Source organism: Scyliorhinus torazame, chromosome 8 (assembly GCF_047496885.1).
Source record: "Scyliorhinus torazame isolate Kashiwa2021f chromosome 8, sScyTor2.1, whole genome shotgun sequence".
Lineage (NCBI taxonomy): Eukaryota > Metazoa > Chordata > Chondrichthyes > Carcharhiniformes > Scyliorhinidae > Scyliorhinus > Scyliorhinus torazame.
Window position 1 is genome coordinate 213,323,021 of NC_092714.1, and position 288,358 is coordinate 213,611,378.

The 288,358-nt window shown below is 48.6% G+C and overlaps 1 protein-coding gene and 1 long non-coding RNA gene across 5 annotated transcripts; both read left to right on the forward strand.

Annotated features, from left to right (window-relative positions):
• Positions 1–31,244: 31,244 nt before the first annotated feature.
• On the forward strand, positions 31,245–69,180 carry LOC140428373 (uncharacterized). The gene is made up of 3 exons (XR_011948756.1): positions 31,245–31,544; positions 37,484–37,593; positions 68,955–69,180. It is a non-coding gene; the product is annotated as an uncharacterized lncRNA (long non-coding RNA).
• A 27-nt stretch (positions 69,181–69,207) lies between these two features.
• Positions 69,208–204,122, forward strand: LOC140428371 (cadherin-like protein 26). 4 transcript variants are annotated; one of them, XM_072514761.1, is made up of 16 exons: positions 69,208–70,325; positions 82,855–82,977; positions 91,647–91,805; positions 108,018–108,165; positions 117,673–117,839; positions 121,328–121,456; positions 124,288–124,473; positions 125,876–126,144; positions 129,640–129,782; positions 145,591–145,824; positions 147,108–147,329; positions 152,924–153,045; positions 153,803–153,901; positions 180,367–180,456; positions 184,289–184,378; positions 199,616–204,122. In XM_072514761.1, exons 1-16 carry the CDS (start codon positions 70,302–70,304, stop codon positions 199,805–199,807), a joined length of 2,397 nt encoding a protein of 798 aa, XP_072370862.1. In that variant the 5' UTR covers positions 69,208–70,301; the 3' UTR covers positions 199,808–204,122. The 4 variants fall into 4 exon arrangements, with proteins under 4 accessions (XP_072370862.1, XP_072370863.1, XP_072370861.1 ...); XM_072514762.1 differs by lacking the exon at positions 69,208–70,325 and adding an exon at positions 70,342–70,673 and having other exon boundaries at positions 145,723–145,824; XM_072514760.1 differs by lacking the exon at positions 69,208–70,325 and adding an exon at positions 70,343–70,673.
• The last annotated feature ends 84,236 nt before the right edge of the window (positions 204,123–288,358 follow it).

The following is a 288,358-nucleotide window of genomic DNA, read 5'->3' on the forward strand; positions in this document are numbered from 1 at the left end:
GTGGCGGGGCTGAAGGTTAAATGGGAGGGGGAACTGGGACCCATGCTGGCTGAGGAGGTGTAGTGTGAATCCCTCCGTAGGGTGAATGCCATGTCATCCTGTGCGAGGCTGAATCTGATCCAGTTCCAGGTAGTGTTTAAGGAGCACCTCACCAAGGCCAAAATGAGCCGTGTCAATGGGGGGGGGGGGGGGGGGGGGTGAGGATAGGTGCGAGCGCTGTTTGAGGGCCTCAGAACCACACGCAGATGTTCTGATCCTGTCCTGGGTCTCCTTTTCTTTCAGCACCATATTGGTTATCCTGAATAGTGAGCTTGAGCCTTGTCCTTTAGTGGCTATATTCGGGGGTATCGGACCTGCCGGGGTTGTGGTGTGGGGGCAAATCCTCCTGAGTTGGAGACTGGGTTGCTACCTAGTGCCTCAGTGTGGTTAGGTGACTTAATGCATATTTTGCACTTCGAGAAGGTCAAATATACTGCGAGGGAGTCATTTGAAGGGTTTTACCATAGATGGCAACCATTCATACTGTACTTTAAGGAATTCAAGGTCACTTTTAGCTGTTTGGGGGGTTGTAGAGAGGTTGGGGATAGAATAACGGGGGGGGGGGGGGCGGGTTACTAGGTTACTATTATTATTATTTGCTTTACTGTTGTTTGTAATTTTTGTACGGTTTGTATTATTTGGGTATAAAATGGTAAGAGTTGAATAAAAATATTTTCAAAAACCTGGAACTCCCTCCTTAACAGCACTGTGGTTCCACCTCCATCACGGGGACTGCAACAGGGGGCGTGGGCCTAGGTAGGGTGCTCTTTTGGAATGTCAGTGCAGACTGATGGGCCGAATGGCCACCTCCTGCACTGTAGGTGTTCTATGATTGATTCTAGGTGGAGGGAGGGACCATGGTGTTATACTTGATGGAATACAACACACCACCGCACAAAGAGGAGGCATGCAGAAGAGATATGGAATGATGCCTTTCGATTTACAATGATGAGAAGTATATGTGTGTGGTGAACACCCATGCCGCCACAGTGCTTCTAATATTTATTTATCTTCCTCACTACTGTTATGTTTTGGTGCATCCCCAACACCCAGAAGGGAGGTGGAGGCAGCCTGCTGTGCCCTGGACCGCACAGTGGCACAGTGGTTAGCACTGCGACCTCACAGAGCCAGGGACCCGGGTTCAATTCTGGTCTTGGGTAATTATCTGTTTGGAGTTTTCACTTTCTCGCCGTGTCTGCGTGGGTTTCCTCCAGGTGCTACGGTTTCCTTACACTGTCCAAAGATGTGCAGGGGATTGGCCATGATAAATTGCCCTTTCGAGTCCAGGGATGTACAGGTTAGGTGGGATTACGGGGATGGGGCGGGGGCCTAGGTAGGGAGCTCTTTCGGAGGGACAGTGCAGACTTGATGAACAAAATGGCCTCCTTCTGCACTGTAGAGACTCTATCTCTGATGACTTTGCTGAGTGTCCTTTAGAGGGCCGAGATCCTGAAGGCCCCAGCCCCTTTTAGGTGCCCTGCTGTAAGGGCAGGTACACCCTCCTCTCTTGTGGAGCTGCAGATGATGGGGGTCACAGGAAGAGGAGATTGGGATCAGCTGGACACTCCTAAAGTTACCTGGCTGGATGGCCCTGTGGTGCCCAGCTGCTGTTCCTCCTCGCTATGGGTGCCCGAGGGCCCCAGGTTGACTCCTTGAGGAGAATGAGTAGCTGAAGTGAGATTGAGATGCCCTGTTCCCCTCTCATGTAGCCACTGCTGAATACCACAGTGATGCAGTACAACTCCTGCAGCAGCACAGTCCTCCAAGGTGGTTACCATCCTACCAGCATTGACCTCAGTGCACCGGCATGCCGACGCTATAACCTCCGATTGAACACAGACAGACTCCTCCAGCGTACGTTGCAATCTGTGACAAGCAGCTGACAACCCTTCCTGATATTTCCCTGCCTGTCACTGCAGCTCCACTAATTGAGTTGGGACCAAGTCCAGAGGCTCGTCCTGAGACTCAGCAGAACCCTGGCCCCAGCAGTCTTGGGAGTCACTGCCTGTTGTGGGCTGGATTGAGTGCTGGGCTCACCAATTTTTGACCCCAGGTCTGCTCTAGAACTAGCAGAACATGTTGCTGGCTGACACCACTGCATTGTACTTCCTACTCTGACTGTGACTATTCCCTCCCATCACCAGTATCCTGAGTTCTCCCCCAGATCTCCATAATCAACACCATTGACCCTGTCCTCTGAGACATTCCCCCTCCCCTTTCCCTGGGCATTATGCCCACCCTTCCCCGGTAAGCCTGCCTCCCCTGCCCAGCCTCCGCCCCACTTTTCCACCGTATCACCACCTTCCAAACTTCGCTTGCCTCCCTTGGCCCAGTGTTTGCTAATGGCACTCGAGTGAAGTTCTGCAAGGTCCCCAGAGAGGAGAAAGCAAAATCTACTGATTTTCTTCCCTCCTGCCAAATTAAATGTCTCTGGCTGCATTGGTTCTTGTTGCTGGGCAGGGCTGGAAAATTTCACCCACCGTACTCAAAACAAATCCTACAACAACATGGGAAGTTCTTTGTGTTGGATGAGAAATACATTACTTGTTACTCCCTAGACAAAGAAATAATAACAAAAGTTTACCATATATAACTTGTGTATTTGAAGCTATTCTGTTTGGTTTGGTTTGTCACAGATCATCAAACTGAATCCCCTGATTCCTGTCACTGAAGTTATAAATATATGTTACAGCTTGAATTGGAACAAAGATTCTCTATTGTTTGGGTGCAGATATGAAATTCCTGTTCTTCAAGGTAACTTCTGATTTCCGCCCTATGTAATCATCGTCAAAAGGGAAAAAAGACTTGAATTTATATCACACCTTTCACGATGGTTGGAAATTTGAAGTGTTTCCCTGTCAGTGAAGTACATTTTGAAGTATACTCACTCTTGCAATATTAGGAATGTGGCAACCAATCTGCGCACAGCGACCTCCCACACACATCAATCAGATAATGACCAGATAATCTGTTTATGTGATGCTGATAGAGGGATAGGTTTTGACCGGGACATGGGAGAAACACTCCTGCTCCTCTTCAAAATTAGTGCTACGGTTATTTTTGATGTCTGCCTGAGGTGGCAGACAGGGTCTCGATTCAACGGTTCATCCGAAAGGTAACGGCTGGAATTCTCTGGCAGGTCGCTGGTGGCGGGATTCTCTGGTCCCGCTGGCAGCGCACCCTCACCTGTGGGTTTCCCGGCGGCGTGGGGTAGTTTCAATGGGAAATTCCATTGACAGCGACGAGAGCAGAGAATCCCAGCATGCCGCCTCCCACTACCAAGAAACAGGCGGCCAACAGTGTGCTCAATTGGGGTGGGACCTGAGCCATTTGACTCAGAGGTGATTGGGATACCCTCTGTGCCACATGTGACATATTATTATGGGCGAGATCTACCGGCCGCGTTACGCTCGAAAGGCAGCACAGCACGGCGCGGTGCAAATCAACAGGAAGATGCCGGGAGAACCCACTCTGGGATTTACGCAGCTTGCCATGGCTCGTGAGATCTAACGTGATATTGCGAGATTTTGCAATGTGAATCCCGCCCATTGTGCGCGGATCACTTATTGGCAAATCTGCATATTAAAGTGAGACAGCTAGTCTCACTCTAATATATACTCCGGCAATCTACCCAAGCCTTGGGATCTAACCCCCTTGCCTTGTAGATCTCAGGTGAATGCTGTTCAGTGCTGATCCCCACAAATGGGGACCAGACAAAATGACACTCGTGGGGGTCTCGCAAGGGATATGTGGCCCCCAGGTGCTTGCCCTCGGGGCAGGGTGGCACTCTGGCAATGCTGGTGCCACCCAGGCACTGTGGCACTGCCACCATGGCACTGCCCAGGTGGCACTGCTAGCTGGCAAGGGCACTTCCGGGGCGGTGTTGCCAAGCTGGCATTTGTCCCGTCCGGGGGGAGGGGAGGGGGGGGGCCTGGAGGTGCCCTGTGCAGGGGTGGGGTGGGCCTGAGGACCCCCTTATTAGGTAAGCTGAGGTTCACGGTCGCGACAGGTTTGGGAGGGGATGGAGCTCCTCTGTGCAGAAAACGGGACTAAGTGTGGCCCCAATCTATCCGATGGCCGTTCAACAGCGTGGTGTTTCAGACCTGGCTAATCACACGAGATTCTGTTCCCATTCGGGTAGATCCAGCCCTATGTTTGTGTTTACCATTACCATTGTATTTATCATTGTATTTTGGTGAATTGTGGCTGTTTATCAGAATGAATGGTAGTGGAAATAATTCTACTGCATCTGTGTGACCACGTGAAGAATCGAGTTATGGTCATTTAATCAGTTCCGATGAAAGGTCTCAGTCCTGAAGCATTGGCCTTAATCTTTCGGATGGCTTACCCCAGGAGAGAGGGAGGTCCGGGGGTTACCAGACCGCAGGTACTTCAGAACGGGGCTTCTAATATTGGCGGCACTGCCGCACCAACCCTCCTCCCGACAGCCAAAAGTTGAGGTTGGGAAACAGCCCTGAAGCGATCAATAATTAGCCGCTTAAGGGCCTCAATTGAGGCAAGGACTCTCAGCGTAAAATCACTGTGTGGTCAGGGCAGGCAGGGAATTCCGTCCCTTCAATTTCACCCTCCACCTGCCACCCCACTAAAAACCGCGTTGCGCCTGAACGGGGGGCACGGTCAGCTGATCCAGGTAGAGGCCTCCAACCAGATCTCGCGAGACATCGTGATCCAGTCTCGCAGAGTGAAGTCGGCTTAGAAGCTGACTTACCTCGTCCTTCGCCAGATTGAACAGCAATTCGGCTTTGCCGAGGGGACAAGTCGGAACGGTACCTTGTGGGGGGGGGGGGGGGGTCTCTCAGGTTATCAGAAGCCCCCGGGTGGTCGGTCTCCCGGCTGGCACTGCCAGCCTGGTACCCTGCCAGTGCCACCTGGGTGCCCTCCTGGAGGGATGCCTGGATGGCAGCGCCAAGGTGCTAAGCTGGCATTGTGCCCACACCAAAGATCGAGACCGGGGATGCTCTGCCCGTATGTGGTGAGATGTGAGGGTGCCTGAGCAACCCCCGACTGGGGAGTTGGGGTGGTCTGGATGTCGTGAGATTGAGGACCATTTAAAAATGGTGTTCCCATGCCTCCCTGCACTGTGGAGCTCTGCTTGTTCGAGCTCCTCATTGCAGGAAATGCGGCTGAGTGCAACCTCGGCCAGATGTTCCCTGCTGGGGTATGGAAACAAGACAAACTACTGGTAGATAGTGTGACCTGCTAATACCGGCCAGAACGGCACTCTGTTTTATTTTGGCTAGGTCACACCCAGAGTTAATGCTTCAAGTCCATATGACTTTTCTTATTCGGAGCTTTAGCATCAGATTTTCTTGGGTGAGTGTAGTAAAATCACCTGTCGAGTACTGTACTCTACTCTTGCTTAGCAATGTGCCTGCATACCAAACAAATATACATCTACACAAAGTCATGTGACAGCCTTACTCCTGATGAAAGTGATATAGGCAATCTGTGTGGTGTTGCTTCTATAATAGTAGAATTAGTACGACACCTTGGGCGAATGCACGGTTAATTCCAGTCCCACAGTTCCAACATATGTGAATTAACTAATAATTTGTGTATTTTCCTGAGATCTTTGACCCTTGACTGCTCCAATGAGTTACATGCACCAGCTTTGCAAGTAAAACATAAGGAAACTTTATTTATAACAGGAAAAAAGATAAATATGTAATGGCAAAAAGAGAATAACGGTCTGCTAACTAACTATTCCCCTAATCCCATCCCATCGTCCTCCCAAACACACAAGAGAGACACATGATGAGAAATAGGAATGGATCGAAATAACAAGGATTAGGTTGGGAAATGAGAAGTGAGTATCCACTGCTGAGGTCGTGGTCTTTGTAGGTAATGTTCTTCTCCAAGCACGAGGTGTTGCAAACCATTGGTGGGACTAAGACCTTTTAGTATCTGCCTTCAATTAGAACTCTCAGGCTGTAAAATTTCTTCAGGAATTGCCTTCACTTCTACTGACCTGGGCGCGCACAGATAATTCCCCTTAGGTCGGTGCAATTCTCACTTGCATCCACCATATGGACCATCAGCCTCACTGAGTTCAATCTACAGTCCTCCACAAGGCAGTTGAAATGGATTTTCAAATAGCCTCTTTGCCAGCAGGTAGCACTGGACTAGAACCGTCTACAGGTTAAACTAACTACAGAGAGAAAGGTCAACTGCCTAGCTTTTCAATCAAAGATTTGGGGCGGGATTCGCCATTGGCCAAGCCAAATTCAGGACAGGTGATCGGGCAGGGAATCGGCCTTGAATCCAAATTGTGGCCGGCACCGGGTTCACTCCAAATCACAGTTCTCCGGTGCCTCGACAGTGGTGTTAATGCGTTCCACTTTGCACATTCAGTAAACTCTGTTCACATATTATTCACGGGACTGACCTGGTATTCTCCGGGGTCTCCGTGATGCTCTCTGCCTCTGCTGTGGAGAATTTCCAACGGCGAGGCTTAGTTGTGCTTTTAGAAATCGGAAACAGGCACTGTGGCTGATGTGGTGGAGTGAGGAGGTAGGACATGCAGTGGCGCGACTGTGGGCTGCCGGTCCTGATACGAGCCAGGCTGGTGGGGAAGCAGGGGACAGGCCATGCGACCCTGGTGACGCCCCACGGGACAAGGCATGGACCGCCATTGCCGCAGCCTGCAGGATAGCTTACTGACCTTCCTCTGTGGCACATGGTTCTGCAGAATGACACCAGCCATGTCAGTGCCCACCCCCCACCCCACCATCCCCGTATTCCTTTCGCTACCCACCACCCCCTTCATCCTAGCCCCCACCCTCCGCCGTACCACCTCACCCAACTGGCCAACACCCGCTGGCGGTGCAACACTCAGCCCACCCAAGGGCAACACCCACAGTAGCCCCTGCAGGAGGGCGCCATGCCGCTGGCATGGGCAGCATGAGCCACTGGTACACCTGGCAGCCGGGGTGGGCGCCAGGGCCAGGCGCCATGGTACCGGGCACACACTCGGCCAGGGGTGCAGAGATGGAGGAGGGGTAGCGGGACATGCAGGGCAGGATCCGCACAGCCAACTGGGGCACCATGTTAACATGTCAGCCTCTCACCCCGTGGAGGCAATGGATATTGCAATTCAACCAGAAATGGTGGCCTTCCTCCTGGTCTCCGCAGTCCTGGGGGATGCTCTGCAACTGCTCGAGGAGGATGATACAGCAGCAGAGCCTGATCCAGAGGAACAGGTCGCAGCCGGTGAGGATGGAGAGTTGGCCGCCCAACAGGACGAGGAGACGGTGGGAAGGAAGCACTGCATGTGGCCTAGTGAGTACCAGCAGGGCCTACTGGACTGGGTATGCGGTCGAAGACTCCGCCCTCTTGCTTGCAGGATGAGGTGCCATTTAACAAAGGGGTACAATTAACAGCTTTCAGGGGACAGACACAGCTGGATCTCCTCCGTTTATTGGAGGAGATGGTACTCAGGAACATTAGAGCGACCATTACCGAGGATGGGGCAACTGGAATTGTTGAAGTCATCCAGGATACCTCTGCACATCACCTTCATCTCACAACCTGGCATGAAGTACAAGTTGCAGTTTAACTTGGCAATTCTAGTATTCCACTCACCCGGACATCCCTCACCCCAACCGTCCCTTGGTGCATTTATGCTTTCCGAAACCCAGATCCACTGACATCTGGTCAACTATTGGTGCGTGCCACAGTCGTGCTGCAGTTACTGGGGTTGGAGTGGAGCACTCAGCCAGGCAAAGACGCCTGCAAAATACATGTTAGAAGAAAGCACAGACTAAGCAGATGAGTTTTGAGTGTATGATTGGAGATGTTGTTGGATAAAGTTGGTATGAAATGGTTAGTTTGTGGTGTATTTTATTTCAGGATTTTAGCTAAGAGGACATGATGGTCCATCACAGAGAGATAGTAAGCTGGAGAAGTGTGGAGCAACAGTGATGCTCTTCGTTAGTCTCCCATCGTCCTCTTCTCTTCATTCCCCTCCTGAGGTGATGAGCTGATGGCAAGGACTGCGCCCTCATGATTTCCAGGTTGTGGATGAGCAGCAAGACCATCACAAATTGTGTCAAATGCTCTGCTGATCACTGGAGGCCACCCTGAGGAGGCAGAACCAGTGTTTCAGGATGCTGAGATTCTGCTCCAAGAAGCTTAAAACTGTTGCACGGCTGTGATTGTAGGGGCGCTATCCACTAGTAGTTGGGTGATGGAGGTAAGTCAACGGCCACGTGATGTGTGGGCAGCCCTTGTCACCGAATAGCCACATCCTGGTTCGACATGGTTACTCAAAGAAGGAGGAATAGCCAACTGGCACTAAATGAAAGAATTGTGACTGTTCCCTGGAAAATGAGAGTTCACCAACACAATGAACTGTGCAGAGTTACACACCCACTGCATGTTCAGACAGCAGAACCTTTTATGGTTGTGCCACGTCTCCTCGTTGGAATGTGACATCCACAGAGCAGTCACCATGTCCCTGAACTGCTCGACAGTTTGCTATTATGGCAGGGTCATGTGCCTGCTCGTCCTGCTTCTTGCTGCTTAGAGAGAACACACGAGGCGAGAGTTTCCCATGGCCAATGCTGAAATTGGGACGCACAATTGGTTCCGACACTGAAATCACCAGGCACTGTTTCTCGCCAAATCGCAACTCTCCGTCGTCTCAACAGCGACGCCAATGTGTTTGACTCCTCTGGTAGTACCAGGTATTGCGGTACCTGAGAGGCTGATGACCATTGGTTAGACCCAGGAGTCTACCATTGGCTGTATTACGTAGCTCTGCCCTGAAGGTGGGGTATAAGAGATGGTGCCGTCCCAGCAGCCTTCACTTTCTGTATCAAAGCTGCTGGGGGAAAGGTTCTAGCAGATTAAAGCCTTCAGTTATGAAATCACTTTGTCTTGAGTGTAATTGATTGCGCATCAATTTAATCTGCTACAATTTAAATTGGAAGGATGGATCTCCGAATCAAACCGGAGTGCCTCCAGCTCAGCCCCCACGCGGAGAACTCTGCTGCTATTTTTAAACACTGGCTGGCGTGCTTTAAGGGCTACCTCGATACGGCCGTAGGCACCCCCATGGAAGGACAGAAGATGCATCTCCTGAGCTCCCGGGTCAGCCCTGGGATCTACCCCCTTATCAAGGAGGCGGAGAACTATGCTGCCGGTATGGAACTGCTAGAAGGACATTACATCCGCCCTGTAAACCAGGTCTACGCTCATCACCTGCTGGCGACTAGGCGGCAAAGCCCTGAGGAAATGTTGGAAGATTTCTACCGGGCGCTACTGGTGCTGGGCCAAAACTGTGGCTGCCCGCAAGTTTCGGGGAGCGAGCACACGGAACTTTTAATGAGGGATGCTTTCGTTGCAGGTATGAGATCCCCCGATATCCGCCGAAGACTCCCAGAAAGGGACACTCTGGGACTTACAGAGGCACGGGCCCTGGTAGGGTCCATGGACGTTGCCTTCAAAAATGCGCTGTCCTTTGCACCTGATCGCGCGGCGACCCCTTGGGCTGTGTGGCACCCCGCAGCGGCAACCCCTCAGACCTTCTCCCTGACCCCGCAAGCCTGGATTGGATTGGATTTGTTTATTGTCACATGTACCGAGGTACAGTGAAAAGTATTTTTCTGCGAGCAGCTCAACAGATCATTAAGTACATGAGAAGAAAAGTGAATAAAAGAGAATACATAATAGGGCAACATAACATATACAATGTAACTACATAAGCACTGGCATCGGATGAAGCATACAGGGTGTAGTGTTAATGAAATCAGTCCATAAGAGGGTCATTTAGGAGTCTGGTGACAGTGGGGAAGAAACTGTTTTTGAGTCTGTTCATGCGTGTTCTCAGACTTCTGTATCTCCTGCCCAATGGAAGAAGTTGGAACAGTGAGTATGCCGGGTGGGAGGGATCTTTGATTATACTGCCCGCTTTCCCCAGGCAGCGGGAGGTGTAGATGGAGTCAATGGATGGGAGGCAGGTTCGTGTGATGGACTGGGCGGTGTTCACGACTCTCTGAAGTTTCTTGCGGTCCTGGGCCGAGCAGTTGCCATACCAGGCTGTGATGCAGCCTGATAGGATGCTTTCTATGGTGCATCTGTAAAAGTTGGTAAGAGTCAATGTGGACATGCCGAATTTCCTTAGTTTCCTGAGGAAGTATAGGCGCTGTTGTGCTTTCTTGGTGGTAGCGTCGACGTGGGTGGATCAGGACAGATTTTTGGAGATGTGCACCCCTAGGAATTTGAAACTGCTAACCATCTCCACCTCGGCCCCGTTGATGCTGACAGGGGTGTGTACAGTACTTTGCTTCCTGAAGTCAATTACCAGCTCTTTAGTTTTGCTGGCATTGAGGGAGAGATTGTTGTCGCTACACCACTCCACTAGGTTCTCTATCTCCCTCCTGTATTCGGACTCATCGTTATTCGAGATCCGGCCCACTATGGTTGTATCGTCAGCAAACTTGTAGATGGAGTTGGAACCAAGTTTTCCCACGCAGTCGTGTGTGTACAGGGAGTAGAGTAGGGGGCTAAGTACGCAGCCTTGCGGGGCGCCGGTGTTGAGGACTATTGTGGAGGAGGTGTTGTTGTTCATTCTTACTGATTGAGGTCTGTTGGTCAGAAAATAGAGGATCCAGTTGCAGAGTGGGGAGCAAAGTCCTAGGTTTTGGAGCTTTGATATGAGCTTGGCTGGGATTAAGGTGTTGAAGGCGGAGCTGTAGTCAATGAATAGGAGTCTAATGTAGGAGTCCTTGTTTTCGAGATGCTCTAGGGATGAGTGTCGAGCCAGGGAAATGGTGTCTGATGTGGACCGGTTGCAGCGGTATGCGAATTGCAGTGGATCAAGGCGTTCTGGGAGTATGGAGGTGATGCGCTTCATGATCAACCTCTCGAAGCACTTCATTATGACTGAAGTCAGGGCCACTGGTCGGTAGTCATTGAGGCACATTGCCTGGTTCTTCTTTGGTACCGGTATGATGGTGGTCTTCTTGAAGCAGGTGGGGACCTCGGAGTGGAGTAGGGACAGGTTAAAGATGTCCGTGAATACCTCTGCCAGCTGGTCCGCGCAGGCTCTGAGTGCACGACCAGGGATCCCGTCTGGGCCCGTCGCCTTCTGAGGGTTCACTTTCAATGAAGGCCAATCTGACTTCGGAAGCTGTGATGGTGGGTATGCGTGAATTATGGGCTGCTGGGGCACTCGCCAGCGGATTGTTGGTTACCTGCTCGAACCGAGCATAGAATGCATTGAGTTCATTGGAGAGGGGTGCGCTGCTGCCAGAGATACTGTTCGGCTTCGCTTTGTAGCCCGTTATGTTGTTTAGTCCTTGCCACAACCGCCGAGAGTCTGTCTGTGACTCGAGCTTGGTTTGATATTCTCTCTTGGCATTCCGGATGGCTTTGCGGAGGTCGTACCTGGATTTCTTGCATAGGTCAGGGTCGTCTTCCTTGAATGCCTGCGCGGCGAGATGGCCCGCTAACGCCGCCGGGCCCCGCTGTTTCTTCTGCTGGCAGGCGAACCATCCCCGCCCGCGCTGCCCGGCCCGCACTGCCACCTGCAAACGGAGCGGCAAGAAGGGCCACTTTGTGGGGGTCTGCCAGGCCTGCGCCGTGGCCGCGGTCTCCAGCGACTATGGACCGCCGCGGCAACCCTCCCTTCAGGCCCCGATCGGCCAGCGCTCACTGCCACCCCCATATCCTAGGGCCACATGCGACCCACGGGCACGGCCATCTTGCCCCCCGGTCTCCACGCTGGATGGCTGGGCTCCGCCATTTTGTCCATCGCCGGCACCATCTTCTTCATCCCTGGACACCATGTGCGACCCATGGGTGACACCATCTTGAATGGGGCCCCAGGCCCCCAGCACGGCCGACTACACGCTGCCCGATCAGAACTCGCAATTGCTTCGAGGCGTCGTGCCTGATTGACTCTGGGAGCACGGAAAGCTTTGTTCACCCCGACACGGTAAGGCGCTGTTCACTTGTACCCCACCCTGTAAACCAAAGGATCTCCCTGGCCTCCGCGTCACACTCGGTGGAGATAAAGTGGTTCTACCTAGTGAACCTCACTGTCCAAGGCAGGAAATTCAACAATTTCCACCTGTACGTCCTGCCGCACTTCTGCGCGGCTACCCTCCTAAGGCTGGACTTCCAATGCCATTTGCAAAGCCTGACCTTTAAATTCGGCGGCCCTATACCTCCCCTTACTGTCTGCGGCCTCGCGACCCTTAAGGTCGACCCGCCTTCCCTGTTTGCGAACCTCACCCCGGATTGCAAACCCATCACCACCAGGAGCAGACGGTACAGTGCCCAGGACCGGACCTTCGTCAGGTTAGAGGTCCAAAGGCTGCTGGGGGAAGGGGTCATCGAAGCGAGCAACAGTCCCTGGAGAGCTCAAGTAGTAGTGGTAAAGACCGGGGAGAAACATAGGATGGTCATTGACTACAGTCAGACCATCAACAGGTTTACGCAGCTGGACGCGTACCCTTTTCCTCGTATAGCCAACCTGGTAAACAGGATTGCACAATACAAGGTCTTCTCCACGGTGGACCTCAAGTCCGCCTACCACCAGCTACCCCTCCGCACTAGTGACCGCAGGTACACTGCCGTCGAAGCAGATGGGCGGCTCTATCAATTTTTAAGAGTTCCCTTTGGTGTCACTAGTGGGGTCTCGGTCTTCCAGCGAGAGATGGATCGAATGGTTCAGCTATTATGCACAGTGGGTCCCCAATTACGCAAAGCCCGACCCCTGATCCAGTCCTCAACCTTCCCCTGTCGATAGAGGCCCGCCAGGCCTTCAGCCGCATCAAAGCATACATTGCAAAGGCCACGATGCGCGCCATCGACGAGTCCCTCCCCTTCCAGGTCGAGAGCGATGTGTCCGACGTGTCTCTGGCCGCCACCCTCAATCAAGTGGGCAGGCCCGTGGCTTTCTTCTCCCATGCCCTCCATGCTTCCGAAATTCGCCATTCCTCAGTCGAAAAAGAGGCACAAGCCATAGTTGAAGCTGTGAGACACTGGAGGCATTACCTGGCTGGCAGGAGATTCACTCTCCTCACGGACCAACGGTCGGTTGCCTTCATGTTCGATAATGCAAAGCGGGGCAAGATTAAAAACGACAAGATCTTGCGGTGGAGGATAGAACTCTCCACCTTCAACTATGAGATCTTATACCGTCCGGGGAAGCTAAACTAGCCTCCTGATGCCCTGTCCCGCGGCACTTGTGCCACTGCACAAGTGGACCGGCTCCGATCCCTCCACGAGGACATCTGCCACCCGGGGGGTCACTCGTTTTTTCCATTTTGTCAAGACCCGCAACATGCCCTACTCCATCGAGGAGGTCAGGACAGTCACCAGGGACTACTAAATCTGCGCGGAGTGCAAACCGCACTTCTACCGGCCAGAGAGGGCGCACCTGGTAAAGGCTTCCCGTCCCTTTGAACGCCTCAGCATGGACTTCAAAGGCCCCCTCCCCTCCACCGACCGCAACACGTATTTCCTGAATGTGATTGAGGAGTACTCCCGGTTCCCATTCGCCATTCCCTGCCCAGACATGACCACAACCACCGTCATCAAGGCCCTCCAGGGTATCTTTACACTGTTCGGTTTCCCCGCATACATTCACAGTGATAGGGGGTCCTCCTTTATGAGCGACGAACTGCATCAATTCCTGCTCAGCAAGGGCATTGCCTCGAGCAGGACGACCAGTTACAACCCCCGGGGAAACGGGCAGGTAGAGAGGGAGAACGGAACGGTCTGGAAGACCGTTCTAGTGGCCCTATGGTCCAGGAATCTCCCGGTCTCCCGCTGGCTAGAGGTCCTCCACGCCATCCGGTCGCTGCTCTGTACAACCACAAATCAGACGCCTCATGAACGTCTCCTTGTTTTCCCCAGGAAGTCCACCTCCGGGACCTCGCTCCCAACCTGGCAAGCGACACCGGGACCCATCCTGTATCGGAAGCACGTGCGGGCACACAAGTCGGACCCATTGGTCGAGAGGGACCACCTGCTGCACGCTAACCCCCAGTATGCCTACGTGGCGTTCTCTGACGGCCGGCAAGACACAGTCTCCCTTTGGGACCTGGTGCCCGCCGGAACCCCACCCCCACCTCCCCCACAGCACCTCACGGGAGGGTCAGTACTTCTGCCGCTCCTGCCTCGGCCCGACCACCCGCCAACGCCCCCTACAGGCGCCCCCCCTCCCTGTCAATCTTTTGCCCCTACAGCGCCGCCTAGGGGTGACGAAGCTGCCAGGGAGGACGACACCACGCTCCCGGAGTCGCAACCGCCGGGACCCTCGTCAGAATCACCGCAGAAGCCCAGACGCTCCAGAAGGACGACCAAGCCGCCCGATCGACTGATTGCTGCACTATGAACACTTTGTAAATATCCTCAACATCACGGTACCTCCATACCTGGTCATACCATGCTAAATGTGACTATTAACGCTGGCCACCACCCCCGCCGGGCTCTTTTTTAACAAGAGGTGAATGTGGTAGTACCAGGTATTGCGGTACCTGAGAGGCTGATGACCATTGGTTAGACCCAAGAATCTACCATTGGCTGTATTGCATATCTCCGCCCTGAAGGTGGGGTATAAGAGATGGTGCCGTCCCAGCAGCCTTCACTTTCTGTAGCGAAGCTGCTGGGGGAAAGGTTCTAGCAGATTAAAGCCTTCAGTTAGGAAATCACTTAGTCTTGAGTGTAATTGATTGCGCATCAACTCCACATGTACAGTAAAAGCCGTTTACGTATCATCAGCAGGCCCGACCCGGTATTCTCCGGAGCCTCCGCAACTCTCCGCCTCCGACGGGCCGAATTCCTGATGGCGCGTTTCATGAATCATGAAAGCGGTGTGGTGGCTGATGTGGGAGAGAGAGGAGCTAAGACAAGAGGCATGACCATGGGCTGTGGGGTCAGACACTGGCATGGGCCCTGCCAAGGCCGTGGGGTGGGTGACCAGGAGATGGACTGTGGGCCATGGGACTGGGATGGTGTACAGGCAAGGACTGCCATTTCTGCGGCCTGCAAGGCAGCCATCTTGCTGCGCATCCCACTGACCACCCACCTGGGTCCCTGGTTCTGCAGAGTGACACCAGTCCTATAGATGCCCCCATCACCCCACCCTCCAGCATAGCCCCCAACACCCAACCGGTCCCCACCCGCCGGCCGGGCATCAGGCGGAGTACATCTTTCAGTTGGTGCTCTGTGTGTTTCTTGAACACCCTGCCCTTCTATCCCACCTCCTGCATGTCGTGTTGGGTGTTCCGGTTCACAAACAAGCCAACAATGCTGGAAGTGGTGTAACGCTATTTTATTAACTGTTCAACTATGCTAACATACTGTAAACGTGGGCATAAGCAATACCAGCTTAACTGTGGACCCTTTCCTATCACTAGCTGTGGTGAGGCACTCAGCACATGGTGAATGTCTGTGATGCAGGCTGTGAGCTCTGTGCTCTGAGCTTGCTGCTGCTAGAATGAGCAGGAACTCTCCTGTCCCCTGTCTTTATAGTGCTTGTGCTCTCACTGGTGATTGGCTGCGGTGTTATGTATGCTGGTTGGTCCCACTGCATGTCCATCAGTGTGTGTATGTGATTGCACCATAATGTACTGTTGTATATTATGACACTGCACCCAGCAACCCCCCCCCCCCGCCCACCCCCACACCAATGATGCCTGCGAGGGTGAGGCAATACCATGAAGTCCAGCCCAAAGATTATTTTTCATTTTTACATTTAAAGTTAAGTCATACAAGGGAATCTAGCAATTCTGGGATAACTCAAAAGCATTCAGTTGAAATTAATATTATTAAACAGCGAAGGTGAAATTACATAAAATAGAGAAGGGTAAATATATTCAGGACAACAAATGGGTGCTAAATATGAATGTTAATCAGATCAGTAAGGAGACCATAAAGATTTTAGAAATGAGTCCGCATGATTTTAGGAGACCTGGGACAGGATTTTTAGGTTGGTGGGGTTTGGTGCTCCGGCATTCAGAGTCCCCACTGATCACAACAGCCTCACGCCTATTTAATGCTCCGAGGAATGTTAGTTGACTGGAGACAAAACTTCCACCTATCACCAAGAAGGAATTCTCATCTCACACCCAACAATCTGATTTTCTGGCTGTTCAGTAATCTCAGGAGCGCCATTGGCAGCATTGCTGGGACGAGGACAACATGCAGTCCCCACTGTCCAAATCATGGAGTCCAGGACAGGTAAGCAGGTCGTCGTAGAGTGGGGCGGAGGAGTTTCAGGACAGGTTTCGAAGAATGTGAAACAGTTGAGGGAGTCCTGCCGGGGGCGCAAAGGGAAATATGTGCTATAGGGTGAGAGGGGCATCACTGGCACTGCCCCCGACACAGGTTTGCACCCACCTGAGGACAGCACGATAGCACAGTGGTTAAGCACAATTGCTTCGCAGCTCCAGGGTCTCAGGTTCAATTCCCGGCTTGGGTCACTGTCTGGAGTCTGCATGTTCTCCCTGTGGCTGCGTCTGTTTCCTCCGGGTGCTCCGGTTTCCTCCCACAAGTCCTGAAAGACGTGCTTGTTAGGTTGATTGGCCATACTAAATTGCCCTTAGTGTGTAAAAACAAGGTTAGGTGGGGTTACTGGGTTACGGGGATAATGTGGAGGTGTGGACTTATGTAGGGTGCTCTTTCAGAGGATCGGTGCAGACTCGATGGACCGAATGGCCTCTTCTGCACTGTAGATTCTATGATTCTATGAACATGTGCCCAGGGACAGTGCCGGGGCAGACACTCTGGAGAGCCATATTGGGGGCAGGGTTTGCATTATGTTTGTTGTGGGAAGGAGCCCCCGATGCTGATGCTTGTGGTTGAGGCGGTGTGAGAGCCCCATTGCTGATGGCAGTAATGGGGGGGGTCTGGAGAGGAGCCCCCAATGCTGATGGTGGTGGGAATCGGGGAAGGGGCTGGGATTCCTGATGCTGATGGCGGTGGGGGGAGGGGGATCAGGGCCTTGATGCTGGTGTTGAGGGGGGGTCCCGATGCTTGTCGGGGGAGGTGGGGTCCCCTGTATGAACGGTTGGGAGGGGCAGGGATGGGGATTTTTTGTGCTGATCAGGGCACTGTTTTTAAAGGGTGCCCCGATCTTTGTGGAGCCTCTCTGGCTCTATCTGGCCTTGTCTTCCCACAGTTGCAAGTTAAACCACGCCGGCTGAATTTGTTTTTGAAAGAGGGACTGAAAATCTGGACTACAAACTCGCTGTGCAGCGGAGAGCTATACACCGGGGTTCAATCAGAGCCCGACTCTGAAAAAGTATGGAAAATTCCACCCTTGATGTAAAACATAAGCATTTTAATAAGACTCTCTCGCCCAACCCCGTGAATTATTCGGATTTCACAGAACTGAAAATGATTTAAAGGAAACCAATACAGCGCGATTTACTGGGTTCATTGATGTACAGCAATCAACTTCTTGATAAATTTGATGTTTTTCTTATTTCAAAGCCTTTGAAGGGTGTCCTTACACCTAAAACAAAAAGAATCATAGAATTCCTACAGTGTGGAAGGAGACTATTCGGGCAATTAAATCTTCACTGACCATCTGAAAGAGCACTCCACCCAAGCCAAATCCCCCTGCCTGTTCCCAGTAGCCCCTTAACCTAATCACCTTTGGACACTAAAGGGCAACTTAGTATGGCCATAGAATCATAGAATTTACAGTGCAGAAGGAGGCCATTCGGCCCATCGAGTCTGCACTGGCTCTTGGAAAGAGCACCCTACCCAAGGTCAACACCTCCACCCTATCCCCATAACCCAGTAACCCCACCCAACACTAAGGGCAATTTTGGACACTAAGGGCAATTTATCATGGCCAATCCACCTAACCTGCACCTCTTTGGACTGTGGGAGGAAACCAGAGCACCCGGAGGAAACCCACGCACACACGGGGAGGATGTGCAGACTCCGCACAGACAGTGGCCCAAGCCGGAATCGAACCTGGGACCCTGGAGCCTAAGGGCACTAAGGGCAATTTTGGACACTAAGGGCAATTTATCATGGCCAATCCGCCTAACCTGCACATCTTTGGACTGTGAGGAGGAAACCGGAGCACCCGGAGGAAACTCCACACAGAAAATGTGCAAACTCCTCACAGATAGTCACCCAAGGCTGGAATTGAACCCGGGCACCTGGCACTGTGAGGCAGCAGTGCTAACCACTGTCACACCGTGCTGCCCCATAAGAAGCTTCATTTTAACAGCATATTTTGAGGCCAGGGCAAACTCGACCAAGGTGGTATTCTTTCTGAGGTCAGTGCAGAGCTGATGGGCCAAATGGCCTCCTTCTGCACTGTGGAGATTGTATATACACATTGGTTATTAATTTATAGCCATTGTATAATTATCTACATTGTGAGAGCATGCTCATTTCTTCACTTGATATAATCTTTCTTTTTAAGACGTTTGAAACAATATCCATGATTTCATTTCCTCAAAGAAAACAACTGGGCTCCGAAACAGATGGCATTTCTCAAACTCAACTTTCTATTTGGACAGTAGATATATGTATCATTACTTATGTCATAATATCCACTCATGTATATAATGAGATGCAGACAGGCAGTGATTGACACATAGGATGACCAGTAAGCATACAACACAGCACAGCCAATCACCAGACAGGACACTACCACTATAAAGCCAGAGGGCACTAGGTTTCCCGCTCTCTCGGGACCCAGCTACTGAGCCAGTCAGAGTCCATGAGCTAGCAAGCACAAACACCATGCGGTAGCTAGTAAGTCTGGTCAGGCTACTACAAGGTCATTAGTCAGATCAGTATAGTGTCGACCCACAGCTGAATATGTACAGCAGTTCATCTAGCTGAATAAAACAGTGTTGGATCTTCTCCTGTGTTAGACGTCAGTTTCTAGCTTCCCTGCATCGAGTGCAGTCCACATCGAACCAACCTGCCTAACAGATCATGGTACCAGAGTGATATTGATCTTGACGGACCTACCTCGAGTAAATCAGCATCGACCAGCAAGCAGCCATCCAGCGAAATGGAAAACATCCAGCCTCCTCCGCAACTCCGCATCTCCGGCAACCTCGGCGCCAACTGGAAAATCTTCAAGCAAAAGTTCCTCTTGTACATCGAGGCCTTCAACCTCGAGGCAGCATCGGATGCCAGGAAGATCGCGCTATTTCTCTCCACTGCGGGGGACCACGTCATCCATATCTACAATTTGCTTACGTTCGCCGACGGCAAAGACAAAACGAAATTCAAAACAGTCTTGCTGAAGTTTGACAGCCACTGCGACATTGAGGTGAATGAGAGCTTTGAACGGTACATCTTCCAGCAGAGGCTTCAGGGTAAGGATGAACCTTTTCAGTCCTTCTTGACCCATCTCCGCATCCTAGCGCAGTCATGTAACTATGACTCTACGGCTGATTCCATGATCCGAGATCAGATCATTTTCGGGGTCCACTCCGACTCCCTGTGGCAGCAGCTCCTTAAAATCAAACAGTTGACCCTCTCTGTCGCTATCGCGACGTGCGTTGTCCATGAACAAGCCAAGAATCGTTACTCCCACATCAGGGCGGCAGAAACTGCGAAGCCGGCCTTCCCCGAGGCAGAACGGGTGCAGGCCATTGCACAGATGCAGGGCCTGAGCATCGAGGAGAGTGGCCGTTTTGTGCGCTTTTCTCGGATCCTTGCGCATGCGCGCCACGACCGAGCGGACGACGAGACGGAAAACCCGACTGCGCAGGTGCGTACGTCGGCCGACCGCACTGCGCATGCACGATGGCGCACGGATCGCGCTGACGCCAGCGTCATGACGTGTCCGAATTGTGGCTCCGCCCACTTAAAGCGGCAATGTCCGGCAAGAGGATGCCGATGTCTCCAGTGTGGCAAGTTTAGCCACTACGCAGCCCTCTGCAGATCCACTCCACCGCTCAGCCGCCAGCGATCCCAGCTGCGGCGCAGAAGTATCCGCTCAATACAACAAGGTTTGCCAGATTCTGATCCCGACAGCCCAACGGACCCTGATGCTGACTGCCTCAAGTCTCCATATTGGGTGGGCATCATAATCACACATGAGCTGGCCTCCACCACACCTGCGAAACGCCTCTCGATCCTCAGTGTGGATCCCGACAATGAGTGGTGTGCTGTCCTCACAGTTAACAAGGCTCTCATCTGATTTAAACTGGACGCCGGCGCGTCTGTGAACCTCACCTCACAATCCGACCTCGACACCATCCGGGCCCAACCAAGCATTCTTCCACCGGCCTGCCAGCTCCTTGACTACAATGGCAATGCCATAGCTGCCAGTGGCTCGTGTCAACTAGGGGTATCCAACAAGGCGATCAAGACTACGTTAAGCTTTGAAATCGTCAGGCCTGACAGGGCGTCCCTGTTCCGTGCTCGCACCTGCAAGCTCCTGAACCGGGTTCAGCGAGTCCACACCATGTCATCGTCACCGGCGACTGCCTCCCCTTTTGGAAATTTGCAAGCCGACATAGACGACATTATCACGCAGTATCGCAGTGTATTCGATGGAATGGGCACGCTCCTGTACCGATACAAAATACTGCTCAAGCCGAACGCCACCCCTGTAATCCATGCACCATGCCGGGTGCCGACACCCCTCAAGGACCGTCTGAAAAAGCAACTACAGGACCTCCAAGACCAGGGCATCATCTCAAAGGTCACGGAGCCAACATACTGGGTCAGCTCCATGGTATGCGTAAAGAAGCCATCAGGGGAGCTCTGCATTTGCATTGATCCCAAGATCTAAACCGCAACATCATGAGGGAGCAGATCCTGAAGCGTGAAGAGTTAACCAGTGAGATGGCTCATGCTAAATTCTTCACTAAGCTGGACGCCTCCAGGGGTTTTCGGCAAATACAGCTGGACGTGTCCAGTTGCAAGCTGTGCATGTTCAACACCCCATTCGGCCGCTACTGTTACAACCGCATGCCTTTCGGTATCATATCTGCCTCCGAAGTGTTTCATCACATCATGGAGCAGATGATGGAGGGCATCGATGGGGTACGAGTATACGTGGACGACGTGATCATCTAGACCACAAAGCCCCAGGGACACATCACTCGCCTCGAGCAGGTCTTCCAGTGAATTCATGAACATGGTCTCGAGATCAACAGGACCAAGTACTCATTTGGTCAATCTGACATAAATTTACGAGGCGACCACATCTCGCGGCAGTGTGTGCGGCCAGATGCCGACAAGGTCTTGGCGATCAATGCCATGAAGACCCCGGAGGACAAGGAGGCGGTCCTCCGCTGCCTCGGGATAGTCAGCTTTCTCGGGAAATTCATTCCCAATATGGCATCCCACACTACGGTCATCCGCCATTTTGTCAAGAAGTCTATGGAATTCCGATGGCTGCCCATACATGAAGCGGAATGGCGTGAGCTGAAGGCAAAGCTCACCACAGCCCCAGTTCTTGCATTCTTCAACCCAACCAAGGAAACCAAGTTATCAACTGATGCACGCCAGGACGGCATTGGGGCGGTGCTCCTCCAGCGAGCTGACTCCTCATCCTGGGCTCCAGTAGCATATGCCTCCAGGGCCACAACGCCCACTGAGCAACAGTATGCCCAGATCGAAAAGGAGTGTCTGGGTCTCCTGACAGGAATAGTCAAGTTTCATGATTACGTCTACGGCCTGCCGAAATTCACGGTGGAAATGGACCACAGGGCTCTAGTCCACATAATCCAGAAGGATTTAAATGACGTGACACCTCGGTTACAGCAAATTCTTCTTCGATTCCGCCACTATGACTTTGAACTTGTCTGCACGCCAGGCAAAGAGCTGATCATTGCAGATGCCCTATCCTGGTCCATCACCACACCGTGTGAACAAGGTGACTTTATCTGCCACATAAAAGGGCAAATGCAATTGTGTGCCACCAACCTCCCAGCCTCTGATGAATGGGTGATCCAAATTCGTGAGGAAACGGCCAAGGATCCTTTACTGCAGCATGTGATGGCTGGCAGAAGGGACAATGTCCCCAATTCTTTAATGTTAAAGACGAGCTGATGGTTGTGGAGCGAATCATAGAATTTACAGTGCAGAAGGAGGCCATTCGGCCCATCGAGTCTGCACCGGCTCCTGGAAAGAGCACCCCACCCAAGGTCAACACCTCCACCCTATCCCCAGAATCCTTCTGAAACTCGACAGGATCGTTATTCCTCAAAGAATGCAGGCTATGTTGCTGGGTCAACTCCATGAGGGTCACCTTGGGAGTCGAGAAATGCCGACGAAGAGCTCGGGAGGCGGTTTACTGGCCGGGCATTAACCAGGATATTGACAACACAGTCCTCAACTGCCCCACCTGTCAGAAGTTTCAACCGGCTCAACCCAAGGTAACACTGCAAAAGCACGAGATCGTGGCCTCTCCGTGGTCCAAATTAGGTGTAGACCTTTTTCACGCCAAGGGGCGTGACTACGTACTTCTGGTTGACTACTTCTCCAGTTACCCAGAAGTGGTGAAACTGTCCGACCTCCCGTCGAAGGCGGTCATCAAAGCCTGCAAAGAAACCTTCGCCAGGCACGGGATACCACTCACGGTAATGAGCGACAACGGTCCATGCTTCTACAGCCAAGAATGGTCTGATTTTGCACAGTCTTGCAACTTCCGTCACGTTACCTCCAGCCCCCACTGCCTGAAATAAAATGGGAAGGCCGAGAAAGGGGTCCATATTGTCAAGCGGTTGCTGTGCAAAGCTGCAGACTCTGGCTCCGACTTCAACCTGGCAATGCTGGCATACAGGGCAACCCCACTGCCCATTGGGTTGTCTCCAGCGCAGATGCTCATGAATCGCACTCTGAGGACCACAGTTCCAGCCATCCACGTTCCAGACCTTGACCACATCACGGTACTACAAAACGTGCAGCAGTCCCGGGCCCAACAGAAGGCCACATATGATGCTCATGCCACAGATTTACCTGAGCTGGCTCCAGCTGATCATGTTCGCGTCCAGTTGCCCGAGGGCGGTTGGTCACCCACAGCTGTTGTTGTCAAACAAGTTGCCCCGAGGTCTTTCATTGTTCGCATGGCTGATGGCTCCCTGTTACGGCGCAACAGACAAAGAACAAACAAAGAACAAAGAAATGTACAGCACAGGAACAGGCCCTTCGGCCCTCCAAGCCCGTGCCGACCATACTGCCCGACTAAACTACAATCTTCTACACTTCCTGGGTCCGTATCCTTCTATTCCCATCCTATTCATGTATTTGTCAAGATGCCCCTTAAATGTCCCTATCGTCCCTGCTTCCACTACCTCCTCCGGTAGTGAGTTCCAGGCACCCACTACCCTCTGCGTAAAAAACTTGCCTCGTACATCTACTCTAAACTTTGCCCCTCTCACCTTAAACCTATGCCCCCTAGTAATTGACCCCTCTACCCTGGGGAAAAGCCTCTGACTATCCACTCTGTCTATGCCCCTCATAATTTTGTATACCTCTATCAGGTCGCCCCTCAACCTCCTTCGTTCCAGTGAGAACAAACCGAGTTTATTCAATCGCTCCTCATAGCTTATGCCCTCCATACCAGGCAACATTCTGGTAAATCTCTTCTGCACCCTCTCTAAAGCCTCCACATCCTTCTGGTAGTGTGGCGACCAGAATTGAACACTATACTCCAAGAGTGGCCTAACTAAGGTTCTATACAGCTGCAACATGACTTGCCAATTCTTATACTCAATGCCCCGGCCAATGAAGGCAAGCATGCCGTATGCCTTCTTGACTACCTTCTCCACCTGTGTTGCCCCTTTCAATGACCTGTGGACCTGTACTCCTAGATCTCTTTGACTTTCAATACTCTTGAGGGTTCTACCATTCACTGTATATTCCCTACCTGCATTAGCCCTTCCTAGACGGGCATTGCGATGAGTTCCACGCCCACCACCTGACCGCAGTGCTCCGCCGGCTATCATGCTTCCTCCGGATGTACCCTGCCATGAAGCCACCGATCTGCCAGCGATCCTGCCGGCCCACGCGACCACCGCAATGGCAGCGATCCCATCTCTCCACGTGCAGGCGGCTCCTGATCCACCTCTGCGGCGATCGACAAGAATTCGTCGCCCGCCACAAAGACTGAATCTGTAGACTTAACGTTTGTAAATTTTGTGACAGAATCCATTGACTTAACTCTTGTAAATATTGCTTAGTTTGCCATGTATCTGCACTATCGGCACCTTCCCATGTATATACGTTTGTTCAATCACCGTTTGTATATAGTCAGGTGTGTGTATATATATATATATATACCTCAGTATTTATTTAACTCAAAAAACAAAAGGGGGGGGGAGATGTCATAATATCCACTCATGTATATAATGAGATGCAGACAGGCAGTGATTGACACATAGGATGACGAGTAAGCATAAGACACAGCACAGCCAATCACCAGACAGGACACTACCACTATAAAGCCAGAGGGCACTAGGTTTCCCGCTCTCTCGGGACCCAGCTACTGAGACAGTCAGAGTCCACGAGATAGCAAGCACAAACACCATGCGGTAGCTAGTAAGTCTGATCGGGCTACTACAAGGTCACTAGTCAGATCAGTCTCGTGTTGACCCACAGCTGAATATGTACAGCAGTTCATCTAGTTGAATAAAACAGTGTTGGATCTTCTCCAGTGTTAGACGTCTGTTTCTAATTTCCCTGCATCGAGTGCAGTCCACATCGAACCAACCTGCCTAACACATCAACTTACTCCTTTGTTCCCTGATCTATATGGTTCATAGAAATCAAACAAAAGAATTAAAAATTTTCATCACTGCATTTTCTGAAATTTTAGTTATTTGCTTAGTGTGGCCAACAATTTGTAATAGTTCTGAAATGCTAAATTCATTCTTTTCCTCAGGAGGTCAATGGAATCAGGATATTAGACAGGATCATTTGTAATATTCGTTATGGAAGGCTTCCACCTTAGATCAGGCTTCTCCAACCTTATCGTTCTGTTGGGCCAGATTTACACATTTTTCTCACTCGGGAGATAAGCAAAGATTGGAAAGATAAGGGCCGGAATTCTCCACCACTGGTAGTGGAGATCCCGATGAGACGGGGAATCTTGCATCGGGAAAAAGGCGGGATCGGCACTGCGAGGCTCCGGCCCTCACTGGTGGCGGCATCAAGGTTCGCGTCCCACTCCGGCGGGAGGTTGCGAATAGATAATTTGAACCCATTTGCAACGTATTAACGGGCTGGACACTGGATTCTCCACGCCTCTGTGATGCTCTGGCCCTCTTGTCTGGGATTAACAGCGATGTGGATTGGTGCAGGTATTTGACAGTGTAGCCCTGACGTGGTGGATCTCACGGTGGGCCAAGGGGGTACGTATTTCATATAGGTGGCCCCTAAGTCTATCAGAGGGCCCCCCTCCTCACTACAATACAAATCCTGTCCATCCCAGACCCCCCCATCAGACTCCCCCATTAGACAACCCCATCAGACCCACCACATCAGGACCCCCCCCCCCACCAGAGACCTCCATCAGTGACCGCCATCAGAGACTCCCATATCAGAGACACCTATCAGTCACCGCTGCCTGGAAGCTAAAGAACAGTCCAGGCAGAAACAGTGAAAAATCACTACTTTTTCACTTACCTGTCCCTTATACCTGCTGCCTCAGATAGATTTGTAGATTGTAGCAGCTGCAACATTGTCCGGACTGGTATGCAGTGGAGGAAAAAACTGCACGGCCTCCTCAGGGCGGCCAGGGTAAGTTAGCAGCACTGTGCCCCTTGCACTAATCCCGCTCCTCCCCCCCCACACATCCATAATCCCCCCCCCGCCCTGCCATAGGATGGCCGGATCCCCAACTTGCCCCACATGCCAGCACCCATACCAGCCGCCATGGCCGGGTGCCCTGACCACTGATGCCACCAGCTACCCACCCCCTGTGCTGCATGCATCGGACCATCTAAAAGTGTTGTTGTACGCGTTTCCTCGCACCTCCTCCCCCACTCCGAGGAGAAGGCCGCGTAAAACTGCCGGGAACGGGAGAAGACTGGAGGGGGACCACCAGACCTGTGGCCCCTCACCTTGGCCGAGCAGAGAGCCCTGATGGCCTAGAAGAAACGGAGGTCACCGAGACAGAGTGCCGCCATGGACGAGTAATTGAGAGCCCGCTGAGTTGTGGTTCACCAATGCACGTGTGTCGTGGCACCCCCACCTCACCCACTCCCCCAAGCCCTCCTCAACCCCACACCACCCTCACCCTATACCACCCTCATCCTCCAACACCAGCCCTCTGCCCGAGACTCCGGATACCCCTGATCTCAGGTCGTAAGATGACACTGACACTGACTTTTCATTCCAGCTGTCTCCTACACCCTCCAATATCCCAGAGACTATCACCTCAGTTGGGCACTATGGTGAAGAGGCTCCTGGGACACTGTCTGGTGTGCACAACGCAGCTGATCCGGTACAGCAGGTGTGGGTAGGAACACACAAGGGGCCGGACAGTCGGAGGGCAGGCCACCCCCAGGAACCAGCTGCCATCCAGATGGGTCCCGGGCTTCTGGAACATCCAGTGCCAACCACAGTGGAGGCCAACACCTCACGGGTGGCATCCACGGCTGGAGGTATTGGGGGTGACAGTTTCGGCTATCGATCAGTGTATCCAACGCCTGAGGTATTCTGTGCAGACGGTGGCTGAGGCCCAAGACAGGGCTGCCCTCCCACAGGCAGCCAGGTGCCAGAGCCACCTGGATATCGCAGCGGCGCTCCTCAGCATGGCCCAGTCACAGCTGACCATGGCTGGGAACGTCGGTGACATTGCCCAGGCACTGGCCGGTGTGGCGCAGGCACAGAGGGAGGTGGCCTAGTCCCAGAGGGAGATGGCACAGTCACTGGCTGATGTGACACAGACCCAGAAGGTGATGGCACAGTGACAGCATGATGTGGCGCAATCCCAGACGGCGATGGTCCACTCCCTGTGCTCCATAGCCATGAGCGTGCGGACCCTGGTCGAGACCAGAATGGGCCTCCATGACCGGCAGCGCCAAGTGGTGGGGAGCCACAGGGGATAGCTCCGCTCGCACCCCCGTGCCATGGAGCAGCTCGAGGCCATCGGGCACTCCAAAGGAGGAGGAGGTGATGGGGTCCATGCCAGTGACTCCTGCGAGAGAGGTGCCGGAACACCGCAGCATCTTGGACAACGCCCCCCCCTCCTGTCCTTGGTGCATCTGGTGGGCAGCAGGCAGAACAGGGATGCCCGAGCAGCAGCCAGGCCCATCCAGGCTGGGTTGCCCCAGGAGACATGCGCCAACGGGGATCCTCGACGCAGGGCAGGAGCCACAGCAAGCCACTCCTGCTGTCCCATCTGGGGAACCACCTCGGCGTAGCGTTAGGGCCCGTTAGGCCTGAAAGTTAGTCACCAGTTCAGTTGGCACGGGTGCAGGGCACAGTGTAATGTAGGGGCTAGGGCACAGATCTGTAAATATTTGTTCAATAAACTCCTGTTACCACCGTTACAACCTGCCTCGATTCGCTGTTTGACTGATGTGAGGGGTGGGCTGGGCTGGTGGGGTGGGGCGTGAGGGGTGGTGGGGGGGGGTGTGGAGAATGGTGCAGACTTTATGGGTGGACCGTGCTCGCCCCCCCCCCCTTCACCCCGACCATCCCCACCCCAGTGATTTGGTGCGACCTAGCGACGGAATGGGCAGCCCGCATGCAGAGACCACCCAGGTGGAAGGTGCTACTGTGAGCAGGGGTCCGATGTTGTCATACAATGCAGAGCACCAGAGCGGGTTGTCATCACCCTCCAGCGGTCCCAGTGGTCGGGAGCCCGACGTGCCAGCTGCGGACAGCTTCCAGCGCCGCCACACTCGGCCGGAATTCGTGCCATTGGCTGGGTTGCTTCTGCTCGGCTAGGGGGACTGGTGGGGGATGGCCAGGGGATGGACTGTGGATCGCGGTTGCTGGGACTGAATAGCGATTCTGTTGGGGGTGTTATTCGGAAAGAGAGTGTGGTGAACCACTGTACACCTGTATTAGGGGATGTAAGGTAGGACCTGTACTACAGGTTTGCCGGTAGCCCCTGCCTGTTGGTTCCGCCCAGTAGGAGGAATATTATTTATGTGTGTCCTCCATTTAGCTGCCGTTTCGCCAGCTGCAGCAGGAAGCCACGCATCTGACTGCAATAAAGCCACAGTTGTACCCAACCTTGGTCTTTGTGCACTTGATCGTGCATCAGAGAGTCAGACTAACGGGCCAGCACTGTGCTGCTGCGAATTCAGTGCAATTCCCGGCCCAGCAGCATTCTAACCACAGGGGCCAGAGTAAGCACTGAACAGCCCGACAGCTGGAGCTTTTGTGGCAATTCTACTTCCTGCACACTCACTGCAGGCACGATAGTTGCTCAGAGAAGCCCTGCCCTTCCGAGTTTGGGGGTCTGAGTAGGACCCACAGCACTATGCCAGCGGGGAGCGGAGGGACACCCTCTTCCCCAGGGTGGGCTGCAGACTCAAGCCTGCCCTTCTCAACACTGGCTGGGAGGTGGTGACAGAGATAGTCAGTGCTGCCAGCATCACCAAGAGGAGACAGCTCTTGATCCAGAAGGGTGGGGGTCACTGGTGAAGCCCCTGCCCTGAGAGGGACAGAGAACCAGGGAGGGCTCCAAAGGTCACAGTGCAGGTATCCTCTGGTTGGGGTGAGCTCTGCTGCTCCCCTGCTTCCTCTGCAGTGGGGGCAGAGTTTCTGAGGGGTGTCAACATCTGGTGAGCCCCTGATTCAGTTTGGCTAGGCCCAATCCTTTTATGAAACTGCAGGGATATGAGAGTGTCAGAGAATCATAGAATTTACATTGCAGAAGGAGGCCATTCGGCCTATCGAGTCTGCACCGGCCCTAGGAAGGAGCACCCCACGTAAGACCACACCTCCACCCTATCCCCGTAACCCAGTAACCCCACCTAACTTTTTTGGACACTAAGGGCAATTTATCATGGCCGATCTACCTAACCACATCTTTGGACTGTGGGAGGAAACCGGAGCACCCGGAGGAAACCCACGCCGACACAGGGAGAACATGCAGACTCCGCACAGACAGTGACCCAAACCGGGAATCGAACCCATGACCCTGGCGCTGTGAAGCAACTGTGCTAACTACTGTGCTACCATGCCACCAGACGGGCTGGGTAGGCTCACAGATGACCAGAGGCTCTCTGAACATTCAAAGGTCTCAGGCAGCACTCAGCAGAGTGAACAGCCCTGGACCTATAAGGAACACCAAAGGGGTGTGTTTAAGACAGACTGCAGAAGTGGCGGTTTGAGCCAGGACGTGATACCAAGTCACTTCTCGCTTCTGCTCCCCACCCAGGCAGCCACCCCAAGCAATCCTGACAATTGTTTAGGGTTTTTCAGTGTTTGCTTAGCCTCCTGCTCCTCCTCTGCAGCCTGGGCGCCCTGGCCCCTCTTGTTAATACATGTGCTAATTCACCGCCTGAGAGACATCCGCCTAAGAGGGGTGGAGCATCACGGAAGAGTGGAGCATACTGTGTCCAAACTGCTAATGATATTGAAACCCATGCAAATGACCCAAACTTCGATATCACCGACAGCAAGGGATTGGAGCACGGTGTTGGAATTGGCACCAAGCACACAAACCTTGAATTTTGGATTACCCGCGATACTCTGTCCTTCGTGATTCGTTTTTCCAGCATCAGGAAGGGAAGAAATCGGCCGGTGATCTCCATGGGGACCAGGGTTCCCTCCAGACAAACCTTAATTGTGAATGTGGGACCAAATAACTATGGCAGCAAATGTTGGGCGTTCAGCCCTGAGAAGATGGATGCAGCAACAGAAAAAGTTCAATGATCTCACACGAATGGTCACGGTCAGTAAATTTATCTTGACATGTTAATACAGCTGTATTACTAGCTTCACACACTGCGCAAAGCACCACACCCCTTATCCCCCATCTATCAACAAGTTCTATCAATTAGGCGCATACCTAACATTCATATGCTTTACCTCACCCTCTCATATTTCGTGCTGCATTACATCTGCACCTTGCTGCTTGCACATTCTGGCAACTTTTCAACAATAACAATCACATTGCAAAACTGTTGATACTGCTTTCTCTGACATACATCCCTCTCTCTTGAAAAACAAGCTGATTCATAACTGAAGGCTGCAGGACATGACAATGCTCGACATCATTGGAGTGGTCATGACTAAGAGTATGGACAGCAGTGGAATTGAAAGCTTTAAAGGTGATATAGTATGATCACAGCTAAACCTCCTTCTTACAACCTACTTCCCTCACATCCCACAAGCTCTTCTGATTTACAAGGTCCAGATGGTGTAAGCATAAATCTCTTACTTTCCCCCCTTTTATCATTATAGCTTTACTCTTGTGCCTTTCTCCTGCCCAATACCCAGCAACTGGGTAGCACGGTAGCACTGTGGGTAGCACTGTTGCTTCACAGCTCCAGGGTCCCAGGTTTGATTCCCGCTTGGGTCACTGTCTGTGTGGAGTCTACACGTTTTCCCCATGTCTGCGTGGGTTTCCTCCGGGTGCTCCCATTTCCTCCCATAAATTCCGAAAGATGTGCTGTTCGGTAATTTGGACATTCTGAATTCTCCCTCTGTGTACCCGAACTGGCGCCGAATCTGGCGACTAGGGCCTTTTGACAGTAACTTAATTGTAGTGTTAATGTAAGCCTACTTGTGACAATAAAGATTATTATTAAAGATTATTATTAACTGTAACCTAACTGAACAGGCACGAGGTGGCAAAGCAGCACGGCTGAAACAGTGTTATTGCCACTCACACTCAGCCTACAGCTCGTAATCTGATGCAGTTTGGAGAACAGTTTAGCGGTTGCATCTACAGATGATGAAACAGTAGACACAAGTATTCTGCAGCCAGATCAGGGTTCAAGGCTGGCACAGGTGCCACCTGACCAAAGGATACTGAGGTGACCTGTTCAATAGGCGGACTACAGAAGAACTAATAGCTGTGCAGCCAGAAATGCTTGGCACATTGGGAAGGTCTCCGAAAGCCTGCTGCCACTGTCGGGGAGCATGAAGAACTCGGACACCAACCTGGCACAGGGCTTTGTGCGGAGGTTGGAAAACATATTTTTCCGGGAGTAGGGTGACTACATTAGTACACTTCCAGACTCATCCGTCACACAGTGACGTCTCCGCTTCCATTGCAGCACCGACAGACATGGCTGCTGCAGTGGGACTTCAGACTGAAATCAGGCAAGTCCAGCTTGCTATAATCGAAGCTCAGGCAGCTGCCACCATTATTGTGGATGCCGGTGTTCAAAGTCACGCGCAGGGTCTCGCAGCGTTCCAGCGATCTGTCCCACAGCAGATCACTACGATTGCTGAGGTAACACCCCAGGACGGCGCCAGGTGCTCTTCGGTACTTCAGAAGTACAATTACCATCATCTCACCACTGAAGCTCCCTTGTTGTTCCCTGTCAGCCAGCCAGCCCAGAAAGCTACATCTCATGCTGAGATGATGCAGTCCTGACGCATCATTTCAGATTCTACTGGTAAGAGCTTATATAAATTAACTTTGCACTTAAAAGATTTGAAGTAAAAATACACTTTGTTTCTCCTCATGTTCTTTAATGAACAATACAGCAATATTTATATTACAAATGATTTTCTTAATGCATTTGTAGCAGTTCTAAAGTCACACACGCCTGTTGGGACAAATGCAATTGATTATAATGGAGTGTGTGTCGGTGTTTTACCATTTTCTGATACCTACAACTGTGATGGTCTTTACAGTTTACATTCATTTCTTGGTTTTCACTTTGTACTAATTTAAACTATTCACCTGTATTTCGCTTTTCTATATTTATGTGATGGGAAATGTAAAACCACGGTTGACACCCTGTGGCTGGGTTTAAAAATTGCCCATGGGGGCCAGAGTAGGAGCGGGTACACTTTGAAAATATCACTCTGAATGTGTGTGCCATTGTTTTTGGGTTCAGTTCGAAGAGAAATTAATGGATATTTTTTACGATGGAAATTTTGGGAAATTGGAGATCTTGCTCCAGATTGGGCACAATATGTTTCAGTTGGCAGTTTTTTGCCATTTCTGTGCTCAGAGACTGCTGCCCCTCTGAGGTGCTGCCTTCCTCTATTCTGCAAGGCAGCGACAGTCCCCATCATGGCTGCCAGCTGCCTTTATCATTCATACTCTGCAGGCAACTCCTGTTACTTGGAGATGCTCGGGGCCACTGATCTTGCTCCCAATTTAATTAGGGCCTTTACGTGGAATGATTGCTTGGTATGAGCAATGCAAATTCAACATGGGATCAGGCCCAGGCGTTTCTATTACCAGAGGCTATCCTGAAAGATCATCTGCAGCCTACTCCACTGAAAGTCAGTGCCCTTTCACCAGTCACACTGCAGCCATGAGATCAGTGTTACGGCCAGCCCCAGTTGAAATTCCCCAAAGGTTATTGATCTGGGCAAGATCCCTCAATTTGACACCATTTGGCTGGGATACCCCCTAAGTGTTACAAACACGAGTGAGGAGGGATGACTGGTTCCATGCTTTGTTTAATACACCCTCTGCTGGTAAAATGCTCATGCTTTGACAAAGGGTCATCTGGACTCGAAACATTCGCTCTTTTCTCTCCCTGCAGATGCTGCTAGACCTGCTGAGATTTTCCAGCATTTTCTTTTTGGTTACACCCTCTGCTGATAGTAGCAAAGGTTTAAACTTAGAAGGTTCTCTTTCCCTTGGATACCTTTTCCAAACCCAATGTTTATGTTCAAAAAGGAGCCAATTTAACGAGGGTTTCTTGAATTAAGATAGATTAAGTTTATTAACTACTAAAAGGTAAGGAGAAATTATATAACATTGAAATAGATTAGCGGTACGAATTGAGTCCAATAATAAGTAAATATTAAACAAAGTTATAGGGAACGTCCTTGAGTTGCGATGAGTAGCTGATGATGCACGGTAGCACAAGTGATTAGCACTGTGGCTTCACAGCTCCAGGGTCCCAGGTTCGATTCCCTGCTGGGTCACTGTCTGTGCGGAGTCTACACGCTCTCCCCGTGTCTGCGTGGGTTCCTCCGGGTGCTCCGCTTTCCTCGCACAGTCCAAAGACGTGCAGGTTAGGTGGATTTCCCATGATAAATTGCCCTTAGTGACCAAAAAAGGTTAAGAGGGGTTATTGGGTTACGGGGATAGGGTGAAAGTGAGGGCTTAAGTGGGTCGGTGCCGACACGATGGGCCGAAGGGCATCCTTCTGCACTGTATGTTCTATGTTCTAATGTGTTCTGGCCATTATGATTGTTTTCAGTAGAGTTGGCTTCTGCTGGTGAACAACTTATTCTTCAGTTCAGGTGTGCAGTACTTTGGTAGAGATTATAGTTCTTATTAAACACACCCCAACACACACAAACACATCCCTAAAACACACACCTCTACAGATACACCCCTACACACACATCCCTACACAGACACACGCACACCTACACACAAACACACCCCACTACACACACCCCTGGATACACACACACAAACCCACACACACACACATGCGTGCACACATCCCTACACATACATCCCGAATCACACACCTCTACATACACACATCCCTACAAACACACAAAGGCCCTTACACATACACACCACACTCACATGCACGCGCACCCATACTCCTACAGGCACACATACACACACCCTGACAAATCCATACACACTCACCCCTACAACCCACCCCATGACACACACACATACATACACATACGCCACTACCGACACTCCCCCACTCACACACATATGCACCAATGCACACACATACACCCTGACTTACACACACCCCTGCACACACACACTCCGACTCACCCCCCCAAAGACACACACATACACACAAACCCCAAGACACACACATTCCAACACACACAACCCTGCAGACACACACCCCTGCATGCGCACACACACACACAACCTTACAGACTCGCGCATAACCTTGCCAGACATACAACCCCCCCAAACACACACCCCTACACATGCATGCACACACATGCTTACACACACACATATACATGCACCCTGACTCACACACCTCTACAAACACACACACGCTCCCCTTCACACCCTTACACAGACACAAGCATCCCTATACACAGACACACCTCCCTACACGCACTGATAAACCACACACACTCCTGCATACACACACACACAGACACACCACTACACTCACCTCTTCCTCCTCCTCTGCCTCCCCCCTCCTCCTCTGCCTGTCCCATGGTGCCCCCTGCCCCTCCTCTTCTACCTATCGTCCACCTCTACCTCCAGCTCCTCCTCTGTCTCCTTCTCCTCAGATTGTCACTGTAAAGTTGGTGACAATGGCTGTTCCTCATGATGACAAGGCTGTGCGGCCTGTTTCAGACGATGGTGAGTCATGATGCCCATTCTGCTGAGCGCTGTAGTATTCTTCCAACAAAAGAGGATTGTTTCAGCAATGCAGTGCATTTCTCCATCATGTTCTTGCAGCAGCCTGGCTATCATTTCATTCTATGCATACTACCCACCTCTGTGTGTTTGTGTTCTGTGCTGGCATTATAATCCTGTGAGCCAGTGGATAGTCTGTGTCACCCAATAGCCACCTTCTGGTTTTTCATGGTGGCACAGCAGAATGCCACAGAAAGAAAGTATGATAACTGCTTGCAGGATACATTGACCAACATGTCATGCTACATATGGTCGCATACCAGCTGGACATTGAGGAAGTGGAATGGCTTTTGAACACAGTAGCTCTGACAGCTGACTTGCGATGCCTGGAAAGCAAAGTGCATGCATTCCATGGTACTGTGCATCGCAGGCGTGCCTGAAATCCTTATGCCTTAAACCCAACTATCTTCAGTTGCTTCACCAATGACCTTCCCTCCATCATAAGGTCAGAAGTGGGGATGTCTTTTGATGATTCCACAATGTTCAGTACCATTCACAATTTAGACACTGAAACAGTCATATTTAGCAAGACTTGGACAGCATTCAGGCTTGGGATGGGAAGTAAAAACTCACCACTATTCTTAGAATTCCCCCTATACCAAAAAGGGGCAATAAGACATTCTAAATGGCGAACAGGGATTCTCACTCCCTGACCCCTATGCAGACTTAGGTGGATGCTATTCGGGTCAATCTATATTTTCAAGTTATCCCTGGATAACCCATCTCTTCATAGAAGAATTTTATCTACTTATCACTTAGTAGCATCGATCCTGGGTCCCGCGTTGCTAAGTAAGTAAAGTAGACTTTGTAATAACCATAGTCTCAGGTTAAAACTTTAAAGTTATTTTATTATTATATTTTTTCTTTTAAAAGGTGCAATCACTGTCTTTACAGAAAAGTAAAAAGATCTTGCTTCTGAATTCTCCTGGTTGGTTGAACAGACCTTCAGGTCTACCTTGACAATCTCTCTTCTTTAGCTTTTGGTCTTCCTCAGATGGATTCGCTGTTCCGCTCGGTTTGTATGCTCTATCCTTCCCATGACCGAGGGCAGTTATACGAGCTGACTCTGCTGGTTGTCCCCTTTCTTAGGGTTTATATTCCCCTTCTCGCAGTTATTAAGTTTATATGACATTATCGTAAAGTTACATTATTTTACTCTTGATTGTACAAGGTACCTTTAATCTGAATTATTTCTAACACAACTATGTATTCATATTGAGCATGACTTCAGCTCATCGAACTCTGATTACATTGTTTCTCTTGTGATGTTCAAAAGTGCTTTGATCCCAGAGGTGTGTTACATCTGGTTCCTGTCACTTCTAAAGTTGCTTTATTCCCAAATAGTGCCCCAGCTCAGAACTCTGACTCCGATTTGGGGCTAACGTGTGTTCCCGTGGACACGTTGTCTCCAGCTTCCCATATTCACCTGGTGTCAGCAGAATTTCACACCTAAACATTTATCACACAATTCAACTGAAGATCCTAGCAATTCTTTTTTAGCTGCTTAATAAAATAATTAACTTCAAAGAAGGTGTGAAATATTGCTTTTTTCCACATAACTAAAAGTTCAATCTGCTGTGACTTAAAAGACATGCATCAGTTTTACAGCTTGAACAGTCACAAGCTGTTTTCTTAACACCTGTTTGATAAAGGCTATCTGCATTTCAAAACCTTCTTTTGCAGCTGCTGTTAACGCTTCGTGGGATTTTTCCCTACATTCTCTCATCTATCTTAGGTAAGGTATTGCTAGACTTCCATGTTTCAAATGACATATTTTCCCATTTTTACTTTTACAGTTGATAAGTGGCAAGTGACATTTGTGCCACAAAAGTATCAGGCAATGACCACCTCCAACCAAAGAGAATCCAACCATCTACCCTTTACATTCAATGTCATTACCATCACGGAATACTCAACATCCTGGGGTTACCATCATTCAGAAACTGAACTGGACTAGCCATATAAATACTGTGGCTACAAGAGCAGTTCAGATGCTAGGAATTCTGCAGTAAGTAACTCACCTCCTGACTCTCCAAGGCCTGTCACCTTCTACAAGGTACAGATCAGCAGTGTGATACAATTCACTTCACTTGCCTGGATGAGTACAGTTCTAACAACACTAGAAGCTTGACACCACCCAGGACAAACCAGCTCACTTGATTTACACCATATCTACCACCTTCAACATTCACTCTCTCCACCACCCACACCGAGTGGCAGCTGCTTGCACCATTTACATGATGCACTGCAGCAACTCACCAAGGCTCCTTTGACAGCACCTTTCAACCATTCGGCCCATTGAGTCTGCACCGACCCACTTAAGCCCTCGCTTCCACCCTATCCCCGTAACCCAATAACTGAAAATTATTTCTAAGAAAAATGTACAGTATGTTTTTAAAAACATTTTAGAGTATCCAATTATTTTATTCCAATTAAGGGGCAATTTAGCATCGTCAACCTGCACACCTTTGGGTTGTGGGGGTGAATCCCACGCGGACACGGGGAGAATGTGCAAACTCCACATGGACAGTGACCCAGGGCCGGGATTCGAACCTGGATCCTCAGTGCCGTAGTCCCAGTGCATACAGTATGTTTACTAATTTCATTGATTTACAGTAATCGGTTTCCTAGTGAATAAAATATTATTAATATCTGAAAGCCTTTGAAAGTGCCTTATTCGTGTCCCTGCACCTAAAACAAAATGAAGTTTAATTTTAGGATCCCCTTTAAAGGTTTGCAAACTGGCATACATGCAGAAATTTGACATGATGATTAATTTGGTCTCAAGGTTTGACCAGATGGGGTTGGTTTTAGTCAAAAATATTGCGGCAGTTCAATTTGGATTGGATGTAACATGCACTTCAAACTCCTTCACCTTTCGCGTTGGTTTTTCTGATTTCGGATAAATCCAGTACAAGCTCATTCAAACTCTGACCCAAGAAATACAAATTGCTCTGAGGGTACTGTATAATTACGCTAATTGATATAATTCATTTTTTCTTTCAGGTGTCTTATAGAAGGTTCACAGCTTCACTTCCTCTGAGGAAGGAACCAGGCTCTGCAACAGGTAGAGATTAGTATACAGTTTTGGACAGCAACCTGTAACTTGGAAAGATGTAAGTATAATGACTAATTATTTTGTCCCTGGTGTATAAAATTAACAAAAATCAAAACGAAGACTTTGAAATGATTACTGCACTGTAATAGTTTCTAAAATTTGGTTTGTTGGTTTGTGCCTGGACAACGGTTGTAAGAGGTTAGTCCTTTCCTGCTTTGTTCCAAACTGGATTTTTAAATTTATGATATTCCTGAAATATTACATTAAGCTTTTGCCTCATGAGGTCAACAGGAAAGAAAGCAGGCTCATTGTCATGCTCATTTTTATTATTAATTATAGAGGACATTGCAACTTATTTGCAATGACATTGCTTCTTTATTGCAAGCAGCTGTAGATTTAAAACTGTGAAAAGACCCAGGAGTTTAAAAAAAAAAATTTTTTTATTGGCATTTCTCGTATTTATAAACAGTTGTATATGTACACATCACATTTTTCTCACCTGCGCTAATTTCCTTTATTATACAGAGGTTGAGTTTGTCCTTCGTTTAACTGACCCTACGTGCTTTTCATTGCCCTCTGGATCGGCCTATGGTTCCTCTCTCTCTCTCTCTCTCTCTCTCTCTCTCTCTCTTCCCCCCCCCGGTTCGTCCTGCCATTTTTGTCTGATCTCGTCCAGTGGAGTCCGGGCTCTGTCCAGTAGCTGTCCGTATATTTTCCCACGTAGCCCCCCCTTCTCGTTGCTTGTGCCTATCAGGTCCTCTAGTAGTGTGCTTTCTGGGGCCCCAGGGTACCCCACTGTCTCTTTGCAGGGGAAGTGTTTTATTTGGAGGTGTCTCATTTCCTGTCCTTTTGCTAGCCTCCACTTCCTTGTCAGTTCGTCTAGTGTCGCCAGTCTGTGCCCTACGTAGAAGTCCCCGACCGTCAATGTGCCCCTGTCCCGCCTCCATCTTTTGAAGGTGGTATCTACCATGGCTGGGGGAAATATGTGATTGCCGCAGATGGGGGCCATGGGGGACATTTTAGTTATCCCAAAGTGTTGTCTGAGCTGGGTCCATGTTCCCCCCCCCCCCCCCCCCCCCCGCCCCCCCCCCCCCCCCCCCCCCCCCCCACCACCACCACCACCACCACCACTAACGCCATGATTAGACTGTCTACGGTTTGGAAAAAGGCCTTGGGGATGAAGATCGGAATGGATCTAAACAGGAAGAGGAACCTTGGCAGTACGTTCATCTTGATCGTCTGCACTCTCCCCGCCAGGGAGAGTGGGAGTGAGCCCCACCTTTGAAGGTCTCTTCTTACTTCCTCCACCAGGCTGGTCAGGTTTCACTTGTGGATCTGTGTCCAGTCTCTGGCTATCTGGATCCCCAGGTAGCGGAATCTGTTCTGGGCTGTTTTGAACGGGAGCCCCTCCAGCTCTCTCCCTCCCCCGTTTGGGTTCACTGGGAATGCCTCGCTTTTGCCCAGGTTAAGTTTGTAGCCCGAGAAGGTTCCAAACTCTTTCAGCATTTGCAGTATTGCCTTCAGTCTCTCCTGTGGTTTTGAGACATAGAGGAGCAGGTCATCTGCACAGATTGAGTCTCTGTGCTCTCTGTCTCCTCTCCGGATTCCCTTCCAGCTTTTCGCGTCCCGCAGGGCTATCGCCAGGGGTTCGATGGCTAGCGCGAACAAGAGTGGGGACAGGGGGCAGCCCTGTCTTGTTCCTCTCTGCAGCTGGAAGTATTTAGAGCTGGTGGTGTTAGTTCGGACGCTCGCTTTGGGAGCGTTGTACAAGAGCCTCACCCAGGCGGTGAACCCCGCTCCTAGCCCAAACCGTTCCAGTATCTCGAGGAGGTATTTCCATTCGACTCTGTCAAAGGCCTTTTCTGCGTCCAGGGAGATGATCACCTCTGGTGTTCTCTCCCCAGAGGGGTTCATTATTACGTTTAGCAGCCGCCTGATGTTCGCTGTGAGCTGCCTACCCTTGACAAAGCCGGTTTGGTCCTCTGCGGCCACCTCTGGTACACAGCCCTCCAGCATTTTGGCCAGGACCTTTGTGAGTATCTTCGCATCCATGTTCAGCAGTGAAATGGATCTGTATGATCCGCATTCCGTCAGGTCTTTTATCTTTTTTGGGTATCAGTGAAATTGTGGCCTGCGCTAGCGTTGGGGGCAGGGTGCCCCTTGCCAGTGAGTCCGCGAACATGTCCCTTAGTTGTGGGGCCAGGATTGGTGCAAATTTTTTTGTAGAAGCCCGCCGGGGACCCATCGGGTCCCGGTGCCTTCCCCGCCTGCATGGAGCTGATGCTCTCCATGATTTCTCCCAGGTCTATTGGTGCTTCCAACTCTGCCCGCCTGTCTTCCCCCACAACTGGTAGTTCCAGTCCGGCTAAGAACAGTTTCATCCCCGCGTCCCCGTTTGGGGGCTCGGAGGTGTACAGTCCCCAGTAGAAGGTCTCAAATGCCCGATTGACCTCCTTTGGTTCTGTTACCAATCTGCCTCTGCTATCCTTTACCTGTGCTATTTCCCTTGTGGCAGCCTGCTTTCTCAGCTGGTGAGCCAATAGGCGGCCAGCCTTGTCTCGTGTTCGTAGAAGGTCCCCCGTGTCTGATGGAGTTGGTACACTGCTTTCCTAGTGGATAGCAGGTTAAAGTCCATTTGCAGCTTTTTCCTCTCCGCCAGCAGCTCTACGGTCGGGGCCTCGGAGTATTTTCTGTCGACTTCCAGGATGGAGTCCACCAGTTGTTGCCTGGCCACCGTCTCTTCTCTATCTCTGCTTGCCTTGTAGGCTATGATCTCTTCTCTAATCACGGCCTTCAGTGCCTCCCAGAACGTGGAGGGTGAGACCTCCCCATTTTGGTTGTTACTCACGTAGTCGCCTATGGCCCGCGATGTTTTCTGACAGAAGGCCTTGTCGGCCAGGAGGTCCGTGTCAGCCTCCATGTGGGGCGCTGGGCACGGCCTGTCTCCAACTCACATCCATATAGTGTGGAGCGTGGTCAGAGATAATGATTGCGGAGTACTCCGTTCCTGTGATCCCTGGAAGCACCGATTTCCCCACTGCAAAGAAGTCGATACGAGTGTATACCTTGTGTACTTGTGAGAAATATGAAAATTCCTTCTCTCCCGAGTGCAGGAACCTCCATGGGTCCACCGCCCCCATCTGCTCCATAAATGCTCCTAGTTCCCTAGCCATGCCAGTCTTTTTCCCTGCTCTGGGGTTTGATCGGTCGGTCAGTGGGTCCTGTACACAGTTGAAGTCGCCCCCCATGATCAGTCGGTGTGTGTCAAAGTCGGGGATTTCTGCCATGGTCGTCTTTATGAATTCTGTGTCGTCCCAGTTGGGAGCGTACACATTTACCAGTACCACTGGTGCCCATTCCAGGACACCGCTGACCATGACGTACCGTCCCCCTGGGTCCGTAACTGTCTTGGTTTCCGTAAACCTCGTCCTCTTACTAATTAATATTGATACTCCCCTAGCCCTCGTTCCGTAGCATGAGTGGTGTGTCTGTCCCACCCAGCCCTTCCTTGCAAGCCGTCGGTCCTTCTCCCTCAGGTGCGTCTCTTGTAGGTAGATTATGTCTGCTTTCAGGCTTCTTAGTTGGGTGAAGACTCTGGATCTTTTGACCGGGCCGTTGAGTCCCCTTACGTTCCAGGCAACAATCCTGGTGTTTTTATTTGACCCCCCGGTCCTGCGGGATCACCCATACTTACCTGGTGGATGCGCCCCTGCCCTCCGGGGTTTCCCTTCGTTTGGGGGCCGTACAAAATGGCCACGGTCACCACTCTCACCATGAGGTCGGGCCCCAGGGCTCCGGGGTTTCCTTTTGTCCAGGGGGCACCCACCATGGCCGCCAGCTGTGTGTACGCCACATGGCTGCGCCCCTGCACTCCAGGGTCTCCCTTCGTCCTGAAGCCCTCCCGAGTGGCTGTTTGTGGCACCATCTTGGTTCCTCGCTCTGCTCCATGCCTGCCGAGGCCTGTGTTCGTGCTGCTTATCTACCTCACCCTTCCCTTTGCTTCTCTTTTGTTCTGCGCTCTCCCCCCGACTCCTTTCCCCCCCTTAATCCTTGTTCCTCTGTTTCCCCCCCCCCCCGTGTTCTTCCCCCCCCTTCTGCCCTGCCCCCCTCTTCTCTTTGTGCCAGGCGCTCCCTCTCCCCTGAGAAGCGCGCCGCAGCCCTCCTTTCTTCCTGCCCTCCCGTGTTAGCCCTCCTCGCTAGCACGGTGGCACCCCTCCCAGCACTTGCCCTGCTCTGGTCCTGTTTTACCTTCCTTTTGCTAGCCCTTGTCTCGCCCTCCTGTCTGCCTTTTTCACCCTCATTCACCTTGCTTCGATCACCCCCATTGCATTGAGAGGTGGAACGAGTCAGCACAGTCCCGCACAGTGCACCAAACACGTGTGCACAGTTTGTGATCGTATTGTCTCTGTTTGCGGTCTGCCCGCTGCTCTTTGTTCCGATTCTTCCTTTCTTTTCCTTCCCCGTTGCTTTCATGATGGCCGTTGCGGCTGTCCCTCCCCCAGTTTGTTCGCTCTAACGAACTCCTCCGCTGCCGCTGGGGTGTTTAAAAAAAAAAAAACAGCCCCTTCCCCTCAAATGTTCCCAGAGTTTGGCCGGGAATAACATCCCAATTTTCACATTACTATTGTGGAGTGCTGATTTGGCCCTGTTGAATTCAGCCCTTCTTTTGGCCAGGTCCGCCCCAATGTCCTGGTACACCCTTACGGTCTTCCCTTCCCACGTGCTCGCTTTTGTCTGCCGGGCCCACTTTAGGATTTTTTTCCCTGTCTTGGAACCGGTGCAGCTTCACGATAATCGCTCTGGGCTGCTCCCCGGCTTTGGGCCTGGGTCGGAGCGACCTGTGCGCCCTGTCGATTCCTGGGGGGTTCAGAAACTTCTCCCTTCCCACTAGCTTGTCCAGCATTTGGGTGATGTAGCCTGTTGGATCTCTGCCCTCCATCCCCTCTGGCAGACCCACTATTTTAACATTCTGCTGTCTGGACCTATTTTCCTGGTCCTCCACTTTCCCTCTTCGGCTCCCCTGGGTCGTTACCAGCCTTTTCACCTCGGTTTCCTGAGTTACCATCCTGTCGCTCTTGTCCGAGGCGGCCCTCTCCAACTCCTGAATAGTTTTCTCCTGCACCTCCACCTTCCTTTCCAGGCTGTTGATGGTTCGCTGCATTTTTTCTGTTGTCTGCGCCAGCTGTCTGCTTTCAGGCTTTCATCATTGTGTGGCGCTCCCTCCTGAGTGCCTCCCTCATGGCGTTTATCTCCGTTTTTATATCCTCCTTTATGGCGTTTATTTCTGTTTTCAGCACGCTTCTCCATTCCTCCCCCTGTGTGGGGGGGGGGGGGGGGGGGGGGGGGGGAATGGTAGCCGCGTCCTGTTCTTGCTCCGCTGCTCGGCTCGCCAGCTTTTAGCTTCCTGATTCGCCTGAACCTCTGCCTCGCCCCGTGGGGTCATCTGCCTGCGCGGCCGCAGCTCCTGCTTTTTTCCTTCGCCTTCGCTGCTGTTCCTTCTTGCATCTCGCCGTCCCCCCAATTTATTATTTGGAGGCATATTTCTGTCTGTGCCTTTCTCTTTTTTTCCTGGGTTTTGGTGCGAAAAAGAAAATCTTTTTTTTTCTTGTTCCCCCCCAAAGAAAAAAAAAACCCAAGGGTTTTTTAAAAATCCTTTTAAAAACGATTTTTTTAAATAAAAAGGGATTTTTTTTTTTGAATGTTATTTTTTTCATTTGGGCTGCGGAGAATCCAGCCCTCCTAAGTTAGGGCTAAACCGGAGGGAATCTCTCCAGGGCCCAAAAAAGTGACTAAGGGTGAGATACCCTCAATTACAACTCGAGAGAGATGATTGGTAATACAAAGACTTTAATTAGCAGAGAACCAGACAGCTGCCGAGAAGTGTGCTCACTGCACACTGCCCACTGAACATTACCTTATATATGGCTCTCTGGGGGGGCGGAGCCAGAGGCGGAGTCCCCCAGGGTTCCAAACCCGGTCTTAAAGGGATCATGACGTTAAAGGTATAGTTATCATTCATCACAAAGGGCGTGATTCTCTGCCCTCGTTATACTCTCGCTCAATAAGAAATGAAATGAAATGAAAATCGCTTATTGTCACAAGTATGCTTCAAATGAAGTTACTGTGAAAAGCCCCTAGTTGCCACATTCCAGTGCCTGTTCGGGGAGGCTGGTACGGGAACTGAACTGTGCTGCTGGCCTGCCTTGGTCTGCTTTAAAAGTCAGCTCGTTAGCCCTGTGCTAAACCAGCTCCTCATGCCGCGACAGGTGCCAAACAGTTTGTGATGCAACTGGCCCTCTCCTGTAGGCGAAATCGGGATCTTGCCGGAATGTGGCGAGGAACAAATTAAAACCACTTAAGCCCCATTTCCATACAATTAACGAGAGCCACCCCATATCCAACGGCCTCCCGTCATTCAGCCGCCTCTCCAGCAAGTGCTCACCCTGGCACTGATTTGTACTCCTTTTGAAAAACATGAACCTGGTGGAAGAGCTTCTATGGGGAGCCGAGGAGGTGAGAAGACATCTTTGCTCCCTGGCAAAGAGCCTGGGTGTGCTGGGCTTGCCACCCCAGTGCTCAGTGGGTGGTGAGGGGATCCCCGGCTGGGGGTGGGATACCCTTCGCAGGGGTGGGCTCCCATGGGAGGGTGCGCTGGGAAGGCAACCGGGGGCAACCGCTCACGGCGCCATCATGCCAATCCCTGAATCGTGTTTATCCATTCCAGGGGCAACCCTTGTCCCTGCATGTCTGCTCCACAGACCACCCATAACCCCCACCGACTGTTGAGGCCTCTGGCTGCGCGGCTGAAGGCTATCGCTAATAGGGAATTGGCCATTGTGGTTAAGAGAGCACTTCACACATCCATAGTGGATTCTCATGGGTGGGCAGGCCATGGAATATGTGGTGTGGTGATATGCCTGTGAATAGTATTGCACGCAGTTAGTAATGTGACCTCCAACCAGCTGGTGGCATTAGAGATGGGTCACGTCACATGAGACACACATGAGTTTGTAGTAAAGCATACAACAGGATAGTCGCACATAAATGTAGTTCCAGTGTTCATGGAACTCACACAGTAACTTTGTCTGTATAGTATTCTGTTTGTTATCTTTCCACCTGATCATCAACAAATCACCATTCTAGTTAAGTCACCAGATGTTCTGTGTACTTCACTGCAACGGCAAGGTCACAGAACACAACATGTGGGGGTCATTGCTTAGCATCTCAATCACACCTTGATGCCTGGACACTGTGCTTGAACACTGCGGGGGGCAACACCACAGATGCAGCAGCCAACATCCGAACACTCAGGGGATGGGACGCAGATCCGGGGACATGTCCACGGCTGGAGGGTGGGTGGGTGCCATGGGGAACGGGAGATGCCTGGAGAGATGGACCAAGGGTTCAGTGGTCAGCTCGCATTGCAAACAAAAGTGGGCAGAGGCATCATAAACGTTGTGCACAATGATGTTTATTGTATTTGACAATTACCCACACTCCCTATGGTGCTGCCCCCTCTCCCACCCCCTCCTCCGGTGCCCTCAGTGATCCTCAATGTGCTGTGCACTCCCAGCTCTACCACTACATCTATTTGTAACCCCAGGATACACATCAGAGGTGGAGGCAGCCAGCTGCTTACCTCGTCCTGTGGCCTTTGATGCCCCTGGCTGGCATCCTCTGGGAGCTCTGAGACCGGAGGGCCCCGGCTCACTTGTTGGCGACACATGCACAGCTGTGCCACCCTGTCCCGTGTGCTGGCTGAGAGACGCAGCCTCATCAGATGGGTGGAACCCGTGGGAGCTGGTGGTCACCGTCACCACTCCATGTGACGAGTCTGGGTTAGCACTCCGCGTCCCCTCCTGATCGGTGCCCATAGGGCCCTGGCATTCACCTTGGGGCTGTTTCGAGCCCCGACTGCCCCTGCATCAACTGACTCTGCCAGCCCTGGAGGTTCCCCATGGTCCGCACCATCGTGTTGACGCCCTCGGCGATGCTCCTCAGTGACTGGGACATGCTTTTCAGCGCCTCGGCAATGCCCACCTGTGTCTTGGACAAACAGTGCAGGGCCTCGGCCATTTCCAGCTGAGAGCGGGGCATTGTGGATAGCACAATTGTTTCACAGCTCCAGGGTCCCAGGTTCGATTCCGGCTTGGGTCACTGTCTGTGCGGAGTCTGCACATCCTCCCCGTGTGTGCGTTGGTTTCCTCCCACAGTCCAAAGATGTGCAGGTTAGGTGGATTGGCCATGCTAAATTGCCCTTAGTGTCCAAAATTGCCCTTAGTGTTGGGTGGGGTTACTGGGTTATGGGGATAGGGTGGAGGTGTTGACCTTGGGTCGGGTGCTCTTTCCAAGAGCCGGTGCAGACTCGATGGGCTGAATGGCCTCCTTCTGCACTGTACATTCTATGATAATCTATGATGATAATGTCCGCAGAACCTCCTCAAGGTCAGCCTGGTACATCCCCCAGCAAGGTGGACATTCTGTCGAGACCCTCAGCCATGGCCGTCATCGACTGCGTAACGCCTTGGACATCTTCACGAATGCTGCTGACGTCATGCACCAGGCTCTCCACTGCGGTCACTACCCTATAGTTGGTGCCGCGACTATTATGGTGGCATCGTTGGAGCTCTCCTCCAAGTTGGTCTCCTGGGTGGCTGGAGAGGGTGCCATCAGGGATGGGCTGGTGCCGTCGGCTGGAGGAACTGTGGGATAATGGACATGTGTTCAGTGGGAGGGATGGATCAGTCAGTAAGGCAACAACAACTCAGGTTTGACAGGTCGTCCGGGTGAAGCCCGGTGATTCCTCACCTCTATGGCATCTGCCTGCCTCTGCTTTGGTGACTGCGCTCTCCTCGGCCACCACAGGCATCTCCAGGGCAGGCTCCTCAAAGGTGTTGAGATTATTATGTCCGGTATGTAACCGCTAGTCTGGGTGGGAGAGCTTTTCCTGAGGAGACAGAGAGGGCATCATTAGCCACACGTGGGGTTCACAGTGTTGGGAGGGGGATTGTGAAGGAGGGGTTGGAGTGTTAAGGCTGGGAGGGGGATGGATGGAGGGTTTGGGGGGTGGATGCTCCCGTGGCGGCAGAGAGGTCTTGGGGAGAGACCTAGACATAGTGGTAGAGTTAGGATGGCTAAGAACATCGAGGATCACTAAGGGCACTGGGAGAGGGGGGGGGGGGGGTGGGGGGGGTGGGGGTGTAGGTAGAGGCTGAGGGGGGGATGGGGAGGGGGTGTTGGGAGGGTGGGGGGGGCAACACCATGGGGAGAGTGGGGACTTGTATTACAAATTAAACACCCTTGTGCAAGACAATTATGGACGCCTCTGGTTTTCCCCCGGAATGGATTCACATTCCAGGGGTTGGCATGGTGGTGCCACGAGCAGTTGCCTCCCCCGGTTGCTCCCCCAGTGCCTCCCCCCCCCACCACCCTCCTATGGCGACTCAACCCTACGGAGGGTCACTCACCCCCCACTGAGCACAAAGGTGGCAATCCCAGTGCCCCCGGGCACTTTGCCTGTGACCAACGATGGCTACTCACCTCCTCAGCTCCCCACAGAAGCCCTTCCACCAGGTTCACGTTTTTCAAAAGGAGTACTAATCGGCGCCAGTGTGAGCACTTGCTGGGGAGGCCGCTGAATAACAAGAGGCCATTGGATATGGGGTCGCTCTCATTAATTATATGGCTTAAGTGATGATAATTGGTTTCTCACCACACTCCGGCGTGATCCCAAGCGGGCCCGTTGCATCGCATACTGTTTGGCACCTGACGTGGTTCTCGTTTCTGGCCTCTTCCGCTATTCACCGGCCTCGTTTTGCTTGATCGAGAGTGCAATGAGGCCGGAGAATCGCTCTCCAAGTGTGGGCTAAACTGGTGAGAAACTCTACAGGGCCCAAAAACATGATTTAAGTGTCATTGAATAACAGTGGGAAACTTGTCAGCAGTACTGGCGGGAATCTCCCTGAAATACCCGCCACAAATTAATTTAGAATTCTTTCCGGAGAATCGTGCCCTTAGTATTATGTCAACAAACAATTGGAATTTTTTTTTCATCTCATGAACACAGGCAGGTTTTCTATTTTTTAAACAACTTTACAACTTGACAGTTCCGAAAATGAGATCTTCCCCTCACAAGCACTTCTGTCTATCCTTGAAATTTGGAACTCTCACCAACTTTGGGATAAGATCCTTGATCCAGGAAAAATGGGGCTTGCTTGAAGTCAGCTCTAAGTTCAAGTGCCATGGCCAAAATAGGAACTGTCAGAAACGGGGCAAGTACTTCCAGGTTCAAGTCCACGCACCATTTTTAAAAGTCCCAGAAGAATCCTGACTCCATGAACATCTGGGCCGACAGTTCAATAAGATCACCTCACCGAGTTGCTGGGAAATTTACATTCAGTTGATCCTCGTTTATCTTTATTAACCTTTGGCTATTATTGTCTGGTGAATAAACTAATTTAATCTCCATGGGGTAAAAAGCAGCCTTTAATGTCACCTTTGTATTTCAGTGATCAGGAATGGATGTAATTAGTTGTAATTTTCCAAAATTCCTTAGATGCTGAAGAGGTCTCAGTGGACCGGAAAACTGCAGATGTGACACCTCTGTTAAAGAAAGGAGGGAGACAGAAAGGAAGGAACTATTGACTAGTTGGCCCTCATGGTGAAGGGCAGTCGATAAGAGATCTATGAAGCTGAGCTGTTGTAGTCAGGTGAAAACAGGGGCGGCCGGCGGCATTATATCAGTTTTATTTGACGGAAGAAAGTAAACATTTGGATAAAATAAATTACTGAATGGAAATTAAATTTCAATCAATCTTTCCCTTGCCTGTCCCGGGTCACCACTCTCTATTTGTCCTGACCAATTTGAAGATCCTCTCTTTTATTTGTAAGACCGTTTATTTATAAAACACAACAATGGCTGCTGATCCGGGCAACAATGTGGTCTGTTTACCCATCTCCATTCCCGCACCTCCAGCCCAGCATCTGAATACCAGACACATCTGTAGGGCCATTAAGACCCCGAGCTCATGGACGTCCCCCATCCTGGCAGGCTGAAAACAGAGGTGGAAGCACAGGCTGGGGTCAGTCCCACCTTCCGATTCCCGCCTCAAATGAGAATATCTGGTCCCCTCGTCACCATATTATAAAAGCGTTATGCACGTGATGCAAAAAATATTCGGGAAAGATTGTATCAGAACTTAAGAGTAAATCTATCAGCAAGATTAGAAAGATGAAAAAGAGAATGCTGAAGGGTGACCTGATAGACTGATCAGATTATGAAAGAATTTGATACAGTAGATAAACATTTCCATTTATAGGAATACCAGAACGAGGGATCATAAATATAAGATAATCACTATTAAATCAAATAGATTTGGAGTACTCTATACCAGCTCATGCTAAATTTCATCTGTGGTGTTCTGCAAACTTAATTCAGCTCATTTTGGACTTCTTTAAAAGTCTCCAAGGTTCCTATTAGCTTCAAATGTGACCAATTTCCATTGCAGTTAACTTGATTTCAAATCTAGTCTGTTACGTGGCCTGTATTTGCAGGGGAATAGAATTTTATTGTTTGATACATCTTGTGATAATACTAAATCACTATCTGACAAATATGATGCTCTGCCTTCATATTTAGTTCAATAAATAATATTACTTAGCAATGCTGCTGCCATATTGAATACTGATCAGTATTTTGAGAAAGCTGGGAGAGAGACTCATTGTTTCTGTGATAAACGTTGGGCGGAATTGTCCGGCCATGCCCACCGACCGGGAATTCCCACCCGATGTCAATGGAACTTTACATAGTCTGCATCCCGCAGTGGCGATATTGCGGCAGGCAGGGCGGAAGAAGCTTTGTCTGTGCAATAGGTCTTTTAGATTCTGAATTGCTATTGTCAGCAGTTTGCGTAGCTGCCTGGATAAACCTACTGGGTGGGATTCTCCATTCCTGAGACTTAGGGCTGGATTCTCCAATTTTGAGACCATGTCCGGAGGAAGTGTCTAGTTTTAGCCCTGACCCTCTGACCGGTGAGGACCTAGCAGCCGCGCCACATAAAACATACAACCTTCACAAAATAAACAGCCGGAGAATTGGCGGGTCCGTGGCTGCACATGCGCACGGCGATGACCTGCGGTGGTTGCGCCGTACAACATGGCGCTGGCCACGCGTGGACTCGACCTGCCAGATAATGCCCCCCTGGACACCCCATCGCCACCCCCAGACCACCCCCACTAGTCTCCCCAGCCCTCGCTGACGCCCACCGGCCAGCGGCACGGTCCCCCCCCCCCCGACTGTGGCGGCGCTGGACACAGTCCAGCATATGATCAGGATCAAGAGCATCTGAAAACAGGCGCCGCCCCGATTCAGTCGTAAAAAGGGATTCTCCGCCCAATCGTCGATTACAAAATCGGTGTCGGCAAGTGGAGAATCCCGCCCTATGTGTTGATGGCGGGGCAGGATTCGTGGACATCTACGACAGCAAAATTGGCGACCCACCTGGACCGATTTAGCGACAATTGAGGGGCTGGCACCGGCGCCACGTGGAGCAGAATTGATTCCAATGAAAAACGGTGCCAGATTCACCAGGTTCGAGATTGACGCTGAGGAGGCTGACAAGCTGGAGCCGCATATACACACTTCACTCCCCACACACACTCATCCCAGCCAACAAGATGGCGCTGGTTGCGCTGGAGTGCACCCATCCCGTTGATGGGTTGGCTGGGACCAGAGGGCACCTATGGGGGTGGCCTGGGGGGACAACCATCCGACCCGTGGCACTAAGTGCACAGTGGGCAGTCGGCAGCGTGTGCAGCTGCATGGCTGCCTTGCAGGCTACGGCAATGGTGTTCCATGCCCGTCCACCCCGACCCCACAACCCACCACCTGGCCACCCCTCGTTACTCCCCCCGGACCTGGCAGATGCCTCCCCCAGCCAGCGGCACAACTGTCAGCACACTATAATGCTATTGGACACTATCCATACGCCCTCAGTGACCACGGTGCCTGTTTCCCGAATTTTAAAAGCACAAGTGAACCTCGCCATCGGGAATTCCCCCCAGTGGAGGAGGAAAATTGCAGATGCCCGGAGAATACCAGGTCAGTTCCGCTAATGATATGCAAACGCCGTTTACTGTTCGTGCGGAGTGGAATGCATTGGCGCCGCTGTTGAGGCACTGGACAATTGCTTTTTGGTGTGCCACGATTTCGGTATCAAATGCGATTCTCCGCCCAATCGCCTTTCCCGATTTCGGGGTCGGCTGACAGAGAATCCCGGCCACTATGCTTATGTTTATGTTTGTGGGAAAATAAATTTGCAAAATTGTCTGGAGGCAAGATGGTGCAGGGGAATTGGTGGGGCTAGCTTTCTATAGCGCCCATCCCCTAACTGGGACTGAAGACATGGGTGGACACAACCAAATGCTTGGTGTACTGGAAATCCTGCCAGAATGCCAGCATACAATGCCAAAGGGGCTCAGCTCCATGTTTGCACAGAACTTTGTATATTCTTCCAAAATGGTCACTTCTAAACCTATGGAAAACTACGATGTTGCAGAGTTTGGTGGCCGATGCCACAACTTTCATTGTAGCACAAACACCATCCATCAAAGCTCTGCCTGCAGTATTGGTATCTCAGACGACTGCTATCTTGGCTCTGGATCTTACTCTTCAAAGGAACTTTCAGGATGTCACAGCAGTCTATCAATCTGTTCTCCAGTAGTCCAGTAGGATTGCTGAGGCCTGGTGGAACGACAGTGGCTCCATAGGAGACTACAGTCCACTCTTAGGATACAGCATTCCTGCTCCCGCTCTACATGTGCCCTTCGCTTGTTACCTGTCAACCCCAACTGGGGCAGTCCAGGCTAAGATCCTACTGTCTGCAACTGAGCCCTCTAAACCCAGCGCTGCTTGAGATCAACCCCCAGTCCTTTTGCGGTCTCCTCAATTGAAAGCCATCAGCCATCCAGGCCCCATGCTGCAGCCACAGGGAACCATGCCATTCAATGATGGAAGAAAGGCAAGTATTGTAAGAGTTTGTTCAGCAGGTCTCACCAAGAGGTTCAGAGGCTGAAGACTGAATGGTCATGTTTTACTATCAACACACAACTATTTGCATCTGGAGCAGGGCAACTGGTGGGGCTAGTTTTCAGTGTCCCTTACAAGAGAAACCTTAAAAGAAGTGACTAGTAATAGTTGATGCGTTGGTTTCAATTTTCCAAAATTCACTAGATTCAGGGAAGGTTCCATTAGATCGAAATTCAGGAAATGTAATTTCTTTATCCAAAAAGGGATAGAGACAGACATCTGGAGCTACAGGCCAGTTAGCTTAACGTCTGTCATAGGCAAAATGTTTGAAGCGATTACTAAAGATGCTATAGATATAGGAGCATTTATATAAGGTTATCAGACAGAGTTAACATGGTTTTATGAAAGGGAAAATCTATGTTTAACCAATTGGTACCTTAAGCTTGTGGACTGTTTTGGGATCATCTGCACATTTCAATGCCTCAGAGACTTGCACATCTTTCAAAGTGTCCCAGTCAGTTACAGATGAAACACTGCACAGAATTGCTGGACATTGCTCTCGCCTGCGAGGTCTTTTGGTTCCACAGCGCTTCAGTTTGCTGCAAACAATGGTTTGTTTGAGGTTGCGCGGTTGTTTGAACGCAAGTAGTGGGGGTGTGGGGATGACCTTGGCAAGATGTTCATCTTCATCGATGATGTGTTGAAGGCTGTGAAGAAGATGTCATAGTTTCTACGCTCCGGGAAAGTCCTGGATGACGAAGGGTACTCTGTCGGTTGTGTCCCATGTTTTTCTTCTGAGGAGGTCGGTGCGTTTTTTTGCTGTGACGCGTTGGAACTGTCGATCGATAAGTCGAGCGCCATATCCCGTTCGTACGAGGGCATCTTTCAACGTCTGTAGATGTCTGTTACGCTCCTCCTCGTCTGAGCAGATCCTGTGTGTACGGAGAGCTTGTCCACAGGGGGTGGCTTTTTTAATGTGTTTAGGGTGGAAGCTGGAGAAGTGGAGCATCGTGAGGTTATCCGTGGGCTTGCGGTAAAGCGAAGTGCTGAGGTGACCGTCCTTGATGGAGATGAGTGTGTCCAAGAATGCAACTGATGTTGGAGAGTAGTCCATGGTGAGTTTGATGGTTGGATGGAACTTATTGATGTCATCGTGTAGTCGTTTCAGTGATTCTTCGCCGTGGGTCCAAAGGAAACAAATTTCATCGATGTATCTGGTGTATAACGTCGGTTGAAGGTCCTGTGCAGTGAGTAGGTCTTGTTCAAACTTGTGCATGAAGATGTTGGCGTATTGGGGTGCAAATTTGGTCCCCATGGCTGTTCCGTGCGCCTGGATGAAGAACTTGTTATCGAAGGTGAAGACGTTGTGATTCAGAATGAAGCGGATGCGTTGCAGAATTGCGTCTGGAGATTGGCAGTTGTCAGTGTTGAGTACTGAGGCTGTTGCAGCAATGCCGTCGTCATAGGGGATGCTGGTGTAGAGTGCCAAGACGTCCATTGTGACGAGGAATGTTCCTGGTTCAACTGATCCATGAGTGCTGAGTTTCTGTAGGAAGTCCGTGGTGTCGCGACAGAAGCTGGGCGTACCTTGTACGATGGGTTTCAAGATGCCCTCGATGTAACCAGAGAGGTTCTCACACAGGGTCCCATTGCCTGAAACGATAAGACGGCCTGGTGTGTTGGCCTTGTGTTTTTCGGGAGGCAGTAGAGATCTCCAACGCGGGGAATACGTGGGATGAGAGCACGTAGGGTGCTCTGAAGATCTGGATCCAAGGTAAAGAGCACCCTGTTCCCCGTCAGCACCCTGGACCCCGCCAGACGCGACCACCTACCTTCCACAAGAGCTGACATCTGCCATCGGATCCCAGGATCATCCAGCAGCAGCCGCCGACCGAGGAAGCGAGGGAAACGCGGCGGTCTGCAGGTTAGACTGAAGCAATGCGGTTTCAAGACCCCTCTCCCCAGCATACTCCTGGCAAACGTCCAAGCGATCGAAAACAAGCTGGATGAACTTAACGCCAGACTTACCTCTCAGAGGGAAGTAAGAGACTGCTGTGTGCTCTGTTTCACAGAGCATGGCTCACCCCTGCCTCACCGGACTGTGCCATACAACCTGAAGGCTTCTCAATTCACCGGGCGGACCGCACGGCATCATCAGGCAAAGCGAAGGGTGGAGGGGTTTGCCTCCTCATCAACTCCCCCTGGTGCTTGGATGTGGCGACCCTGGTGGCCTACTGCTCCCCAGACCTGGAATACCTGACCGTGAAGTGCCGCCCATATTATCTTCCACGTGAGTTCAGCCATTATCACAGCGGTCTACATCCCACCCCAGGCAATAGTGAGGAAGGCATTGGACGAACTATACACAGTAATAAACAACTACGAAACAGAACACCCGGAGGCCTTGTTCATCGTGGCTGGAGACTTCAACAAGGCCAACCTCCAGAGTGTACTGCCAAAATTCCACCAGCACATCTCCTGTCCCACCAGGGGTGACAACACCCTTGACCACTGCTACTCAAAAATCAAGGGCACCTACCGTTCCATCCCCCGACCGCACTTTGGGAAATCAGACGATAAGACGGTGCTCCTTCTCCCGGCATACAATCAGAAACTCAAGCTGGAAAATCCAGCTAAAAAGGTTGTGCAGTGCTGGTCCGAGGAGACAGAAGAGCTCTTATGTGACTGCTTGGAGACAGTGGACTGGTCCATATTTAAGAACTCAGCGACCAACTTAAATGAGTATGCCACCACCGTCACAGACTTCATCAGCAAATGTGTGGATGACTGCGTGCCAAAGAAAGCAGTACGTGCGTTCCCCAACCGGAAACCATGGTTCAATCGCAAGATTGACTCCCTACTGAAGGACAGATCTGAGGCGTTCAAGGCAGACGACTCTGACCTATACAAGAAATCCAGGTACGACCTCCGCAAAGCCATCCGGAATGCCAAGAGAGTATCAAACCAAGCTAGAGTCACAGACAGACTCTCGGCGGTTGTGGCAAGGACTAAACAACATAACGGGCTACAAAGCGAAGCCGAACAGTATCTCTGGCAGCAGCGCACCCCTCCCCGATGAACTCAATGCATTCTATGCTCGGTTCGAGCAGGTAACCAACAATCTGCTGGCGAGTGCCCCAGCAGCCCATAATTCACCCATACCCACCATCACAGCTTCCGAAGTCAGATTGGCCTTCCTGAAAGTGAACCCTCGGAAGGCGACGGGCCCAGACGGGATCCCTGGTCGTGCACTCAGAGCCTGCGCGGACCAGCTGGCAGAGGTATTCACGGACATCTTTAACCTGTCCCTACTCCACTCCGAGGTCCCCACCTGCTTCAAGAAGACCACCATCATACCGGTACCAAAGAAGAACCAGGCAACGTGCCTCAATGACTACCGACCAGTGGCCCTGACTTCAGTCGTAATGAAGTGCTTCGAGAGGTTGATCATGAAGCGCATCACCTCCATACTCCCAGAACGCCTTGATCCACTGCAATTCGCATACCGCTGCAACCGGTCCACATCAGATACCATTTCCCTGGCCCTACACTCATCCCTAGAGCATCTCGAAAACAAGGACTTCTACATCAGACTCCTATTTATTGACTACAGCTCCGCCTTCAACACCATAATCCCAGCCAAGCTCATATCAAAGCTCCAAAACCTAGGACTTGGCTCCCTACTCTGCAACTGGATCCTCGATTTTCTGACCAACAGACCACAATCAGTAAGAATTAACAACAACACCTCCTCCACAATAGTCCTCCACACCGGTGCCCCGCAAGGCTGCGTACTTAGCCCCCTACTCTACTCCCTGTACACACACGACTGCGTGGCAAAACTTGGTTCCAACTCCATCTACAAGTTTGCTGACGATACGACCATAGTTGGCCGGATCTCGAATAACGATGAGTCCGAATACAGGAGGGAGATAGAGAACCTAGTGGAGTGGTGTAGCGACAACAATCTCTCCCTCAATGCCAGCAAAACTAAAGAGCTGGTAATTGACTTCAGGAAGCAAAGTACTGTACACACCCCTGTCAGCATCAACGGGGCCGAGGTGGAGATGGTTAGCAGTTTCAAATTCCTAGGGGTGCACATCTCCAAAAATCTGTCCTGGTCCACCCACGTTGACGCTACCACCAAGAAAGCACAACAGCGCCTATACTTCCTCAGGAAACTAAGGAAATTCGGCATGTCCACATTGACTCTTACCAACTTTTACAGATGCGCCATAGAAAGCATCCTATCGGGCTGCATCACAGCCTGGTATGGCAACTACTCGGCCCAGGACCGCAAGAAACTTCAGAGAGTCGTGAACACCGCCCAGTCCATCACACGAATCTGCCTCCCATCCATTGACTCCATCTACATCTCCCGCTGCCTGGGGAAAGCGGGCACTATAATCAAAGATCCCTCCCACCCGGCTTACTCACTCTTCCAACTTCTTCCATCGGGCAGGAGATACAGAAGTCTGAGAGCACGCACGAACAGACTCAAAAACAGCTTCTTCCCCACTGTTACCAGACTCCTAAATGACCCTCTTATGGACTGACTTCATTAACACTACACCCTGTATGCTTCATCCGATGCCAGTGCTTATGTAGTTACATTATATATGTTGTATTGCCCTATTATGTATTTTCTTTTATTCACTTTTCTTCTCATGTCCTTAATGATCTGCTGAGCTGTTCGCAGAAAAATACTTTTCACTGTACCTCGGTACACGTGACAATAAACAAATCCAATCCAATCTTGATCAGTCTGTTAAGTTGGCGGATGTGTTCCTTGGTCGGATCTGCGGGTAACTGTCTGTAGTGTTCTTGGTTGTTGAGTTGCCGGTATACTTCTTTGCAGTAGTACATTCTGTTCAGTATGACAGTGGTCCCTCATTTGTCTGCTGGTTTGATGACGATGCTGCGGTTGGTCTTGGGAGCGCGGATGGCATTGCGTTGTGCTTGGGTGATGTTTGGGGCTGTCTTGTGAATGCGACTGATAAATCTGGCATTGACGCGACTCCTGACGGCTTGAGCATACATGTCGAGTCTAGGGCAGCGTTGTCTACCTCATACGCTGCAGGAAAGGATGTCCCGAAGCGTGGTACATTGGTGAGACCATGCAGACGCTGCGACAACGAATGAACGGACATCGCGCGACAATCACAAGGCAGGAATGTTCCCTTCCAGTCGGGGAACACTTCAGCAGTCAAGGGCATTCAGCCTCTGATCTCCGGGTAAGCGTTCTCCAAGGCGGCCTTCAGGACACGCGACAACGCAGAATCGCCGAGCAGAAACTTATAGCCAAGTTCCGCACACATGAGTGCAGCCTCAACCGGGACCTGGAATTCATGCCGCATTACATTCATCCCCCACCATCTGGCCTGCGAAATCCTACCAACTGTCCTGGCTTGACACAATTCACACCTCTTTAACCTGGGGTTACCCCATCTCTGGATCTGTAAAGATTTAATCACCTGCTAATGGTCGCATTCCAAGCATTGTCTGGCATCTTTGAATTTGTCTATATATATGTTTCTGGAACATACCTCTTCATTTACCTGAGGAAGGAGCAGCGCTCTGAAAGCTAGTGATTTGAAACCAACCTGTTGGACTTTAACCTGGTGTTGTAAGACTTCTTACTGTGCTCACCCCAGTCCAATGCCGGCATCTCCACATCATATCTTTATTTAGCCTACGCCCGAGCACATTACGGCTGCCGGGCGGGACGGCCTGGAGTGGGTTGGCTCCATGCCAACATTGCATTTGGGAGGGGGCAAGTTGTCAACCTTCCTCTCCACACTTTTAATTTGACTTTTAATTTCAATTAGTTCTGTTTTAGAATTGCCCAGCCTTCCTGGGTCCTTTTGACTCTGCAATCGATGAGATTCACAATGGACATCCTCGTACTCTAGGAGAGTCCTTTAGCTGCACACGGAATGTTTCTTTTGCCCTTCAGGCTCCACATTTGATATGGAACCTCTCTTCAGGCGACCTTCAGCTATAATTTTGGTTGAGGTGTACTTCACTCACGTCAGGATTCTGTTCCTTTAGTTTGTCAGATGCCAGGGTGCTTCATCAGCTCCAATGCTGCTGGATTTGTTCATGGATTGTACTATGTTGTAAGAGTTTGTTGAATAGGTCTGACTATGAAGGTCAAGGTTTGTAAGGTCGAATAGTAATGTTTACTGGTAACAGAAAAGTATTTAACTACGTATAAACTGTAGCCCAAACTAGGAGCTAACCTCAAGCTGGCTTCACGATGATTCTCCCCATTTAACTATGTCTCCTGTCTACTGCCATGTGTCTCTCTACATTACTGTTCTCCAGTCCCGCACTAACCCTTGCAATGCTGAACATCTTTACACTACAGTAAGGAGTGTGGGACCATTGGTGAATGGGAATTTATTGTTGAGGTTTTTGAAATTATTAAAGAGTAATCTGATTTCATGGAGCATGGTTACAAAGGGTCTATCTACATTAAAGCCCCACATTCTCTTGCTCCACTTGCTCTTGTGCTTGCTCCTCCCTGCCTCCACTTAATGCCCTGTCTTCATTCTCCTTCTTGTAACACCAGCTCGTCCTGTTCTGCAAGGCCTTTCTTCATTGTGCCAGGCATCCTCAATTCCCAGAATCAACCCGACCAAGACAAACATGTTCAGAAAAAACTCCTATCGGCGTATTATTTTATCAGAGCTTTGAAGAACGAGGGGCAATCTCAATGAAACTTACGAAGTTCTTACAGGGTTTGAGATCCCCAATGCTGGGAATGTCCAGTTAACATCACAGTGATCAGCTGCATGGTACCAGGCAGGAACCTCTTGTCACGAAGATTGCAATAGCTGTCAATGAGGCTGAGGGCTGAATTTTCACATCGATGGAAGGGCTCTGCATCTTAGCCAGAACCCCCGTCATTCATTTCTGCTCAGTTTATTGCATGTAATACAAGAATACAGATTGGCCTATGCTGACACATACCTGTTAAAAATAATATACATTTACATTGCAACCTAAGGAAGCCCAGTGTTTGAAATTAAATAGATACTTTTGTGTTAGATTTAAAAAAAATTAAATTCAGAATGATCAATTAATGTAATTTTGAATTGACTTCCAGGTAAGGTGATGAAGATTTACTCTATATTTAGCTTTACTCTTTAAGTGTAACATGCAAATTACATCTTGTTGCCAAGAACCCTGAATCATTTTCTCAGTCTGTAGAACTTGTTTAATTTACTATGCTGCTTAACCAAAGTAAGAACCTGGAAAGAGATAACTGATCATTAAAAACAGAAATTTCAAGCCTCGCCATCCTACCTCGTTTATATCCAGATAACAAATCATTGTGTCAGTTAAGACTGCGATTTGAAAAGGTTGTCCAGCCTTTCATTTTTGCTGCAGTCTTTCAACAGGTGCTTATTAGTTGTGTGTCATGGTATTTTTTTTTCTCACAACAGTAAGCACTAGTTTGCTTTCGTCATTTATTTTTAATGCTATAGAATCATAGAATTTACAGTGCAGAAGGTGGCCACTTGGCCTATCGAGTCTGCACCGGCCCTTGGAAAGAGCACCCTACTTAAGCCCACGCCTCCATCCTATCCCCGTAACCCAGTGACCCCACCTAACCTTTGGACACGAAGAGCAATTTAGCATGGCCAATCCACCTAACCTGCACATCTTTGGATTGTGAGAGGAAACCGGAGCACCCGGAGGGAACCCACGCAGACATGGGGAGAAAGTGCAAACTCTACACAGACGGTCACCAAAGGTCAGAATTGAACCCGGGACCCTGCAAGCTGTGAGGCAGCAGTGTTAACCATTGTGCCGCCCCTAATGGTAAATGGTTGAATGGTAAATAACTATTGAATGTACCTTTTCAGTCACATTATTAAAATGGGTTTAATAAATTTGAAGCAGAATTTGTACAGTTAATATATTATAACGGTTATTGCATTGTCTATTCATTTGATCAATCAAATAGGCTTCACGTTTATACCTCTTCAAACTATTTATGACATTAAAGATCAACATTTTTTTTTGCATGCTTACTCCACCCGAATGAATGTTATTTTATACATGACATGTCTTTCTTTTTATGGCAATCAACAATGGTTTCATGGTCATCATTAGACTTTTAATTCCAGATTTTTATTCAATTCAAATCCCACCTTGCCAGCTGGCAAGGTGGGATTTGAACAAAGGTCTGCAGAGCATTATCTAAATCTCGGGATTGCTAGTCCAGTGACAATACCACCACACCACTGGCTTGCCTGTTTAAGGTATACCCACAGTGCTATTCGAAAGGGAGATCTTGACCCAGTGACAGTGCAGGAATGACGATATATTTCCAATTCAGGAACTGTTGCTCCCATGTATCTGCTGCCATGTCTTTCTAGATGATAGTGGTCAGGAGAGTGCTGCCTAAGGAGCCTTGGTGAGTTCCTGCAGTACATCTTATAGATGGTACACACTACAGCTACTTTGTGTAAGTAGTGGTTGGAGTGAATGTTTATTGAAGGGTTGGCAAACAACCGGGCTGATTTGTCCTGGGTAATGTCAAGCTTCTTGCGTGTTGTTTGAGCTGCACTCATGCAAGCAAGTGGAGAGTATTCCATCACACTCCAGACTTGTGCATTGTGGTTTGTGGGCAAGCTTTGGGGAATCAGGTGAATTACTCGCTACAGGATTCCTAACCTTTGACCTGCTCTTGCAGCCAAAGCATTTATATGTCTAGTCCAGTTAAGTTCCTGGTCAATGGTAACCTCCAGGATGTTGATAGTGGGGGATTCAGCTATGGTAATGGCAATTAATGGCAAGGGACGATGGTTAGATTCTCTCTTGTTGGAGATGGCCATTGCTTGGCACTTGTGTGGCATGAAATTTACTTGCCATCTGTCAGCCCAAGTCTGGATATTGTCCAGGTCCTGCTGTATTTCAACATGGACTACTTCAGTATCTTATTTTTTCTTTACTCGTTCACGGGATGTGGGCGTCGCTGGCTGGTCCCATCCCTGAGGGCATTTAAGAGTCAACCACATTGCTGTGGGTCTGGAGTCACATGTTAGGGCAGACCAGGTAAGGATGACAGATTTCCTTCCCTAAAAGACATCAGTGAACCAGATGGGTTTTTACGACATTTGACAATGGTTTCATAATCATCACCAGACTTTTAATTCCAGATTTTTACTGAATTCAAATATCACCATCTGCCGTGGTGGGATTCGAACGTGTGTCCCAAGAGCATTACTCTGGGTCTCTGGATTATTAGTCCAGTGACAATACCACAATGCAACTGCCTCCCCTGAGGAGTCACGAATGGTGAGGAACACTGAGCAGGCATCAGCGAACATCCCCACTTCTGCCATTATGACAAAAGGAAGGTCATTGATGAAACAGCTGAAGATTATTCGGCCTAGGACACTACCCTGAGGAACTCCTGCAGTGATGTCCTGGAAATGGGATGACTGACCTTCAATAATCACAAAGATCTTCCTTTGTGTCAGGTATGACTCCAACCAGCAGAGACTTTTCTTCTTGATTTCCATTGTCTCCAGTTTTTCTAGGGCTCTTTGATGCCACACTCAGTCAAATGTTGCCTTGATGTCAAAGGCAGTTACTCTCACCTCACATCTGGAGTGCAGTTCTTTTGTCAATGTTTGAACAAAGGCTATAATGAGGTCAGGAGCAGAGTGACCATGGCGGAACTCAAACCAAGTGTTTGCGAGTAGGTTATTGCTAAGTAAGTGCTGCTTGATAGTGCTGTTCATGACCCCTTCCATTGTTTTGCTGATGAATGAGAGCAGACTGAAGGGGGTGCTAATTGGCCAGGTTGTATTTCTCCTGTTTCTTGTGTGCAGGATATACCTGGGCAATTTTCCATATTGCCGAGTACGTACCAGTGTTGTAGCTGGACTGGTTGAGTACAATTGTGCTGCTGCTGATGGCCCACAGCACCTCATGGATGCCCAGAATTGCGTTTCTGGGTCTGTTCGATGTCTATCCCATTTAGCATAGTGGTAGCGCCACACAACACACTGCGGAGTACCCTCAATGTGAAGACAAGATTATGTCATCACAAGGACTGTGTGGTGCTCACTCCAACCTATAATGTCATGGACAGATATACCTGCGACAGGCAGGTTGGCGAGGTTGAGGAGAAATATGTTTATTTCCTCTTTTTGGTTCCCTCACCACCTGCTGCAGACCCAGTCTATCAGTTATGTCCTTTAGGACTTGGCCAGCTCAGTCTGTCGTGGTGCTACTGAGTCAATCCTGAACATTGAAGTCACCCACCCAAAATACATTCTGCCCTTGTCACCCTCAGTGCTTCCTTGAAGTGGTGTTCAACATGGGGGGGGGTGCTGATCCATTAATGAGGGGGCACGGTGTGTGGTAACCAGCGATATCCTTGCCCATGTTTGATCCAATGCCATGAGATAGCATGGGATCCGGAGTCAATGCTGAGGACTCCCAGGGCAACTCCCTCCCGACTGTATACCACTGTGCCGCCACCTCTGCTGGATCTGACATGCCGGTGGGACAGCAATGGTGAGGGTGGTGTCTAGGACATTATCTGTAAGGTTTGACTCCATCAGTATGACTGTCAGGCTGTTGCTTGACTAGTGTGTGAGACAGCGCTCCCAATTTTGGTACAAGTCCCCAGATGTTGGTAAAGAAGACTTTGCAGCGTCAGCAAGGCTAGGTTTGTTATTGTCATTTCCGGTGCCGCGGTCAATGCTCGGTGGTCAGTCTGATTTCATTTCTTTTTCTGAACTTCGGAGGGTTTGATACAAATGAGTGGCTATTTCATAGGGCATTTAAGAGTTAACCACATTCTTATGGGTCTGGAGCCACATGTAAGCCAGACCTGGTAAGGATGGTAGATTTCCGTTGTCTATAGGACATTAATGGGTCAGATGTCTTTTTATGGCAATCAACAACAGTTTCATGGTCATCATTAGAATTTTAATTCCAGATTCTTATTCAATACAAATTCCACCAGCAGCCGTGATGGGATTCGAACCTAGGTCCACAGAACATGATCTAAATCTCTGGATTGCTAGTCCAGTGATAATACCACCACACCACTGTTTTGCCTAGTTAAGAACAATTAACAGTTCTGTAAAGGTTCTCCCTGCAGCATCACAATTGTCTTCTAATATCCCTTGTAAATTCAATTAGACCTACACTCTGAAATGTTTAAAATGAAGGAAACAAAGATGTTTCCACAAGGCCCATTTTCAAACTTCATTCTTCCGATGGTAAACTTGGCCTGTGGAGAGCACATATTCAAAATCGAGATTTGTAAACTGATTGATTGAAAGTCAGGCACATTGAGAATTGCGGCCTCAATGTGGGTCCCTGGTTGCTAAGCAACAGCTTAGTTCAGTGGTTCCCAACCTGTGGTCCGCTGATGGTCCATGAAAATATTGTACGTGGTCTGTGGAAAAAAAAATACAATTACGTGTTCCTCATGTATCACAAGCAATGTTACATTATTGATCGCAATGTAATTTGTTTCACAAACATCCTTGCATAATATAATCATCAAAGTATTTTCAAGTGTGCATCATAAACTATTGGAAATAGCTGAGCTTTTAATACTCGTTGATATACAAGTTTGACTCCCATCAGCGATAGGCGCTGTAAAAAATCTTTAATACGGCGTTCATACATTGTTGTCCACAAAAGCTTTTGATGACGATCTGTGGTCCACACAAAAGGAAAAGGTTGGGAGGTTTTATACATCTACGATTGCTTTTACGTCATAGGTTTTTAATTACAATGTGGGCACAGTTTGAAAGGAAACCTAAACCCTTAGAAATGAAAAATGAAATGAAAATCGCTTATTGTCACAAGTAGGCTTCAAATGAAGTTACTGTGAAAAGCCCCTAGTCGCCACATTCCGGCGCCTGTTCGGGGAGGCTGGTACGGGAATCGAACCGTGCTGCTGGCCTGCCTGGGTCTGCTTTAAAAGCCAGCGATTTAGCCGAGTGTGCGAAACCAGCTAAACCAGACATGCAGGCACCTGCGTTGCGCAGGTCAAAGAGACACAGCCTGAGTGAGTGAGACAAAGCCAGAGTGGGAATTTGAAACTTGGTAATTTGGTGCAGTGAGGTAACCAGGAAAGGTAAGTGGTAAATCTAATTCTGCTGTTTTTCAGTTAAAAGTGCAGTGTAGATTAGTGTCTGATTGGCTGAAGCTGCCCCCACCCTAATTGCTGAGAGGCAGTAATTTGGCAGTCACCTGAGGCCTGTTTAGGGTCACAAAGGTACACATTGTATTCTTCTCTTTGAAGTTTAAGTAGTGTGAGTCATCCTGAAGTCTGCATAAAAGACAGACAGAAAGTGCACTCAGTAAGCATTGCACAGGTCAAAGAGACACAGCCTGAGTGAGTGACAGACAGCCAGAGTGGGAATTTGAAACTTGGTAATTTGGCGCAGTGAGGTAATTCGGTGCAGATTGGGTGAAGGTGCATTTTCCCTACTGTTTTGTTCTCTTTCTTCTGGCCTGTAACCTTTAATCAGCAGGGAGAGAACCTGAGAGCATCTGAGACCCTCAGAAGGTAAGTGATTTTTACTCATTTTTACTTTTATTACCTTTTCAAATTGTGTGTGTTGTGTGTGTGTGGGGTGGGGGGGAACTGAAGTGACATCACAGAAAAGCTGTGACCTGATTGGCTGGTTGGGAATCTACACTAAATTTAAAAATTAAGCATTGGTAAACTAATTAAACATAATTACTTAATTATAATTTAGAGGGGTATCTAAGCCAGAGATCAGAGAGTACTGTATTTAGCTTTCACATTTATAGTAGAACTCTAGTGTTAGGAAACATATAGTTAACAGTAACTTTAAAAAAAAACTTTTAACTTTAATTTACTAATTAATTGACGCAACGTCAGTTAGATGGGTGCAGTGCTCTGACTGTGAGATGTGGCAGGTCCGGGAGGCTTCGAGCTTCCCGGATGGCTTCATCTGCAGATAGTGCACCCAACTGGAACTCCTCACAGACCGCATGGTTCGGTTGGAGCAGCAGTTGGATGCACGTAGGGGCATGCAGGAGGCGGAAAGTGTCATAGATAGCAGTTATATAAATGTGGTCACAGCCAAGGTGCAGGCAGAGAAATGGGTGACCACCAGAAAGGGCAGGAAGTCAGTACAGGAATCCCCTGTGGTTGTCCCCCTCTCAAACAGGTATACCCCCTTGGATACTGTCGGGGGGGGGGATAGCCTATCAGAGGAAAACAGCAACAGCCAGAGCAGTGGCACCACGGCTGGCTCTGATGTTTAGAAGGGAGGGTCAAAGCGCAGAAGAGCAATAGTCATAGGGGACTCTATAGTCAGGGGCACAGATAGGCGCTTCTGTTGACGTGAAAGAGACTCCAGGATGGTATGTTGCCTCCCTGGTGCCAGGGGGTGCCAGGGTCTCCAAACAGGTAGAGGGCATCCTGAAGGGGGAGGGCAAACAGGCAGAGGTCATTGTACATATTGGTACTAACGACATAGGCAGGAAGGGGCATGAGGTCCTGCAGCAGGAGTTCAGGAGCTCGGCAGAATGTTAAAAGACAGGACCTCTAGGGTTGTAATCTCGGGATTACTCCATGTGCCACGTGCCAGTGAGGCTAGAAATAGGAAGATAGAGCAGCTAAACACGTGGCTAAACAGCTGGTGTAGGAGGGAGGGTTTCCGTTATCTGGACCACTGGGAGCTCTTCCGGGGCAGGTGTGACCTATATAAGAAGGACGGGTTGCATCTAAACTGGAGAGGCATAAATATCATAGCCGCAAGGTTTGCTAGTGTCACACGGGAGGATTTAAACTAGTATGGCAGGGGGGTGGGCACGGGAGCAATAGGTCAGAAGGTGAGAGCATTGAGGGGGAACTAGGGAATAGGGACAGTATGGCACTGAGGCAGAGCAGACAGGTTGAAGTTGCTGAACACAGCGGGTCTGGTGGCCTGAAGTGCATATGTTTTAATGCAAGAAGTATTACGGGTAAGGCAGATGAACTTAAGAGCTTGGATTAGTACTTGGAACTATGATGTTGTTGCCATGACAGAGACCTGGTTGAGGGAAGGGCAGGATTGGCAGCTAAACATTCCAGGATTTAGATGTTTCAGGCGGGATAGAGGGGGATATAAAAGCGGTGGCGGAGTTGCGCTACTGGTTAGGGAGAATATCACAGCTGTACTACGGGAGGACACCTCAGAGGGCAGTGAGGCTATATGGGTAGAGATCAGGAATAAGAAGTGTGCAGTCACAATGTTGGGGGTTTACTACAGGCCTCCCAACAGCCAGCGGGAGATAGAGGAGCAGATAGGTAGACAGATTTTGGAAAAGAGTAAAAACAACAGGGTTGTTGTGATGGGAGACTTCAACTTCCCCAATATTGACTGGGACTCACTTAGTGCCAGGGGCTTAGACGGGGCAGAATTTGTAAGGAGCATCCAGGAGGGCTTCTTAAAACAATATGAAGACAGTCCAACTCGGGAAGGGGCTGTATTGGACCTGGTATTGGGGAATGAGCCCGGCCAGGTGGTGGAAGTTTCAGTAGGGGAGCATTTCGGGAACAGTGACCATAATTCAGTAAGTTTTAAAGTGCTGGTGGACAAGGATAAGAGTGGTCCTAGGGTGAATGTGCTAAATTGGGGGAAGGCTAATTATAACAATATTAGGCGGGAACTGAAGAACCTAGATTGGGGGCGGATGTTTGAGGATAAATCAACATCTGACATTGGGAGGCTTTCAAGTGTCAGTTGAAAGGAATTCAGGACCGGCATGTTCCTGTGAGGAAGAAGGATAAATACGACAATTTTCAGGAACCTTGGATAACGAGAGATATTGTAGGCCTCGTCAAAAAAAAAAGGAGGCATTTGTCAGGGCTAAAAGTCTGGGAACAGACGAAGCCTGTGTGGAATATAAGGAAAGTAGGAAGGAACTTAAGCAAGGAGTCAGGAGGGCTAGAAGGGGTCACGAAAAGTCATTGGCAAATAGGGTTAAGGAAAATCCCAAGCCTTTTTACACGTACATAAAAAGCAAGAGGGTATCCAGGGAAAGGGTTGGCCCACTGAAGGATAGGCAAGGGAATCTATGTGTGGAGCCAGAGGAAATTGCCGAAGTACTAAATTAATACTTTGCCTCAGTATTCACCAAAGAGAAGGAATTGATGGATGTTGAGTCTGGAGAAGGGTGTGTAGATAGCTTGGGTCACATTGAGATCCAAAAAGACGAGGTGTTGGGCGTCTTGAAAAATATTAAGGTTGATAAGTCCCCAGGGTCTGATGGGATCTACCCCAGAATACTGAAGGAGGCTAGAGAGGAAATTGCTGAGGCCTTGACAGAAATCTTTGGATCTTCACTGTCTTCAGGTGATGTCCCGGAGGACTGGAGAATAGTCAATGTTGTTCCTCTGTTTAAGAAGGGTAGCAAGGATGATCCAGGGAACTACAGGCCGGTGAGCCTTACGTCAGTGGTAGGGAAATTACTGGAGAGAATTCTTCGAGACAGGATCTACTGCCATTTGGAAGCAAATGGACGTATTAGTGAGAGGCAGCATGGTTTTGTGAAGGGGAGGTCGTGTCTCACTAACTTGATAGAGTTTTTCGAGGAGGTCACAAAGATGATTGATGCAGGTCGGGCAGTGGATGTTGTCTATATGGACTTCAGTAAGGCCTTTGACAAGGTCCCTCATGGTAGACTAGTACAAAAGGTGAAGTCACACGGGATCAGGGGTGTGCTGGCAAGGTGGATACACTACTGGCTAGGTCATAGAAGGCAGAGAGTAGCAATGGAAGGATGCTTTTCTAATTGGAGGACTGTGACTAGTGGTGTTCCGCAGGGATCAGTGCTGGGACCTTTGCTGTTTGTCCTATATATAAATGATTTGGAGGAAAATGTAACTGGTCTGATTAGTAAGTTTGCAGATGACACAAAGGTTGGAGGAATTGCGGATAGCGATGAGGCCTGTCAGAGGATACAGCAGGATTTAGATTGTTTGGAGACTTGGGCGGAGAGATGGCAGATGGAGTTTAATCCGGACAAATGTGAGGTAATGCATTTTGGAAGGTCTAATGCAGGTAGGGAATATACAGTGAATGGTAGAACCCTCAAAATATTGAAAGTCAGAGAGATCTAGGTGTACAGGTCCACAGGTCACTGAAAGGGGCAACACAGGTGGAGAAGGTAGTCAAGAAGGCATACGGCATGCTTGCCTTCATTGGCCGGGGCATTGAGTATAAGAATTGGCAAGTCATGTTGCAGCGGTATAGAACCTTAGTTAGGCCACACTTGGAGTATAGTGTTCAATTCTGGTCGCCACACTACCAGAAGGATTTGGAGGCTTTAGAGAGGGTGCAGAAGAGATTTACCAGAATGTTGCCTGGTATGGAGGGCATTAGCTATCAGGAGCGGTTAAATAAACTCGGTTTGTTCTCACTGGAACGACGGAGGTTGAGGGGCGACCTGATAGAGGTCTACAAAATTATGAGGGGCATAGACAGAGTGGATAGTCAGAGGCTTTTCCCCAGCTTAGAGGGGTCAATTACTAGGGGGCAAAGGTTTAAGGTGCAAGGGGCAAGGTTTAGAGTAGATGTACGAGGCAAGTTTTTTACGCAGAGGGTAGTGGGTGCCTGGAACTCGCTACCGGAGGAGGTGGTGGAAGCAGGGACGAATAGTGACATTTAAGGGGCATCTTGACAAATACATGAATAGGATGGGAATAGAGGGATACAGACCCAGGAAGTGTAGAAGATTGTAGTTTAATCGGGCAGCATGGTCGGCACGGGCTTGAAGGGCCGAAGGGCCTGTTCCTGTGCAGTACCTTTCTTTGTTCTTTGTTCATCTTTCTTTAATGTGAGCCAATTGAGGTTTTAACCTTTTCCTACACAGAAATGCAAAATTAAAATTGCTTGCCTTGTTTCAAATACCCACAAATACAAATGTAGATTACGTAAAACTACCTGTTTCCTGACACACCTCCCGGGATGGAGAGGTGAGGATTGTATGTCCCCTCAATCCATCCTTGGGTAGAAGACATGCAGGATGTGTTTTAGTTTTGTTTTCAGTGTTGGAGCTGAAGTCAGACTAAGCAGGTGTACTGCTGTTCTCTCTGCCATCAAAAGACTATCTCTTGATCATTTGGTGAATTCAGAATTATAAATGTTCTCAGTAGTGAATGTAAACCTAATGTGCTTCTGTTAAAAGGTGTTTTTAAGTCGTATGGATGTTAAAAGGAAAGCTTAAAGGATTCCTTAGTGTTGTATTCTTTGGGGGTTGCATTTGAATTAATGGTTGCTAAAATGTTCACTGTATGTTTTAAAAAGATTAACTTGAGTTCATAGAATAAACATTGTTTTGCTTTTAAAAAATACTTTTCCATTTCTGCTGTACCACACCTGTAGAGTGGATTGTGTGCTCCCCATACCACAAGGACAATATCGGAGGACAAACAAAATTGGGGAGAAATTAAGAGTTGGAAGGCAAATGAAGATAACTCTGGAAGAAAACAGAAACTGAAAATGCCAGCAATCTGAAAGAAAAAGAATTGCTGGAAAATACATTCAGCAGAAGCAAAGAAAAAAATAACGATTACCGACTTTCAGATATTTAATTGGCAGATCATCAGCAAGGTGATACTGAGAAACAAAAATGACAAAGAAAATGTGTAGGTAATAGTGATGATTAGATGACACTAAAGTTGAGACAGAAAAGCCTGAAGACAACTGGAGAAAGTGAGAGTGTGAAAAATGATGTTGGGGTGGGAGGGGTTAATACCAACCTAACGAGCTTATTGGCAACTTGATGGGATCAGTTCAGCCATCTCTTTTGTATTGATCCAATTTTGTTGCCATTGGCTTCAATGGAAATTCAATTAGGACAATGGTGTAAAATGGGCTACAATCCAATCCTCTTTGTTTTCTGCTGGGGCAGTGAGGTTAACATTACTTCCAAAGAATGATGCAGTTTTAAGGCTCTGGCAAAGGCAGAAAGTTAACTAGATGGGCCAAATGTCCTCAGGGATTCCTCAGTAATTAATTGGCAAATTGAGAAAACCCCTGGACAAATGCACAACCTCTATTTAATGTTTCCAAGGTAAATATTGACTAGAGACAGGGTGAGGTCTCCAGGCTGAACTGGTTCTGCCACATCTGTGGAGGCTGATACACTTACAGCAAACTGGCACTCACATCACACCATATCATTTTCACCTGATTTGCATGTAAGGCAGAATTATGTAAGAACTGTGTTGCAACCGGTTTGCAGTAATTAAAATTAATTGAAAGTTTGTTACTGACACCTGGGCACCCTGGCAGTGTCAACTTGGCACCCTGTCAGTGGCAACTGGAATTGCAGGGGTACCAGGTTGGCAGTGCTCGGGTGACGAGGGGCACTGTGTGGTGACAAGGGGCAGTGCCTGCCCAGGGACAGTGTTAGGGTGCTGCCTTGGCCTAACTACCCGGGGGCTCCAATGGCCTCCGAGCTCCCCCGGCATGGCCATCAGGCCAGGTTTCCGTTTTTGGAGAATAGTACTAATTCGCGCCGGCCTCGGGCCTCGCCGGTGAATACTCTGGACTAAAACGGGCTGCGCATAGTTAAATGGGTATAATGACTCGGATGTTGATCATTTTGGGCGAAACGGATCGGGTTCATCACGCTTGGCTGGGCGCCCGGCATGGAAGCCGTTTCGTGCCTCTCGGTTGTTCACTGGGAAAAATACGTCTTTTGAAATCAGAATTATTGATCAACAAATGGACTTTGTCATTGACTTCCAGGTAAGGGAATGAAAACTTTCTCCATATTCAGCTTTATGGCTTATTCGTAATATGCAAATTACATCTGGCTACCAAGAGCAGCTCCCATTCCCCTGGAGCATTTCTCACAGTCTGTGGAATCTGTTTAATATTGCTTAGTCAAGATAAGAAACTGGAAATAAATTACCGACCAGTAGGAACAGGAATGACACGTCTCGTCATCGTACTGTGTTTATATCCTGAAAACCTATCATTATACATGTCATTTACGACTGCGATTTGAAAAGGTTGTCCAGTCTTTCGTTTTTGCTGCAGTGTTTCAGCAACATGTGCTTAGGAATATACGCCTTGGTGCTTTTTTCCACAATAGTAAGTACGAGTTTGTTTTACTCATTTGTTTTTAATGTTTATTGATAAATAATTATTGAATGTACTTTTATTGTCACATTATTAAAATGGGTTTAATAAATTTGAAGTGGAATTTGTAAGTGTATGGTTTGTGCAGTTATATAAATTTGCTCGATCAAATACGCTTCCAGTGTATATCTGTTCAAGCTTTTTGTTTCAGTAAAGTTCAAAATACTTTTTGCAATGTTAGTCCACCCTACTAAATTTTATTTTATACATTACCTGATGAACTATCCATTGCCTAAGTAGAATTTATTCAGCTTTATGATACATTTTACTCGTCGTCAAGAGTGACCTTTAGGTGCAAAAGGACAACCATACCTCAGTATGGTCTATGTGTTCCACAAGGATTTAAAAAAAAAAATCAAACTGCAGGCTTTACCTTACACAATCTTTGTACAGACATCTCGCCTAGTTGAGAGCAGTTAACAGTTCCGTAAAAGTTCATTTGAAGCATTACAATTGTCTTCTAATGCCCATAGTTATTTTAATTCCAAATGTTTAAAATGAAGGAAACAAATATTTTCCTGAGGATGATTTTCAAACTTCGGAGACTGACCTGGGCCTGTGGGGAGCACATATTGAAAATTGAGATTTGTTCACTGATCAATTGAAAGTCACGCACATTGTACATCAAATATGCAAGCAGGCATGGCTCTCTGAAAGGAATACAAAGTGTGAAGGTGATCAATTGTTTTTCCATTTACACAGGAGGTGATTTTATTATTGGGAGATGATAAATTCTGCACACTTTTGTTTACCGATGTAATGAGAGCTATGGAGCAAATATGAACTCTTCTTATAACTTCCTGTTTAATTCTCACAAAGTAATCCTGCTGTGTCTTTTAAAGGATATTTTCATATATCCCTCTTGTTTTTTGTTTTTTTTTGACTGGAGTCCCTGTTTGAGCATGGTCTCGGGATTCGTGGCTCCGATGGGGGTTGCTACTGGGGTTACTTTGTTAATTTCCCAGTAATCAATGGTCAGTCGCCGTGATCCATCGGGTTTCCTGACGGGCCAAATTGGTGTGTTGTTTGTGGGGGCTACTGATCTGAGTACGCCTTGATCAAGCAAACTCTCGATTTGGAGATTTCTCCCTCTGCCTCTTGGGGAAAACCATACTGCTTTTGGGGTCTGGGGTCGGGACCTGTAATGTTTACCAAGCCAGCTATTTTGCCACAGTCGTGCTTGTGCTGTGCAAATGCTGCTTTGTGTTGCTGCAGGACTTCCCTAACCTGTTTGTCCTGACTAATGGCTCGAGAGTCGAAAACAGAAGTCTACTACTGAGCTAATCCTGTTTTCATAGTCTCCAACTATAAGCGTGGCGGGGGCTCGTGCTGCCTTTGCCATTCTCCATACACATTTATTAACTGGATCAAAAGAGAGGTTGTGGGATCTCATAAAATCGATTCCTAGGATGTGTTCAGCTGTCTGGGGTAGATTGACCAAAACTACCGGGTGTTTAGTTGTAATGTTCCCTATTTGTATCGCTACAGGGGCTATGATGTGTCCTTGTTGTAAATGACCTGTAAAACCGCTGAGTGTGATGGTGTCTGTTGTGGACCACGTGTCTCGCTGAAACATCGTGGAGGAATTGAGTGTGGTGCGGGACCCTCCTGTGTCCCAAAGAAATTCTACGGGGTGTCCCCGGACTTTGCCTGCTACGACCGGTCTACCGGACTTGTCCCAAAGGGTGTCGCAGACCCAAGTTGGGGAGCCCGAACACTGTCAGTCGGTGCCGTTCATGTCTATGTTCTCTGAATGGGCGCTAACGCTATGGATTGGCTTTGCCCTATTCTTATTTAGGGTTCCTGTCTGTTGGTTTCTCTACTGCTTTTGGGGCGCGTTGCACTCTCATGCCAAGTGTCCTTTAAATGCTGCTTTGTGTTGCTGCAGGACTTCCCTAACCTGTTTGTCCTGACTAATGGCTCGAGAGTCGAAAACAGAAGTCTCCTACTGAGCTAATCCTGTTTTCATAGTCTCCAACTATAAGCGTGGCGGGGGCTCGTGCTGCCTTTGCCATTCTCCATACACATTTATTAACTGGATCAAAAGAGAAGTTGTGGGATCTCATAAAATCGATTCCTAGGATGTGTTCAGCTGTCTGGGGGTGATCAACCAAAACTACCGGGTGTTTAGTTGTAATGTTCTTCTCAGAAGTTTACAACTAAACACCCGGTAGTTTTGGTCGATCTACCCCAGACAGCTGAACACATCCTAGGAATCGATTTTATGAGATCCCACAACCTCTCTTTTGATCCAGTTAATAAATGTGTATGGAGAATGGCAAAGGCAGCACGAGCCCCCGCCACGCTTATAGTTGGAGACTATGAAAACAGGATTAGCTCAGTAGGAGACTTCTCCTTTAAAAAAAACCCACTTCTTTTCTGTTTTATTTTTTTCGACCCGCGGACTTCTGGGAAGGCCCCCCCCCCCCCCCCCCCACCAATAAATTCTGGTGGAGAGGAAACCCGAGACACTACACGTGTAGTGTCTCCCACCCACCTTCCTCCTCTAACCTAATAATAAGATCCATTGGTGTGAGGTAAGTGCCAAATTATATTATTATTAGCATTATTATATTATGTTATTAGCATTGCGCAGGTCAAGGAGACACAGCCGGAGTGAGAGAGATACAGACAGTGAGAATTTGCTAGTTTGGTGCAGTGAGGTAACCAGGAAAGGTAAGTGGTTAATCTAATTGTGCTGTTTTTCAGTTAAAAGTGTAGGGTAGTGTTTGATTCGCTGAAGCTGCCCCCACCATAAACTTAAATTAAATTAATTAATTAGTGATGGCTGGTCAGGTGATGTGCTTGAGCTGCTTGATGTGGGAGCTGGCAGATCCCATTGCGAGCTGCAGCGACCACATCTGCAGCAAGTGTTGGCTGCTCGAAGAGCTCCGGCTCAGAGTTGATGAGCTGGAGTCTGAGCTTCAAACACTGAGGCACATCCGGGAGGGGGAGACTTACCTGGACACTGTGTTTCAGGAGGCAGTCACACCTGTCAGAGTAAGTAGTTTAAATCCTGCTAGTGGCCAGGGACAGCAGGGTGTGACTGCAAGTCAGGCAGGTAAAGGGAACCAGCAGTCAGGAACTCAGGAGCCTCAGCCCTTGACTGTCCAACAGGTATGAGGCACTTGCTCCCTGTGTGGATGGCGAACAGGGTTGCAGGAAGGATGAGTCAGCTGACCAAGGCACCATGGTTCAGCGGGCCATTCAAGGGAGGGAGTAAATAGGCAAGTTGTAGTTGTAGGGGATTCTATTATCAGGGGGATAGATAGTATCCTTTGTGAGCAGGATAAAGAGTCCCGCATGGTATGTTGCCTGCCCGGTGTTAGGGTGCGGGACATCTCTGACCGGCTTGAAAGGATACTGGAGAGGGAGGGGGAGGATCCAGTTGTTGTGGTCCATGTCGGTACCAATAACATAGGCAAGTCTAGGCAAGAGGACCTGTTTAGAGATTATAAAGAGCTAGGATTTAAATTTAAAAAACAGGTCCTCAAGGGTCATAATCTCCGGATTACTGCCCGAGCCACTTGCAAATTGGCATAGGGAGGCAAGAATAAGGGAAGTTAACACGTGGCTGAAAGAGTGGTGTGGGAATGAGGGGTTCCTTTTCATGGGACACTGGCATCAGTTTTGGGACAGGGGGGACCTATACCGTTGGGATGGTCTCCACCTGAACCGAGCTGGGACCAGTGTTCTGGCGAAAAGAGTAAATAGGGTGGTCAATAGGACTTTAAACTAAAGATTGGGGGGGGAAGGGAAAGTCAGGGAACCAAGAGATGAAGTAATCAGTGGGAAGCGTAGCTGCATAGGAATACAAAAAAGCACGAAAAGACAGAACTCGGGAGAGGTTACAATAGTCCCCATCCCACAAAATATGACACAGTGTATGGAAAGGCTCAGTAAACCAAGGTCCACCACACTAAGAAAACAAAAAGGGACGGTCAATAGAGAATTAAAGGTGCTATATTTAAATGCGCGCAGTGTACGGAACAAGGTAGATGAGCTTGTGGCCCAGATTGTGACTGGCAGGTATGATGTGGTAGGCATCACAGAGACATGGTTGCAGGGGGTTCAGGACTGGCATTTAAACATCCAGGGATTCACAACCTATCGAAAAGACAGAGAGGTGGGCAGAGGGGGCGGGGTTGCCTTGTTAATTAGGAATGAAATTAAATCAATAGCACTAAACGACATGGGGTCGGATGATGTGGAGTCTGTGTGGGTAGAGTTGAGGAACCACAAAGGCAAAAAAACCATAATGGGAGTTATGTACAGGCCTCCTAACAGTGGTCAGGACCAGGGGCACAAGATGCACCGCAAAATAGAAAGTGCATGTCAGAAAGGCAAGGTCACTGATCATGGGGGACTTTAATATGCAGGTGGACTGGGTAAATAATACTGCCAGTGGACCCAAGGAAAGGGAATTCATTGAATGTTTACAGGAGGGCTTTTTGGAACAGCTTGTGATGGAGCCCACGAGGGGACAGGCCATTCTGGACTTAGTGTTATGTAATGAGCCAGACTTGATTAAAGATCTTAAAGTAAGGGAGCACTTAGGAGGCAGTGATCATAATATGGTCGAATTCAATCTCCAATTTGAAAGAAAGAAGGTAGAATCAAATGTAAAGGTGTTACAGTTAAATAAAGGTAACTACAGGGGCATGATGGGAGGAACTGACGAAAATCGACTGGGAGCAGAGCCTAGTGGGAAAGACAGTAGAACAGCAATGGCAGGAGTTTCTGGGAGTAATAGAGGACACAGTACAGAGGTTCATCCCAAAGAAAAGAAAGGTTATCAGAGGGAGGATTAGGCAGCCATGGCTGACAAAGGAAGTTAGGGAATGCATCAAAGCAAAAGAGAAAGCCTATAATGTGGCAAAGAGTAGTGGGAAGTCAGAAGATTGGGAAGGCTACAAAAACAAACAGAGGATAACAAAGAGAGAGATAAGGAAAGAGAGGATCAAATTTGAAGGTAGGCTAGCCAGTAACATTAGGAATTATAGTAAAAGTTTCTTTAAATACATTAAAGACAAACGGGAGGCAAAAGTAGACATTGGGCCGCTCCAAAATGACGCTGTTAATTTTGTGATGGGAGACAAGGAAATAGCCGAGGAACTGAATAAGTACTTTGCCTCAGTCTTCACAGTAGAAGATATGAGTAATATCCCAACAATTTCGGAGAGTCAGGGGACAGAGTTGAATATGGTAGCCATCACAAAGGAGAAAGTGCTAGAGAAACTAAGAGGTCTAAAAATTGTTAAATCTCCGGGCCCAGATGGGCTACATCCTAGAGTTCTAAAGGAGATAGCTGAAGAAATAGTGGAGGCGTTGGTGATGATGTTTCAAAAGTCACTGGAGTAAGGGAAAGTACCAGAGGATTGGAAAATCGCTGTTGTAACCCCCCTGTTCAAGAAGGGAACAAGGAAAACGATGGAAAATTATAGGCCAATTAGCCTAACCTCGGTTGTTGGCAAGATTCTAGAATCCATTGTTAAGGATGAGATTTCTAAATTCTTGAAAGTGCAGGGTCAGATTAGGACAAGTCAGCATGGATTTAGTAAGGGGAGGTCTTGCCTGACAAACCTGTTAGAGTTCTTTGAAGAGATAACAAATAGGTTAGACCAAGGAGAGCCAATGGATGTTATCTATCTTGACTTCCAAAAGGCCTTTGATAAGGTGCCTCACGGGAGACTGCTGAGTAAAATAAGGGCCCATGGTATTGGAGGCAAGGTACTAACATGGATTGACGACTGGCTGTCAGGCAGGAGGCAGAGAGTTGGGATAAAAGGTTCTTTTTCGGAATGGCAACCGGTGACGAGTGGTGTCCCGCAGGGTTCAGTGTTGGGGCCACAGCTGTTCTCTTTATATATTAACGATCGAGATGACGGGACTGAGGGCATTCTGGCTACGTTTGCCGATGATACAAAGATAGGTGGAGGGGCAGGTAGTATGGAGGAGGTGGGGAGGCTGCAGAAAGATTTAGACCGTTTAGGAGAGTGGTCTAAGAAAGGGCTGATGAAATTCAACGTGGGCAAGTGCGAGGTCTTGCACTTTGGAAAAAAGAATAGAGGCGTGGACTATTTTCTAAACGGTAACAAAATTCATAATGCTGAAGTGCAAAGGGACTTGGGAGTCCTAGTCCAGGATTCTCTAAAGGTAAACTTGCAGGTTGAGTCCGTAATTAAGAAAGCAAATGCAATGTTGTCATTCATCTCAAGAGGCTTGGAATATAAAAGCAGGGATGTACTTCTGAAGCTTTATAAAGCATTAGTTAGGCCCCATTTAGAATACTGTGAGCAATTTTGGGCCCCACACCTCAGGAAGGACATACTGGCACTGGAGCGGGTCCAGCGGAGATGCACACGGATGATCCCAAGAATGGTAGGCCTAACATACGATGAACGTCTGAGGATCCTGGAATTATATTCATTGGAGTTTAGGAGGTTGAGGGGAGATCTAATAGAAACTTACAAGATAATGAATGGCTTAGATAGGGTGGATGTAGGGAAGTTGTTTCCATTAACAGGGGAGACTAGGACCCGGGGGCACAGCCTTAGAATAAAAGGGAGTCACTTTAGAACAGAGATGAGGAGAAATTTCTTCAGCCAGAGAGTGGTGGGTCTGTGGAATTCATTGCCACAGAGGGCGGTGGAGACTGGGACGTTGAGTGTCTTTAAGACAGAAGTTGATAAATTCTTGATTTCTCGAGGAATTAAGGGCTATGGAGAGAGAGCGGGTAAATGGAGTTGAAATCAGCCATGATTGAATGGTGGAGTGGACTCGATGGGCCGAATGGCCTTACTTCCACTCCTATGTCTTATGGTCTTATGGTCCTAATTGTCCACAGTTGTAACATTCCTGGGGTTTTGGCTGTGGTGGGCTGTTCCTGCCCTCATTTACTCATGCGGGGTTCTGGTGCGCTTTAACTGGATTCATGTCTGCCTGCTCTTCCTCGTGTTTTGCAAATGCGGTTTTTCCTTGGACTGATTGCTCCCAAGCGCGGGACAATCTCTTCAAAACTCATTTCTCGTTGTGGGCCTCGTCTGAGGGGTCGTAATTTGCGCAAGCTCTCTGTCCTGCCTCTGTTACATGAGAGACTAGGATTCAAGTCCATTTGGCCATATTATCTGCGGACAAATGGGCGCGGGCTAACTCTCCGAATACCGCTGTAAAGTGTATCCACAAGCGCCCAGCAAATGCTGTGGGGTGCTCTGTTTTATTTTGCCTACACTTGTTTAGGCCTTCTACGGGGTGTCCTCTGTTATAGCCGATCGCATCTAGGATCGCTGTGTGCATCTCTTGGAGTGTGCCTCAGGAAGAGCTGCCACAACTGAAGGGTCGAGGCTTAAAACTGTGAGCTTCACTTGCTCCTTTTCGTCCAGGCCATACGTGGTTGCCTGCTGTTTAACTCTAGCGAAAAACAGGTGGGGGTCTGATGTGGGAAGGAACGATGTATTCTTTCCACACGCGTCCCGTAATTGGGTCACGGTTAACGGGGTTGTGTATAAGAAATCTGCGTTTCCTTCTGCTGCGGCCCTGCGGTGTGTGGTTACAGGGTTCATGGGGGTGTGTTCTGCCTGTTCAGTCGGGGGTTGGGGTGCTTTTCCCTTTGGGGGTTTTTCTTGCGTACATGTCCCATGTACGTATCTGTGGGCAGTTTCATTTAACTCCTGCCAATCGGGGCTGTTTTCCTGGTCTAATTGGGGTCCAAACATACTTTGAAACCCATTCTGGATAGAAAGCAGAGATTGCAATTCTGCAATTTGTTTCCGGCACTTTGCGTGATCTACGGAGCTCTGCCTTTGTTCCGTCGTGGAAATGTGGAGCGCTCATAGGGCTGCTTTCAAATCATTGCATTGTTTCTGCAATTTCTCTACCTGTTGCTCTGTTTCTTGTCTTACCAAGACCGCACGTTGCGTGTCCTGGTAGGCCTTATCATACTGGGTCTGAAAACTACTCAAATGGGCGAGACAAGACTGCCCCTCTTGGCATCATCCACCTCTCTGTGCCTCGCTGCTAACTGTTCACTCAAATCCTTACTCTCCTTCTCAAACTCGCTCACATCTCCCTCACTATTTCTGTCTCTCTCCTCTATCTTTCTACGGAGCGTCCTAACGACCTCCTCTGTGCCTCGCAATTGTGCCAAGCAGGACACGATTGGCATCGGCTTGCGAGCTTTCCCTAAGCCCTTCTTGTGGATCTCTGATAGGTTCTCCCACCAAGTTTGTCCTATACTCCCGGGACCTGTTTCATCATTCACACAGAATTCGCTCCAAAGAGGCCATCCTTTCCCTTTGAGGTACTTTCTGATTTCCTCTTCCCATACGGGACACTGTCCTACTCTACTGGTCGCTGCGACCTTGAATTCGTGGGGGTTCATAAGGCGTTCCATTGCTTTCATTGCCATTTTCTCTATCTGGATTCTCTACTGAATTTGGAACAGGGGGTGATAAAGTGGTGACGTAAACACGGGTAGGGCTTATGCTATTTTCCGGCCTACAAAACTCCCGACAGTTTTACGCAACAAAATCTCTCCGGTTTACCTTATATCCCTGTTAGTACGCATGCAGTAACACACTTCCGAATCTTGAAGGTTTGATCAGTATCATTCTCACACTTGTGGTTTTTCTGCTTCTAATTGGATTCCAATTCAAATTTGGGTTCTCTCGGAGTGGTTAGGCCACTTCTAAGTCGAGTCCCGGCGGAGTCGCCAGTAAATGTTGCTAATTGTGTTTCTCTTTATTTGGCTCTGAAGCTGGCGGCCAATATGGCCGCCTCCCTTAATTCTAATAACGTTTTGCTCTAGAGCCGCCAGGTATCTTTCGATACCGCCACAAGGTTCAAAACCGAATACTGATCAAAGACTCGATACACCAGTTAGTATGTTCAAACTCAATGCTCATTTATCTACACACACAGTCAAATATGCTCATGCACAAAACTCTACAGACTAAACTATCACTACTGCTAATGTTCTAGTCTCCTCTGGCGCCGGGGTGTCTGCCTTGGTATCGTTTACTTAAATGTTACTCTTTTGTCCCCGGGGATGGCTCATTAGTATGGTAATGGCTTTGCAGTTTTGGTCTTGTCTGGAAGCTGCGGCTCCAATCAACAGACAAACCATGCACCTGCTTGCTTTCTCAGTATTGTCCATTTTCCCTGCAATCTTTGCAAAGTGTCCATTTTGTGATCGGGAAGTGGCCATCCCAGATGGCTACAGGGTGGACAGGCCCAGAACACCATTGCCGCAGCCTGCAAGGCAGCCATGCAGCTGTGCACACCACTGAATGCCCACTGTGAACTTAGGCCCACAGGTTGTATGGCCACCCCCCCCCCCCAGTTCACCCCCCCCAGGTGCCCTCTGACCCCAGCTGACTCAAGAGCCGTATGGGCGCCTTCCAGCGCAACCAGTGCCATCTTGTTGGCTGGGATGAGTGTGTGTAGGGAGTGAAGTGCGTATTTGCGGCTGCAGCTTGTCGGCCTCCTGAGTGTCAATGGCGAATCTGGCACCGTTTCTCATTGGAGTCGATTACGTTCCACATGGCGTCGATACTAGCCCCATAACAGCCACTGAATCGGTCCAGATATGGCACCGGTTTTGCTGTTGCGGAGGTCCACGAATCCTGCCCTGGCGTCAACACTTAATCTCAGGACGGAGAATCCAGCTGTCTGTCTTTTTTATTATTTCAGCATCCTTTTGCCTTATCTGTTGACCTATATTTAAGTTTATATGATTTGTCCATCCCTGCCATGCTCTGACCCTGATTTCCCTTATTGCCATACTGCTTTCTTGCTTTCTTTTCTCTCTTTAATTGATCACATCCTCTTAAACTTGATCCCTCGCCCTACAATTTAGTTTAAAATTCTCTCTGCTGCCCAATTATATGACCATTAAAATATTGGTCCCAGCACGGTTCAGATGAAGACCATTCCAATGCGATGACTCCCACTTTCCACATACAGCCGCCTGTGCCCCATGGATCAAAACCATTTCTCCCACACCGATCTTTAATCCAAATATAACTCTCTAATCTTATTTATTCTCTGCCAATTTGTTCATGGATGCGGTAAGAATCCAGAGATCAATAACTTTGCGGATTGCCTTTTAATTTAGCCCCAAGTTGCTCACACTCTCTAAGCAGAACCTTTTATTTTCATTATACCTACATTGTTGGTACTTGTATGGACCACAACCACTGGATCCTTCCCCTCCCACTGCAAGTCCCTTTCCAGCCCAGAGCAGATGTCCTGAACACAGCTATCTGGAGTCTCGCTCTTGGCTGCAGACAACTGTGGCTCTCCGATGACGATACTATCCCCTACTACCATTACCTACCTATTAACTTCTTCCACTTGAATGGCTTCTTGAACCACAATGCCATGGCCAGTTTGCTCGTCCATCTTACAGCTCTTGCTTCCATCTATTTAGGTTGCTAGAACATCACACATGTTGGACAATTGTAAAGTCTGAGGCTCACCCTTTTCTATCTTCTTGATCCCTTAGGGCAGCACGGTAGCATAGTGGTTAGCACAATTGCTTCACAGCTCCAGGGTCCCAGGTTCAATTCCCGGCTTGGGTGACTGTCTGTGCGGAGTCTGCACGTTCTCCCCGTGTGTGCGTGGGTTTCCTCCGGGTGCTCCGGTTTCCTCCCACAGTCCAAAGATGTGCAGGTTAGGTGGACTGGCCATGATAAATTGCCCTTGGTGTCGGGTGGGATTACTGGGTTATGGGGATAGGGTGGAGGTGTGGGCTTGCATAGGGTGCTCTTTCCAAGAGCCGGTGCAGATTTGATGGGCCGAATAGCCTCCTTCTACACTATAAGTGATTCTATGAGTTATTCCATTCTATTAGCCTCCTTCTGAACTGTAAATTATATGATACGATTACCTGCCTTACTTGCAGTCATAACCTCCTATCTCTGACAACTGACCAAATCCGAAGACCCCAACCTAAGGGATGTGACCATCTCCTGAAACAAAGCATCAAAGTAACATTCCCCTCATTGATATGTCACAGCTCTGCCTCCAACTTAATGGCTCTTAGTTGAAGCTCCTTAAGTTGTGGACACTTAGCAGATGTATGTTTGGCAAACAACAGCTCCCACTTTCTGCAGTCGTAACACATCTCTTACCCTGCCATCCTCATTGTGTCCAAGTAAGTAACTAATGAATTATTTTCTTAATGTCATTGCCAATTTCTGTACTAATTTAAATCTCAGTAATCCAATAAACGCTACCACTTAATAAAATAAATGATTGAATCATTAGATTCTTACTTTGCTTCTGCGAGTGTTTCTTAATTAATAATAATTATAAGGTAGCAATTTAAGGGTTATTAAAAAATATTTTACTTTTTTCTAAACTCCAGTATTTTTTCCACATGCACCCTAACAGCACTCACAAACCAAGTTACAATTTTCCTGTAAATCGTACCAATATATATATAAATTCCGGTAACACTTAACACATCTTACTTGCAATACTAAACCATACTATAAAAAAAAATAATAATCTCTATTGTCACAAGTAGGCACACATTAACACTGCAATGAAATTACTGTGAAAATCCCCTAGTCACCACATTCCGGTGCCTGTTCGGGTACACAGAAGTGAAATTCAGAATGCTCAATTCACCTAACAAGCGCGTCTCTCAGGACTTGAGGGAGGAAACCGGAGCACCCGAAGGAAACCCACACAGGGATTCCCTTTTCCCTCTTGCTGCGCACCCAGGTTCTCGGGTTTCTCGGCGGTGTGGTGCGGCTTCAATGGGAAATCCCATTGACAAGCGGTGGGAAGAGAGAAAACCACCGCCAGCGACTGGCATGTTCCCAAGAAACAAGCGGCTGGAGGACCAGAGAATCTCGCCCAATCACCTCAAATCAGTCATAGAAACATACATAGAAAATATAAGGAGGAGGAGTCCATGTGGCCCTTCTTGCCAGCTCCGCCATTCATTATGATCATGGCTGATCATCAAGTACCCTGGCGAATCCCAAAAGGGAATCCCAGCGGATAGAGAACTCTGGCCCATATCTTCAGAATAGAACTCACAGAATCTATTCAGCAGTTTGACATCGTAAGCTATGTTAATTTTAGATATTTAAATGCTGACTACTGAAATTCTTAATTTTAGGACCTGTGTGGAGTCGAAGCAAAGCATTCAGTGGTGTTGCACCGTGAGAAGAGAAGATGGATTTCTGGTACTTTCCAACTTAGAGAAGAAGATCCAGGACCTTTCCCTAAAGAGGCAGTCAAGGCAAGTGTCAATATGAATGAGAAAGAAAAAAGGAGTTTTTTTTAGTTCCTGAAAGGATAATGAAAAATATCTAAATTTTTCAAAGAGCCATTAGTTGGTACAATTTCAGTATCTATATATCACGCTAAATTTTGTATTTCTTGTGCGTAGGTTCATAGTCTCATGAATAATATCGGTGACTGCCATTTAGTAGCCTGATATCTATTAATTATTGATTCATTCAATGCCTGACAAAAACATTAGCTTGATAATGCCTATTTAAATTCATTTAGTCCTGATTACTTTCATGAAGATATTTAACAAACTGACTTTTAGAATCAAAGGATAAAAGCAAATAACTGCAGATGCTGGAAACTGAAAGAAAAATTGCTGGAAAATCTCAGCAGGTCTGGCAGCATCTGCAGTGACAGAAAAGAGCTAACTTTTCGAGTCCAGATGACCTTTTGTCAAAGGGTCTGACCAAAGGGCTTTGACAAAGGGTCATCTGGACTCGAAAGGTTAGCTGTTTTCTCTCCCTACAGATGCTGCCAGACCTGCTGTAATTTTCCAGCATTTTCTCTTTTGGTTTTAGGATCAAAGTATGTTTCTATTCTTGTTGTGCCCAAATGTTTCCATCGTGCAGATCTGCCTGGAGTATTCCAGTGACTTGCCCTGTGTCAGATATTCTGCGACTCTTGAGGACCTTCTGTGTCCTCAACAGCACTGTGAACATCTTCAGGTCAGATGAATTGAACCTTGCTCAGTGTGGCGCATAAATAGCGGTGAGACCAATCATGCAGAATGGCATGTTTCTGTCTTTATACACCATGGATGGATACCATTGATCCCTGTATAATCTGCAGCTGAAATACAGGTCACAATCTCTCCCTCACTGATGCGCAATCAATTACACTCAAGACAAAGTGATTTCATAACTGAAGGCTTTAATCTGCTAGAACCTTTTCCCCAGCAGCTTCGATACAGAAAGTGAAGGCTGCTGAGACGGCACCATCTCTTATACCCCGCCTTCAGGGCGGAGCTACGTAATACAGCCAATGGTAGACTCCTGGGTCTAACCAATGGGCATCAGCCTCTCAGGTACCGCAATACCTGGTACTACCACATTCACCCCCTGTTAAAAAAGAGCCCAGCGGGGGTGGTGGCCAGCGTTAATAGTCACTTTTAGCATGGTATGACCAGGTATGGAGGTACCGTGATGTCGAGGATATGTACAAAGTGTTCATAGTGCAGCAATCAGTCGATCGGGTGGCCTGGTCATCCTTCTGGAGCGTCTGGGCTTCGGCGGTGATTCTGACGAAGGCCCCGGCGGTTGTGACTCCGGGAGCATGGAGTCGTCCTCCCTGGCAGCTTCGTCACCCCTAGGCGGTGCTGTAGGGGCAAAAGGTTGACAGGGAGGAGGGGCGCCTGTAGAGGGCGTTGGTGGGTGGTCGGGCTTAGGCAGGAGCGGCGGGAGTACTGACCCTGCAGTGAGGTGCTGTTGGGGAGGTGGGGGTGGGGGCAATGGTTCGGGTGCGCGTGGGGTTCCGGTGGGCGCCAGGTCCCGAAGGGAGACTGTGTCTTGCCGGCCGTCAGGGAACGCCACGTAGGCGTACTGGGGGTTAGCGTGCAGCAGGTGGACCCTCTCGACCAACGGGTCCGACTTGTGCGCCCGCACGTGCTTCCGAAGCAGGATGGGTCCGGGTGTCGCTAGCCAGGTTGGGAGCGAGGTCCCGGAGGTGGACTTCCTGGGGAAAACAAGGAGACGTTCATGAGGCGTCTGATTTGTGGTTGTACAGAGCAGCGACCGGATACCGGGAGGACCTCTTGCCAGCGTGAGGCCGGGAGATTCCTGGACCGTAGGGCCAGTACAACAGTCTTCCAGACCGTTCCGTTCTCCCTCTCCACCTGTCCGTTTCCCTGGGGGTTGTAACTGGTCGTCCTGCTCAAGGCAATGCCCTTGCTGAGCAGGAATTGACGCAGTTCGTTGCTCATAAAGGAGGACCCCCTATCACTGTGAATGTATGCGGGGAAACCGAACAATGTAAAGATACCCTGGAGGGCCTTGATGACGGTGGTTGTGGTCATGTCTGGGCAGGGAATGGCGAATGGGAACCGGGAGTACTCCTCAATCACGTTCAGGAAATACGTGTTGCGGTCGGTGGAGGGGAGGGGGCCCTTGAAGTCCATGCTGAGGCGTTCAAAGGGACGGGAAGCCTTTATCAGGTGCGCCCTCTCTGGCCGGTAGAAGTGCGGTTTGCACTCCGCGCAGATTTAGTAGTCCCTGGTGACTGTCCTGACCTCCTCGATGGAGTTGGGCAGGTTGCGGGTCTTGACGAAATGGAAAAAAACGAGTGACCCCCGGGTGGCAGAGGTCCTCGTGGAGTGATCGGAGGCGGTCCACTTGTGCAGTGGCATAAGTGCCGCGGGACAGGGCATCAGGAGGCTCGTTCAGCTTCCCCGGACGGTACAAGATCTCGTAGTTGAAGGTGGAGAGTTCTATCCTCCACCGCAAGATCTGGTCGTTTTTAATCTTGCCCCGCTGTGCATTATCGAACATGAAGGCAACCGACCGTTGGTCCGTGAGGAGAGTGAATCTCCTACCGGCCAGGTAATGCCTCCAATGTCTCACAGCTTCAACTATGGCTTGTGCCTCCTTTTCGATCGAGGAATGGCGAATTTTGGAAGCATGGAGGGTACGGGAGAAGAAGGCCACAGGCCTGCCCGCTTGGTTGAGGGTGGCGGCCAGAGCTACGTCGGACGCATCGCTCTCGACCTGGAAGGGGAGGGACTCGTCGATGGCACGCATCGTGGCCTTTGCAATGTCTGCTTTGATGCAGCTGAAGGCCTGCCGGGCCTCCGTCGACAGGGGGAAGGTTGAGGACTGGATCAGGGGCTGGGCTTTGTCTGCGTAATTGGGGACCCACTGTGCATAATAGTTGAAGAACCCGAGGCAGCGCTTCAGGGCCTTGGGGCAGTGAGGGAGGGGGAATTCCATAAGGGGGCGCATGTGCTCAGGGTCGGGGCCTATGACTCCACTTCGCACTACGTAGCCTAGAATGGCTAGACGGACGGTGCTAAACACGCATTTATCCTTATTGTATGTCAGATTAAGGATTTCCGCAGTCTGGAGGAATTTGCAGAGGTTGGTGTCGTGGTCCTGCTGGTCATGGCCGCAGATGGTGACGTTATCCAGATCCGGGAACGTTGCGCGTAAGCCGTACCGGTCAACCATTCGGTTCATCTCTCGCTGGAAGGCCGAGACCCCATTAGTCACACCGAAGGGAACTCTTAAAAATTGATAGAGCCACCCATCTGCTTCGAAGGCAGTGTACTTGCGGTCACTAGTGCGGAGGGGTAGCTGGTGGTAGGCGGACTTGAGGTCCACCGTGGAGAAGACCTTGTATTGTGCGATCCCGTTTACCAGGTCAGCTATACGGGGCAGAGGGTACGCATCGAGCTGCGTAAACCTGTTGATGGTCTGGCTGTAGTCTATGACCATCCTATGCTTCTCCCCGGTCTTCACCACCACTACTTGAGCTCTCCAGGGACTGTTGCTCGCTTCGATGACCCCTACCCCCAGCAGCCTTTGGACCTCTGACCTGATGAAGGTCCGGTCCTGGGCACTGTACTGTCTGCTCCTGGTGGTGACGGGTTTGCAATCTGGGGTGATGTTCGCAAACAGGGAAGGTGGGTCGACCTTAAGGGTCGCGAGGCCGCAGACAGTAAGGGGAGGTATAGGGCCGCCGAATTTAAAAGTCAGGCTTTGCAAATGGCACTGGAAGTCCAGCCCCAGGAGGGTAGCTGCGCAGAGGTGTGGCAGGACGTACAGGCGGAAATTGTTGAATTTCCTGCCTTGGACAGTGAGGTTCGCTAGGCAGAACCCCTGTATCTCCACCCAGTGTGACCCGGAGGCCAGGGAGATCCTTTGATTTACAGGGTGGGTTACAAGTGAACAGCGCCTTACTGTGTCGGGGTGAACAAAGCTTTCCGTGCTCCCAGAGTCGATCAGGCAGGACGTCTCGTGGCCGTTGATGAGGACCGTCGTTGTGGCTGTTGCAAGCGTCCGGGGTCGACTTTGGTCCAGTGTCACCGAGGCCAGATGAAGCAATTGCGAGTTCTGGTCGTGCAGGGTGTAGTCGGCCGTGCTGGGGGCCTGGGGCCCCATCCAAGATGGCGTCGCACATGGTGTCCGGGGACGAAGAAGATGGCGGCGGCGATGGACAAAATGGCGGCGCCCAGCCGTCCAGCGTGGAGTCCGGCGGCAAGATGGCTGCGCCCGTGGGTCGCACGTGGCCCTGCGATAGGGGGGTGGCGGTGAGTGCTGGCCGGTCGGGGCCTGAGGGGGGGTTGCCGCGGCGGTCCATAGTTGATGGCCTGGCAGACCCTCACAAAGTGGCCCTTCTTGCCGCACCCTTTGCAGGCGGCGGTGCGGGCCGAGCAGCGTGGGCGGGGATGGTTTGCCTGCCATCCAGAAGAAACAGCGGGGCCTGGCGGCGATAGCGGGCCGTCTCGCCGCGCAGGCTTGCGGGGTCAGAGGGAAGGTCTGAGGGGCTGCTGCTGCGGGGTGCCACGCAGCCCTAGGGGCCGCCGCGCGATCGGGTGCAAAGGGCAGCGCGTTTTTGTAGGCAACGTCCATGGACCCTGCCAGGGCCCGTGCCTCAGTAAGTCCCAGAGTGTCGCTTTCTGGGAGTCTTCGGCGGATATCGGGGGAGCTCATACCTGCAACGAAAGCATCCCTGATTAAAAGTTCCGTGTGCTCGCTCCCCGAAACTTGCGGGCAGCCACAGTTTCGGCCCAGCACCAGTAGCGCCCGGTCGAAATCTTCCAACGTTTCCTCGGGGCTTTGCCGCCTAGTCGCAAGCAGGTGCCGAGCGTAGACTTGGTTTACATGGCGGATGTAATGTCCTTCTAGCAGTTCGATAGCGGCAGCATAGTTCTCCGCCTCCTCGATAAGTGGGTAGATCCCAGGGCTGACCCGGGAGTGCAGGAGGTGCATCTTCTGTCCTTCCGTGAGGGTGCCTACGGCTGTGTCGAGGTAGCCCTTAAAGCACGCCAGCCAGTGTTTAAAAATAGCAGCAGAGTTATTCGCGTGGGGGCTGAGCTGGAGGCACTCCGGTTTGATACGGTGATCCATCCTTCCAACTTAAGTTGTAGCAGATTAAATTGATGCGCAATCAATTACACTCAAGACAAAGTGATTTCATAACCGAAGGCTTTAATCTGCTAGAACCTTTTCCTCAGCAGCTTCGATACAGAAAGTGAAGGCTGCTGGGACGGCACCATCTCTTATACCCTGCCTTCAGGGCGGAGCTACGTAATACAGCCAATGGTAGATTCCTGGGTCTAACCAATGGGCATCAGCCTCTCAGGTACCGCAATACCTGGTACTACCACACTCACCCTGTCCCCCGTGCCTAATGATCCTAAATCATTATATCTTGTGGTTATTAGTTGAAACTCTGGGCTGGATGTTATGCTCCCCCCTCCCCGCCCCTAACCGTTTGAAGGTGGGTGAAATCCAGTGTGTGACCTCCCCACCATCTTTACACGTGCCGTTGACTTGTGCGAAATTTTATAGGGGCGGTGGCCCGCCCACCCACCCTTGGGCCGAATGAGACTCACTTAAGGGCTTGATACAATTGGGCACTAGTGGAACCACAGAATTACCAGACTTCCTATTGGCTGAAAGTTCTCTGAGGCAGGGCTTCCTCTCCAGCCTATTAACGGCCAATTGACTGTTGAATGACAGCAGGGCAGCTGTTGCGCAGCTGGCAGGCTCACATTGACGTTTAAGCTAGGAATGGTGGGGCGCGGGGTTTGTTGCACCCTGTGAAATCCAGTCCTATTACCCACCAGACAATCATAACACATTATATACCTGCGTAACATTATTCTGATTTGCTTTTTGACAACAGGATCCCTCTGTCTTATTGCATCTGCAAACAAACTCTGCCTCTTTAGGGGAGGGTGGTGGGAGCTGTAAGATCCCCCAGATGGCCTTCCCACTACTTGTCCGCCCAAACCTGTGCAGGATTTTATATGAGGTGAGTAAGGCCTGGGCCGATGGGCCTGCCCTTGCCCCAGTTGAGGCCCTAAAGTGGGCAAGTAATGATCACTTAAGGACCGTTTCCTACCCAGCCTCAATTTTGAGGCAGGCAAGAGGAATTCAGGAACAGGAGAGTATCTTGGAAAGCCAACCTGCTCTGGCTACTGGCAGGAAGTGGGGAGAGCATATCTCCTTTAGTGCTTACTTTCCACATTGGGCAGCCTCTCCTCAAGGTCGACCAACCACAGGTACTTCCTTTCCTCCTCTGGCCGCTCCATCAAATCCCCCAACCCTCTCTCTCTCCACCTCCCTGGGCCTCCCCTCTGCTCCCTGCCTTTCAACCATCAGCACATACCGGGACTTTGACTTTGGGAATTTCTTGTAGCCCCAGTCTTGGGTACTGCTAGTATTGGTGCTGCTGGGATTACAGAGTGCTGCCCAATCAGCTCTCTGAGGTAACACTTCATCCAAAATGAGGGATGTGTGTCCTGTTTCCAGCTAATTAGCACCTCTTGGGGCATGAAATAACTGCCGAACAGTCAGTATTGGTGAGGATGCATTCCCCACTACTCTTTGGGTGGTACGTGGGAAACTACTCTGTGATGGCTCAAAAAACACTGCGGAGGCTTCTTGTGTAACAAAAGGGATTTGTTGAGAAAAAAGGCAAGGTTAGTTATGTACAGGCACAGACGGGTCTGAAACAGGTCTTCACTCCATAACTCCCGGGTCCAGACTGCCACCTGCTCCCAGGGCTCCGTGCTTTTTCCCTATTGGTCGAGGTTTGTGAGCTCACACATGATAGGTCCCCGAATGAATCTCATGGACCGCGAGGGATTATCCCTTAAAGGGGCCATGCTACCACACATGCCACACACAAGATCCTGCCCCAAGATTGTGGGCACAATCTAACAGCCACGCGGCACCCAAATCCGGTGAGGACTGTAAATCTCGCAAGAGGTCTCTCGCACGATTTACGCAGCCTTGCGAAATCTGAAGCAATCTCGTGAGATGTGGTGATCTGGATCCCACACACAATGGACTGCCAGGGTGCCCAGGTGGCACTGCCAGCCTGGCAGGGGCATTGCCAGGTGCTAGGCTAGTGGTGCCGGGATGGAATTTTGCCTGTGTCGAGGATTGGGCTCGGGTGTGCCCTGCCCTTATGAGTGTGGTGCGGGGGGCTCGATTATCCCCTTAGAGGTGCGGTGGGTGGTCTCCTTAAAAATGGCGCACAAATTTCTTCCTGCTCTGTCGATGGACTAATTAGTATAGGAAATGGGACTGAATACGGTCTTGGTGGGGCGTTCCTCGCTGAGGCCCTGGAATGAAGCAGAGTCTCACCTGGCTAACTGTGCTTGACACAGGACTCTCCTTCAGTTCCATTAAATCTCGTCCTGTATCTGTTCTGCATGTGTTTGTCTTTTTTATACTCTTTGTGCCTCCTATTTTTCTGATTCTCTCCCTTTATTCTTTTAATAGTTCAGGTTTTTGTTTATGATTTTTCTTGCACACACTCTGCCTCTTTTCCATCATGATCTCTTGCTCTCTCATTTGCCTATCTCCCTCTATTTGTCTCTCTCATACATTCTTTGTCTCTTTTTATCACTCATGCTCAGCATCACTTAATTCTGTTTCTCTCGGGCAGCACAGTGGTGCAGTGGTCATCATTGCTGCCTCACGGAGCCGAGGTCCCTGGTTCGATCCCGGCTCTGGGTCACTCTCCGTGTGGAGTTTACACATTCTCCCCGTGTTTGTGTGGGTTTCGCCCCCACAACCCAAAGATGTGCAGGGTAGGTGGATTGGCCACACTAAATTGCCCCTTATTTAGAAAAAATGAATTGGGTACTCTAAATTTATTTTAAAAAAAATTCTGTCTCTCTGTTTCCCAGACTGGATAGGGCTAAGAATCTGAGTGAGGTAAGAGCGAGCCCCTTGTGCGTGAAAGAGGGAAAGTGTAAGAAACAAGAGGCAGATGGTGGGATGCTTTTAGTAGTCTGAAATTCTGGTGCATTTAGGTTTGTCAGGCAGTGCCCAAGAACAGCAACGAGAGCTGAATCATAGCATGAAAATGACTTGTTAAAACCTGACTACGGATGGCAGGCATTCTTTGTAAGTAGTTTAGTAACTATGTGTAACACTCTTATGTTCTGCATACAGAAAGGAAGGATGCCAGAGTAGATAACAGTCAGTATAACATACTTGACAGTGCGGATACCAACATTCATATCCATAGGCTTTGCATGACTACCGACCATGGGATGTGGGAAATTATCTAATAGACTTCAGCCCTGCGGAGGACACTAATAAATTCAAATATTTTAAAATGGTTTATTCTAACAGGCATTTTAGATGAACAGTCTTCGCATTGAAACTATAATACCATTGTGTAAAGTCAAGGGCATGTTTGGAAATTAATATTTCACAAATATTTTTACATTTTAATTAAAAAAATTATAAGATCATTCTACTCACAACTATTTATTTCCATAAGTAGCAATTTTTATTATTTCTGAAAAAAAAGAGACATACCATCAAAGCATTTTGTCTTGCACTCATCAGGTATGTCGATGAAATGCTTTAATTGGCTGCCTTTCTTCTTCGACAATATTCAAGTTTTGTAATTACTAACACTTTCACTCTTTTGTAGGTTTTCAATGACAAGTCACAAAATCATACAGTAACTTTTTCACTTCAAGGAGAAGGTGTGGACACTGAACCTGAAAAAGGCTTGTTTTCAATTGATCGGTATACTGGACAAATAAATGTGAATCGCAAAGTTGACCGTGAAAAGACAAAACAATTTCTGGTACAAAATATTTTCATTCGTGTTTTTAAGATAGCAGTTTCGCTATGTAATTTAAAGCACCTATGTTGAATCCTATAACTTACACGTGTTTGTTCAGTGCTGACTGAAATAGAAAATGCGCGATACTTAGAAATCTAGGGTCCTCAGCACCTTAACTGAGTTAGAATGAGAGTTTCAATGTGCTGAAATTCTGGGGCACGCAATTAGGCCCACATTTTCACTTCCAGGTCTGGTGTGCAGAGATGGGACATTTCCTGTTCCCGTGAACCTGACTCAAGAAAAAAAAAAGAGGCCTGGGAAGTTGGAATTATCATTCCAGCTAGGTGGGTAGGATTAGAAGTTGGGCCTGCTGTCTCCAGAACAAATGCATAGGTTGCCGTGTGTGGAGAAGGGCTGACCAGAGGTCACTGTGTGAAAGATGAAAAAAACAATACAACAAATTGCATCCATCCAGCCTTCATCCCTCACCCCTCTCAACCCCTGCACATTCCCAATGCCCCATTTGTTCCACCACATGCCAAACTATGTTCATCTACCATCCCACATACCCTCATAACCCATATGCCAGCCCAGGCCCCACTCATCCCCAAAACCCTATATTTTGCCTCTATTCCGCCCTATGACCCTCCACCCATCCCCATGGCCCCTCATAGCCCTATGGCAATCCATGTCCCCACTCATCTCTGTGCCCTTAATTAGTCCATATGCCATCCGATGCCCTTCTACCCACCTCTGTAATGCTCCCCATGCCCCCATTCATCCCCATGGTCCTTTATAGCTCCATGCCAAATTAATGCCAACTCATGCCAATTTTTTCCCCCCCATTTACCACTCTTTTCCCTTACCCCTTCCATGTCACCTCATATCGTATCCAATGCAGACAACCCCCAGAAGCCATGTGACATAAAATCAATTTGTGTTTATTGATTATGTCACTATTTTAAAAAGCGCTCTAATTGATACAAAAACATTCAATACATTGAAATTCCTTCAATTAATCGCTAATGAAAACAAACATTTCTACTCTATAGCCATTATGATCCGCCAATCAAACTGCTCACTTAGTAGGCACCCCCACTCTGATAATGTTAGGTTGTAAAACCAGTCATGCAGCACAAATCCTTTTTTAAAAAAAAAAACATATTTTATTCCAACAAAACAAAACACACAATATTCCAGAAAACACAGCCAAAATACAAACTGTTTGTCAATTTTACCCCTTAACTTATCCCTCACCCCAAAACAAAAATCCCCATCCCCCCCACTTATTGGCCGACGATAAACAAATCGTTGAATATAGACTTGAACAGTTTCCATCTCACGTGAAATCCCTCCTCTGACCCTTAAAGAGCAAACTTAATTTTCTCCAACTGCAGGAATTCCGCCATATCTCCCAGCCATGCCAATGCCTTCGGTGGCACCACCAATCTCCACCCTAGCAGAATTCGCCACTGGGAAATCAGAGAGGTGAAGGCCACAATATCTGCCCCCCATGCCTCCTTTAACTCGGCAGCTCCGATATCCCAAAGAGCACTTGCGACCAATGGGCATAGTATGCCGCACAAATCCTATGTGATGGCCCTCAGGCTTAGATCAACAGACAGAGTGAAATAGCCAACACCTATAAAAAAAAAAACCTATACCCAACAAACTTAATCCCCTGAAACTTTGACAGTTCTTTGACTTCTTTGACAGTACCGAGTTTATGCTCATTTTATGTACATTTATTCCACTTTTAACAATCCCAAAGACCACCTGATCACTTCCAATGGTACCTAACATCCACCAAAAGGAAGTTGGCTTCTCCCAAAGGTGTCTTGGACCATATTCAAAGTGGTACCTTACTCCTCCAAAAGGGTGCCCTGCTATCCAACTTAGTCCACAAGATTTAGACCTGCTCCTATCAGGTCGAATAAGCACACTTTGGATTCCAGACACCCGACTTACCAAAATAACACCAGGGCAGAGGAAGACACTGACTTTGAAGGGCAGCTGCCCCTGGGAACCATAGATGTGCAATCCCAACTCCATCCCTGCAAAAATGATGAAGGCCTGTGTTATAGACAGAGGGGGTTTAAGTTAAAAAGGGTCTGATTTCTCCCCTCACCACCAGTCTGTAAACTGAACAATTTTTTGATTTTGATTTCCCCCGTTATAATCAGTGGCCTATCTTTCCCAATCCTTCAGTTTTGGAGTGAACCAATCATTTAGAAATAACTCCAGAGCAAAGTTGAGATAGGGTAAAATTGGAGGATGGTTTATTTTACACTCAAAATGTGGGTTTTGCAAGTCATTTTCGCATTCGTACAATAAAAGAGGGATAAGGGAAAGAAAGAGGTATTGGGCAAGACGGCACCCCACAGACAAAGTAATAATTATTGTTTCATGTGACTCCAGAGGCCAGAATAAAAAGTCCAGTGGTGTTTTTCTTCAGAAATGTGAGCTGGCTGAAGCTGATGTGGGATATCCACTCGTGGCTCTGACTTCCACAACAGGGGATGAATGTGGAGACGGGTTAGTCTTGCAGCAGGTCCTAGTACAGAAGTTCAAACGTTCTTGTGGAAACAGTAGAGATTAGGGCCAGGCAATGTAAACCTGGACAGCTCCCTGGTTCTGCTGCACTTTTGTTGATGGAAGCTGGCAAATTGTTGTGCTTCAAAGGCAATATTACAGGTTCTAGCAGCTTGCAGTGGTGGGAAGAATGGGCCATGTGACATAACTCTCACTCTTCCCCTTGGTTGAATGATACAAAGGATGTATATTCCTGGTCTGGATTCTTGAGATGGTTAATGTTCCATCCATTAACATGTCTACCAGAGACTTTAGGGTCCTTTGTCTTTGCAGAAGGATCATTTCCATTGGCCAAGGCTTTGCCTCAGAAATGTAAAGGGGCCCTTGTTCATTTCCTTGGAAATTTATTTCTGTTATCATAGGGGCATTAGTGCCTCCTTAGTGTTAACAAGTTTTCTGTGGTTTTCTGAAGGGTCAACATTCATTTAGTGTGAGCTTTGTCAGATAATGGCTTCAGTTAGTGTAAAGCCTTTGTCCATTACATATCGTTTTTAAATGATAAAGAAGCCAGTATGAGATATATACATTTTCATATCTTCCGAGCCTGCTACCAGCTTCAGTGGCAGGGCTTCCAGTTTTAGTCCTCTGCTAGCATTTTCGAGCCGATGGAGAGCCTCTCCACCTATGGTGTAATTCAGCCCTTTGTGTGACTTTGCATTCGTGCAGATGGTGCAGCGGAGGTGGTGGGGGTCTGGGCAGTAAAATATTCCACAAAGTTGAGCTGGCAAGGCTGGCTGAAGGTGTTCAAAGGCTGTTTATTCTTGTCACATGGACCCATCAGCGATAGTTTCAGGCCTATAACAACCTGAAACAGTCTTCCACAAACTACTTTTGCACTGTGAAATATTATATAGTTTCTTTTTTGCAAATGCACTGTATATTGGGGCATTGGAAATGGAACTAATGGAGACAGTCATACAGCCTTGTGTTACAGCCTAACTGCAAGTTCCAGAGGGAATAACGGGCGGGATTCTCCCAACGGGCAGCTAAGTGCCAACGCCGGAGTAAAAACGGGAGTGTTTTACTCTGGCGTCGGCGCCCGTTCCGGGACCCCATTCTGTGGCCCACAGGGAGCTAGGACGGCGCTGGAGCAGCCTCCGCCGCCCCAGCTGTCGATCCCGGCCTGAACTCGGTGCCGCGGGGTCCGCACATGCGCAACTGAGCCGGCGCCAACTAGCGCATGCGCAGTGGCTACGATCGTGGGACAGGCCACTACGGAGGCCCCACCCCCCCAAAGGCCACATCTGGACCCTTCAGCACTGAGGTCCCGCTGGCTCAGAGGATGTTAGAACGGCGCCGGCGGGACTCGGCTATTTGTTGACGCCCGCTCAGCCCATCCAGCCCGCAAAATTGGCGCGCCAGCCTGGGCTGGAGACTCGGTGCATACCCCAACCGGCGCCGCGCCGACCACGCCGGCGCTAATGGCGCCGTGCGGAGAATTGCATCCGGGCGGTGTGGCGCGATTCGCACCCACCACTAGCCTTTATGGGGAGTGGCCAATCCCTGCCCTCACTCCAATTGAGGCTCTTAAGTGACCAATTAATGGCTACTTCTTGCCCAACCTCAATTTTGAGGCCAGTGGGAGGGTATCAGGGATGGGGGGGATGCCCAGCAGATCACCTTGCTCCGATCTCATGCGGGAAGTGGCCGGGAGGAGGGTGTTTCTATCGCTGATCTTGTTTTCCAGTTTAGGATCCCTCCCCAAATTATACCACTGCTCCCTGCAGACTCTGTTCACTCTGGTCTCTCCAACAGGACCCCCAACCCATTCTTCAGCATTGTTCCCATCCCTACCTCCCCACTTCTCTACCCCACGCTCCACCAAACCGACACCTTCTCAGGAGCCTCCATTACCACTACTTCTCCCCTTCACTTACTTCCATCCAGCCTTTGGCACTGACTCATGGAATCAGTTTCATTTCCAGCAATGGCTACCATTCCTCGTCAAGCTGCTGGGACTACAGGGCTGTCGATCAATCTCATTTCCTGACAACTCTCTGAGGGGGGAATTCCTCCCGAGGACCTCCCTCTCCAGTCAATTAAAACTTCCCAGAGGGTTAAATGGCTGTTGGGTGGCTGACATAAACTCGGTTGTGTTTCTTAGCAACTCTTCAGGTGGCAGGTTAGGACCCCATGATCTGAATTTCATTAAACTGTTTCTTCATTTAGGTATGGTCAATGGATCTGGGAGACATAGGGTGCGAAATTTGCGATTGCATTGAAATCCCGGGAGAGCCCCAAATTGGACCTAGGTACTCAGGTGGCACTGCCAGGGTGCCAGGGATAATGCCTGAATGCCAGGCTGGCAGTGCAATGGTGTCCATGTGCCAGATTGCCACTGCCAAAGATCGGCCCGGGGGCCTTTCCAATTGGAGCAGGGTGAGAGGAGGGTCACAGGGGCATCGGCTAGGTTGGAGCGTGATTGGTGGGGGCTGACAGTGGTGGGGGGGGGGGGGCCTGAAGTGGGGGAGGGGGAGATTGGGATTGCTGTTCAAAATGGTGCACCGATCTGTGACAGCCTTTTCCACTGGCAAGATCATCTCTCCATGTGTAGCTTCAGCAGGGAGAAAGTCCCTGAGGTCAAGAAAAACGGCAAAATGCCATTGAATAGCAGGGTGATTCTTGGCACCGCAGCGCCTAAATCAGACTTAGGTACGATTCTCCCAAAAGCGAACCAAGTCCCCTAGCGAGCGGGTTTAGCCGCGTGTTTCTCAGCTCGCAGTGCCGAGAAACACATGGCTATTCAACGAGACTCTCATTGAATAAGGAGCTGAATGAGGAACGCGCGACTGAGGCTGCACATAGCCCCGTTTTGTACAGTGGGGAGCTCTGCTCGCCGGACTCCCATTGTAGCGAGAGATCCGGATTACTTTTTTTAAATGGCATCCCGATCTCCGAGGCCCCAAAACAACCCCCCCCACCCCCCCCCGCCTGAAAGTACTATTGCCTCAACCTAATATGCAGATTTGCCAAAATGTGATCCCGCCTATTGTGGGTGGTATCCACATCTCAACATCTCGTGAGGTTGCGTTGGAGCTCGCAAGGCGTGGCGAGCCGGATAGATCCCGGGAGAGGGATCACGCTGCACCATGGCGAGCTGCTTTTCTGGTGCAGCGTGGCTGATGAATAGTGCCCTTAAACTTTTGTCTGCTTAATGATGCCCAGAATTCATACTTTGCTACCTCACATCATACGGCTTGCACCTTTACTTCCATTCAAGAACTTACCATCCTGCATTTCTGTAATTGTATCCTCAATGCCTTTCTTTGAAGAGGTGCCGTTCTGCATGCATTGCATTTTGGTCCCATTGTATTTTCCACCAGTATTTGTTTTAGATGCAGTAAGAAGGAACACTCGCTTCTCTTCAACTGTAAGCAATAGTTATTTAGGAATGGCTACCTTACTGAAATTGCTATTCCCTCTTCAGCCAATTAGAATTCCACCCAGTTTCCAGCATACATTTTCCAAGTCAGAATCTGGCCACAGTTACGAAGGTCCAACTTCAACATTTATTCACGCAAGGTTGCAACTCTGAAATTGTCACGATCGGGGGCCACCGATCGGCAGATGCGCGCGATCTGGGGGACCTATATTGTGGGGGCCGGCCTGCTGTGTGGGTCCGCCACATTGCGTGGGGCCGCTGCCACAGGCGGCTGCCATGCGGACCAGCGGCCGGAAGTGCAGGGCCCCGTGTCGGCAGCTGGAGCTGTGTGGACTACTCCGGAGCCCTGCAAGCCCCCTTCAAAATGGAGAATCACTCTAGACTTTCTAGAAAAAAGTCGAGAGTGATTCGCGCCCCTTTTCTCGCGGGCGTGGGGACATAGCCCATTATCAGAGAATTCACCCAATGTCCTTTTCATATGTAGAAATGTGTGTGTCATCTCTGCAAACATCCAAGGCATAAAATACAACAGGATTCATTCCCTTGATTTGGATTGAATTTCTATTTGTGGGGCAGCACGGTAGCACAAGTGGACAGCACTGTGGCTTCACAGCGCCAGTATCCCAGGTTTGATTCCCCACTGGGTCACTGTCTGTGCGGAGTCTGCACGTTCTCCTTGTGTCTGCATGGGTTTCCTCCAGGTGCTCCGATTTCCTCCCACAGTCCAAAGACGTGCCGGTTAGGTGGATTGGCCATGATAAATTGCCCTTACTGACCAGAAAGGTTAGGAGACGTTATTGGGTTCCGGGGATAGGATGGAAGTGAGGGCTTAAGTGGGTCGGTGCAGACTCGATGGGCTGAATGGCCTCCTTCTGCACTGTATGTTCTATGCATCTGCCCAAATGGTAGGTATTTATAGTCAACTATTAAACAGAAAAAGGATTATCCCAGAGTGTTTTTCCCACAGCACTTTCCATGACCTGATGAAAAATTGGTATAAGGTCAAATGGAATCCATGCTACCTTGATTAAGTTAGCAACTAGATTTTTTACCGTTGCTATCAAGTTAGATGTCGGTATAATAATAAGAATAATATAAGAACCCTCACAACATTTAAGAAGCATTTAGTTGAGCACTTGAAACGCCATAGCGTACAACACTATGGAACATGTGCTGGAAAGTGGGATTAGAATAGGTGGGTGCTTGATGGTGGCGCAGACACGATGGGCCGAATGGGCCTTTTACAGTGCTGTAAAGCTCTATGACTCGATTGGGGAATTTTCTGTTCCCATCCGCTAAGATCGGGAATCCTGATTGGGTGGAGATCGCGAGACCTGTCTCCAGCCTCTGACCCTGCCCAGCTGCCCGCAGCAAGCTTCCTGCCCTGCGCAGGATCACAAATAGCTGATATGCATTTATTAGAATGCGATTAACAGGTTGGAAACCGGAAACTCCGTGCTCTCCATTCTGCTCCATCCCTTCCAGGGGGAACTCCACCAGGCTGACTTTGGTGCAAGTATGGACAAGCGCTGTCCTAGCATAGTGAGTTCTCCCAATGAGCCAGAGAAGACACAGCCAGAGTGAGACAGCAAAGAGTGCGTTTGGGAATTTGCAGCTAGGTGGGTATTGAATCCAATCGGTAAGACTGTTCCTTTTTAAATTTCAGGAGTTTAAATTAATCTAGAATTGTGCAGTGAAGGTTAACAAGGGCTGCCCCACCCACTCACATAACTGGTTGCCAGTTAAGTGTCAGTCACCTTAATCTACTTTAATCTAAAAGCAGGTGGTGGGGGGGGGGGAAGTGTTGCTAACTTTTGGTTGGCTCTTAAATGTTGCTCATTGTGTCTTTACTTAATTTGCTCTGTTTCTATAACCTTTGCTCTAGAGTCGCCAGGTATCTTTATGATACCTCCACGAAGTTCAAGTTCAAGTGCTGATCAATAACTCAATACACCAGTTAGTAAGCTTCAAATCAAAACACATTTATTATACACAGTCAATCACTAATCATGCATAAAACTCTACGTACTAGACTATATCTAACATTAAAAGGCCTATACTTCGCTTTGGAACTGGCCCACCAGGTCAGGGGAACAAATGGCCTTTCGTTCGATTCTGAGTCTGCAGGCTTCAAAGCTGGTATAGACTGGTAGCTAGGAGCGCCTATCTTGTAGCGTGCGTTGACTGGAGACCTACTTGGTTGATGCAGCTACTAGGCAGGTTACGGTCAAGGGTTGTTTCGGGCTGCTGAGAGACCCTGCCAAGAAGGACGAATTGAACTTGGGGACTCTATTTTATAGTCCCCAGGGGCTTTGCGCCATTCGGGGCGGACCCCGTACCTGGTTCCAAGTGATTGGACTAAGTTCTGATCACTTGGATCGATTTCTCCAATACTGGAGCTGTTCCCTGATCGCTGGGCGGTTCCTAAGTGTCCGTTGGCCATCCTTTGTCTTGGCTCCTGCTGGCGCCGAGGAGTCAGGCTTGGCCTTGTTTACCTTAACTGTTTCCAATTTTTCCCGGGAATCGCTCATTAATATGCAGATGGTTGTAAGTTTCAGTGCTGTCTGGTTCCTGCAAGTTCTGATTACAGGAAACTTTGCACCTGCTGTTTTTCCTGTGCTTGACTGAATTTCCCTGCATTCTTAGCGGATCTCCATTTTAAAGTCGGGAAGTGGCCAACTCGGGTGGCTCCAGGAGTCAATTCAGGCCAATTTAAACGAGCAACTTGTAACTCACTCCCAGTGAGTTCTCCCAGTGAGCCAGCGAAGAGACAGCCAGAGTGAAACAGCAAAGAGTGAGTTTGGGAATTTGAAGCTAGGTGGGAATTCAAAGCTGGGTGGGGAGGAGGTGCTTTTTAACCCTGGTAAGTGACTCGTAAGTAGTTTTTCTTTTCATTGTCTAATTTATTTATTTATTTTTTCTTTCGTTTTTTGGATTTGTAGTTGTATAGGTTAACCTGAGGTTTAAGACATGGCAGGAGATCCCAGACCCGTGCTATGCTCCTCGTGTGCGATGTGGGAGCTCAGGGACACGTCCACTGTCCCTGGCTCCTTCACGTGCAAGAAGTGTGTCCAGTTGCAGCTCCTGTTAGACCGACTGACTGCTCTGGAGCTGCGGATGGACTCACTTTGGAGCATCCACTATGCTGAGGACGTCATGGATAGCACGTTTAGCGAGTTGGTCACACCGCAGGTGAAAGTCACTGAGGGAGATAAAAAATGGGTGACCAAAAGACAGAGCAAGAGAGTAGGAAGGCAGTGCAGGTGACCCTGCGGTCATCTCCCTGCAAAACAGATATACCACTTTGGATACTGTTGGGGGAGATGGCTCACCAGGGGAAGGCAGCAGCAGCCAGGTTCATGGCACTGTGGCTGGCTCTGCTGCGCAGCAGGGCAGGAAGAAGAATGGCAGGGCTTTAGTGATAGGGTACTCAATCGTAAGCGGAATAGACAAGCGGTTCTGTGGACGCAATTGAGACTCCAGGATGGTATGTTGCCTCCCTGGTGCAAGGGTCAAGGATGTCTCGGAGTGGCTGCAGGACATTCTGGGGGGGGGGGGGGGGGGGGTGGTGAACAGCCAGCTGTCGTGGTGCACATAGGCACCAACGATATAGGTAAAAAATGGGACGAGGTTTCAAGCTGAATTCAGGGAGTTAGGAGTTAAACTAAAAAGTAGGACCTCAAAGGTAGTAATCTCAGGATTGCTACCAGTGCCTCGAGATAGTCAGAGTAGGAATGTCAGGATAAATAGGATGAATGCGTGGCTCGAGAAATGGTGCAAGAGGGAGGGATTCAAATTCCTGGGGTATTGGAAACGGTTCTGGGGGAGGTGGGACGAGTACAAACCGGATGGTCTGCACCTGGGCAGGACTGGAACCGATGTCCTTGGGCGGGGGGGGGGGGGGAGGGTTGTTGCTAGAGCTGTTGGGGAGGGTTTAAACTAATGTGGCGGGGGATGGGAACCGATGCAGGAAGTCGGAAGATAGTAAAACAGGGACAGAAACAAAAGGCAGTAAGGGGGAAAGTGTAAGGCAGAGAAGCCACAGTCAAAAATCAAAAAGGGCGACAGTACAAGGTACAGTGACTGAGGGGAGCTCAGTGAATAGACCCAGTAATACTAAAAGGAATAAAACCGGAAGTAAATACATAAATGGTAAGCAATGCGGCAGGTTGTTACATTCAGATATGGGATCAACGAGAAGGAAAATTAGGAGAAAAGTTAAGAGGAAATATAACTTAGGAGAGGTTACTGATCGAGGTGTTTGAAGTGTTGGGTGGTCTGCCACACAGATGAACCAGCGCGGTTGTGAATGGTACAACGCAGTTTTATTTCAGACAACTATTTACATTGGTGAACTGTTCACTGAGGTTCGATCATGACCTTTGATTCTGTGGACCTATTCCTAATTCTGTCTTGTGGTGGCACTCAGCGCAAGGTGGATGTCTGAGTGGCCTGCAATGAGCTCTGTGCCCTGAGTCGTCTCGAGTGCCCAGGAAGTGTTTTGTACTGTGTATGCTCTTGCCTGTGATTGGCTGTCGCGCTGTGTGTGTTGATTGGTCCGTTGATCTGTCCATCAGTATGTATGTATGTGCTATGATGTGTGCCTGAATATCATGACAGTGTTAAGATTCAAAACAGAGGTATATAAAAGCCAGCATAAGTGTACTTTACCTGAATGCTTGTAGTATTCGGAATAAGGTAAATGAGTTGATGGCGCAAATCATCGTGAATGACTATGATTTAGTGGTCATGACTGAAACATGGTTAAAGGATGGTCACGACTGGGAGTTAAATATCCAAGGGTATCAAACTATTCGGAAGGACAGAGTGGATGATAAGGGAGGTGGTGTAGCTCTGTTATTTAAGGATGACATCTGGGCAATAGTAAGGGATGACATCGGTGCTATGGAGGATAAGGTTGAATCCATTTGGGTGGAAATCAGGAATAGTAAGGCGAAAAAGTCACTGATAGGAGTAGTCTCTCGGCCACCAAATAGTAACATTATGGTGGGGCAGGCAATAAACAAAGAAATAACTGATGCATGTAGAAATGGTACAGCAGTTATCATGGGGGATTTTAATCTACATGTCGATTGATTTAACCAGGTTGGTCAAGACAGCCTTGAGGAGGAGTTTATAGAATGTATCCGCGATAGTTTCCTAGAACAGTATGTAATGGAACCTACGAGGGAACAAACGATCCTAGATCTGGTCCTGTGTAATGAGACAGGATTGATTAATGATCTCATAGTTAGGGATGCTCTCGGAAGGAGCAATCACAATATGGTGGAATTTAAAATACAGATGGAGGGTGAGAAGGTAAAATCAAGCACTCGTGTTTTGTGCTTAAACAAAGGAGATTACAATGGGATGAGAGAAGAACTAGATGACGTAGACTGGGAGCAAATACTTTATGGTGAAACAGTTGAGGAACAGTGGAGAACCTTCCAAGCGATTTTTCAGTGCTCAGCAAAGGTTTATACCAACAAAAAGGAAGGACAGTAGAAAGAGGGAAAATCAACCATGGATATATAAGGATATAAGGGAGAGTATCAAATTGAAGGAAAAAGCATACAAAGTGGCAAAGATTAGTGGGAGACTAGAGGACTGGGAAATCTTTAAGGGGCTAAAAAATCTATAAAGAAGAGTAAGATAAATTATGAGAGTAAACTTGCTCAGAATATAAAAACAGATAGTAAAAGTTTCTACAAATATATAAAACAAAAAAGAGTGGCTAAGGTAAATATTGGTCCTTTCGAGGATGAGACTGGAGATCTAATAATGGGAGATGAGGAAATGGCTGAGGAATTGAACAGGTTTTTCTGGTTTGTCTTCACAGTGGAAGACACAAATAACATGCCAGTGACTGATAGAAATGAGGCTGTGACAGGTGAGGACCTTGAGATGATTGATATCACTGAGGAGGTAGTGATGGGCAAGCTGATGGGGCTAAAGGTAGACAAGTCTCCTGGCCCTGATGGAATGCATCCCAGGGTGCTAAAAGATATCTAGGGAAATTGCAAATGCACTAGTGATAATTTACCAAAATGCACTACATTCTGGGGTGGTCCCAGCGGATTGGAAATTAGCAAACGTGACACCACTGTCTAAAAAAGGAGGTAGGCAGAAAGCGGGTAATTATAGGCCAGTGAGCTTAACTTCGGTAGTAGGGAAGATGCTGGAATCCATCATCAAGGAAGAAATAGCGAGGCATCTGGATGGAAATTGTCCCATTGGGCAGACACAGCATGGGTTCATAAAGGGCAGGTCGTGTCTAACTAATTTAGTGGAATTTTTTGAGGACATTACCAGTGCGGTAGTTAACGGGGAGTCAATGGATGTGGTATATCTGGATTTCCTGAAAGCCTTTGACAAGGTGCCACACAAAAGGTTGCTGCATAAGATAAAGATGCATGGCATTAAGGGTAAAGTAGTAGCATGGATAGAGGATTGGTTAATTCATAGAAAGCAAAGAATGGGGATTAATGGGTGTTTCTCTGGTTGGCAATCAGTAGCTAGTGGTGTCCCTCAGGGATCAGTATTGGGCCCACAATTGTTCACAATTTACATAGATGATTTGGAGTTGGGGACCAAGGGCAATGTGTCCAAGTTTGCAGACGACACTAAGATGAGTGGTAAAGCAAAATGTGCAGAGGATACTGGAAGTCTGAAGAGGGATTTGGATAGGTTAAGTGAATGGGCTAGGGTCTGGCAGATGGAATACAATGTTGACAAATGTGAGGTTATCCATTTTGGTAGGAATAACAGCAAAAGGGATTATTTAAATGATAAAATAGTAAAACATGCTGCTGTGCAGAGAGAGACCTGGGTGTGCTAGTGCATGAGTCACAAAAAGGTTGTTTTCAGGTGCAACAGGTGATTAAGAAGGCAAATGGAATTTTGTCCTTCATTGCTAGAGAGATGGAGTTGAAGACTAGGGAGGTTATGCTGCAATTATATAAGGTGTTAGTGAGGCCACACCTGGAGTATTGTGTTCAGTTTTGGTCTCCTTGTCTGAGAAAGGACGTACTGGTGCTGGAGGGTGTGCAGAGGAGATTCACTAGGTTAATCCTAGAGCTGAAGGGGTTGGATTACGAGGAGAGGTTGAGTAGACTGGGACAGTACTTGTTGGAATTTAGAAGGATGAGGGGGGATCTTATAAAAACATAAAATTATGAAGGGAATAGATAGGATAGATGCGGACAGGTTGTTTCCACTGGCAGGAGAAAGCAGAGCTAAGGGGCATAGCCTCAAAATAAGGGGAAGCAAATTTAGGATTGAGTTTAGGAGGAACTTCTTCACCCAAAGGGTTGTGAATCTATGGAATTCCTTGCCCAGTGAAGCAGTTGAGGCTCCATCATTAAATGTTTTTAAGATAAAGATAGATAGTTTTTTGAAGAATAAAGGGATTAAGGGTTTTGGTGTTCAGGTCGGAAAGTGGAGCTGAGTCCACAAAAGATCAGCCATGATCTCATTGAATGGTGGAGCAGGCTCGAGGGGCCAGATGGCCTACTCCTGCTCCTAGTTCTTATGTTCATACTGCAACCCGACGAGAGTGGCCAAGGAGGTTAGCCCGTTGCTCCTGTGCCCTTCTGCCACTGCCAGGCTGTTGGGGGGGGGGGGGGTCATCCAAGGATTCCTGGGGTTTGGGTGGGTTTGGGTTGTGGGTAAGGTGTTTACCCCAGGGCCTTCCCTGGAGATGGAGGGTCCTGTGCCTGGACTGTCCCTTCCAGTCCAGGGCAACCTGAAGACCACTCTTGGCAAATTCAACATCCTTGTCTGATCTGTTTAAACTGTGAAGTGGCCCTCTCACTCTGAACTGCCCTGTTCTGAATAGTTACAGAGCAGATCAGACAGTTCAGCAAAGAATCAACCCAGGAAGACTTTCCCTTTCCTCACATCTGCTCCCTCAACTCAATTATTTTTAAATTGCTTCTTTTTTGGTGTCAGAGTCTTACTAGAAAGCTCATAGCACTTGAAAAACCTTTAAATCTCCTGAGATCGTTTGAAATGCTCGGCAGTCATGCAGTTTCACAGTGCAGTCCCTTTAATTAGCCTTTGATTGACAGCTTAAAGGTTAAACACAGCTAACAGGAGATGTGTTTATGTATCTTTCCTTTCACACTTGAATGCATCTGAAGTACCCCCCATTGATCCTAACTGCAATGTTTATAAGCATTCTTATGATTAACAGATGCTGGCCATTTCAACAATGCTGAATGCTTTCACTACTTCTTTTCTAACCGCATAAAACACTTTGCGGCAAAGGAGCACTGGAGCAATGGGCTAACCCCCTTGACCCCCCCCCCCCCTCAGGATGTCAGTGCCATGATGTTGAGGGCAGTGCACCATTGGCAATGCCATGGGGTGGGGCCTGAAGGGGGGGGAGGGTGCCTGGGGGTGGGGGTGGGTGGCTGAGGGATAGATGGCTGAAGTGGGGGGGATGGCTGAGGGACAGTCAGGGAGTGCAGGGGAGGATCAGTTGAGGGGCTTGCAGCCGGGGTACCCCCATACATGCTTGGGCAGGGGTGGACATGACCCATTATTCCCTTGGTAGGGGGAGGATACTCCTCCTTATTGAGTGGTTGGGGTGCTCTATCTTCCAGCGGGGGGGGGGGGGTTAACATTTACATTGTGGGAAGGAGGGGGCCTGTTTCTGGACGCTGGGATCAGGGCACCCATTCAAACTGGTAGCCCGACACTCGCGAAATCAGGGTGGTTGCCGCTATACATACTTCTGCATAGTCAAACTATGAGAATGCCACCTCGGCAATGTTCCTAGTGCCATTGGGATACAGTCCTGTTTCTCTGCTGGTCGGAGCACTCAGGTTCTGGAAAGGATTATCTGCCCTATGGCTCTATAAGGCTTAAGATGATTCAATGTGCACACCTCACCAAATTGAAAGCAGTCAGCTCAATGTGCTGTGGGCTAGCTGAACTCTTCAGCCATTCCTAGCAGATTTTGTTGATATTATAGAATGTGTCGACCACGGAACCTTCCCAATTATGGATTTATCAATCAGAATAACTTGCATTAGTAAGGTATTTTTCAAAAACCGAGGCTGCAGGATTCTCCGTCGGCGGGATCATCCGCTTGCCGGCAGCACACCCAGTACCAGTACCAGTCATGTTGTATCCATTTTTCCTTCTACGGCAACGAGATAAATGATGAAATCATCTATTTTTGGCGGTGTTAATTCAAGGATAAATGTTGGGCAGGATACCAACTTGAATCATTCTGCGGCAGGAGATCATTTGCTCCTATTTAAGAATACAAATAGGTCCTTAGTTTAACACTTTATCCAAAAGGGAGCACTTTCCAACAGTCCAGCATTTTGGCAGTATTGCACTGATGCATCAGTTGAGATTATGTGCTCACAGCTCTGAAGTGGAACATGAACCCACAGCCTATCTGTGAACAATTTTGGTTCCCTTACTTAAGGAATCCAGAGAAAAGTGTGCTCGGTTGATCCTGGGTATGGAGGGATTTTCTTATGAGGAGAGATTGAGTAGGTTGCGCCTGGACTCATTGCAGTTTAGAAGAATGAGAGGCGACCTTATTGAAACATATAGGATTCTTAGGGGGATTGACAGGGTAGATGCTGAGAAGTTGTTTTCTCTTGTGGGAGAGCCTATGAGCAGAGGGCATGATCTCAATGTAAGGGATCGCCATTTTAAGACAGAGATGAGGAGGAATGTCTTCTCTCAGTGGATAGCGAACCTGTGGAATTATTTACTGAAGAGAGTTGAAGAGGCTGGGTCATTAAGTATGTTCAAGGCTGAGATAGACAGACTTTCAATGAGTAACGGAATCGAGGGTTATGGGGATAAGACAGGAAAGTGGAATTGGGGAATATATCAGATCAGCCATGATCTCATTGAATGGACGAGCAGGTCTGATGGGCTGAATGCTTTTGCTTTTACATCTTATGGTCTTCTGGTTTATAATCTATCTGTCTCAGTGCTAAACTATCACTGAAACTGGTATTTGATGAACAAGATGCCTTCAACCTAAAAAGAGGACATTGCAAAACAAGAGAGCAGGTGGACTGGTTGCATAGAAGAATAGTTCTAAATAATTTCATGACAATTAAATGAAGATGTTAAACACATAAATGTGAAATCTACCGCTCTCTGAATTTGGTATCAAATTTATGTTTATTAACCTAAATAATAGAAATGTTGAATGCCTTCATATCTCCTATTGTATAAATGAGTTTTGAATAATAAGTAATTGTGTTATTCTTTTCCACATTTAGTTTCAAGTCGATGCTCGGGACATGGATACTTTGGAAATTCTAGATGATCATATGTTATATAAAATTGTAGTGATTGATATCAATGACAATGCTCCTGAATTCAGCCAAAAGATATACAAATTTGATGTGAGGGAAAATCAACATCTAGGTAGGAGTTCATTCCAAAATAGATGTTTGTTATGTTCTTCCCATCTGTTCAAAATGTAAATGGTTTTGCATGGATGTTTATAATTTTTTTTCGGAAGAGGTGATTTACTATACATATTTAAGTAATATCCTGGACAGGGAGTTCATATACATCAGCTCAACTTACTTTGGCACCAGTCTCTTCACATGATGATTTGCTTGTTTGAGTTATTTCCTCCTTCACCAAAAACGTTCCATCAGTTTCCCCAATGCAAACTTGGCTTCTCCAGCATCAAGACCTTTTGAACATACATAACATGGAGAGAGTAAAAGGACTGATAAGGTTTTTCAATGTCTTTACCAATGCTGTCTGAGATCAATTTGTTGACAATCTCCTTGAGATCATTGGACTGCACTTGGTAAAGTATGGTCTCCACCATCGTCTTACGGATTGTGTGGGCCCGCTGGTGTTGCGCAGAGGAGGTTTTACAAATATGGTTGGCGTGCTTCTTAATTACTCTTTCACAAAAGGGTTGCAGCAATTATCTATCTGTGGTTCTGACATCATTATGAATGCCAATCATTGTATGCATGTCTTTATTGGCACCGACTATAATTAGCTGGCACTGCAATAGCCTGAATCTGCTCGGACTCAAAATCCAAACAATTCTCTCCTGCATGATTGGGTTCTGCAATCCACCCCCCCCCCCCCCCCCCCCCCCCCCCCCCCCCGGGCCCTGCCAACCCCCCTCCGGTGGATTAGTGAAAATCATGTTGGCCCAGGAACCTAATTTTAATACATTAGCATATCATTAGCGAACATTCTCTCTAGACCTTCCCCTCTCATGAAGTAATCACCGGACATGGCGTGATATCGCACTGGCGTCATTTATAACAGCTCTACATAAACGTGAACCAGGCAGCTTCACACTGGGCAGTGCCCTCCAAAGGGTCCTTTTCCAGGAAGGCCCTGCCCACTATGAGCCCCTTTTCCAGGCCGGGGTGGACCGCCCGCTCCAACCTCAGGAAGAACACTGCCTTCCTGTACAATTCTGAGGCTGTGACAATGGTCAAGGGCCGACCACCTCGGCTGTTTCCTTCACACAAGACTCAATTGTCATGTAAGGGAGGGTGTAACCTTTAACCCTGATCGTTTTGGTGAAAAGTTGAAATGGTGACAGAGCTTCTGGATAACTAGGGGTCTCCAGATTGGGCGGTAACATCCTATTCTTTGTGGGGACATGGCTACACTGTGTCTGTAGAATTTTGCCTTTGAAAGTCTCCACTGCTTTACCACAGTTTTCCTTTCTTTTTTAAAAAATATATTTTATTCAAATTTTTCGGCCAAACAAAATAATACAAAGGGTTTTCCCTTTTTACAACCATAAAACAATATATATAACAGTGACCGTTTTTAACAAGTAAATAAATAATATGTAAACTAAATGACAACTGCCATAACAAAAGTAATAACTCTCCCAGATAATAAAATCAAACAATCCAATATACATAACCAAGTACAAATAACTATAAAAAAACACCCCTAAGGACCCACCCGAGCCCCCCCCCCCCCCCCCGGGTTGCTGCTGTTACCTTCCCATTTCCTTTATCGTTCTGCGAGGTAGTCAATGAACGGTTGCCACCGCCTGGTGAACCCTTGAGCCGAACCTCTTAGTGCGAACTTTATCCGTTCTAGTTTTATAAACCCTGCCATGTCGTTTATCCAGGTCTCCACGCCCGGGGGTTTGGCTTCCTTTCACATAAGCAATATCCTTCGCCGGGCTACTAGGGACGCAAAGGCCAAAACATCAGCCTCTCTCGCCTCCTGCACTCCCGACTCTTCTGCAACCCCAAATATAGCCAACCCCCAGCTTGGCTCGACCCGGACCCCCACCACCTTCGAAAGCACATTCGCCACCCCCACCCAGAACCCCTGCAGTGCCGGGCATGACCAAAACATGTGGGTGTGGTTTGCTGGCTCCTCGAGCATCTCCCACACCTATCCACGACCCCGAAAAATTTACTGAGCCTTGCTCCGGTCATATGCGCCCTGTGCAAAACCTTGAATTGTATCAGGCTTAGCCTGGCGCAACGAGGACGAAGAGTTTACCCTACGTAGGGCATCTGCCCACAGCACCTCTTCAATCTCTTCCCCCAACTCTTCTTCCCATTTTCCCTTCAGCTCATCCACCATGATCTCCCCCTCATCCCTCATTTCCCTGTTTATATCCGACACCCTACCATCCCCCCACCCTGTCCCTGAGATCATTCTATCCTGAATCTCCTGCGTCGGGAGCTGCGGGAATTCCCTCACCTGTTGCCTCGCAAAAGCCCTCAGTTGCATGTGTCGAAATTCATTCCCTTGGGGCAACCCGTATTTTTCCATCAGCGCTCCCAGACTCGCAAACGTCCCGTCCAGGAACAGATGCCTCAGTTGCACAATCCCAGCTCTCTGCCATGCTCCAAATCCCCCATCTATCCTCCCCGGGACAAACCTATGATTATTTCTTATCGGGGACCGCACCGAGGCTCCCGTCCTTCCCCTATGCCGTCTCCACTGCCCCCAAATTTTCAGTGTTGCCACCACCACTGGACTTGTGTATTTCTTCGGGGAGAACGGCAACGGCGCCGTCACCAGTGCTTGTAGGCTGGTTCCTTTGCAGGACGCCATCTCCAATCTCTTCCACGCCGCTCCCTCCCCTTCTCCCATCCACTTACACACCATTGAGATATTGGCGGCCCAGTAGTACTCACTTAAGCTCGGTAGTGCCAGTCCCCCCCTATCCCTGCTACGCTGCAAAAAACCCCTCTCACTCTCGGGGTCTTCCCAGTCCACACAAAACTCATGACACTTTTTCTCGATTTTCTTGAAAAAAGCCTTCGTAACCATCACCGGGAGGCACTGAAACACAAAAAGGAATCTCGGGAGGACTACCATTTTGACCGCCTGCACCCTACCCACCAGTGACAGGGGCACCATGTCCCATCTCTTAAAATCCTCCTCCATCTGTTCCACCAATCGTGTTAAATTAAGCCTATGTAGGGTTCCCCAGCTCCTGGCTATCTAGATCCCTAAGTACCGGAAATCTCTTATTACCCTCCTCAGCGGTAAATCATCTATTCCCCTGCTCTGCTCCCCCGGATGCACCACAAATAACTCACACTTCCCCATATTCAATTTGTACCCCGAGAATTCCCCAAACTCCCTGAGTGTCAGCATTATCTCAGGCATCCCCTCCACTGGGTCCGCAACATGCAGCAATAAATCATCTGCATACAATGATACCCGGTGTTCTTCTCCTCCCCTGAGTACTCCCCTCCACTTCCTGGAGCCCCTCAGTGCTATGGCCAGGGGCTCAATTGCCAATGCAAACAGTAACGGGGACAGGGGACACCCCTGTCTCGTCCCTCTACATAGACGGAAGTAGTCAGACCTCTGTCTGTTCGTGACCACACTTGCCACCGGGGCCCTATATAGCAGCTGTACCCATCCAATAAACCCTTCTCCAAAACCAAATCTCCTCAACACTTCCCACAGATAGTCCCACTCCACTCTGTCAAATGCTTTCTCAGCATCATCGCCACCACTATCTCCGCCTCCCCCTCTGGTGGGGGCATCATCATCACCCCTAGCAGCCTCCGTATGTTCGTGTTCAGCTGTCTCCCCTTAACGAACCCAGTTTGATCCTCGTGGACCACCCCCGGACACAGTCCTCTATCCTCGTCGCCATCACCTTGGCCAGGAGCTTAGCATCTACGTTTAAAAGGGAAATGGGCCTGTAGGACCCACACTGCAGCGGGTCTTTTTCCTTCTTCAAAAGTAGCGATATCATCGCCTCCGACATAGTCGGGGGCAACTTCCCCCTTTCCCTGGCCTCATTAAAGGTTCTCGTCAAAAGTGGGGCCAATAGGTCCATATATTTCCTATAAAATTCCACCGGGAATCCATCCGGTCCCGGGGCCTTCCCCGCCTGCATGCTCCCAATCCCCTTTACCACCTCCTCCATCTCAATCTGTGCTCCCAGTCCCGCCCTCTCCTGCTCCCCCACCTTCGGGAATTCCAGCTGATCCAGGAAACACATCATTCCCTCCTTCCCTTCCGAGGGCTGAGCCTTATATAGCCTCTCATAGAATGCCTTGAACACCCCGTTCACCCTCTCCGCTCCCCGTTCCATCTCTCCCTCCTCATCTCTCAGCCCACCTATCTCCCTCGCCGCTCCCCTCTTCCTCAATTGGTGGGCCAGTAGCCGACTCGCCTTCTCTCCATACTCATACTGTACACCCTGTGCCCTCCTCCACTTTGCCTCTGCCTTAGCCGTGGTCAGCAGGTCAAATTCCACATGTAACCTTTGTCTTTCCCTGTACAATCCCTCCTCCGGTGCCTCTGCATATTGCCTGTCCACCCTCAGAAGTTCTCTCAACAATCGCTCCCTTTCTTTACCCTCTTGCTTCCCTTTATGTGCCCTTATGGATATCAGTTCCCCTCTGACCACCGCCTCCAACGCCTCCCAGACCACTCCCACCTGAACCTCTCCATTGTCATTAAGCTCCAAGTACCTTTCGATACACCCCCTCACCATTAGACATACCCCCTCATCCGCCAATAAGCCCATATCCATTCTCCAGAGTGGGGGCTGTTGTTTTTCCTCTCCTACCTCCAGGTCTACCCAATGTGGAGCGTGGTCCGAAATGGCTATGGCCGTATACTCCGTCCCTGTCACCTTCGGAATCAGTGCCCTTCCCAAGACAAAAAAGTCGATCCGTGAGTATACCTTGTGAACATGGGAGAAAAATGAGAACTCCTTACTCCTAGGCCTAATAAATCTCCAGGGGTCTACTCCTCCCATCTGCTCCATGAAGTCCTTGAGCACCCTGGCCGCTGCCGGCCTCCTCCCGGTCCTGGACCTCAACCGGTCCAGCCCTGGATCAAGCACCGTATTGAAGTCTCCCCCCATTACCAACTTTCCCGCCTCCAGGTCTGGGATACGCCCCAACATACGCCTCATAAAATATGCATCATCCCAGTTCGGGGCGTATACGTTCACCAGAACCACCGCCTCCCCTTGCAATCTGCCACTCACCATCACATATCTACCCCCACTATCCGCCACTATGGTCTTTGCCTCAAACAGTACCCGTTTCCCCACTAAGATAGCCACCCCCCTATTCTTCGCACCTAAACCCGAATGAAACACCTGCTCACCCATGCTTTACGTAGTCTGACCTGGTCTATCAGTTTCAGGTGCGTCTCCTGCAACATAACCACACCTGCCTTTAATTTCTTTAGGTGTGCGAGTACCCGTGCCCTTTTAATCGGCCCGTTCAGCCCTCTCACGTTCCACGTGATCAGCCGGGTTGGGGGGCTCTTTACCCCCCCCCCCCCCCCCTTGTCGACTAGCCATCCCCTTTTTTAACCCAGCTCCTCACCCGGTTCCCACGTACCTGTATATCCCACCGACGGTGCCCCCCCGTCTCGACCACCACATCCCATAACAGCTCCCCCTTCTCCTTAGCAGCAGCAACCCAGTTAACGCCCCCCCCCCTCCGCTAGATCCCCCTCTAGTGTAGTTGCGCCCCCCATGTTGCTCCCAGAAGTCAGCGAACTCTGGCTGACTTCGGCTTCCCCCCTCGCCCTTGGCCCCCACTGTGCGAGGCCCCCTCCTTCCTGCGTCCCTGTTCCCGCCATAATTACCATAGCGCGGGAGCAAAGCCCGCGTTTCCCACTCGGCCCCGCCTCTAATGGCGCATTTCCCTTCTCCTTCCCCTTTCCGTCCCACCGGCGCCCACAGTTCCCCCCCCCCCCCCAACATGGGGAAGAGAGAAAAGTTACAGAATTAACAAATTGAAAAATCATTCCCCCCCCCACCCCTTCCCCTTCCTCGCCCCACATAATCACCCCACCACTTTGTCCCAGAAGCTCTTTCTCTCGCCAGACTATTCCAGCTTCTCATCCACAATGAATGTCCACGCCTCTTCTGCGTCTCAAAGTAGTGGTGCTTCCCTTGGTGTGTGACCCACAGTCTCGCCGGTTGCAGCATTCCGAATTGAACCTTTTTGTGAAGCACCGCCTTAGCCCGATCGAAACTTGCCCTCCTTCTCGCCACCACCGCACTCCAATCCTGGTATAACGCGGATCACCGCGTTCTCCCACCTACAGCTCCGAGTTTTCTTCGCCCATCTGAGGACCGTCTCTCTGTCATTGTAGCGGAGAAACCTCACCACTATAGCTCGAGGTATTTCTCCAGCCTTTGGTCTTCGCGCCAGAACTCGATAGGCTCCCTCCACCTCCAAAGGGCCCGTCAGGGCCTCCGATCCCATTAGCGAGTGAAGCATCGTGCTCACATATGTCCCGACGTCCGCCCCTTCTGCGCCTTCGGGGAGACCCAGGACTCTTAAATTCTTCCTCCTCGAATTATTCTCCAGTGCTTCCAACCTCTCCACACACCTTCTGTGCTGTGCCTCGTGCATCTCTGTCTTCACCACCAGGCCCTGTATTTCATCTTCGTTTTCAGCAGTCTTTGCCTTCACGACCCGAAGCTCCAGCTTCTGGGTCCTCTGCTCCTCCTTGAGCCCTTCAATCGCCTTTAATATCGGGGCCAACACTTCCTTCTTCAACTCCTTCTTCAGCTCTTCCACACAGCGCCGCAGGAACTCTTGTTGCTCCGGGCCCCATAACAAACGGCCACCTTCCGACGCCATCTTGCTTCGAGCTTCCCTTCCTTGCCGCTGCTCCAGAGGATCTTCTGCAATCCGGTCGCTATCCTCTCCTTTTTCCATGCGTGTCCGGGGGATTCCCTTCTGGTTTACCGCACAGTGTTTTTGGCCGTTTAAATTGCCGTTGGGGCTCCTATTAAGAGCCCAAAAGTCCGTTCCAACGGGAGGTGCCGAAACGTGCGACTCAGCTGGTCATTGCCGCACCCGGAAGTCGATGACAGTTTTCCTTTCTAATAGCTGTCTCCAATCCACTCTTGCTAGCTCATTTCTCAGCTTTGTAAACCCCCAATTTAGAATTTTTACTTCTGTTCTATGTCCTTTTCCACAATGACGCTAAATTTAACTGCATTTATGGTTACTATCTCCAAAGTGCTTCTTCATCCACTTGTCCAGCTTCATTTCCGTTAGGATGAAATTCTCTGGCCTCCCCACAATGTGTTTCTTGGTGGGGGGCAGCCTGACATTAGCCAGCCGCAAGATCTTCCGGTGCCACCACTATCAATTTGATTCTCCATTGAATCCACCACACGCGGACAGGAAACCCATGGCGGGTGTGTGACATCGGCAGGCCTGGAATATCCCGTCAGCGTGAACAGCCAAAAGATCTCATCCTAAATCGAGAATTTCACCACCTCTCATTGGGCTTGTTATGTGCTGGCTAAAAATGTTCTCTTGAATGCAATTCAAGAATTTTGTGCTCTATTGAAATTCTTTGAGCAGGCCAATCAAATGGCTGGCAGCACTCCAGCCCCAGCAGTGCCACTAGGAGTGTTGGAATAAATGCAAAGGAGTTGGAAGTTAGAGTGAAAGATAAGTGTGGGAAGGGGAATTGCTGGGCCACATCGTATCATAGAATCAGAGAATCATCATAGAATTTATAATGCAGAAGGAGGCCATTTGGCCCATCAAGTCTGCACCAGCCCTTGGAAAGAGCACTCTACTTAAGCCCACACCTCCACCCCATCCCGCGACCCAACAAACCCACCCAATCCTTTTGGACATTCAGGGCAATTTAACATGGCCAATCCATCTAGCCTGCAAAGCTTTGGACTGTGGGAGGAAACCGGAGCACCCAGAGGAAACCCATGCAGACACGGGGAGACCGTGCAGACTCCACACAGACAGTGACCCAACTGAGAATCGAACCTGGGACCCTGGAGCTGTGAAGCAACAGTGTTAACTGCTGTGCTACCATGCCGCCCCACATTAGAGGGCCCCATTGAGAGGGGTAAGAGGGATGTGGATCGGGTGGGGAAAGACCTGGGGGTGGGTCTCTGATGGGCCCAGTGGACCTGTTATGGGGCACCCATTCTTGCCAGCCACCAGCTTGTGCAGACTGCCAGGAAAGACAATTGAAGTAGGTCTCTCCTGCCAATGGTTAAAACCCAGTGGCAGTAGGATGAGGCCCTTAAATGGGCACTAATTGACCACTTAAAGGCCTCAATCAGCCTATGGGCGTGCCACTGAATCCTCACTTCTGCTGGTAAATTTGCGGTAGGGTCAGGGCCAGCTGGATAGGCAGTGGACAAAACACCCACGGTGTTTTACGGGACCTCTGCCTGCAAACCAGCTGCTGGGACCCTGTAAAGTCCAACCCAATGATTCCTCTTGTGAGGAGCAGCATAACCAGAGGCCGCCAATATAAGATAGTCACCAAGTAATCTAATTGGAACTCAAAATAAACTTCTTCTGATTGGTAAGATTGTGGAGCTCATTGCCAAAGGGCAAACGGAGAAGCATATGAAGGAGGTGGGAATGGATGGTTATGATGGTAGATTTAGATGAGAAAAGGTGGGAGGCTTGAGTAGAGCACAGGTACAGACATGAACTGGAATGAATAACCTGTTTCTGTGTTGTCTGTCATAATATTGTGTCTCACTGCTGCAGAGGTGTCTCAGTGAGGAAATCTTGCGACTTGTATGTTTAAACATGAACCCTTTATTGGTAGTCCGTAACTATTTACAGTTCCAAGGTATGCTTTTGCATGGTGCTCCTCCACCATGCAGGCTTCCAGAGTTTTTCCCTCCAGACTGATCTCCGAGTTTATTACCATGTGACTCTGTGCATTATGCCATGGGTGGTGGATTATCCTGTTCCACATTAAACCTTGCTCTGCGGACACCTTGGCATTACAATGGCATACAGGCAATATCATAACATTGCACATTCTACGAAAGGTGTTCAAAAAATCCTGAAATTTGATAAACCTCTGAGATGTGTAGGTACTATTTTATGGATATATAGGCAAGCACTATAGTCAATTTGCACAGTATATTATATGAAGGACCAACACAATTTACTCATTTACTTTGATCAGGCAGATGGGGCATGAGCACCAATGCAGCACTGCTTCAAAACTCCACTGAAGCGTTAGCTTCGATTGTGCTGAAACTTGAAACTATAACTCACTCAGTGTTACCAGCTGAGCCAAAGTGACACTAATGCATTTTTCGACACTGTATTTGGCTTCCGAGCATGCAATGTTCAGAGCAATTGGAGGCGCAATTGTAAGGCTACGTGTGTGCAGGAAATCTGATGCGAAATTCAACATTGCTGGAAATGCGACATCCTTCAACATCTGAAAGACAAAGATGAATATTTTGGGTGCAATCCTGCTGGAGGTGACAGCCAGTCTTGCACCTCAAACACAAATGAATCTTCATTGTCAAATGTTGACCAAACTGTCAAGTGTTTTCAGTATCTTCTGTTTTAATTAGACCTGTCGCTTCATGAGGTATAATTACAGCAGCACTGGTGTTTCCAGCCATGCGCACACAGTGCATATTTACTGAGTAATTCATGTTCTACGTTTTAGGTGAAGAAATCTTCAGAGTTGAAGCAACAGATCCTGATGATGTAAGGCGTGGTAATGGAAAAGTTTCGTACTCAATTGTTTCTCAAAGTCCTTCAATCCCATCAAATATATTTAAAATTAACTCAGAAAATGGATCCATACTTCTTCAAAAATGTCTCGACTATGATGTATGTATTATCTCCCCATATGTAGAACATTGTTAGCTTTTTAAATCACAGAATTGTTTGCTTCTGAAAATGTAATTGAAATGACACAATTTCCTTGGCAATTAATATAAACAATTATGTATCAAGTAGAAATATGTTTCACACTAAACAATGATCTCACTGTCTGATCTCACTGTCTGATGTAACAGTCTGATGGCTAAATGACCTATGCATGTCCAAGTGTTCCTTTTAAATTGTAAACCGTTTTTATCAAATGCAATGCAAATAACTTAAATATTGGCTGGAATTCAATGCCCCTTCTGAGCATAGGTGGAAGGTGGGACATGAATCTAAAATTGGGTGTCATGATGGTGTGCCTATCCATCTCCATGGGTACTTTACCTGCGGTAGGAGACGCACAAGATAGCCTGCTTGCTCAAGGGCCAACGGTAGTCCAATGGTATGGGCAGCATGGTAACCAAGTGGTTAGCACATTTGCTTCACAGCGCCAGGGACCCGGGTTTGATTCCCAGCTTGGGTCACTGTTTGTGCTGAGTCTGCACGTTCTCCCCGTGTCTGTGTGGATTTCCTCCGGGTGCTCTGGTTTCCTCCCACAAGTCCCGAAAGGCATGCTGTTAGGTGAATTGGAGATTCTGACTTCTCCCTCAGTGTACCCGAACAGGTGCCGGAGTGTGGCGACTAGGCAATTTTCACAGTGTAACATCATTGCATTGTTAATGTAAGCCTACTTGTAACACTAATAATGATGATGATTATTAACTGAGGCCCTTAAGTGACCAATAAAGGGCTTCCTCCCACAGATACCTGGGCTAAATAGCAAGACCACCAGGTGAACCAATGTTGTTAGCTAATGAGAGGTAGGGGCGCTCTTGTTCGGCACCCTATGCCCAGTGGAGGTCCCCCCCCCCAAACCCTCCATTGGGGCAGCACGGTAGCCTTGTGGATAGCACAATTGCTTCACAGCTCCAGGGTCCCAGGTTCGATTCCAGCTTGGGTCACTGTCTGTGCGGAGTCTGCACATCCTCCCCGTGTGTGCGTGGGTTTCCTCCGGTTTCCACCCACAGTCCAAAGATGTGCAGGTTAGGTGGATTGGCCATGATAAATTGCCCTTAGTGTCCAAAATTGCCCTTAGTGTTGGGTGGGGTTACTGGGTTATGGGGATAGGGTGGCGGTGTTGACCTTGGGTGGGGTGCTCTTTCCAAGAGCCGTGCAGACCCGAATGGCCTCCTTCTGCACTGTAAATTCTATGATAAATTCTATGTTTTGCCCCCCTACATCCTGCCAAATGCAGTCCCCCACATCCCCTTCACGGTCTCTGCCAGCCTAGCCTCAACAAAACCTTGCTTCACCTCTGAACCAGCATTTTGCAAATGCCAACAGCATTACGTCGATGGGGAAGACTGGACATATTCATTGTCCTAGGCCCCTAAACCGCCACAAGATCTTGAAATGTTCTATCCTTGAACATGTATAAATAAATCAACAGCAAGGCGAAGAGAATTCATTCACCAGATAATCAGAGACCAGGATAGTGTCCATTTTCCGTGCTGTCCAAATCGGGAAAAGCTGACTACTGGGATATTTAGACTATTTTTCAGCAATTAACAGAATTTTGGGCATTGAACAAAAATCCAAAAATCTTGGCAAAACTGGGACGTCTAGTCACCCTGTCTACAAGGTCCTGGGTGTTATCCATAATATAGGTCCTAAGAAACAATGGGTGGGAATCTCCGGCCGAGTTTGCCCCGCGACCGGAGAATCCCGCCCGAGATCAATGGATTTTTCCATTGTCGGCATCTCGCCCGTGGCGTTCTTTCCCAGCCCAGTTACTTTTAAATTTCCTGGGATATCTCTCAGGCAGTCTTTGGGGCTGAGGAACCTCTAGCTCCTGGCTGCCATGTACTCAGCCTCTCTCCCAACCCCATCCACCCCAAAAGCCAGTACCCGTACCTGCCAAACAATTGGACTGCACTGGAATTTCCTGCCATGACCTGTTGCGTAGTTGGGCCTTGCTTCCAACCCCTGACTCCGGCCCCCGCAGCTGTTGCATGAGATGCTCCAGGAACTAAGAGATCTCCTTTGGACAGGTGAAGGAAGGAAAGGGGAGGGGAGAAGAGAGATAAAACAAGAATGGGAAGAGGGGAAGCTGAGGAACTCCCCTCTTCCATTTGAAATATCTCTGAAAGCCGACGCCCGCGATTCTGACTCCCGCACTCTCCCGACTGTATCATCTATGATTTCTGCTCTCTCTGGCAGCTGGAAGGCTGAATTCTCTGGGCTTCATGTTTGTCCAATAGTAACTGTTGACATCGCCAAATGGGGAGGAGATGCACTGTGGTGTAAAATTGAAATCGCTGATCTGCCAGGCTGCTGGAGTGCTCGGGGTAGGAACTCCTGATCCTGGGGAAATCCTGGTCATTCCAGCTGGGTTGGGAACCCTAGGTGGAGTATGCATCACTGGTCAAGGCTAGGTGGGAGGGGATGGAACCCATGGCTCAGGGAACCTCTCGCATCATTCTGGAACCAGAGGGAACGCCTTGCAGATAATGAATTTGGAGGGGCAAGCGGAATATTCCCTTCACATTCTAGGCCAAACTGAAGGAAAAAAGAGGTAGTAAAAGGCAGATCATCCACATAGTACTCCAACTCCACCTATTTTCCTGGAGCAAGGGATTCCAGCAGGATCCCTGCCTCTGAGAGGAAGCCCCATAGTGCTGAAGTGGGTGTAAAGGCGGTGCTTATAACAATGGGATTCCAAAACAACATCCCAGAAAGGACAGCAAGAGAGTCTCAAAGGAGAGAAGAGCTCAAAAGATGAAGGAAGTCTTTGACTCAGTAGGCATTTTCAGAATCTGAGGAAATTTATGTAGACGGGGCTGAACTGGAGATGGCATCCTCTCTCTCCATCCACACAGCACCATTACCATTACCTTGAGTCTACCATCACATTTCAGCAGATAGTTCTACGGAGTGGGGGTCAAAAAGACAGAATGGAGAGCATGCGCCAACGAGCCGGACATCACTCTCTGCCAGTGTTTACATGCCGTGAATCAGGAATTGGAGTCAGCAACAGACCCGTCGGGTGCAAGAGGAAAGAAATGGAACTCAGGGCACATTGCAGAGCTAGGCCTGGCCACATCTGACTCCATTTTCTGCTCCAATCTCCATCACTTTTGGGAGGCATCAGAGAGGAAGATGCAATCTAGTGTGTTGCATATATTACCCTTGGGACTGTACTGACTCATTAAATCAAATATAGAAAAACATAGAAAATACAGCACAGAACAGGCCCTTCGGCCCACGATGTTGTGCCGAATATAGACTACTAAAAAAATGTAGAACTCTACTCTGGCGAGGTTAAAACGTTTGTACTTCAACGTAGAAACAATGAGCCTTGTAATTACCTGTTTCGTTGGTAAGAAGTTGACGGTAATGTTTCTTTTACAAAATGTCATTTGTGTTTGATAACCATTGTTGTTTCTGTTTAGGCCATCAAAGCCTACTCTTTAGTCATTAAAGCAAGAGACAATGGACTGAACGTACTGTCCTCCAGTACAGAAGTACAGATTAATGTGATAAATTCCAATACGAATCATCCAGCTTTTACGAAGCAGTCTGTAAGTACTTTTACAGGTGTATTCTGGTGTGGGGTGTGGATGGTTTTGTTTCAACTCTGAATTAGAGGTGTGTTGGGGGGAAGATGCATTGTTTGAAATGATCGATCTTTCAATTATAACCGAAATCCAGCTCCAATGCAGCCAATTTTCAATTTAACGGGTGTGCGTTTCGATGTCTTCAGGTCATTTACTCAGCAAAGTCAAGATTTGAATTATTGCAGATGGCCAGGTAAATAATGTTACAATGAAGTCTTTAAGAGGTTTTAATGAAGAATTTGTAAATTTAATTCACTTTGTTCGAAATTTAATGGCTCCAACATTGACTTCCTGAGGATCAGGAAACTGACCAATGAAAAGCGGATGAGGTTGAGCTACAGTCAGATGGGCATTTAAAATTACAATTGTTCCATCTGAACAGCACTGCACCGATTAGCCGCCCCTCTGCTGAATATTTGGCGTTCACGACGGCGCGGACACTCTGCCCCGCGATCGGAGAATCGCACCGGGATTTCTCAATTGAGTTGTGGAACTGATCATGTGGAACAGTATAAGATGAGAGAAGGAATTATATTGCGAAGACCTGGCTGATGAAAGATAGAAGCAGGTGTAAAGACTCCAGAAGCCCATGAAAGGAGGATAACATAAAGGGAGGCTCTTACGATAGGTTTAGATAAAGAATGTGACATTCTATTGGGCATTTTGTATTTAACGAACCCTTGTAGGACACTACTGGGGGTCGGTTAGCTCAGTTGGCTGGACAACTGGCTTGTGATGCGGAGTGACGCCAACAGAGCATGTTTAATTCTCATACCGGCTGAGGTTATCCATGTAGGCCCCGCCTTCTCAATGTTGCCCCTCCCCTGAGGTGTGGTGACCCTCAGGTTAATTACCACCAGTCAGCTTTTCTAGTCTCGCCATGTAATTGAAATCCTTTGTCCCTGGTATCATTCTAGTAAATCTCCTCTGCATCCTCTCCAATGCTTTCACATCCTTCATAAACCAGAACTGGATATAAAATTACAGCTAAGGTCTAATTAGTGATTCATGAAGCAGGAACTTTCACATACCGTCCTTGCTACTGCATGTCTCTGCTTATAAAGACAAAGACAACCTCCTCAATCTGACCTACCACCCTCAAATATTTATGTATGCAAAACCCTAGGTTTGTCTGTTTATGTCTTGTTTAGATTATGTTATAATTTTGTATCAAATTCACCTGATACTATTTCATAACAATGGAAGATATACAGTATAACTTGTCTATAATTTTCCTGGCAGACATTGGCCGGAATTCTCCGGTCATTGCGACTCACGTTTCCTGCCGGCAGCACACCCACAGCCATAGGGTTCCTGGCGGTACCGGGTAATTACAGTGAGAAATCCCATTGACAAGCGGCGGAAAGATAGAATCCCGCTGCCAGCGAACGGCGCGCTGCCGAGAAGCACGTGGCTGGGGAACCGGAGAATCTGACCCAATTGTTTCAATGGTAGAAATGTAACGATTTAAATATCATTAAAACATTGCTGTAAAAATACTTCAGTTTCAATCACGTGCCCTGGTAATCTGTATGGAGATGTTGCTCTGTCTCCAGAGGACAGAATTTATAGAATTGTTAGAATGCAGAAGGAGGCTAGTCAGTCCATTGTGGGCTGGATTCTCCCAAAATGAGACTATGTCCCCACGCCGGTGTAAAAACGGTGGAGTTTTACTCATGAAATTCCTAGAAAAAAGTTGAACTAATTCAATGCCCTGCAGGGGGCTAACAGGGACTCGGAGTGAATCTCTCAACTTTTGCTGCAGATAAGGACCCCGCACTTCCGGTTCGAAGTCCACATATGCGCACGGCGACGGCCTCCAGCAGATGCGCCGAGCTCCACGGTGGACTCAGACCGTGGAGCCACACAGAGAAATGAGACCCCCCCCCCCCCCCATCGATCGCACGCCCGAGCCTGAAACTGCGCAGGTCTAATCCCCGGCTGCCTAGAAGGCACCTCCTGGCCTCCGATTTCCCCCGCCCCCGACCAGGGCGGCCACGGACTGAGTCCGCAGCTGCCATGCCATTGGGAACTCGGCCGGTCTGGAGCAGAGGATTGCTGGGTGGGCCTCTGACATTGGGCCCCCAGTCGCGCGGCGTACTTCATGGTCGCGCCGATTTATGGGGCCAGGAGAATTACCGGACCAGCGCCGGGCCCGATTACAGCGTGAAAGTGGATTCTCCGCCCCCGCGTTGGCCGCGAGTTTGGCGCGGGGCTGTGGAGAATCCAACCCTGTGTCTTCACCAGCTCTGGAGGTGAACAATTCACCTAGTGTCATTCTCCCGCAGCCCTACGCATTGGAAAGCGTAATACTGCAGAGCAGAAAACCCAGATGAATTACTGCTGTAGGCATGAATCACCAGTCCAAAAAAGTAACTTTTAATAAAAGGAATAAACAATAGAAATCTGGGCATCAGAGTGGTGGAGCAATTTAAATATTGACTTTGAAATCTTATATCTGCATATGGAATCCAAATTATGATACCAAGGTGTAGTACCCTCAATAACGACACGAGAGTGTGGAATGGTAAATGAGGGCTTTAATAAGCAGAGAACTAGCCAGCTACAGAAATGAGTGCTCACTGAGTGCCGCCTACAGGGCATCACCTTATATACGGCTCCCTGGTGGGCGGAGCCAGAGGCGTAGTCCACCAGGGTTGCAAACACGGTCTTAAAGGGGCATCACCTACATGGTGTTAAGTGTACAGTAACCATTCATCACACAATGATAATGGTCAGCTATTTGTTTTCTAAAGACAATTTTTTTTCTCTATCTTATTTCCTTTTCCTTATAGGTTTCACTTAATATCGATGAGGACGACAATGATAGGGTGATATTACGAGTAAGTGTTACTGATAAAGACAGTCCTCACACACCTGCCTGGAAAGCAAGATACAAAATAATAAAAGGGAATGAAGCTGGAAATTACAGGATTGAAACAGATCCAGAAACAAATGATGGAATTCTCTTTCTCATAAAGGTAGTAGCGAATATTGCTTGGACTTTTACTGTATTATTTTTGCTTTCAGAGAAAAAAATGGATTGAAGGAGACATGTCACCATCATTTGCACATTGCAAACATAAATATTTTATTTTCATTTTATGTGCCAGTGTTGTGATATATTTAACAGTTTTTCCTCTATCTTTTACTTTATTTTTTTTGTTGTGTGCCTGTCGCATGAAGTTTGAATTAAATATTTAGGGAGCAGAGAATCCAAATCTGAACTTTTCAGCCAGCCTCTTGCTGTAATCCATCTCCAGAGGATCATAACTCAGTCTAGTGCTATTCTCATTCTGTGTCCATGCACATGCAGCTTCCTCTACGGTTGACTTATTAGCATTCAGGGTCAGGAACTCTAACTAATTGATTTTCCTTCCTATACCAGGAGTGCTAAGGCCAGTTTCAGTGCCTTGATTGCTTCTTGGATCACCTGATTATTCAACAACTGAGAATCAAATCTGGAACCTTTTGCTCCCAATGGATCAATAGATGATTCTAGTGAAAGCAGCGGCTGAAATAATTTATAGATCACTGGACTTTAATTTATAGCAAGCTTTAGAGTTGAGAAACATTTGTATTGAAAAAAAGGGGAGAATCCTTTTTCATTTAATTGGATATTTGGTCAATAAAATCTAAGCACATCACTATGATGCATTCTGTTTAAAACTGAGATTGATATATTTCTGATGATTTTTTTTTTGATTTGATTGATTTATTGTCACATGTACCGACGTACAGTGAAAAGTATTTTTCTGCGACCAAGGGAACATATACAGTATGTACATAGTAGACAAAAAAAGAATAATCGACAGAGAACCGTTGGCTGCTGCAGGATCTTCTGCTCCCGCCGCTGACAATAGGACCCATTGAACCTATCCATTCCCCCCCCCGCCCCTCCCCCGCTGCCAGGAAACCCATGGGGGGGTCTGCTGATGGTGGGACAGGAAGATCCCGCTGGCAAGAACAGCCGTAAAATCCCCCCCCAATAAGTTTAATTGAATATGCTTTCTTAACCATTGTCCAAGTCACTTTTGTGCTAACTACCCAAGTTCCATCTCTTATTTTCATCAAACATGTGTTCTATTCCTTCCTATCTTGAATCCTGTATCTAATTTGTGCCCATGAAGATGAGGAGTGCAGAATTTCTGAATTCAGTATGAAGCGAACCCTTGGACAATGGCACGTTGATCAACAGATTGCGAAAATACCGACACAGCCCTCAAATATTTGACAACCTCAGGAACATTTCGAATTTTCTTTCAGTTCGCTAAGAATAGCAAAGATGTAGGAGAACGTTAACAGATTCATTAGCATAATGAAAGATTTTCTGAGCTACTTAAACTAGCATTCAGACTTATCATATGCTTTTGACTATTGCAGCCTTTGGATTATGAGCTTGGTCGCGTGAGGAGAATTGAGATAATAGTTGAAAATGAAGAACCATTTTTTACATGCCAGGAAAGAAATGGCACTACGTCTGAAGGATTGTCGAAATTTATTTTAGATATAAATGTGAAGGACAAGAATGACGCTCCTGTGTTCTTCCCTCCGGTATTAACTGTTCAGGAGGTTGAAGGTCAGAAGCCTGGAAAGATACTGGGAAGGTTTAATGCAACTGATACTGATGAATTCTATAAGCATTCCATCAGGTAAAAAAAAACTTTTTGAACATAAGAGAACATGCATCATGGCCGGAATACGCTGGTCGTTGAGATTCTCTGTTCCTGCTGGTAGCGCCCTCCAGTAGCATGGACTGGCTTCAGTGGAAAATCCCATTGACAGACGGCAGGAAGAGAGAATTCCGCCATCAGCAAATTGCTCACCACCGAGAAACACATGGCTGATGGACCAGAGAATTCAGTCCCAGTAATATCCCAATTGTTCATTGTTGTTAAAATATTAATATGTAATATTTGTATCTAATGCAATCTAAGATTATTGTGTTGCAAAAAGGTGAGGAAGGGTTGAATGGCTCCCCTCTTTGCCCTCTCCTTGTTTGATTCCAACAGCCTTTTTCGTTTGAAAAGTATATTTATGCGGCGCAGTGGTTAGCACTGGGACTGCGACGCTGAGGAACCCGGTTCGAATCTCAGACCCCGGGTTACTGTCCTTGTGGAGTTTGCACATTCCCACCTTGTTTCACTCCCACAACCCAAAGATGTACAGGTTAGGTGGATTGGCCATGCTAAATTGCCCCTTAAGTGGAAAAAAAAATAATTGGGTACTCTAAATTAAAAAAAAATAGAAAAGGATATATATACTTGCCAATTCAGTGAGTACTTAACTATTTACATGCTATGATCATGAAAGAAACAACTGGACAGGTTTTCCTAAGTTTAAGAGAGGAAGAGGTTAACTTTATTATGCTTAAACCAATCTCAGTTAAATAATCAAATGTGCACTGACTGCCGCGCATGTACTCAGGCACACACGCAGACATGCACACACATGCGCACACACGCATACAGACACAGACACACATGCACTAACTGATATGGATATAGGTTGTTCACTCTAGTTAAAGAAAGGTGACAGGCTATGATGTTTAAGGTGTATACTCTTCATCAGAAATGTTTGTACCATGATATAACTAGAGAAGTTGAGTCCATTTGATCTTATGCCTTGTTTTCTTCATCTAAGGGGGCCAGAGAGAAGTTTTCTAGAATTGGTTTCTCTTATTTAACCTTGATTTTACTTTGCTTTGTTTTTTACTCTCTCCTAGGAGACTGGATAGCTCCGGGGATGCAGATTCTTGTGAGTTGGTGTCACTTTATGTCATTGTTGATAATTCCGACTTTGGTGATGAATAACACCCCAGGGGAATGCGCCTGCCAAAGCAAGATCTCCATTGCTGGAAACCAGGTGCAAGGTGGAGTTGGGCAGATAACCCAGGAAGAAATGCAGAGGTGCCACAGAACCTGCTTGATGTGCAGGCGGGCTGTTTAAAAGGTCCACTTCGGGGTTGTGGGACGTTATCTAGTGGAAAAAAACCACAGGCCCTCCTACTCTTACCCCTCACACCCCCTTCACTTTCCAAACATGCCCATGCCCTAGCTATGCCTCTTCATGCCACCCACTCACTTCCTACATCTCCTCATGCCCCATGTCAAGTTCTGTCCTCCACCCATTCCCATGCCTCATTATGTACACTTTGCTGAGAGCCAAGACATCTATCAGAATAACAGAATACCTGGTCCCCAGAAGCAACATTGTTTGAGTGATAGTTCAGGCTCTCTGATCTCTGCAGTCAATTTCACAATGTTTTCTAACATAAAAGTGTTTTCAGATTACATTTTTTTCAAAGCTTTTTTTTACACATTGCACTTTAACTGGGGTGTTCATTGGTTCAAGAAAGCTGACAGTGAGTCATTGGGCATGCAAATATCAGTCTTGGCATAGAAGATGTGAGGGATCAGAAGAGGTGGTGGAATGGTAGATCCTGACATAGGGGGCATGAGAGGGACAATTTTAACTTTGATCTCATGCACACTAGAGTTGGCTCTACTGAAGAGCTGTGAACCATGACTCTTCAAAAACCTGGCCCAACTCCATGAAAATTGTGGAGTAGTAGGAGATACCCATCTCCTCAATGGAAATGACCTGGTTGAGAGTTCCAGTTGCAGACTTCTGACAGGAAGCAGCCCACAGTGTTTTAAGGCACTAGTGAAAATCTCACAGCCTGGGAATTTGGTTGAGAATTCAGGAATTGGGCCACATCTGCCATTTTTGTAGGCATCCTGAATCAACCTAACTCGGTGAAAATCCAGGCTCATGTTTTGAATTTTGCAAACAGGAGTTGGGCATTACTCGGCCTATTCTGAGCAGCTGAAGGGACAATATGTTGAATATGATCCAGCATATGTCAGTGGGACATATGGTCCATATTGCACTGGTACTGAAATTCATTTACCACTTTACTCATGTGTGTGATAGACAGAATGTGTTTTTGACCTGACAACAGAATCCTGTTAATGGAAAACAATGCTCGTGTTGCTATTGCATCGTAGCAGTGTGAAGCAGCTAGCTTCCTCTGTTGCTCAAAATGTTGAGATATACTTTACCCTTCCAGGGTGATTTGAGATATACTGGACACTTTTCAGATCTGAACTTGGCAGCCTTATTATCAGTTTTCTTTCTGTCTTGATGAGTGCAAGATGAAAAGCTTCAACAATATGTCTCTTTCTTCAGCAAAAAAAACTATAATAGCATTTCCATGGTACTGGCATTTGCCTAGCTAAGTGAAAGATTGCATGTCCAATCCCCCCAAATTCCTTTGACAGCACCGTTCGAATGCTCGACCTCTTCCTTCAAGAACACCTTCCAAACTCACAACCTGTAACATCTAGAAGGATAAGGACAGAAGATGCATAGGATCACCACCACCTCCAAGTCACTTACCATCCTGACTTGGAAATATATTGTAAAAAGTTTTACAACACCAGGTTAAAGTCCAACAGGTTTGTTTCAAATCACTAGCTTTCGGAGCACTGCTCCGAAACCTGTTGGACTTTAACATGGTGTTGTAAAACTTCTTACTGTGCTCACCCCAGTCCAACGCCGGTATCTCCACATCATTGAAATATATTGCTATTCCTTCACTGTCACTGGTTCAACATACTGGAACTTCCTTTCTAACAGCGCAGTGGGTGTAACTACACCACATGGGCTGCAGCGGTTCAAGAATGCAGCTCATCACCACCTTCTCAAGGACAATTAAGAATGGACAATAAATGCTGTCCCAGCCAGCAACACCCATATCCCACGAACGAATAAAAATAATTTAGAGCATCTCTATCCTGTCTCATGAGTCATCCTGGTTGAGGAAATATGGTAATGTGATTAAAAAGGACACCAGCATTCATCAACAAAGTCATGGAAGGAATTATCAACATATAGAGTGACGCCAGTTTACCAATAACCTGTAACATTGGAGCCACATAATCTCCTGGAAGAGGTGAAAGCAACAAAGTAAAACCAACAAAGGGGGGAAAAAATCTACCAGAGAATTTCTCTCTGAAACCTTCAGGCAAACAAAACCAGTGCAGGCGATCAAATGGACTCAACGTCTCGTAACTGTAACGTGTAAATATACATGGTGATTTATCAGCGATTAATAACCCTTCATGTGTCTTTTTGTTTGAAAGATATGTAAAAGCATCTGACCCAGCTGAATGGATTTCTATCGATTCTGACACTGGTATTATCTCAACAGTGAAAACACTGGATCGAGAATCACCTTATGTGAATGACAGTGTTTATGTATGTACTGTCTATGCAATTGAGGATGGTAAGTCTTCTCCCGCAAATATTAATGTAATGCTTACATATTTGGGCATTTGTTCCAAAAGCATTTCCAAAACAAGCGTGCAATAATGTTTTATCTTTCTCAACAGGTCAGATCTTATAGTGGCAAATTAATGGTGCTCATTATTTAATGCACCTACACTTACCAACCAAATTCTTTTGGACCTTTGCACTGGAACTTGCAGTGATTAGAAAGTCAAAAGCACCCTCTACACGAGATTTGGAAACCTGCACAGATAGGGCGAGCAATGGGGTGTCTCCTTAAGCAAGTAGATTGAAGAAGCCTTACTGAGACACATGGGAAGGTGGGAGTGGGGAGAGGGGGGGGGGGGGGGGGGGGGGGCGGATCCACCAAAAGTGAATGGATTGGGGTCAGGTGAAATGTAAGAAATTTAGAAACTTTAAACCCACTTCTAACCATTCCACTTCCAACTTTTACGGAGGTGGGGCTGGGTGTTTGTGGAGGGGCGGTGTGGGGGTCAAGCAGCTCGCCTGCACACAGGATGCAGATTGGTTATTTAATATTTTAATAACCTGTTGTACAGTTTAAACCCTGGCTTTGGGAAACCCGAAAGCTTAAGGGAAACAAGGATCTCTTCAGAGAAAAAGGTAAATGCCCTTACAACACAGCTTGTGAGCCAGGAAGAGCAGGAGGGATTCCTCCCAGTCCACAGATCTAAATTTCTCTTTGCCATCAATCTCCTTTCTCTTCTGTCACCAGCTGCTATCCTCCTTCCCCAACCATCTCCACCATCAGAATCCCATCCAAACATGCCACCCCACTAATTTCATTTAAGATTTTGTAGGCTAGAGAAAACAAGATAGAGGGAGAAAGACAGATGAAATCATGAGAGATGAAAGAGAAACAAATAAAAAAATCAAAACATTTAAACAAATCTCCAACAATAATTAAAATATGAGGGAATGTGACTCCACATTTGTAAAAATGATTTGCCCATGTCTGGGGGATCGCTTGATAGCAATTAAGAGTGATCAATGTGTTAAACATGTGCTCATATTTGAATGGGAAATCCAAACTTTTTCTGGTGTGTTTAGTGGATATATATCTCATAAATACAGCAAATTCTCAATATTCCATGGCCGGAATTCTCTGCCGACATGATTCTCCATTATGCCGGCGCCCGGGGGTTCCCGACAGCGTGGGGCTGCCCCACAATGGGAAACCCATTGACCGGCTGGCGTAATGGAGAATCCCGCCGGCCGGTCGGGGCAGAAATGTGGCGGGGTGGGGTGGAGAATCCCGCCCCATGTGTTTCAATGTTTGAACAAGGCGCGAGATTCTCTGATCCTGAGGCAAAGTGTTGAAGCCGTTGAAAACGCCGTCGCGTTTTACGACGGCGTCAACAGGCCCCCAGGATCAGTGATTCTGCACCTCACAGGGGGCAAGCACGGCACTGCAGCGACTCACGCAGCTGTAGTTGCCGATCCTGGCGTCAAACGGGTGCTGCCGGTCTGCGCATGCCGTTACGACCGGCGCGAACTCGCACATGCGTGCTAGTTGCCTTCTCCGTGCCGGCCCCGACGCAACATGGCACAGAGCTACAGGAGCCCGGCGCGGAGTAAAAGAGGCCCCCACCAGGAGAAGCCGGCCCGCCGATCGGTAGGCCCCAATCGCGGGCTAGGCCATGGTGGAGGCCCCTCCCCGGGGTCGGACCCCCCCCTCCCCCCCCCCCACCAGGCCGCCCCCCCGCAGGATGAACAGCGAGGTCCCACCGGGTAGGACCACATGTGAACGCCGCCGGCAGGACTCAGCCTATCTCGGCGGCCACTCGGCCCATCGCACGCGGAGAATCAGCGGAGAGGCGTCGCCCCCCCCCCCCCCCCCGCGATTCTCCAACCCGGCCCGGGGTCAGAGAATCCCGCCCCCTGTGTTCCACATTTAGCGTACATGTACAGTCACCAGAAGCTGCTGTACAATTTACTCCTTAATAACTTTGAACATTGAAAGCCTTACCATTATTTTGTCTCACAATCTGAGCCATTATCTTCTATTATATTTGGAAGTGTTGATTAAATGTTGTAAACAGGCAAATTTCTTGGAAAATGCAGATTTTATAACAATTAAAAGGAGGTTTAAAGGAACTTTACAGCCCCTTCTCAGTGGAGGCAGGGCCATAGATACAGTGAGCTGTTCAAACGTCCATGGATTTGACAGGACTATAAAATTTCACCCACTGTCTCTGTTTAGAAAAATTATTGTCATAAATAAGGATTATAAGGGATATGTGGTATAAAAAATGAGCAATCGGGACTTCCGGGTGCAGCTATGCAGAGCTAGGTCGCATATTCGGTAGCTCCTGCTTGGAACGGACTTTTGGGCTCTTTTACAGGGCCCCCACGGCATTTGTTTGACATTTCCCGGTGTGGGAAGAAGGCTGCAGCATTCCCCTGACAGTGTCCCCCAGGAATGTTATGTCTTTTGGCTACCAGACCCGGCAGAAACAGTAAAAGATTTGGCTGCAACAGGATAAACAGGGCCTCTTCCAGCATGCAAGCGGGGGAAGGGCAAGCTTAAAGCTGCAATCTGACTTGACTCTATCAAAGGTGAATTCTAGCAGCAGAGGGAACAACTGTGAAAAGATCTACCAAGGCCATTGAAGAAGCAGGGACGAGGCTTCCGGTGGCGGCCATGGAGGAGTAGGTCGCGCATTCGGCAGCTCCCGTCTGGAACGGACTCCCAGACCTTTTTCAGGAGTTTCCATAGACCTTTTGGGGCAGACTGGTGAAGCGAACACTGCCAAAAGGATTCCCTCTCGACTTCCAGTTGCGGCTATGCGGAGCTAAGCCGCACGATTCGGCAGCTCCCGCTACCACGGACTTTCGGGCTCGTTAGAGGAGCCCCAACGGAACTTTTTTTGTTTTTTGTTTTTTGACGCAGCCCGTGGGGACGGGAAGAGAGAGGTCCCCCTCCAACTTCTATGAAACGGACCAGAAGTGTAATGGCCAAAGGAGCGGCACTGGAGCAACGGGAGAAGCGAGGGGAAGAAAACAAAATGGGGGCAGCCAGGGACAAAGGGGAGCTGCAGGAGTTCATCAAGCGCTGCTTCGAGGAGCAGCGCGAGGAGATGCGCAAGGAGATGTTGGCGCCTATGCTTTCGGCAATTGAAGGACTCGGGATCACCCAGAAGGCCCACGAAGCTAAGATCCAGGGGGTACAGAAAAGAGTCAGTCAGAACGAGGACGAGCTCGTGGGCCTGGCGGTGAGAGTGGAGCAGAACGAGGTGCTACACAAGAGGTGAGCGGGAAGACTCGAAGACCTGGAGAACAGGTCTAGGAGAAAGAACCTGCGAATCCTGGGTCTCCCTGAGGGATTGGAGGGGGCTGATGCCGGGGCATACGCGAGCACGATGCTCGAGGCGATGATGGTCACGAAGGCCCCTTCGAGGCCGCTGGAGTTGGACGGGGCACATCGGATGCTGGCGAAGAAGCCCCAGGCAAATGCCCGCCAAGGGCGATGGTGGTGAGGTTCCACCGGTTCACGGACAGAGAGTGGGTCCTGAGATGGGCCAAGAAGGAGCGGAGCAGTAAGTGGGACAATGCAGAGATCCGAATATACCCGGACTGGAGCACAGAGGTTGCAAAGCGGAGAGCGGGTTTCAACCGGGCCAAAGCGGCGTTGTACCGGAAAGAAGTGAAATTCGGAATGCTGCAGCCAGCGCGACTGTGGGTCACATACAAGGGCCAACACTATTACTTCGAAACGCCTGAAGAGGCGTGGACTTTTGTACAAGCCGAAAAGTTGGACTCTAACTGAGGGTTTGTGAGGGTGGGGGGGATGTTTTGGGGTTTGATGTGTGATGGTTGTTCTATATAGGGGGTCAATCACGCGCAGGAAATGTTACATGGGCTGGGGGAGAGAGACAAGACCGCGACAGGAGCTGCGCCAGAGGGGGCGGAGCGGGCTTTGGAAAGGCGGGAAGGGGAACGAAGGAATGCATATGGATTGGGAGACTCCCATGCGGGGAGGTCAATGGGACGGCGGGGGAAGCCAGGGTCAGCAGGCGTCAGCTGACTTACGGGAGTGACATGGGGGGAGCAAAAAAGCTAGACAGGGGTCTAGTGGGGAATAGGGGAGGGGGGGAAGGGGGGGGAAAAAAGGGTTGCTGCTGCACTGGCCGAAAGGGAATGGGACACAGAAGAGGTGGTCGGGACGGGGGTCCCCCCTCTGGGGGACTGGAGGGTGAGGGAGGCATGGACACGGGACTGGCCCAGAAAAGGAGATGGCTAGTCGGCGGGGCGTGGGGGGGGGGGTGAGAGCCCCTCCAATCCGTCTGATAACGTGGAATGTGAGGGGCCTGAATGGGCCGGTGAAGAGGGCTCGAGTGTTCGCGCACTTAAAGGGACTGAAGGCGGACGTGGCCATGCTCCAAGAGACACACCTGAAGGTGGCGGACCAGGTCAGGCTAAGAAAGGGATGGGTAGGACAAGTATTCCACTCGGGACTGGACGCGAAGAATAGAGGGGTGGCAATATTGGTGGGAAAGCGGGTGTCATTTGAGGCCAAGACTATTGTAGCGGACAATGGAGGGCGATATGTAATGGTGAGCGGTAGGCTGCAAGGGACGTTGGTGGTGTTGGCAAACGTATACACCCCGAACTGGGCTGATGCAGGATTCATGAAGCGCATGTTGGGGCGCATTCCGGACCTGGAGATAGGAGGCCTGATAATGGGAGGGGACTTCAATACAGTGTTGGATCCAGCACTGGACCGCTCCAAATCAAGGACTAGAAAGAGGCCGGCGGCGGCCAAGGTACTTAGGGGGTTTATGGATCAGATGGGGGGAGTGGACCCATGGCGGTTTGCAAGGCCGCAGGCCAGGGAATTTTCTTTCTTCTCCCATGTACACAAAGTCTACTCCCGGATAGATTTCTTTGTTCTGGGTAGGGCGCTCATTCCGAGGGTGGAGGGGACGGAGTATTCGGCTATAGCCATTTCGGACCATGCCCCGCACTGGGTGGAACTGGAGCTGGGAGAGGAGAGGGACCAACGCCCGTTGTGGCGGCTGGATGTGGGACTGCTGGCGGACGAGGTGGTGTGTGGGAAGGTGAGGGGGTGTATCGAAAGGTACTTGGAGGCCAACGACAACGGGGAGGTGCGGGTGGGGGTGGTATGGGAGGCGTTGAAGGCGGTGATCAGGGGAGAGCTAATTTCCATTAGGGCTCATAGGGAGAAGACAGAGGGTATGGAAAGGGCGAGGTTAGTGGGGGAGATTTTGAGAGTGGACAGGAGATACGCAGAGGCCCCAGAGGAAAGATTACTTGGGGAAAGACGACGGCTCCAGACGGAGTTTGACCTGTTGACCACAGGGAAGGCGGAGGCACAGTGGAGGAAAGCACAGGGGGTGACCTACGAGTATGGGGAAAAGGCTAGTCGGATGCTGGCACACCAGCTCCGTAAGAGGATGGCAGCGAGGGAAATAGGGGGAGTCAAAGATGGAAGGGGAGCCATGGTTCGGAGTGTGACAAAAATAAACGAGGTATTCAAGGCCTTTTATGAAGAGCTGTACAGATCCCAGCCCCCAGCGGGGGAAGAGGGGATGAGACGATTCCTAGATCAGCTGAGATTCCCGAGGGTGGAGGAGCAAGAGGTGGCTGGTTTGGGGGCACCAATTGGGTTGGAGGAGCTGAGCAAGGGTTTGGGGAGCATGCAGGCGGGGAAGGCCCCGGGACCGGACGGATTCCCGGTGGAGTTCTCCAGGAAGTACGCAGACCTGTTGGCCCCGCTACTGGGGAGGACCTTTAATGAGGCAAGAGAGGAGGGGACCCTGCCCCCGACATTGTCGGAAGCGACAATTTCTTTGATCCTAAAGCGGGACAAGGACCCACTGCAATGTGGATCGTACAGGCCGATCTCGCTCCTCAATGTGGATGCAAAGTTGCTGGCAAAAGTGCTGGCCACGAGGATCGAGGACTGTGTCCCGGGGGTAATCCACGAGGACCAGACGGGATTTGTAAAGGGCAGGCAACTAAACACCAATATGCGGCAGCTCTTAAACGTGATAATGATGCCATCGGAGGAGGGAGAGGTGGAGATAGTGGCAGCTATGGACGCGGAGAAGGCCTTTGACCGAGTAGAGTGGGAGTACCTCTGGGAGGTGCTGCGTAGGTTTGGGTTTGGGGTAGGGTTTATCAATTGGGTTAAGCTCCTTTACAGAGCCCCGATGGCGAGTGTAGTGACGAACCGGCGGAGGTCGGAGTACTTTCGACTGTACCGAGGGACGAGGCAGGGGTGCCCCCTGTCCCCCCTGTTCGCATTGGCGATCGAACCATTGGCCATGTCATTGAGGGAGTCTAATAAATGGAGGGGGGTGGTCCAAGGGGGAGAAGAGCATCGGGTGTCGCTATATGCGGATGACCTGTTGCTGTACGTGGCGGATCCAATGGAGGGGATGGTGGAGGTCATGCAGACTCTAAGGGAGTTTGGGGAGTTTTCAGGCTATAAGCTCAATGTAGGGAAGAGTGAGCTCTTTGTATTACAGGCGGGAGACCAAGAAAGAGGGATAGGGGACCTACCGCTGAGGAGGGCGGAGGGGAGCTTTCGGTATCTGGGGATCCAGATAGCCAGGAGTTGGGGGACCCTACATAAACTGAATCTGACGAGGTTGGTGGAGCAAATGGAGGAGAATTTCAAAAGATGGGACATGTTACCGCTCTCGCTGGCGGGTAGAGTGCAGTCGGTCAAAATGGTGGTCCTTCCGAGGTTTCTGTTTGTGTTTCAGTGCCTTCCCATCGTGATCACTAAGGCCTTTTTTAAGAGAGTAGGCAGGAGTATTATGGGGTTTGTGTGGGTGAATAAGACCCCGAGAGTAAGGAGAGGGTTACTGGAACGCAGTAGGGACCGAGGAGGGTTGGCGCTGCCAAACCTGGGGAGCTACTACTGGGCAGCAAATGTGGCGATGATCCGCAAGTGGGTTATGGAGGGAGAGGGGGCGGCATGGAAGAGGATGGCGATGGAGTCCTGTAAAGGAACAAGCCTGGGGGCGTTGGTGATGGCACCGCTGCCACTCTCGCCGACAAAGTATACCACGAGCCCGGTGGTGGCGGCAACGCTAAGTATCTGGGGCCAGTGGAGACGGCACCGGGGTGCAATGGGAGCATCGGTGTGGTCCCCGATCAGGGGTAACCACCGGTTTGTCCCGAGGACGATGGACGGGGGGTTCCAGAGTTGGCATCGGGTGGGGATTGGAAGAATGGGGGACCTGTTCATCGATGGGACGTTTGCGAGCCTAGGGGCACTGGAGGAGAAGTTCGAGTTAACCCCGGGAAATGCCTTTAGATATATGCAGGTGAGGGCTTTTGTGAGGCGACAGGTGAGGGAATTCCCGTTGCTCCCGGCACAAGAGGTTCAAGATAGGGTGATCTCGGGCGTATGGGTCGGGGAGGGCAAGGTGTCGGAAATACACCAGGAGTTGAAAGAAGAGGGGGAAGCTCTGGTAGAAGAGTTGAAGGGTAAATGGGAGGAGGAGCTTGGGGAGGAGATCGAGGAAGGTCTGTGGGCTGATGCCCTAGGTAGGGTTAATTCTTCCTCCTCGTGTGCCAGGCTCAGCCTGATACAATTTAAGGTGGTCCACAGAGCGCACTTGACGGGGGCGAGGTTGAGTAGGTTCTTTGGGGTAGAGGACAGATGTGGAAGGTGCTCAGGGAGCCCGGCGAACCATGTCCATATGTTTTGGTCATGCCCGGCACTGGAGGAGTTCTGGAGAGGAGTGGCGGGAGCAATATCTCAGGTGGTGAAAGTCCGGGTCAAGCCAAGCTGGGGGCTAGCAATATTTGGAGTAGTGGACGAACCGGGAGTGCAGGAGACGAAAGAGGCCGGCATTCTGGCCTTTGCGTCCCTAGTAGCCCGGCGAAGGATCTTGCTAATGTGGAAGGAGGCGAAGCCCCCCAGCCTGGAGGCCTGGATAAATGATATGGCTGGGTTCATAAAGTTGGAGAGGATTAAGTTCGCCTTGAGGGTCTGCGCAGGGGTTCTACAGGCGGTGGCAACCGTTCCTAGACTATCTCGCAGAGCGTTAGAGGAAGGTCGGTCAGCAGCAGCAGCAACCTTGGGGGGGGGGGGGGAAAAGGGGGGACTGCCTGGGAGGGTGGATGAGCAAGAGATAACATGAAGGGTTGGGGAAACTGGCACGTACGGGTGAGGGCCAGTGTACAAAGCTGTGTAAAAATATAATTTTGCCATGTATATATCTTGCTCTGCGCGATTTCTCGTTTTATTTTGTTACGAGGTGGGGGGGCGGGGGGCGGGGGGGGGGGTGGTTATTGTTTGTAAGGGAGAAAAATTGTGTTAAAAAACTTTAATAAATATATATTTTTTTTAAATGAGCAATTGTGGTGACAGAGCAAAGCATTAAATATAGAAGAGGCATAATGAAAATTCATAAAAGCCTCTTAAAATACTGTGAAGTTTAATAAGAAAGAAGATTCTTCTCTGGACTATAAGGAACTGATCAGGGTTCCTTAAGCAGCACCTTCTGAACCCATGACCATTATCGTCCAGAAGGACATGGGCAGCAGTTACCTGGGAACACCACCACCTGGAGGTTCCCCTTCAAGACACTCACCGTCCTGACTTGGAAAAATAAATTATCCCTCCTTTATTGTTGCTGGGTCTAAGTCCTGGAATACCTTCTCCAACAGCACTGTGGGTGTACCTACACCTCCGGGACTGCAGTAGTTCAATAAAGCAGGACATCACCACCTTCTGAAGGGCAATAAATGCTGGTCTAGCCAGCGATGCCCTCATCCTGTAAATTAATTAAAAAACCCTATAATGCTGACATTATTATTGACAACAGCTGAGCGAATGGAAGGATATATTTAGGGAATAACTTTGGTCCTTTGAGAAGATTGTTGTGAATTTTCTGGAGGAAAGATTGTGTAGGGGATATAGAACAACAAACAAAGAACAAAGAAATGTACAGCACAGGAACAGGCCCTTCAGCCCTCCAAGCTGCCCGACTAAACTACAATCTTCTACACTTCCTGGGTCCGTATCCCTCTATTCCCATCCTATTCATGTATTTGTCAAGATGCCCCTTAAATGTCACTATCGTCCCTGCTTCCACCACCTCCTCCAGTAGCGAGTTCCAGGCACCCACTACCCTCTGTGTAAAAAACTTGCCTCGTACATCTACTCTAAACCTTGCCCCTCTCACCTTAAACCTATGCCCCCTAGTAATTGACTCCACTACCCTGGGGAAAAGCCTCTGACTATCCACTCTGTCTATGCCCCTCATAATTTTGTATACCTCTATCAGGTCTCCGCTCAACCTCCTTCGTTCCAGTGAGAACAAACCGAGTTTATTCAACCGCTCCTCATAGCTAATGCCCTCCATACCAGGCAACATCCTGGTAAATCTCTTCTGCACCCTCTCTAAAGCCTCCACATCCTTCTGGTCGTGTGGCGACCAGAATTGAACACTATACTCCAAGAGTGGCCTAACTAAGATTCTATACAGCTGCAACATGACTTGCCAATTCTTATACTCAATGCCCCGGCCAATGAAGGCAAGCATGCCGTATGCCTTCTTGACTACCTTCTCCACCTGTGTTGCCCCTTTCAATGACCTGTGGACCTGTACTCCTAGATCTCTTTGACTTTCAATACTCTTGAGGGTTCTACCATTCACTGTATATTCCCTACCTGCATTAGACCTTCCAAAATGCATTACATCACATTTGTCCGGATTAAACTCCATCTGCCATCTCTCCGCCCAAGTCTCCAAACAATCTAAATCCTGCTGTATCCTCCGACAGTCCTCATCGCTATCCGCAATTCCACCAACCTTTGTGTCGTCTGCAAACTTACTAATCAGACCAGTTACATTTTCCTCCAAATCATTTATATATACTACAAAGAGCAAAGGTCCCAGCACTGATCCCTGTGGAACACCACTGGTCACAGCCCTCCAATTAGAAAAGCATCCTTCCATTGCTACTCTCTGCCTTCTATGACCTAGCCAGTTCTGTATCCACCTTGCCAGCTCACCCCTGATCCCGTGTGACTTCACCTTTTGTACTAGTCTACCATGAGGGACCTTGTCAAAGGCCTTACTGAAGTCCATATAGACAACATCCACTGCCCTACCTGCATCAATCATCTTAGTGACCTCCTCGAAAAACTCTATCAAGTTAGTGAGACACGATCTTCCCTTCACAAAACCGTGCTGCCTCTCACTAATACGTCCATTTTCTTCCAAATGGGAATAGATCCTGTCTCGAAGAATTCTCTCCAGTAATTTCCCTACCACTGAAGTAAGGCTCACCTGCCTGTAGTTCCCTGGATTATCCTTGCTACCCTTCTTAAACAGAGGAACAACATTGGCTATTCTCCAGTCCTCCGGGACATCCCCTGAAGACAGCGAGGATCCAAAGATTTCTGTCAAGGCCTCAGCAATTTCCTCTCCAGCCTCCTTCAGTATTCTGGGGTAGATCCCATCAGGCCCTGGGGATTTATCTACCTTAATATTTTTTAAGACACCCAACACCTCGTCTTTTTGGATCTCAATGTGACCCAGGCTATCTACACACCCTTCTCCAGACTCAACATCTACCAATTTCTTCTCTTTGGTGAATACTGATGCAAAGTATTCATTTAGTACCTCGCCCATTTCCTCTGGCTCCACACATAGATTCCCTTGCCTATCCTTCAGTGGGCCAACCCTTTCCCTGGCTACCCTCTTGCTTTTTATGTACGTGTAAAAAGCCTTGGGATTTTCCTTAACCCTATTTGCCAATGACTTTTCGTGACCCCTTCTAGCCCTCCTGACTCCTTGCTTAAGTTCCTTCCTACTTTCCTTATATTACACGCAGGCTTCGTCTGTTCCCAGCCTTTTAGCCCTGACAAATGCCTCCTTTTTCTTTTTGACGAGGCCTACAATATCTCTCGTCATCCAAGGTTCCTGAAAATTGCTGTATTTATCCTTCTTCCTCACAGGAACATGCCGGTCCTGAATTCCTTTCAACTGCCACTTGAAAGCCCCCCACATGTCAGATGTTGATTTGCCCTAAACATCCGCCCCCAATCTATGTTCTTCAGTTCCCGCCTAATATTATTATAATTAGCCTTCCCCCAATTTAGCACATTCACCCTAGGACCACTCTTATCCTTGTCCACCAGTACTTTAAAACTTACTGAATTGTGATCACTGTTACCGAAATGCTCCCCTACTGAAACATCTACCAGCTGGCTGGGCTCATTCCCCAATACCAGGTCCAGTACCGCCCCTTCCCTAGTTGGACTGTCTACATATTGTTTTAAGAAGCCCTCCTGGATGCTCCTTACAAACTCCGTCCCGTCTAAGCCCCTGGCACTAAGTGAGTCCCAGTCAATATTGGGGAAGTTGAAGTCTCCCATCACCACAACCCTGTTGTTTTTACTCTTTTCCAAATCTGTCTACCTATCTGCTCCTCTATCTCCCGCTGGCTGTTGGGAGGTCTGTAGTAAACCCCCAACATTGTGACTGCACCCTTCTTATTCCTGATCTCTACCCATATAGCCTCACTGCCCTCTGAGGTGTCCTCCCGCAGTACAGCTATGATATTCTCCCGAACCAGTAGCGCAACTCCGCCTCCCCTTTTACAACCCCCTCTATCCCGCCTGAAACATCTAAATCCTGGAACGTTTAGCTGACAATCCTGTCCTTCCCTCAACCAGGTCTCTGTCATGGCAACAACATCATAGTTCCAAGTACTAATCCAAGCTCTAAGTTCATCTGCCTTACCCGTAATACTTCTTGCATTAAAACATATGCACTTCAGGCCACCAGACCCGCTGTGTTCAGCAACATCTCCCTGTCTGCTCTGCCTCAGAGCCCCACTGTCCCTATTCCCTAGTTCTCCCTCAATGCTCTCACCTTCTGACCTATTGCTCCCGTGTCCACCCCCCTGCCATACAAGTTTAAACCCTCCCGTGTGACACTAGAAAACCGCGCGGCCAGGATATTTATGCCTCTCCGGTTTAGATGCAGCCCGTCCTTCTTATACAGGTCACACCTACCCCGGAAGAGCTCCCAGTGGTCCAGATAACAGAAACCCTCCCTCCTACACCAGCTGTTTAGCCACGTGTTTAGCTGCTCTATCTTCCTATTTCTAGCCTCACTGGCACGTGGCACAGGGAGCAATCCCGAGATTACAACCCTCGAGGTCCTGTCTTTTAACTTTCTGCCTAGCTCCCTGAACTCCTGCTGCAGGACCTCATGCCCCTTCCTGCCTATGTCATTAGTACCAATATGTACAACGGCCTCTGCCTGTTTGCCCTCCCCCTTCAGGATGCCCTCTACCCGTTCAGAGACATCCTGGACCCTGGCACCAGGGAGGCAACATACCATCCTGGAGTCTCTTTCCCGTCCACAGAAGCACCTATCTGTGCCCCTGACTATAGAGTCCCCTATTACTATTACTCTTCTGCGCTTTGACCCTCCCTTCTGAACATCAGAGCCAGCCGTGGTGCCACTGCTCTGGCTGCTGCTGTTTTCCCCTGATAGGCTATCCCCTCCGACAGTATCCAAAGGGGTATACCTGTTCGAGAGGGGGACAACCACAGGGGATTCCTGCACTGACTGCCTGCCCTTTCTGGTGGTCACTCATTTCTCTGCCTGCACCTTGGGTGTGACCACATTTACATAACTGCGATCTATGACGCTTTCCGCCACCTGCATGCTCCTAAGTGCATCCAATTGCTGCTCCAACCGAACCATGCGGTCTGTGAGGAGCTCCAGTTGGGTGCACTTTCTGCAGATGAAGCCATCCGGGACGCTGGAAGCCTCCCGGACCTGCCACATCTCACAGTCAGAGCACTGAACCCCTCTAACTGACATTGCGTCAATTAATTAAAATTAAAATTAAAAATTAAAATTTTTTTTTTTTTTTTTTTTTAATTTCAAAGTTACTGTTAACTATCTGTTTCCTAGCACTAGATTTCTAATAGAAATGCGAAAGCCATATATAGTACTCTCCGATCTCTGGCTTAGATATCCCTCTAAATTATAATTAAGTAATTATGTTTAATTACTTACCAATGCTTATTTTTTAAAATTTAGTGTAGATTCCCAACCAGCCACTCAGGCCACAGCTTTTCTGTGATGTCACTTCAGTTTCCCCCCGACACACACAATTTGAAAAAGGTATAAAAGTAAAAATGAGTAAAAATCACTTACTTACCTTCTTACCCTCTGAGTGTCTTAGATGTTCTCAGGTTCTCTCCCTGACAGAGACTGCTCCTCCTCCGAACGGCTCCCGAAACTAGGCCGCGATCTTTTAAAATCTCCGCTCCGACTCGCAGCTCCCGCGCTTTTTAAATCTCCCGCGCTGTTTTCACTGTCCCGGCTCACTCAGCTCCCGCGCTGTTTTCAGAGTCCTGGCTCACTCAGCTCCCGCGCTGTTTTCACTGTCCCGGCTCACTCAGCTCCCGCGCTGTTTTCAGAGTCCTGGCTCACTCACCTCTCGCGCTGTTTTCAAAGTCCCGGCTCCCTCAGCTCCCGCGCTGTTTTCACTGTCCCGGCTCACTCAGCTCCCGCGCTGTTTTCAGAGTCCTGGCTCACTCACCTCTCGCGCTGTTTTCAAAGTCCCGGCTCCCTCAGCTCCCGCGCTGTTTTCACTGTCCCGGCTCACTCAGCTCCCGCGCTGTTTTCAGAGTCCTGGCTCACTCACCTCTCGCGCTGTTTTCAAAGTCCCGGCTCCCTCAGCTCCCGCGCTGTTTTCACTGTCCCGGCTCACTCAGCTCCCGCGCTGTTTTCACTGTCCCGGCTCACTCAGCTCCCGCGCTGTTTTCAGAGTCCTGGCTCACTTACCTCTCGCGCTGTTTTCCGAGTCCCGGCTCCCTCAGCTCCCGCGCCGTTTTCGCTGTCCCGGCTCACTCACCGCACAGTGGGGAGAACCAAAGAAAATCAGGGGTGAGATTCTCTCAGCCCAGGCCGGGCCGGAGAATCGCCGGGCTGGGCGCGAATCGCGCGACGCCGCCCTGACGGGGGTCCTCCGTTTCTCTGGAGAGCGGAGAATCGGCGGCATTGGCGCTGGCGCGGTGCCGGTCGGGGGCCGCTCTATGCGCCCAACCCCCCCGGCGATTCTCTGCCCAGGATGGGCCGAGCGGCCACGCAAAAAAACCCGAGTCCCACTGGCGCCGTTCACACCTGCTCTTACCCAGCATGCAGGTATCTGGGGGTGGCCTGGTTGGGGGGGGGTCTCCGACCCCGGGGCGGGGAGGCTCTGATGTGGCCTGGCCTGCGATTGTGGACAACCGATCGACGGGCTGGGGGCCTCTTTTGTTCCTCTGTAGCCCTACGCCATGTTGCGTCGGGCCGGCGCGGAGAAGGGAGCCACTGTGCATGCGCGCATTGACGCTGGCCCCACTGCGCATGCGTAGACCTGCGGCGCCCATCTGACGCCGGAGATCGGCAGCTGGAGCGGCGTGCGTCGCTCCAGTGCCATGCTGGCCCCCTGTAGGGGTCAGAATCGCTGCTCCTGAAGCCATGTTGACACCGTTGAAAAACGCGACAGCATTAACGACGGCGTCAACACTTAGCCTCAGGATCAGAGAATACCGCCCCAGGTTCTGAGAAAATTAACTCAATTCTCAGTACATAGTGGAGGTAGGATCGGAGGCAGGTGGGATAGCAAGTACATATTGTTGACCTGCGTGACAACTTCCCAGGAAGTCCCACCTCCCAGCCATTTTGGTGGAGGCGTTATGTAGTGACTTGCAGCAACCTATCCAAAAGTGGGATGTTATCGATTGAGGGTGCATACAAGCCAGTTGGGAACCTGTTGAAGGGAAGAATGAGATATTGGAGGGGCGGTATGGGAAAAACCCAAGGTTACAAGTATGTCTATGGAGAGGAAGCAACAGCACAGTGGGGAGCCAGTGATAGAGGCTTGTGAGGAATAAAAAGAGCAGACAGCACTCTGCATTGGCAGAGAGTGTCTATTTCATAATCAGAGCTCAATGAGAGTTTACTGTGTAGACACTGGGCGAATTGAAGGGTGCGGGAGAGGGTGGTGGCAGCGGTATGGTGGGGTGGCATGGGTGGGATGGAAGGTGGGAGTTGCGCACCTGCAGGCGATAGCAAATCATACAGGGGTGTCCAGGCAGCCTTACGGTCTAGTTGGTGGCAAATGAGGCCATCTCTGGACGTGGATTCAGTTATTCAGAATTGACAATGAGCAGCAGTGAGGAATAACAATAAGTGAACCCTTTGGTTCCAAGGGATGCACGTATGATGACCGAGCGGCAGCACGGGTACAGAGAGGATGTGCTCCCATAGGGTGTACCACCAAATAATCCGTATTCTAGACACATCAGAGCATCTGTGCCATCAAAATCTGTGCCTATTAATGCAATCGGTTGCTGATTTCTGTGTCCTCATGGAGGAGAATCTCCAGCCTTGCCAGTTGAGTGGGCCACCTTGCCAGTAGCTGAAATGTTGACAGTGGCATTGAACCTCTTTGTTTCTGGATCATTTCAAGGGGTGGCAGCAGACTTGCTTTAAGAAAGGTGCGGCGGTGAGATGGCAAAGGCACTTTAGTCATGCAGTTGATCTTTTACCACCTGTAAATCTCTTTTGAAATTTGAAATATGCCTTAAGCAAAAGAGCGAGCTGTTCCCAGCTGTTTTTCAGTCATTTGTTCCATCGCTCTGCCTAGGGGATTAAAACCTCTCATGCTCAGCTAAATAGTTACAGAGCAATCACTCCCCCCACCTCCCCCCCAAAAACTAATTCTGTAAGTGAAGTCACTCCATGTTTGGATTGACACTCATCTCTTGTTTACTGCAGGTGAAATTCCCACCACAGGGACTGGCACAATGCATCTTACTCTGGTTGATGTCAATGACAATCTACCTTATCTTCTTAAATCATCCCAAGAGATGTGTGACGATGGTGATATCCAATCTATAATCATTGCAGCACAAGATGATGACCTGGATCCTTTTGGTGGCCCATTCACATTTGAACTCGTAGACAATGAACAACATATAAAGGACAACTGGAAATTAACCAAAGCAACAGGTACATGTATCGATAATTCTACATATAAAGATATATTCTCTTTAAGTGAGATGGATGAAATATTGAAAGAAAAACAGAAAATGCTGGAAACACTCGGTCAGGCAGCATCTCATGGAGTCATAGTATTGAATTTTACTGATCAGGTAGACAGCCCAACATCAGAGGGAAATGCGTGTCACTGACACGCTATGGCACGCTATGCGGGACTCCCCCCTGAATTTTACAGGCGGCAACCAATTAAGTTGCTGCTGATGCCGTCCTATTAAAAATGGTAGCCAGCCCCCAAATCTGCTGGCCCAAATACAGGGCCAACAACACAGCCGCTTCAGCAGCAACACCAGGAGTGGTGGCCACTGCTGAGACAGACAGGGGCCCCTTAAGCCTGAAGAAGTGGGCAAAGAAAATACAGGGTCGAATGCTGGGAGGAAAACTCTTTTGCGTTTCCTGCTTGGGCAGCAGGGGTTGTTTTCACCTCTTTCCTCCATATTACCGTCCTCTCAGGGCCACCTCTAGTGGGCTGCCTCCATTTAGCTGGCAACCTCCTCGTGCAGCGGGGGAGGGCCCACCATTGGTAAATTACTGATGGCACAACAAAATGTATTTAATGAAACTGTTTGCTCATCTGCCTGAAGCAGGCAGCCTGTCCGTTTCTGGTCAAGCCCTTGGTAGAATGCTCTGACTGTGCAACCCAGCACCTCACTCTTTTGCTGCTTGCCCCACTCCTCCCTGCCCCCCCCTTCCCCACCTCCTATGGCCTGGTAAAATTCAACCCATCTAGTGATAATGGCACAGAAAAAGGCCCCTCAGCCCATTGAGTCCATGCTGGCTCTCTGTAGAGCAATCCAGTCAGTCCCATGCCCCCTGTACCTTGTGAGGAGAACAAATAAATTAATATTTCAGTTTTCCAGCATCTGCAGCATTTTTCTTTTTGAATGAAACATTTTTCATTTGTCATCCAGCGAATAGTGGAACAGGCCCTGTGCAATGAGGCTTTGTCACATCTTTTAGCACCAATGATATTTTGTCAGGTAAAGCTAACTTGCATATCTAATGCTAGTCCCCACAAAATGAATGCTAGTTATCAGTCAGAAAGCAATGCATAAGATGATATGTATAATCAATGTAAAACTGTTTTTTTCACTTATCGGAAGGTTTGCAATTGAGCTATCTTTTTTCTTGCTGCATAAGGAAATGAGTAGTAAATAGGCTGCAACTATAATGCAGAAAGTTACGACCTTGTTAGTCTCCTAACATTAGTTTCATTTGGTGCTCTGCTGCATCAGGCAACACTGCTCGGCTTGCGAGGAAAAATAAAATTCCCATTGGAAACTACACTGTGCCTCTCAAAATCCGAGATAGACAGGGGATTACCCAGGAAACTTCACTGAATCTGCACATCTGCCATTGTCTTGATGGGGAAACATGCCCCGCTCCAAAGCCTGCAAGTGCTGTCTTAGCAGGAGCTGCGATTGGATTGCTCTTTGCTGGTTTATTACTTTTGCTCTGTAAGTACACACTGTCACACAATCTCGTGTGATAATTTTTTACATTTAGTTAAAAAAGGTTTATATCATTCAGATGTATCCAACTACTTTGCAGTTATATGGAGATTTAATACCTTCAAAGCTAAAGCAGCGAATTTACATTCTAAAGGGTATATAGTGTAAACATGTATTTCAAAGTGATCCATCATGAAAAGCTACTCTAACTTACATAAGTAATGAGCATTAGAAGCTTCAAGACCAAAAAAGGTCAATACTTGTATGCCAAAATCATGTTGTGTGTCAAAATGTGAATATATTAACATATTCAGATGACATTTCTTTGAAAATGATGCAAATGCTTAATATCATGGAATCATAGGAAGTTCCAGTGCAGGAGGAGACCATTCAGCCCATCATGCTTGTGCTGGTCTTGAGAAAGAGGAGCCATGAGTAGCCCCACATTTTCACATTTGTCCATAACCATGTAAATTCCTCATCCTCACGTGCCTGCCTGGCTCCCTTTTAAAATCACCTGTGAAATCAGGTTTTCACACGCAGCCTTCCAAATCCTAACAATCCTTTGAGGGAAAAAATTCTCCCCCCCCCCCCCCCGCCCCCTAGATCTTTTATTAAGTATCTTGAATTTATGATCTTTGGTTATTGTTACTCTTTTAAACACTAATACCTAAACATTTCAATTTCCTTTCTTCCTAAAAGAAAATTATTACATTCTCATCAGGACAGTCTGCCTATTCCAACATTTTCAAACTTTCACTAATTTGTGTACCACACGATTTTATCTTGAAAGTAACCTAAAGTTGAATTTTACACGGGGGGGGGGGGAAGAGGTATCTTGGTCATTCCCCCAGAGGAAATGTCAGATGCCAACCGACCCTATTTAAACTAAGCTGTCCTGCAGCAATAAACCACTCTGGGAAGCATGGACAAGATGGGAATGAGACTTCTGTCCCTGTGTGGGAGGACGTCCCGACCACCTTGAGAACTGCCAGCCAATCTGATTGGTCAAGCAAGCCCAGTAGCACCAGAAGTAGTAGTGAGTGCTGTTGGGACTGCAAACAGGCACACGGACAAAACAACCATGGACTTTGGACCCAGATTAGTCTGGGGTTTTGGACGGAGAAGGATTGGGAAGTCAACAGAGGGGTGTGAATGGAGTCAGGGGGCAGTTTTTGGAGGTCAGAACAAAGTGAGGATAACACCTTGGATAGGTGCCCATTATGCACAAGACTGTCCCCAAAGACCATAACCCCCTCCCTCCCCACTTCCTTCCCGCCTTTTAAGCAATTTGTTAAAAAAAAACAGCCTGGCTACTCCTGCCCACTTGTCCATGTGTTATGGTGAAGGCAGAGCCTATTGTTTGTATCAACTGACTTGGTAACAAGCTGAGTTGACCATTACATTTTCATTTTTAAATGTCAGGCGAGCTGCCGATTTTAACGCCTATTATGGGGGTCAGTTTGGGGGTGGGCAGGAAGGGGGAGTGTTTTCCACCTATTGTATGTTATATGCACCCTCCACCTGAAAAGACACCCATCATTGGGCCATAAAATCCAGCCGGTAGTGTGGATTATGTTTCTGCAAGTCCAGGTAAATAATATCATGCATTATCTTTGTGACTTCTGCAGTTTTTAAAAGATAATGAATAGGATTAGGATTTGTTAACAACAATCTAGTAGAGGAATGGTACTTAATCTAAGGGATCTTGAATCTTTGTTGCATAGTAGAGTATACTAAAGCACTTTTGCTAAAGATGTCAGCACTAGCTGCAGCAGTCAGCCTAAGGGTCAAGCAACATGTATGAGTTAACCCAGATTTCAGTTGTTCTTAAGACACAAGGCTGGATTCTCCGTTTGGGAGACTATGTGCTGATGCTGGCGTGGGAACAGTGGCACTTTATGCACGAAAAATGGCGCAAAAACTGCACCGATCCTCCGTCTGGTGGGGGTGGGGGCTAGCCGGCATGCAGTGTAGATCTCCCAGCTCCAGCTGCGGATACAGCTGGAGAATTGCCGGGTCCGTGACCGCCCATGCGCATGGCGGCGGCTTGCAGCAAAAATGTATGTCCAACTGGTAGTCCTATATTTCCCTTGCTTTCATTTGTCTTTTATTTCAAAAAAGAGACCTAACTGAACTAGCTTTCAGCATATGCGATCTCTGGCTCCATTGAATCATCAAAAGGTCTTTTGAGACTATATTTTGTGGGATTTTGTTGACTATCATATTTGCGAAGATGAAGACTGATAATTGTGGAGAATAGAATATTTCCTCTCCGTACTGACAACATTATTAACTCTTTCTGGATCAGTATTGATGGAAATGTAATTTAGAACATCTGGTTGACAGTCTAAGAAAGGTGAGAGCACCTTCAACGGCACCATTGTGACAGTTCATCGTTTAACGACTTTTCTGATGAAGATTAACCAATTGGTCATTGTCAGTAGTAATTTTTGAAATTCTTTCACATACATGTGTACACAGTGACATTGTTAGAAATACATTAGGGTGGCACGGTGGTCATAGAATCATAGAATCCCTCAGTGCAGAAGGAACCATTTGGCCCATCGAGTCACCACTGACCCTTGTAAAAGGCACCCTACCTTGGCTCATGCCCCCACCCTCTAACCCAGTAACTCATCTAACCGTTTGGACACTAAGGGGCAATTTAGCATGGCCAATCCACCTAACCTGCACATCTTTGGACTGTAGGAGGAAACCAGAGCATCCGGAGGAAACCTACGCAGACACAGGGAGAATGTGCAAACTTCACTCAGACAGTCACCCAAGGCCAAAATTGAACCTTGGTCTCTGGCGTTGTGAGGCCACAGTGCTAACCACTGTGCCACCATGCTGCCCAAAGAATAAAGGTCCCTTTAAGAATAAACCAGGCCTTGCATCAGAGTGAATTGAGAGTAGTTGATGTTCATTGGAGCTTGTTTTTAAGAGCTAGGTTTCCTCCCAGGGTGGGTGTTTTCAGGATAGGGGGAGGATTGCGAAAGGAAGAATGGAAACTAGTATTTGTACTGAACTGTAGTATCGCAATAGAACAGTTGTAAATCATCAGAATGTCTTCTGCTGCCTAATTCAGTAAATAGATATTCACCTATAAAACATGCAGAGGTTATGCAAACTGACCCCATAAATAATCAGGCATGGGAGTACATCTTACTTTGAATAATGGTTATACAACACGGACTTTCTTTATTTGGTCAGGAATCTATTATTTATTCCATATCGCTAGAGTACAACATAATGCATGATGAAAGGTCACATTCATAGTACAGGGTTTATTTTTTTCAAACAGGAGTCATTGGAATGAACCAACTGAAAAGAGCATGTTGGCTTTAAATGTTTTGGATTTGTTGATCTTGTATTTCTGATAGTAACCAAGCTGGAACTTTAAAAAAAAAAAGTCTAGTAATGCACCTTGCTTATATTTTTTAAAGTTAGGAATTTAAAGTTTCAACATCAAAAGTAAAACTTTTGTCTGGAACCCCCGAAATACAAAACAGGGCTGTGGATGGGCAACATGTACACCCATTGGTGCAGTCTGGGCTCAAACAAAGCAGGGAAGTATTTTTATTGCTCGAGTCATATCTTGCTGGAACAGTTCTCTATAGGAAGGAATTAGGTTAATCCTTAAGTACAGAATACACAGAGAGGGCTGCCAAAAGTCAAAGAATTAAAGGGGAGTGTTGTGTTATGTACTCTGGGATAACACAGGCTGCAACTGGATGCAGCTTTCACCAAAAGATACTCCAGACCTTGAAGTTAGTTCAATCTGATTTATTGAACCAGTAGCACAGTTCTCTATGAGTTTGACTCTCTGCTAACCTCTCTGTGGTTACTCTATCTGACTGAACCAGACTAGCTCTTAGCCACGTGCTGGAGGTGTGATACTGTAAATACACCCTGACTCACTCTGTAGATGTTCATCAGTGGAAAGAGGCGGAGTGTGAGTGCCTCGTGCCTTTTATAGTGAGATACCACCCCTGAGTGACCTGCCTGCTCATTGGTCATGTCCTGTTCTCTTGTGTTCATTAGCTGCCTGTCTGTATATCATTATCTGCATGTCTGTATATCGTGACAGGGAGAATTCCTTTTCTCTGCATGTTAATATGAATGAAGGTGAGAAGACTTTGCAGCCCAGCTTCATATGGCATTGGATTTGCCTTTCATATATTGTTAACCGAAAAAGTGGGGCTTTACCAGGTCTATGGAGCTTCAATACACTCCATTCTGTTTAAGATTGAGTCCTCAGCTCTGGAATTATGCGGCCAGTTTGGCGCTGGAGGAAAGTGGTGTAAACCCACAAGTCCCGAAAGATGCGCTGTAGGTGAATTATACATTCTGAATTCTCCCTCAGTGTACCCGAACAGGTGCCGGAATGTGGCACCTCGAGGCTTTTCACAGTAATTCATTGCGGTGTTAATGTAAGCCTACTTGTGACAATAAAGATTATTATTACAAAGATGCTAAGTAAAAGATATATTTCAATGAAGCCTCTTAGTTGTTATAAGCTGCTAGTACCTTACGGGTGAGAACAATTAACCCCTTGAACCTTCCAGAACATGAGCTCCCCTGTTAAAGGGGAGGGGGTCCTCCAGACAATGTATAGTTGTAGTGTATATAAGGCTGGCCAGTTAGGCACTGGCAAGGCAGATCCAGTTGGGATCTACCGTGTGATGTATATAATAGTTATTGTAAATAAACAAAGTTTATTTGGACCCTCTGTGGCCTTATAAAAGGAGTTATAAAAGGTTACTGAAGCTCAATGAGCCAGAATGGGAGAGATTACATATTTATTGAAGAAACATTTAAAAAGCTAGGTGCATTAATGACTAAAATAGTGGTTGAACTGAGGTTTGTCCTTCCTGAAATAACTGTCATCCACAGTGGTTCTGGTTAACAAGGAAATGTACTTTATGGTGCAATCAGAGACTTTGAATTGAGTCAAGTACTCAATCATTCCTTGTACTTCATGGAGTTCCCAGTCCTTTGTTTCAGCATGCAATATTCATGGTCACGATAGCATATCTTTTCTACTGCAAAACCATTCCTTTTGTTCCCTGAACAAAATATTTGTGATATTCTAATGTGCATGATATCGGAATTTTTCAACTGTCATCCTCACTTTTGAATCCATCATGACTGACCCCTTCCTATCTCTGTAATCTCCACCAGCCTCTCAGATATTTGCACTTAACTAATTCTGGTGATTTGCGTACTCCTAGTTTTAATTGCTGTACAATTGGTGGCGGTGCCTTCAACTGCTTATGACTTAAACTCTGGAATTCACTTCCAACATCTCTCTGACTCGTTTTCCTCCTATACTTTAAAACCTGATACTTTTGATCATCTGCTCTCACATATCTTGTGTGTCTCTGTGGTTTATAAATCTCCTGTGTAGTGTCTTGGGACAAGATATTATGTGAAAGGCGATACCAATTTGTCGATGTCATATTATTGTGATTCAATTGTTCAAATGAAACATAAAGAGCTTCCGATCATTTTACTAATCAAATGAGATGAAGCCATTTTTTGGAATGGACATTGATTGATGAACTAATTTTGTTTATTTCTTTTAAACTTTGCAGTGGGTTTTTGTTTGTTTATATTTTGTACATGTGCACAAAAGGCCCAATATTCGTTACCTTCTAATGAACCTATGTGGACTATGGTTAACTATAATGAAGAAGGAGGTAATGCAGATAGTCAGGTAAGTTACTGCATTGAGCTCATCCAAAACTGCATGAATTACAATTCCACAGTAACGCAAGTTCCCTCAATTACCCTTATTCTGCCAAGTGTACATAATTTAATTACTGAGTGAAAATCAGTAAGTTATGTTTTTTTACTTACTGTGAGACGTGCCTGGAACATGATACTAGAATTTAATATCATGAATAATCCACACGTAGCATTCAGTTTTCTGTAACATTTTGATTAAAAGATGAATGAAATGAGTTAAAAGGTTAAAGATTAACATACTTGTCATAATATACACCGGTATATCATGGTGCAGACACACACTGATGGACACACAGTGGGACCAATCAACATACACAACACCGCAGCCAATCACCAGTGAGAGCACATGCACTATAAAGACAGGGGGCATCAGAGTTCCCGCTCATTCGAGTAGCAGCTAGCTAGGAGCACAGAGTTCACAGCCTGCAACACAGACATTCACCATGTGCTGAGTGCATCAACTGGTTAGGACAAGGCAAAGGTCTTTAGTTAAAGCTAGTATTGTATTTACCCACAGTTCAAGTATGTTTAAATAGTTAACCTTTTAATAAAATAGTGTTGCACTACTTCAAGTGTTGGTGACCTGTATGTGATCCAGAACACCCAACACATCAATACTGTTATAAAGTCCATGGCAGTTTGCTGAGCTCCACTTGTACTTGATTTCCAAACTGTACAATTAAGGTTTCTTTAAAATGCTCGTATCTATTTTTTTTCTTCTACAGACAACACCATTTTATTATCAACCTCAATTCATTCCCAACGGTACTGGATTGGCTCCTGGAAGTGTGCTCTTAAATAATCCTAATTTGCACAGACAGAAAGTAAGCAACTGTTCCTTCCGTTACAACTTAATTTAATTAGTTGTGATTTAGGTTATTAAAATGTTGTTTTGTAATTTGTACATTGTGGCATAAAACAGGAAAAACATACCCTGAAGGGAGGAGTAAGTACTTGCTGCACCTAATTTGGGCAAACATTTTTTTGGACACTATTTAATGTGAGGTTAATCATGAATAATTCTCCTGATTTCCTATAAAATTGTAAACATGTTCCAAAATATTTGAAATATTTTAAAAAGTTTAGAAGAGAAATAACATTGCTTTTTAGCCTGTCATGAAGAACACACACAAAATATATTTAATCTTACTCGTGACCTGGTGATACCAGTGGCATGGTGAGGGTGAGATTCGGAAGAGGCAGCCATCGAGTTATAGGATCCAGGCAGAATTTGGTTGGACTGTGACAAATGAAATTCAATACAAATGATGCAATATTGGAAGAAAAAACGTAACAGACATTAAATAAATTGAATTTGGGAAAAGTTTGGAATGATCGGAAGGGGGATTGCTGGCAGACAAAACAGTGTCAGTGCTGACGCTCAGAGTTGCAGTTAATAGAACAATAAAAATGCTTTTAAATTTGTGGATTTAGTTAAGTATATCCCTGAGGATGTCATGCCAAAGTGGTATAGTGCTCTGGTAAGAATAGTATAGTATATTACTGAATAGAATCATAGAATTTACAGTGCAGAAGGAGGCCATTTGGCAAATCATGCCTGCACCAGCCCTTGGAAAGAGCACTCTACTTAAGCCCACACCTCCACCCCATCCCTGTAACCCAGCAACTCCACCAAACCTTTGTTTTTGGACACTAAGGGCAATTTAGCATGACCAATCCAGCAAACCTGCACATTTTTGGACTGTGGGAGGAAACGGGAGCACCCGGAGGAAACCCACGCAGACACGGGGAGAATGTGTAGACTCCACACAGACAGTGACCCAAGCCGGATAATCGAACCTGTGACCCTTTGTTGCTCTTATTAGCCGTAGTTTTATTAGCTCTGATTATGTCACCTTTGCTCACGAAACGACAGGTATCTTTCTGATACTGCCACGTGGTTCAAGCTCGAGTTATGATTAATAAGACAGCACACCGCTTAGTAAGATTGAAATCAACGGTCATTTATTATGTACAGCAATAAATACTTACACAATAATCCTACTTTCTATATCACTACTGGCCAATACTTAACTTTTGGGGATGGCCCACCAGGTCAGGGAAACGAATGGCTTATCGAATTGGGTCTGGCCTGCGGGATTCAAAAGGCTGATACGGGTCGATGGCTAGGAGTCTCTATCGGGTAGCGATCGCTGGAGTCAAACTTACAGTTTCTGGTCGATGTCGTTGCGAAGGTTGCGAGCAGGAGAAGAAGGGAGAGAAGGGTCGATCTGAACTTGGCCCCTCAATTTCTAGGGCCCAGGGGCTTCCCGACTCTCGGGGCGGACCTTGACCCAGAGTCCCAAGTGATTGGACTTGTTCCCAATTACTGGGTTCGATATGCTCCAATACTGGGGCGATTCCTGAATCGGGGGGTGGTCGTTCACCTGTCTTTGTCTCGGCCACTGCTGGCGCCGAGAGGTCTGGCCCTACATTCAATTGCTAATATGTTGCAATTGTTCCCGGGGATAGCCGATTAAATGGCAGATGTCTGTGTTGATGTGCTGCTAATGGTCGCAGGTATCGATCTGGGCTGATTTCCCCAGAGCCGAATACGCAATTCTGTCTGCAGCTGTCCGTTTGTGCCCTGTTGGCTGCTTTTCCCATCAGCCTTTTCGGTTAGCCATTTTATATCGGGTTTTGGCCAAATTGATCGGGAATCAGCCATTTTAGGTGGCTACACCTTGAGCTGTGAAGCAACAGTGCTAGCCACTGTGCTACCGTGCCAGCCACATGTTATACTATGTTATTTATAGTACACTGGAATATAGTACTATATAGCACTGAATGTTATCATATAGTACTGTATACTATAGTATAGTACTGTACAGTACTCTATAATATGTTATTGTGTAGTATTGTATAATATATTATAGCACTGTATAATACTTTGTTGTATAGTACTGTATGATGTGGTACTGTATAGTATGTTTTAAAAAAAAACGTATTTTATTACAAACTTGTATCAAAACAGATTACAGCAAGTAAACACCCTGGGAAACATACCTCCCAACAATCAACTATACAGTTTGAATCAATTTTTGTCCCCTTCCCTCCTCCCCCCCCCTCCCTCTCCCCATCACCCACCCCCCACCCCCCTGTGACGAATAGCTCCTCAAACATGGTCACAAACATCTCCCACCATTTCTCAAACTACCCCACTGAGCCCCTTAACTCATACGTATTCTTCTCTAGCCGCAGGAAGTCGTACAGGTCACCCAACCATGCTGCTACCCCCGGTTGTGATGCCGATCGCCACTCCAGCAAAATTTGTTGCCGTGCAATCAGAGAGGCGAAGGCCACGCCTCTCCATGAGCTCCGGCTTCTCTGAAACCCCAAATATCGCAACCAAAGGGTCCGGATCCACCTCCTCCTCCACTATCCTGGTTAAGACCGCGAACACTCCCGCCCAGAATCTTCCCAATTTTTCGCACCCCAAAACATGTGCGCGTGATTCGCTGGCCCCCGCCCAGACCTCTCACACTCATCTGACCCCTTGAAAGAACCCACTCATTCTCACCTGAGTCATATGCACCCTGTGCACCACCTTAAACTGTATCAGGCTCATCATTGCACAAGAGGAGGTCCCGTTTATCCTTCGCAGTACCTCACTCCACAATTGATCTCCATTCCCAACTCTGCTTCCCATTTCTCCTTGATCTTCACCACCTGCTCACCTCCCTGCTCCCCCAGCCACTTATATATGTCCCCAATTTTTCCCTCACCTTCCACATCTGGAAGCAGCAGTCGCTCCAGGAGGGTGTATTCCGGCAACCTAGGGAACCCCTTCCAGATCTTTCGTGTGATGCACTATCAAATACGACAAGACGAGAGTAGAGAGTAATCGAGGCTTTATTACACAGAGATGTGTGGCCTCCCCCAGCTGCTGCCGAAATGGCTGCAGTTCAGAGAGCACACACATTTATACTCCGCCTACTACCTCCTTACCTGTAGTACAGGGGCCTTACCGTAATACCCTCGTATACAGTGCAGTTTATACAATATAATACAACAGTGGTGACTACCACATTCACCCCCTGTTAAAAATGAGTCCAGCGGGGGGTGGAAAACTATTTACATACAGGTTGTCATTAAAATTTCAGAGAAGATTACAAATTTAGACGGTTGGGCGCCTTGATCCGTCATTGAGAGCGCCGCAGTGCTGGTGGCGAGTCAGGCGTCGGCTCGGTCGTCGGCGACTCCGGGAGCGTGTCGCCATCCTCTTCATCCCCAGGTGGGACCAAAGGGAGGACGGTTTGTCCTGGAGCGGGGGCTGTGGTGGGGTGTGCTGGGGGAAAGGGGGAGGCGCCGGGGCAGAGGGGTGTGTGTGTGGGGACCCAGCTGGTGCCAGGTCCCTGAGGAAGACTGTGCCTTGGCGGCTGCCGCGGTACGCTACGTAGGCGTACTGCGGGTTTGCGTGGAGTAGCTCTATCTTCTCAACCAACGGGTCCGCCTTGTGGAGCCGCACGTGCTTGCGGAGGAGAACGGGTCCTGGAGCTGCCAGCCATGTTGGGAGCGAAACCCCGGAGGTGGACTTCCTGGGGAATGCAAAGAGACGTTCATGGGGGGTTTCATTAGTCGCCGTGCACAGGAGCGACCAAATGGAGTGAAGTGCGTCGGGGAGGACCTCCTGCCGGGGGGAGGCCGGGAGATTTCTGGACCAGAGGGCCAGCTGGACGGCCTCCCAGACCGTCCCATTCTCCCGCTCCACCTGCCCGTTTCCTCCGGGGTTGTAGCTGGTCATCCTGCTCGAGGCAATGCTCCTGTTGAGCAGGTACTGGCGCAGCTCATCGCTCATAAATGAGGATCCCTGGTCGCTGTGGACGGAGGCGGGGAAACCGAACAGAGCAAAGATGGCATTGAGGGCTTTGATGACGGTGGCAGACGTCATATCGGAAAATACGTGTTTCAGTCGGTGGAGGGGAGGGGCCCTTTGAAGTCTACGCTGAGGCGTTGAAAGGGGCGGGAGGCCTTCAGGCACGCACGGTCTGGCTGGTAGAAGTGCGGTTTGCACTCCGCGCAGACCTGGCAGTCTCTGGTGACAGCCTTGACTTTCTCGATGGAGTAGGGCAGATTGCGGGCCTTAATAAAGTGATAAAAGCGGGTGACCCCTGGGTGACAGAGATCGTCGTGCAGGGTCTGGAGTCGGTCCACTTGTGCACTGGCACATGTACCTCAGGACAGGGCATCGGGGCTCGTAATTAAAGGTGGAGAGCTCGATCCTCCACCGCAAGATCTTATCATTTTTGATCTTACCGCGCTGTGTGTTGTTAAACATGGAGGCAACCGACCGTTGGTCTGTGAGGAGAGTGAATCTCCTGCCGGCCAGGTAATGCCTCCAGTGCCGCATAGCTTGGGCCTCCTTTTCGACGGAGGAGTGCTGAATTTCGGAGGCATGGAGGGTGCGGGAAAAGAATGCCACAGGCCTGCCTGCCTGGTTGAGGGTGGCAGCCACAGCGATGTCTGATGCATCGCTCTTGACTAGGAAGGGGAGCGTCTCATCGACCGTGTGCATCGCAGCCTTGGCGATGTCGGCCTTGATACGGTTGATGGCCTGGTGAGCCTCGGTGTCAGTGGGAAACCGGTGGAGTGGATGAGTGGGCGGGCCTTGTCCACATAGGCAGGGACCTACTGGGCATAGTACGAAAAGAACCCCAGGCATCGTTTGAGGGCCTTGGGGCAGTGGGGAAGGGGGAGATCCATGGGGGAGCGCATGCGATCGGGGTCGGGCCCTAGAAGTCCATTCTGAACCACATAGCCGAGGATGGCTAATTGGTTCGTGCTGAACACCTTGTTGTAGGTTAGATAGAGGAGATTGGCGGTGTGGAGAAATTTGGAAATGTTAGCGTCGTGGTCCTGCTGGTCGTGGCCGCAGATGGTGATGTTATCCAGGTACGGGAAAGTGGCCCGCAGTCCGTACCGGTCAACCATTCGGTCCATCTCCCGTTGGAAGACCGAGACCTGTTAGTGACGCCGAAGGGAACCCTAAGGAAATGGTAAAGGCGGCCATCCGCTTCAGACGTGATGTACGGGCAGGCCGCCTTGCGAATGAGGAGCTGGTGGTAGGCAGATTTCAGGTCCACTGTCGAGAAGACCCGGTACTGTGCAATCTGATTGACCATATCAGGTATGCATGGGAGGGGGTACGCGTCGAGCTGCGTGTACCGATTGATGGTCTGACTGTAGTCAACGACCAACCTGTTTTTCTCCCCCGTTTTCACCACTACCACTTGGGCTCTCCAGGGGCTGTTGCTGGCCTCGATGATATCTTCCCGCAGTAGCCGCTGGACCTCAGACCTGATGAAGGTCCAGTCCTTGGCGCTGTCCTGTCTGCTCCTGGTGGTGACGGGTTTGCAATCAGGGGTGAGGTTTGCAAACAGAGAAGGCAGGTCGACCTTAAGGGTCATGAGGCCACATACAGTAAGGGGTGGTAGGGGCCCACCAAATTTCAGGGTTAGGCTCTGGTGGTTGCACTGGAAGTCCAGGCCGAGTAGTAAGGCAGCGCAGAGGTTGGGGAGGATGTAAAGCCGGAAGCCGCTGAACTCTACGTCCTGGATGGCGAGGGTGGCGATGCAGTACCCCCGGATCGCCATGGAGTGGGATTCTGAGGCCAGGGCGATTCTTTGGTTAATGAGGTGTACCGCGAGGGAGCAGCGCCTTACCGTATCGGGGTGGATGAAGCTCTCAATGCTCCCGGAGTCCAGAAGGCAGGATATCTCATGCCCGTCGACTTTACCTTTGTCGACGCAGTCGCGAGGTTGTGCGGTTGGGACTGGTCGATCGTGACAGAGGCTAGACGCGGCTGGTTGTCGGCGGTTGCAGGCCATGAGCGGCCCGATGAGTTGCCTGGCGGGCATGGGGCTTGAGGCGGGGCAGATGGCGGCGCCCAAGGGCCGCACGTGACCTGGGGCAGGCAAGATGGCTCCGCCCATTGGTTGTGAGGCAAGCAAGATGGCAGTGCCCACGGGCCCCACGAGTTGTGAGGGGAGAAAGATGGCGGCGCCCACGGGCCGCACGTGGTCTGAGGCGAGGAAGATGGCGGCACCCACCGGCCGCACGCGGTGGGTGCAGGGACAATAGCGGCGATTTCGCGGGCCTGGCACACTGTAGCGAAATGTCATTTCTTGCTGCAGGCCTTGCAGAGCGCGCTTCGCGTCGGGCAGCGCTGCTGGGGGTGTTTTGGTTGTCCGCAGAATTAGCACTTGTGGCCCCGGGGTTAGTTGGCTGCCTCGCGGTGCATGCGTGGGGTTGGCTGGGGGCGGTCGCTGATGAGGTCCACGATGGGATGGCCGCTGGCGGGGTCCACGATTCCCAGGAGGGGAGGGCTGTGTGGTTGGGGGCATACGCCTGTACGTTGCGTGAGGCGACAGTGAGCAAGAGCGCTAGTTTCTTGGTTGCCGCGAGGTCAAGCGTTGCCCCTTCTAAGAGACGCTGGCGGATGTAGGCCGACCCTATGCCCGTAATGAACGCGTCTCTTATTAGCAGGTTTGAATGTGCAGCGGCCGAAACTGCCTGGTAATCACAGTCTCTCACCAGGGCGAGCAGGGCATGCCAGAAATCTTCCATAGACTCACCAGGAAGTTGGTGCTGCGTGGACAGGAGGTGCAAGGCGTAGATTTTGTTGGTCTGCTGAGCGTAGTTCTCCTTCAGTAGCGCCATGGCCTCTGCATAGGTAGGCACATCCTGGATGAGGGGAAAGACATCAGAGCTCAGCCGTGTGTACAGAATCTGGAGCTTCTGTGCTTCTGGGATTGGGTCTGGCGCAGACCCAATGTATGCTTCAAAGCAAGCTAGCCAATGAGCGAAGTCCTTTTTGGCGTTGTCTGCTTGAGGATGCAGCTGCAGGCAATCCGGCTTGATGCGGAGATCCATCTTTGTAAAATCTCTGTGTAATAAATTGATGCACTATCAATTACGACGAGACGAGAGTAGAGAGTAATCAAGGCTTTATTACACAGAGATGTGTGGCCTCCTACAGCTGCTGCTGAAATGGCTGCAGTTCGGAGAGCACACACATTTATACTCTGCAGCAGGCAGGGATCTACCCCCGTACCTGTAGTACAGGGGCCTTACCATAATACCCTCGTATGCAGTGCAGTATATACAATATAATACAACAGTGGTGACTACCACATCGTGCAAAGTCCCTAACCTGCATGTAGCTGAACTCACTACCCCTCGGCAGCTCTACCCTCTCTCTTAGCTCCTCCAGACTGGTGAACCCTTCCTTCAAATACAAAACCCTCACCTTGACCAGCCCCTCTTCCCTCCACCTATATACACGATCCATCTCCCCCGGCTCAAACCCATGATTCTTGCACAGCGGCATTAGCACTGACATCTCTGCCATCCTAAAATGCCTCTTCAGCTGATTCCATATCTTCACCACGGACTGCACCACTGGGCTCCCTGAATACCTACATGGAGCCATGGGCAATGCTGCCGACACCATCGCCCTCAAACTAGACCCCTTACAAGATTCCTCCTCCATTCTAACCCACTCTACACCTTCTCCTTCCCACCACCGCTGCACCTTGTCCACATTTGCTACCCAATAATAATGAAGCAGGTTCGGCAACGCCAACCCCCCCCCCCGTTGCCTCTGCCTTCGTAGCAGGGTCCTCCCGACCCTCAGCACCTTTCCCGCCCATTCAATGTCTGAAATGATCGTGTCCAATTTCCGAAAAAAAGCCTTTGGTATAAAGATCGGGAGAGCCTGAAAGATAAACAAGAACCTCGGCGGAATATTAATTTTCACAACTTGGACCTTCCCCGCCAATGTTAAGTACAGTGCATCCCACCTCCTAAGATCCTCCCTGGCTTCCTCCACCAGCTTCGTTAAGTTCTACTTATGAAGCCTGGTCCAGTCCCTAGCTACCTGAATCCCCAAATACGTAAACCTATCCCTCGGTACCGTAAATGGCATCCCCCCTAAATTAGCCCGCTGTGCCAGCTCATTCAATGGGAATACCTCGCTTTTCCCTACATTCAGCTTGTACCCCGAAAACCCTCCAAACCTCCCCAACAGATCCGAAACATACAGCAAGAGATCATCGGCATAGAGCGACACCTGATGTTCCCTCTGTCCCTTCATTATCCCCTGCCACTCTTCCAACCCCCTGAGAGCCACCACCAATGGCTCTATGGCCAGCGCAAACAGCAGTGGCAACAGCAGGCATCCCTGCCTCGTATCCCTGTGTAAGTCAAAGTTTTGCGAGCTGATATCATTCGTCCTCCCCCTCGCTCTTGGCGCCACATACAGCAACTGCACCCATGCCACAAATCTTGGCCCAAACCCAAACCTTTCCAACTTCTAACAAGTACCGCCACTCCACCCGATCAAGTGCCTTCTCCGCGTCCATGGACACCACCACCTCCGGTACCAGAGTCCCCGACAGATTCATCACCACATTCAACAGCCGTTTTATATTACTCGCGAGCTGCCTGCCCTTCACAAAGCCTGTTTGATCTTCTGCAACCAGCCCCGGGACACAGTCCTCCATCCTCCCCGCCAACAACTTAGCCAATACTTTCACATCCGTGTTCAATAGTGATATGGGTCTATACGACCCACATTTCACCGGATCCTTCCCTTTTTTGAGGGGTTAGTGTGATTACTGCCTGTGTCATCGTCTCCGGCAACTCCCCCTTCTCCAGTGCTTCATTAAACGTCCCAACAGATGTGGTGCCAGGTCCGCCGCAAATTCCTTATAAACTTCTGCCGGGTACCCATCCTGCTCAGGGGCCTTCCCCGACTTCATACCCCTGATATTATCCAGCACCTCCCTCAGCCTCAGGGGTTCCTCCAACGCCTGCCTCTTTGCTTCCTCCACCTGGGGAAATTCTAGCTCGTCCAGAAACTGCCCCATGTCACCCTCCTCTCACCTGGATCTGCCTCATAAAGACTCTGGTAATACTCTCAAAATGCCTCATCTGTCTTCCCTGGCTCTGACCCACATCCCCAGCCCCAGTCCGTATCTTCAATATTTCCCTGGACGCAGCCTGCTTCCTCAGCTGGTGTGCCAGCATGCGGCTCGCCTTCTCCCCATACTCATATTGCACCCCTCTTGCCCTACGCAGTTGCCCTACCGCCCTCCCCGTTGTCAGCCTGCCAAACTGCCCCTGCAACATTTTGTCCTCGTCAATCCCTCCATGGTGGGCACCCTCGAATATTCCCTGTGCACCTCCACTATCTCGCTCACTAGACGGTCATGTTCCGCCCTCCTTTCCTTATCCGCACGAACCGTAAACAAAATAATTTCTCCCCGGACCACTGCCTTCAGTACTTCCCAAAAGATGCCGGCCGACACCTCCCCATTCTGATTCAACTCCACATAATCCCTAATCGCCAACCGCACCTTATCACAAAAGCCTTCATCCACCAACCACCCTGAGTCAAACCTCCACGCCGGCGTCTGCTCTCGTCCCGTTCTAAACCTAATCTCTAACCAGTGGGGTGCATGGTCCGAGATAACTATCTCCGCGTACTCTGCCCCAACCAAAATCTTCCGAGTCACTACAAAGTAGTCAATCCTCGAATACACGTTCTTGATGTGTGAAAAGAAGGAATACTCCCTTCCCCCAAGGTTCTGAAAACGCCATGGGTCCACCTTACCCATCCTCTCCATAAATCCCCCCAGCTCCCTCGCCATTTGCACCCTACCCATCGACCTGGCACACAATCTTCAATCCTGGAGGCCAAAAACTTGGCCAACAGCTTGGCGTCCACATTAAGCAGTGAGATCGGCCTATATGACCCGCATTGCTCCGGGTTCTTGGCCCGCTTCAATATCAACGAAATTGTGGCCTGTGACATCGCCGGGGGCAGCACCCCTCTATCCCTCGCCTCATTAAAAACCTTGACCAGCAACAGCCCTAATATCCCCGAGAGTTTCTTGTAGAATTCCATCGGATACCCGTCCGGCCCCAGGGCTTTACCCGACTGCATGCCTTAAAGCCCTCCCCTATTTATTCGGCCCTAATCGGGGCCCCCAGCCCATCCACAAGCTCCGTGCCCACCCTTGGGAAGGTCAGTCCGTCCAAAAAGCGTCTCATCCCCTCGGGCCCTCTTGACCGGCCCATTCAGCCCTCTAACATTCCAGGTGATCAGCCTAGTTGGGGGGCACCGTGCCCCCCCTCCGCCGATCAGCCATCCCCTTTCCTGGGCCCACCTCCAGCCCATGTGCCGCGCCTCCATCGGCCCGCATCCTCGCAGCCCCCACCCCCGACCTCCTCTCTGTCCCGAAACCAAAGTCCCTCCCTCGTCAGCAGAATAACCCCCCCCCCGCCCCCCACCACCTAGCAACACCACTTCGTAACCTAACCCCTGCCATATATTGAACATGCTATACAAACAATGCATACCGTACATAGGGAAGGAAGGAGAGATTGCAGAATATAATGTTACAGTTATTGCAAGATGTAGAGAAAAGATCAACTTAATACGAGGTAGGTCCATTCAAAAGTCTGATGGCAGTAGGGAAGAAGCTGTTCTTGAGTCGGTTGCTACGTGACCTCAAATTTTGGTATCTTTTTCCTGACGGAAGAAGGTGGAAGAGAGTATGTCCGGGGTGCGTGGGGTCCTTAATTATTCTGGCTGCCTTTCCGAGGCAGCGGGAATTGTAGACAGAGTCGATGGATGGGAAGCTGGTTTGAGTGATGGATACTTGCCACTTATCAGCCGAACCCTGAAGGTTGTACAGTTCTTGCTGCATATGGACACAGGCTCCTTCCATGTCTGAGAAGTCATGAATGGTGTTGAATATTTGTGCAGTCATCTGTGAACATTACTATCTCTGACCTTAAAAAAGAGGGAACGTCATTAATGAAGCAGCTAAAGATGGTTGGGCCTCAGACACCACTCTGAGGAACACTTGTGTGGACCGGGACCCTTGCTCCAGTTGATTGATAGACACAACGCCTTTAACTTTGAATCAAATCACTTTTTACTAAACACAATATAAAATTCACGATGCTTATGACTATTACAAGAGGGCAGCATGGTAGCACAGTGATTAACGAAGGAACAGTTGCTTCACAGCTCCAGGGCCCCAGGTTTGATTCCCGGGTCACTGTCTGTGCAGAGTCTGCACGTTCTCCCCGTGACTGTGAGGGTTTCCTCCGGTTGCTCCGATTTCCTCCCACAGTCCAAAGATGTGCTTGTTAGGTGGATTGGCCATGCTAAATTGCCCTTCGTGTCCAAAAAGATTAAGTGGGGTTGCTGGGTTATGGGGATAGGGTGGAGGAGTGGGCTTGAGTAGGGTGCTCTTTCCAAGGGCAGGTGCAGACTCGATAGGGTGAATGGCCTCCTTCTGCACTGTAAATTCTGTGATGCTATGATTCTTTGAAGTTCTATCTTTGTATCAAAAACACACAAATGATTCTACCTTCCTGTATTACCTCTATACTTTCATAAGCATCGGTTAGACCATTAATGCTTATCTAATAACTATTAGTGTATCTGTAGAGACTTCATCACTCAATCGCACAGGCCAGGCACAAGCAGAAATCAGACGCCATCTTCACGTTGGAGGCTTGAGGTCTTCTTCTGCGATTGTTCTTCCTCGAGGTTTTGCATACCTTGGTCACTTTTGCATTGATATTTATATCTTTCTTGGGACGTGTCTGACTGCCTACACGCATTCCTACACGTAAACAATGACCACCTCTCCTTTCATCAGATGGACCACTGCAAATGCTAATAATAATTATTCAAGTAAGCTTACATCGTCACTGCACTGAAGCCACTGTGAAAAGCCCTTAGTCGCCTTACCCTGGCGCCTGTTCAGGTACACAGAGGGAGAATTCAGAATGCCCAATTCACCCAACAGCATGTCTTTTGGGACTTGTGGGAGGAAACCTAATATTTATGGCCCACTATATTTCACACCAGCTTATCTCTCATCCATCCTCCTCCCAGGTGATCGTTCCCAGACCTTGTTTTCATTTCTCGCCTCCGGCATCTTTCGTTGATAATGATCATTCTGACAGTAGTGGGCCACTATATGCTGTCCTGTTCCCTGTTGCAGAATCTGCATCACAGGTCTTAATGTCTCTTTTTGTTTGTTCAGTGTCTCTGTTACTTGGCCACATATACCAGCAAGCTTAGTGTCCCTTTTACTTGGCTATATTTCCTAGTAGGCTTTGGACCTAGGGTCATAACTGCAGCGTTGTCCTGGGACTGAGATGATTTACCCCAACAACCGCAACAATCTTCGTTTGTGCTAGTCTTATGATTCCAGTTGATGTTATAACTGGACGGGAAGACCCCAGAATCGAACCCTGGTTCAAAAGATCGTGGCTGGAATTTCGGACAAGTTTTGACGCCGGCGGCAAAACCGGCACAAGTGACGCCGGCGTCAACGGGCCTCCAGACCCAGGCATTCTCCCCTCACTGGGGGGCTATCACAGTGCCGGAGTGTTACGCGCTCGAAGGCCGGAGTGACACGGCCGGCGGGGTCCGCACATGCAAACCACGGCCGGTGTAGGTCCGCGCATGCTCGCCATGGCCGGCACAGGTCCGCGCATGCGCGTGGGTTGCCGTCTCTGCGCATGCGGGCAATATGGCGGAGCCCTACAGGCGGAGGAACATAGGTCCCCCCTGGAATTAGCCCGCCTGCCGATTGGTAGGTCCCGATCGTGGGCCTGGCCACTGTGGAGGCCCCCCCGCGGAGTCGGATCCCCCCACCCACCACCTGGACGGCTCCCACAGCGAGAACTCCGAGGTCCCGCCAGGTGGGACCATACGTAACCCACGCCGGCGGGACTCGGTGGAACTCAGCGGTCACTTGGCCCGTTGAGCGTGAAGAATCGCTGCGGGGGCCGCTTTCAATGGAGAATCGGCAGCCCGGCGTCAGAGCGGCATGGCGTAATTCTCACGCCCCCCAGCAATTCTCCGACCCGGCACGGGATCAGAGAATCACGGCCCGTATTTCTTTCTTTTATAAAACATTCAGGAACAGAGTCACAGGACTGCTAATTAATTTTAATGACACCAAAACACATTTATTAGACATGGGAAAATTTGATTATGTTACAATACTGCTTTACTATCCTCCCTTTACTGTCCTCCCTCCCCCTTTTCTTAACAATTACATATAGGTTTTAGGATTAACATGGATTGTAAAGAATATCAACACTGGGAGTTGAACTCGCTGGCTGCTCAGAGATCAGCCGTCAATTTGAAAGGGTGCCCCAATCTCTAAGTGAGCTTGAGGGTCACCCACATTCCTGACTCATGGGTAATATCACCCCCCCCCTTGCAAGCCTCACCAACCCCACTTTTGGGCTCCCCCTTTCAGGGCCCCTACCCTTCATTCCCCCAACATTTATGAGGCCCTTTCATAGCTGCCCTTCACCCCCTCCCTTCATACCCCTCTCATTCTCCCTTTCATGGGCATGGCCCCCCCCCTCAGGCCCTGATCCTTGGCAGTGTCACCCTGACACCTGGCAGTGCCCAACCAGCCTGGCAATGTCACCAGGGCACCTTGGCAGTGCCAGCCTGGCGTGCCAATATGCCCAGGTGTCAGAGGGAGAGTCAGGGGACCACCTTGCACTGTCTCTGACCACTAGGTGTCTCCAATGGCCTGGGAAACCCCACAGGTGCCATTAGGCCTGGTCCAAGTGTGTGTGGACCAATACTGAATGGCACCCCGTCCAGGTCTCACTGGGACTCCGTTAGTTCCGGGGCACTGGGAGAATCCAGGGCAGACATATTTAAGAGAGCAGTGCGGCTCATTTAAATATATTAATCTGAATTCCGCCAGTGCAGACGAGATCCAGATCGTGACTTCTCGCAAGTTTCGCATGAATATTGTGAGACATCTCAGGAGTTGTGAATCCCGCAAGAGGCCTCTCATGAGATTTGCCATCCTTGTTGTGTCACCAAGTCGGGCGCACCGAGGTGAGTAAATCATGCAATTGTCTCTTTAACTCAGAACACTTTGTTTACTCTTCCTTGAATTCTTCTGAACAATAACTTGGTCTCTTCTCTTAACTTCAGTTGTCTTGAGCATTCTTTCTCTCCCAAATCTATGGTTATCTGGATTGTAACTTATACTTTAGGAAACCTGCATTTTTGCATTTCCCATCTTGCCCAGTCTTTATTCTGGTAGAGTTGAGAGCTGTTTACTTCCTGTGATCCTGTCTTAACTGACCAAAAATTCAGCTGAAACCTAAAAGCTTCTCTACCTTACAAGGCCCCAATTACGGGGAAAGTTTAACCTCTCCTGATCTATCATTGTCCTTCATGAGCTGCACTATTGTGTTTTAGTATCACCGGAGGGTGAAGCAGATGAGATGGGGGCCAGCCATACCTCGAAGGTGCAGAGTGCACACAGGGACAATGATTGCAATATGTGAATCGAGCTCAGTGCATTGTGGGAGACATCCTTATTCCCTAAGAGATACAAGCATGACTGAAGTGATCAGTCATTGTGATGGAATGCCATAAATGTGCTGGGCAACTTGCACGAAGCACGGAGAGAAAGCCCTGGATTGAGCACCCTGCTTTTATCTGATGCAGGGATCAGGATTCCACTTCAGAATTACAGGATCCATTCACTAAGATCATGACTGATCTGATAGAGTTAGATTAAGATTTCTTGTCATGTGTACCAAGGTACAGTGAAAAGTATTGTTCTGCGTACAGTTCAGGCAGATCGTACCATACATGAAAAACATAGGACATATGATAAATACACAATGTAAATACATAGACACAGGCATCGGGTGAAGCATACGGAGTGTAGTGCTGCACAGTAGAGAAGATGAGTGGAGAGATCAGGTCAGTCCATAAGAAAGTCATTCAGAAGTCCGGTAACAGCAAGGAAGAAGCTATTTTTGAATCTGTTAGTGAGGGTTTTTTGACTATGCTGCCCGCTTTCCCGAGGCAGCTGGAGGGGTAGACAGAGTCAATCAATGCAAGGCTAGTTTGTGCGATGGACTGAGCTGTATTCATGACTTTCTGTAGTTTCTTGTGGTCTCGGACTGAGCAGTTTCAATACCAGGCTGTGATGCAGGAGATCGGATGCTTTCTCTGGTGCATCTGTAAAAATTGGTTCAGAGCCAATGTAGACTTACCAAATTTTCTTAATTTCCTGAGGAAGTATAGGTGTCGTTGTGCTTTCTTGTTCGTAGCGTCAACATGGGTGGACCAGGACAGATTGTTGGTGATGTGCACACCTAGTAATATGAAGCTGTCAACCATCTACACCATGGCACCATTGATGCAGACAGGGGCATGTACAACACTTCGCTTCCTGAAGTCTATGACCAGCTCAGTAGTTTTGCTGACATTGAGGGAGAGATTGTTGTTGTTGTACCATGCCACTTGGTTCTTTATCTTCCTCCCATACTCTGACTCATCGTTGTTTGAGATCCAACCCACTACAGTTGTGTCGTCAGCAAAACTGTAGAGGGAGTTGGAGCAGAATTTGCCCCACAGTCATGTGTGTGTATAGGGAGTATAACAAAGAACAAAGAACAAAGAAATGTACAGCACAGGAACAGGCCCTTCGGCCCTCCAAGCCCGTGCCGACCATACTGCCCGACTAAACTACAATCTTCTACACTTCCTGGGTCCGTATCCTTCTATTCCCATCCTATTCATATATTTGTCAAGATGCCCCTTAAATGTCCCTATCGTCCCTGCCTATAGTAAGGGGTTAAGTACGTAGTCTTGAAGGGCCCCAGTGTTGAGGACTATTGTGGAGGAGGTGTAGTTGTTTATCCTTCCTGATTGTGGCAAATGGAAGTTGAGGATCTAGTTACAGAGGGTGGAGTCAAGTCCTAGGTTTTGGAGTTTGGATATGAGCTTGGCTGGAATTATGGTGTTTTAGGCAGAGCTGCAGTAGATGAATAGGACTCTGACATAGGAGTGATTGTTGTCTAGATGCTCCAAGGATGAGTGTAGGGCCAGACAGAGAGTGTCAGCTGTGGACCGGTTGTGGTGGTATGCGAATTGCAGTGGATGAAGGCATTCTGGGAGTATGGAGTTGATGTGTCTCATAGTAACCTCAAATTTGCATCCTGCCTACCCTCGATAAACTATCACTCACTTGCTTACCACGGATCTATCCACCTCTGCCTTAAAAATGTTCAAAGACACTGCTTAGAAAAACTATAGATTTATGAAACTCTTGTTTACTTAATTATCACTGTCATTATGGGACTAAGAATCACAATTGTAGTGCAAACTGTGGAACTAAAAATTGCATAATATATTATTAACCTCTGGAAAACTGTTTTATTTAATAGAAGGTTGTTAGCTCTTAGAGTATTTAAAATTGTGATTTTCTTTCATTGTAGTCAAGCTCATCACTTAGAGATGACATGTTCAGACCAGTTAATATTTTTTCTTCTCGCAAAACAAATATTCAGTGCCAGTCCTTCAGGATACTTTCCAGAAAACATTGGGGTGATTGTCACATCAACAGCCTAGTGTTTTACAGGCAGAAACATTGCTGTACTGTACCCTTTTATTAGTGCATTTTTGCACACTGCACTGAGCACCAAGAGCTATTTAAGAGCAACGTGTATTTGTATAGTATCTGTAACACAATAGAATCTTCACAGATGCTTAATCAGACAAAATTGACACCAGTCAAAGAAGGAGGCTTTTTAAAAAATATATATATTATTCAAATTTTTTTTTCGGCCAAACAAAACAGTACAAAAATGTTTCCCTTTTTACAACAATAAAACAATATAAATAATAGTGACCGTTTTTTCACAAATAAATAAATAATATATAAACTAAATGGCAACTGCCATAACAAAATATTAACTCTCCCAAATAATAAAGTCAAACGAGCCAATATACATATCCAAGTAAAAATATCCATACAAAAGCACCCCTGAGGACCCCCCCTCCGCCCCCCCCCGGATTGCTGCTGCTACTTTCCCAGTTCCTTTATCGTTCTGCGAGATAGTCAATGAACGGTTGCCACCGCCTGGTGAACCCTTGAGCCGAAACTCTTAGTGCGAACTTTATCCGTTCCAGTTTTATAAACCCTGCCATGTCGTTTATCCAGGCCTCCACGCCCGGGGGTTTAGCTTCCTTCCACATTAACAATATCCTTCGCCGGGCTACTAGGGACGCAAAGGCCAAAACATCAGCCTCTCTCGCCTCCTGCACTCCCGGCTCTTCTGCAACCCCGAATATAGCCAACCCCCAGCTTGGCTCGACCCGGACCCCCACCACCTTCGAAAGCACATTTGCCACCCCACCCAGAACCCTTGCAGTGCCGAGCATGACCAAAACATGTGGGTGTGGTTCGCTGGGCTTCTCGCGCATCTCCCGCACCTATCCTCTACCCCGAAAAATTTACTGAGCCTTGCTCCGGTCATGTGCAAGACCTTGAATTGTATCAGGCTAAGCCTGGCACACGAGGACGAAGAGTTTACCCTGCGTAGGGTATCTGCCCACAGCCCCTCTTCGATCTCTTCCCCCAGCTCTTCTTCCCATTTTCCCTTCAGCTCATCCACCATGATCTCCCCCTCGTCTCTCATTTCTCTGTATATATCTGACACCCTACCATCCCCTACCCATGTCCCCGAAATCACTCTATCCTGAATCTCCTGCGTCGGGAGCTGCGGAAATTCCCTCACCTGTTGCCTTGAAAAAGCCCTCAATTGCATATACCGAAATGCATTCCCCTGGGGCAACCCGTATTTTTCCGTCAGCGCTCCCAGACTCGCAAACGTCCCGTCTAGGAACAGATCCATCAGTTGCACAATCCCTGCTCTCTGCCATGTTCTAAATCCCCCATCTATTCTCCCCGGGACAAACCTATGATTATTCCTTATCGGGGACCGCACCGAGGCACCCGCCATTCCCTTATGCCGTCTCCACTGCCCCCAAATTTTCAGCGTTGCCACCACCACTGGACTTGTGGTGTATTTCTTCGTGGAGAACGGCAATGGCGCCGTCGGCAATGCTTGTAGGCTGGTTCCTTTACAGGACGCCATTTCCAGTCTCTTCCACGCCATTCCCTCCCCTTCTCCCATCCACTTACACACCATTGAGATATTGGCGGCCCAATAATAATCACTTAAGCTCGGCAGTGCCAGTCCCCCCCTATCCCTGCTACGCTGCAAAAACCCCCTCCTCACTCTCGGGGTCTTCCCAGCCCACACAAAACTCATAACACTCTTCTCAATTTTTTTGAAAAAAGCCCTCGTAACCATCACCGGGAGGCACTGGAACACAAAAAGGAATCTCGGGAGGACTACCATTTTGACCGCCTGCACCCTACCCACCAGTGACAGGGACACCATGTCCCATCTCTTAAAATCCTTCTCCATCTGTTCCACCAATCGTGTTAAATTAAGCCTATGTAGGGTTCTCCAGCTCCTGGCTATCTGGATCCCTAAGTACCGGAAATCTCTTATTACCCTCCTCAGCGGTAAATCATCTATTCCCCTGCTCTGCTCCCCCGGATGCACCACGAACTCACTCTTCCCCATATTTAATTTGTACCCCGAAAATTCTCCAAACTCCCTGAGTGTCCGCATTATCTCAGGCATCCCCTCCACTGGGTCCGCAACATACAGCAATAGATCATCTGCATATAATGATACCCGGTGTTCTTCTCCTCCCCTGAGTACACCCCTCCACTTCCTAGAGCCCCTCAGTGATATGGCCAGCGGCTCAATTGCCAATGCAAACAGTAACGGGGACAGTGGACACCCCTGTTTTGTCCCTCTATAAAGACGGAAGTAGTCGGACCTCTGCCTGTTCGTGATCACACTTGCCACCGGGGCCCTATATAGCAGCTGTACCCATCCAATAAACCCCTCTCCAAAACCAAATCTCCTCAACACTTCCCATAAGTAGTCCCACTCCACTCTGTCAAATGCTTTATCAGCGTCCATCGCCACCACTATCTCCGCCTCCCCTTCCGGCGGGGGCATCATCATCACCCCTAGCAGCCTCCGTATATTCGTGTTCTGCTGTCTCCCCTTAACGAACCCAGTTTGATCCTCGTGGACCACCCCCGGGACACAATCCTCTATCCTTGTCACCATCACCTTGGCCAGGAGCTTAGCATCCACGTTCAGGAGGGAATTAGGCCTGTAAGACCCGCACTGCAGCGGGTCTTTTTCCTTCTTTAAGAGTAACGATATCATCGCCTCCGACATAGTCGGGGGCAACTTCCCCCTTTCCCTGGCCTCATTAAAGGTTCTCGTCAAAAGCGGGGCCAGTAGGTCCATGTATTTCCTATAAAATTCCACCGGGAACCCATCCGGTCCCGGGGCCTTCCCCGCCTGCATGCTCCCAATCCCCTTTACCACCTCCTCCACCTCAATCCGTGCTCCCAGTCCCGCCCTCTCCTGCTCCTCCACCTTTGGGAATTCCAGCCGATCTAGGAAATGCATCATTCCCTCCTTCCCTTCCGGGGGCTGAGCCTTATACAGCCTCTCGTAGAATGCTTTAAACACCCCGTTCACCCTCTCCGCTCCCCGTTCCATCTCACCTTCCTCATCCCTCACCCCACCTATCTCCCTCACCGCTCCTCTCTTCCTCAGTTGTTGGGCCAGTAACCGGCTCGCCTTCTCTCCATACTTGTATTGTACTCTCTGTGCCCTCCTCCACTGTGCTTCTGCCTTGCCCGTGGTCAGCAGGTCAAATTCCATATGTAGCCTTTGTCTTTCCCTGTACAGTCCCTCCTCCGGAGCCTCTGCATATTGCCTGTCTACCCTCAGGAGTTCTCTCAACAGTCGCTCCCTTTCTTTGCTCTCTTGCTTCCCTTTATGGGCCCTTATGGATATCAGTTCCCCTCTGACCACCGCCTTCAGCGCCTCCCAGACCACTCCCACCTGGACCTCTCCGTTATCATTAAGCTCCAGGTACCTTTTGATACATCCCCTCACCCTTAGACATACCCCCTCATCCGCCAACAACCCCATATCCAATCTCCAGAGTGGGTGCTGCTCCTTTTCCTCTCCTATCTCCAGATCTACCCAATGTGGAGCGTGGTTCGAAATGGCTATGGCCATGTACTCCGTCCCTGTCACCTTCGGAATCAGTGTCCTTCCCAGGACAAAAAAGTCTATCCGTGAATACATCTTGTGAACATGGGAGAAAAATGAAAATTCCTTACTCCTAGGCCTAATAAATCTCCAGGGGTCTACTCCTCCCATCTGCTCCATGAAGTCCTTAAGCACCTTGGCCACTGCCGGCTTCCTCCCGGTCTTAGACCTAGACCGGTCCAGCCCTGGATCAAGCACCGTATTGAAGTCTCCCCCCATTACCAGCTTTCCCGCCTCCAGGTCCGGGATACGCCCCAGCATGCGCTTCATGAAGTTTGCATCATCCCAGTTCGGGGTGTATACGTTCACCAGAACCACCGCCTCCCCTTGCAATCTGCCACTCACCATCACATATCTACCCCCACTGTCCGCCACTATGGTCTTTGCCTCAAACTGTACCCGTTTCCCCACTAAGATAGCCACCCCCCTATTCTTCGCATCTATGCCCGAATGGAACACCTGCCCCATCCATCCTTTACGTAGTCTGAGCTGATCTGCCAGTTTCAAGTGCGTCTCCTGCAACATGACCACATCTGCCTTTAAGTTCTTTAGGTGTGCGAGTACCCATGCCCTTTTAATCGGCCCATTCAGCCCTCTCACGTTCCACGTGATCAGCCGGGTTGGGGGGCTCTTTACCCCCCCCCCACCATGTCGACTAGCCATCCCCTTTTCTAACCCAGCTCCTCACCCGGTTCCCACGTACCCATATATCCCACCGACGGTGCTCTCCCGTCCCGACCACCCCGCCCCATAACAGCTCCCCCTTCCCCTTAGCAGCAGCAACCCAGTTAACTCCCCCCTTCCCCCCCCCCCCCTCCGCTAGATCCCTTTCTAGCGTAGTTGCACCCCCCCATGTTGCTCCCAGAACTCAGCAAACTCTGGCTGACCTCGGCTTCCCCCGTTTGTCCTCGGCCCCTCATTGTGCGAGGCCCCCTCCTTCCTGCGTCCCCGTTCCCGCCACAATTACCATAGCACGGGAGCAAAGCCCGCGTTTCCCACTCGGCCCCGCCCCTAATGGCGCATTTCCCTTCTCCTTCCCCTTTCCGTCCCACCGGCGCCCACAGTTCCCCATACTCCCCCCCCCCCCCCCCCACGAGGGGAAAGAGAAAAGTTACAAACTTGAAAAATTGAAAAAATTCCCCCCCCCCCCCCCCCTCCTTCCCCTTCCTCGTCCCACATAATCACCCCACCACTTTATTACAGAAGCTTTTTCTCTCGCCAGACTATTCCAGCTTCTCGTCCACAATGAATGTCCACGCCTCTTCTGCCGTCTCAAAGTAGTGGTGCTTCCCTTGGTGTGTGACCCACAGTCTCGCCGGCTGCAACATTCCAAATTTAACCTTCTTTTTATGGAGCACCGTCTTGGCCCGGTTGAAACTTGCCCTCCTTCTCGCCACCTCCGCACTCCAATCCTGGTACACGCGGATCACCGCGTTCTCCCACCTGCAGCTCCGAGTTTTCTTCGCCCATCTTAGAACCAACTCTCTGTCATTGTAGCGGTGAAACCTCACCACTATGGCTCGAGGTATTTCTCCTGCCTTTGGTCTTCGCGCCAGAACTCGGTAAGCTCCCTCCACCTCCAAAGGGCCCGTCGGGGCCTCCGATCCCATTAGCGAGTGAAGCATCATGCTCACATATGCCCCGACGTCCGCCCCCTCTATGCCTTCGGGAAGACCCAAGACTCTTAAATTCTTTCTCCTCGAGTTATTCTCCAGGGCTTCCAACCTCTCCACACACCTTTTGTGCTGTGCCTCGTGCGTCTCTGTCCTTACCACCAGGCCCTGTATTTCATCCTCATTCTCCGCAGCCTTTGCCTTCACGACCCGAAGCTCCAACTCCTGGGTCCTCTGCACCTCCTTTAGCCCTTCAATCGCCTGTAGCATCGGGGCCAACACCTCCTTCTTCAGCTCTTCCACACAGCGCCGCAGGAACTCTTGTTGCTCCGGGCCCCATACCGAACAGCCACCTTCCAACGCCATCTTGCTTCGAGCTTCCCTTCCTTGCCGCTGCTCCAGTGGATCCACTGCAATCCGGCCGCTATCCTCTCCTTTATTCTTATTTATACGGGGGGGATTCCCTCCTATTTCACCGCACAGTGATTTTGGCCGTTAAAAATTGCTGTTGGGGCTCTTAATAAGAGCCCAAAAGTCAGTTTCAACGGGAGGTGCCGAAACGTGCGACTTAGCTGGTCATCGCCGCACCTGGAAGTCAAAGAAGGAGGCTTTAGGACAGGTGGTCAAAAGCTTAGTTGGAGAGGAAGATTTCTTTATTGAGAACATTAAAGGACGAGAGAGAGAGAGAGAAAGTGTTTAGGACAAAGTTGTTCATCAGTTTTTCCTTTCACTGTCGCTCTTAGTATTCATTTGCTGAGAGACACAGCAAGCTATTATTTTCAAAACTTAAAGAGCAGGGGATTTAAATGACTTACACAGACATTAACTTTAAAGCACATCTATTAACAATCTATTGTTAACAATCTACATCTATTAACAATCCCAAAAGGATACCTGACCTCTTCACAAGGATATCTTAGCTCTCCAAAGAACTCCAGTAGATTAGCCCTTTTCCTCAATTTTGTGTTTCATAAGCTTAGTTGATGAAAATTACTTCTGAGTGAAGGCAGCTGCATCATAAATACCATGCTCCCTCTGTTCTTCCCCAGTGAAAATGGTAGTTGCCAGATATGGGGTGCGAATCGAGGCCTGGTCAGATACGTTGGTGCCATCTCCACAAATATTTGGGCCAAGTTGTAAAATGTGAATAATCCTTCTTCGCTTTGTAAAATTGCCATTAGATCAAGAATCAAACATTGTAGCCGAATATCGTAGTGAGGAAATAAGATAAATTTGATACCAATTAATTTTTTAAAATTCTTTAATCTAATCTGATTGCTTTAGTTCTTGTATTATTAATGTTTTCATGATAGGACGTTTTGCCATATGGCACATTGAGACAAAATGATCCATTGCAAGGACGTGACTTGACCATTGAATATTCTAATGCCTCTGAGTATGTAACTTTTATAGTTGTACATTAATATACTACAAAGAGGCTGGAGATTGCAGAGACTTTTACTCTTTGCCTTTTTGTATATACTTAACAGCTGCTTGAATCTATTCCCCCCTAGTTATATTCTTAAAAAAACATAAATCATCCCTTTGACAACTGCACAGGATGTAAAAATCCCCAAAATGTTACTAATATGCCAAAAATTATGGTTCTAAAAATATGCATTGAGCATAGCTTGGATTCTTGCCTAATGAAGAGACAGGAAGGTACATTCGAAGAATGTCTGGTCTAGTGAGGATTTGCTGGGTGTCCCCTGGAAAGAATTGTTCTTTATTTCCTTGGTCCCATTTGTGTCCTTTATTTTTGAGGCCCAAGCCACAATCCTGAACTGAATCCATGGGTGATTCCCACAACTATTCGTTATCAGAGAGGCACACCTGTTCTGCTGAATCCTATCAAAAGGCTTAGGCTACCAGAACTCTGAAAGGGAAGATGTGCCACCCCTCCCTATGACAATGACAGGAGCCAGTATCCACAAAAGGTCCACGTGGAAAATACAACGTTATGAGTATCTGTGCTCAGGCTATTGTCTAGTTCTGTTTTAAAGCTTGCAGAGATGTTGAGGTACATGAGGAGAGAAAATACCACACCATCACTGTTACTTCCATGAAGGCAATTTCAAGGTGGAAACCTGTTGGAGAGATTCAAATTTGGAGTTGTGGGAAGGATTGACATGTATTTGAAAGGCAAAATCAAAGACCATTGAAGCAGATAGCAACAATGAACACGAGGTGGAAGATTGCAGAGATAGGGGTTATAGGTGTCTTTTTGAGGAGGGTGGTGCTGATAGTGATTATAGAAGGGGGTGAGCCAGTACCTGTCCAAAAGACATTTGATGAGGTACCACAGCAAAGATGATTACACAATATAACAGCTCACGATATACAAAGCACACAGTACAATGCAACCATTTTTATACCAGTGTCTTAAAACAAACCCCCCCCCCATCCACCTTAAACCCCACTTGCCCTGTTTTATGGCTGCAAAACAATAACACAGAAAGAAAAGCTAAAATTGAATAACACAACAATCCCCCCAGCCGTAACCCCACCCCCATTCACTGTCGTTTAGCAGTCCTTAAAGAAGGAGATGATCAACTTCCACCTCAAGTGGAACTTTTCCTCTGACCGCTTAATTGTAAACTTTATTTGCTCCAAGTGCAGGACTTCTGCCAGGTCGCTCACCCAACCCCCTGCCTCAGGTGGCTGCAGAACCCATCACCTGAACAAGATCCTCCTTTGAGCTATCAGGGAGGGAAAGACCAAGACATCAGCCTCTCTCCCACTTGCACTCCCGGATCCTCTGAAACCCCAAATATCGCCACCATGGGCTCAAAGCCACTTTTATCCATAAAATCTCTGACATAGTCCCCGCAAAACACATCTATCCTTCACCTCCGGGAAAAATTGGCTCATACACGACTTTGTCATGTGCACCCTATGCACCACCTTAAATTGAATTAATTTACACACGAGGAGGTCAAATTTATCCTCCGCATGGCCTCACTCCAAATTCCCCCTTCAAATCCACCACCTAGCTCCACCTTCCACTTCCCCTTTATCTCAACCAACGAAACCCTTTCCCTTTCCATTAACTGCCCATAAATATCAGAGATCTTGCTCTTCCCTATCTCGTCCTCAGACACAATCTTTTCGAGCAACAAACGGGGCGGCAACCATGGAAACGTAGCCAGCTCCTTCCTCACGAAATCCCCTATCTGCAGGTACTGAAACCCATTCCCATTCGGCAAATGAAACTTCTCTACTAGCTGTCCCAACTCTGCAAACTTGCCGTCCGCGAACAAATACCTAAACCTCTCTATTCCCTCCCACTCCATTGTCCTGTATGTTGAATCAAACACTGCCAGTATGGATCTGTGTTTACCACAGATTGGTGCCCACAGCCCCATTCCCTCTATCTTAAAATGTTGCCTGAACTGATTCCATACCCTTAATGAGGCAACTGCCACCGGACTTGTGGACTATTTCACCGGTGAGAACGGAAGAAGCGCCATCATCAGTGCCCTCAAACTTGTCTTTCTGCATAATATATCCTGCATCCACCCCCACACTGACCCTTCCTCCAAGACCCACTTCCAGAACTTCTCCACAGTCGCCCCTCCAATAAAAATACGGCAATGTCATGTCGCCCGACTGCCAGTCCTTCTCCAAGAACACCCTGCTAATCTGAGGTACCTTACCCGCACATGTAAAGCCCGAGTCACCCTGTTTACCCTCCCAATAAAAGATTTGGGCAAGAAAATCGGCACATTCTGAAAGATAAACAAAAACTTCGTGAGAACTGTCATCTTGACAGTCTGGACCCGCCTCGCAGCGACAGAGGAAGAACCTCCCACCTCTGAAAATCCTCCTTCACTGCATCCACCAAATTACCCAAATTCAATTTATGCAACTGAGCCCAACTATGCACCACCCATAGGTTAGTAGTGCAATCCATGTAGGTAGATTCCTGAAAAGGTGTCAACTTAAAATACCAGACATCAGTTGATTGGTGGTAGCCATCTTTGGTCAGTGTCTTTTCTTGTTTTCTTTTTAAATAGATCCTCTGTAAACATTTCAATAGGCGTTTTGGTTAGCTGGTAAAGTTATAGGTAGATTTGAACCACAATTTTCCATCTGTGTGACACTAGGCAGAGAAATGTCACTGAGGGCCAAATTGTTTCTTCTTGCAAGTCAATGTTCAATCAAATAGAAGTCAGTGTAATCATTTATAATGAGGGTATGGATATCAACTGCCGTATTCACAAGGGAGTGGACAAACTGAAGGTTAGAAAAAGAAGGGTGATAATTGCAGAGAGGGCAAGTGAATAAAGAAAAAACAGAAATTTGTACCATAGAACTATTGAATCCCTGCAGTGCAGAAGGAAGCCATTTGGCCCATTGAATCTGCAACGGCCCTCTGAAAGAGCACCCTACTAGATCCACTCCCCCACCCTAACCCCATAACCACACTTAAGCTGAACATCTTTGGATTGTGAGAGGAAACTGGAGCACCCGGAGGAAAAACACGCAGACATGGGGAAAAAGGATAGTGAGGAACCAAACTACCTATTCAAGAGTAAATATGTTATTACTCCTGAGACAAATTATGAATTTGTTCAGCCTGAATTCTTTCAGTTTTTGGGACAATTGAATACACTTAGATTTTGTGATCTATTTTCATTTAGGAGAATTTATCGGCAGTAGATGGTCAATTTAGACCAAGCAATACTTCAGACAGCTCGGGTTCGAATGCTTGGGTCTTCAGGAAGCATCCGGTAAGAGCAAATTTCTGTATGTCACTAACCAAAGCATTCTTCTCAATGCAGCAAATCTAATATAGGACAGAAAACTCCTAAAATATGAAACAATGACTTAATAAATGTAGAGCATTGCTTTTTCAGTGCAAATGACATTTTACGGCTTTTCTTTCAAATGTAGTTTATCATGCATTATGTTCTTTAAAATTGAATACTGAATAACAGTGAATAACTTTATTCTGTTTAAAAAAAATACTATAGTTGAAATTCTGATAGAAAACTCCATCATAATTGTCTGCTTCAAACTGATGGTTACTAATGGTATAGTAAATAATAACAGATACTGGGAGTGTGATTCACCGCTGGCCGACGACGGAATCAGGAAAAACGATTGGTGGAAAAATCACATGTCAGCCGAAAATCGTGGCCAGCGTCGGATGCCAAACAGAATGCCATGCTCTAGTCCCTCGGCAGTGGTATGAATGCTCTCTGTGCCGCACGTTGGCTTGGTGATGCAAATTGTACAGTAACCACCGTGGGCGTATCATTAATGTATTCTCCGTGCTTCCAGCCAGGACCTATCTGGCATCTCGTAAACCTCTGTGCACAGGTGCATTTGTGCTATAACGGAGGTCCTGTATGCCCGTTCGGCACAATACATTACCTTTGACATGGAGCAAGCCTGCCAATTTGCCCAGGCAATGGAATTTGCTACCGTCACTGGAATGCAGGTTCAGGGGGTTGATTGGGAAGCATGTTCTCCTAAAAGCACCGACACATTAGGGAGTGGTCTTCATGAACCAAAACGGGTTCCACTTCATGAATGTGCAGCTGGTGTGTGACTAGAAGATGCACATTATGCACGTCTGCGCCTAATACCTAGGCAGTGTGAACGGCGCCTTCATCCTGGCACACGTGATGGTTCCCTACACCTTTGAGGCACACCCCCAGTAAGGGATTGGCTCCTAGGCGACAGAGGCTATCTGCTGCAGTGTGGCTGATGACGCCTATCTGGAGGCCACAGTCCCATCAAGAAGACCCAGTACAATGACACCCATGCAGTGACCAGGGTGTGATCAAGCAGTGCATCGGCATGCTCAAGATGCGTTCAGAAGCAAGGTGATTTCGGGTTTTGTGTGGGTGGGTAAAACCCCGCTAGTGAAGAATGTGTTACTGGAGCGGGGCCGAGGGGAGTGTGGGTTGGTGCTGCCGAACCTTAGCAACTATTACTGGGCGGCAAATATAGCCATGATTAGGTAGTGGGGGAGGGGGGGCGTTGGGGGGGGGGGGGGGGGAAGAGTCAGTTTGGGAGCAAGTAGAGGCGGCATCATGCAAGGACACAAGTTTGGGGGCATTGGTAACGGCACCTCTGCCGTTCTCGCCGGCCCGGTACTCCACAAGCCCGGGGGTAAAGGCAGCCCTGAGAGTCGAGGGGCAGTGGCGGAAGCATATGAGAGTAGGGAGCATCGGTCTGGACTCCAATCGGCAATAAGCATCGGTTTGCACCGGGAACGCTGGATGGGAGGTTTCGGAGATGGCAGAGAGCAGGGATTGAGAGGGTGGGGGATCTATTTATAGATGGGAGCTTCCCCTTTTTGAAGGCTTTAGAGGAGAAATTTGAACTGCCAGCAGGAAATGGATTCAGATACCTGCAGGTACGGGATTGTTTGCAAAGACAGATTTCGACCTTTCCGCTCCTACCGCCACGCGGGATACAGGACAGGGTAGTTTCCAGAACGGGGTTGAGAGAGGAGAAGGTTTTGGATATTTATAAAGAGCTCGTGGAGTCAGAGGAAACACAGACAGAGGAGCTAAAGCGCAAATGGGAAGATGAGCTTGGCGGGGGGGGGGGGTTAGATAGAGGCAGGTCTTTGGCCGGATGCATTGAGCAGAGTCAACACCTCATCATGTGCCAGGCTCAGCCTGATTCAGTTTAAGGTCGTTCACCGGGCACACATGAAGGGTGGCCCGGATGAGCAAGTTTTTTGGGATAGAGGACAGGTGTGTGAGATGTGCGGGAGCGCCAGCAAACCATGCCATATGTTTTGGGCATGTCTGAAGCTTAGAGGATTTTGGCAGGGTTTTACAGATGTCATGTCCACGGTGTTAAAAACAAGGGTAGTGCCGAGTCCAGAGGTGGCGATTTTCGGAGTGTCGGAAGATCCGGGAGTCCAGGGAGTGAGAGAGGCTGATGTCTTGGTCTTTGCCTCCTTGGTAGCCCGGAGATGGATATTGTTAGCATGGAGGGACTCTAAGCCCCTGAATTCAGAGATCTGGTTTAGTGACATGGCTTGGTTTCTCAGACTGGAGAAAATAAAGTTTGCCCGAAGAGGGTCAATGCTAGGGTTCGTCCGGTGGTGGCAGCCGGACTTCTTTGGAGAAAACTAACTGTCAGCAAACGTATGGGGGAGGGGGGGTGGTGAGTTAGGTTATTGTTTAGAAGAGGTGGGACTTGTGAGGGAGGGAGGTGGTCTTTGCACTATGTTTATATTTGTATTTGTACTGTTATTATTATAAAATTATAATGCCTTAAGAAAATGTTTTTCAAATAAAAAAGATGCGGTTCGGGTGCCTGGACCTCTCTGGAGCAGGGGGGGGGGGGGGCTCCAGTATAGCAGTAGGAGAGTCTCCCACATAGTGATAGCCTGCTGCGTCCTCCACAACATCACGCAGCAGAGAGGCGATATTCTATACGAGGAGGATGAAAGTCAGTCGAGGAGGATGCAGAGGAGGGCCAGGCAAGACATGGGGCCTGGGCAGCCACAGGAGGCCACACGATGTGTGCTCCTGGGCCGCCGTGAACAGGACAATCTAATTGCCTCCAGATTCACTGACGAGGGAGCCTGGCCACTGGCAACCCCACCAATCCATCCCACCGCCCTCACAACCCCCCCCCCCCCCATTCGAAACAGCCCCTCCCCTGTGCACCCTCCCTGCACCAGCCCCCCCATCACCACCGCACCCATCTGCCTCCCTAAAAGGGAACTAACATTGGTACAGCAATAAATCGGTACCCATGTGTGCTGCTTAATCTTTGTCCACCCCATTTTAAAACATTGTGGGCCATATTCCTCGACACTGCAACAGCAATTACACTTAGAAATATGTACGTAACTGGCTGTGAAGTGCAAAAGAACATCCTGAGATCATTAGGGGCAGTAATAAGAGCAACTCTTACCTTTCTTCCCTCTCCTTGGACTTTGCCAATTGAAACAGATATAATCGCATCAAAAAGGAAGGAAGTATATGTGCATTAATATAGTGCCTTTTATGAGTACCGGATGTCACTAAGTGCTTTATAGCTGTGTGACTTTTGAAGTGTAATCACTTTTATTATGTAAGAAATCAGAAAACAAAGATATTAGCAAAAATTTGTACTGAGGGAATAAACTGAGGGTGGCACGGTGGCACAGTGATTTGCACAGCAGCCTCACAGCACCAGGAACCCAGGTTTGATTCTTACCATGGGTGACGGTCTATGTGGAGTTTGCACTTTCTCTCCGTGTCTGCATGGATTTCCTCCAGGTTCTCCAGTTTCCTCTAACTTTCCAAAGATGTGCAGGTTAGGTGGATTGGACATGCTAAATTGCCCCTTAGTGTCCAAAAGGTTACTTGGAGTTACGGGAAAAGGGTGGTTGATTGGGCTTAGGTAGGGTGCTCTTTTGCAGGGTTGGTGCAGACTTGATGGGCCGAATGGACTCTTTCTGTACTGTAGGGATTCTATGATAAACTGCCCTCAAAGGTTTGCCAAGATTTGTAAATCTCTGTAAATGCAGTTTAATGTGATTGCTTTCAGTTTTTTGTGCAACTGCATGCAATTAGGATTATTTAATTTCTCTTTCCACTATAGGGCAGTTGGCATTATGGAGGTGGCATATTGAGACCAATCAACATGTTACAAGGACGTAATGCACAAGCCTGGGCTAACGGGCGCTATTTGGTGAGATCAAATTGAAATGAAATACATTAACATTAAATGTCAGTTACCAGAGTGATATTTTCTTCATGATAAATGATTAGAAGTGGAATGCCTTGCCTGTAACAGTAGTGGACTCGCCAACATTAAGGGCATTTAAATGGTCATTGGATAAACATATGGATGATAAGGGAATAGTGTAGATGGGCTTTAGAGTGGTTTCAAGGGTCGGCGCAACATCGAGGGCCGAAGGGCCTGTACTGCGCTGTAATGTTCTATGACTGTGCATAGCCCTCCCAGTATAAGAGCTACAACAGGTACCAGGCGTTTGAGCTGTTCTTAACTAGCAGAGACATTATCACTGGTAAAAGGAGTACAGCAGAGTTTGCCAGTGACAGCGTAAGCAGATAAATACACTTAGAAATGCTGTCTGATTCACCATAAGCTGGAAAATTCCTCAGAACTGCTTTCACTCCACTGCGATAACTTTTGTTAACTTAAAAGTTGCTGTTTAGTTTAGAAGAAGGTGAAATTTCAATCGGCTTCAAACAAAGGTACTACTTGTAGGTACTTGCAGCTGGAGCTTGTTAATTAGTTAATTGGATTAGGCCAGCTTTCAGAGGCTAGATGCACAGTATAAAAGTGATCACCTACAGTGCAGACTTTGTTTGCACTGAGTGCTGAATTTGATGCATTTGAGTGCTATAGTGAAAGTTTGGTGACTGAGGGAGTGCTGAATTTGGTGCATTTGAGTGCTATAGTGAGAGTTTGGTGACTGAGGGAGTGCTGAATTTGGTGCATTTGAGTGCTATAGTGAGAGTTTGGTGACTGAGGGAGTTAGGTGAGGAGGGAGTAAGGTGCTCCTTTCATTTCATTTCCTACATTTCCGCAAAGAGCGAGAAGGGAGCCAGGAGTTTACAGAGAGTGCAGCTGACTGGGAGCAGAGTCGGAGGGCGGAGGTCCAGTTGGTCCACAGGGCAGTTATATTCTGTAAGGTAAGAGGGTATAGAGGCTAGGCCAGTTGCATGCTCCTCCTGTAGGATGTGGGTGGTGAGGGATACCACCGGTGTCCCCGCTGACTATACCTGCAGGAAGTGCACCCAACTCCAGCTGCTCAGAGACCGTGTTAGGGAGCTGGAGCTGGATGAACTTCGGATAATCCGGGAGGGAGAGGGGGTGATAGAGAGGAGTTACAGGGAGGTAACCACACCCAAGGTACAGGACAAGAGTAGCTGGGTTACAGTCAGGGGAAAGAAAACAAACAGGCAGACAGTGCAGGGATCCCTCGTGGCCGTTCCCCTTCAAAACAAGTATACCGTTTTGGATGCTGTTGTGGGGGATGACCTACTGGGGGAAGGCCCTAGCAGCCAGGTCTCTGGCACTGAGTCTGGCTCTGGGGCTCAGAAAGAAAGGGGGGAGAATAGAAGAGCAATAGTAGTAGGAGATTCAATGGTTAGGGGATTAGATAGGAGATTCTGTGGTCGCGAGCGAGACTCCCGGAAGGTATGTTGCCTCCCGGGTGCCAGGGCCAGGGATGTCTCGGATCGTGTCTTCAGGATCCTTAAGGGGGAGGGGGAGCAGCAGAAGTCGTGGTGCACATTGGTACCAACGACGTAGGTAGGAAAAGGGGTGTGGAGGTAACAAACGAGTTTAGGGAGTTATGCTGGAAGTTAAAAGCCAGGACAGACAGAGTTGTCATCTCTGGTTTGTTGCCGGTGCCACGTGATAGCGAGGCTAGGAATAGGGAGAGAGTGCAGTTGAACACGTGGCTGCAGGAATGGTGTAGGAGGGAGGGCTTCAGGTATTTGGATAATTGGAGTGCATTCTGGGGAAGGTGGGACCTGTGCAAGCAGGACAGGTTGCATCTGAACCAGAGGGGCATCAATATCCTGGGAGGGAGGTTTTCTAGTACTTTTCGGGAGGGTTTAAACTAATTTGGCAGGGGAATGGGAACCGGATTTGTAGTCCAGCAACTAAGGTAGCTGATATTCAGGACGCCAAAGCGTGTAGTGAGGCAGAGGGGAAGGGAACACTGACAAAGGAGAGTACATAGAACATAGAACATAGAAAATACAGCACAGAACAGGCCCTTCGGCCCACGATGTTGTGCCGAACCTTTGTCCTAGATTAATCATAGATTATCATTGAATTTACAGTGCAGAAGGAGGCCATTCGGCCCTTTGAGTCTGCACCAGCTCTTGGAAAGAGCACCCTACCCAAACTCAACACCTCCACCCAACACCAAGGGCAATTTGGACATTAAGGGCAATTTATCATTGGCCAATTCACCTAACCCGCACATTTTTGGACTGTGGGAGGAAACCGGAGCACCCGGAGGAAACCCACGCAGACACGGGGAGGACGTGCAGACTCCGCACAGACAATGACCCAAGCCGGAATCGAACCTGGGACCATGGATCTGTGAAGCAATTGTGCTATCCACAATGCTACCGTGCTGCCCTTAAGAACAAATAAATCTACACTATATCATTTTCCCGTAATCCATGTACCTATCCAACAGCTGCTTGAAGGTCCCTAATGTTTCCGACTCAACTACTTCCACAGGCAGTGCATTCCATGCCCCCACTACTCTCTGGGTAAAGAACCTACCTCTGATATCCCTCCTATATCTTCCACCTTTCACCTTAAATTTATGTCCCCTTGTAATGGTGTGTTCCACCTGGGGAAAAAGTCTCTGACTGTCTACTCTATCTATTCCCCTGATCATCTTATAAACCTCTATCAAATCGCCCCTCATCCTTCTCCGCTCTAATGAGAAAAGGCCTAGCACCCTCAACCTTTCCTCGTAAGACCTACTCTCCATTCCAGGCAACATCCTGGTAAATCTTCTTTGCACTTTTTCCAGAGCTTCCACATCCTTCCTAAAATGAGGCGACCAGAACTGTACACAGTACTCCAAATGTGGCCTTACCAAAGTTTTGTACAGCTGCATCATCACCTCACGGCTCTTAAATTCAATCCCTCTGTTAATGAACGCGAGCACACCATAGGCCTTCTTCACAGCTCTATCCACTTGAGTGGCAACTTTCAAAGATGTATGAACATAGACCCCAAGGTCTCTCTGCTCCTCCACAATGCCAAGAACTCTACCGTTAACCCTGTATTCCGCATTCATATTTGTCCTTCCAAAATGGACAACCTCACACTTTTCAGGGTTAAACTCCATCTGCCACTTCTCAGCCCAGCTCTGCATCCTATCTATGTCTCTTTGCAGCCGACAACAGCCCTCCTTACTATCCACAACTCCACCAATCTTCGTATCGTCTGCAAATTTACTGACCCACCCTTCAACTCCCTCATCCAAGTCATTAATGAAAATCACAAACAGCAGAGGACCCAGAACTGATCCCTGCGGTACACCACTGGTAACGGGGATCCAGGCTGAATATTTGCCATCCACCACCACTCTCTGACTTCTATCGGTTAGCCAGTTCGTTATCCAACTGGCCAAATTTCCCACTATCCCATGCCTCCTTACTTTGTGCAGAAGCCTACCATGGGGAACTTTATCAAATGCCTTACTTAAATCCATGTACACTACATCCACTGCTTTACCTTCATCCACATGCTTGGTCACTTCCTCAAAGAATTCAATAAGATTTGTAAGGCAAGACCTACCCCTCACAAATCCGTGCTGACTATCCCGAATCAAGCAGTGTCTTTCCAGATGCTCAGAAATCCTATCCTTCAGTACCCTTTCCATTACTTTGCCTACCACCGAAGTAAGACTAACTGGCCTGTAATTCCCAGGGTTATCCCTAGTTCCTTTTTTGAACAGGGGCACGACATTCGCCACTCTCCAATCCCCTGGTACCACCCCTGTTGACAGTGAGGACGAAAAGATAATTGCCAACGGCTCTGCAATTTCATCTCTTACTTCCCATAGAATCCTTGGATATATCCCGTCAGGCCCGGGGGACTTGTCTATCCTCAAGTTTTTCAAAATGCCCAACACATCTTCCTTCCTAACAAGTATTTCCTCGAGCTTACCAATCTGTTTCACACTGTCCTCTCCAACAATATCGCCCCTCTCATTTGTAAATACAGAAGAAAAGTACTCATTCAAGACCTCTCCTATCTCTTCAGACTCAATACACAATCTCCCGCTACTATCCTTGATCGGACCTACCCTCGCTCTAGTCATTCTCATATTTCTCACATATGTGTAAAAGGCCTTGGGGTTTTCCTTGATCCTACCCGCCAAAGATTGTTCATGCCCTCTCTTAGCTCTCCTAATCCCTTTCTTCAGTTCCCTCCTGGCTATCTTGTATCCCTCCAATGCCCTGTCTGAACCTTGTTTCTTCAGCCTTACATAAGTCACCTTTTTTCTCTTAACAAGACATTCAACCTCTCTTGTCAACCATGGTTCCCTCACTCGACCATCTCTTCCCTGCCTGACAGGTACATACATATCAAGGACACGGAGCACCTGTTCCTTGAACAAGTTCCACATTTCACTTGTGTCCTTCCCTGCCAGCCTATGTTCCCAACTTATGCACTTCAATTCTTGTCTGACAACATCGTATTTACCCTTCCCCCAATTGTAAACCTTGCCCTGTTGCACGTACCTATCCCTCTCCATTACTAAAGTGAAAGTCACAGAATTGTGGTCACAATCTCCAAAATGCTCCCCCACTAACAAATCTATCACTTGCCCTGGCTCATTACCCAGTACTAAATCCAATATTGCCCCTCCTCTGGTCGGACAATCTACATACTGTGTTAGAAAAGCTTCCTGGACACACTGCACAAACACCACCCCATCCAAACTATTTGATCTAAAGAGTTTCCACTCAATATTTGGGAAGTTAAAGTCGCCCATGACTACTACCCTATGACTTCTGCACCTTTCCAAAATCTGTTTCCCAATCTGTTCCTCCACATCTCTGCTACTATTGGGGGGCCTATAGAAAACTCCTAACAAGGTGACTGCTCCTTTCCTATTTCTGACTTCAACCCATACTACCTCAATAGGGTGATACTCCTCGAACTGCCTTTCTGCAGCTGTTATACTATCTCTAATTAATAATGCCACCCCCCCACCTCTCTTACCACCCTCCCTAATCTTATTGAAACATCTATAACCAGGGACCTCCAACAACCATTTCTGCCCCTCTTCTATCCAAGTTTCCGTGATGGCCACCACATCGTAGTCCCAAGTACCGATCCATGCCTTAAGTTCACCCACCTTATTCCTGATGCTTCTTGCGTTGAAGTATACACACTTCAACCCATCTCCGTGCCTGCAAATGCTCTCCTTTGTCAGTGTTCCCTTCCCCACTGCCTCATTACATGCTTTGGCATCCTGAATATCGGCTACCTTAGTTGCTGGACTACAAATCCGGTTCCCATTCCCCTGCCAAATTAGTTTAAACCCTCCCGAAGAGTACTAGCAAACCTCCCTCCCAGGATATTGGTGCCCCTCTGGTTCAGATGCAACCCGTCCTGCTTGTACAGGTCCCACCTTCCCCAGAATGCGCTCCAATTATCCAAATACCTGAAGCCCTCCCTCCTACACCATTCCTGCAGCCACGTGTTCAACTGCACTCTCTCCCTATTCCTAGCCTCGCTATCACGTGGCACCGGCAACAAACCAGAGATGACAACTCTGTCTGTCCTGGCTTTCAACTTCCAGCCTAACTCCCTAAACTTGTTTATTACCTCCACACCCCTTTTCCTACCTATGTCGTTGGTACCAATGTGCACCACGACTTCTGGCTGCTCCCCCTCCCCCTTAAGGATCCTGAAGACACGATCCGAGACATCCCTGGCCCTGGCACCCGGGAGGCAACATACCTTCCGGGAGTCTCGCTCGCGACCACAGAATCTCCTATCTATTCCCCTAACCATTGAATCTCCTACAACTATTGCTTTTCTATTCTCCCCCCTTCCCTTCTGAGCCCCAGAGCCAGACTCAGTGCCAGAGACCTGGCCGCTAGGGCCTTCCCCCGGTAGGTCATCCCCCCCAACAGCATCCAAAACGGTATACTTGTTTTGAAGGGGAACGGCCACGAGGGATCCCTGCACTGTCTGCCTGTTTGTTTTTTTCCCCCTGACTGTAACCCAGCTATTCTTGTCCTGTACCTTGGGTGTGGTTACCTCCCTGTAACTCTTCTCAATCACCCCCTCTGCCTCCCGGATGATCCGAAGTTCATCCAGCTTCAGCTCCAGTTCCCTAACACGGTCTTTGAGGAGCTGAAGTTGGGTGCACTTCCCGCAGGTATAGTCAGTGGGGACACCGGTGGTATCCCTCACCACCCACATCCTACAGGAGGAGCATGTAACTGGCCTAGCCTCCATCCCCTCTTACCTGACAGAATATAGCTGCTGTGTGGACTAACTAGATCTCCGCCCTCCGACTCTGCTCCCAGTCAGCTACACTTCCTGTAAACTCCTGGCTCACTTCTCACTCTTTGCGGAAATGTCGGAAACAAAATGAAAGGAGCACCTTACTCCCTCCTCACCTAACTCCCTCGGTCACCAAACTCTCACTATCGCACTCAAAAAGCACCAAATTCAGCACTCCCTCGGTCACCAAACTCTCACTATCGCACTCAAAAAGCACCAAATTCAGCACTCCCTCGGTCACCAAACTCTCACTATCGCACTCAAAAAGCACCAAATTCAGCACTCAGTGCAAACAAAGTCTGCACTGTAGGGGATCACTTTTATACTGTGAATCTAGCCTCTGAAAAACTGGCCTAATCAAATTAACTAATTAACAAGCTCCAGCTGCAAGTGCCTAGAAGTAGAAGCCTGTTTAAAGCTGATTGAAAATTCACCTTCTTCTAAACCAAACAGCAACTTTTAAGTTAATTAACTAAATAAAAGAAAGACTAAACTTTAGATAAAAATGAAGCCTTATACTCCCTCGGTCACCAAACTCTCACTATCGCACTCAAAAAGCACCAAATTCAGCACTCAGTGAGTACTTGCAGGCACGGAGATGGGTTGAAGTGTGTATACTTCAACGCAAGAAGCATCAGGAATAAGGTGGGTGAATTTAAGGCATGGATCGGTACTTGGGACTACGATGTGGTGGCCATCACGGAAACGTGGATAGAAGAGGGGCAGAAATGGTTGTTGGAGGTCCCTGGTTATAGATGTTTCAATAAGATTAGGGAGGGTGGTAAAAGAGGTGGGGGGGGGGTGGCATTGTTAATTACAGATAGTATAACAGCTGCAGAAAGGCAGTTTGAGGAGTATGAGCCTACTGAGGTAGTATGGGTTGAAGTCAGAAATAGGAAAGGAGCAGTCACCTTGTTAGGAGTTTTCTATAGGCCCCCCAATAGTAGCAGAAATGTGTAGGAACAGATTGGGAAACAGATTTTGGAAAGGTGCAGAAGTCACAGGGTAGTAGTCATGGGTGACTTTAACTTCCCAAACATTGAGTGGAAACTCTTTAGATCAAATAGTTTGGATGGGGTGGTGTTTGTGCAGTGTGTCCACGAAGCTTTTCTAACACAGTATGTAGATTGTCCGACCAGAGGGGAGGCAATATTGGATTTGGTACTTGGTAATGAACCAGGGCAAGTGATAGATTTGTTAGTGGGGGAGCATTTTGGAGATAGTGACCACAATTCTGTGACTTTCACTTTAGTAATGGAGAGGGATAGGTGCGTGCAACAGGGCAAGGTTTACAATTGGGGGAAGGGTAAATACAATGTTGACAGACAAGAATTGAAGTGCATAAGCTGGGAACATAGGCTGTCAGGGAAGGACACAAGTGAAATGTGGAACTTGTTCAAGGAACAGGAACTACGTGTCCTTGATATGTATGTCCCTGTCAGGCAGGGAAGCGATGGTCGAGTGAGGGAACCATGGTTGACAAGAGAGGTTGAATGTCTTGTTAAGAGGAAGAAGGAGACTTATGTAAGGCTGAGGAAACAAGGTTCAGACAGGGCGCTGGAGGGATACAAGATAGCCAGGAGGGAACTGAAGAAAGGGATTAGGTGATCTAAGAGAGGGCATGAAAAATCTTTGGCGGGTAGGATCAAGGAAAACCCCAAGGCCTTTTACACATGTGAGAAATATAAGAATGACTAGAGCGAGGGTAGGTCCGATCAAGGACAGTAGCGCGAGATTGTGTATTGAGTCTGAAGAGATAGGAGAGGTCTTTTCTTCAGTATTTACAAATGAGAGGGGCGATATTGTTGGAGAGGACAGTGTGAAACAGATTGGTAAGCTTGTGGAAATACTTGTTAGGAAGGAAGATGTGTTGGGCATTTTGAGAAACTTGAGGATAGACAAGTTCCCCGGGCCTGACGGGATATATCCAAGGATTCTATGGGAAACAAGAGATGAAATTGCAGAACCGTTGGCAATGATCTTTTCGCCCATCTCGTTGGTGGGTTGGCTGGGGCCAGAGGGTACCTAGGGGGATGGCCTATGGGACACCCATACGACCAGTGGCACTGAGTTCACAGTGGGCAGTCAGCGGCATGCGCAGCCGCGTGGCTGCTTTTCAGGCTTACGGCAATGGTGCACCGTACACGTCCACCCCGACCCCACAGCCCACTTCCTGGCTGCCGCCACTACTCCTCCCTGCCTTGGCAGAAGCCCCCCCCCCCCCCCCCCCCCCCCCCAGCTAGCGGCATAACTATCATGAAACTATGGCGATGTAGGACACTTTCCATATTCCCTCTCTCCCCCTCAGTAACCACAGCGCCTGTTTTCCAATTTTTGAAACCACAAGTGAAACTCACTGTCAGTAATTCCTCGTGGTGGAGGTGGGGAATTGCCGAGTCCCCAGAGAATACCTGGTCAGGCTCACTAATGATACGTGATTGGTGTTTACTGAACGGGCGGAGTAGAACGCATTGCTGCTGCTGTCAAGCACCGGAGCATGGCATTCTGGCAGGTCTCCAGTGCCGGCCACAATTTTGGCCACACAACCGTTTCTCCACCTAATCACCTTTCCTGATTTCGCTGTCTCACGACGGAGAATCCTGACCACTTTGTATGTCATTTGTCAAGGCTTGGGCACGGCGGCACAGTGGGTAGCACTGCTGCCTCACAGCTCCAGGGACCTAGGTTCGATTTCAACCTCAGGTGACTGTCTGTGTGGAGTTTGCAGATGGAGTTTAACCCTGAAAAGTGTGAGGTTGTCCATTTTGGAAGGACAAATATGAATGCGGAATACAGGATTAACGGTAGAGTGCTTGGCAATGTGGAGGTGCAGAGAGATCTTGGGGTCTATGTTCATACATCTTTGAAAGTTGCCACTCAAGTGGATAGAGCTGTGAAGAAGGCCTATGGTGTGCTAGCGTTCATTAACAGAGGGATTGAATTTAAGAGCCGTGAGGTGATGATGCAGCTGTACAAATCTTTGGTAAGGCCACATTTGGAGTACTGTGTACAGTTCTGGTCGCCTCATTTTAGGAAGGATGTGGAAGCTTTGGAAAAGGTGCAAAGGAGATTTACCAGGATGTTGCCTGGAATGGAGAGTAGGTCTTACGAGGAAAGGTTGAGGGTGCTAGGCCTTTTCTCATTAGAACGGAGAAGGATGAGGGGCGACTTGATAGAGGTTTATAAGATGATCAGGGGAATAGATAGAGTAGACAGTCAGAGACTTTTTCCCCGGGTGGAACAAACCATTACAAGGGGACATAAATTTAAGGTGAATGGTGGAAGATATAGGGGGGATGTCAGAGGTAGATTCTTTACCCAGAGAGTAGTGAGGGCATGGAATGCACTGCCTGTGGAAGTAGTAGAGTCGGAAACATTAGGGACCTTCAAGCAGCTATTGGATAGGTACATGGATTACGGTAGAATGATATAGTGTAAATTAATTTGTTCTTAAGGGCAGCACGGTAGCATTGTGGATAGCACAATTGCTTCACAGCTCCAGGGTCCCTCGTTCGATTCCGGCTTGGGTCACTGTCTGTGCGGAGTCTGCACGTCCTCCCAGTGTGTGCGTGGGTTTCCTCCGGGTGCTCCGGTTTCCTCCCACAGTCCAAAGATGTGCAGGTTAGGTGGATTGGCAGTGATAAATTGCCCTTAGTGTCCAAAATTGCCCTTAGTGTCAGGTGGGGTTGCTGGGTTGTGGGGATGGGGTGGAGGTGTTTGACCTTGGATAGGGTGCTCTTTCAAAGAGCCGGTGCAGACTCTATGGGCTGGGTGGCCTCCTTCTGCACTGTAAATTCTATGATAATCTATGATTAATCTAGGACAAAGGTTCGGCACAACATCGTGGGCCGAAGGGCCTGTTCTGTGCTGTATTTTCCTATGTTCTATGTTCTAATTCTCCCGCAAACGGCGAATTAGCCTGACGCCCAGAACGGTGCGAACTACTCCGGCGTCGGGCCAACCGAAGTTGCGGAATCCTCCACACTTCCAGGGGCTAGGCCGGCACCGGAGGGGTTGGCGCTGCTCCAACCGGCGCCAAAGTGCCGACGTGAGTTAGCGCATGCACAGAACCGCCGGCGTGGTTCTACGCATACGCAGACCGGCCGGTGTATTCTTGCACATGTGCAGGGGGTGTCTTCTCCGCGCCGGCCATGGCGGATCCCTACAGAGGCTGGCGCGGAAGGAAGCAGTGCCCCCACGGCACTGGCCCACCCGCAGATCGGTGGGCCCCGATCGTGGGCCAGGCCACCATGAGGGCCCCCCCCCCGGGGCCAGATCCCCCCTCGCCGCCCCCCCCCCCAAGGACCACACCAGCCGGCCTACCAGCCAGGTCCCGCCGTGTGGGACCATGTCCATTTCACGCCGGCGGGACTGGCCAAAAACAGACCCATCGGCCCATCGGGGCCCGGAGAATTGTCAGGGGGGCCGCTGCCCCTGACCGGCGCGACGTGATCCCCGCCCCCACCCTAAAACCGGTGCCGGAGAACACAGCAGCCGGCGTCGGAGCGGCAGGGCGGCATTCACGCCGCCCCCTGGGGATACCCGTGTCAGAGAATCCCGTCCAATACCTTTCACCATCTGATGGAGGTAAGGAGCAGTCATATAAATATCATGTGACTCCTGGGATTCTGGGAGGTGTTTAGGCATGAGAGAGATTAGTTGCATAGTTGGGAGATCTGTAGTTAGAGATATCGTATAGTTTAATTTAATAACCTCTTACCGTGTAACGTGTTCGAATCTTATTTAAGTAGTGTAAATAAGTCAGCTTTGTTCATTTATTTAGCTTGATGTTCTTTGTTCAACACTACATACTCAAGACATCCTGATAGACACAACAGAGAACATCACACACATTAGTCCCAAATTTGAGAATATATCATCAAATAAGGTGAATCAAGAAAAGATCATCTTGCAGCAGTCACTGAGTATGTCTTTATAGAAATCTCTTGCCACAGCTGTGACAACAGTTTGCAAGTAGACTTCATAAATCTATGCATATATGATCAATATTTTAGAAAGCATGATTAAGATAACACGAGTTACTTTTTCTGAGCTCACCGTATGTTGAACAAATAACAGAAAAGATTCAAAAGAACACCAGTAATGATTCCTAGTTTTAGATTATTGTGTAATGAGCATAAACTAAAGAAATTATGTCCATGCTGTTGCTTTGGGGTTTGTTTCCATCAAAGTTAGTGCAGGAGATTGGGAATTTCATGGAAGTTCTACCTAGAAATCTTTGACATTTGTACGGAATTGATTTAATATCTTTGATGGAAAGTGCACTCCACCAGGAAAAAACTTCATCATCTTCTGATGAGTCTGAAATGTTTTCTGACGACTTTCACTTCAGCAAGTCATCTACGATACGCTTTAACACATTGGAAAATCGATTTTCATTATATATGGCTGATACCTTACATACATTGAGCTGTTGTATACATTAATCTTCACTATAGATTTTGGGCAAAAATTAGGAGTTTGGGGGACCAATTTCTGGGTGCAACCTATTTTGCACAATCCATTTTGGAAGTGCCAGATCAGCATTTAAATGGTCACTTGTTCATACAGAATAAAGAGTTTGTCTTGCGTGCAAGACAGAAACATTGACAATATGTCAATTTTTTCCATAATCAGCACTCAGTTACTTTCCAAGTCCTCCAGACCAGAATTAACCTCAGCCTGTGCCCTTCAAATAACCTCTGCTTACATCTGAGATAATCTCAAACTGCACTCCTGAACTCTCTCGGTCTTGTCCACAAGATCTAAGGAACTAAGTTGATCTGACAAGGTATAGCAAGAGATCACTCATTTAAATACCCCAAAGACCGTGGGCGGGATTCTCTATTTCAGAGATATGGGGCTGGAGTCTCCTATATTGCGGCTAAGTGCCGACGCCGGCGTGGGAACTGTGGCGTTTTACGTTGCCAAAATCGACGGTGAACCCTCACCGATCCTGGGACTGTGAGGGGCTAGCAGCCACACCGGGTAAAACACCTGACACCAATTCCAAAAACGGCCGGGGAATGGCTGGGTCTGTGGCGACGACCTGCAGCGTCATGCGTGGACCCGACCTCCAAATACTGGCCCCTCTTGGCCACCCCACACCAGTCCGACCGCCATGTCGGGTTCCCGACTGCAGAGATCACACGTCAGCCGTGCGGTCGAGAACTCGGCCCATTGGGGGCGGAGCATCAGGAAAAGAAAAGAAAAGAAAATCACCTATTGTCACAAGTAGGCTTCAAATGAAGTCACTGTGAAAAGCCCCTAGTCGCCACATTCCAGCGCCTGTTCGGGGAGGCTGTTACGGGAATTGAAACGTGCTGCTGGCCTGCCTTGGTCTGCTTTCAAAGCCAGCGATTTAGCCCTGTGCATCGCACCAATGGCATTCCAACGGCATGCGGCGCGCAAGGAGGGGGCAGAGAATAGAAAACCGGAGTCAAACCAGCGCCGCCCCGATTTGGGCATCGGAAGGGATTCTCCGCCTGATCGCCGATTATGATATCGGCAACAGAAATGGAAAATCCCGAAGGGACAGGATCGGCGGATTTATACGACAGCAAAATTGGCTCCGGTCCCATCAATCTTTAATGGGCTAGTACTGCAGCCACATGAAACATGAGGGGCTGGATTCTCCAGCCCACCGCGCCAGATTTCTGTTTCAGCACGCCGGCGGGATGCTACGTTTTACCGGCTGGTTCATGGGGTTTCCCATTGTGAGGCAGCCCCACGCCATCGGGAAACCCCGGGCTGCCGGCAAAATGGAACATCCCGATGGCGGAGAATCCAGCCTGAGAGATTCCGATGAAAAACTGTGTCAGATTTACTAGGGTCGGGATTGGCACTTGAGAGGCTGACAAGCTGCAGCTGCATATCAACACTCCACTCCCCACACACACTCATCCCAACCAATAAAGGTGGCACTGGTTACGCTGGAGCACGCCCATCTCGTTGATGGGTTGGCTGGGGCCAGAGGGTACCTAGGGGGATGGCCTATGGGACACCCATACGACCAGTGGCACTGAGTTCACAGTGGGCAGTCAGCAGCATGCGCAGCCGCGTGGCTGCTTTTCAGGCTTACGGCAATGGTGCACCGTACACGTCCACCCCGACCCCACAGCCCACTTCCTGGCTGCTGCCACTACTCCTCCCAGCCTTGGCAGAAGCCCCCCCCCCCCCCAGCTAGCGGCATAACTCTCATGAAACTATGGCGATGTAGGACACTTTCCATATTCCCTCTCTCCCCCTCAGTAACCACAGCGCCTGTTTTCAATTTTTGAAACCACAAGCGAAACTCACTGTCAGTAATTCCTCGTGGTGGAGGTGGGGCATTGCCGAGTCCCCAGAGAATACCGGGTCAGGCTCACTAATGATACGTGATCGGTGTTTACTGAACGGGCGGAGTAGAACGCATTGCTGCTGCTGTCAAGCACCGGAGCATGGCATTCTGGCAGGCATCCAGTGCCGGCCACAATTTTGGCCACACAACCGTTTCTCCACCTAATCACCTTTCCTGATTTCGCTGTCTCACGACGGAGAATCCTGACCACTTTGTATGTCATTCGTCAAGGCTTGGGCACGGCAGCACAGTGGGTAGCACTGCTGCCTCACAGCTCCAGGGACCTAGGTTCGATTTCAACCTCGGGTGACTGTGTGGAGTTTGCACTTTCCCTCATTGTCTGTGTGGGTTTCCTCTGGGTGCTCCGGTTTCCTTCCACAGCCCAAAGATGTGCAGGTTAGGTGGATTGGCCATGCTAAATTGCCCTTCGTGTCCAAAAAGGTTAGGTCGGTTTGCTGGGTTACAGGGATAGGGTGGAAGCGTGGGCTTAAGTCAGATGCTCTTTCCAAGGGTCGCTACTGACTCGATAGGCCAAATGGCCTCCTTCTGCACTGTAAATTCTATGATAAACTCAGTAAATTTAGCTTCCAAGATCTATTGTAAGGTGTTGATCTAAGTGCATTAATGTAGATGAAACTGTTTTTTGCACACATTGAGAGAATTCTCCTCCAGGATTCTGAAACTGGGCAGCATTGCTGCAGGGAATGAGGGGGGATTTGAAGAGTGAGCCTTCTCCCTCACTTTACCTCACCAACCAGGATGTTTATTTGCCTGCCTCTGCCCATCACTGGCTGCAATTTCCCCAGGTAAAACATTCAAATAGCTATGGCAGATGCAGAGGTTCAGATCCCGAGTGGATTTCCCTCGTCTTTCCTCATTCACAACCTATAAATTGTGCCAATAGACCCCCAGGAAATGGGGGTAAAGGCTTGCATTCTCACAATGGAAATTTGGTGGGGGAGTTCACTTTAAAGCCAGGCTAAAGGCCTTGAGTGGGAGCCTGGATTCTAAACTTCGTTATATTTGCCTACCTAAGGTTTCTCATCACCTGTTGGCATTTCCACTGCAGCAGCACCAGTGTTTATAGAATAGAATATAATAGAATGGAATAACTCATAGAATCACTTATAGTGTAGAAGGAGGCTATTCGGCCCATCAAGTCTGCACTGACCCACTGAAAGGGTGCCCTACCTAGGCCCACGCCCCCCACCCTATCCCCGTAACCCAGTAACCGCACAAAGGTGCAATTTAGAATGGCCAATTCACCCAAACGGCACATCTTTGGACTGTGGGAGGAAATCGGAGCACCCGGAGGAAACCCACACGGACACTGGGAGAAAGTGCAAACTCCACACTGTCACCCGAGGTGGAATCGAACCCAGGTCCCTGACGCAGTGAGGCAGCAGTGCCACCCTTGATTACAAATTGGCCCACAAGAACGCTAAAGAGGGGAAACCCCTCACTTTCACTTCATGTCACCAGACCAGTGATTACTGTATACCATCTGTGTTTATCATTATTACTTACAGTTTACTTCAACATACCTTTTTCAGGAACTGGACGCAAATGATGTTCAAGTTAACTATGAGCCGCATGTATATATCTATGACGAAGATGATATGCGTGTGCCATCTCTTGATGCCATCAGCATAGTTGAAGATAGCACTACCTTTGACTACTTGAATGACGTGGGGCCAAAGTTTGCAACTCTAGCAAGAATCTGTCAGAAGCAGAATCCACTGTAAGCTCAAAAGCAACAGAAAGAAACCCTGAACGTGGATGACAGTTATTTACAAATTACCCATGATTACATTATGATTGAAATATTTTTCAAGTGAATACATTGATTTTCCCAAAACGTTATATTTGGCTAATTCATAATCTAATTCCGTTGTAACTAATTTAATACTACAGGCTAAAACGTTTTAAGTGAAAAAATGTGCAGACATCCAATGTTGTGTGTTTTAAACTGATAAAACAAAATCATTCTCCTGATATCTAAATGAGTAGAAACTAAGTTACGTTACATGCTACACTTGAATGGAATAACTAGGGTTTGAATATCTTCCAGTTTTCTTCACTGTCTAACCTACTTTTGATGGAAGATTCAAGGAAACTCTGGAGAAATTTTGCAAACAATGTTTACTTCAGACTTTTAATAATAATAATCTTTATTAATGTCACAAATAGGCTTACAATAACACTGCAATGAAGTTACTGTGAAAACCCCCTAGTCACCGAACTCCAGTGCCTGTTCGGGTACACTGAGGGGAAATTCAGATTGTTCAATTCACCTATCTAGCATGTCTTTTGGGACTTGTGGGAGGAAACCGGAGCACCTGGAGGAAACCCACGCAGACATCGGGAAAACATGCAGACTCCGCAGACAGTGAACCAAGGTGGGAATCTGGGTCCCCAGCGCTGTGAAACAACAGTGTTAACCGCTGTGCTATCATGCCACACACACATTACAAATAAAGCCCACATTTATGAATGTACTGCTGAAGCTTGTAGACAATGACACGAATCACCGTGAAACCTAATCTCAACAATTCTCTTTTTAATATATCAAAATGTTGACACAGTATTGTGCATTTAGATAAGAATATGCAAATTCTGAATATTTCATAATTTTTAAAGCTCCTGACTGAAGAAGGACAATTAAGATATTTTATACACATTTTGGGTTCAGACTGTAATCTTCCTTTTCTCATTTCATTTGAAAACTATCTCCTAACTGGTTGTAAATATTTTGATATAACGGGTGAATGTTAGGAAAGATCTAAAAAAAAAAGCAGAGATTTTGCAATAGAAAGCATGACCTGAAAAATCGTTTTATAAAAAGAAACTTTCAATTATATTAAGTTACAATCTTGTTTTGTTCAGGCTATCTCCAGCATTCAAACCGGGCTAGATTTTTCTTTGCCACTCCACCTAAAGCCAATGGTGTGACAGTGGAAATCAGGGTCAAATTGGTAATGTGGCCAAGCAGTTCCTGCCCTGACTGCAATTTCTTCGCCCCAGACCCTGTTCAGACAACCGCAAACCACCACCTTCCTGCTCTTTGAATGTAATTTACATCAGAGGAGTTGGGCCTTGTAAGCCAACCTATTTTCCTGCACTTTGCCCCCTATCATTGCTATGCCTGGGATTGTGAAGAGACTGGTGCATTTACTCCCTGAAGTGGCAGAAGGCCCTTAAACGTCCATTTGAAGGGAAATTACACACCTATTACGTTCATCCTTTCGATTTTGCTTTGGCCTTTCTGGACATCAACGCAGTTAAAGACCTTAGATATGTAAATTTCTCCTGGGTAGTCAGGCCTCTTTTGCCTCCTTTAAACGGTCCAATAAACTCACCATAGGTTTCTTCTTTTACACGAACAGTGGGCTTCCCCTTAGTGTGGGGATCCCCACCAGAAGGCAAACCTGGATGCTTGATGAGATCCTAGTTATGAAAATAGATTGGGGTCACAGTAGGATCAAAGTGGTGCGTGGAACTCTTGCCACACCAGTACCCCTCCCAGCAACAGAGAAATCCAGCCCAGAATTGTGCTGTTGATTTGGGTTGTTATAAAATTGTAGAATTTGGCCATCTTCTGCATTAGTTCTTGTCCTGAATGATGAGAATGAAGATTGTGCATTGGTTAAGCTGTGATTGCTCCATGTACGTGTAATGATGAAGAGGTCTTGTAATATATTGGGTAGCGTCGATGCCCCTGAGCCAGAAGCTGCGGACTCAGGTCTTGGTGGCCAAGGGAGATGCGTTCCTAATGCGGCCAAGCAGGTTGGATCCCAACCTGCAGATCCTTCCAAACGTGGCCATAGAAGGTGGTAAGAGTGGGCGAGACTCTGGTTAGCCACACTTGATGTGGAGTAATGCCCCTCAAGCCATAATCCTCTGGCCACAGACTAAGAGACCAGTTCCAGGAATAAATAGCTATGGAAACAGACGAAAGTCTGTCTTAATGCACCACTAGGTGTGTGAAGAGAATTGGAGTTGGAATATGTCATGATTCTAATCAAACAGATAGATGTCAATGAAAAAATTACTACATATGTATATTTACCTATTTGAAAAATAATTCTTTTGGATCTTAGTTGCATTTCAAGAACTGTTACTTTGGCTTTGGTTTTAAGTTCCTAAATTTGAACACGTTTCCTGACTTAATATTGTTTACAAATAATCAATGTTATTCACATAAATATGATGAAATATAAAACATACTGCGTGTTCATTAATGTCCTGAATCTGCTGGCTAGTTATTAATGGTGGAGAAAAACTGCGGGAGGTCAGCTTTTTAACCAACTTAACCTTGTGCCTAACAATTTACCTGGTACATATGGACCTGATCATGACAGTATTGGTAGGAGTAATGACCGTACAGTCCTTGTGGACAAAAAGACCCATCTTCAGGTTGAGGAAACCCTTCCATTGTGCTGAGTGGCGAGGCCACTGTACTAAAAGCTACAGCATATGACTACTTCCATTCTAAATAGTGGAAGCAGCTTGGTATAAACAGAGTTAAGTGACCAACAACCAATAATTTAAGTCAAAAAGCTGCAGTCTGTCAGCTGTCCTCGGCAGTAGATTTTAGGCTGCTAGAGTTTAATTCAGCTTAACTTGACAAATTGCAGGGAGTTTTCTATATTACATTCATATTATGCTCATTGTGATAAACTAGATGGAGCACCATTTTGTATTAACATGTGGCCAAAGTGTGATTCATATAGCTATACAATCTCATTATCTCTTTGATACACTGAATTTGTTATTCGGCATTATTGCTATTGTGATGAATGTAGGAATTTTTTAAATACAAATTGTATTATATATACCTGTTGCAGTAATGTTATTAAAAGCCTGGGTTAAGGTACATATATCCGTTGCTGTAATTTGAAAACAAATATTCTGGTTTTACATACAGGCAGGTGGTATGTCTGCAAAAGATGCAATTAAGGATGTCATAAAATTAATCTAATCATTGATTATAACCATTTAAGTCTTTACCTATATAGAGCTAATGGACTTTAGTTTATATAAAGAAAGTTCCCTCGGGTTTGGATAATTAAAGGGATTGTGTTCAGATTTTGTAAGTGTTAACTAACTTTATTTACAAGTGGCTTTTGACCTGTAATGGTTTTTGCTTAATTGGAGATAAAGAAGGTATAAGTTAGTAGTTAAAATGTTTCCTTTTATTGTTCAGAATAGTTTAACAGTTAATTATAAACTATTTTCTGTGATGCTAATGTAGTTGGTCCTGTGTTAAGAATAACATTTGTTTTAATATAAAAGATCCTTATTTGTCAGTGGAATTATTCCTGGGGTGAAGTATCCTTTCCTCACAATTTACAAATTGCAAAGTTGTTGGGGTTTCTCATCCAGTTTCCTAATATAAATTGGGGTCTGGTCCGGTATCCTAACACCATAGATAACAACCAGTCAGCAATGGACAATTTATAAGTGGTGAAACTCAATATGTAATTAAAGAACAAGTGATTTAATTCAATTAATAAGGCTGAGTGGTGTGTTAAGATGTTTTAAATTTAGTGCAAGCACCCTTTCACAAGTGTTGCTATTCTCTGGAAGGGGCAGGGACATTCCAGTATTTCAACCTTGATGACTTGCCTTAGCTATGTGGGACATGAATGGAAGATTGTGCAAAAATAAGACCCTGCCATCTTCTTGTAAATTCCTGGAGGCCTTTTCATAAATATACAAATCCAATTAAATTGATCTAATGTCATAAACAACCAGCCAATTAATTACAACAGACTTAATGTGAGATGAAGTGATGCAAAATTGAAGGGAAGTAGTTGGAGCGTTTTGAAAAGAGAGAGAATTGGCTACTAAATGTAACTGTTTATCAGGATTCATATTGGAATGTTTCCTGGGCAGGATTGAGGAGATTCATTATTGAGGCCATTGAGTAGGAACTTAACGGTTCACAATTCAGTTTGGATGCCAGGCATTGGAACTGTAAAAGTCAATTTTACAGCTTGATAAGTATACATTTGCCTTTTTCCTTTATTTTCAATAAACTTTGGTATTATTTGCCAATTCAGTTGTCATTACCTTTGCCTGATGTTTAAGTCTCTATTGAATCTGAAACAGCTGTAAGGGATTAATTTGGATCTGTGTAATTAGGCTGTGCACAACTAAATTAACTGCCCTAAAACACTGAAATGGCCTTTTAAAACTGACGTCTTCCCACATCAGACGTGAATTTTTATGGCCTCCTCCTGATGTCTCCACCATCTCAGAGGTCATTCTTCACACAAGTTGATTCATTCCATGTGACATCAAGGAATAACTGGCAGTGGATTCATCCGACAAATCCGTGCTGTAATTCTGAAGACTAGTGTTTTGCAACTGCCTGTACCTCTGACCAAGTTGGTTCATGTATATATGTATATCTCCAACACTGGCAATCTCAACTGATTTTTAAGGCACAGTGGAAATTGGAGATTGGAGGTGCTCGTGATGGATACTGCACATAGAGCTAGGGAACACCAGATTCGATGGCGCATAACTGGATTTACTGCAGGGTCATAACTTTACCCAGAAATGGGAGAAAGACCCTGTCTGTTATCACCAAGAAGGCATAGTTGAGGAAAGGAGCAACCAAACTGTTGTGTCCTGGTGTTGGATGCACTGTAGAAAGTGGTTTCATGTCCTATTAAGTCAGAAAAAATGGGTGTAATTGGTGGTCCCACTATAGCTGCTGGGTAAAGCTCTCAAACTTTACAGGTTGTCTTCATAGAATCCCTACAATTCAGAAGGAGGTTTTTGGCCCATCAGGCCTCCACTGACCCTCTGAAAGAGCACCCTACTTAACCTCACTCCCCTGCCCTATCCCTGTAAGACAATAATCCCACAATCCCACCTACCCTTTGGACACTAAGGGACAATTTAGCGTAGCCAAACCACCTAACCTGCACATCTTTGGACTAGGAGGAAACCGGAGCACACGGATAAACCCACACAGACACGGGGAGTATATGCAAACTTGACAGACAGTCCAAGGCTGGAATTTAACCCTGGTCCCTGGCGCTGTGAGGCAACAGTGCTAACCACTGTGTCACCATGCTTCCTGATCTTGCCAAGCATCACTTCATCACCTCCCCATTTAGCCACTGCCACTTACCCCAATCTTTATTCAATGTAATGCATCTGTCATATTTAACATCACGGATTGCACCACATTCATCAAGTGAATACTTACCCTCGTCTCACTTACAGGTCTCCATAAAAGCCCTGACAGAGACAGTTCCACCTGGGTCTGTTCAGGACCAGACTCTGGTTTTAGTCAAAATGAAAATAGAAAATGTGGGAAATGTTCAGCAGCTTAGGCAGCACCTGTGAAGCGAGAAAGAGTTAATGGGTGAATTTAATTGAACCCACCGGATGGTGGGGTGGTCAGGGGAATTGGGTCGGAGTATTGATAATGGATTCCTGGTGTCAGGTAAACTGTTGCCGTTGGGGGTTGGATTTCAATTAGGCTCATTAATGAGCCAATTAACACCAATTATCCCTGAGCCCAGCACAATTCAATGGTTGCTCAGAGATTAATTTGGAGTTTATAGGCCCTCCTCTGCCTCTAAAAGGACACACACAAACATGCTTGGTTTGCCTGCAGCCTCCATAGGAATTGTTGGGAGGATTTCCATCATCAGGAACAGTGCCTGATCAAGAGATGTGGCATTGAATGGAGATGCTGCATTGGGAGGGAGAGTCAACTCCACCCTTGTCTCTGACCTCAATTCTCTCAACTTCTTCCCTGTGACTCTCTTGCTGCCTCACTCGCTTTGGCTTGTGGTCCCTTGTTGATCTTGGGCCTCTGGTGTGCCCATTAATAGCAGCCCACTATGCACCTCGGGGCACTTTGCTGGTTAGGCCAGCGTTTATTGCCCATCCCTAATTACCTTCCAGAAGGTGGTGGTGAGTTGCCTTCATGAACTGCTGCAGTCGTTGAGGTGTAGGTACACCTACTGTGCTGTTAGGGAAAAAAATTCAGAATTTTACCCAGCGGCAGTAAAGGAACGGCGATATATTTCAAATTCAGGGTGGTGACTGACTTGGAGGGGAGCCTCCAGGTGGTGGTGTTCCCAGGTATCTGCTGCTCTTGGCCTTCTAGATGGTAGAGGTCATGGGTTTGGAAGGTGCTGCCTAAGGAACTTTGGCGTGTTACTGCAGTGCAACTTGTAGATGGTACACACTTTGGCATTATACAAATGTACAGCATATCAAGAGTTAATGTTATGTTAAGCCTAGCCACTAGAGGAAGCTAAGGTTACAGTACTATAAATAGCACTGGCTCTTGGGCTTGGGGAGGAGAGTAAATCTGGAGCTGACAACGATAAGATTCATAGTGTATTGCAGAGTTAGTTAGGATATAATTGTTATAATAACAATCTTTATTGACACAAGTAGGCTTACATTAACACTGCAATGAAGTTACTGTGAAAAGCCCCTAGTCACCACATTCTGACGCCTGTTCGGGCACACAGAGGGAGAATTCAGAATGTCCAAATTATCTAACAGCACTTGTTTCGGGACTTGTGGGAGGAAACCAGAACACCCGGAGGAAACCCACGCAGACACGGGGAGAATGTGCATACAGTGCAGACAGTGGCCCAAGCCGGGAATGAAACCTGAGACCCTGGTGCTGTGAAGCCATAGTGCTAACCACTATGCTACCGTGCTGCCCACACTATAGTTAGTAAATAGAGATAGTATTAGTCAGTGTAGTTTAATTCTTACATGTATGTTTGCTATTCAGAATAAGTGTCAAACTCAAATTTAGTAGTGGTAATAAAATTGGTTTAGTTCTTCAAAAGTGCTTTGTGTATCTTTGTGATCACTGTGCCTTCCATCCTGGGAACCCCTCACAAAGATCACCACACATACTATTCATTGGTGGTGATGGAGGGTTTGAACGTTTGTGCAAGGTGGAGCAATCAGGCGGGCTGCTTTGTCTTGGATGGTGTTGAGCTTCTTGAGTTTTGTTGGAGCTACATTCATCCAGGCAAGTGGAGAGTATTCCATTACATTCTTGGTTTGTGCCTTGTATAATGGTGAGCAGGCTGGTGGGGGGTGGGGGAGTGGGGTTTCAGGAGGTGAGTTACTCATCGTAGGATTCCTAGCCTTTGACCTGTCATCGTAACCAAAGTATTAATATAAGTCCAGTTCAGTTTCTGATTCAAGTTAATGCCCAAGATGTTGATTGTGGGGGATTCGGCGATGGTAATGTAACTGAATGTCAATGATGGCAATGAAAAAAACCTCTGAATGACCGGCAGCTCTCAACATGTGGGATTTCCATTCCTTGGGTCCTCATCCCACAGAAGACCCAGCAGTAGTTTGTTTAGTGCCTGATGGCGTCTTTACCTCTCTTGGACCTCTCAAATTAAATTGACAGAGGTTCACCACCAGTTCTCTAACCTGTGAGCTGGGCCCATTAAATTCCATCCGACATTTCATGTCATCAGGGTGGGAATATGTACAAGAGGAAAAGTCTGTTCTTGGGTCAAAGTCTGGAGAGAATTAATGAAAAAGCATTGGTGGTGCACGAGCCTAGGAAGTGGTAAAGGGACAGGTAAAGAAACAAAAGCTGTATGTTGTGGACGTTTGAATGACAGAATGATGGACAGCTGCTGTCCAAAAGCAAAGGAAAGAGATAAAACAAGAGCTAAGCGAAAGAAAGCAAAATTGGGGCAAAGTTATGACCTGAGGTGCTGTTTTACAGAGAACTGAGGCACCAGCTATAATCAGTAAGGTATTATTCTGAAGGCCGATCACAAGAATAACTGGGGCTCCATCTTGTCTATAGTTGGCCTGTATTGCAACTGAGGTAGTGCCTCCTGTGATTTGATCTCTCTTATGCAATTCCTTTCTGTGCATCTTTCCACAAGTTGAGCATTCTACTATCCACACTTTTTCTGTACCCCTCTCTAATGTGCCCCTCTCCTGTGCCCCTCAGCTTGCATCTCTCTTCCCACAGGGCATCCTGTAGTATGTCATCATAATGAATGAATACAACGAGATAGCAACATGGGATGGATCTGAGAGTCACCCTACCCAAACATTTTGACATCATTCTTGTTTTCATGATGACTCAATGCACTCGATTACAATTTGAGATGAATAATTTGATATCAAATTTGATAGCATGCTCAAAATTATTCCCATATGCTCAAAGCTGATTCTGCATGCTCAAATTTAACCCCATGTTCTCAAAGCGATCTCTGCACTCAAAGCTATACCAGTGCACTCAATGTTATCCCCGCGCAGTCAAATCTAACCATTTATGGTCAAAGCTATCACGCATACTCAAATCAAACCCCACGCATTCAGAGCTATCTCTGTGCACTCCAAGTTATCCCCACATGCTCAAATATATCCCCATGTGCTCAAAGCCATTCCCATATGCTCAAAGTTAACCTCAGGCTCAAAGCTAACCCTTCATGCTCAAAGCTATCATCACATACTCAAAGATATTCCCACATGCTGAAAGCTACCCCACATGCTCAAAGCTATCCCTGCATGCTAAAATCTAACCCCACATGCTCAATGCTATCTTCATGCTCTCAAAGCTATACCAGCATGCTCAAAGCTATCCCTGCACTCTCAAAGCTATCCCCATGCACTCAAAACTATCACCGCACACCCAAAGGTTTTGTCGCACACTGAAAGTTATCCTCGCACACACAACCAAAGCTAACCTTGGAAGCTCAAAGCTATCCCCACCCACTCAAAAAACTATCTTCATGTGCTCAGTTATACCCCCACACTCATAGCTAACCCTGAGTGCTCAAAGCTATTCCCATATGCTCAAAGCTATCCTCACACACTCAAAGCTATTTCCACAAACTGTAAGCTTGCCCCACACACTAAAATCGATCCCCGCACACTCAAATCTAACCTTGCATGTTCAAAACTATCCCTGTGTGCTCAAAACTATACCTGCACAGTCATAGCTATCCCCGCACACTCACAGCTATCTTTGCACACTCAAAGAAATACCCGCATGCTCAAAACAAACCTCACACACTCAAAGCTAACCCCACATGCTCAAAGTTATCCCAGCGCATGCTCAAAACCAATGGTTTTCAAACTTTTTTGCCAGGGACCCATTTTTACTAACCAGCCAACCTTTGTGACCTATGCTGGCCGACCTTTGCGACCCACGCTGGCTGACCTTCACAAACCACCATTTTCTCATATCTTTAATGCGCAAAGTGAGCCTGCTTGGTCCTCACAATCTCAGTCCAATTAGGTTTACAGGAGAAAAGAGCTATGCGCATATTGGGTGCATGGTTCAGCCGGTTCCTTTGTGCTGTCTTCATTTTTGTCAGGACGCATAATCCAACTTCACAATGACCTACAGGTCATTGTGAAGGGCAAAAGCAACAAAATGCTTGTTTTACTCCGCTCTGGATACGCCTAGAGATGCTACTCCAGAATGCTGGCAGCCTCATTGACTTATGCCGTGTTTTTAATGTGCTGTCACAGCTGTGGCTCAAAAGTTCAGCTTCTTCATTTAGAGTCAGCTGCAAGTTAATAATTGATTCTAGGGGCTCAGACTCTCAGGGACTTTTCATCCATCTCTTCTCTCAAAATCTTAAACTCCTCTTCGTGAAAGTAGCGACAAAATCTGTTGATCAGGCTTGCCAGTCCATTGACAGTTTTCTTACTAACGCTGTTTCTTCGATGTGTTGTAGCAGTGTGGGGAACATGTAGCAGTTTTGCCAAATTTTCGATGACTTTTGGAAGGGAAGCTTCGAGTCCTTCACAGTGCCGAAAGCAATTTCCTTGCAATTTGAGGTTCAGTTTATTAAGAATTGAAAAGGTGTCTGCAAGGTAAGACATAGTTGGCGTCCAAGTTTAATCAACAAACAAATCATCCAGAGGGGACAATTTCTCGAGGAGGAAAGCATGGATTTGACACCTCAGTTCGTAAACTCTGACTAGCACCAAACCCATTGACAGCCAACAACTTCTGTGTGGAACAATAAATGTGTGTGTTCGGCCTCCATATTAGAATGCAAAGTCTCAAAAAGTCTGGTAGTGAGTGTGCTGCGTTTAATGAAATTCACAACTTTCACAATTCCTTTCAACACCACTTCAAGGGCAGATGGAATTCTTTTCAATGCCTCATGGTGAATAAAACAATGATTCCAAACAATGTCCTGACCAGCTGCCTCCTTAATCCTTATTATAACTCCTCTGTCCGCACACTCTATCCTCATGCACTCAAAACTATTCCCACACACTCAAAGCTATCCCCATGCACTCAAAGCTACACCTGCACACTCTCAGCTATCCCCGTACACCCAAAGCCATCTCCATGCATTCAAAGCAATAACCACGCACTCAAAGCTATACCCATGCACTCAAAACTATCCACACACACAAAGCTATCCCCACGCACTTAAAGTTATACCCATGCATTAAAAGCTATACGCACACACTCCTAGCTATCCCCATATATGCAAAGCTATCATTGCACACTGAAAACTATCCCCACATACTCAGAGCTACACCCATGTACCCCAAAGATATCCCCTTTAGCTCAAAGCTATCTCCACGCATTCAGAGCTATCCCCACTCCATCAAAACTATACCCATGCACTCAAAGCTATAAATTGAGCTCAAAGCTATCCCCATGCACTGAGACCTATCCTAGTGTGCGCAAAGGTATCCCCACATACTCAAAGCTATCCCCATGTTGTTAAAGATATCTCCACACTCTCAAAGTTATCCCTCCATGCACATAGCTATCCCCATGGACTCAAAGCTATCCCCACACACAGTGAACCTCACACTCAAAGCTAACCCCTACATTCAAAGTTATCCCACATGGCAAAGCTATCCCCGTCCGTATGCTCAAAGCTATTGCCACATGCATAAAGCTATCTCCCTGTGCTCAAAGCTATTCCCATGTGCTCAAAGCTATCGCCATATGCACAAAGCTATCCCCATATGTTCAAAACTATCCCACCATTCTCAAAACTATCTCCGCATGCTCAAAGCTATTCACACACTCTTAAAGCTATCCCTGTGTCCCTGTGTACTCAAAGCTATCCCTGCATGTTCAAAGCTATCTCCGTGCACTCAAAACTATCCCTGCAAACTCAAAGCTATCCCCATGAGCTCAAAGCTATCGCTGTGGACTCAAAACTATCCGTGTGAGCTCAAAGCTATGCCCACATGCTCAAACATATCCCCATGCACTTGAAGGTATCCCTGTGCATTTAATAATAATAATATTTATTAGTGCCACAAGTTGGCTTACATTAACATTGCAATGAAGTTACTGTGAAAATCTCCTAGTTGCCATATTCCGGCGCCTGTTCGGGTACACTGCGGGAGAATTCAGAATATCCAATTCACCTAAGAAGCACATCTTTCGGGACTTGTGGGAGTAAACTGAAGCACCCGGAGGAAACCCAAGCAGACACTGGGAGAACATGTGGATTCTGTACAGACAAGGACCCAAGCCGGGAATCAAACCTGGGACCCTGGTGCTGTGAAGCAACAGTGCTAACCATTAATGCTATCCTTGTGCTCAAAGCTGGCCCATATGCTCAAAGCTATCCCCACATGCTCAAAGCTATCCCCACATGCTCAAAGCTATCCCCGCAGGCTCAAAGTTATCCCGTGAGCTGAAAGCTATCCCCTTGTGCTCAAAGCTATCCCCGCGTGCTCAAAGTTATCCTGTGAGCTGAAAGCTATCCCCTTGTGCTCAAAGTTATCCCCGCATGCTCAAAGCTATCCAGCATGCTCAAAGCTATCCAGCAAGCTCAAAGCTATCTCGCGAGCTGAGAGCTATCCCCTTGTGCTCAAAGCTATCCAGCAAGCTCAAAGCTATCTCGCGAGCTGAGAGCTATACCTTTGTGCTCAAAGTTATCCCCGCATGCTCAAAGCTATCCCCACATGCTCAAAGCTATCCAGCAAGCTCAAAGCTATCTCGCGAGCTGAGAGCTTTCCCCTTGTGCTCAAAGCTATCCAGCAAGCTCAAAGCTATCTCGCGAGCTGAGAGCTATCCCCTTGTGCTCACAGATATCCCCTTGTGCTCAAAGCTATCCCCACATGCTCAAAGCTATCCAGCAAGTTCAAAGCTATCTCGCAAGCTGAGAGCTATCCCCTTGTGCTCAAAGCTATCCCCACATGCTCAAAGCTATCCAGCAAGCTCAAAGCTATCCCGTGAGCTGATAGGGGAGGTGAGGGGAAGGAGAGGATGTGAGGGAAGAAGGGTGGGAGGAGGGGAGGTGACGGGAAGAGGGAGGGAAGGGGAGGGTATATGGAGGGAGAAGGAGGATAGGGGGTATGAGAGGAGGGGAAGGGAAGGAATGGGGAGAAGGAGGGGAGATGAAGGGGAAGGGGTGGGGAAGTGAGGGGGAGGGGAGAGGGAGGGGAAGGGAAGGGTTCACTCACCAAGTTTGCATCATCTATCTCTGTAATGTAATACTTCTCTTCCAAGTTTTATAGTGACCTTTGACACCGCCACCTTCCACCATTTCCACCATACTTTCTACTAACGAGACATAATCTACAACCCATCCTACAATATGAAAATACATTAACTGTGTGATGAATGTAAGAAATTGGCATATTTTATATACTTTTGGTACCAATATCATTAAAACTTGGGTTAAGATACATACCGACTGTATGATGGCTAGAGCTGTGATTAAGGTGTTGTAAATGTGGCGTAATCGTTGATTTGCAGGTGAAGTATTCTACTAATAGATCTTGAGAAGTATTTACATATTTACAGATAGCTAGCTAATGGAATATTATTTACAGCCAGAATTCTCCGCCTGTTCACGCCAGTGGGATTCTCCAGTCCCAGTGCAGTGAATAGAGTATTGGTTGAGCGCAAAATTCTCCATTCTCGCTGGTAGCAATAGCGGGGTGAGCATGGATCTGGGAAACCCGGTCTACATTTGAAGGACCCCGGGGAATATATAATTTATGAGGGATACTGTGTTTGGTCCTGGCTAAACTAGTCAAGGGACATCTTGAAAGACAAGACAAAAGAATACCTTGGGCAGGGTTCTCCGATTTGAAGACTATGTCCCATGCCGGCGTGGGAACGGTACCGTTTTATACCAGGAAAACTGGCACAAAACGGCCACCAATTCCCTGATTTGCTGGGGGCTAGCAGGTAGGCAGCGGCGAGCACCCAGCTCTAGCTGCTGATACGGCCTTGGGAATTGCCGGGTCCGTGGCCGCACATGCACATGGTGGCGGCCCGCAGCGGCTGCACCGTGCTTCATGGCAGATGCCGCTCATGGACCCCGCCCACAAAATAGTCCCCCCCCCCCCTCGGTCGGCTCACGTGTTCCAGACCGCCCCACCACAGTGCCCCCAGCCCCGAATATGTCCAAGTTTTATAGTGACCTTTGACACCACCACCCTCCACCATTTCCACCATACTTTCTCCTAAAGAATATGCTGCTTTTCAGGCGGTGGAGCATCGCAAAAGTGGCGGGGTCACTGATTTTGGCGTCATCGGATATTCTCTGCGCCGTCGCCGAACGCGATTTACGCCGTCGGGGATCAGAGAATCCAGCCCCTTATACTTTGGGTACTGATGATGTAGCGAATGGGATGATCCATGTGTGTCTGAAAAGTCACTTGTTTCCACAACTCTAACCTGAATGGACATATTTCAGTTTGGCCCTGAAAGGTTCTCGCTCCAAAGATTCTGTACAGAGAAAAGCAAGTAGAAACCTGTTCATCAACTTCATTTCTGAGTGGTATTTGAAATATATTGGAGTTAATCAAATTTTTTACCAGATCAGAACTACTAAAATGAATCCAATCCGATCAAGCATCCAAATTTGTGTCAATATTATTCAGGGACGATATGGATAGCTTAGGAGTCAACTAATTTAAATCAACAGTGAATCATCCAGAATTGCAGGGAGCATTAGAAAGGTGACACCAAGCTTTAAAGACCATGTTGAGCGTTTATAGTCAGGATTATCCAGAAGATTGGGGTAAAGGAATTCCATTTGTACTACTTCATAGAATCATAGAATTTACAGTGCAGAAGGAGACTATTCGGCCCATCGAGTCTACACTGGCCCCTGAAAGAGCACGCTACCTAAGCCCACACCTCCACCCTATCTCCGTAACCCAGCAACCCCACCCAACATTTGGACACTACAGAGTAATTTAGCGTGACCAACCCACCTAACCCGCACATCTTGAATTTAGTTGATTCATGAGGTGCATCACTAAGCTTCACAGCGACAGGGACCCGGGTTCAATTCCTGGCTTTGGTCACTGTGTGGAGTCTGCACTTTCCTCCTGTGTCTGTGTGGGTTCCCTCCGGGTGCTCTGGTTTCCATCCACAGTCCAAAGATGTGTAGGTTAAGTGGATTGGTCATGCTAAATTGCCCCTGGGTGGGGTTATGAGGATAGGGCGATGGATTGGATCTAGGTAGGATTCTCTTTCAGAGGGTCAATGCAAACTCGATGGACTGAATGGTCTCTTTCTGCTCTGCAGGGATTTTATGATTCTATGATAGGTAAACCATTAAAAGCAAAATTTAGTGGGCCTTAACAAATTACAAGGAAATTGAGAGAGGTGAATTATTGATAACAATGCCCGATATAAGGAAAAGGCACAGTGTGTGTGATGTTAATATGCTCAAAAGGTATTTGGATAGGGAGGGAAAGCAGGATAAGGTATTACTCACTGTGACTCTGGAAGAAGCGATAAATCCAGATGTTTCTGAATTTGGCATTCCTCAAATTAGATTGGACAATGAGGAAGTAATAAGAAATTTGGATAAATTACTGAGTTACCTTCCGGAGGAAAATCAGAGTGACCTGAAAGAGTTATTACAGTCACATAGAGCTATATGTGGGAACAAACTAGGAAGTACAACAGTGGTGATACGTGATATAGATGGAGGAGTTTCTGTTTCAATTAAGCAACATCTATATTGATTGAATCCATTCAAGTTGGAACATGTTCAAAAGGATTAGCAGCATGCCAATGCTATCATTGAAGTGAGTTGCATGATTGGAGCTCACTCATTGTGATAGTACCAAAACTAGATGGAACACAATGATTGTGTGTGGACTATCAGAAAGTCAATGCAGTAATAAACTCAGATTGTATCCTATATCTTGTTTGGAAGACTGTATTGAAAAGGTGGGACAAGCAAATTCCATTACCAAAACTGACTTTCTAAAAGGACTGTAAAAGGCAAGTACCTTTATCAGAAATGGCGAAGGGAATTTTGGCCAAATGGTCTGAACCAGTTTAAAGTTTTGCCGTTTTGAATAAAGAATGCTCCAACAACATTCCAAAGACTAGCCAACAAGATAATTTCTAGACTAAATAATTGTGCAGTGTACATAAATGATCTGGTGGTGTTCAGTCAAACATGGAAGGAAGATTGGAAGGAATTGTTTGATCAACTATCAGAGGCTGGCTCGGTGATAAACTTGACTAAAAGTAATCTAGTAAAAGCCCAAGTCACAATCTCAGGCCATTCTGTTGGACATGGTCAGATGGCCCATGGAACATGAAAACGAAAGCTATTGGGGAGTTTCCAATACCATCAATGAGAAGAAATGGTTTGAGATTTCTGGGCATGACTGGTTTTTGTAGAAAATTTGACGCAAAATTTTAGCAGTGCGATTGCTCCACTGACACAACTTTTGAAAAAGAACAAGACATTTAATTGGACATCAGAATGACAGGGGGCATTTGATAATCTGAAAACTGTGTTGACAACAGCACCAGTTTTGACGATTTTGAATTATGACAAGCAATTTCAGGTGGCCATTGATACGAATGATGTGCGCGTTGGTGCTGTATTATTACAAGAATATGCCGAAGGTACAGAAAGGCCTGTTGGTTATATATCCAGAAAAGTAAATATTCATCCAAAGAAGTATTTGATCATCGAAAAGGAAATGTTGAGCTTGGATTGGTGTTGCTAACAATTCATCAGAGACAATGTTTATACAGATCATAATCCTTTTAAGAGTCTGGAAACATTGAAAGGTCGGAATGCAAGACTGTTTAGATGGAGTTTATCGCTACAACCATTTAGCTTGAAAATTATACATGTAGCAGGAACAGAAAACATTATTGCAGATACTTTATCATGACTTTGAGTTGTGAGAAGAACGGGGAGACTGAGCATAGACTGGGTGACCACTTTGCAGGATACATTTGATCCACCCGCCAGAATGAAACCAACTTTCCTGCTTCATGCCACTTGAACTCAGCAACTTGCTCTCATGCCCACATGTTTGTCTTTGGCCTGCTTCAATGCTCCAGTGAAGGCTGGTGCAAGTTGGAGGAGCAGCATCTCATCTTCCGATTGGGCACGTTGCTGCCTTCGGGATTCAACGTTGAGTTCAGCAGTTTTAGACTGTGACCTTTCTCCTCCATCTTAAACCCCCTTCTTAAATATCCCATACATGTATTGCCTCAGGGCAAACCCCCTCCCACACCAGGCCATTTGATTTTTGTTCTCACGTTTTGTTACAATCTCTCACAGTTACACTTTAATATCTAATACATTCTCCCTTTCTTTAGCTTTGATGAAGAGCCAAATGGACTCAAAACATTATCTTTGCGGTCTGTCCTCACAGGTGCTGCCAGACCTGCTGAGTTTTCCCAGCTTCCTCTGTTCCTATAATTGGCCAAACAACTTGACTCAATAATAAGCTCTGCAGAATGTTGAGGAGATGTGTGGTTGAAGGTTATGACTCCTTCCACTCAACTTTAGACAATCCTTTCAACTAATTTACCAGTACGGTAGTCCTGGCTGCACAAACATTGAGAAGTAGTTTTCATAGGTTGAATGATTTTGGTTAGAAATAGGCTACTGTTATCTGTCAACTTGCAGTTAAGTGTTTCTTTCGTGAAAGAGAGCACATTTCATATTGGGTAAACAGAAACAATACAGTGGGTGTAAAGTGTAGCCATCTGGGATGGCCATGTCCCGATTACAAAATGGACACTTGCAAAGAATGCAGGGAAAATTGGACAATACCGAAAAAGCAAGCAGGTGCAAGGTCTGTCTGTTGATTAGAGCCTTAGCTCTCAGACAGGACCGGTACTGCTGAGCCATCTACATAATAATGAGCCATCCACAGGAACAAAAGGCAACATTTAAGTAAACCATGCTAAGCCAGACATCCCAGCGCCAGAGGGGACTAAAACAAAGCAAACCAACGGCCACCTAGGACACGCCCAGCAACCAGAGAACCCACCCCTCTATTGGAGGAAAATCGATAAGGACAATTGGGAAACGGCCCAATTAATTGGGGCCAAGTTCAAGGCCGCCCAAAAGCCTTTTGGGGTATAAAAAGGACTCCCCAAGAGAGGATCTCTCTCTCGGCCTTGGCTCTCAGCGAGGAGAGACCTGCCTAGCAGCTACGCCAGACCAAGAAAGTTCCAAGTCAACGCACGCTACGAGATAAACGCTCCTAGTTGCTATCCTGTAAACAGCTCAACCCAGCAGCCTCAGGACTGAGCAACGGTCATTGTTCCTCTGACTGAGTGGGCACCTGAAGCTATGTATAGGCTTTTAGTAATAGTGATAGTTTAGGTGTAGAATTTTATGCATGAGTAGATTTGACTGTGTGTAAATGAATGAGAATTGCTTTTGAACTTACTAACTGGTGTATCGAGTCTTTGATCAGTATTCGGTTTTGAACCTTGTGGCAGTGTCGGAAGATGAAATGAAAATGAAACGAAAATCGCTTATTGTCACGAGTATGCTTCAATGAAGTCACTGTGAAAAGCCCCTCGTCGCCACATTCCGGCGCCTGTTCAGGGAGGCTGGTACGGGAAACGAACCGTGCAGCTGGCCTGCCTTGGTCTGCTTTAAAAGCCAGCGATTTAGCCCAGTGTGCTAAGATACCTGGCGACTCTTGAGCAAACGTAATTAAACAGGGCCAAATTAAGAGACACCAGCAAGTTAGCAACATTTACTGGCGACTTCCAACGGGATTCGATTTAGAAGTGGCCTAACCACTCCGAGGGAACCCAAAATTTGAATTGAGAATCCAATTGGAAACAGAAAAATCACAAGCGAAGAACAGTACTGATCAAGCCTCTGAGATTCGGAAGTGTGTTAATGCGTGGGTACTAAGAGGGATAGAAGGTAAACCTGAGAGATTTTGTTGAGTAAAACTGTCGGGAGTTTTGTAGGCCGGAAATTAGCGTAAGCCGTACCCGTGTTTACATCACCACTTTATCACCTCCTGTTCCAAATTCAGTAGCGAACCTAGATAGAGAAAATGTCAATGAAGGCAATGGAACGCCTTATGAACCCCCAGGAATTTGAGGTCGCAGTGACCTGTAAAGTAGGACAGTGTCCCATTTGGGAAGATGAGATCAGGAAATATCTCAAAGGGAAAGGATGGCCCCATTGGAGTGGATTCTGCGCTAATGAGGAAACAGGTCCCAGGAGTATAGGGTATATTTGGTGGGAGAACCTGTCAGAGATACACAAGAAGAGCTTGGGGAAAGCTCGCAAGCCGATGGCAATCGTGTCCTGTTTGACACAATTGCGAGGCACAGAGGAGGTCGTTAGGACGCTCCGTAGAGAGATAGAGGAGAGATACAGAAGCAGTGAGGTAGACGTGAGTGAGGTAGAGAAGGAGAATAGAGATTTAAAAGAGCAGTTAGCAGCAAGGGACAGAAAGGTGGATGATGCCAAGAGGGCACACCAGTCTTGTCTCGCACATTTGAGTAGCTTCCAAACACAATACGATAAGGCCTACCAGGACACACAAAATGTGGTCTTGGTAAGACAAGGGACAGAGCAGCAAGTGGAGAAATTGCAGAAACAGTGCAATGATCTGAAAGCAGCCCTACGAGCACTCCATACTTCCACGACGCAACAAAGGCAGAGCTCCGTAGACCACGCAATGTACCGGAAGCAAATTGCAGAATTGTAATCTCTGCTTTCCGTTCAAAATGGATTTCAAAGCACATTTGAACCACAATTAGATCAGGAAAACTGCCCCGACTGGCAGGAATTGAACAAGACTGCCCATAGATACGTACATGGGACCTGTACGCAGGAAAAACCCCAGAAAAGGAAAGCGCCCCAACCACCAACCGAACGGGCAGAACGCTCCCCCCCCCCACCCCCCATGAACCCTGTAACCACACACCTTTATACAACCCCGTTAACCATGACCCAATTACGGGACGCGTGTGGAAAAATTACACCGTTCCTTCCCACATCAGACCCCCACCAATTTTTCTCGAAAGTCAAACAGCAGGCTACCATGTCCGGCCTGGACGAGAAGGAGCAAGTGAAGCTCACAGTTTTAAGCCTCGACCCTTCAGTCGTGGCAGCCCTTCCCGACCCACAGAATGTAGGAGGAGACACACTCCAAGAGATGCACACAGCGATCCTTGATGCGATCGGCTTTAACAGAGGAGACCCCGTAGAAGGCCTAAATAAGTGTAGGCAAAAAAAGACAGAGCACCCCACAGCGTTTGCTGGACACTTGTGGATACACTTCACAGTAGTTTTCGGAGAGTTAGCCCGCGCCCATTTGTCCCCACATAATATGGCCAAATGGACCCGAATTCTAGTCTCCCATGCCACAGAAGCAGGATGGAAAGCTTGCGCAAATTATGACCCCTCAGATGAGGCCCACAATGAAAAATGGGTATTGAAAAGATTGTCCCGCGCTTGGGAGCAATCAATTGCAGGTAAATCCTCATTTATAACACCCGATGAAGAGCAGGCAGAGATGAACCCAGTTAAAGCACACCAGAACCCCGCATGGGTAAATGAGGGCAGGAACAGCACCCCAGCCCAAAGCTCAAGGATGTTACAATTGTGGACAGCTGGGACACTTTGCATGAGAGTGCAACGCGCCCCAAAAGCAGCAGAGAAGCCAACAGACAGGCACCCTAAACAAGAATAGGGCAAAGCCGATCCATAGCGTTAGCGCCTGTTCAGAGAATGCAGACATGAACGGCACCGACTGACCGTGTTCGGGTTCACCAACTTGGTCTGCGACACCCTTTGGGACAAGTCCGGTAGACCGGTAGTGGCAGGCAAAGAACGGGGACACCCCGTAGAATTTCTTTGGGACACAGGAGGGCCCCGCACCACACTCAATTCCTCCACGATGTTTCAGCGAGACACGTGGCCTACAACAGACACCATCACACTCAGCGGCTTTACAGGCCATTTGCAACAGGGACCCATCACAGCCCCTCTAGCAATACAGATAGGGATCATCACGACTAAGCACCCCTTAGTTTTGGTTGATCTGCCCCAGACAGCAGAACTTATCCTTGGGATCGATTTCATGAGCTCCCATAACCTTTCTTTTGACCCAGTTAACAAGTGTGTTTGGAAAATGGCAAAGGCAGCACGAGCCCCCGCCACGCTCATAGTAGGAGAGTATGTAAACAGGATTAGCTCAGTAGGAGACTTCTGGTTCGACCCTCGAGCCATGAGTGCAGACAAACCGGTTAGGGCAGTCCTGCAGGAACATAAAGCAGCATTTGCACAGCACAAGCACGACTGTGGCAAATTGGCTGGCTTTGTGAACATTACAGGATCAATAGCCTCCACAAACAACGCACCGATTTGGCCCATCAGGAAACCGGATGGATCATGGTGACTGACCATTGATTACCGGGAACTGAACATAGTAACCCCAGCAGCAGCCCCCACCGTAGCCACGAGTCCCGAGACCATGCTCAAACAGGGACTCCAGTCAAAATGTTTTTCGGTTTTGGACATTAGTAACGGCTTTTGGTCCATTCCATTGGCTAAAGTGTGCCAGTACAAATTCGCCTTTACATTCCAAGGGCAACAGTACACGTGGACGTGCCTTTCACAAGGCTTCCACAAATCCCCCTCCATTTTCCACCGACAGCTGGCAAATGGATTAGCAAAATTTTCCCGCCCCGATTGTCTGGTCCAGTACGTCGGCGACTTATTACTACTGACAGACACAAAGGGAGAGCACATTGCGTTCTCGCCGAACTCCTAGGACTCCTGAAAGAAATTGGTTGTAAAGTCAACCTCAATAAGGCCCAGATTTTGAAAGAGAAAGTGATTTACTTGGGAACAGTGATCACACATGGTAAACGCGAGATTGAGCAAAAGAGAATTGACTCGATCATCAAATTGCCCCTTCCCCACAATGTCTCAGCCCTCCGGTCATTTTTAGGACTGGTTGGCTACTGCCGAAACCATATTGACGGTTTAGCCACTAAAGCAGCGCCCCTATCTGAACTTATCAAGAAGCAGGCACCTTGGGAATGGCTTCCACAGCATTCAGATGCCGTGGATGCTTTAAAAAGACCACTCAGCACAGCCCCCTCATTACAGGTCCCAGATCCACTTTCCCCATATGCAATCGAAGTTGCAAGCACCGACCAAACCCTTTCGGCCGTACTCCTCCGGGTTTTCTCTCCCTTCCTTCAACCAGTAGTGACAGCGACAGTGATAGCGATCACTATGACGATAGCCACAGCACACCACGTTACGATTATCCCCCTGTACCAGGGCCCACTCCCAGCGATTCAGAGCATGATTCTACTGACCCCTTCGAGATTACATATATCAATGCCTCTGACCCAGATCCGCAGCCCGACGATTACGGATTGAAGCAGAATAGCTCCAACCTCGACACACGATTCTGGCACCGAGACAATTCGTTCAGGCTCATCCGGAATGATGAGATGGACCCCAATTCGCCCCAAGCAGCTGTAGCACGGTTACTACAGTCAAGAGTTTAGCAGCCGGGAGAAGATGATGACATAGAATCTGAATCCCACCAAACAAATCCCTTTGCGACCCTGTTCGCTATTGAGCAGTGAGGGGTCCAGATGATGGAGAAAAAAAGGAACCGATGGAGAGATACGATGTCCTTTCTGATGGAACCTGCACCATGTTTGTTGTATGTTTGTTCGTTAGTGCTAATGTTAAGTGTTGTTCGTAAACGCGAAAGTTTTCACGGCCCCACGTCACCACTCCTTTAACGCCCCCTGGCTGTTAATGGAACAAGTTTGTCCCCAGACAATAGTTCAGAGGAACTAGTTTGTCGACAGACACGACTCATAGCTACTCTCCTAATTCAAGAGGCAGCCCCCCACGACAACCACATTCTTACCCGTTCTTGCCGGTTGCTTAGGCAGTGGAGAAACGGCATTGGTCCCCGCCCTGCCTGAGGACCCCCCCCCTCTGGTCAGCTACGCTGGGGTAGAGCACAAATGACATTGATCACCGTCCTACCCGGGGATTCCACCCATGTCTTAACCGCCGCGGCCCATACGCACACCATTTTGGCTCGTTATGTTCAAAATTCTTTGTTTGGTTTTGGCAACCCTTAGGTTGCTTCCGAATGCTATTTACATCCTCAAACACTGGGATGGTAGATCGCACAGGCTGCGAGACAGCCCGCACTATGTCAGTATTTTTCTCAGACGGCTTGTCCCAAATATTTGTTTTTTTAAAAACAAAATGAGGGAGTCACAGATGGTGACCAATTATAAAGGGAAATTGGCAACAAAGGACAGACAGAAGACATACAAGATCTTAAGCAAGATAATAACAGATATTATGCTTGTGTTCACAGAACTCCGGAACCTCAGGAACCCCAGAGGAAGACAAAGAAGACGGAAAGATGAAGACGACCTCCATCTTTTTCACCTGGATCTTAGCGGGATCCCTTCAGTTGCGCGTGGACGTTACCCCCTGACCCCTACCACACAAGCCGTGAATGATTCCCACCTCTGCAATACACAGAACCCCGAGATAGCTAGCCCCGCGACAGCTAACAATACCCCGACCTGGTGAGATAAATTTATCACCTGGTATTCACTATCATATGTAGTAGAAGCCCTCTTAGCACTGGCGATACATTGCAGTGTCGTGCAGACACTTAGAGTCAGGAAATGGCAAAAAAGAGCCTACCGCTCTCGCACCCCGGTATACAGGATTGGGTCCCCTATTTTTGGATTTCACCAGACCCCCGAACCTATTGAGACGGATTAAAGTGCATCCATTTCTCCTTATGTATTCTGTGAAATAAAGAGATGTAAACCTCTGTGTCTGACTGCCAGGCCAGAGAGGTTTGAATGCTGCTATTTTGTACAGTTTAAGATGTTGTAGATTTTTGGATTGTTTGAATGAGGATAGTTTGTTGAGAATAGTTAGAGGTTCCAGTTTTTTATTTTTCTGTAATGCATGCAGTAATGTCATAGCGCCCCGTAGAGTTTTATAATAATGTATGTATTTAAAATGATTTAGGTAAAATTGTGTTGCATAGGATAGGACAGAGTCGAGCCTGATTATGGGTGCCCCGTTTGGTCAGAGAATGAAGACGGCACAGTAATGTGATCCTTCACGCTTCGCATTGAGGATCACAAGGAGGATGTGTAGCCATCTGGGATGGCCACGTCCCGATTACAAAATGGACACTTGCAAAGAATGCAGGGAAAATTGGACAATACCGAAAAAGGTGCTAGGTCTGTCTGTTGATTAGAGCCTTAGCTCTCAGACAGGACTGGTACTGCTAAGCTATCTACATACTAAAGAGCCATCCCTGGGAACAAAAGGCAACATTTAGGTAAACAATGCTAAGCCACACATCCCGGCGCCAGAGGAGACTAAAACAAAGCAAACCAATGGCCACCTAGGACATGCCCAGCACCCAGGGAACCCACCCCTCTATTGGAGGAAAATCGATAAGGACAATTGGGAAACGGCCCAACTAATTGGGGCCAAGTTCAAGGCCCACCCAAAAGCGCGCAAACACCTTTTGGGGTATAAAAAGGACTCCCCAAGACAGGATCTCTCTCTTGACCTTAGCTCTCAGCGAGGAGAGACCTGCCTAGCAGCTACGCCAGACCAAGTAATTTCCAAGTCAACTCATGCTACGAGATAGTTGCTATCCTGTAAACAGCTCAACCCAGCAGCCTCAGAACCGAGCAACGGCCATTGTTCCTCTGACTGAGTGGGCACCCGAAGCTAAGTATAGGCTTTTAGTAATAGTGATAGTTTAGGAGTAGAGTTTTATGCATGAGTAGATTTGACTGTGTGTAAATAAATGAGCATTGCTTTTGAACTTACTAACTGGTGTATTGAGTCTTTGATCAGTATTCGGTTTTGAACCTTGTGGCGGTGTCGAAAAATACCTGGCGACTCTTGAGCAAACGTAATTAAACAGGGCCAAATTAAGAGACAACAGCAAGTTAGCAACAAAAGCTCTCAGGCTGGCTCGATTTGAAGACCTCTGAAAATTATGGTGAGAACTCAGAAGTGTCATGTACTTAACTAGCCAGAACATCTGTGAATTTATGGCATTTAAATTGGTAGGCGTGGTAACCTGTGACATTCAGGTGCTTATTAGATTTTACGATACGGAAAACATACATACATGCGCGCACATTTCTTGCCCAGAGTTAAGGACAGTAATTGTCCAATTTACTTAAATAAGCCTCACTGCCTTTGCTATAAGCTGTATGCATTAACCCTGAACATGAGAATTCATCGACTATTAATGTTGTTAACAGCAATAAGTATTATATATCTTATTCTTTTCTAGTTCCTTTAAATTTAAATACAAATTAATTGATCAATACCAATTTATATTGCCAGATTTATAAAAGCTGGATTCAGATGTTTGAAGAGTGCTATAATTCTCGCTATTGGGCGAGATTTACTGGCTGCGCCATACCCCTGTTCACTCAGGAGACGTTGCCGTCTGAATCTCGCCCATTGTGGGTCGGATCAGTGTTTGGCAAATCTGCATATTAGAGTGAGGGCAGCTAGTCTCACTCTACTATGCACTCACCTGATCAACCAGACCCTGGGATCAAACCCCTTCGCTTTGGAGACATGGGGCGTCATTCTCCGACCCTCTGGGCCATGGGGCGTCATTCTCCGACACGTTGGCCGCCGTGAATCCCGCCCCCACCGGTTGCCGAAGTCTCCGAAGGGAGAAAAGTAGGCGGGGCGTTAATGTCGCCGCTGCCGCGGAGAATGTCACGGGTCTGCGCAAGGCAGCCGATTTTCGGCCTGCCGATATTCTCCCTTCCGGATGGGCCGAAGTCCCGTCGACGTGATGACCGTTCACGTCGACGTAAATTAAACCTCCTTTTCATCGGCGTGACCCTGTGCTCCAGCGTCATTGGAGGTGAGTGACGGCCTGGGGGGTTGGCTCTGGGCAGGCGATGGCGTGGCCGCAGTCTGAATGCGTGAGGAGAGGTGTGTCTCGGCTTGTGTGTGTGTGTGTGCGGCGGGGGGGGGGGGGTGGTTAGAATAGGCTGGGCTCCGGGGGAGTGCCGGGAGGGGGTCTGTGCCGGGGTGGAGGTTGGGGGGGGGGTCCGTGCCAGGGTGGAGGTTGGGGGGGGGTCCGTGCCGGGGAGGGGGATGGGGCGGTCCGTGCCGGGGTGGAGGTTGGGGAGGGGGGGTCCGTGCCGGGGTGGAGGTTGGGGGGGGTTCGTGCCGGGGAGGGGGATGGGGGGGTCTGTGCCGGGGTGGAGGTTGGGGGGGGGTCCGTGCTGGGGAGGGGGATGGGGGGGTCCGTGCCGGGGTGGAGGTTGGGGGGGGGTCCGTGCCGGGGAGGGGGATGGGGATGGGGGGGGGTCCGTGCCGGGGAGGGGAATGGGGGGTCCGAGCCGGGGTGGAGGTTGGGGGGGGGTCCGTGCCGGGGTGGAGGTTGGGGGGGGGTTCGTGCCGGGGAGGGGGATGGGGGGGTCCGTGCCGGGGTGGAGGTTGGGGGGGGGGGTCCGTGCCGGGGAGGGGGATGGGGGGGTCCGTGCCGGGGTGGAGGTTGGGGGGGGTCCGTGCCGGGGAGGGGGATGGGGATGGGGGGGGGGTCCGTGCCGGGGAGGGGAATGGGGGGTCCGAGCCGGGGTGGAGGTTGGGGGGGGGGTCCGTGCCGGGGAGGGGGATGGGGGGGGGGGTCCGTGCCAGGGTGGAGGTTGGGGGGGGGGTCCGTGCCGGGGAGGGGGATGGGGCGGTCCGTGCCGGGGTGGAGGTTGGGGAGGGGGGGTCCGTGCCGGGGTGGAGGTTGGGGGGGGGTCCGTGCCGGGGAAGGGGATGGGGGGGTCCGTGCAGGGGTGGAGGTTGGGGGGGGGTCCGTGCCGGGGAGGGGGATGGGGGGTCCGTGCCGGGGTGGAGGTTGGGGGGGGGTTCGTGCCGGGGAGGGGGATGGGGGGGTCCGTGCCAGGGTGGAGGTTGGGAGGGGTCCGTGCCGGGGAGGGGGTTGGGGGGGTCCGTGCCGGGGTGGTGGTTGGGGGGGGGGGTCCGTGCCGGGGAGGGGGATGGGGGGGGGGTCCGTGCCGGGGAGGGGGATGGGGGGGTCCGTGCCGGGGCGGAGGTTGGGGAGGGGGATGGAGGGTCCGTGCCGGGGTGGAGGTTGGGGGTGGGTGGTCCGTGCTGGGGAGGGGGATGGGGGGGGTCCGTGCCGGGGTGGAGGTTGGGGGGGGTCCGTGCCGGAGTGGAGGTTGGGGGGGGGGGGTCCGTGCCGGGGTGGAGGTTGGGGGGGGGGGTCCGTGCCGGGGAGGGGGATGGGGGGGGGGGGTCCGTGCCGGGGAGGGGGATGGGGGGGTCCGTGCCGGGGTGGAGGTTGGGGAGGGGGATGGGGGGTCCGTGCCGGGGTGGAGGTTGGGGGTGGGTGGTCCGTGCCGGGGAGGGGGATGGGGGGGGGTCCGTGCTGGGGTGGAGGTTGGTGGGGGGGGGGTCCGTGCCGGGGTGGAGGTTGGGGGGGGGGTCCGTGCCGGGGGGGGGTCCCTGCTGGGAAGGGGAATGGGAGGGCAAGTGAGTTGGTCCACCTGGCCAGGTGCCAGCCTCCAACAGTTGGACCCATGCGGTCCATGCCACCTGGCTGGGGGGAGGAGGGGATATGGGCAATGATGACATGTCGTCGTTCCCCTCCCCCCACCAGGCCATCATGTTTTCAGATCATCCAGCGATGTTGGCCGCTGTGGCGGCAGCCGCGCATGTCTATGTTGCCCTGGATGAGGAGGAGGAACGTGCCAGAGAGGCGGCGCAGGCTGCTGCAGAGTGGCAGGCGGCAGCCGCCCAGGCTGGAGGGACACCCGACCGACAGGACGAGGAGGGGGAGGAGGACGTCGCGGCCCCACGGCAACGGAGGCACCCGAGGGCGCCCCGTGTGTACCGGCCCCGGCAGTCATACCAGGACCTCACGGACCGGGAATGCAGGAGGAGACTCCGGATGAGCCGGGAAACCGTGGCACACATCTGCCACCTGCTGGCACACCTGTCACCGCGTGGCACTGGCGGGGGACACACTCTCCCCGTGTCCGTCAAGGTTACGGTGGCCCTGAACGTTTATGCAACGGGGTCATTCCAGGCACCGAGTGGGGACCTGTCCAGCATATCGCAGACATTGGTGTGCGCTATATGCCATGGCGCACCGCTACATCCGCTTCCCCGTGGACCGGGCCAGCCAAGATGCCCGGGCCGTGGGCTTCTCTGCCGTGGCCGGGTTCCCCATGGTCCAGGGCGCGATCGATGGGATGCACGTCGTCGTGCGGCCACCTGCAGATACCAGGGCCGTGTTCACTAATAGGAAGGGGACCTAGTCGATGAACGTACAGGTGGTCTGCGACCACCGCATGATGATCCTGCACGTCTGCGCCCGTCACCCAGGCAGTGTACACGACTCATTCGTGTTGTCGCGGTCATCCATCCCCGGCATGTACGAGGGACGCCATCCCCGGCTGTGGGGCTGGTTGCTGGGCGACAGGGGCTACCCATTGCGATTGTGGCTGATGACGCCTATACGGAGGCCACGCAATGAGGCGGAGAACCGCTACAAAGATGCCCATGTAGCGACAAGGGGAGTGATAGAGAGGTGCTTTGGCGTGCTGAAGATGCGTTTCAGGTGCCTGGACCTCTCTGGGGGCGCCCTCCAGTATCGGTCAGATAGGGTCGGCCGCATCATTGTGGTGTGCTGCGTCCTGCACAACTTAGCCCAACAGAGGGGCGATGTGCCGCAGGCAGAGGAGGGCGGAGTGGAGGAGCAGCAGGAAGAGGCGCAGTCCTCCCCAGATGAGGGGGATGGGGGTAATGGTCAGGGCAGACGGGGTAAACACAGGCGGGTGGCTGTCCACCGTTACCGGCTGGCCCAGCGGGCACGGGACAGACTGATAGACGCCCGCTTCACTGACTAGATGGGCGTGGGAATCGGGTAGTATGGCCACAGACCGCACACCATGGCAACAGCCGACCACCAACACCCCCCACCCATCCACCCACCCAGCACCCTCACCCCACTCCCCAACCCCACCCACCCCACCCGCATGCACACCACCGCACCACCCCCCCATTGCCGATCCACCTGCGGCACAACGGGCCGGGCTCACACAGTTGCGGGTGGACGCGTGTCTATCGCAGGCAATGGAGGATGATGACAACCTGCCCTGCGGTGAGCTCCTGGCTCTACATCGTTGGACTATGTCTGACCCATGGCCACAGTACCACCATCCACCCGGACCATCCCTGCATGCGGCTGTGACACTGCAGCGCACGGTCCCGTCCTCTGCCCGGGGGATGTTGATGGCGGACCAGGGGGAAGGAGGCAGACACACCTGGGGCTGAGGTAAAACCACCCCTCACACACACACTTGCGCTCAACGTACATGACACCCCCGCACACTTTGGACAGAGCACAAAGGCAGCTTCTGTAGGTGTAACATTGACTTTAATAACCAAAGGAGTTCATGCACGTGCCCTAGCCCCTAAAACTCATCTGTGCCCTGCAACCGTGCCAACTTACTTAGTGTCTAATTGTTTGGCCTTACGGGCCCTTTGACTACGTCTACGTGGTTCCCCAGACGGTACAGCAGTGATACCTGCGATTCCTGCCCTCTGACACTGGATCCCTTTGGCGGCCGTTTCCTGGGGCGTCCTGGCCTAGATGGGCCAGGCTGCGGCCCGGGTGACTGGGATGGCGAGCTGCCAGCCTGTCCTGCCCGTTGCCCACCCGATGCACCTGGGACGGAAGGGGGGGGAGTCCGAGGTGTCGCGGTGTACCGGGACCTCCCCTACAGAGGGAGCCGGGACGGACCACACCACCTCCTCCTCCCTCGGGGTGCCCGATGGCCCCCAGGCCTCTACATGGGTGGGGGATGCAAACGGACTGGCCATCCAACGCCCCCCCGACATCTGGCGCTGCCAGTCCTGGAGGCCCGTGCTGGTATCGACAGGGGTCTGCAGGTTTGCAGCCATGGAGCCCAGGTGGTTGGCAAACCCTGTCTGTGACAGTGCGACGCCGGCTCGCACATGGCCACTGGCGCCGATGCCCTCAGCGATGGCCTGCAGAGATTGGGCCATGGCCTGCTGAGACTGGGCTATGGCGTTGAGTGCCTCTGCCATCTGGCGCTGGCACTGGCTCATGGCCTCCTGGGAGAGGGCAGCCATTTCCTGGGCCACAGACGCCGCCTGCACGGAAAGCCCCAGGCCTCGCAAACCGTTCCCCATGTCTGACACCGTCGCACCCATTGCCTCCACCGCGGACGCCACCGGTGCGGTGTCGGCCTGGGTGGCACGCATGACCGGCACCACTCCCAGCTCCTGGACGCGGGTGTACTCCTCCACCTGCGACCGCAGCCGCCGCAAGCCGCCCGTCACCCTCTTCGCTTGTCTCCGGGTCGGTGGTTGCATCGGATCTATGTGTGGGTGTGGTAACTCCAGGAACCCGGGATCCATCTGGGCGGCAGATGTTCGCTTGGGCTGGGCTCCCCTCCAACCGCCCGGCCCCTCTGCTGCTCCTACCTCCACCTGCTGTACCGGGACGGCTGTGTTGTGCGCACCAGTGAGTGTACCAGACGCCTCATCACTAAAGTGCCCAACCGAGGTGAGTGTTTCTGCGATGGTGGAGGGTGTTGGTGACAGCAGTGGCGTTGTGTGGTGCTCTTCGTCCCACTCTGAGTCCATGGCACTTTGGGGTGGGGGTTCGTCTCCACCCATCCACTCTGAGTCACTGTCCGGTATTTCGGCTTCCTGGGTAGTGCTGTCCCGGGTACTGCTGTTCCGGGTAGTGGTGTCCCGGGTAGTGGTGTCCTGGGTAATGGTGTCCTGGGTAGTGGTGTCCTGGGTAGTGGTGTCCTGGCTCGGATTTGACGGGGGCCTGTGGCTGCCCCCCTCATCGCTGGGTGGTCGCTCCCGCACGTGACGGGGGTGTCAATTCCCTGTTGCTCCAGGTCTCTCCATCTCCCGTGGTGTGCGAGGGGAATCCTGCGGGCGTCGCATGCTGGAGGGTACGGGTCTCTCCGTCTCCCGTGGTCTCCGAGGGGCATCCTGCGGGCGTCGCATGCCGGAGGGTCCGGGTCTCTCCGTCTCCCGTGGCCGCCGAGGGGCATCCTGCGGGCGGTCTGCATCTGCGGGGATGGGTGCCTGGACGTTTGGTCCTGCGATACACAATGAAGCATGCATGGTTAGACATCAGGCAGTGATCAGGTGATACGGGGGAGGGGGTATAGGGGAGGGGGGATATGGGGACGGGCTGTCGGTGGCTCACTTGCTACTACGCCCCCGACCTCTGCATCAGCAACCTCCCGGTCCTCAGGTCCACCAGCCAGTTCCAGGGTCCTTTCCTGGTGTTCGGTCAGTGGCCTCTCATCAGCGGGGCCTCCTCCAGTCCTCACATGCTCCCTATTGTTGTGTGCGCGCTTCTCCTGTGGGGGGTGGGGGGTGGTGGCAGGGGTAAAAGGCAACACTGTTAGGCAGGTATATGAATGCACGCCATCGGTTGCGCGTGCATTGCAGAGGTTAATGTTAGGGCTGGATTCACTTGCGGATATGGGGGAGGGGGGATATGGGGGAGGGGGGGATATGGGGGAGGGGGGATATGGGGGAGGGTGATATGGGGGAGGGGGGATATGGGGGACGGGGGATATGGGGGAGGGGGGATATGGGGGAGGGGGGATATGGAGGAGGGGGGATATGGGGGACGGGGGATATGGGGGAGGGGGGGATATGGGGGAGGGGGGGATATGGGGGAGGGGGGATATGGATGAGGCTCACCCTGCCTGCTCTGACGAGGTCGTTCACCTTCTTGTGGCACTGGGTGCCTGTCCGTGGTGTCAGGGCCACAGCGGTGACAGCCTCTGCCACGTCCCTCCACAGACGCCGGCTGTGGCGTGGGGCAACTCTGCGGCCGTGCCCGGGATACAGGGCGTCCCTTCTCTGCTCCACCGCGTCCAGGAGCACCTCCACATCGCGTGACTCGAACCTCGGGGCTGAGCGGCGGCCAGCCATCCAGTCGGGTGTCGCGGTCGGGTGTTCCGGTCGGGTGGGGGGGAGCAGCGCGGCCTTATGAGCAAGCGCGGATCCCGTTACGTCGCTGCTAGCCCATTTCGGGCCGGAGACTATCGACCCATTTTTCCGACGTGACGCAAGTCGGATTTGCGCCGTTTTTTGCGCCGATCGGCGGACTTTCCGCCGGTGACGGAGAATTTTGCCCCTTAAGTGAGCATTGTTCAGTACAGCTCCCCACAAACTGATTGGCATTTGGGGGTGGAGGGGGAGTTCAGGGAATTGGTGACACCCAATTGGTTGCTCTCTGGGCAGGGTGGCACCCTGGCACTGCTGGTGCTACCTGGGCATTTTGGCAATTGTGCCTGGGTGCCAGCCAGGCTGGTAATGTGCTGGGGTTCGGGCCTGGGGGTGCCTTGCCCATGTTAGGTGGGATGCGGGGAAGGCCCAAGGTCCATCTTATAGGTGAGCTGGGGCTTTCGGGGCTTTAAAAATGGCATCCCAATCTCTTCCTGCAATGAGGAGTTCTGGAGAGTGGAGCTTCTCAATTCAGGAAATGGGACTATTGAAGCCTCAGCGGGGCATTCACCACTGAGGCCCCGGATTGCAATAAAGTCCCATTTGATAGCGCGATCTTTCTCAGCACTGCGAGTATCTGACTAAACACACTCAACATGGGACTCTGTCGCAATTGGGTTAGATAGCATTCATTATGTTGATAAAGGGATGGTGGATGAATGGTATCAATAGAAATAAGCCCATGTTACAGAAAATAGACCAATTTCAGAAAAATGTAATTATGCAACCAAAATAATGAAAACCTTAAATGTGCAAGTGTTATAATGTGATTGTGTGAACTGTTGGATTCTCTGCTTTCTTGTACGATTGGTTTTGTCGGGTCCGAGAAAAACATTTGCCTTTTGGGCCAAAGTTCATCTTACTGTTTGCTTCTGCATGAGACTTAAAGTGATGTCCACCTTCACCACTGCTTCCTATTAAAGATGTATTTTCTGTTGCACCATCTCCTGGAGCCAACAGTCCCTTGCTGGAGAGTCTAAAACTAAGAGTTATAGTCTTATGGATGAAGGTCAACCATTTAAGAATGAGATGTATGAGGGGAAATTTCTTCTGTAAGAGTATTGTGAATCTTGGTAAACCGCTACCCGAGAGATTTGTGGATGTTCAGTTAAAGTGTAGATTCAATGCTGAGATTGACAGATTTTTGATTATTGAGGTATTCAAGGGATATGAGGGTCTAGCAAGACTGAGGAACTTAAAGAAGTCAGTGTACAGGAGAAATTAATAGAACAAAGTTGACAACATGCACCCTCGGGTTTTAAACAAAGCAAGCATTAGCATGGAACGAGGATTACTGGATAGAAAACAATGAGGAAGAAGAAATGTGACATTTTCAGGTTGGCAGGCTGTAACTCATTGGGTACTGCATGGATCGGTAGTTGGGCCTCCGGTATCTACGATATATATTAATGGCTTGGTTGAGTGGACTGGATGTAATATAATCAAAATTGTTGTTGATACAAATTTAGGTGAGACAGGAAGCAGTGATGAGGCTGCAGAGGGATATGGACAGGTTAGTTGAGTGAGCAAGAACACGGCAGTGTGGCACAGTGTGAAGTTATCACCTTTGGTGGAGGCTAGAAAAAAAGAGAATGGTGAGTAACAAGGAAATGTTTACATTCAGAGTGACCAAGGTGACCTTCTTTATGAATAGCAGAAATTTAACATGCAGGTGCAGCACGCAATTTGGAAGGTAAATGGTATTTCAGGTTTTGTTGCAAAGGATTTGAAAGGTATGTGTAAAGAAGCTTTACTATGATTTATAAAGGGCACTGATGAGACCACACCTAGACTGGGTCCTTCCACTCCCGTTCAACTGATATCATGGTGGGCAGTGTGGTGTTGGGTGCTCTTGTCTGTGATTGGCTGTCATGTTATGTGTGCTAATTGGTCTGTTGGTCTATCTATCATGATGTCTGTGTTTGAATATCATGACATCCCCCCCTTTTTTACAAGATTATGTGCCTACGTGGTTATAAATATGAATGTGTCCTGAGTACAGCTAAAGGTGTGTGTGCGTGATATTTACAGCATGTATATGTGGCGTAACTATATACATGGGGCGATGTCAGGTGTGGCATGCTAACGAGGTTGTACCATAACAAAAGAAGAAAAACTTTGAAGTGTGGTCCAGTCAAACGAGATCTGGAACGATAAAAGAGTAACATGTTACAATACAATAGTTGCTAAACTTTGACATGTGAACAGTCTCATAAGTCCAGTCTAGTAGGTGGGCGATGAATTCGGGTTGACCGTCAGGGTGGTACACCATTCATCGGCCGGATTGATGGTGTTGACCCGGTTCACATCAATGACCGCAACCCGGAAGGCGTCTTGGTCATCTGTGTCGTTGGGTTGGATGTCCTGATGTGGAGGCTGGATGGTTCGCACGTGTCTGCGAGGTTGTCGGAGATGTGGAGGATCCATCGGTTGAACCGCTCGACAGTAGGCAGCATAGTGGCCCATCCTGCCACAGCGTAGGCATTGTCGGGTTATTGCAGGACATTGCCCTTTTAAATGTGCAGCTCCACAGTTGCCGCACGTCATGACGTCATGGCGTTCATTACGCCACTGCGCATGTGCAGTTCGGTCTTGCGCCGGGCGCGCCTGCGCAGTGCGTCCCTCGATGTTGCCGTTGGTTTTGGCGTGCACAAACGTAGGAGACCTCAAAAAGCGCGCGAAACGGCCACCCTCGTCCGGGCCGCGGGCCGGGAGAAACTCGATTGCCTGGATGCGTTCGGCCTCGTGGGCGGCCTGGCTTGCCGATCCGATCGCTTGGGACCCCCTCCGTGCCGATTTTGTCGCCTGAAATTGGGCAAAGCGGCTGGTCGCATTTTCATGCAGGACACAGGCTTCCACTGCAGATGCTAAGGTCAGGCCTTTAATTTTTAGAAGCTGTGGCGTAGGCCACTGGGGGCAACGCCAAAAACGATCTGGTACCAGATCATGGACTCTGAGGTGGTGCCGTAACCGTAGGACTGCGCGAGTATGCGGAGGTGCGTCTGGAAGGACTGAAAGAGCTCATCCTTACCTTGTAGGCGCTGCTGAAAGATATACCTCTCAAAGCTATCATTGACCTCAACGTTGAAGTGCTGGTCGAGCTTGAGGAGGACCGTGTCATATTTAGATTTGTTCTCGTCTTCCGCGAACACCAAGGAGTTGTATACATCGATGGTGTGCTGACCTGCGGTAGTGAGGAGCATGGCCATCTTTGCTTCGTCCGAGGCACCCTGTTTTTCGTTGGCTCGCATGAACAGTTCGAATCGCTGCAGGAAGAGCTTCCAATTGATGCCCAGGTTCCCAGCGACTTGCAACGGCTGCGGTTTGTTCTGGGTGTCCATGGCTCAGGATGGCAGATTTGCCGGCAGGTATCGATCCACTCACTGGTATCATGTGGTGTTGGGTGCTCTGAGGTACAGATGAACCAACACGGTTGCGATTGGTACAACGCAGTTTTATTCCAACTTGTTGTTTACAGATCTGTCTTGGTACTCAGCACGTGGTGACTGTATGAGTGTCTTGTTAATCAGTTCCTGTCCTTGTCTCCAGATGGACTGTCCCCCAGGTGTTGTGTTTCTTGTCTTATACTGTGTCTGCTCTTGTCTGTGATTGGCTGTCGTGTTATGTGTGCTAATTGGTCTGTTGGTCTATCTATCATGATGTGTGTGTTTGAATATCATGACAGGCAGGAGTTGGAAACATCGTGAGAAAGTGATCGTTGTTGTAAAACCAGGTTGCGATTGTGCACTCCAGCCGACAATGGCAGACCACGTTTCTCGCCGCAGCGCAGCGGGAACATCACTTCAATATTCTTGCATCTCACAAAAAGAACTCCTTGCCAGAATCATACCCCAGCCCCCCCGACTCTGGATCATCCGGGTATTTTGGAATGCAATTAGAACAACATGTTTCACAACGATACATAATCAAAGTGCACCCGGCAACCTGCATTTCACTTGCCAATTCGAGAGTAGGTTGCCGTGCATTGCATAGCGCATGCGGGAAACCGTTCCAGGTTTTGCAGGCAGCACTACTTTGCTTTCAGTATGTTTTCACAGTTAAGTCTCTATCTGCCAGACCAGCAGGAAAGTGGTGTGACTTCTCATGGGCTGGAGAGCTAGGCCTGTACTGAAGAAGGGGAGTAATTGGCCTCTGGGCTGGAGAAGGGCTGCAGGGCTAGGTCTATACAGCGAGTACTGAGGTTGCACTCAGACACATGTCGTGGGTGGGAGGTTGTTGGGTATTTGGGGTGGGGGGTGGTGGTGGTGTATATGTTGAACAATGTACGTGGTCTCAAGTTGGGAATGGCAGAAGTCTACATGGGCCATAGGCACCTTCGCTTCAAATGTTCAGGGTCTAACAAATGGACATGCAGAAGAAGCACAATAGGATCAAGGCATATAGAGGGAGGGTGGGTAGGTCTGTGAGGGAGGGAAACCTGAACATGAAGCTCCTCCTGGATGTTGGAAGGGATTTCCATACTCATATAGGGAGGGTCCATGCTGCTCTAGCAGTGAAAGTTCTGCACCACCATCTTCCAGCGTGTATAGATGGTGCAATACAAAATTTAAATGAGGAGAAGCTCTGCTGGTGAGGACTCTGTGAGTGGATTGGAGGTCAGCTGCATGCACTGATGGGGGATTGGGGGGAGGGGCGAGGTGGTGCTGGTTAAAGGGGAATCCAACTGAACTGTGTATTCCTAAATGAGGAGAGAGACACAGCTGAGACACTGTCGCAGCCTTCCCGATGACAGTGCAGGGAATCAGGAAAGTAAAGCAATGTTGCCCATTCATGTGAAACTAATCACACAAAGTGGCACAAATCGTTCTCCTTGTTTTAATCTCACATTCGCAGCATGGAAATGCCCCAGAGTCATAACAAACTCCAAACCAATGACAGGTACATACCAAGCACAATCCTTTAAATTTTGTGGAAAAGTTTAAAACCCAGAATGCTAGGCTATTCCATTTGAGTTCATTCCTCCAACCATACCACTTAAAAATCACCGACATTCCTGGGAAATCAAAGGCGATTGCGGACGCCCTGTCTCGAACTTAAAGAAGTCCAGTTAGGACTGAGAATAAATAAATTGGCCCCTGCTTTGAGAATGAATGTGTGTGTGAGAGAGCGCTTTGTTGTATTATCAGCTTTCTTCATCATTTTGTATTCTGCAAGGAAGGGAAGTGCCATGATGATGTGGAAAACACCATGAGAATGTTCAGAGAAACCTTGGACTTTAAAAAGACCTGAGTCTTACATTTTAAAATGGACACAAACCCTGGGGATGGTCAAAAATATGCAGTTAGCTGCTGACAGGAATGGCTGCATGGTGTTTCCAGACAAGATACTTCTAAAACCATCCACAGACTGATTGCCGCCTTTGGTAAAGACAAACAAACATAATTGCCAGCCCATCTCAAAATCCATGGATATAATTGCCTAAATGAGACTAGTGTATATGGATCCTTTTGAAATATACATAGGAGGGGATTCAAAGCCTGCTTGGGGAGGCCTTGCCGTGCAGTGGTAGGGTTCCTGCCTCTCAGCCAGAAGCTCTGCGTTTGAGACCCATCCCAGGAGTTGATGACCAGGAAGATGTGTTCATAACATGGTCCAACAGGTTGAATGTCAACACTGCAAAAATCCTTCCAAACACACCAATGGCTGGTGGTAAGAGCAGGAGAGACGCCTGGTCAGCCACGTTTGATGTGGAGTGGTGTCCCTCAAGCTATAAGCCCCTTATAGAATACGAGTGACCTCTTCCATCTGTCAGTCTGTGCGTTTGTGTGCCGTGAAGAAACAGCAGCTGGAGGTTTTCCACACTAAAGGTGCATGATACAGTAACTGAAGCAGAACCCCTGCAAAAATAGCCAGCTTTTTCAGGAATATCTCAAAACACTCTCTCTGACTGTGGAAGTCAATCAATCAGCCAAAGGATCGCAGCTGGAAAAATAATTGAAATCACTCCACCAAACCACAAAACATCTGAATCGAAGAATCAACTACTCACCTGCAGAAGTCAACTATACTTGAATCAATCCATAATGGCTGCAACACTTCTTCATCTACTTCTTGCAACTCAAGGACTGTTCTGCATAACCTTTTATCTGTTTTTACTTACCATTCGACTCAATTCTTACTTCTAATCCATATGAATGTAGTTGCATGTGCTTTACCATTTCTCCTTATCTTCTGGTAGTTAATACGCTAATCTATCTGAACTCAAGGCAGCCTGGTTAAATTGGCTCCAATTTGAACAAAGCTATTGGATCTGGAAAAGGTATCAAAGGGAAAGGTAACCTTGTTAGATTAACCTTTGTTGCTGCCAGCAGAGGATGGGTTGACTAAAGACTCGGAGCCAGTCACCCCTCCTCACCCGGGTTGAGGATAAATTGAGTGAACTGAGTCTGTATTCACTGGAATTTAAAGAATGAGAGGAGATCTCGATAAAACGTATAAAATTCTGACAGGGCTGGACAGACTGAATGCAGGGATTTTGTTTCCTCTGGCTGGGGGAGGGGATTTAGTACAGGTGACATGGGGCGGGATTCTCTGCAAACTGGAGGGGCAGGTCACCCCCGGCGCCGAGGAGTGGCGTGAACCACTCCGGCGTCGAGCTGCCCCGAAGGTGCGGAATCCTAGCCTTCAGGGGCTAGGCCGGTGCTGGAATGTTTTGCGCCGCGCAAGCCAGTGCGGAAGGGCTTGGCGCCATGCCAACCGGTGGGGAAGGGCCTCCGCCGGCTGGCGCGAGTTGGCACATACGCGGGAGCGCCAGCATGTGCTGATGTCATCCCAGCGCATGCGCACGGGGGTTCTTCCCCGCACCGGCCATGGTGGAGGTTGACAGGGCCGGCGCAGAGAGAAAGAGTGCCCATACGGCACAGGCCTGCCCACGGATCGGTGGGCCCCGATCGCGGGCCAGGCCACCGTGGGGTCACCCCCCGGGAGCAGATCCCCTCCCGCCCCCCCCGAGGACTCGTGGAGCCAGGTCCGCTGGTAAGGACCAGTTGTGATTTACGCCGCCGAACCCGCCGAAAACAGGTGGCCACTCGGCCCATCGCGGGCCGGAGAATCGCCGGGGGGGCCGCTGCCAGCAGCCGCCGACCGGCGCGCCGCGATTCCCACCCCCAGCAAAACCCCGGTGCCGGAGAATTCGGCAGCCGCGGGGGTGGGATTCACGGGGGGGTTGGAGAATCCCGCCCATAGTCTCAGGATATGGGGTAGGCCATGTAGGACTGAGAAAAGGAGACATTTCTTCTCTCAAAGGCTGGTGAACCTTTGGAAGTCTCTACCACAGAGAGCTGTGGAGGCCAAATTACTGAATATATTTAAGAAGGAAAGAGAATTCTAGACTTTAAAGGTGTCAAGGGGTATGGGAAAAGTGCAGGAATACAATGTTGAGCTAGAGGATCAGCCATGATGACACTGAATGGAAAAGTAGGCTCAAAGGGCTGAATGGCCTACTGACCATCTGACCACGGTCGGCCCCGGAGTGTAATTGCACACCGACTGGCCAATTGATGGCTGTCCAGCATGAAACATGCCCTATGAAAGGCTGAACGTTATTGGGGAGGGTGGGAAACGGAAGTGTGCGGGCTGGTGCTTCCAATAGGAGTGACAGTCATTGTGGAGCTGTCTCAGTGAGCTGCTGACCTGTGAAAAAAAAATACCAATGTTAAAAGTATGCCACGAGTGTAGGTAGCACAATCATACATAAATCTCAGCACCCAGACTCATTTGTTAATTTTATTTGGGCCTTGACTTTTCATCCTGTCCCTGCTTGAGGTTGAAGCTAAAATATAAAAGTCTCCGTCCAATTGCCCACCCACCAAACATACAGTGAGACGGGCAACATAAAATCCCAGTGAAGTGGTGTTTAATAAATTAAAATTGGTTTCTTGACTGTTGGCAAGAAAGATCATGTGAGTACGTGATCCAAAATCTTCTCGCGTGATTTTATGCACTTCATGTTTGAGCATGTGCCCAAACTTGTAACATAAAATTCGGGCCTATGTCTCTATGTATAATTGCTGCTATCATTACTTTCTCTCTTCAGGAGCAGGAGGGATTCAAGGTCAATCAGCAGTCATTTAAGAACGGCTAGATTAAGATAACTAACTGCTTGTCTTGCTGTGACCTCAGTAGTCTGTGTACTTTGTACATTGCAGCATCCCTGCTTGCAGAGCCTAAAGAACAACATCCTCAGTAAGGCAGGTCACGTTATTGATTCTTGAATTATCTGTTAATATGACGTTTCTAGGCCAGGTCTGTTCAGGTAAGCAAAATAAGATTGCCACCTCTGAATCGGATGTCAGCTGAGCACATTTGATGATTTCAACCTGACCATGATGGTGTGACTTAGATGTGAGATTCCAGAGAAAGCAACACAGAGATTGTTTGTCTTTTCTGTCAATTGATTGATATATTTTAGCCTCTGCAGCAATTTATCCATTCATAGAGATTATAGATGGTGAAGATAAACATGGTGCAAGTACATATGATGACAGTCATTATCAGGATGTTCACTACTTTTGATAGATTGATCATGTCGGCCCTTAATTAACCATTGTAGGCTCAAATATTTAAAAAAAGACTGCATTTAATTTTCCAACCTTTCTGGAGTGCCTGTGTACTGAATATAGCATTGTGGACGAAATCTATGAAGGTTACATTAACATTTTAAAATTAACCATTATGTCATTATGATTGGTCTCAGTGTTTATTGTTTTCTCCATCAGTTTATTTCCTGCTGATTGTTCTGGTACTTTGGTGACAGGATAAATGGTTGTAGATCTTTAAAATTGGCATAAAGTTGATAAGTTAACCATAGGACATTAAAAGTTAGAGCTATATTTCATATATTGAAAACAATAAAGGAAAACATGCAAACATGACTGATTTTAAAAACAACTTAAATGTGATAAGGTAATGGACAATTCAAATTTTGAGCTGATTGAAAGGATTTTTGTTTTCTTTCTACATAGGCTGTTTTCATTTCATTATTTTACCAGAGGACAGTGGTCACTTGCTAACCCATGGCATTAAACTTCAGCCACTTTTCAAATGAAAGATGAATATGCTCAGATTCAAAGTAAGTAAATGTGGGATGGGATTCTCCGTTGCCCGACACCGATATTGTAATCGGCGATCGGGCGGAGAATCGACTCCGACGCCCAAAATGGGGCCAGCGCCGGTTTGACACCAGTCAGCCATGCTCCGCCCCCTCTGAAATGGCTTCATCATGTCACGCGCCGTTGCAACGGATTTGCCAAGTCATTGGAAGGCCATCCCGCGAAGCTCCACCCCCAATGGGCCAAGTTCCTGACCGCACGGTACCCGTGTGGTCTCAGTGGTCGGGAACCCGACGTGGCGGCTTTGTCCAGCGCCCCCACACTCTGCCAGGATCCAAGCCGCTGTCCAGGGGGGCTTCTGCGAGCGCTGGGGGGACTGGTGGTGTTGCTTGTTTTCGATCCCAACAGCGTCGCCAATACTGTTGCTAATATTAATGATAATGGTGGTGAACCACAAGCCTTCCCTTATATAAATTATCTTCTCGCTTTCGTTACTGTTTCCCTCATTCTTTTCTTCCTTCTCAATTAACTGCCTACGGAGTGTCGTTGTGAGATCTACCATGCGGATTTAACGACACTTTGTGATCACTGAAACTCAGTAGAAATTTGAGTTAAAACTTCTCAGGTGCAAATAAGAATCTGTTTTATTTGTCTCTATTGATTACAATTGAGAATCATTTAAAGTCATAATCTCTAATAAGTCCAGCTAGCAAGGGACTCAATAGAAGCAATCTTGTAGACAATTTAACTTTAAAATAATACAGAAATGATTTTCTTGCTTACGACAAACAGCTTGCAATAACTTCAAAAAGTCAAAGTTGGAAAGTGAAAGTATGAAAGATAGAGAGACAGCGAGTAAGTTAAGTCAAAGTATAGATGATTCATGAAGTCATAAATGGCCGTACGATCAATCACGGTTATACTAAATCATATCAGACTTGAGCCATCTAGCTATACCCCGATGTCATCCTAATTGGTTTGGGTTAGAATCAAATAAGTTTGATTCGACGCTCAGCTGTCTGTCATTAATAGGCAACATTAACCTAAAATGTATTCTTGTATGAGGTATGGAATGCGATTCAGCTTCCTTATCGCATAAACTTGCTTGTTAGGACAATGGTCTCTATGCTGTTGCCGTGGAGCTTGCCTTGTCCTTGGGTTACTTTATCTTGGAATTGTATTTGTTAGCTGCATAGGAATTCTGCTGTTCTGTGTTCTGTTTGCAGCTATGTTCTGAAATGCTGAATGTGTGTTTTGAAATGACCTGAGGTTATGAGTGAGTTTTAAAATGGTATTTAATAGACTAGGGGCTTAATGCTAAATAGCTATCTATTACCTATAGAAAATATCTGGCTTCTACAGTCTTCACAACCTCCTCTGCGCCTCGCAACTGTGCCAAACAGGACACTATTGCCATCGGCTTTCTGACTTTCCCTACATTTTTCTTGTGGACCTCGCTTAGGTTCTCCCACCAAGTTTGTCCAATCTTTCCTGGACCTGACTCATCATTAGCGCAAAAATTCGACCAAATGGGCCACCCTTTCCCCTTTAAATATTTCCTTAACTCTTCCTCCCATATGGGGCATTGCTCTGCTCTGTTGGTCGCTGCGACCTCGGGTTCCTGTGGATTCATCAATCGTTCCATTGCTTTAGTGGCCATTACTTCTCTTATCTCTTGCTCTACTTTTAATATCTCTTTCTCTACTTTTAATTTGGGACTGGGGAATAAGGCGGCGATTTGAACAGCGGATATGGCCTAAGCTATCTTCCGGCTCACAATCTCTCTATAGTTGTACACAATTCTAACGAGTTCACCTTACTCTTCCTGTTAGGTACGCATGCGGGTTAGTACACACTTCCGAAATTTGGTTATTTGGTCGATATGGGACTTGCACTTGTGGTTCTTTCTCTTTCTCGCAATTGGATTTAAAGTTTGTGGGTTCTCTCGGAGTGACAGTCACTTCTAATCGAATCCCACCTACGTCGCCAATAATGTTGCTCATTTTCGATCCCAACAGCGTCGCCAATACTGTTGCTGATATTAATGATAATGTTGGTGAACAACAAGCCTTCCCTTATATCGATCAAATGACTACACAACCAGTTAGTTAGTTCAAAAGATGGTTTATTTGTCTGCACAAGAGTTACCTCGAAATGCAAACACAATATCTACTACGGGTTAAACTACATCTATCAGCAACAATAACCTATACTTAACTTCAGGGCGACCGGCACTGTGCAAATGGATAAGGCCTTTATCTGGATTTCACTTTGCTGGTTCGAAGAAAGTGGCTCTGTCTCTGCTGGGCTCATCCGTCAGGTAGCGATCGTTGGTCTTGAACTTGGCTGGTTGTTCCTGCTACAATTGGGCTGGCACAGGCCGGATCCAAAAGAGACAGGACATATGGTTGTGCTCTCTTTTATCCCTCTGGGATTTCGCGCTGTTTGGAGCCGTCCTTAACCTTGAATGCAATAGTTTGACAGGGCTCTGATCGCTGTCTTCGATTTCGGCCAATAAAGGGGCGGTTGCCTTGATGGCTGGGCGGGTCCTTAGCGGTCATTGACCTTGACAGTTGGGATTTCTGAGTAAAGGGAATAGCGCCGATCAGTCTGTGGCTGTACCGGTTGCTTGATTGGAGTTCTATTGTCCTGGGAAAATGGGCCATTGAAATGTAAACCAGTGGGGGTTACGATGAGGCTTGGTTACCTGCGTTTCAGATACACATAAGCTCTGTATCTGTCTGAGTCCTGGGTTGGCCATAATTTCCATGGTCCTTTGCAGGTAGTCATCTTAGATGGCTACAGTGGGGGTGGTCGGGGGTTGGACAGGGGGTGGCCTGTGGGTCGCCGATGGCGGGTCGGGTCCACATAAGGCTGGCGCCATGTTGTACGGCGCGACCGCTGCAGGTCATCGCCGTGCGCATGCGCAGCTATTCTCCAGCTGTTTTCGGTGCGGGAGCCAGGAGTTTCACCCGGCGCCACTGCTAGCCCCACACCGGTCCCAGAATCAGTGAGCGGTCACGCCGATTTTTGGGTCGTAAAATGCCCTCAAATTTTCCGTTCCAGCCGGCACTTAGCCGCTGAAACTGAGAATCCAGCCCATTATCTCAATTGTGACTCCTTAGTGGAAATTATTTGTTTTGCAAAAGCATAATAACAGAATGCCGCTGACCAGTAAATTCCATTTTTTTGATACAAGAATGATGGAATTCCACATAAACTCAAGTTGTCCACAGGGAGAGGGGTGGGATGGGCAATCCATCAATTGGGAGGTAGTTAGTGGGGTTCTGCTCAGTGGATGGTTAACCGGCGGGGGCTCGAGTGGTTTAAGAGATGTTGGTCAGTGGTGATAGTGGGGGGGGGGGGGGGGGGAGGGGGGGGGGGCGGTGTCAGGTGGTTGTGGAGGGGTCCCATGTTGGATCCCCATGTTGGATCCCCATGTGGGGTCAGGAGGTAGGGGTGTAATTGGGAGTAGTGAGGCATTATCAGTGGGTCCTGTGGACGAATGTGGGGTTAGGGGCAGTCCTATAGAGTAATGGGGGAGTTTTGGAGTAGAGGGTCAATACTATAGTTACCCAGCTATATAATACTATAGTTACCAGAATAAGTTAGAAGAGTTAAAACCACAACAACATTTGTTGTGGTTTTAACTCTTCTAACTTGTTCTGATAACTATTACTGTAAGACATTCGGCACCATTCAAAGTTTGTGATTTAAATTGCAGTGTCGAATGATTGCCATCGCAGGGCAGTTGCCCAATGGAACTTTGAACTTCCCAGGCTACAATCTTTACATGGGGACATCTGCGGAGGAGTGTTTCGCAAGTGCATCTTTACAACCCCGCGCCCTGCCCTGTCGCCTATAGGTATGACGCCCTGTGGAATAGAAGTTATGAGCCATCATCTTAAGAAAACTAGCATTCCTGTTAGACTGCAGGTGTTACCATTTTACCACCAGGCTGCATATCCCCAGTCATGCAGTTGTAAACAAAGCGATGGCAGTTAAACATGTTTAGACAGTTTACAATCTAGTTTGTTGTTTGAGATGATATGGAGACAGATGAGACTACCTCTGTTAGAATCATACAAGAGCAATTTTATTTGTACATATGTATTAGGAGATGAGCACAATATTAGCAGATTATAGTTGTTAAACAGTATTAGCTAAGAACACTATTTTTTCATATTTGCAGAATACATTTCAAAATGCAAAAGGTTAAAATACTACAAAAATGTATTTTTAAATTCCTGTGTGAATTTTTAACATTCTGTCAGGAAACATTGAGCTGAATTTTCCCAATTGGGTCACGATCCCGAAGTCGGCCTCAATTCTGGGTTAGTAACGGAACCTGGCCACATTGGGTTATTGCTCATGATCTTTCCAAAGATGCCCAACTAAAAAGATGCCTCTGAGACCGGTCTATTTAAAGACCTTAGGCGGTGAATCAGTGAAGTGGGAGGCCCACTAGGAGGGTTCACAGTGTTGTCCGGCAGGCAGCCCCGCTGGAAAAAATGGGTACTACTGCGGCAGGACGGAGATTGCTAGGGTGTCTCAAAATGGAGACGGTCTGTGCAGGATTCTAAGAAGTTAAAAATCCCCCTTGGCCATAGTTGTCTGGCCATCACTTTAGAGGCGGAGCATCTCCACAGAATAGCTGGTGGCTGTGGCCATCGTATTCCAATGGGTCAATGCTGAGGTGATGGAGAGAGGGTGTTACAAACACCAGACTTACTTAAAGCGGAGGCTATGAACTTCAAGTCCCAACAGACCTCGGAGCTTCTCGCATGCGGAGCGGACCAGGAGTGGCCGGCATGTGTGCAGATCTGCAACTGAGCTGAGGATGGGCCCAGAGCATCTATACATAAAGAAAAAGTGTTGCAAAAATCTGGGTCTTGGGACTGGGAGAGGAGTGCCACTGTAAACAAGAGTGCCAGGCAAGGGGTAGGGTTAGGAGGCAGGGGGGTCCCAAAAAAAGAGTCCTAAACAGGGAACAGGAACCGTAATATGTACCAGTTAAGGTAAAAATCAAGAAAAGGGCTGCGGTGAGCAGACTTTGTGAAGAGGGCGTGGGAAAGACCTGAAGATTCAAGAAGGCAAAGGAGGTCGTTGATTCAGTGTTGCAGGCCATAGGTGTGAATGTTCCCCTTTGGAGCAGTAAAATTCTGCTTGGTGCAGCTGAAGAGTTAATGCTGTGCTTGTGAATTGGTGCTTAAGTACAGATTCAGGAATCCAGAGGAACAAAATCTCAGGAGATAAGATTGAAACCCTGTTGTTGAGGCCATTTAATTTGGAGCAAATTCCATGGAGAATTCCAAGGTGAAGGCGAATACAGGAGTCCCTCATGAGAGAAACAGAGTTTCAGTGAGATTGGTTGATTTGTGGTATTTACTGATGTGGTAATCAGGGAATCCCTACAGTGCAGAAGGAAGCCATTCAGCCCATCAAACTGCACCGACCTTCTGAAAGAACACCCTACCTAGGCCCACTCCCCCACAAACCTGTAACCCCACCTAACCTTTGGATATTAAGGGGCAGTTTGGTATGGCCAATCCACTTGCCCTGCACATCTTTGGACTGGGAGGAAACCGGAGCACCAGGAGGTAACCCATGCAGACATGGGAAAATGGGCAATCTCTACACAGACAGTCACCCAAGATTGGAATCACCCTGGCACTATCCGGCAACAGTGCTAACCACTGTGCTACCATGTCACCCTGTATGGATGGGTCATTGAGAAATCCATGGAATCTCTCTTAATCACTTCTGCCACTTATTGTATTTTGTGGTGTGTTTGACCACCTTTTGCCTGTTAATTCACATGCACCTCATATTAACCCTCAATGATAGTGTATTAGGTAGATATTGTAAATTATTTTATCTTTTTGACCTAGTATTGTCAAGCATATTTTTGTTTGTTCAAAAGCTGTGGAAACTTGTGGCTTGATTCTCTTAGCAAGTGTTTTGGATCTCAAACTTTGTCTACTTAAAACAAAACACATTCTGGTCCCTAGCCAAATCTTACCATAAACAAATTTAAAGTACTGTGTACAATTTTGGTCCCCTTATTTGAGGAAAGATATATTGAAATGAAATGAAATGAAAATCGCTTATTGCCACAAGTAGGCTTCAAATGAAGTCACCACATTCCGGCACCTGTTCGGGGAGGCTGGTACGGGAATTGAATCGTGCTGCTGGCCTGCCTTGGTCTGCTTTAAAAGCCAGCTATTTAGCCCAGTGTGCTAAACCAGCCCCTTATCATTGGAGGCAATACAAAGGAAATCTAATGGACTGATCCTGGGTATGGAGGAACTGCCATATGAGGAAAGATTAAACAGGTTGGGTCTGTACTCCTTGGAGTTCAGAAGCTTGAGAGATGATATGATTGAAACATTCTCAGGGGGTTCGACAAGGTAAATGTTAAGAGGATGTTTCCATTCATGAAAGAGTAGGGAACCTGGTTGACCCTGAATCTGCATTTAGCAGGGTTGAGCTTTAGCTGTATGGTCCTGATTCTGTCGAGGATGAGATGAAGATGTGCATAGTGTTCTTGCATAACATGATCCCAGACCAGGATATGTTTGACAATGATTTCACAGGATTGGTCTTAAAAGAGTTGCTCCATGCACCGCTGCAAGCAAAGATCCCATAGGGCAGATAAGAAAATTATATCTGCCGACTGGAGACATGAATGTGGTACGGCTCTAGGATTCTTCACTAAGCGGGATTTTCCAGAATCCGCTTTACGCATCCAGGATGCTGAAAACTTTAAGATTTGGCAGTTTAGCCATCTGGGATGGCCACATCCAACTAGGTACAGAGAAACTCGCAAAGCCTGGCGGGTAAAATGGACAAGCCAAGACTCAGGCAGGTTCAGAGCCTGAAATGCAATTCGTAAGCAAGAAGTCCAGACGGTATCGAAACTCCGTCCAATTAGCATTCTAATAGGGCCGATTAGCATTTGATGGCCCATCTTCACCAAAACAAAGGACTGGTACTCAAGCAACCCGGACAGTCCCAGACATTTTGGCATCACTCCCTGTTCAAGGGAAACGCAAACAACGGGGCCAGTAACCGCTTGGGATACGCCCAGCCATCCAGATCCCTGCCCACTTATTGGCTAAGGAATCGAACGGAGTGATCAGGGATCACCCAATTAGTAAGGCCCAAATCGAAGGACCACCCAAAACAGCGCGAAACCCCCCCCCCCCCCCGAGTATAAGAAGAAGAGTTCGCCATATGTTCTCTCTCTTTTGGCCTTGGTACCCCGGTCACGGCCATCGCCAAGTGCAGCAACACCAGAAGCGAGTCCAAGTTCAACACCCTCTACCAGATGGATGAGCCCAGCTGAGCAGCAGTTACTCCTTCGAACCCGAGAGATCCAGAATTGAACAGTGGCCACTGTTTTCTGACCTAAGCCGGGTGCCCGAAGTTAAGTACAGGTTGTCTTAGTTGATCGGTGTAGTTAACTAGTAGTGTTTGTATTGCATGACTAATTGTGTTAAAAGGCCCCCTAGAAATTCTTAGACGTGTTGTTTAGGGAAAACTAGGTAAATGTTTTTGGACCCATAGGACAGAGTAGAGTAGAACCTGTCATTGGATAAGGGTACCCAGCATTGCAGAGAACAAAGAAGACCCAGTATTGTGATCCTTCACGCTTCGCATTGAGGATCAAGAGGACGGAGTGTAGCCACCTGGGATGGCCACTTCCAACTAGGTACAGAGAAACTCGCAAAGCCTGGCGGGTAAAATGGACAAGCCAAGACTCAGCAGGCTCAGAGCCTGAAATGCATATTCGTAAGCAAGAAGTCCAGACGGTATCGAAACTCCGTCCAATTAGCATTCTAATAGGGCCGATTAGCATTTGATGGCCCCGCTTCACCAAAACAAAGGACTGGTAGTCAAGCAACCGGGACAGTCCCAGACATTTCGGCGCCAGTCCCTGTTCAAGTGAAACGCAAACAACGGGGTCAGTGGCTGCTTGGGACACGCCCAGCCATCCAGAACCCCGCCCACTTATTGGTTAAGTAATCGAATGGATGATCAGGGATCACCCAATTAGTAAGGCCCAAATCGAAGGACCGCCCAAAACAGCGCACAACCCCCCCCCCCCCCCCCGAGTATAAGAAGAAGAGTTTGCCATATGTTCGCTCTCTCTTGGCCTTGGTACCCCGGTCATGGTCATCGCCAATTGCAGCAACACCAGAAGCAAGTCCAAGTTCAACGCTCGCTACCAGACGGATGAGCCTAGCTGAGCAGCAGTTACTCCTTCGAACCCGATCGATCCAGCATTGAACAGCGGCCACTGTTTTCTGACCTAAGCCATGTGCCCGAGGTTAAGTACAGGTTGTCTTAGTAGATAGGTGTAGTTAACTAGTAGTGTTTATGTTGCATGACTAATTGTGTGTAAATAAAATACCATTGACCTTGAACTAACTAACTGGTGTTTGGCTCTTTGATCGATAGCCGGTTGAACCTTGTGGTGGTATCATTTGATATCTGGCGACTCTAAGCATTCGGACATAGATAACATAGAAAGAAAGGCAAATTCACCAATTGCCATAATTGGAACAGAGCCACAGAAAAGACAAAGTAGAAAAGAAAGCACAACAGCATGTCTGCTATCACCTGTTCCACTGTCTTCATAGGGTGATGAGGTTTGAGCAGTGCTTGTTCAAGTGCACTGGGTCAATGCAAATCCTGACTTTACTATCTTTCTTTTACTGCAGCCACCATTGCTGTAGCCTCATCTATGGGAGTTATGACACCCAGTGTCATTATGTGATGCAGCTGATTGACTACTTTTTTGCCTTATAGTTATTTGTATTCTTCTCAGAGCACAGACTGCTGGTGGTACCGAGTCATCTAGTCTCATGTGGTATGTTACTGGTAGCTTAACAATGACATTGCAGTTTAAAAGGTCTTTGTACTCTCTCATATCTGGGCCCCTGTATTGCAGAACATGTGTCTCTGGACCAAGTTGGATGAGCCTTTGTGTGATTCTGTCCTGAAGACCTCACGTTCTGGTCAACTATATGAAACTTGAAGCTGCCCTGTGTGCAATGGAGAGTAGCCACACCTTCTATGTGAATGGTCTTTCCAGCAAAAGCCATGAGGTGTATTGGGTACGGTGCTGCATATGGCTCTAGTTCTCGTAGTATTGGGCTGGGCATATGTTACACTTTGCTCCAGTGTCAATCTTTACCTTCAGTTTTGGTTTGCTGTAAATCATGTTCAGGGTGGTAAAGATCTCACCCACCAGTCCGATACGCCAAATTTGGCTTCTCGGGGACCAGGCTCCAGGTCCACATGTATAACCCCGAAATGGTGCTGAACACCATCCTCCAAAACCTCTCCACTTTCGGGCAGGACCAAAATATATGCACATGATTCGCAGGGCCCCTCCCACATCACTCACAGACATCTTCTACACCTTTGAATAGCCGGCTCATCTTAGATTTTGTGAGGTACACGACCTTCAGCTGTGTCAATCCCAGCCTCGCGCACAAAGTCAAGGCATTTACCCTCCGCAGCACCTCTCACCACAGTCCCTCCTCCAATGCCACCCCCAACTCTTCTTCCTACTTTGACTTAACCCCCTCCATGGGCACCCCATCTGCCTCCAAAGTCCTCCCGTAAATTGCTGAGAGGGCCCCCCTCTCCAATCCCCTCCCACTGACAGCACCACCTCCTGCAACGAGGAGGTGGGTGCTATCGGGAAGATATTTCCTCGCGAAGTAACGCACCTGCATATACCCAAAACCTTCGTCCCAGCCCAAACTTCTCGCCCAGCTCCCCCAGACTTGCAAATCGCCCTCCCAGATGCAGAACCTTCATTTCCTTGATCCCCTCTCTTTCCATCCCCGGAACCTTGTGTCCATCCTCCTTGGCTCAAACCCATGATTCCCCCTAAACGTCATCCCCCCTGACTCAGCTTACAACCTAAAATGCTGCCTAATTTGCCTCCAGATCCTCAGCATGGCCACCACCACTGGACTCACCGAATACTTCCCTGGGACCATCGGAAGCAGCGGCGTTGCAGGCTCCTGCAACCCCGACCCCCTACAAGAGCCCCGCTCAATCCTCATCCACAGAGCCCCCACCTCCCTATTTAGGGCAGTGTTTGCCATACGCCGAATATGCTGCTCTGTTCTGAAGGTGATGGCCACTGCATTTGGGGCAGGGTGTTCCCTGTACCATGAAAACTGCTGTTTCCCACTTACTCCTTGTTGCTTTTTTCAGATGTTTGTTTCGCATGCTAATGGCTGTTTGCAGTGTTAATTTTTTCTCTTCTAGCAGCTGCTTGTAGACAAGATCACTGCAGCCCCACATACTATTCGACTCCTGACTAACTCATTGGTAAGGGTGCCAAACTCACATTTCTTTGCTAAGATTTTCAAGGTTGCTGTATATGATCATACTGATTCATCATATGTTTGGTTTTTAAGAGTTGAACGTGTGCCTGTTGAGTATTATGTTCGTCACTGGCAGGCAAATGTTTTCAAACTTTTTAAAGATTATTGTGGAATCGTCTTTCTCCTCCATTTGAAAGACAAACAATTCAAACTTCTCGACAGCTTTGGGACCTGCTAGATTTAAGCTTGTACCTTTTTTGATTCATCAGATAATCCAGCACCGCAATAAATGTGCCACTCCTTTTCAAAATTGGCCCAGTTATCTGCAATGTTTTCGTTGTACACAAGCGTGTGAATGCAGTGAAGTCTCTGTGCCATACTGTCAACTCCTAACACCATGTAGAAGCGCTGGGTTCCAATGACTGCTGGCCAAGGACTTAGAATAATAAATTTATTAGGTGCTCTGACCAGCTCTTACACACAGTAAATCAGTAAGTAAGGGGCCATTTACTAAACTTTTTCAGACTCAGGAGTCAAAGGTACGTTTTCAAAATCTGCAGTTAACAAACAGGAGGATTGTTACAAAATACAAGTAGATATTGATAAAATTTCAGAATGAGTTTGCAATTGGCAAAAATACTTCAATACAGATAGTGTGTGATGGTGCCTCTCACTGCCAATGATTCCCTTTGATTTCAGCTTCATTGGTTTGACACAGGTCATGCCAGATTCAATTTATTCAATCATTTCTGTTTCCAAACATAATTTTTAATGTTATTTATTCACAGGATATAAGCATTGTTGACAAGGCCAACATTTGTTGCTCATCTCTAATTGAGAAAGTGGTGGTGAGCCATCTTCTTGAGAATGACTTTCGAGGCCATTTCAAAGGGCAGTGAAAAGTCAACCACATAGGCCAGAACAGCAAAGTTGGCAGATTTCCTTTTGCAAAGGACACCAGTGAACCAGATTAGCTGCAGAACCTTCTGGGAGTTTTGCAGCCAGCATTACTGGTTCCAGATTTTAGTTAATTAAATAAAACTTGATTACAGTTCCCCAGATGCCATGATGGGTTTTGAACCCATGTCACTGAATCATTACTTTAGACCTCTGGAATACACGCCCATGACATTTCCTACATTACTACAATGACTATACTTTAAAAAGTACTTCATTGATTCCTTCCTTCCTCCCCCCCCCCCCCCCCCCACCTTATGCACATATTACTAAATAAGAAGGAAATGTATATAAATGCAAAGAAAATGAAAATGTTGGAGAATTGCAAAAAAACCCAGAAAATGCTGAAAATGTGTTGCATATCAGTCAACATCTGAAAGAGAAGCATTGGTTAACACTTTCAGAGTTTAACACTTCATCAGAGTTGTGTATCCATCATTAGTGTCGACTCAAATGTCAGCCATGGCTAAGCTTGCAGCACTCTCACTTCTGAGTTGCAAGGTTCTGGGTTCAAATCCCACTCGAGGATTTGAATATCTTTGATCTGGATCCCTTGGGAATCCAGTGCCTCAAGTGAGCACATTACCAGAAGCAACCACTGCTCTGCCTGCGGAGCTGCCTGCAGTGACAGCTGCCAACCCCTGATTGGTCGGCAACTTTTGGGGGGTACGATTTCTGTCCCCCGAATCCTCGATCTCAGGAATAGCTCGCTAATGCCCAATACAGAAGGCCTTTTCAAATAAAGGAGGCGCAGAGCACTTGCCAGCTCTCCAGCCGGAGGGCGAGACCCTCTCCCCCATTACATACCACCCAGTCACATTTTTAAAAATCTAGAAAACATACATTTCCGACGAACAAGCAGGCACTTTCAAACCTTCAAAGCAGTTTCCAAATTGACCAGATACTTGGAACTCCATAATGTACTGCAGTAAATTTGCAAATATTTTTCCCAATCTGCTAAAGTGCATTAATAAGTGCATTAATAATCATAATTTTGGGCAGACCGGTGGCGCAGTGGTTAGCACTGCTGCCTCACGGCACCGAGGCCCCAGGTTCGACCCCAGCTCTGGGTCACTGTCCGCGTGGAGTTTGCACATTCTCCCTGTGTCTGCGTGGGTTTCACCCCCACATCCCAAAGATGTGCAGGGTAGGTGGATTGGCCACGCTAAATTGCCCCATAATTGGGTACACTAAATGTATAACAAAAAAAAATCATAATTTAATAATTTAAATCAAATTCTGTCAAACATTAGTGTTAAGCAGCATCAGAATATAATTTGTGGTGATTATGCCTTTAATTTATTATTTTTTTAGATTGTTGGTGAATTGTACACATTGGGCGCGATCCTCCGGCAACGCTGCGCTGGAAAAGCAGTTCGTCGCGGCACAGCGTAGCCTTTGAAAGCCGGGAGACCCCGCTCCCGGGATCGACCCTGCTCGCAACGCCTCACCAGATTCGACACAATCTCGCGAGACGTTGCAAGGTGAATATTGTGACTGTGGTCATTCAATGCAGCCCATCACCCACATGCTGGACTTCTACCCAGAGAAATTCATTCCTGGTGGCATCGCAACCATTCACACTGTGTCAGCTGGAGGTATTGAATAGCTTGTGAAGCTCAACTACGAACTATAACTGCTTCCCTAGCCATACAAATAAAATAGGTACCAGAATACAAACCATATAAAAGCCTCTGTACTCAGCAAGCTCCATGTTATCAATATGACTGTAACAGGGCTATGGGTCCTTACAATATTCTGGCAGTACTGAATACTTGTGCTCCAGATTTAACTGCACCCATAGCCAAACTATTCCAGTACAGCTACAATACTCGCACCTGCAGCAATGCGGAAAATTGCCCAGTTATGTCCAGTACACAAATGTAACGTAGGAAGTTGTAAATGTAATTGTAACTAATTGTAAATGTAGCCTGGTCAGTTATCATCCTATCTGTTTACACTCAATCATCAGCAAAGTGATGGAAGGAGTCATCAACAGTGCTATCAAGCAGCAGTTACTCAGCTGCACTGCTGCCACTGGGTGTTGGTGGTGGTGGGAGTGAATGTTTGTAAATGACTGACCTCCAACAACCACAACCATCTTACTTTGTTTTATGTTAATGCCACTGAATGTCACGGTCTCCCCGTGTCTGCGTAGGGTTCCTCCGGGTGCTCCGATTTCCTCTCACAGTCCAAAGATGTGCAGGTTAGGTGGATTGGCCATTCTAAATTGCCCTTAGTGTTCAAAAGAAAATATTAAGTGGGGTTACTGGGATAGGGTGGAAGTGTGGGCTTGGGTAGGGTGCGCTTTCCAAGGGCTGGTGCAGATCCGATGGGCCGAATGGCCTCCTTCTGCACTGTAAATTTTATGATTCTATGAGTGATTTGGAGAGGAACCTCCAGCAGGTGGGGTTTCCAGGCATATGCTGCTCTTGTCCTTCTGGATGATATGGTTGTGGGTTTGGAAGGCGCTGTCTAAGGAACCTTGGCTAGTTACTGCAGTGCATATTGTATATGGTACACACTGCTGCCACTGTTCGTCGGTGGTGGAGGGCTTGAAGGAGGAGCAATCAAGCGGGGCTGCTTTGTCCTGGATGGTGCGAGCTTCTTGAGTGTTGTTGGAGCTGCACTCATCCAGGCAAGTGGAGAATATTCCATCGCACCCCTGACTTGTGCCTTGTAGATGGTGGACAGGCTTTGGAGGGTCAGGAGGTGAGTTACTCGCCATAGGATTCCTAGCCTTTGACCTGCCCTGGTAGCCACAGTATTAATATGGCTAGCCCAGTTCAGTTTCTGATCAATGGTAACCCCCAGGTAATATAGAGGTGTCATTGTCCTTGTGTCTTTGTCTTCAAGCAGCCAGCCTCATAAGTTCTGAAAAGCATGGAATAGCAGTAGAAAGCTAACATGTGGCAGAGTGAAGGCGTTATCACAGCTGCCAGTGATACCAGCACAGGCTTACATGATCCATCTGCTGTGATCACATGCCAGTTGTATATTAATGAAGTGATGGTTTTTCCTGCTGGCAAATGCTGCTAATTTGAATTCTGGTCCCTTGATATCTGCATGAATGCCATTTATAAATAACCTGAACATGAAGAAAACCAATATCTGCTCCAAGTCTAGAACTCCCTCATTTTGAATGTTGGCACCCATGGGATTGGTCCCAATAAGTAATTAACTCTGAAAATAGGGCCTGGCAGCCAGCTTGATGTAGCTACATACTGCTGACTGAGAGATACAGGTGAGGTCCCCAGTATATATAAAAAGAACATTAGGCTAAAAAGAATAAAGGATGCAGTGGCTTTGACAACCACCGGCAGATAATATTCATGTGGGGCAGCAGACTGCAGGCTCTGTTGCAGGCGGTGCGGACATCAGTAACAATCATGCTGGTGATGTAGTCTTCTAATGCAGTGATCTTCTCTCTTATCCATGCATGTGACTCTTGGTCTATAAATCCCGTGACCAAGCCTTGTCATTTAGGAACAGCCCCTCTCACCTACAGTTTTCACATTGACCCAACAGCTGATCAACCTGCTTCCTGCTTCTCTTTCTCCAAGCATTCGACCGTAAAAGTAATAGTTGCAAAAATGAAATGAAAAATCAATCCGGCAAAGGCAAAATAAAAAGAAATAAATAATCTCCAAGTTCAAAAATTCATTGGATTTCTATGAATAGTAGGGCATCCCGATGGCACAATGGTTAGCACTCCTGCCTCACAGCGCCAGGGACCTGGGTTTGATTATGATCCCGAGTAGCTCTCTGTGTGGAACTGCACTTTTTCCCTGGGCTGGAATCGCTGTCCCTCGACCCCGGCAATGCAGATCGCGATCGGGCAGAGAATCAGGCGTCCGGCCGAAATCGAGGCTTGCGCTGGGCGCCAAAGGGACCGGTATGTACCGCCCCCTCCACAGGCAACGAGATTGGAGTTTGCGCCCATGCAGCAGCGGGAGCATGCTAATGGATGCAAATGAGTCATTAAGACCCATTTACATCCACCACCAGAGTCTCCAGGTCCTCACAATTCTCTGTTCCTCCAGGTCAGGGGTCACATGATCACTTTTGGTATTTACCAGCATGGCCTTGACATGGTGGACCTTGCCATGGGCCATAAGGGTAACCCCTTAAGGGAGTTGCCCCAAACGTCCAACTGTGGGCCACCCTCTCCCCACCCCACCCCACCCCAACAAAGCACGATCTGACCTCTGCTCTTCTGCCAGATCCCCCCACCGCAAACCCCCCCCCCCCCCCCCCGCGAGACCCCCCTAAAAGGTTCACTGGAAAGATAGGGATACCCCCCACAGAGACTCCCCTGGATAGGGGGACCCCCCAGAGACCTCCTAACTAAAGTGACCACCACAGAGACACATTAACTAAAGGAACCCCCTACAAAAGCCCCTAACTAAAGGGACACTCCACAAAAAATTCCTAATTAAAGGAATACCACAACACAGACCCCTGCATCTAGCACAGTAGTTAGCACTGTTGCTTCACAGTGCCAGGGACCTGGCTTTGATTCCCGGCTTCGGTCACTGTCTGTTCGGAGACTGCACGTTCTCCCTGTGTCTGCGTGGGTTTCCTTCGGGTGCTCCAGTTTCCTCCCATAAGTCCCGAAAGATGTATTGTTAGGTGAATTGGACATTCTGAATTCTCCGTGTGTACCCAAACAGGCGCCGGAGTGTGGCGACTAGGGGATTTTCACAGTAACTACATTGCAGTGTTAATGTAAGCCTAACTGTGACAATAAAAGAGCACCGTACCCAACCCCCCACCCTATCCCTGTAACCCATCTAGGGACAATTTAGCACAGCCAGTCCACCTAACCTGAACATCTTTGGACTATGGGAGGTAGCCGGAGCACCTGGAGAAAACTCACACAGACACAGGAAGAAAGTGCCAACTCCACACAGTCACCTGAGGTCGGAATCAAACCCGGGTCGCTGATGCTGTGAGGCAGCAGCGCTAACCACTTTGCCACAGAGCCGCCCCTTTATTGACAGTGCAAGTTTCCTTTCATAATCCCTTTTTGTAGCTCTTATAAACTACTTTATGACCCACTGTTGGTCTTTGTATCTATTCCATTCGTCTGGATCTGTGCTATGTCTTTCATTTTTGAAAGCCCTTTCTTTTAGTTTTATGCTGTTCTACATTTGCCTAATTTCTGCATTTATACAATCTAACACCTCAAAAAACGCTACCAGAGGATTGATACACAACACCCATTACAGTTTTACATTATTTTTTGTTCCTCAATTCCCTCTATATGGTTTCCACTGAATGCTTTCTCCTTATTATATCCTCCCTCACCATTGAGGTGATAGTATTTCTAATCAATAAGGCTACTTCACGTCTTTTGCCATCTTCCCTGTCCCACCTTTATAACCAGGTATAATTCCCAGGCCTGATCATCCTGCAGCCATGTCTCTACTACATAGCTACTACATCATAATTTTAAATTTGCATTTGCGCCTGCAGCTCATCTAGTTTATTTCTTACACTCCATGCATTGGTATATAGAACTCTGAATTGGGCTATACTGCCTGACCTGTCCCTCAGTACTGATGCTTTATTTCCTACTTTATTATTTTTCTTTTTTGGTTTAACCAGTATACTTCTTGTAGTTTTACCATTAACTGCAGTTCCTGAAGTTGGGTTCCTGATTTTTTTCTTTACCCTCTGCCCTGCTACTTGTTTTTGGAATTATATTGACTCCCCCCCCCCCCCCCCCCCCCAGCTAAGTGACAGCACTTAGCTCACTTCGATGTGGTTGCTGTTTGTAAACAATATGGACAGAACGCTTGGAGTTAGTCATCCATGAAGGAAGATGAATGAAGCAAGATATCAGCTGTGTTTGTGGAAACTGTCACTCACAGTGCACTAAGAGAAATGAATGAATGGCTTGCAGCTAAAGGATCTGAGCGGTTTAAACACAGCTCATTGTTTTTCTCTTTCCAGGTATGGGCACATGACACTTCCTCTGTCTGAGCGAGCACGTGTATGCCCAGGTGACTGTTACAACAGCATTTTTTACAATGCCACTGTTTGGTCTGCTCTACCTTCCAGACAGGGGTCTTTTTTCTGGGATGAGTTTCTTTAGTTAGGGGATCTCTTTGGGGGTTTCCTTTAGTTGAGAGATTTGTGGGTGTTCCTTTGGTTAGGTGGTCTCTGTGGGGGTCCCAATAGTTAGGGGTATCTGAGGGGATTCTTTTAGTTAGGGAGTCTCTGGAGGTGGTCCCTTTAATTGGGGGGTCTCTGTGAGTTGTCCCCCTATTTAGGAGGGCTCTCCGGGATGTCCCGTATTGAGGTGGTCTCAGGGAGTCCCCCTATTCAGGCGAGCTCTGAGGGGTGGATGGGTTAGGTCACCCCCATCCTTGGGAGAAGGGGTGGACCCAGAAGATCTGGGGTTGGGGGCCTGAATCTCAATGCAGGGGTGGGTTCTTGGGGCGCTGCCTTGTGATGCGGGGGTGGGGGAAGACGTATCTGCAATACATGAGTGGTGGGCGCTTTGTGATGCTGGGGTTGGTGCGTGGCTGGCCACGGAACCTCGCTATAGACCTGCCCACTCAAAATGGCAGCTTGATAGCGGACCACCTCAGGAATCCATCGTATTCCTCACCATGGGTAAATTTGCATGTCTAGGGTTACTGAATTGCGCAAATCAGTTCCAATTCACCTCCCAAACTGAGAATCCCAGTCCTTGGCCGAGATTCTCCCCTATCCGGCGGGGCGGGCCGTACTGGCGCCGAGGAGTGGCATGAGCCACTCCGGCTTTGATCCGCCCGGAAGGTGCTGAATCCTCCACACCTTCAGGGGCTAGGCCGGCGGCGGCGAGGTTGGCGCAGCGCAAACCGGCGGTGAAGGGCCTCTGCCGGCCGGCGCGAGTTGCCGCAAGCGCAGGAGCGCCAGCATGTGCTGCCGTGATTCCAGTGCATGCGCAGGGGGATTCTTCTCCGCACCGGCCATGGTAGACCATTACAGTGGCCAGAGCGGAGGGAAAGAATGCCCCCTCGGCACAAGCCCGCCCGCAGATCAGTGGGCCCTGATCGCAGACCAGGCCACCGTGGGCCCCCCCCCCCAGGGCCGGATCCCTCCGTGCCCCCCCCCGAGGTCTCTGCAGGCCGCCCGCAGAGCCAGGTCCTGCCGTTAAGGACCTGGTGTATTTCACGCTGGCGGGACCCACCGAAAACGGGCAGCTACCCGGCCCATCGCGGGCCAGAGAATCGGCGGGGAGGCGGCTGCTGCCAACGGCCCCCGAACGGCACGGCGCGATTCCCACTTCCGCCGAAAAACCGGCGCTGGATAATCCGGCAGCCGGCGTCGGGGCGGGATTCATGCCGCCCCCCGATGATTCTCCGGTGATTCTCCGGCCCTGCGGGGGGTTGTAGAATCCTGCCCCTTGTGTTGGAGTGAATTTCCTCTGGGTGCTCCAGTTTCCTCTGACAGTCGAAAGATGTGCAGATTAGGTGGAGTGACCATGTTAATTGCCCTTTAGTGTTCAAATGTCAGGCGGGTTATGGGGTTGCAGCGAGAGAGCCTAGGTAGGGTGTCCTTTCAGAGGGTCAATGCAGACTCGATGACTGAATCCTCCTTCTGCACTGTAAGGATTCTATGAATACCAGCTCACAGATCGTAATATTTCTAAGTAGCTGCAATGGACTGTACCTTGAAACAGTGGTTCCACTGAATTAGTCAGTCAGTGCCTGACACCAGTCCCATGAGTATTTACTCAGGGGCTTGGCTGCTAGGGAGAACTTCTCACTCATACTGGAGTTCTAATTGCTGCAACTATCTGAAAAGTTCAGTCGAAGAATTTGTAATAATGAGTAAATATCAGCATTATTTGACATTTTAGACACAAACGCCCAGCTTTTCACCATGATGGAGAAGCTCTCTATCAGGTTGAAAATGATGGGTAGGCCTGGAAATCCGAAGTCCCACCCCTGGCGTGGGGTAAGTAGAGGGACGTGGATCGGCATAAGCGATGTGAGCAGCCATGGAGGTGGGTGGTGTGCAGGAGGTAGCATTGGTTGGCACAGATGGGGCATGGAGAGTGCATGGGGGGGGATGAGGGGAGTGAGGGTTGGGAAGCAGATTTTTGTTTTAATAATTATTGAAATTAAATTCAACACAGTGCCAGAGCACTTTAACAGGCTGTCCACCCAGCGCACATCGGCAACTGACAGCTCCCGGAGTGGGCAGGCCTGACATCTAATCCTGCCCGATCAATCTGGAACAAAAATAACTGCGGGCAGGTAATTTTAAAGTCTGGGTTCACCGAGATGGGAGTTCTCCCAACTCTGCACACCTGTCCTGTTGCGAAAATCTGCTCCAAACTGCAATAAATGGAATTCCATGTAACTTTGCTCAAGGTCCATGTTAGAAAGCAGAAATGGTAAAATCCCTCATAACTTGTTTGAAGTCACATTTTGGCTAACAATAAGCAGGAAAATATTTTAAGGAATGGTAGGGGAATTTTAACCTCCACTGGCATACAGGAACAATGAAGGATGAGGAGAATGGTTCAACCAAGCGAAAGTCTGATGACAGATTGATAATAGTGGGGAGAGATTTCAATCACAAAGGACATAATTTGTGTCTTTGTTTAAGGCCATTTCAGCTGGTGATGGCAAGGTTCCTGCTCACAAGTGATAATGGAGATTCTGAAGGGAACTGTGGAACACAGCGGAATGGCCTACAGGCCTTAAAATATTGTAAATTCCAGTTAAAAATGTTTGACGTTCACCTGTAATTTGTTTTCAACTGCTATGGACATATTTTCTCAATGGTAATAATTTAACTGTCAGGATTCATGATATACGGTGGTGAGAATTGCATATCACTCACTTGGGGTAACATCATTACCTGTCAAACGGCTGCCCCTCTCACAGCTGAAGAGTAGTACTTCAGGTTGATTGATGCCTGAGGAAAAAATATAATTCACAATGATTTCACACTCTTTGATCCTAGCCGCAGTTTGTCATGGAGAGAAGATGTTGTGAAGTCTAAACAGCCCTCCCATTAACTTTGGAACACCAGCAACCCCCCCCCCCACCCCCCCCCCGCCCCACCCCCCGCACTCCTAAACACCTATCCTTAGACCAATCCTTTTTCACTTGTACATGCATGTCGGATGGAATACTTTTAATGAGGTGATGATATCTCGCAGAACAGTGTTACAACAATGCAGAAATGGAGATCCATCCTTGCATGCCCATGTAATGCTGATTTAATGCCAATGCTGCTAACCTAAGGTTAGGGCAAGGATCATATTGCCAGTAACTGTTAGAACATCAGAGCCACTGTCATCCTATGTGATTTGCTTCTTCCAGGCTCCTGCTGGAGATATAAGGAACATCCCTCAGTTTGCAAGTCAAGGCATGTCACTGAGACTCTCAAGGTCTACCTCAACTCTTTCCATCTTGCCAGAGAGAAACAGGTGGAGTGAGCAAAAGAGCTTACCAGGATGGTAAGCTTTTCCCTCGGTGCAATGTTACCATTGATTGCAACATATTGTTTCACAGTTTCACAGAATTTACAGTACAGAAGGAGGCCATTCGGCCCATCGAGTCTGCACCGGCTCTTGGAAAGCGCACCCTACCCAAGCCCAGACCACCCTATCCCCTTAACCCAGTAACCCCACTGAACCAACACTAAGGGCAATTTTGGACACTAAGGGCAATTTAGCATGGCCAATCCACCTAACCTGCACATCTTTGGACTGTGGGAGGAAACCGGAGCACCCGGAGGAAACCCACGCACACACGGGGAGAACGTGCAGACTCCGCACAGACAGTGACCCAGCTGGGAATCGAACCTGGGACCCTGGAGCTGTGAAGCAATTGCGCTAACCGCTATGCTACCGTGCTGCCCAGAATATTGCTTTGAGTGTGCCTCACATCAACTCTGCCCTGTATCTGAATCAAATAGGATTCCACTTCTATAACTGGTGTGTGACCACAGGTCATGTATCATGCAGGCCAGCACTCGGATTCAAAGCAGGAATCGCAGTGCACTCATTTTGCAGCTGTATTTAAACCACCATGGAAAACCAAAAGATGGCTGTGAGGTACAAGGTTAACTGCTGACAACATAACTCATGACTCCAGTCAACAACACACACACAAATGCACATGCACATCAGGCGTATAATGAGACCCATGATGTCTCATAAATGTGATACAGCAGATTACTGGCAGCCTGAAGCACTGGTTGGTGCCTGGACTGCTCTGGGCAAACCCTGCAATGCTGAGATGAATAATTTCAAGGTTTATCATGATTTGTCATGCTTCTCGTGATCATAAAGGAACAGCCCTTGACAAAATGTATAAGGCAAGATGCTGAGAAGCAGAACCACAAGGAGGAGGAGAAGAGGATTGATGAAGAGAAGGTGTAAGAGGAGGCAGCGGAAGAGGAAGAGCGAGGGAGGACTTAAACTAAACCCCCCTATTTCTGCTATGGCTCTTCACATGTTCACTGCCTGAAGGGAAGTCTGACCCATAGCACCACAACCTTCACCAGGGGTAGAGCAGGAAGGCAGGCCCCGAATCCACACTAGCTAGTAACAGAGATTGAATCTGTAGCCACGTAAAATGTCTGATTCCCGATTAGAATGGTCAAACCCCGATTTAAAATGGCGAACGAAAGAGGCTGATGGGAAAATCAGCCAACAGGACTCAAACGGACAGCTGCAGGTAAAACAGTGTATTCGCCTCTGGGGAAGTCAGTCCAGACCGATACCTGCAGCCATCAACATCACAACAACCCAGCCATCTGCATTTCAATCAGCCATCCCCGGGAACAATTGCTACAAATTAGCAATTGAAAGCCGACCCAGACCTTTCGGCGCCAGCAGGGGCTGACACAAGGAAAGGTAAACGACCACCCCCCGATCAAGGAATCGCCCCATTATTGGAGCATATCGAACCAAATGATTGGGACCAAGTCCAATCACTTGGAACCAGGTACGAGGTCCGCCCCGAGAGGCGAGAAGCCCCTGGGGACTATAAGAATAGGGGCCAAGTTCAACTCGACCCTTCTCTTCCTGCTCGCAACCTTCGAGACCCTTCTACAAGAAACCGTAAGTGTTACTCCAGCGATCGCTACCAGATAGGCGCTCCTGACTATCGACTTGTACAGCATTTGAATCCCGCAGGCTCAGAACCAATTCGAAAGACCATTCGTTTCCCTGACCTGGTGGGCCATTTCCAAAAGTTAAGTATTGGCCTTTAGTGGTAGGTAGTCGTCTAGAAGTAGGATTATTGTATAAGTATTAATTGCTGTATATAATAAATGAGCGTTGATTTAACTCTTACTAAGCGGTGTGTTGCATTATTAATCATTACTTGGACTTGAACCACATGGCGGTATCAGAAAGATACCTGGCGACTCATGAGCAAAGATGACAGAATAAGAATAAGTAAACTAAGGCTAACACGAGCAACATTTTGGCGACATCCTGACGGGACCCGATCTAGAAGTGGAAAACCACTCCGGGAGAACCCAAAAATTTGAATTAGAATCCAATTGGAAACAGAAAACCACAAGTGATCAAGCAGTTCTGATTAATAGTCATAATTCGGAAGTGTGTGTATGCATGCGTAACTAACAGGGCTATAAGGTAAAACTGATAGATTTTTGTTGCGTCAAAACTGTCAGAAGTCTGTATTTTTGGAAATTAGCGCAAGCCGTACCCGCATCTACGACACCGCCTTAGCCCCCTGTTCCAAATTTAAACGAAGCAAGCGGATAGGAAAGGTGGCCATGCAGGCAATGCAACGCCTCATGAACCCTGAGGAATTTGCGGTCGCAGCGACCAGCAGCAGTAGAGTGGGACAGTGTCCCATTTGGGAAGAGGAAATCCGGAAATATCTCAAGGGCAAAGGATGGCCCATGTGGAATGATTTCTGCGATAATAACAAATCAGGTCCCAGAGGTATAGGGCATACTTGGTGGGAGAACATGAGTGAGATACATAAAAAGAGCTTAGCGAAAGCTCGCAAGCCGATGGCAATCGTGTCCTGTTTGGCACAATTGCGAGGCACAGAGGAGGTCGTCAAGACGCTCCGCAAAGAATTAGAGGGCATACATCGGATGAGTAAAGTCGATGTATGCGAGGTTGAGAAAGAAAATTTAGAGTTAAGAAGGAAATTGGCAGCAAAGGATGAAGAGGTGGCTGACGCCAAACGGGGTCACCAGTCTTGTCTGCCGCATTTAAGCAGCTTCCAATCGCAATATGAAAAGGCTTATCAGGACACGCAGCGTGCAGTCCTGGTAAGGAAAGAAACAGAAAAGCAGGTGGAGACGCTACAGAAACAATGTAGTGATCTCAAGGCAGCCTTGAGAGCGCTCCACGCTGCAACGACAGAACAAAGACGGAGCACCATAGACCATGCAAAGTGCCGGAAGCAGATTGCAGACCTGCAATCACTGCTTTCTGTCCAGAAGGGATTCCAAGAAACCTTTGGGGAAAAATTAGACCAGGAAGACGGCCCTGATTGGCAAGAGTTACAAGAAACAGCGCAGAGATATGTTCAGGGAACATGTGTGCAGGGAACGCCCCAAAGGAGAAAAGCACCCCAATCCCCCACACAGCAGGTAGTTCAGGCTCCAATGAACCCTGTAACCACCCACCGCACAGCCACATCGGACGAGGCGGAATTTCTATATTCCACCCCCCTAACAGTGACCCAATTACGGGACGCGTGTGCAAAGATCTCACCCTTCCTCCCCGCCGCAGACCCTCACCATTTCTTTGCCACCGTCAAACATCAGGCGAACATGTACGGCCTGGATGAGAGAGAGCATGTAAAGCTCATGGTTCTAAGTTTGGATCCATCGGTAGCAGCAGCCCTTCCCGACCCACAGAACGTAGGAGGAGGCACCCTTGCAGAAATGCATACCGCGATCCTGAATGCGATCGGGTATAACCGGGGTGACCCTGTAGATGGCCTAAATAAGTGTAGGCAGAAGAAGTCTGAACACCCCACAACCCCACAGCGTTCGCAGGACGCCGGTGGATTCATTTCGCAGCAGTTTCTGGAGATGTAGACCGTGCCCATTTGTCCCCAGACAATATGGCCAAATGGACCCGCACCCTTATCTCCCATGCCACAGATCCAGTCAACCATTGTGTCTGGAAGATGGCAAAATCCGCTAGAGCCCCCGCAACGCTCAACATAGGGGACTACATGAACAAAATTAGCGCAGTAGGCGGATTTTGGTTCAACCTGACCATGCTTAGCAGGGACAAACAGGTTAGGGCAGTCCTGCAAAAGAACAGGGCAGCATTCGCGACCCACAAGCACGACTGTGGACGGATGACTGGCTCCGTACACGTAACAGGACCTGACCCTAGACCCCAAAAACAGTACGGATTCCCCGAGAAGCAGAGAGAGAAATCCTAAAAGTTATAGAGAGCTTATTAGAGCAGGGCGTACTAAGATCAGTAGCCTCTACTAATAATGCCCCGATTTGGCCAGTAAGAAAGCCCGACGGATCATGGCGCCTGACCATTGATTATCGGGAACTCAATAAAGTCACCCCCGCAGCAGCCCCCACCGTAGCAACAAGTCCCGAGACCATGCTCAAGCAGGGACTCAATTCTTGCTACTTCACGGTTTTGGACATCAGTAATGGATTCTGGTCCATTCCATTGGCAAAGGCGTGCCAGTACAAATTTGCCTTCACCTTTAAAGCACAGCAGTACACGTGGACGTGGCTGCCACAAGGATTCCACAACTCCCCCTCCATTTTCCACCGACAGCTGGCAAATGGATTAGCAAAATTTTCTCGCCCCGAATGTCTGGTACAGTATGTAGAAGATCTACTACTGCAGACAGACACTAAGGAAGAGCACATTGAACTTCTGTCCGAACTCCTGGAATTGTTACATTCAATTGGTTGTAAAGTCAACCCCAAAAAGGCCCACATTTTGGAAGAAAAAGTGGTATCATAGAATCATAGAATTTACAGTGCAGAAGGAGGTCATTCGGCCCATCGAGTCTGCACCGGCTCTTGGAAAGAGCACCCTACCCAAGGTCAACACCTCCACCCTATCCCCATAACCCAGTAACCCCACCCAACACTAAGGGCAATTTTGGACACTAAGAGCAATTTATCATGGCCAATCCACCTAACCTGCGCACATCTTTGGACTATGGGAGGAAACCGGAGCACCCGGAGGAAACCCACGCACACACGGGGAGGATGTGCAGACTCCGCACAGACAGTGACCCAAGCCAGAATCGAACCTGGGACCCTGGAGCTGTGAAGCAATTGTGCTATCCACAATGCTACCGTGCTGCCCTTTACATTGGTATATTTGGGAACAATTATCACGCATGGGAAACGCGAGATCGAGCATAAAAGAATTGACTTGATCGCCAAATTGCCCCTTCCCCAGAATGTTTCAGCCCTCCGGTCATTTTTAGGACTGGTTGGCTACTGCCGAAACCACATTGATGGTTTCGCCAGCAAGGCAGCACCCCTCTCAGACCTCCTAAAGAAGGGAGCCCCCTGGGAATGGCTTCCGCAGCATACGGATGCTGTGGATTCGTTAAAACAGGCACTCATAGCCGCCCCCGCACTACAAGTTCCAGACCTGCTTTCCCCTTACGCCATAGAGGGAGCGACCACAGACCGCACCCTTTCAGCCGTGCTCCTGCAGGAACGGCAGGACCAGCTAAGGCCCGTAGCTTACGCCTCCCGACTTTTAGATGCTGTGGAGCAGGGATTTTCAGCCTGTGAGAGGCACCTGCTCGCAGTTTTCTGGGCAGTCCAGTACTTTTCCTATATTACCGGACTGAACCCCATCACCATTCTGACCGAACACACCCCCACCCAACTTTTACTGGACGGACGGCTCAAGGACGGTACCATCAGCCAAATACGCGCAGCTAGATGGACCCTTCTCTTGCAGGGACGGGACATCACAGTAAAACGGACAAAGACACACACATACTTAGCGGACAATTTGCAGGACCCCAGAACCCCCCATGAATGTGAGATCATCTCTCCACACCATAACACAGGCCCCTTTATAGCAAAAACACCCCCCAGAAAGATAGGAAATTCATCTCAGAGCCCCCCGCACACGGACACGTATGAACCCATTAAGATTTATGTGGATGGATCTTCCACAGTCTTAGATGGGCAACGCATAACAGGTTGCGGGATCAATGTTGAGGACGCGCAGGGACGCGCCCTCGAGGAAATAGCATTGAAACTACCCAGACACTTAGGCGCGCAGGCAGCAGAGCTTGCGGCCATTGCATATATAGTAGAGCACCCAGATTCCTTCCCCAGCCCAGCAGACATCTACTCGGACAGCCTCTATGTCTGTAACAGCCTTACAGAATTTCTGCCCCTGTGGGAAGCAAGAGGATTTGTTTCCGCAGATGGGAAACCCCTCCCCTCAGCCCCATTACAAAGAACAAACAAAGAACAAAGAAATGTACAGCACAGGAACAGGCCCTTCGGCCCTCCAAGCCCGTGCCGACCATGCTGCCCGACTAAACTACAATCTTCTACACTTCCTGGGTCTGGATCCCTCTATTCCCATCCTATTCATGTATTTGTCAAGATGCCCCTTAAATGTCACTATCGTCTCTGCTTCCACCACCTCCTCCGGTAGCGAGTTCCAGGCACCCACTACCCTCTGTGTAAAATATTTGCCTCGTACATCTACTCTAAACCTTGCCCCTCTCACCTTAAACCTATGCCCCCTAGTAATTGACCCCTCTACCCCGGGGAAAAGCCTCTGACTATCCACTCTGTCTATGCCCCTGATACTTTTGTAGACCTCTATCAGGTCGCCCCTCAACATCCTTCGTTTCAGTGAGAACAAACTGAGTTTATTCAACCGCTCCTCATAGCTAATGCCCTCCATACCAGGCAACATTCTGGTAAATCTCTTCTGCACCCTCTCTAAAGCCTCCACATCCTTCTGGTAGTGTGGCGACCAGAATTGAACACTATACTCCAAGTGTATTACTCCGCCATATTTTAGATAAAGCCCAGAACAGGCCTTTTGGCATCGTAAAAGTCCACAGCCACCATCGTTCCTTCCCCCCTGGAAATGTAAAAGCCGACGCACTGGCTCAAGCAGGTTCCAGACATGGGTATTTTTGGAAACCCCCTGAAAGCGCGCCAGTGAGTGCAGTTCAGGTCACACAGACTAGAATAGAGGATCTAATAGAGGCCCAGAAGCAGGACAGCAATCTCGCGGAGATTGTGAAAGGAAAGTTTCCAGCCTCCTACGAGAGGTTCAGAAATACACTGACCACACATGACGGTGTGGTGTTAAAGGACACCCTTTACGTAGTTCCTGAACAGGACAGGAACCAATTGATTTGTTTGTTCCATGATGGTCATGGACACCAGGGAATCGATCCCACTACAGCCCACCTCAAACAGCTTTGTTGGTGGCCAAATCTCATGGAAGATGTAAGCCATTACATTGAGAATTGCCTTATCTGTGCGCAGAACAACCCCGACAGATATGCCAAAAAGGCCCAACTCAGCCACACCCGACCCGTTAACGGCCGCTGGACTAACCTCCAGATTGATTTTATAGGTCCTTTGCCCCCTTGCAGGAATGGCTATAAATATGTACTGGTGGTCATAGACACCTTTACAAAACGGGTGGAAGCATTTCCAGCCCGCACCAACACCGCGAAAACCACAGCCAAGATCCCAACCCACCACATCTTTACAAGATGGGGACTCCCCCGTAGCATTGAATCGGACCAACGTTCTCACTTTACGGGACGGGTCATGCAGAACGTCCTCACGATATTTGGCATCACCCAAAAATTCCACATTGCGTACCACCCACAGTCGAGTGGTATTGTGGAGCGCATGAATCGGACCCTAAAAACCACCCTCAGAAAAATGGTCCAGCAGAACAACACCACTTGGGACTCAGTCCTCCCTTTTGCGCTGATGTTTTTGTGTAACACTGTTTCCACCTCCACAGGTTACACCCCACACACCCTCATGACCGGACGCCCCATGAAAGGGACAGAATACTTGTTAGGTTTAGACCTGACCAGCCCCGAAGTAACGGCCCTCACCCATGAGAAAGCCGTGGAGCAATTAGTTGCTAATGTAAAAACAGCTCAGTTAGCAGCCGCAGTAAAATTGGGCACCAAAAAGAAACAGAGCAAGGCTTGTTTCGATAAGGCAGTGCATGTAACGGAGTACGATATAGGACAGCAAGTGATGTTGGTTGTATATAACCCCAGCACATTCCTGTCACCTAAGTACTCGGGTCCGTATTCCATTGCGGATAAAGTAAGCCCATCCGTTTACAAAATAAAGTACCCGAATTGTAAGACTGCGTGGTTTCATATAAACCAGGTAAAGGCTTATGGAACACAGTCGAACCACGTACACCACGTCATGCTTGATGCAGCAGACCACACCCCGCCCACAGCCAACGTAACCCGACCAACCCCCACCATGTCCAGCCCAGCCACGGACTCGACCTCGACTCCACCCCTGAAATACACACTCCGCCCCAGAACGCCCACAGACTGCAGCAGCAGAGACAGTGACTGTGACTCTGACGATAGCCACAGCACGCCTCCCTACTATCCCCATGCAACCGGACCCACACCCAGCGACTCCGAATTCGATCCAAGTGATCCCTTCCTGATCACTTTTCTCAATAAATCCCACCACCGACCACCGAACCACATGGGCAACCCCGATTTTGTCCCCACACAACTCGACACAACTTATTGGCACCGTGACAATTCCTACAGACTCGTCCGCAACGATGAGAGCAACCCCAACTCACACCAAGCAGCCCTTTCAGCCCTAATCCACTCCAGAGTTTGGCTCCCGGGAGAAGGGGACGACCTCGAGTCTGACTCCCAAACCGCCAACCCCTTTGCAACCCTGTTCGCAACAGAGAACTGAGGTGTCCACATGATGTTTAAATGTAACGCTTGGGGAAAGTGTTGGCCTTCCTGATGGAACATGCAGGATGTTTTATGCTGTTCGTGCGTTTGTTTCGTGTTGTTCGTCTGACAGGAGAATTTTTTTCCCAGCCGCTTGTTCAACTTATCTTTAGCCGCGGTATCAACTTATCTGCAGATACCTGGTCAACAGACCACACGCTTGTTCAGCGGAACTAGCTTGTCTACAGACACTGGTCAAGAGACCACATGCTTGTTCAGTGGAACTAGCTTTTCAGCTGATACTGGTTCGGGTATCAGACGCCCGATCGTAACTGCTCTTCTGGTTCAAGGGATAGAACTACTATGGCAGCCCCACCACGATGACTACATTTTGCCTGTTCTTGTCGGTTGCTCAGGCAGTGGAGAAACGGCGTGAGACCCGCCCTGCCTGGGGACCCCCCCGTTGGTCAATCATGCTCGGGTAGGGGAGATACGGCATTGGTAGCCATCCTACCCGGGGACTCCATCCAAATCTTACCCGTCGCGGCCCATTTGACATTTTTCATTTCAAAAAGTTTTCATTTGTTTAGGCGACATTTAGGTTGCTGCCATCTGCTATTTACATCCTGGAACATTTGGATGGTAAATCAGCACTGGGCCGTCATTGGGAAGTATGCCGTGTCCTAAAATTTGTTTTTGAAAAAAAAAATGAGGAAGTCACACATAGTGACCAATTATAAGGGAATAATTGGCCCCAAAGGACAGACACACTAGCATACCGGATATTAAACAGAGGTAGTCACAGATACTATGCTTGTTTTTACAGAACTCCAGAAGCTCCAGGACCGGAGAAAACAAAGAACAAAAGAAAGAAAAGGAAAGAGGACAGCCATGAGGACTTCCTTTATCGTGCTCAACATTTTTAAATTGGACATTTGGTTGCGCGGGAACGCGAACCCCATTACTTCAAACCTCCCAGCCGTTAATGTTTCACTGCCCCGCAGTACCCAGAGCCCAGTCACCAGCGACACTGTATCTTCCTGGTGTGCCAGGTTCATAACCTGGCACTCCCTGTCCTACGTGATTGAAGCACTGTTAGCGTTGGCGATACTCTGCTGTGTAGTGCAGACTATGCGCCTACGTAAATGGAGAAGGAGAGCGTACCGCGCTCGAACCCCGGTATATCGGATCCGATCCCCGATATTCGGTTACGACCAGACCCCCGACCCCCGCGATTTATAATAAAAACAATAAATTGCATTCACTTGCGTTATTGCTGTAAATAAAAAGATGTACAAAACCTTTCATGAAAAAAAAACTTGTATGATCCTGAGCTTGACTGCCAAGCCAGGAAAGATTATATGGAATGATGTGAGTTTGTTGTATGTTTTAGGAAGTTAGGATAATGCAATGTTTAGCGAGTATAGTGTAATAAGGATAAATTAGAGGTTCCAAGTTTGTTATTTTGTAATGCATGTCCCTGTCTGACATAGCGCCCTTAGAATTGTTAGGTAAAATTTTTTGTGCATAGCTAGGGTCAGAGCAGAGGCCATGTAGGAGGTGTGTCCCCCTGTCAGGGACTGGAAAGGAACAAAGTGATGTGATCCTTCACGCTTCGCGTTAGGATTACAAGGAGGGAATGTAGCCACGTAAAATGGCTGATTCCCGATTGGAATGGTCAAACCCCGATTTAAAATGGCGAACGAAAGAGGCTGATGGGAAAATCAGCCAACAGGACTCAAACGGACAGCTGCAGGTAAAACAGTGTATTCGCCTCTGGGGAAGTCAGTCCAGACCGATACCTGCAGCCATCAACATCACAACAACCCAGCCATCTGCATTTTAATCAGCCATCCCCGGGAACAATTGCTACAAATTAGCAATTGAAAGCCGACCCAGACCTTTCGGCGCCAGCAGGGGCTGACACAAAGAAAGGTAAATGACAACCCGCCGATCAAGGAATCGCCCCATTATTGGAGCATATCGAACCAAGTGATTGGGACCAAGTCCACTCACTTGGAACCAGGTACGAGGTCCACCCCGAGAGGCGGGAAGCCCCTGGGGACGATAACAATAGGGGCCAAGTTCAACTCGACCCTTCTCATCCTGCTCGCAACCTTCGAGACCCTTCTACAAGAAACTGTAAGTGTTACTCCAGCGATCGCTACCAGATAGGCGCTCCTGACTATCGACTTGTACCAGCGTTTGAATCCCGCAGGCTCAGAACCAATTCGAAAGACCATTCGTTTCCCTGACCTGGTGGGCCATTTCCAAAAGTTAAGTTTTGGCCTTTAGTGATAGTCTAGAAGTAGGATTATTGTATAAGTATTAATTGCTGTATATAATAAATGAGCATTGATTTAACTCTTACTAAGCGGTGTGTTGCATTATTAATCATTACTTGGACTTGAACCACGTGGCGGTATCAGAAAGATACCTGGCGACTCATGAGCAAAGGTGACAGAATAAGAATAAGTAAACTAAGGCTAAAACGAGCAACAAATCCCATTCCTTTGGCACCAATCTGATCCAAACCATCCATCCAGCCAACTGTGCCAACCAGCTTCCCAAAGGAGTCTGAATTGCTGTGGCAACATCCAGCTTTATATGTATATTGTAACCTGGAGCTATGGATAGTGATGGTAGAAGCCCAAATTTCTTTCCATCACATGTCCGACCATCAATGTCTCCCACTCTTACTACCTGCCATTGACGTATGTTGGAGGGGTTTACAAGTTGATGCCAGTTTGACAGTGTAATTAATGCATCTTCTTGGCCATCAAGGCCAGGAGTGGACCTTGAACTCAAAGCTTCTGACTCAGATGCATGGATACTATAAGACCATCAGACATAGGGGCAGAATTAGGCTATTCGGCCTATCAAGTCTGCTCCACCATTCGATCATGGCTGATTTGTTTCTCATACCCATTGTCCTACCTTCTCTCCATAATCCCTGGTCCCCTTAGTAATCAAGAACCTATCTATCTCTGTTCTTAAAGATACTCAGTGACTTGGCATCCACAGTCTTCTGTAGTAATGAGTTACACAGATTCACGACCCTCTGGCTGAAGAAATTCCTCCTCTTCTCAGTTTTAAATGATTGTCCCTTCAGTCTGAGGCTGTGCCCTCGGATTCTAGTCTCTCCTACTGGTGTAAACATCTTCTGCAAGTCCACTCTATCTAGGCCTCTCAGTGTTCTGTAAGTTTCAATGAGATCTCCTCTCATCCTTCCAAACTCCATTGACTACAACCCCAGAGTCTTCAAACGCTCCTCATATGACAAGCCCTTTGTTCCCGGGATCATTATTGTGAACAAATACAGTTTAGCTTTGCCTCCTGAGCTTCAATGGAAAGTGGATGGGCAATCCAAACATTGTGGTTAACTAGAAAAGGAAAAGTGATAACATTTCAGGAGTCCCAAAGTTAATTTCACTGAGCAACTGAAGGTTATGATTTTAAGGTCCATGCCAGGGCTTTGGCTGTTACAATTAAATGGCCCAAGTCCTGGAGTGGAGAAAGCAAGGTGGGTAGAAATAATTTGCATTTATATAACACTGTTTAAATACTCAGGATGACCCAAAGCCCTTTACAGCTAATTCAATACTTTTTTAAAAAATGTATCCACTGTTGTTACATAGGCAATCACATTTTACAGAAACACCTTGCAGTGTATGTCTACAGATCACTTAACGTAGCAGTGTAGGTTGATAAGAAAGCATACAGGATACTTTACTTTGGTGGTCACAGGATCGATTATAAGAGCGGGGAAGTTATGCTGGAATAAAAACAAAAAAATGCTGGAAAAACTCAGCAGGTCTGGCAGCATCTATGGAGAGGGAAACTGAGTTAGAGTTGAGTCTGCATGACATCTTCAGAGCTGAAGAGGGTTAGAAATATGATAGATTATATTGTTAAAGAGAAGGGGGGTGGTGAATGGGAGGTCGGAGATAAGTCGGAGCTACGGAGAGATTGCCAAAGCACACTTTGGATTGAATGCACAAGAAAGAGTTAGAGATGAAGACAAAGATGCTGGAAGCAAAATCTCATGAAGACAAGCTCAAATTGAAGCAACAGTATAATGCTGATGTTCGGATGATTTTGGACCAAAAAAATAGATTGGGAAAGAACGACTGAAATGGACTATACTGAGGTTAAGTTTGCATAAATGAATATGACAAGTTATGTATTTTATAATGGAAGAGTAGTGTTTAGTAAATAAGTTCAACATGCTTTGGAAAATTTAAGGCAGCGTTTCATTTTTGGTTCATTTTTGTTTTAAGGGGAGAGGTGTGACGAATCTGAGAAATTTTCATGTATTAAAGTTTCAATTTGGTATTTTTGCTGTGATTACAAAGGGTGAGAATCATTGATTTTTGCAGGGGCAATGTAACCTTTTGTAAAAAGACTGTGGTGGGCTTTTGGATTGCGGGTGCCATAGTTAATAGGTTTATCAGTTGCTTCTGGAACACCAGAACACTACCGACTGACCCACAAGATTTCTCCTTGACTCAAGGACAAATAATTAATGAGCGATAGAAGAAAGCTTAACCCCAATTAGTCATTCATGACAGTGCAACATTCTTTACTTTTCTCTGTCGCTGATCATCAAATTGCCCAGTTTCCCACAATGTCAAGAAAACTGACACAAATATATATTCTAATCCAAATTCATAAATTAAACTTTGTGGTAATGCGTACAAAAATAATGTAATCACCCTTATGCATTCCTCTAATGCTTCTTTTGTGTGCTTTTGTCTGTTCTCGTGCTCCTACAAGCTGCTTCCATACCAGCAAGCTGAGATTGCAGGACTCTAGTTCGAGCTTCAATGGCAGTGCATGGACATCGGGTAGATTCTACTTGTATTGTAATGGAAGCCGAGACATGGGCCATCAGACATTGGGCGCGATTCTCCAGAAACATTTCCAAGTGCTGTAGCGAGCAGGAATTTCCATGAGTTTCCCGGCGCTCGGCCCAGTGAGGCTGGTAACATTATTCAACGTTAATTGATCCACTTAACAAAGCCTCACGGGCTTCTCGCCCCGAATGCAGGCTCGTCAGTTGATTCAACAGGACCATTCTTCCACCCCCCCACCCGCCTGCAAACAATGCCGAGCAGCACTTAGGCTGCACTTGCTCCACCAATCCCAGCCAGTTTGCAACAATGGCGCTGAGGCGACCGGCCCCAAGATTCTGGGATGCTGACCTGGGGAGGCTCCTGGGCACGGTGGAGGCCAGGAGGGAGGTTCTCTTCCCCCGAGGGTCCCGGAGGGTGAGTCACAAGGCAGCCAGTGCTGCCTGGAATGAGGTAGGCAGCTGGCTGTCTCCAACTCTGATGTGCATCCTGGGGATACAACTAGATGTAGCTAGGAGGGCAAAGCACATTGAGGATCACTGAGGGCACCGGGGGAAGGAGAACGGGGTAGATAGGGGGTGAGGAAGGGTGGGGGGTGGGTGAAGAGGTGGTGGGATGGGGGATGCACCATTGGGGGAGTGAGGGCATATATTGAACAAAAAACACACTTGTGCACAACCAGTAGGAAGCCTCTGTCACTTTCTTCCGCAATGCATTGCTGCGTGCAGATGATGGTGTGAGCGAGCACTCAGCAGACAGGCAGGGGTCAGATTATGGCATAGATTGAGGAGCACCAGTGCTCAGCTCTCTGCGTGTTATCATCAACCCCCTGCCCATGACAGTGACCCGCTGAGAGGGCCGACACTTCTAGCACCCCGGAGTGATGTTATAGAGGGTGGGAAATGGGGGTGGCAGGTGGGTGAGAACACGATGATGAACCAGGCCACGTCCTAGGTGAATCGGGACAGTATGAGGCCTCCCTACCCCCTATGGGCATGCCGGGCCCTCACCACCTGTCCTGTTCTGCAGCCTTCGGTTGGGCTTCAGGTTCCTCCCTGGCCTTGTCCTCCAGCCCCTGTTGGTCCTGCACCTCCTCATCCCCATCGCCCTCTTCCTCCTCCGAGGTGGCCACATGTTCCTCATTTTCAACCTCCAGCTCGTCGCCCCACTGCTGTGTGAGGTTGTGGAGGATACAGCAGACCACAACAAAGCGGGCGACTCTCTGGCGGTTTAGTGGAGAGCACCTGTGGAGCGGTCGAGGCATCGGAACCACGTTTTGAGCAGTCTGATGCACTGCTCAATGCCAGTCGGGGTGGCTTCATGGGCCTCATTCTGGCGGGTATCCGGTGGGTATGGCACAGGTGTTGCACTGTCTCCTTGTTGAGGCGGAGCCTCCTGCAGCACACGCTATCCAACATTTGTTCGAATGACCAGCGGTGCCTGTGCACCCTGGGCCCTCGTGGGACTCCCCCTCTGGGTCTTTCCCTGGCCTGATGGGCGGCTGGGCCCTCAAGGTGCGGGGTGGGGTCCGGCATATGGCCGCTGCCTCGAGTATCTGCAGCTGCTTCTGCTGCCTTCTCCGGCATCTGGTTGCATCGCGTAGCACCAGCATCACTAGGGCAACTTCTGCGTCCAACAGGGCGTGTTAAACTGACAAACAGCAGTGCATCGGGTTCCCACCCCAGGACCTTCCATTCCCCCATTGATTTCCTGCCTACCACCCAACTCTGAACATCCACCCCATGTACCCAGGCCCCAACAGGCCCCACTCACCAGCCCCTAGATACTGTACCCCAGACACCCGCTTACAACACCACCTGGACTGGGTGTTGGCCCCCTCCCCGTGGCACACACCCGCCCTCTGGCCGTGGACATGTCACTGGAGCTGTGCCCCATCCCCTGGCTATTCGGATGTTGGCTGCTGCATGTGTGGTATTGCCATGTGCAGTGTTCAGGTATACTGTCCAGGCATCACAGTCTGTTTGGGATGCCAGACAATGACTCCAGTATGCTACATGGCCTGCCAACCCTCAATAATACACTTGGGTTGTGTGAAGTGCTCAGGTAACCACGATTGCCAATTCACCATTAACAATAGCGTTCAGCCTCGGCAGCCGGTGGGGGTTATAGGCGGTCCGGGGGCAGACGGTAAGGGACAAGGGTCACCCTCTGAATGGGTACACATGATCCAGGAAGGATCCATGGAAGGCAAGCGGTTGCCCCACGGTTGCCTTCCCCAGTGCTCCACCCCACCCTCTCATGGAGATCCACCCCTGCGGAGGGTACCCCCACCCTCAGCCAAGGATCCCCCATCTCACACCGAGCACAGAGGCAGCAAGCCCAGCATCCCCAGGCTCTTTGCGGAGAGATGGCTCCTCACCTCCTTGGCTCCCCACAGAAGCCCTTCCATCAGGCTCACGTTTTTAAAAAGGAGGGCTAATCGGCGCCAGCGTGAACACTTGCTGGGGAGGCCGGGGAATGGCAGGAGGCCATTGGATAACGGATGGCTCTTGTTAATTGTATGGAAATTGGTCTTAAGTGGTGATAATTGGTTTTTCGTTATGCTACGGCGAGATTCCGAATTCGCCTCCGGGAGTCCATATTTTAAAAGAAACCAGTTTGAAAGACAACAAAGATTTTGAAGCCAGTGGTGCAATTAAACCATCGTAAAAAGCTTGGATTAATGCAGTTTTTTTATGGATTAAGGTGATTCCTTGTGGAGTTAATTAGATTCCAGCTTGGTAAGATGATTTTGTTACTGGGTGGATCACAGAATAATAGAATTTACAGCGCAGAAGGAGGCCATTTGGACCATCGAGTCTGGTAGACCATCCAATCAAACATTCGGTCGGCGAGCTTCCACAGGGATTTTCCTGCTCACCTGCCAGAATTTTGACAAAACAGCTGCAAAAAACCCAATAAAGGCCGTTTTATAGGGTATCCATTAATTTTCCGTCAAACTTACAGGAAGCGAGATCCCACACAAATTCACTGCTGATATTTCCTCATTAAAACTTTGGCTGGAACAATTGAGCCACAACTACCAGAGCCAGTGTTACCTGGCTGATTGTAAGAAAGCATGGTTTTTCATATATTTGGGTAATTTGCAAAGGGAGTACTCCTAACACAGATTTTTATTCCACCAACTACTCCATTCAACATGCACACCGAGGACATTTTATGTGAATAAAACCAGATGTTCAACATTATGAATGCCACAAAGACATAGATATACGCAAAGGCTATGGGCGCTATTCTTCCCCCCCCCCCCACGCCAGATGGGAGAATCGCCGGGGCGCCGCGCGAATCGCGCCACACCGCCCTGACCCCCGCACGCGATTCTCCCACCCCTCGGAAACCAGTGCCGCGCGATTCGCACCAGGCCGCTCGGAGAACCTCGTTGATTCTCCGGCCCGGATGGGCCAAGCGGCGCTACGACATGACAGGTTCCCGCCGGCGCCGTCCACTCCTGGTCGCTGTCGGCGGGAACTCTGCGGGAACGCTGGGGGGAGGCGGCCTGTGGGGCCGGGGGCTCCTTCACCGGGGTGGCCTCCGATGGGGTCTGGCCCGCGATCGGGGCCCACCGATTGGCGGGCCGGCCTCTTCCCCCCCCCCCCAGGCCTACCTCCTTCTGCGCGCGGCCCCAGAACACCGGCTCCATGTTGGTGAGGGGCCGGCGTGCGTAAGACGTTCCCCGCGCATGCACAGGATTGGGTTGCCCCAACTTTGCATGCGCAGGTTGGCGCGGCACCCATTTGGTGAACCACTCCAGCGCCATGCTGGCACCCTGTGGGGGCCAGAATAGGTCGTGTCCGGGCCCTGTTTGCGCCATTGTGAAACGCGACGGCGTTCACGGCGGCGCGAACACTTGGCCTCAATATCGGAGAATCGCCCCCTATATTTAATTAAATAATATGTGCAATTCTCAGTAGAAGATTCGATAAATTGTTAAGCTCTAATTTCCAAGAATTCCAGTCTGCGGAGAGCAGACTTTGAAATTCTTATAAGGTGTTCATGGATGGTCCGGGGTAAATGGAGTCATATTTAACATATAGGGGAGAAATTTGTTTTGTGTAGAGCTGCTTCGCTGAGCAGAATTATGTCAGTTTACCAGAACCGCTACTTGCATGGTATTACTGAGGAGCGCCACAAGGGCGGCACAAGTTCCAGAAAGAGCTACTCTGCAGTGAGAGCATCTCCAGAACTTTACCACACAGTAGGGTATTCACCTACTTGCCTTCTTCCAAGCATTTTCCATTACATATCTCCTGAGAAAACTTTTCTTATGCCCTCAGTGCCCACCAGACTGCCAGCTGGCAGTTCTATCTGCCATCAGCAAGTTGGCTGATGCATCAAAAGAATCTGACCTTCTGCTGACATCCTCCAGACTTCTGCCATGTCGCAAAAAAAGTGCTGCAGTCTTTTAACAGTTTTAAAGGTGTGTCAAAATGTTATGCATCTCCCTCCTAATAGTAATCAGCCAAAAAAGTGTGTTTTCTGTTTTCCACGTTACCTTCGATGACGAATGCAGGTTCCACAAAGAAAGCGCAGTGAGTTAGATGCCGCTTCACATTGACAGCCCACAGCAAGTAAACAGGAGAAGAATCCAATCCAGCTGTCAGGCAGCATATGTGGATTGAGACGAGTTAATGAGCTGGAAAGTCAACCCCCATCTTTCTCTTTACAGATATCCAACCTACTGAGCTATTTCAGTATTTTCTACTTTCATTTCAGATTTGCATGTCTTCTCTGATTATTGTGTTAAACCACCAGTTACATCTCATCAACATGGCAATGAGAGAAACATTAAATATGTTCCACTAACGGACCTATTAGATGGACTGCAATAAACATTACCGCGCTACATTTTCATTTGGTTCTATAGCCAACAGTGCCATCTCCTGATAGAACAAAATATATGTTTGTAGGCCACTAGCTAACTGGCTTTCATTTATATATATTGCCCTGATTTAAATTTACGTATTGGAGAACATTTGCAAGGCTTCTCCAACTTGCCTGCTATAACTTGGTCGGAAGAGCAATGGAAACGTTGGAAAAAGGCATAACCAATATTAGGTGAATAAGGAGAATACGTGTTGCAAGTGATGCTCAGGAGTGGATTTTCCAGGATTTTGCACACAGCAAGTTGAACGGTGGTTAGCACTGTTGCTTCATAGTGGCAGGGTCCCAGGTTTGATTCCCGGCTTGGGTCACTGTGTGTGGAGGCTGCACGTTCTCCCCGTGTCTACGTGCGTTTCCTCCGGGTACTCCAATTTCCTCCCAAAAGTCCTGAAAGATGTGCCGTTAGGTAATTTGGACATTCTGAATTCTCCCTCTGTGAACTCGAACAGGGGGCGAAATTCTCCCCCAACGGCGGGATGTCCGCCGACTGGCGCCAAAGCCGGCGCCAATCAGACGGGCATCGCGCCGGCCCAAAGGTGCGGAAGGCTCCGCATCTTTGGCGGCCTAGCCCCAACATTGAGGGGCTAGGTCGACGCCGGAGGGATTTCCGCCCCGCCAGCTGGTGGAAATGGCGTTTGTTTCCCCGCCAGCTGGCGCGGAAATGTGGCGCATGCGCGGGAGCGTCAGCGGCCGCTGTCAGTTTCCCAGCGCATGCGCGGGAGCGTCAGCGGCCGCTGTCAGTTTCCCGCGCATGCGCAGTGGGGAGAGTCTCTTCCGCCTCCGCCATGGTGGAGGCCGTAGTGGAGGCGGAAGGGAAAGAGTGCCCCCACGGCACAGGCCCGCCCGCGGATCGGTGGGCCCCGATCGCAGGCCAGGCCACCGTGGGGGCACCCCCCGGGGTCAGATCGCCCCGCGCCCCCCCCCCAGGACCCCGGAGCCCGCCCACGCCGCCTGGTCCCGCCGGTAAATACCAGGTTTGATTTACGTCGGCGGGACAGGCAATTCCTGGGCGGGACTTCGGCCCACCCGGGCCGGAGAATCCAGCGGGGGGTCCCGCCAACCGGCGCGGCCGGATTCCCGCCCCCGCCCAATCTCCGGGAGTGGAGACTTCGGCGGGGGCGGGGGCGGGATTCACGGCGGCCAACGGCCATTCTCCGACCCGGCGGGGGGTCGGAGAAAGACGCCCAGGAACCGGAATGTGGTGACTAGGGGCTTTTCACAGAACCTCATTGCAGTGTTAATGTGAGCCTACTTGTGACAATAAAGATTATTATTATTTGGTTCTGTTACCTCCCTGAAATCCCCAAATCATTGCTTCAATGCTTCTTTTCTGCTTTTCATTCACTTTCTCTTCAACTCTGCTTCTCTACTTTTCTCTCTTTCCTTACTGCTCTTTTTGTCTTCTTTGCTTCTCTTTTTTCATATTTCTCTGTTTTTGAGTTAGAAGTAAGCGGCCGATGTGCCATGTCAGTGACGGAAGCTGCAGTTGGCTGAAGTCCATACCTTTTGGTCATAAGTATCTCGCACACAGGATGGTATATATGTTGTGGTGGAGGGAGAGATTTGGCCAGGGATGCAGGCCTGCTTTGGTCACAGGAGCAGAGTTTCTGAAAAGCAGATGGAGGAAAGAATCTAACACAAGCGACCACCAGATGAAGATAATGCACGTGTGTGCCCACTTCCCGGGGTGTTCAGGATCATTTTGGATTATAGGTCCGAAGAGAGATTGGGCTGGGCAAGACAGCTCATGAATCAACAAGAAGGGGTTGGAAGTCTTCCCCCAGCTTTATGTCCTGTCTCCTGCGTCACTACTCATTTGACTCATTCCCTCCCTTACACCTCCTTCCCACTACTATCTATATTCTCAGCATCCTTTAGGAAAGAAAACTGACAGCTTCACAGTTGAATTAGGAAGCAAGTGAATAGAAAGAACAACACAAATGGGAATGTTGGGAGACAGAGATAGGAAGGTGAGTATGAGCAATATTCAGGTTTGAGATTCACAGGCTATGAATGACGAAATAAAGAAATAAATGTCTGAGTTCCAAGCTTTAAGGCAATTGTGAACATTCAGATGGGTGTGGCATACAGAAGGGTCTGGGGCAATGTCAATGTAGAAGGCATCAGACATTCACATCACACAAGTGCCAGGCAATGACCATCTTCTACAAGAGAGGATCCAACTACCATCCTTTGACATTCAATGGCATTACCATCGCTGAATCCCCCACAATCAACATCCTGGGGGTTACCACTGATCAGTAACTGAACTGGACTAGCCATATTAATACTGTGGCTACCATGGCAGATCAAAGGCTCGGAATCCTACAGCGAGTAACTGAACTCCTGAAGCCCTAAAGCCTGTCCACCATCTACAAGGCACAAGTCAGGAGTGTAATGGAATACTCTCCAATTGCCTGGATGAATGTAGTTTCAAAGACACTCAAGAAGCTTGACACCATCCAGGACAAAGAATCCAGGACAAAACATTCAAACGCTCCATCACCAATGAACAGTGGCAGCCGTGTGTACCATCTACAAGGTGCGCGGCAGTCGCTCGCCAAGGTTCCTTAGACAGCACCTTCCAAACCCATAACCACTACCATCTAGAAGGACAAAAGCAGCAGATACCTGGGAACCCCACCACCTGGAGGTTCCGCTCCAAGTCACTCACCACCCTGACTTTGAAATATATTGCGTTCCTTTGCTGTCATTGGGGTAACATTCTGGAACTCCCTCCCTAACAGCACAGTGGGTATACCTACGCCTCAAGGACTGCAGCAGTTCAAGAAGGCAACTCTCCACCACCTTCTGAAGGGCAACTAGGGATGGGCAATAATTGCTGGCCTAACCAGTGACACCCACATCCCATAAACTAATTTTTAAAAAGACCAGAGGTTGAGACAGCAGAGTGTAGACAAGAGGAGATCAACATTAGGGGGAGGCGGTGGTGTAGGGGTATTGTCAATGGACAAGCGATCCAGACTCTCAGTTTAATGCGCTGGGGACCGGCGTTCAAATCCCACCACTGCAGATGGTGGGAATAAAATCCAACAAATACCTGGAATTTTCGGGTGGCACGGTAGCACAGTGGTTAGCACTGTTGCTTCACAGCTCACAGTCCAAAGGTGTGCAGGTTAGGTGGATTGGCCATGCTAAATTGCCCTTAGTGTCCAAAAAATGACTAGGTGGGGTTGCGGGGGAGGTGTGGGCTTAAGTAGGGAACTCTTTCCAAGGGCCGGTGCAGACTTGATGAGCCGAATGGCCTCCTTCTGCACTGTAAATTCTATGAACATGTATGGATGATGAAAAATAGAATTAATCGGTGAGGTAAAAGCTTTAAACTGAGTAAAGTTTTTAAATTTTGTTAAAGTTGCAAGACTTTTAACATGCAGTTAGCGTGCCACTTGTGTTGCTAACAGGAGGTTACGGTTCGTGGAGATGTTTTTGACATTGGCAATAATGTAAAATAGATACTATTGGGTCAGCAACCTATTATCAAAATCAGGAGGTATGGAAGTTGCTGATGAAATATTACCCATTTTACACTATCACTCAAAGTCAAAAACACCTCAATTCTGTTTCATAAGGAAATGAGCATGGCAAGCAAAGTCAATAATGGTAATTCTGAGGATATTAGATGTAGGAAGAGGGAGCAGTTGATAATTGGGGTAGGATAACAGGCATTTCCTTTTTGAATAGAAACCTTCACATTCACAAAAATGTCATAGGGAGATCTGGTCATTGGCCTGTAGATGATCCTGACCATTTGTACAGCATGATCGATTCATAAACCCTCTTCTTCCAAACGTCAGCACGGTAGCATAGTGGTTAGCGCAATTGCTTCACAGCTCCAGGGTTCGATTCCCGGCTGGGTCACTGTCTGTGTGGAGTCTGCACGTTCTCCCCGTGTGTGCGTGGGTTTCCTCCGGGTGCTCCGGTTTCCTCCCACAGTCCAAAGATGTGCGGGTTAGGTGGATTGGCCATGCTAAATTGCCCTTAGTGTCCAAAATTGCCCTTAGTGTCCAAAAATTGCCCTTAGTGTTGGGTGGGGTTACTGGGTTATGGGAATAGGGTGGTGTGGGCTTGGGTAGGGTGCTCTTTCCAAGAGCCGGTGCAGACTCGATGGGCCGAATGGCCTCCTTCTGCACTGTAAATTCTATGAAATTCTATGAAACATTCCAGATAGAAGTTAAAAAATTGGAAATGCTCGGAAACAGAGTGGCAGTAATTGTGAAGGGACATTTGATTTACCCCAGTTGCTACAAACACTCATGAGAACTGAAGTCCATGTGGTTAAAAAAAGAAACAGTAACAACAAAACACAAGGAAATTGTTTAAAGACGGATGAATGAATCCTCTTGCCAGCCTCACAACAGAGCAGTATTGGCTAACCATTATAGAGAGGCGAGATTTAGTTAGTATGATACATAAATAACAGCACATTGCATTTATATTTCACCTTTTCTGTGGTAAAATGTCCAAAGATACTTTATAGGAGTGTGATCAAACAAAAATTGACATTATGCCACATAAGATTAGTTCAGTTGGCCAAAAGCTTTGTCAAAGAGGATTCATGGCATTCCCTCCTAGTGGGCGTGTTACTATCTGTGACTTAGCCAGTGTATAATGTGCAACACTGGCAATGGATATGGAGAACGCTTTTGCTTTGTTGGATCATGAATAAACAGCAGCAACATGTTGAATAAATTACACTGGAGGCATAGTTACATCTCTTTGGTATCAATTTAATATTAAGTGGAAATTTCCTGCATTCTATTCCAGCCCATCTAGAATGTATCTAAACACTCAAAAGGATGAGGAACCTGGCATCTGCTTCTCTTTCAGTGTTATTACGGGTTAAGAACTTGTGCAATATGTTAATAACAAGGAAATAGATCACTTTCATTCCACTAGCATTGTCTGTTCGGTTGTCTTATAGTAGGCACTTAATAATGCAAATATTTATTTTTTAAAATAATGTCTGAGGCTGGCCTTCATCTCATTACCTCGGATGTGTGTACCTCTGGGAACTTAAGAAATTTTAGATTTGCCCAGTGGTTTCTGCATCTTGCTGAGAGGGGATACTGACACCACATTCACCAACAAGGACCAGTTAATTGCTATTTAATTATTAAACGATAGATGTATATGCTGGATCTAAAGGGGAATTGACAGATTTAGCTTATGGCCAGGAAACAATAATCGGCATAACTTCTGGGCTGTCGGATTTACGTGGTCCCCAAAGATGCGCTAGGCAATCCCTCTCAGAACTTCCCAGGTAAGCATTTACATGGCTATTATCCAGAGGCGCTAACTTCGACTGGGTAATTGTAACTGTGCAACAAAGCAATTTAAATCACTAACTTCGGGTGGTTTCGCCAGCGCTATGCTAATAGTTACTCCAAAAATGTTTGAAGAAATAAGGGGCGGGATTCTTCCTTCGGGCAGCTAAGTCCCGACGCCGGCGTAAAAATGGGAGTGTTTTACTCCGGCGTCGGCGCCTGTTCCGAGACCCTATTCTCTAGTGAGTTCTCCCAGTGAGCCAGACAAGAGACAGCCAGAGTGAGGCAGCAAAGAGTGAGTTTGGGAATTTGAATCGAGGTGGGAATTCAAAGCTGGGTGGGGAGGAGGTGCTTTTTGTGACTGGTAAGTAGTGTTTCAGTTTTTCTGTTTCTTTTCATTGGTATATTTATTTATTTTTTTCTTCATTGTTTATTTATTTATTTAAATTTTTTCTGGGGAAATTGAAATTGTTGAAGTTAACCAAAGGTCTAAGACATGGCAGGAGATCTCAGACCCATGTCATGCTCCTCGTGTGCGATGTGGGAGCTCAGGGACACGTCCACTGTACCTGGCTCCTTCATGTGCATGAAGTGTGTCCAGTTGCAGCTCCTGTTAGACCGCTTGATGGCTCTGGAGCTGCGGATGGACTCACTTTGGAGCGTCCGCGATGCTGAGGACGTCGTGGATAGCACGTTTAGCGAGTTGGTCACACCGCAGGTGAAAGGTACTGAGGGAGATAGTAAATGGGTGACCAAAAGATAGAGCAAGAGTAGGAAGGCAGTGCAGGTGTCCTCTGCAGTCATCTCCCTGCAAAACAGATATACCGCTTTGGATACTGTTGAGGGAGATGGCTCACCAGGGGAAGGCAGCAGCAGCCAGGTTCATGGCACCGTGGCTGGCTCTGCTGCGCAGCTGGGCAGGAAGAAGAATGGCAGGGCTATAGTGATAGGGGACTCAATTGTAAGGGGAATAGACAGGCGGTTCTGCGGACGCAATCGAGACTCCAGGATGGTATGTTGCCTCCCTGGTGCAAGGGTCAAGGATGTCTCGGAGCGGCTGCAGGACATTCTGGGGGGGGGAGGGTGAACAGCCAGCTGTCGTGGTGCACATAGGAACCAACGCTATAGGTAAAAAACGGGACGAGGTCCGACAAGCTGAATTTAGGGAGCTTGGAGTTCAACTAAAAAGTAGGACCTCAAAGGTAGTAATCTCAGGATTGCTACCAGTGCCACGAGCTAGTCAGAGTAGGAATGTCAGGATAGAGAGGATGAATACGTGGCTCGAGAGATGGTGCAAGAGGGAGGGATTCAAATTCCTGGGACATTGGAACCGATTCTGGGGGAGGTGGGACCAGTACAAACCGGACGGTCTGCACCTGGGCAGGACTGGAACCGATGTCCTAGGGGGGGTGTTTGCTAGAGCTGTTGGGGAGAGTTTAAACTAATGTGGCAGGGGGATGGGAACCAATGCAGGAAGTTAGAAGGTAGTAAAACTGGGACAGAAATAAAAGGCAGTAAGGGGGAAAGTGTAAGGCAGAGAAGCCATAGTCAAAAATCAAAAAGGGCGACAGTACAAGGTACAGTGACTGAGGGGAGCTCAGTGAATAGGACCAGGAATACTAAAAGAAATAAAACGGGAAGTGAAAACATTAATGGTAAGCGACGCAGCAGGTTGTTACAGGAAGATATGGGTTCGACGACAAGGAAAATTAGGAGAAAGGTTAAGAGGAAATATAACTTAGGAGAGGTTACTGATCGAGGTGTTAAGATTAAGAACAGAGGTAAAAAAGCCAACATAAGTGTACTTTACCTGAATGCTCGTAGTATTCGGAATAAGGTAAATGAGTTGATGGCGCAAATCATCGTGAATGACTATGATTTAGTGGCCATTACTGAAACATGGTTAAAGGATGGTCACGACTGGGAGTTAAATATCCGAGGGTATCAAACTTTTTGGAAGGACAGAGTGGATGGTAAGGGAGGTGGTGTAGCTCTGTTATTTAAGGATGACATCCGGGCAACAGTAAGGGATGACAGCGGTGCTATGGAGGATAAGGTTGAATCCATTTGGGTGGAAATCAGGAATAGTAAGGCGAAAAAGTCACTGATAGGAGTAATCTATAGGCCACCAAATAGTAACATTATGGTGGGGCAGGCAATAAACAAAGAAATAACAGATGCATGTAGAAATGGTACAGCAGTTATCATGGGGGATTTTAATCTACATGTTGATTGGTTTAACCAGGTCGGTCAAGGTAGCCTTGAGGAGGAGTTTATAGAATGTATCCGCGATAGTTTCCTCGAACAGTATGTAATGGAACCTACGAGGGAACAAGCGGTCCTAGATCTGATCCTGTGTAATGAGACAGGATTGATTCAGGATCTCATAGTTAGGGATCCTCTCGGAAGGAGCGATCACAATATGGTGGAATTTAAAATACAGATGGAGGGTGAGAAGGTAAAATCAAGCACGAGTGTTTTGTGCTTAAACAAAGGAGATTACAATGGGATGAGAGAAGAACTAGCTAAGGTAGACTAAGAGCAAAGACTTTATGGTGAAACAGTTGAGGAACAGGGGAGAACCTTCCAAGTGATTTTTCACAGTGCCCAGCAAAGGTTTATACCAACAAAAAGGAAGGACGGTAAAAAGAGGGAAAATCGACCGTGGATATCTAAGGAAATAAGGGAGAGTATCAAATTGAAGGAAAAAACATACAAAGTAGCAAAGATCAGTGGGAGACTAGAGGACTGGGAAATCTTTAGGGGGCAACAGAAAGCTACTAAAAAAGCTATAAAGAAGAGTAAGATAGATTACGAGAGTAAACTTGCTCAGAATATAAAAACAGATAGTAAAAGTTTCTACAAATACATAAAACAAAAAAGAGTGGCTAAGGTAAATATTGGTCCTTTAGAGGATAAGAAGGGAGATTTAATAATGGGAGATGAGGAAATGGCTGAGGAACTGAACAGGTTTTTTGGGTCGGTCTTCACAGTGGAAGACACAAATAACATGCCAGTGACTGATGGAAATGAGGCTATGACAGGTGAGGACCTTGAGAGGATTGATATCACCAAGGAGGTAGTGATGGGCAAGCTAATGGGGCTAAAGGTAGACAAGTCTCCTGGCCCTGATGGAATGCATCCCAGAGTGCTAAAAGAGATGGCTAGGGAAATTGCAAATGCACTAGTGATAATTTACCAAACTAGACTCTGGGGTGGTCCCGGCAGATTGGAAATTAGCAAACGTGACACCACTGTTTAAAAAAGGAGGTAGGCAGAAAGTGGGTAATTATAGGCCAGTGAGCTTAACTTCGGTAGTAGGGAAGATGCTGGAATCTGTCATCAAGGATGAAATAGCGAGGCATCTGGATGGAAATTATCCCATTGGACAGACGCAGCATGGGTTCATAAAGGGCAGGTCGTGCCTAACTAATTTAGTGGAATTTTTTGAGGACATTAACAGTGCGGTAGATAACGGGGAGCCAATGGATGTGGTATATCTGGATTTCCAGAAAGCCTTTGACAAGGTGCCACACAAAAGGTTGTTGCATAAGATAAAGATGCATGGAATTAAGGGGAAAGTAGTAGCATGGATCGAGGATTGGTTAATTAATAGAAAGCAAAGA

What these genes read in the sequence shown, in the direction of transcription:
- LOC140428371 (XM_072514760.1), top strand. Translation starts at nt 70,632, where the DNA reads ATGTGCTTAGGAATATACGCCTTGGTGCTTTTTTCCACAATA. An exon ending in GAGGGAAAATCAACATCTAG is followed by an intron (nt 108,166 to 117,672) that starts GTAGGAGTTCAT and finishes TCTACGTTTTAG; the next exon opens with GTGAAGAAATCTTCAGAGTT. An exon ending in TGTCTATGCAATTGAGGATG is followed by an intron (nt 129,783 to 145,590) that starts GTAAGTCTTCTC and finishes TGTTTACTGCAG; the next exon opens with GTGAAATTCCCACCACAGGG.